This window comes from Balaenoptera acutorostrata, chromosome 18, assembly GCF_949987535.1.
Source record: "Balaenoptera acutorostrata chromosome 18, mBalAcu1.1, whole genome shotgun sequence".
Lineage (NCBI taxonomy): Eukaryota > Metazoa > Chordata > Mammalia > Artiodactyla > Balaenopteridae > Balaenoptera > Balaenoptera acutorostrata.
This window is the reverse complement of record NC_080081.1, coordinates 64467745-64684311: the sequence shown is the minus strand read 5'-3', so window position 1 is coordinate 64684311 and position 216567 is coordinate 64467745. Positions and strand designations below refer to the sequence as shown.

Genomic DNA, 216567 nt, shown 5'->3' with positions numbered 1-216567 from the left:
GCCACTGCAGACCCGCCCTTACACTAGCCCTGACCTGGGCTGAAGCAAGCGGCAGGGACTGACCAGTGAACTTGCTCCTTAGGAACCCAAGAGCAGAGGAACCCCAAGTGCCTTTGGTCAAGAGGAAGTGAGACTATTATTTCTAGAGCAGGGTGGGTCTCAAAAACTTGCTGACTGAAAGCAGAAATGAGAATATAACCTCCTCAGCTTGTCATTCAAGGGTCTTAAATCTGCCAGAGTCCTCAGTTTAGCTCAAGAAAACTCAAACTAACTCACAACTCCTTAGACATTATCTTCATTTACTCTTTTATCCAGCAAATATTTGTTCAGTGCCTGCTCTGAGCCAGGCTCTGGATGTGATTAACTCCCTTGCAAAGTCAAGGACAGAGCTCAATTTGGTTCATATCTTGGTTTTATCATTAGAGGGTCACTGGCTCTGGAGTCCAGTGAGCAAGCAGAGAAGAGGAGTTGATGTGAAAAGATTTTGGTTTAAAAATAAAGGTCAGGACTATGCTCGGGTTCTGGTGCACAAGTATGCAGTCAGTTTTGCTGTAAATCTCCTACATCAAATAATGTTTAAAAGAATGTATGAAGGGGGAATTCCCTTGTGGTCCAGTGGTTGGGACTTGGCACTTTCACTGCCGAGGGCCCAGGTTCAGTCCCTAGTTGCGGAGCTAAGATCCGCAGATCCGCAAGCCACATGGCACGGCCAAAAAAAAGAGAAAAAAAGTGTAAGAAGGAATTAAATGGGAACTTTGGAGAATGAATATCGCCCATAGGAAATAGTGAAATGGGGAAGAGGTGAAATTTATTGCCATTTGGGCAAAATGGTTTATTCATTTGGAGGAAACAATCTCTAACTCTCACATATAACTACAGTTCTTTACAGAAAGGACATTTTGTGTATTGTGGCAACTTTGGGGGATAACACATTTTTCTACAAGTACCTGCTTTTGGCTCCATTTTCCATCTAAAATTATGCACATGAGGGAGAGAAACGATTCTGTTAACAAAGAATGAGATCATCTTTATCCGCAAAGACCTTGACTGAAAGTCAGTGGTCAATGACCAAAATTCTAATGTCACTGGAGTCCTGGCAGAATGGCATCTGAAACTCTTTGTATATGTCTGATCACGCTTTTTAAAACCTCTCATAAGTTTAAGGATCAACATAACACAGCCATCTTAGATATGAACCACTGTTATTGCTTAGGCCTCATTGACTTGGTTTTAGGAAAAGCACTTCCCATCATCAGAATTTATACTACAAGCCCTTTTTAAGCAGAGACTCAGCTTTCCTCTCCTATTGTACTGTCCCCAGTATCAAGCATAGTGCAAGGCATGAAGAGGAAGCTCAGCAATGACAAGCAAGCAGAAAGATTAACTAAATTTTAATATCTTTACAGAACAGTTTCCAGTGAAATGGAACAGAGTCACATACGCACATGGCTCCTATCAATAGAATTTACTTGGCAATTAATAACTGGAGGCCAAAGAGATTGGGACAAATATTTGTTATCAAAGATGCCTCCTCTTGAGTAAAATTGGTTAGGATCAGGTTAATTCCCCTCAAGAGAAGAGATACCATGGGAAAAGGGCTTTTGTGCCAATTGACTCAATGTTTTTCTTTCTTCAACTGCCATCCTGTCTCTAGGGAGAAAAAAGCAAAAACAGAAAACTCAAAACAATGAGAAAAAAAGACTGCACTGACAAATAAATAAAAAGAGTTAAGAGGGAATATAGAACAAATTGGAAGTTCTACCGAGAAACAGAAGGAGGCCAACATATTACTGATAACCCAAATAGTAAAACCCTAACTTTGATCTCCTACATTCAATCCCTGAAGAATTTTGTGGGCATCTAAAACATACATCCTTACTTCCCAGGTATAAAATCCTGAAGAATTTATATCCTATTTCGTATGTTCACAGATTAAGTATTTTTAAAAATTTGATTCCCTTTTGAGATTCGTGCAAAAAGGAGCTAGAACATACACCCTTGAATGGAATGATGAAGGAAGCGGCAATGTGTCATGGTTTCCTGTTCTCACGGCCCCAGACGTGTTCCCCTGAAGCCACACTTCTCATCGCTGCTGGAGAAATCTTTGTAAAACTCACATCAGATCCTGTTACTCCCTAACGTGGCCTGAAACCTTTGAGAGCTTTCCCTGTCTCTTGAGTTGAAACTATACTCATCGTCTGGCCCATGCCTACCTCTCCAGCCCATTCATTCCCCACCCTCTACCCCCTCCAACCTCAAACCCAGTGACACTGCATCAGGTAGAATGATTTTAGTTGCAAGTAACAAAAAATCTGACTTGATTTTTCAAAGAATGAAGGGAACACAAGGCTCCACTTAATCTCCGGTCGGAGTTTGTTCAGGTCTTTTGGCTCCATTTCTCTGCAATTCCCTTAGCTCCATGTGACATCCTTCTCTTCTGGTTGGCTCCCCTTGAAATAACAAAGTGGAAACTAGCAGCTTTCAGGTTTACATGCTTCCTCTTCCCCAACCATCAAGCCAAAGTCCTGGGCTTCTTTCTGATTGGACATATCCAGCCCTGAACTAATATACCTGAGGAATGCCATGGCTGATTTTCTTAGGCCTGGAGGACCTGCCTTTCTGGGAACCAGCTATGACAGGGGAATGGATTATGCCAGCTGGCTAAGGCCCATCAAGACCCATCCCTGGAGCCGGGAGTGAGGTCAGTTACACTCAACCCCCTGTCTAGGAAATTTGCAGAGAAGGAAAGAATGGGTGCTGAATAAGCATCTTCAGAATCCAAGATACCTGATAATAACCTAAGCCTTTTGTCCCATGGTACACCTCTCTGCTCTCTTCCTAGAATGTTCTTCCCCGCTTCATCTGTCTGGCAAATTCTTACTCTTTCCTCAGTCTTAGCTCAAGCGTTTCATCCTCTGTAAGTCCTCTGGGTATCCACACCCCTGCCCCGCCACCAAACAGAGTGGATTACTCCCTTCCATGTGCCATTCTTATCCCCAGTATAGACTTACTTTATTGCCTCATCCCCTTATTCATCAATTGTATGTTTAATAGATTTGTCTCCCCATACAGAAGGTTAACCCCTTGAAGACAGAAACCCTAACCTTTTTATCCTTCCTCTTGACGTCTATGAAGAGACCACAGCATATATGAATATTGTTTAAATAAATTCTGAGTTTTGTTCATTCTACTGGTGGGAGCGATCCTCAAGTTGTGTGCTGTGTGTGTAGGTATGACCTCTTCTGATGTTGTAAACTCAAGAAAGAGACGAGTCTTCAAAAAATGTTGCTAGAGACTGGAGCACAGGCAGGTGGGAGGTAAAACACCTACAATGCTCTGGTCCTTGGCCTCCTTGATCTGGATTTAGAGGGATCTAGAGGTTTTTGAGAGTCCAGAGCATTATTAGTTGTAATGATGCCCTCTGCCATATGAAAGCAATTCAGGAACCAGGCAAGAGGCTTTCCTATAGGAACCTCAAGCTGGTCACCTGGCCAGGCAGATTCCCTAATTGCATGTGGTGCTCCATGTTTATATAACCTTTATTATTCCTAACTGGAAAGGAGGGACATGCTCTAAATAATATTTCCTCTCACCTCCCAGCTCAAAGAAAAAATATACCACTTTTTACCTTTCCTCAACTTACAGTATCTGGGGGTGGAGTAAAGAAACATTTCCAAAAGCTGAAATAAAATTGTTAGCATTATTAGCAATTTTGTAACACACTTAGTCTAGGTAGGGCACAGTGTATATGGCAGAGAAACACAGGAAGCAATTGGGAAATGTCAGGGAAGCTAATAATGAATTCGCCAATGAGAAGTGCTCTGCAAATAATAACATTGATGATAGTACCACAACTCTCCTGGAGGGCCCCAGGATTCAATTAGAAGACAGTCAAGGTGTTAGATGCTAGTATCTGTTATTAGAGTTGCAAAAGCAGCAGAAGACAGGCTCTCCGACCTTAGCAGAGTCACACATCAATGGAATAGCTAGAGACTATGCATAATATAACCTAGTGTAGTATAAATTATGCATCTGTGATAGCACTGTAGCAACGTTATTTCACTGATTACTGAGTGATCGGCGTGGAATGATATTAATCAGGAAAGGCTCTCGAAGGGGTGAGTCACGGATTTTTAAACAAGTGGTTGATGTAATGTGGATGGTACTCAAAAAATATTATCTTAGCAACTGTGTAGAGAATGAACTGAGACGGGGGAGCACAAAGCAGGGAGATCAGGTAGGAGGCGGTAATGCAGACGAGGTGACGGGAGCGTGGACTGGTGTGTGGGCTGTGAAATGGAGCTGGGATGGTTTAGAGAAGGCAATGCACAGGACTGCATCACACCGTGGGCTTTGCAAACAAGCTGACTCGGGCTCCAAGCCTGGCTCGCCCACTGACTAGCTGAGTTACTTGACTACCTAACCTACCTGCTATAAGGCTATTCCCTCATCTACAAAATGCACTCATGGGTGTTTGTCGTTTTTGAAGTGCATTATCTAGACATCCTTCCTAATTTGAATGAATCCCAATGGGATTGGGAAGCCACAAAAGGGAAGCCGTTCCTCATGCTTTGAGTAGAGCCAGTTGATGCTCTCCCTCCTCTCTGTGCTGGGGGGTAGTGATGCAAAGGCACTGTGGTCAGCTTGAGAATCTTCGAAGTCTCTGTGGTGAGATTAGCATCCAGAGGCATGGCGGGGCATGTCCTGGGAATTGTAGCTGAGGTTGGATCCCAACTTTGTACTCTGCTTCTTCCCTTGGCTCTTCCCTGAACCTTCCTATAAATTCTGTGAGTTGCCTGATAACTTTCCAGTAAATTGCTTTTCTACTTAAAACATCTGCTGCCTGCTACCAAGAACACTGACTAAAACGTGACCTCACAGGGCTATTTGAAGGTTGAATAAGATGGTGTGTATAAAGCCTTTAGCCCAGTACCTGCCACAGGTAAATGCTTACTAAATGGTTGATCCAAGGAAAAAACAAAGAAAGCATTTGTGACAGAATAGACTTTGATGACTAATTAGATGTGAGAGAAGAATAAAAAGGAAGAACGGGGAAGATAACACTGTTTACCAACCTGCCTTCCATATCCCTGTTCTGTGTCCAACAAGACTATGGAAGCCAACAGAAGGACGACCTGCTTAAAACAGGTTAGAGAGTAATGGCAAAGTACCGAATTAGCCTGTTGACTGAGAACATGGTGTTTTACTGACACGACAAAGTCTAAACTTGTTCACCAGGCACGCAAGACATTTTATAACCCTGTCCGGACCTTCCTTTCCAGCCCGGACACTTGCCACTCCCTGAAAAGCAGCTGCCATGGAGTCAGAGCAAGCTGCTTGGTGTCCCATGAACACACCATGTTATTCTGATCTTCACTGCCTTTGCCCACTGTATTCTCCCTGCTTGGAATGTCTTTCTCAACCTCCTTCAACTTCAACTCCTTATTTAAGACTTGGGTTACATATTTTCTCCTCCATGAAACCCTTCCTAACTCTTTCCAAGCAGAGTTACTTGCTCCTACCTCTGGGCTCCCACAGAATTCCATTCATGCCTCCCTGATAGCAAGGACCACATTTTATTCCAACATTCTCTTCATGTCTCTGTCATTGCCCCGTGTGGTCCCAGACACCAGGGATGACAGATTGGTCATCCCTGCATCCTCATTCCCTGATGTTATGTGGCCTGTAGACAGTACTTCACAGGCTTGCTGTCGGACACCCAGAACATTTCTTTATATACTTGCTTAGAGATAAAAGGGTTTGCTTGTGAGAGAATGAACCAGATTCAACAATCCACAGGCAAAAATTAGTCCTGTTCGTTATTTGTTCATGCATTACGAAATAATCAGGGTCCTTTAACTTCCTAGCTCCTGAAGAGCAAAGTTCTGTTTTAAATCACTTTGTACCAATATGGTTTTGCACCAAGAAGTGCAGTAAAGGAATTTGAGGGGCTGCTTGGATGTAACCAAAGAGATGTTGTAAATAAGCTGCAGAAGCCATGGTTGGAGACCCTGGGCTGCAAGAAGCCAAGCCAGAAGCCTTGGTTAGGTTTTTCTATAGACTCTCTACAGCTCTGATCCCCATGGTTCAACCAAATCACCTTTCTCAAATAGGCTCCGCTAATGAAAATAAAGATTCCCCTTTGCATTTCCTCAAGTTAGGCATAAGTACCAGGTTCCAGAGGAACATAGCCTTGATGCCAAAATTTAGTTTTATCTTCCATTGTCCTAAGAAACTATTCCTTTTCATTTTATTAAAAAGATTTTAGAGATTTCACTTTTAAATTATTTTTGAATAGATAACACATCACTGTGATCCAAAATTCAAAACTATACAGTGTAGGGGACTTCCCTGGTGGCACAGTGGATAATACTCCACGCTCCCAATGCAGGGGCCCGGGTTCGATCCCTGGTCAGGGAACTAGATCCCGCATGCATGCTGCAACTAACAGTTCACATGCCACAACTAAGGAGCCATGTGCTGCAACTAAGGAGCCCGCCTACCACAACTAAGACCCAGTGCAACCAAATAAATAAATAAATAAAAACTACACGGTGTAAAGTGTTCCCCCCTACAATGTAACCCAGCCATCAAGCTTCCCTTACCATGAGCAACCAAAGCTACCTCTTTCTCATGCATTCTTCCAGAGATATTTTATGCATTTAAGGAAATATTTTTAATTTCCTACTGCCTTTTACACAAAAGTTAAAGTAGTATACACATTTCTGCATCTTGCTTCTTTTCACTAAGTAAGATATCTTGTAGATCTTTTCATATCAGTATCTATATCTTTTTCCTGGCTACATAGTATTCCATTGCATGAGTGAACTATAATCTATCAGGCCAGTCTCCCATGAATGGACCTTCTGTTTTTTCCCTAATCCTTTCTATTTTATAAACAATTCAGCAGCTCTTTTAAACCTCTCTTCAAACTTCCTACCAGCCTCTGCCTCCCTTAGTCTCCAAAAATGCTGTCTTTCTTCACTCACAGAGAAAACAGAGGCCATTACGTAGAGATTCCATCAATTTCCTGCCTCCCGTCCACTTTGTGCTTCAAACTCCATCAATACCAAACAGCAGATAGTTCTGAGAATGTGCATGTTCTCTCTTGTTTCTTCTGTACCTTTGTATATGCCATTCCTACTCCCACCGTCATTGGTTTGCCTGGGAAACCTCTATTAACCTTTCAAATCCAAGTTTGGATATCATGCCAGAGGGAGTTAATCAGTTCCAGCTGTGTAGTGTGTCTGTACCTTGTTCCTCTCCCTCTATCGTACTTATTATGCTGGTTTGAAATTTGTTTACAAGTCTATGTTCCATAGGTCTGTGAGCACCTTGAGAGCTAATTCATATCAGGATGCCTAGCACTTAGCATAATCTGGTAATAGAAGCTACTCAATAAATATTTGTGGAATAAATGAATAAATAACATGGGGGAGACATAAGCACACTCTATAATGACAAGTATTTGCAAAAGAGCAGAATGAGTCTTCAGTCTGCATAGTGTAGCAGAAACAGCATTGGACCAGAAACCAAGAGAACCAATTCTGGTCCATGGAAGCAGGAAACTCTTTCCACATGTTCATTGCTGTATCCTCAATGCCTAGAAGAATGGCTGACTTGATTGGTGCTGAGAAAGAATGAGGCTTTGTGGTACATTTGTCTTTGAATCTGCCAAAGACACGCTTTATTTCAAATAGTTTGCAGGGAGAAAGCTAGAACCAGAGAGTCTGTAGTTTTTGGCCTAAAAACAGAACATACCTAACACCCCGTCGTAGGTGAACTATCATAAGGCCAGAGAATTTATTACCAGCTTAAGTTGAACATATTCAATCAATTGACTTTTATTACAAATATATCTTATAGATTAAATTAACACATTTCCCATAGCCACAGGTTTTTCCAAGCTTAGAGGTAATAACATGCTTAATTTGGGAAATGAAATAAAAACCTTATAGATAATCTTGGAGAGGCAGGGCTCTTGGCTCCTCCTCTGTGACACTAAAAAATAGCAATAGTGTGACAGTCAGAGACAGAACCCTTAGGAATTTAAACTGAAATAAGACCTTTACCCCACCTGGCCTGTCTTCTAACAGGACTCTTTGTTCATTGCTCTCCCACGGTCACCAGTATGCAGATATTCTTCTGCCCTCTCTTCCTTTTCTTACCAAACAGGAGTAGCATGCACATTAATGTCAATTCTCCACCAGTTCATGAAAATAAGATTCTTTAGGGAATTCCCTGGTGGTCCAGTGGTTAGGACTCCATGCTTTCACTGTCGATCCCGGGTCGAGGAATTAAGAACCCACCAGCCACGGGGCGTGGCCAAAAAAAAAACCATTGAATGAAAAAAAAGAAAAGAAGATTCTTTTATCCTAATGCTTCTGATCAAACATCATGGTGACCCATAGATTGTTTTTAGACCAAGACTGAATCAAAGTTTTATATTTATAATTTTTATTTCCACAATGTTCAATAAGTATGTGTTGATTGAATGAGTATTTGGCCATTAATTAGCTCTGTAACCTTGGGCAAATTTCATTGAACTTTTCTGAGCCTCATTATCTTCCTCTATACAATCGAGTTCGATTGATGCATTTTTCAAATTATTTTTAATCGTTTAAACCCTTTCTTCAAACAAAATCCTAGGCAGAACACAATATAAAGGACAGAAAAAAAGTGGAGGTACTCTAGATAAAATAGGTTTGGGGGCCCTAAGACTCCTTGCTTCGCCTCCTCCTTCCCCACCCTCACTTCAGCTCTGAGCCCCAGGGCTCTGTGGGGCACCATCTAAAAATCCTCTGGACTAGGGAATTCTCTGGCAGTCCAATGGTTAGGACTCCATGCTTTCACTGCCAAGGGCCGGGCTCAATCCCTGGTCAGGGAACTAAGATCCCACAAGCCGCCCAGTGCCGTGAAAATATAAATAAATAAATAATAAAAATTTTAAAAATAAAAATCAAAATCCTCTGGACTAGATGATTATATACATGACGTTGACTCCCAGACTGGTAAAGAAACTTACAGTCATGTAGGTCCTGAGATTCCCAGCCTTAGGAATTAAACAAGATAGAGCTACACAGGCAAATGAAAATATGAACTCCTTTGCTTTGGGTCAACCAACAGCAGCTGATTATTTAATGCTAAGCAGAATTCAAAATTATATATAGTGTTGATAAATTAACAATGAACATGCTAACAGTGAACAATGAACATGGTAACATAAATTATAACAAATAACTTTCGGTAGATAAAATTTCTCAACGTATTATAAAAATGAGTGGGGGTAATAAAAGGAATCCCTGGGGAGTGAAAAGGTTGAGACTCATGATGAATTCCATTTTCTTCCTTTTCATACATATAAAATGAGGCAGAGAAAGATGAAATGGCCTGCCTAAGCTCCCACAGCTTACTTAGTGGCAGAACACAGCGCTTGCCATTTCCAGCCCACTGTTCTTTTCCGACCGTGTTGGATTTCTATGTAAGGTTAGACTTCCACCTTTATGTGTCTGGGATCTGTGGTCACACAGATACAGAATGATAGAAAGTCCTCATTATCTCAGCATTCATTATCTGAATCCCTGAAGTTTGAAGTTATGAAGGAGAGTAAAATTCATCATAACTTAGAAACGTTTACTTATCAAATGACTGCTTATAAATACCCATCCCCATTAAACATTAACATCTATTCTCCCCTTCTAGGGTCAATTTCTTTGTCAAGTCTAGAGCTAATGACTGGATTTTTACACATATTTGACAATACAGTCCAAACACAATGGAAATCAACTACAAAGTGAAATTGCACGTCTCACGAAACATAATTTTATGAGATTGATGAAAGAAGGCCAATGAGCTTAGTCCACAGTGAAAGAGGGGAAAAGACATTGACATTGAAGACGTAAGCAAAGGCCTTGTTTAGGATTAAGATCAGGGATGGCCTTGTGAGTCTCAGTGCTTTTTGTTTTTATTCTGATTGGGATGGGGAATTGGGGGAGGCCTTTAAGCAGGGCAAGTGACAATCAGATTTATCTCTAAAATTTTCATTTTGAAACTGGCAAATACACTAAAATACATGATTTTGCAACTGTATTTCTGTGAGTTATTCCCATAGATGCAGCTCCACATGTATGAAATGACACCTGTATGACGTTTTTCATTGTTGCATTATTTGTTCAGCAAAAGGTACCTGGTTAAATAAACGATGGTATGATAAGCAGCGGGAAAAACAAATAAGGAAGATCTCTATATGCTAATATGAAAAGAGCTTTAGGATGTATTGGTAAGTGAAAAAAAGCAAGATATAGAACACTGTAGAATAGTCTCTATAGTAGGCTACCTTTTATGTAATAAGGTGAGAGATATATTTGCATATGCTTGCATTTGCCTTAAAAATCCTAGAAGGATTAAAAAAAAAAAAAGATACCAGTGGAAATAAATATCATTAGAGAGTTGGGTGAGGGATGCAGGAGTAGGTTATAGAGTTCTCTGGGCCTATCTTTTTATAGTGTGTTGAACTTCGAACCATGTAAATGTTGTACCTAATAAAAATGAATACATTTAAAAATCACTCTGGCTGCTCTGTGGAGAGTAGTTGTAGAGACAAAGAGTAGAAGCTGGGAGACCATTAGGAAGGTGATGAAGTTGGTTGGGCAGGTGTAGATGGTGGCTGGCTCTGGAAGGAAGCAGTGGAGGTGGTGAGAAGGAGTCAGGTTGTGGGTGCAGAGCCAGGTGGACTTGCTGATGGATTGGATGTCGCATGTGAGAGAAGAAAAAAAAGAAGAAATCAAGGATAATTCCTAATATTTGTCTTGGGCAGCTGGAGGAGAGAAAATGGAGTAGAGGTGGGGAAGGGGCAGGGAAAATTGAGAACCAAGGGTCTGTTTTGGACTCGTGAAGACTGATATGTCTCTTGGATGTCCAAGTGGAAATGCCCACAACTAGAGAGAAACATCCAGAAGAATTAAGACAGCAGAGATGTTTCCAAAGATGAGTTCAACTCCCCATGAGTTTTAACTAAAGGACTGAGAGACTGTGGGAAAATTAATAAAACCCTCAAGCATTTTGTTAAATGTCCATCTTCATTGTCATGCTGCACAAATAAAATACAAAGGAAAAATGTCACTTGTGCTATTATAAGATTTTGTTGGAAAAAATTATGTCCAAAAATTCCAGTCAGTCATTTGACTTGTTCTTAGTTCTAAGAGTAAGCCTGTAGTTATCATTATAGCCTACATTTTGGTAAATATAAAGTAAATATACTTTCACAATTTTTATTTCACTTTTCAAGATAAAACTCAAATCAAAGCTTTTTCACTATTGGGAATTCCCTGGAGGTCCAGTGGTTAGGACTTGGCACTTTCAGTGCTGGGGCCCAGGTTCAATTCCTGGTCAGGGAACTAAGATCTCCAAAGCTGAGCAGTATGGCCAATAAAAGAAAAAAGAAAGACAAACAAAAAATTTTTCACTATTTATTATGAAATGTAAGCAGACTACCCTAAGTGGCCTTTTTAAAATTATTTTTTTAATTAATTTATTTATTTATTAATTTATTTATTTGGTTGTACCAGGTCTTAGTTGTGGCAGGCGGGCTCCTTAGTTGCAGCTTGCCAGCTCCTTAGTTGCGGCACTCGGGCTCCTTAGTTGTGGCATTCAAACTCTTAGTTTCGGCATGAATGTGTGATCTAGTCCCCTGATCAGGGATTGAACCCAGGCCCCCTGCATTTGGAGTGCGGCGTCTTATCCACTGCGCCACCAGGGAAGTCCCTAAGTGGCCTTTTTAGTCTTCCAAATAAGATGGAAAAGTGACAGTCACAGAAACAGAGGGAAACAAATATAATTCAAATTTTTCTCTTGGATACTAAGTTCACTTCTTTATTAACAGAATAACTTACTACATAACCTGGATTGATAACAGGGCAAGAGGTGGAGAGTAACAATTACTCCTACTTTACCATTCTAGAAGTCAAATAAATACTTTTTGATTAAAATGCAGAACTGCTTTCTTAAGAATTCTACCTTCAACTATTAATTTGCCTCTCATGTTTTACCTGAGCAGGACAGAGTTGAGAAATGTTCCACTGTTAATATAAGTCAGGGTATTACTGTCTGTAGTGTTCGCTGCAATGCCCAGTATCTTAAAAATTTCGGGCTGCCAAAACTAATTACCACTGTGGCTTAAACAAAAAACATTTATCTCTCAGGTTTCTGGAGGCTGGAAGTCTGAGATCAGGGTGTCAGCATGGCCAGGTACAGGTGAGAGCTCTCTTCCTGGTTACTTTCTCACATGGCCTTTCCTTGGTTCATTCACACAGAGAGAGATCTCATGTATCTCCTCCTCTTCTTATAAAGGCATTAATCCCATGATGGGGGCTTCACCCTCATGACCTAATCTAACCCTAACTACCTCCCAGATGTCCCACCTCCAAGTGCCATCACGTTGGGAATTATGGTTTTGACATACGAATTTGGAAAAGGGGGGACACAAACATTCAGTCCATAGCACCCAGCCTAGATCCCCCTTCAAGTTGGAGACCCCCAGGTGCCGGAAGTGTTGGCTGCTGGCTTTCAGCTGAGTCCTCTCAAGGACTTGCCTGAAGGAAGCAGCCTTTCTTAAGGTTAGGCCCCTTTCCAAAGGGGTGAGTGATAGGTACAAGTGGAAGAGAGTACAAAGATCCAGCCCTCTTGCCTCAATATGAGACAACTCGGATGAGCCATCCCAGCTCCTGAGCTTCCCATGAGGTCAACTGAGCTCAAACTTCTGCCCCTGTCCTGTTCCCCTGGCTCCCTTATAGGTGTTGTTCCCAATAGACTTCCCACCCACAAATCTCTGTCTCAGAGTCTATTTCCTGGTGCCCAACCTAAGACACCAGGAGACCTCATTAACTGCATATTCAAATAATAAATAACCAAATCATGCAAATTTCTCTACATTTTGTGTAGGTTAAGGCACAGCATATAAAAGGTAAATGTAGTGGTAAATGCCCAGAGTAGCGAGTGCGCTATTGGACTATCCCAGGGCTCGCTTTATGCACTTTGCACATATCATACACACATTTGTGGGAGGAAAAAACTCTCCCTTACGTCTGTTTGGTCCCATATCTTTTTGTCTGTCACAAAGAGTAGTCTCTTTGCTTATAATAACTGACCTCTGAATGCGTTAAATAAGAGAACCAAGTTTTGCTCCCATTCTGCTAGAATTTATTTTTGTTTTTTAAGGATGCATAACAACAGGCAGTCCAATTTCAGTCTGAATATTCTTGGAAGAAATGAGGAGTAAATCACGAAATGAAATAGCCAGCTTGGCAGCTCTCCTTAAGAATTCCCCAGCAGGGGTTATGTGGCTGCATCTAAAAAAAACAGGCCTTTGTTGCTGAATTGATTTATCATACACATAACAATTCCCAGATCATAGATTCTTTTTGCTAATTCGTTTCCGTCATTGTAATTTATTTAGCCTTCACCTTTCAAGATCCTTTATGACCATTAGTACAATTTTTAAAATAGCATCGTGCAGGTGGGATTTCACAAAGAACATTCAGACACTTCTCTCCCTTTCAGGTCAGCGTTTAGTGAAGTCCAGAGGATTTTTTTTTTTTTCATAGAACCCATGTAGCCTAACTTATATTCAGAGATATAGTCACAAAGAGACTCTGTCTTCAGGACTCTTATTTTTTAATAGTTATTTCTCCATTTATTTCCTTTTAGATTTTTGAATTTTGTCATTCTTTGTTAATCATCATTTTATTACATAATTACAGAGAAGATCAAAATGGGATAAATGAAAAAGTGTCCATAATCCTGTCACCAGAACAAACCAGAATCAACATTGGTGGTTTATTTTCTTTCAGACTTTTGCCAAAATAGTGTAAATAGTAGCGTTTACAATTTTTATAAAATATACTCATGCCATGTTATAATTTAACTTACCAATATGTAATAAATATTGTCCATGTCAATAAATACACCATTAAAATATTGAATAGATGCACACTATTTTATAGTATGGGCATATCATAACTTCTTTAATCAATATCCTGCTATGAAACATTTATATTATTTCCTTTTTTATTACTTTTATAAACAATGTGTAAGGGACATCCTTGCAAATAAATCTTTGTACAAATAACTGGCTACTTCCCTAGGACAAATTCTTTTTTTGTACTTCCCTAGGACAAATTCTTAGAAGTAGGATTTCTGCATCAAAGAGTAGTTACATATTTAAGATTTTTGAAAACGCTTATTGCTAAATTGTTTCAATTTATATTCCCACCAACAGTGGTTGAGAATGCTCTTTCCCACACTCTTGTCACCCTGAGTATATAATTCTTTTTCATCTTTGCTGATCTAATGATGAAAAATAGGATCTTGTTTTTAGTTGCATTTGTCTGATTTCTAGTGAGACTGAATTTTTAAAAAAATGTTTATTGACCATGTACATTGCTTCCTCTGTGAAATGTCTGTTCATGTCCTCTGAACATAAGATATTGACTTCGAATATTTATATTATTGAGTTTTAATAGCCCTGTCTATATATTTATCGTACATCTGTGTGTATTCTACATTTAGAACTACATATACTCTAACAAGTTTTCATCCAGTTTGTCTTAACTTTAAATTTAATTTTCTGGGCATAAAGATTTTTTTTAAGTAGTCAAATGTATCAATTTTTTTCTTTATAATTCTGCCTATATTACAATGCTAAAAAGAAAGACATTCTGTACCCAAGATTATATAAATAATCTAAGAGAAACTGTATTTTCTCCTAGTAATTAATGGATTCATTAGAAACTTTTGTTACATTTAAATCTTTAACCTACTAAACTTTTGATTATATCTGTGAGGTAGGAGTCTAACTTTATTTTTTTTTCCTATTGTTTAGGCAATTATCCTAAACTTATAAAATAATCCATCCTTTCTCTTTTCAACTGAAATGCTGTCATTGATACACGCTAAATTTGTAAATAACTTTAAATCTGCTTCTGCACTTTTCATTCTGATTGGTTGTTCTGTCTGTGAGTCCTATGCCTATACTATACATTTAATCAGTATTGTTTTATAATGTGTTTTGGTATCTGAAATGACCCTTATCTCCTCTGTATGTTTTTTTTTTTTAAGTATTTATTTATTTATTTATGGCTATGTTGGGTCTTCGTTTCTGTGCGAGGGCTTTCTCTAGTTGTGGCAAGCAGGGGCCACTCTTCATCGCGGTGTGCGGGCCTCTCACTATTGCGGCCTCTCTTGTTGCGGAGCACAGGCTCCCGACGCGCAGGCTCAGTAGTTGTGGCTCATGGGCCCAGCTGCTCTGCGGCATGTGGGATCTTCCCAGACCAGGGCTCAAACCCGTGTCCTGTGCATTGGCAGGCAGATTCTCAACCACTGCGCCACCAGGGAAGCCCTCCTCTGTATGTTTTTTAAAGACTGTATTATCTTTAATGTTACCTCTTCTCTTTTTCAGAATGTCCATTATTTTTACATATGTATTCTTCCATATATACAGATCTTCCTCGACTTACGATGGGGTTACATCCCAATAAACCCATCATAAATTGAAAATACTGGGGCTTCCCTGGTGGCACAGTGGTTGAGAATCTGCCTGCCAATGCACAGGACACGGGTTTGAGCCCTGGTCTGGGAAGATCCCACATGCCGCAGAGCAACTAGGCCCGTGAGCCACAACTACTGAGTCTGCGCATCTGGAGCCTGTGTTCCGCAACAAGAGAGACCGTGATAGTGAGAGGCCCGCGCACCGCGATGAAGAGTGGCCCCCGCTTGCCACAACTAGAGAAAGCCTTCGCACAGAAACGAAGACCCAACACAGCCAAAAATAAATTAATTAATTAATCAATTAAAAAAAAAAAGGTGTCTCTCAAATTAAAAAAAAAATAAAAATTGAAAATACTGTTAAGTCAAAAGTGTGTTTAACGCACCTACCCACTGAACATCGTGGCTTAGCCTAGCCTACCTTACACGTGCTCAGAACACTTGCATTAGCCTACAGTTGGGCAAAATCATCTAATACAAAGCCTATTTTATAATAAAGTGTGGAATATAGCATTAATTTATTGACTATTGTCCTGAAAGTAAAAAACAGAATGGTTGTCTGGGTATAGAATGCTTGTAAGTGTATTGTGATCACGAGGCTGGCTGGGAGCTGCGGCTCGCTGCCCAGCATCATGATAAAGGATCGCTAGCCTGGGAAAAGAGTAAAGTTCAAAATTCTAAGCATGGTTTCTACTGAATGCTTATTGCTTTTGCACTTTCATAAAGTCGAAAAAATTGTAAGTTGAACCACCCTATGTCGGGGACGATCTATACTTATAGAGAAGTTTTCGGTTCACAGCAAAACTAAGAGGAAGGTACAGAGAGATCCCATAAATCCCCTGCCCCCACACATTATCAGCATCCCCACAAGAGTGGTACTTTTGTTACAATGGATGAACTTACATTGACTTATTTCTTCCATATATATTTTTATACTATACTATATTGTATATTCTTTCATATATTTTAAATTATTTATTTATTTATTTGGCTGCCCTGGGTCTTAGTTGTGGCACACGGGATCTTTTTTAGTTGCAGCATGCAGACCCTTAGTTGCGGCATGTGGGATCTAGTTCCCCGACCAGGGATTGAACCCGGGCCCCCTGCATTGGGAGCGTGGAGTCCTAGCCATCCTAGCCACTGGACCACCAGGGAAGTCCCTCTTTCATATATTTTTATACTACTTTTGACACATCCTCCTCAAAAAAAATCCTTTGGAATACTATTAAATTTATATGTGAATTTAGGAAGAATTTACTTTTCACAATATTTCAAAATATCTGGAAACATGCCCTAAACATTTATTTAGGTCTTTGATTATGACCCTAGATCAGGATTTGTAGATTCCTTACATAGGCCTAAGATATTTCATGTCAAGTTCATTCTTTTCTTTTTTTAAATAAATTTATTTATTTTATTTATTTATTTTTGGCTGTGTTGGGTCTTCGTTGCTGTGCGCAGGCTTTCTCTAGTTGCGGTGAGCGGGGGCTACTCTTTGTTGCGGTGCGCGGGCTTCTCATTGCGGTGGCTTCTCCTGTTGCGGAGCACGGGCTCTAGGCGTGTGAGCTCAGTAGTTGTGGCTCACGGACTCTAGAGTGCAGGCTCAGTAGTTGTGGCGCACGGGCTTAGTTGCTCCGTGGCATGTGGGATCTTCCCGGACCAGGGCTCAAACCCATGTCCCCTGCATTGGCAGGCGGATTCTCCACCACTGCGCCACCAGGGAAGCCTGTCAAGTTCATTCTTAATGCTCTTATTGTTCAATGGGATATTTTTTCATTATACTTCGTCACTCTTACCAAGCCTATTGACAGTTTTATAGACATATTATTCTCGTACTATAAAATTCATTCTTTTAAAGTGTACATTTCAGTGGTTTTTTAGTATGTTCACAAGGTAGTGCAACTATCAACACCATCTACTTTAGAACATCTTTATCACCCTCCAAAGAAACCCAAACCCATTAGCAATCGCTCCTATTTTCTCTTCCCCACAGCTGTCTCTTCATTAGTTGTTTCTAATCTGTAATCTTCATAATAAAATTTTAATTGTAAGTATAGCTTTCTTGAGTTCTGTGAGGCATTCCAGTGAATTATTGGACTTAAGGGGTCATGGAAAGCCCTGAATTTATAGCCAGTTGGTCAGAAGTATGGGTGGCCTGGGACCTCCAAAGTGGATCTGACATCTGAAGTAAGGACAGTCCTGTGGGAGTCGTGCCCTTTACCTTGTGGGGTCTGCATTAACCCTGGATGGCCAAGATTGAATCTCAGAATATCCACTTGGGGTTGAAATGCAACAAGCTTCTTTTCGTGTGCTTTTTGACCATTTGTAGACATTTGTCTCCCTTCTCCTTGGGGTATTTGTTGCAAGACCCCCAGTGGATGTCTGAAACCTTGGATAGTACCAAACCCTATATATACTATGTTTTTCCTGTACATACATATTTATGATAAAGTTTCATTTACAAATCAGGCACTGTAAGAGATTAACAACAATAATAACAAAATAGAACAATTATAACAATATACTGTAATGAAAGTTTTGTGAATGTGGTCTCTCTCTCAAATTTAATGTCTTTTTTTGTATTAACTAAGCACTTATCATGCACTGTGACCTCAACTTTTGCAGTTTGAGGTGCAACAGCAAAGCTAGCACAGATTTCTTTTTCCTTCTTCACAATTTCAAGGATAGAAGATTTGTTCTTACCCTAGATCTTAGCAACCTCAGCATACAATTCTTTTTCTTTCCGTATTAAGCCAAGAACTTTCACCTTTTCACTTAAAGGAAGCACTTTACAGCTTCTCTTTGGCATTTCCTAATTGTCAGCATCACTACTCTTGCACTTTGGGGCCATTATTAAGTAAAATAAGAGTCGCTTGAATACAAGCACTTCGATAAACTACAGTCAATCTGATAACTGAGAAGGCTACTAAGTCTAAGTGACTAATGGGCAGGATACATTGGACTCAGGGATGATCCCAGGTGGGATGAAGCAGGACAGAGCAAGATTTAATCACACTATTCTGAATGGCACATAATTTAAAACTTATGAATTGTTTATTTCTAGAATTTTCCATTTAATATTTTTGACCACAGTTTACTACAACCATAGAAAATGAAATCATGGGCAAAGGGGGACTACATATCTTTTTTGGAGAAAAATCTATTCAAGTCTTTTGCCCATTTTTAATTGGGTTATTTTTTTTTTACTGTTGAGTTTTAAGAGTTTATTAAATAATATATTCCGAATATCAAATGAATCAGATATGTAATTTGCAAATATTTTGTTCCATTCTGTGTGTTTTCTTTTCACTTTCTCTATGGTGTCCTTCGAAGTTTTTAATTTTGATGAATTCTCATCTATCTATTTTTTATTTTGTCATATCTTAGAAACCATTGCCTAACTCAAGGTCACAAAAATTTACTACTACATTTTCTTCTAAGAGTTCTGCAGTTTTAGGTCATATTTTTAGAGCTATGATCCATTTTCAGTTAATTTTGGTGTATTGTGTGAGGTAGCAGTCCAGTTTTATTGCTTTGCACGTGGATATCTAGTTGTTCCTAGTCTATTGATTTTAAACATCTTGTAACTATCCACCTAACATTATTTCTAGTAGATTTAATAGATTTCTCTTTTTTTTTCAAGTAATAATACCATGTTCAAATGATAACTTTGCTTTTTCCTTGACAGTATTTGTACTTATTACTGTGTCTTCTCAGATATTTTTTTAAAACGTGATGATCACATCATCTTCATATTTTTCTTCATTTTAAAGGGACTGTTTCTGCAGAAACAGACTCACAGACATAGAGAACAGACTTATGGTTGCCCAGCAAGAGGAGGATGGGGGAGGGATGGATGGGGAGTTTGGGATTAGTAGATGCAAACTATTATATATAGGATGGATAAACAACAAGGTCCTACCGTATAGCACCGGGAACTATATTCAATATCTTGTGAGAAACCATAATGAAAAAGAATATGAAAAAAGAATGTATATGTATGTATAACTGAACCACTTTGCTGGACAGCAGAAATTAACACAACATTGTAAATCAAGTATACTTTAATAAATTTTTTTTTAAAAGGGAGTGTTTCTAGAGTTTTGCCACCGCTGAGTATGGCACTTCGAAGTAATAAATGCTTTCCAGTATCTGCTACTGTATCTATATTTTGCTGTTACTGATATAAGCTGAGGAGATACGATTTTGCTGTAAAACCTCTTTAAATTATGTTTTAAGAATATATTGTTAGGGCTTCCCTGGTGGCGCAGTGGTTGAGAATCTGCCTGCTAATGCGGGAGACACGGGTTCGAGCCCTGGTCTGGGAAGATCCCACATGCCACGGAGCGGCTGGGCCCGTGAGCCACAGCTGCTGAGCCTGCGCGTCTGGAGCCTGTGCCCCGCAACGGGAGGGGCCGCGATAGAGAAAGGCCCGCGCACCGCGATGAAGAGCGGTCCCCGCACCGCGATGAAGAGTGGCCCCCACTTGCCGCAACTAGAGAAAGCCCTCGCACGAACCGAAGACCCAACACAGCCGAAAATAAATAAATAAATAAATAAAGTAGCTATTAAAAAAAAAAATTAGATTAAAAAAAAAAAAAAAAGAATATATTGTTATAATTTCTACTAGATGGAGTCTCCTTTAACAATTTTTTTTTTTTGCTATAACCTTTGGTTAAAACGATTTTGTATTTTTTTTGTCTTGAAGGTACCATTTATTGAGACTTGACTGTGTACCAGGCACTGTGCTATGGGTTTACACGCAAGACTTGTTTAATCTTCACAACTACCCTGTGAAGTGTGTGTGTCCAAGGACACTCAGCTGGAATGTAACATAACTGAGATTTCTACCTGGCTATCTGCTGTCTGACCATGGGGACTTCATTCTTTTCCTCCTTAATTGAGGTATAATTGACATATAACATTATATTAGTTTCAGGTGTACAACATAATGATTTGCTATATGTATATATTGTACTGATCACCACTGTAATTCTAGTTAACATCCATCACCACACATAGTTACGAAATTCTTTCCTTGTGACAAGAACTTTGAAGATCTATTCTCTTAGGAACTTTCAAATATGCAATACAGTCACCATGCTATTAACTAACAGTCACCATGCTATCTATTACATCTCCAGGACTTATTTATTTTATAATGGAAGTTTGTCCCTTTTGACCACCTTCACCCATTTCGCCCACCCCCCCAGCACCCACTTCTGGCAGCAAACAATCTGTCCTCTGTATCTATGAGTTCTTTTTTTTTTTTTTAGATTCCACATATAAGTGAGATCATACAGTATTTGTCTAACAACCATTTTGGGGAAATATTTTCCCAAAACAATATTTATCAAGAGGAGTTTATTATTCTAATCAGAAAAAATAAGTTCATCATAAAGGATATGATGTTTTTTACTACATAAGGAGAGAATTAATATCTTTTCATCTGAAATAGTCTTACTGTAAAAGTAAATCAATTAATGAACTAGAATAGATAATTCACAAATACTGTATAGATTTCAAAAGATAGAAAATAATATATACAGTGGAATAAAACCTCCTTTTCACCCCTGTTTCCTAGCTACCACATTCTTCTCCCTGCAAGCAACTACTATATTCTATAAAAGAGCAGGATTCGTTTTTAAATAAAAACAATACATACCTATATAACACATACACATATACATATACACACGTATAAAGTATATGCAAAATATATCAAATGTTTACGCAAGAAAAACAATGTGCTGAGCAGTCCTAAGGAATGAGATGGAACGCAAAGACTTGATAAAGAGTCTGTTCACAAAAAAGAGAGAGAAGTAGCTGAGAAAACTCTTTGGTATTTTTCCAATATTGTCAGTTACCAGTTTACCTAAACTCCAAATCCGTTTTCTCACCAAGTTACAGCAAAGGATAAATCTAGAATCCGCGCCACATTAACTGCATTAAATATAAATGTCCACCACCTCAGCTTTCCCTACCTCAGATGGCAAATAAGATAGGAACCAAGCATTCCCGAGAGGCGACAGAGATCCAGAGCACAAAATGACAAATCAAATTTCCAAAATGTACTAAACCTCTTCACTTACATGGAAGAAGCCTAAATAAATCAAAATCATGGCACAAAAATAACTTAGCCTCGAATAATTTTGTATTAGGTTGTAAACAACTCTGAATAGTCATTTGGAGCCATGGTGTGTAAAGAGGGAGAGCCGTCTATTGGGTGCAGGCGGCACCTTAGTCTAGCTGTGTGATGTAGTCCAGCCTCTGGACTGATAAAGCTTGAGGCAGTGGAGGGAGATGGGGAGGGCAGCAGTGGGGGCTGGGAGGCAGAAGGGGAGGGGGAGGTGCTGATTCAAGCAAACCAAACTCACAGAAGACTGATTTATAAACAGAAATGCCATCTGTTCATTAACCATATAGACCACAAGCAGACCAAGTGGACCATTGTTACTTCACAGCATCACTCTCCAGTCAAAGTTTCCCGAGGTCTTCCCTGTCTCTCCATCTCTTAGCGTGGGCGTTTCTGTGGGCGGCTGGGAGGTAATAGTAATATACTGTGGCCGTCACCTGCATAGGTTCTGAGTCCCATGGCCTTAGTTTCAATCCAGGCCTGGCCCTTTGCCAGCCGTATAACCTCAAGTGGTTATTTAACTTCTCTCTTCCTGTGAAAATGGGAATGATAACAGTACCTACTTCAGCAAGTCATTGTAAAGATTAAATGAACTAATTCATGTTGAACATTTAGCACTGTGCCTAGTACATGTAGAACACTCCAAAAATGTTAGCCATTAGTATTAAGGCTACTCCTGTCTACTTCTGTTGTTTTGTAGTTGTTTCTAGAACAAACTATTTTTAACTCTTTGCCCAAATTAAGGAAAGGGAAAGAGGAAGTTAAATGAGAGACCAGCTTGACTCGATGGTGAAAAGTCTGAGATGAATTCAGTGTTTCAAAGAAATGCAATTGTATTGCTTTCAAATTTGAATTACAACCCTAAATAACACGGAGAATAAGGAAATAAATAAGGTAAATTTTTTTTGCCTTTTATTTATTTATTTATTTTGCCTTTTATTTATTTTAATCGAAGTATAACTGATTTATGATGTTGTGTTAGTTTCAGGTATATGGCAAAGTGTTTCAGTTATACATACATATGTATCTATTTTTTTTTCAGATTCTTTTCCCTTATAGGTTATTGAAGTAAAGTTTTAAAAGGTGAAATAAGTAAAAAAAAGAGAGAACTTAATGTAACAATGCAGTGTGTAGTAAACAAGTATTTCTGGAGTGTCCAGTATGTACCCAGCTAGTCTTCCTCTTTTTAGCCTTCCCTTTCTTTTTTTTTTTTTTTTTTTTTTTTTTTTTAGCCTTCCCTTTCTTAAATCGATTTGCAACACAGCAGCCAAAATAATCTTTTAAGGACTTAAGTCAGACCATGTCATTTTCTGTTCAAAATCTTCCAAAGGCTCCCCACCTCATTCAAAGTAAAAGGCAACATCTTCACAATGCCCTCCAAGGCCTTATATAATCTGCTCACCCCAACCCTACTTAACTTAAGTAGGGTTGAGTAGGGTTAACCCTACTCAAGGGGTTAATTTATGATTTAACCCCTTCACCCCTTCTGGCCTACTCACTCTGCACAGGCCACATGGGACTCTTTGCTGTCCCTTAACTATGCCAGGTACTCCTGCCCCAGGGCCTTTGCACTGGTAGTTCCTTCTGCATGGAGTCCTCTTCTTCAAGGTCACGTTTCCTTAACCACCTTACAAAAACACCACCTTTCCCAACCCTCCTACTTAAAACTGTAACTTCTTCCCCAACCCCACCACTCTCTAATCGCCTTCCCTGCTCTGTTTTCTTTATAGTGTTTCTCTATGTATTTATTGATGTATTTTGTTTACAATCTATCTCACTCGCCTTCCCTTTGATATAAATTCCACAGGACAGGGATTTTTGTATGTTTTGTTTATTGCTACATCATTAATCCTTAACTTAGTGATAGCACTATTAGCTGAATGGATAAATGGTCATCTCATATGTCATCTCATTTATATCTTTTGGTGAAGGTCTGGTTTTCATAATAATATATCACTAAAAGATAGCCATTCTTATAATTAAGTATTTTTATATTCAACAATTGCTGTTTCCTGAAATTAAAAATGGACTGAAGGTATCTTTAAGCTCTTGAAGCTGGAATTTGAAAAACGCTGTTTATTTTAAAGTGTGGATGTCCTTTAAAAGCATCTTATGTAAGATTGAAATTCAGAGGAAGAAGCTGTTTTTAACTTCTTACTCAATATGAATGACACGTATCACTTCTGAATTAAAAGAAATTATGAATTTTCACATAAATTTAAGTTGGCCTTTTCTAATTTTAGTATCAATTCTCCAACCCTTAAATATGATTTTTAGATTTGTCCAAATGGTGCATGACAGCAGAAGTGTGGGCCTGGACGTCCCTGCTTCCGCTTTGCTGGAGATAAGGCCTGCCTACTGAATTTCTGGTTTCCATTACAGCTGATGACATGAAAGAAATGCTTGTAAGAACGAATGTTTGGTTCCAGGCTGTAGCCTCATTTAATAGTGTACTTGAAAAAGAAAAGTTGATGATTCATTCCAAAACCCCTGGGGAGGGAGGGGTGATTGTAAACAAATTGGAAAGGGGCAAGAAAACCTAATATGAAACCATTGCAGCAATCTTCAACAACAACCAAAAAAGTCTTGTCTAAACTTGATCAAATGCTGGTTTTTTTCCAGAATGATTTTAACTGAGGAAAGGATGTTTGATTCAAAACCCTTTTCCCTCTGCTCTGATTTGGGGAGGGGGAGGTGGTAACCGTATTAACTTTTGATAATTTCAGATAATGTGAAGTATTTGGATGTAAGATTACCCTGAGGTTTTCATAATTGTGGTTTTTCTCAAACCGTTACATGCGATTGTAATGTTGTTACGGGCCAGAACCCTAGGCAAATTTTTACGGAAGAAGGAAGAGACATTTTTTAAAAATAGAAACCAAGACTGAAGACACATCAGACATCTAAGTAGGTGGAGTAGACAGCTGCCATGGGCGAGACCCCAAAACCCCTCCCACCGCTTGCTTGTTGATGCCTGAAACTTTGAAAACCAGGAATTCATTTTCTTGGATCAAGACTTCATCTATTAAAATACTCACATCCCTACTCAGGATCACACGATAAACTCTCTGGGCCTTATTTATACCGACGATAACGTCCTCACTGATTCCAGATCCAACAGGCTTTTCCAACTGGGTGGAGAGAAAGCAAAGGGATCCTGGCTCTTTGGAGATGAGGCTGAATGTGTGATGGCGGGAGGGGGCAGCGCCTCCCTTGGAGGAAAACATGGAAGATCACCAAGAGGTGAAGAAGCACAGAAAAGGGATTTAGAGACTTTTTCCTCTGTGGGAACCATTTTTAGCCATCCTTCCTTCCCTGAATACCAGAGGAAGTAAAGGTCAATATGGGGACATGGTGTGAAGAAATCAGGGACACTTGAGTCTCCAGAAATCTCACCACCGCCAGGATTATCACAGCAGTTAATCCTTCAGTATGAGCCCAGATGACTTGCTTACCTTAAATGATAATTTTAAAAGGTACTCTATAAAATACTTCTGAGTGGGGGAATTCACCTCTCCCACAGTTTGTTGTTGTTGTTTTCATTATTTTATTTACTTATTTATTTTTTGGCAGGGCCACACAGCATGTGGGCTCTTAGTTCCTCAACCAGGGTTGGCACCCGTGCCCCCTCCAGTGGAAGCTCAGAGTCTTAACCACTGGACCTCCAGGGAAGTCCCTCTCCCACTGTTTTTTAAAGGAGTAAAATAGATGCTGCTGTGTAAAAATGACCCCAGGCTTGCCGTCACCTGTCTGGCTTTTCCAATTAGCGTTACTGGCTACATGGTCACCACTGAGATAACAGTGATTTTCTATTTTCATTTCTCACCATTTAACTTAGTTATTTCCTTTCATGTAACTTTCAGAACAATTTAGTACCTAGGAAGGGTCAAAAGGAGATTTTATAAAGTTTGGCTTATTATGTCATTTTCATTTTTATTAACTTTTTTATTGAAGTAGAGTTCATCTACAATGTTATATTAGTTTCAGGTGTACGGCATAGTGATTCTGTATTTTTGCAGATTATACCCCATTATAAATTATTACAAGATAATGTCCATAATTCCCTGTGCTATACAATATATCCTTGTTGCTTATCTATTTTATACACAGTAGTTTTTTGTTTTTTTTTTAAAGTTTTTTTTTTTTAATTATTAGCACCTTTAATTATTATTTATTTTTATTTTATTTTATTTTGGCTGTGTTGGGTCTTCGTTTCTGTGCGAGGGCTTCCTCTAGTTGCGGCAAGCGGGGGCCACTCTTCATTGCGGTGCGCGGGCCTCTCACTATCGTGGCCTCTCTTGTTGCGGAGCACAGGCTCCAGACGCGCAGGCTCAGTAGTTGTGGCTCACGGGCCTAGTTGCTCCGCGGCATGTGGGATCTTCCCAGACCAGGGCTCGAACCCGTGTCCCCTGCATTAGCAGGCAGATTCTCAACCACTGCACCACCAGGGAAGCCCCTATACACAGTAGTTTTTATCTGTTAATCCCATACTCCAAATTTGTCCCTCTCTCCCTCGCCTCCGCTTTGGTAACCACAAGTTTGTTTTCTATGTCTGTCAGTCTGTTTCTGTTTTGCTATTATGCCATTTTGAAGTCATAATTTGTACTGCAGTACACGTCTTTGCTTCTTTAAAAGCTATGGCACGACTGTTCAAAAAGAGTCCTCTCATCGTGGAAAGATTACCAGGTTTCTTCATCATCATTAGTTTCTTACCACACATTGCACACATATTACATAGCAGATCCTGGGCTGGGTGCTGAGGCCACAGAGCTGCAATCCACCTTCTTGACCTCTGTTTACTTAGACTAGTCAGCAGAGGAGACAGACAAATCACCATCTGCTAAGAACACAACAGAAGTTTGCACAGGGGCTGGGGAAGTTTCCTCGCCCATCCTGGAATGTCAGGAAAGTTTTCTGTGGGGATGTAGTGTCTGAGCTGAGAGTTTTAAGGATATGAATAATGGTAGGAATTAAGCAGGTGAAGAAGCGGCGGAGGAGTGTTCCAGGAAGAGGGAACAGCATAGCAAAGAAAGAGTGGAGAGAAAATTCTACCTTCCTATCTGTCTTCGCCCCTCTAGGACGAGGCCGAATTCTTACTCATCACTGCATCTCTTGGTGTCTGCCCGGCATGTCCTAAGTATTCATGAATATTTGTTGAACTTAAATGAGCTGAACTGCAAAATCTTTATTGCTGGCAATAGGATTGTGGCCAAAATAGAAGTTCCTGTTCTCGTGGTGTATATGTTCTAGACAGGCATTACTATGAGTTAACATTTACTAAGCATTTCCTACCTTCCAGGTACTGTCCAAAAGCTTTATGTATTCGCTCATGCCATCTTCACAAAAAGACTTTAAATAGGTATAATAATATTATCCCAATGTTACTGTTGAGGACACAGAGAAGTTAAGAAACTTGTCCAAGCTTACCCAGCTTGTGGGTGGTGGAGCTGGAATTCAAAGCTGGGAGATCATGGCTTCCAGAGTGAGTCTTAACCTCTACAGTTAGCATTTCAAGAATTTTTAAATGCCTTTTCAGTCTTCTTTTTGGAAAACGAAATAAAAAGAAATTCTAAATGTCCATTCTCCTTCCATCCCTTTGCTCTTTATTGACCGAAGACTTAATTATTTGGCATAAACATGTAAGAATAGTGGACATTTTGAAAAGCAAGAGTAGGGTTAAAATGAAAGGTAATATGGTCTTTAAAAAAAAGTAAAGAGGGGATAACGGTCATATCAGATATCAAAATGCATTTAGAATTATAGTGATTAAAATATAGGCATGGTGACTATAGTTAATAATGCTCTATTATATATTCAAAAGTTGCTAAGAGAGTAGATCTTAAAAGTTCTCATCACAGAAAAAGAATTTGGGCCTTCCCTGGCGCTTCCAATGCAGAGGGTGTGGGTTCGATCCCTGGTCAGGGAACTAAGATCCCACATGCCGAGGGGCACGGCCCCCAAAAAAGGAAAAGAATTTGTAACTACGTGTGGTGATGGGTAACTAAACTTATTGTGGTGATCGTTTTGCAATATATATAAATATTGAATCATTAGATTCTACACCTGAAACGATTATAATGTATGTCAATTATATCCCAATTTAAAAAAACAAGAAAGAAAAAAATATCTATTTTGTGTAAGCACAGATTTGGGTCCTTCTGCTGCCATTTTCCTCCTCTCCCAGACCCAAGGATTGGTAGGAAAAATGAGAAGGAATTCCCATTTAGGTAAAAGGAATCATAAACAAATAAATACAAAGTCTGCAGCTGCCCCCATTCACTCAGTATTTCCCAATTATAAACCAGCTGCCCTCACATCAGATCCCAGAGAACTGAGAGGGAGTTGGATCCCATCTTAAGAAAATTACTGACAAACTGATTTTTTTTAAAATAGAACTTTAAAATTTTGTATAAATGAAATAAACGCATTTTAAATTATTTGATTTGAGCATTAAATTTCATGGATATATAGTGTATATTTCACCAAACTGGCAACTGAGAAGTATTAAATATAAAACTCTTGGGACTTCCCTGGTGGTCCAGTGGTAAAGAATCCACCTTCCAATGCAGGGGACGTGGGTTCAATCCCTGGTCGGGGAACTAAGATCCCACATGCCACAGGGCAACTAAGCCCATGCGCCACAACTACTGAGCCTGAGTGCCGCAAACTACAGAGCCCACGCACTACAGAGCCCACGTGCCACAACTAGAGAAGAAAACCCGCTCTCCACAACTAGGGAGCCCACGTGCTGCAGCTAAAACCATCCCGCCTGCCACACATGCTGCAACGAAGACCTGACGCAGCCAAAAATAAAGATAGATAAATGAATAAATAAAAATCAATGTTAAAAAAAAAAACCTCTTGAATGCCATATTAACTTGCCTGATTCTGAGAAAGAGGTTCTAGAATGGAAGTCCCTCATAGTCCTCTACCAAACTTGTCCTGATATTTTAAAATTATAAATTTAATATAAAAGTTATCAGTTAAAAATAGACTAAGTAAAATAAATTTAGGTAACTTTACTACCCAATGGCCATATTCCTCCCACTTAAGGACTCTAAGCTGAGCATTACGTTATTTAGAAAGTTATCCTAACAAGGAAAGACAACTGCTGGCTGCCTTATGAAGGACAGATTGGAAAGGGACAAAGCTGGAGTCAGGAGAACAGTCCAGGTTGGAGATGATGGAGCAGTAATTGAGGAACTGGAGAGAAAGAGACAAATTCAAGAGATTTTTAAAAGTCTTGATAGGATTTTACTAACTGAGAATAGAAGACAAAAAGAGAGGATTTGAATGAAGGAGCTGAGGATCAGACTCAGATATCTGGCTTGTGTGCTTGGGTGGATCATGGTCTCATCAGACAAAATAAGAGCCCAGGAGGAGCAGGTACTGGGGAGTGGGGGGGGGGGCGGGAAGATGAGGACTTTGAATTGGGACATGTTGAATTTGATGTCTCCGTGTGACCCACAAGTAGAAATGCCCATTAGGGAGTTACTGTCCTAGGGCCCAGAAGAGCTCTGGGATGCCTGGGATATCTAGGCAGATAATTTAGGGAACTATCAGATTGTAGGTGGAATTGGAAGTATGAGTTGGTCAGGATCACCAAGGAAGAGTGTGAATGAAATGAAGAGGAAGGGTGAGGATGGAGCCCTAGAGAATATAAGCATTTAAAGGGTTAGGAACTGTAGACCGAGAAGAAATCGTCAGAGGTAAGCAGGAAACGAGGAGAAAGTGATGTCCCAATTACCAAAGAAGAAGAGGGGACTTCAGAAAGAAATGTGGTCAATGGTCAATGACACAGAGACAGCGTGTATATCAAAGACTAAGAATTTTATATTGGATTGGGTGATACAGATGTCACATCTGCCATCTGCGGGGGTAGCTTCCCAATTCAAGTGGGGTTGGAAGCCAGATTGAAGTGGGTAAAGTAGTGAACCAGAAGGTAGTAAAGAGGCAGTGATGGTTCCATAGACTGATCTTTGCAGAAGGTTGTCTGTGAATGGAAAGAGAGTTTGTGTAGAAGATAGAAGGCCTTTTTTTCTCCTTAAAGATAAAAAGCTTGAGCTTGTTCATAGGCTAAGGGAAAAAAGCAGTAGGGAGGGAGAGATTGAGGATACAGCATAAAACGGATACATGAAAAGACTAAAACATTAAAGGAGATAAGAAAAGTTGGTATCCTGAGCGGATCTGAGTAAGTGGTTAAATACTCTCTCAAATGAGATGGAAGGAGGGAAGGACAGGTGTAAATGAAGATAAATCTGTAGTTGGGTAGAAGAAGGGCAAGAGGTTGAGGGAGTTCCCATCTGATGATGATTTCTGGGGAGGGGCCATGAGGAGAGTGGTAAAGATTTAGAAACACTGTTTAGAAATTTAGGTTTGAGGTGGCTGTTTAAAGACACATAGGATGACTGCACAGCAGTGCAGAGGATTTGTCTGTGGTTGGAGGTCACAAACTTATAGTTGCGCTGATTTGCAATGGATAATACTGATTGCCTAGTTACAGGGGCATGGAAGATCAGACTGGAATTCCAACCAGATTGATACAGGCAGTGGAGTTATAGTCTTTAAAGGATCTAGGTAGGGCAGACAATTGTCTAAGGTCATATAACCAATAGGAGCAGAGCTAGATTTGAACATAAAATTGACAAGCTTGATAACCTTAGCTGAACTGGGAGCCTAGGGTGCTGAGTAGGTCAACTATATTGACAGGGAAACTGCCTAGGTCAATGACAGACCTTGGAATGAAGACAGAGACTAAGATCCAGATGCCAAAGTTCTTGATGAATGTTGCATGGTTAAACACTTAATGAATATCTACTGTATTACTGTTGAGTTAGGCTTTCAACACTCAAACATCACTTTTGTTCAATCATGTTAAAGTTTCTTTTAAAGTATTATTTTTGTTTTGCAAATTAAAATATATCTATAGAGAAGCTAGAGGGAGACATAATTTAAAAATTAAATGTACTGTGAATTAAAAGAACGGGATGCCACTACACACCTATTAGAATGGCCACAATCCAAAACACTGACAACACCAAATGCTGACAAAGATGTGGAGCAACAGGAACACTTATACATTGCTGGTGGGAATGCCAAATGGTACAGCCACTTTTGGAAGACAGTTTGGCAGTTTCTTATAAAAATAAACATACTCTTACCATACAATCCAGTAATTGGCTCCTTGGTATTTACCCAAAGGAGCTGAAAACTTATGTCCACACAAAAACCTGAATGGGGATGTTTATAGCAGCTTTACTTATAATTGCCAAAACTTGGAAGCAACCAAGATGTCCTTCAGTAGGTGAATGGATAAATAAACTGTGGTACATCCAGACAAGGGAATCTTATTCAGTGCTAAAAAGAAATGAACTATCAAGTCATGAAAAAATATGGAGGGATCTTAAGTGCATATTACTGAGAAGACAACATACTATATGATCCCAACTATATGACATTCTGGAAAAGGCAAAACTATGGAGACGGTGGAAGGATCAGCGGTTGTCAAGGGCTGGTGGTGGTGGTGGGGTGGTATACGGGAGAGGGGAAAAGATGAATAGGTGGAGCACAAAGGACTTTTAGGCCAGTGAAAATAGTCTGTATGACACTATAATGATGGATACATGTCATTAGACATTTGTCCAAACCCACAGAAGGTACAACATCAAGAATGAGGCTTAAGGTAAACTACGGACTTTGGGTGATTATGATATGTCAGTGTGGGCTCATCAGTTGTAACAAATGTTCCACTCTGGTGGAGGATGTTGATAATGGGGGAGGCTCTGCATGTGTTGGGTAGGTGGTATGTGGGAAATCACTGTACCTTCCTCTGAATTTTGCTGTGAACCTAAAATTGCTCTAAAAGGTAAAGTATTTAAAAAACTTAACTGGATCACCTACCATTTTGAAAACTAATATTTTCCTCTTTACATACAACCCTATGGAAGTACGGGATTGGGAGTAATGGTGGTAGAAAATGAATAAACCTGACAGCAAACTGTGAATGAAGAGGCTTGGGGTAGAATATAAGCTTGGGGAAATATGCAAAGATAGATGCAAGTTTTTAAGTGTTTCTTTCCTTACATGTAGCAGTTTTATTCAATGGAGAATGAGGTAGAGAAACTTCTCCAAAACTTTTGATAGAAGTCTGCACACACCTCCCACGTGGTAGTAGGTTAAAAGCAAAGTGCTACTAGGATGGTAGGTTGCCACAGTTGATGACACAGGTGGTAGGTAATCCAGGCCACTTTCCTATGTGGATGAGACAAATTACATGCACAGAGAATGTGATTGTTTTCCAGGGTCAACTGGTTAACCAGACAGTATTGCCAGAAAGCTAGGCCTTTTTGGCCAATGATAGGTATTCCAGGGCAGGTTATAGTTTCTCCCACTGTGCATGGAGTCACTTTAGAAAAAATAGAACCACACCTCCCCATGTCTCCCCACGTCTCATCATACCTGACCACACCTCCCCATGTCTCCCCACGTCTCGCCATACCTGACCACACCTCCCCATGTCTCCCCACGTCTCACCATACCTGACCACACCTCCCCACACCTCCCCACACCTCCCCGCACCTCATCTCATAATAGCTCACTACCCTCACCTCTCCCCACACCACCAGGAGAAGGCTGCCTCATGCTGAGATGGGCACTTGGAAGTGAGTTCAGCAGCACTCAGGCAAGCTGTGGAGCCAACAGGCAGGAAGAGAATGGAAGCAATCCCAGTAACAGCAGTCAAATGCGGGCACAGAGTACACCCTTATAGGAAAAGATGCAGGACAAAGTGTATGCCAGAGGGAGGGACCAAAAAGCAGGATGGATAAAACAGGAAAGGAAGGGCAGGGGAAAATAAAGAAACAAAGTGAATTTGTAAAAAAAACTTTACCCTAAGGTCAAGAACACCTTGGTGCTAGTGGCAGGAACTGACACCCTGCCTCTCTCGGTGGGTGTTTACGTTCTCTTAAGGCACCAACCAAGAAGGATAGAGTTACTGCAGGTACTGCAATGGCTTTAATGATACCTACGTCAAAGAAGTAATCTAAGAGGATAAAATGAAAAACAAAGGACTTGGGACTTTAAGTAGTGGAGTCATATATTTTAACTAGTTGGATATATTTCATTTAATAAGTTGGTTATAATTCTTTCCCTATTATATTTATTAAATTGTTTTTAAGGAGTCCCTTTTCCTTTTCCACTTAAGAATACTAACACATTGTTGCTTGATTCTGAAATATCTGACTCCGGGTGGATTCTACAAACCCTCTTTGCAATCATTGATCTGGTTCCAGATGGAGAGGAGATGATTGAGTGGATTTACCTGTGCTCCTGGAAACCTGGGCAGAGAGAAGGATGGAATGAAAGCTGCTGAATTAAACTCAGAATAGGGATGATTTATAAGAGTATCTTCTGTTGTGGAATAGATACGTGGGGGAAAATCTATTTTGTGTTGTCAAACAAATTAGTAATTGAAACTGATTCCTGGTCATTGATTTTTGATTCCGCGTTCTTTTCAGTTGATATTAGTTATAATTTTTAGAAGAACAATCAAGATTGAGTGCTTACTGTGACAGTTATCTTAGACTTTTAGAGAGATGTTACTTTGGAAATCTAGTCGAGATTTCCTTTAAAAGCAACCCTTTTTTTTTTTTAATAAATGTTTTTGTTTGTTTGTTTGTTTTTATAAATTTATTCACTTATTTTTGGCTGTGTTGGGTCCTCGCTTCTGTGCGAGGGCTTTCTCCAGTTGTGGCAAGCGGGGGCCACTCCTCATCGCGGTGCGCGGGCCTCTCACTATCGCGGCCCCTCTTGTTGCGGAGCACAGGCTCCAAACGCGCAGGCTCAGTAGTTGTGGCTCGCGGGCCCAGTCGCTCCACGGCATGTGGGATCCTCCCAGACCAGAGCTCGAACCCGTGTCCCCTGCACTGGCAGGCAGACTCTCACCCACTGCGCCACCAGGGAAGCCCTAAAAGCAACCCTTTTAAAGGAAGTCGAGAGAGGGGACTCCCTGTGGTGACAGGAGCAGGACCAAAACCTGGGCATCCTGATTTCATTATATCAGCATTTGATGCTGCTGTGGCTGGGTCCGCCCAAAAAACAGGCTCTGAGACAGATCTGCATGCAAGAAATATATTGGGAATATATTGGGCAGTGCCCTGGGGACTAGCACAGAGTAGGGCAGAGGGAGGAGTGACTTACAGTGCACTTAAAATGCAAAGGTAAGTGGTTCCCCAGGCTGTCTGGAGCTGGGATGGTCCTTCTGAGTTATCCTGCCTCAAGGCCAGGGCCTGGAGCCTCTAATACTTGCTCTCTAATCAACCAGTCATTGGATAAATGCTGCGTTCAGGGAGGGAGCATGACCTTGGGGGGATGGCAGTCTTTGGCTGAGGGCAATTCTGGGAGAAGTACTTCGCTGAAGGCTGGGGGTCACCATCACTCCCAGCATGTGGGGAATATACTGAAGAAGAGCACACCCCAGCCCTCACCATAAAACCCAACACTAGCTTGGTCAAGATGCTTTCACATACGTCCACTTGACTTCCCCCACTGGTCAACAAGACCCCTATTGATAGATCCCTGATTTAAATCGGGCTCAAAAGAAGCAGAACATGGAGCATACTGCTATGACCCCATCAGGAACTCAGTAATATGTACTGATAGACAAAAATCAAAGAAATTAATTATCATATTAACTGCAGTTTGAAGAGGGCAACTTATATAATGCCTTTTTATTTTTTTCCTGCATGAAAGCTATACTTTGAAATTAGGAAAGTAGTTTATCATATTAAATACATCATAATCTTATTATTAGAAAATCTCTTTGCTTTTTGATTGGCTGTTAACCTACATGATTTGGGGGGAAGTGGAAGAAAGAAAAGAAATTAGAAACCAATATGTTATGTTCAGATAAAAGAACATGAGGGTGAGCCTGAAGATATAACTTTCATGAAAGCCTTCCCTGTTGTTCTAATTAATTGCACAGAAGCCCGAGAGGGAAGACCCTGCGAATTTCTAAGTTAGCCTGATATCCTTTTTCATTTGGATCACCAAGGGTGATAAGTGAATAAATCAATATCCCCGAAGCATGCACTTCAAAACGCTAAACTTTTTATCTCCCTAATAGTTTCTTTTTTCATTAAGAAATAGGATTAAAGAAAATCTGCACATTTAAAGTAGGATGAAGACTTGAAGTCAGAAGGCTATAACATGAAAATATAAGACAGGCTTGTCACATTAAAAATGTGGGTTTGTATTGAATAGCTCAGGTGTTCTTCTCCCATCTGGAAGATCATTTGTGCCAAAGCTCTGTTTAGTGTACATATATACCCCTGTCTGTGGGCACAAGATAACTTTGATCTAAGGAAAAGAGATCTCCAGGTTTTAAATAGGGCTCCAAACCAGAAGCAACCTTCAAGAATAACAGTAACAACAGAAGAATCCAAACATCTCAAATAGCATTGAAAACTGTAATGAAAGGCTTTTTGTGTCACGGAAGCATCCCCTTGGCAGGCCCAGCTGCAGCTGTTGGGGAACATTCTAAAATGGCAGATGTGACAAAGTGTGGTGGTACCCCTTTTCCAGAGGGCAGGACATCTTGTCTCAGTTACAGGCTCAGGGTGAATGGGATAAAGCAAGAGGCTGCCTCTTCTGCTTGAATCATGACTTCTCAAAATGCCAAACGATCAACTAGTTGAAGCTTCAGCTGAGTTTTCATTTTTAAGGATGTTATATACAGAAAAAAAAATTATTTGGATACATTGAGTCGGAGCTCAAGACAATTTTCATAGAATTTTACAATTTTTTTTTCTTTCATGAATAGTTTGCTAAACAATTTGTGATGCAAAGAAAAGGCAGTGCCTTCCCAAGCAGCACTATGAGGTCGGGGAGAACACGATGACCTGGAGGGACCTTTGCTGGAATTCCAGAGCCAGTGGAATTTCAGAAGTGGAATACCATTGTTAGCGTGTGCTCTAGCAGTGCTGAAATTAGGCAAATAAATACCCTTACCCCATGTTCCCAAACCACTACCTTTACCCTTATCGTGAAGTCACATTCAGAATTTTCTTGCTTCCATTCTCTTGAATGAGAGTTGCCTTCACTCTAGTCCTCAATATCTTTCCTTTATCACAAGCATGTCCACATAAAAAAGAATTATTCATGATTTGTTATCTCACAGTCAAAGGAACCACATGATTATCTTGTCTACAAATTATTATGGTGTCATGTAGATAGATGGAGCGTGCTCAGATTCCCTTCCCCGCCCCCCCCCAAAAAACCCCCCCAAAATCCTTTAAAAATAAAAAAGAAACCTTTTAAAAAAGGAATTCTGCCGGGGGACTGTCTACTTGGCTCTGCTACTTTGGAAACCTAGACCTTGATTCAAATTTATTGCCCACCTTGGCCAGGTATGTGTGTACTGTGTATATATATATAAAACAATACCAGAGGGGTTTGAGGGGTTTTTTAACTTGGAACTTTATAAAGACCACAGCAAGTTTTGTTGACAGTGAAATTATTTCTCTAGAATTAGAACAATTTTGTATAGAAATAGATAATTTGCTTTGTATCAATACTTCTTTTTCCCAAAGCAAATTAAAAGGTTTCTGATATCATTCTCCAGATCTTTTTAGTGAGATCTCTTAGGATGACTTTTTTTTTTTTAAGTTTGCTTGCCAAACCTCACATATGTGGTGAAAACCTTCAATCAACAGCATCTTCAACAGCTCTCAAGTTGTGTGGGGACCTGACCACAGGTCTCTATACCAGCTTCCTTCCTCTGCCTGCCACAGTCTGGGGGCTCTTCCTGGTCTCCACTTTCACTGTAATCTGGTTCTTGCTCTCTGTCCACCGCTTTGAGTCTGATACCTGAAACTGCCCTTTCTCCCCAAGTTCACTATTGTCTGACTCACAGACTTTATTTCCTTTTTTCTGTCCCCCACTGCTAAGGTTCCTGCTCCCACACCCAGCTCTTTACCTCTATACCCTAATCAAAGTCATACTGGATTCTCCACTTGCAAGAAAGATATTCTCTTAGGTTATGGGTTAATGACCAGTGTATCGCATGCCTTTTGATAGTGGGAAGCTATGATTCACATATCTCATGGTGCTCTGGTCTGGGTGGGTCTCAACTACTGTCTATAGCATTAAACCCTGGCCAATACTGAGAAAAAAGGTTTTCAAGAACCCTGTAGAGGAGTGTATGGACCACATGTTAGCCAAAGGATCTCTGTGCAAAGCAATGTGACATAAATTTAAGGGTAAAAGAGGCTATCTCCCTGCTGAGTCAATAAAAGATTTTCCAGTGTGTCCCAAGAGGGAATACTTTCTTACTCTGTTTGCTCTCATAGTCATAGTTGACTTCTCCGGGTTTGGGCCGTTATCCACAAAGACCTCTGTATGTACCAATACATCAGACAAGATGCTAATTTATCCTGACCCAGCCCACCTTAACAATCCTGATATCTACTATTTCATTTTATTTGTTTCTCTACCTGTTTAGGGGACGCTGTTTAAATTCATCCAAGTCCAGACTTCCCTGGTGGTGCAGTGGTTAAGAATCCGCTTGCCAACTCAGGGGACACGGGTTCGAGCCCTGGTCCGGGTAGATCCCACATGCCACGGAGCAACTAAGCCCGTGTGCCACAACTACTGAGCCTGCGCTCCAGAGCCCGTGAGCACAACTACTGAAGCCCGTGTGCCTAGAGCCCATGCTCCGCAACAAGAGAAGCCACCGCAATGAGAAGCCCACGCACCACAACAAAGAGTAGCCCCCCCGCTCGCTGCAAGTAGAGAAAGCCCATGCACAGCAATGAAGACCCAACACAGCCAAAAATATATAAATTAATTAATTAATTTTAAAAGAAAGAGTAAAGGAACTTAAAAAAAAAATTCATCCAAGTCCACATTTACCCATATACTATCCCTTCTCCACAGAATATTGAATAGCGTATTTGAAGAGCATTCCTTTACTTCTGTCTGGTACATCTACTGCCCCACCACAAAATTCACATACGATTCCATCTGCCACCTTATTCCATCAAAGCTGTGGCTTCGACTCCTGCCACTTTCCTACATGCTCAGCTCTGAGCTCCTGCACATAAACTAGGACAAGAAATTTGCTCCATTATTCTGCACACTGTTGCTCACACCCATCCTGTCTGTCCTCTATTGAAGACCCTTTACTTTTTGCCCAGCTCTTGCTTTCCATCGACCTCCTTGAACTCGACTATCAAACTGTTTCTTACTTCCCACATCTGACCTCACCCAGGACTTCCTTCACCTTTGCTCTGTGTCCCATGGCTCCAGGGGGAAACCTATCTTGATGCATTTAATGCTTTAGACTGAACTACTCATTCCCTTTGCAAATGCTATTTCTTCTGCCTAGAACACTCTCCTTGTCATTGTTTTCCTGGAGAATATGAGTATATGTAACCTCCTACCCCAACCATATTAATTACTGCCCATTCTGAGCTAACAATATACCTTGAAATTACTTCTAGTGGTTACCACACTACATAAAAATGATTTGTTTATATGTCTGCTTCTCCACTGTACTTGGTTTTCTTGACATCGGGACCTTTGTCATTTCCGATCCCCAATTTTTTGCATAGTGCTTAGAACATAATAGGCCTTCATTCATTTACTCATTATTTTTTTTAAACTACTTTTTTATAATTAATTAATTAATTAATTAATTTGATTGCACCAGGTCTTAGTTGCAGCAGGCGGGCTCCTTAGTTGTGGCAAGCAAACTCATAGTTGCAGCATGCATGTGGGGTCTAGTTCCCTGACCAGGGATCGAAGCCGGGTCCCCTGTACCAGGAGGGCGGAGTTCCTAACAACTGTGCCACCGGGGAAGTCCCCATTTACTTATTCTTAAGGCAAATATTAATTGAGTTGAGGACCTATTGTGTTCCTCCTCTCTCGGAGCAAAGAGGAAAGTGGAAGCAGCAAGAGCTGTTTGTTATGTAAATCAAATTGCATTACAACTTGACTTGCTCACCTTTCTTTTCATTTTGTGATCAATCACTGCTCTTCAAAACAGCCCTGATGGAGTCTTAATTTGAATTCTGTGGGTTTTGATTCCGGTGTTTGCTTTGACTCTTTCCTTTCTTTAAAAAAAATTCCAAATGGTCAGTGACAGGCATTTTCCTGTGTACCTGAGGACAGTGATTCAGTCATTTTATCTCAACTTTTTCTTTTTAGCTCTGAAAAACCTATTTGGTCATAATCATCCAGGATTTCTTTTTAAATTACTTTTTTAAAAGTTAAAGTAGGGCTTCCCTGGTGGCGCAGTGGTTGAGAGTCTGCCTGCCAGTGCAGGGGACACGGGTTCGAGCCCTGGTCTGGGAAGATCCCACATGCCGCAGAGCATCTGGGCCCGTGAGCCACAACTACTGAGCCTGCACGACTGGAGCCTGTGCTCCGCAACAGGAGAGGCCGCGATAGTGAGAGGCCCGCGCACCGTGATGAAGAGTGGCCCCCACTTGCCGCAACTGGAGAGAGCCCTCGCACAGAAACGAAGACCCAACACAGCCATAAATAAATAAAAATAAATAAATAAAAATTAAAAAAAAAAAAGTTAAAGTAAATTAAGATTCAGGCATGTAGTCATTTTTCCTGTGAATTTGGTTTTTATGTTTTTTTAAAAAGTTGTTCTTGGCAGAGCTGGTTTAGGGGGCAGTCACTGTGGTGTGGATTTGGGGAAAAAGGGCCTATAGGTTCAAGCACAGTTCAATGTGCCTAGCCACAGCCTCCTCTCTCTTCCCCCAGCCTTCAATTTTACTATTACAGCTACCCTGGGTTTAGTCCATGACGACAGCCACTGTGAAATGCCTGGTTCCTCTGATGGGAAAGAAACTGGCCAAGTCTGTTTAGACTCTGATGACAATACCAAGAATTGTTTTATCATAGTTTCTAATCAGGAGGCAAAAGGGGTTGTCTGGGCCTGAGGGAGGGGTGAGTGGAGAGGGGTAATTGTAAATGGGCCTGAGGGTGATGGAAACAATTGAAGTTGTTCAATTACTGGAGTGATGGAAACAATTGAAAACTGACTTATGGTTATGGTTGCACAACTTGGTAATTTACCAAAAAAAAAAATTGAATTTTACACTTGAAATGGGTGAATTATATGACACAGAAAATATGCATCAATAAAGATATATTAAAAAGCAAGAGGTACAGCCGTGTATTTAATATGCTACCATTTAAAGGAAAAAGCGGGAAACCAAAAGAAGGGCAAAAGAGGCTGAATCTTTTCTTATTATAGATTGTTAATTGATTATTTGCATGAACAGCTTCAGGCATTGAAATAGTGTTCTCTCTACAGCATTTGTTTTTATCTAAATCACACTATTGAAAATTATACATTTCAAACTTTCATTATGATAATTTCAAACATATAAAAATATTTGAGAATAGTATAATAAGCCTACCCCTGTACCTATTTCTCAGTTTTAGCAATTATCACTACTGCCAATCTTGTTTCATTTATTCCCCCACCAACATTTTTCCTGGAATAGTTTAAAGCAAATCCCAGATAACATTTTTAACGATAAATTCTTCCATGTATCTACCTAATATATAAGGACTTAAAAATACATAGCTAAGAAACCTGATTACCCCTAATAAAATGATTTTTTAAATGTTGTATAATAAAAAGTCAATGTTCAAATTCCCCTGATTATGATGACACTTTCTTACAGAGAGAAATTCTGATCCAAGCAAGGTCCATCTATTGCATTCAGTTTATATGGTCTTAAGTATTTTTTGTTTGTTTATTCCATAATAGTTCCTTGCCTTCCATTTAACCCCGTATCCTTGATTTAGTAAAAGTTTAAAATTCTAAAACAAATTCTAAACATCATTAGACGGCTGAATACTTACTTCAGCATGTGTCTCTGAAAATCGGAATTATTTTTCCTCCTTGGTCCCTTCCCTGGTTACCTAACAAAACTAACGATAATTCCCCAACAAAGTCTAATTTTCAGTTTATGTTAAAATATACCTAATGTTTTTCAAAATGTCTTTTGCGGCATATTTGTGCAAACCAGAACCCAGTTAACACCCACACATATTTCAGGTATGAATTGTCTCTTTTAAGTCTTTTTGATTGAGCAGTTCTGACCTCACCACTTAATAAATTGCTTCTTGAAATGGACTCGTTGCAAACTAAGTTTCTGTGTGACCTAATCCTAAATTCTAAGTGAGCCCCAGATAACGGACCCCTATTCTGATGAATACAAAAGAAAAAAATATTCATATCCCTAGAATTCCTATCCCCGCAGAGGTCTCCGGTGTCACTTTTGCTTCCGGAGCCTGCATGCCACCCGCCCTCCATCAATCGACCAATCAGCCTGAAGCACAGCAGCCCACGTGACGCGCTCACGCCTGCGTCTTGCCTACGAACCGGCCTTTTTCTGCGGGAGGAGCGCTCAACAGCGTTTTAAACTCCTGTGGTGCCAGAGGCGGTGTTCCTCTGGCCCGGGGGCAGGAAGTGAGTGCCGCTGCCCTCTTGGCCCCTCTCGACGCCTGTTTCTCCGTCAGCTGAGGTCTGGGGAGCGCGGTGTCTTCTGCAGTCCTCGCCTCCATCTTGCGGCCGGGACAGGCCTCTCTTCGGCTTGTGCAGAGGGCCTTTCTCCCAGCACCTCTCATTTCTCTTCAGTTCCTCAGCGTTTTGGAGGCTGTGCTCATCTCCGGGGAGAGCACTGAGGAAAACGTGAAAACGCCGGTGGGGCCCAGGAGAATTAGAAGAAAGGTGGGAGTTTACTGATGTTTTATCAAAAGAGGCTGAATCTTAATGCAGTGGTGCACACAAAAATTTTTTTTCAGTGAAAGTGGTTACGTCTCTTTATAGTTGGGCTTTCACACTTATTCTGTACTTCAGTCTAGCCTTAGTGTTGAAATACCAAAAATATGGGCCCCCAGGGCAGGGGGTTGTCTGTGGAGAGAAGAGGCAAAGGTGTCCGTCTTCTCCACGGCTGGAGGCTTTGGGCGCTGCCTCTCCCCTAAGAGGCCTTGAATTGTGCGTGGAGCCGTGTTGCAGGCAATCTGATTTCATGTGTGACCCAGCTACAGCCCCATGTGTCACACTGAATGGGAAGGCGCGGGATTGTGCTGGGGTTATCAGGTGGCCAGCATTCCACCTGGGTGGAAAGGCTGGCGGCGCAGGCGCTCAGTAAGGCCAGGTGCCGGGTGTATGTGTGTGAGAAATGTGCATGTGTGGAGAGAGGGCATGGAAAAGAGGAGCAGCTAGACCGGAAGAGTGGGGGTCGCGTGCGGAAGAGACAGTGCATTAAAGTGTGTGAAGTGTGTGCGTGTAAGAGACAGAAATACACGCACGAAAGAGAGAGAATTCCTGTGATCACCAGACATCACTAGCTTATGGCTACGAAGCAGCTTCTTGTGCTCAGTATCTTCTCCAGAAATGGCCCATGACTTTATTCTGAGGTGGACACAGTGGTATAAAAATGTGCTAAGACCAGGCCATCTGAAGAGCGCCGCTGGCAAACCAGGCAGGAAAAGGTGGCAGGGCACCATGCTGCCCTTGTTGAGCTTCTCTCCTGGGATTTCTTCCTGGACTTCGGTGAACCAGGCTCCAAAGGCCCGGTGGAAAGGGGTGGCAAATGGATGAGCCTGGGGAAGAGATGTGGTACTTTAAGAATTTGTTCGATTATAATTATTTGCAGAGGTTGAATTTATCCCACATTTTTGTTCCCTGGAGCACAAACATGTCCCTTTTTTAAAAGTCACCAGGGAAGGATTGGCAGCCCTTACCCCATCTTTATCCTGGAGACCTGAGTGCAGACCTGCTGAGTCCCTGGCCAGAGTCAAGGCCATTCACTCCCAGAGCCAGGGCTAAACACGTCATTACTGAAAGTAATTTTGTGGAAAGGCTTTTTTGTTTTTCTTTTCATATGTATGTGTTCATATAAGTTCACTATTGCTTAGGGGGAAAAAAAAAAACCAAGAAAACCCAACGGATTAGTCCCTCGGACTTTGGCATTTTTATTTATACTTTGTTTTCAGCCAGTTCCATCTTACTGAGGGATCTACCCTTATTTCACATGGTGTTTTCCTTCCTATAAACTGCAGGACCTGAATTTAGCATTGATTTTTTTTAAAAGGCTAGTTTTTCTCAGATTATAAGCCTAAATGCAGTATTTAATGTCAGGTATGTAGAGTGAGTTGTGTGGTATCTCCCCCAATTCATGTCCATCCAGAACCTGTCAATGTGATCTCTTTTGGAAACAGGGTCTTTGCAGATTGAATTAGTTAAGATGAGGTCATACTGGATTAGGCTGGGCCCTACATCTGATGACTAGAGTCTTTATAAGAGAAAAGAGAGGGAGATTCAGATACAGAGACACCGAAACACACATGGGGGAAAAGACCACATGAAGATGGAGGCAGAGATCTGGGTGACGTGGCTACAAGCTAAGGAACGCCAAGGATTGCTGCCACCACCAGAAGCTGGGAGAGAGGCATGGGACAGATTCTCCATGAGAGGTTCCAGAAGAAACCAACGCTGCTGACACCTTGATTTCAGACCTCTAGCCTCCAGAAACATGAGAGAACACATTACGTTTGTATTAAGCCACCAGTTTGTGGTAACTGGTTACAACAGCCCTAGGAAGCCAATAGAGCATGTGTTCCAAGCTTTTACTCCACAGCAGCTCTGCCAGTGCAGCAGCCTGAGAGATTCTGGTCAAATGTAAAGCAGGGCTTCCCTGGTGGCGCAGTGGTTGAGAATCCGCCTGCCAATGCAGGGGACACGGGTTCGAGCCCTGGTCTGGGAAGATCCCACATGCCGCGGAGCAACTAGGCCCGTGAGCCACAACTACTAAGCCTGCGCGTCTGGAGCCTGTGCTCCGCAACAAGAGAGGCCGCGATAATGAGAGGCCCGCGCACCGCGATGAAGAGTGGCCCCCACTTGCCGCAACTAGAGAAAGCCCTTGCACAGAAACGAAGACCCAACACAGCCAGAAAAAAAAAAAAAAAAAAAAAAATGTAAAGCAGGTCATACTGCTGCTCTGCTCAGAGTAGAGGGCGAAGTCTATGGAATGGTCGACAAGCTCTGCATGATCTGTACTGCATCTTTCTCACCCCAGTTCATCTCTTCCTTGCCACACCGCCGTTCTTGGTGTTTTCCAACACGCCTCAGTACTTTCTGTCATTCTGAGATGTTGTTTTCCTGACATACACATGGCTCCCTCCTTTACTTCCGTCAGGTCTTTCTTTACTCCTCTGGCATCTTCTTAGTGAGACGTCCCCTGATGTCTCTATTGAAAATCACCATGTATTCCTTAGCCCCTTGCTGCCTTATTTTTCTCCTTATCACTGTCTAGCAGATCATATATTTTACTTATTTCATTTGTCATCTGTCTTCCTCCAGTAGAGGATCAGCTGTCTGAGGACAGGAAGTTTTGTCTGTTCTGTTTACCACCATACCCCTTGTGCCTGTGTGCCCAACACATAGTTGGTATTCAGTGAATATTTGTTGAATGAGCGGTTGCATACATTGGTGTGTTGTTGCGCTTTCTTGTATATATATGAAAGCACCTAATTTCTGAATACCTTGCTTATGAACAGCTGGCAAAGCTGGCAGAACTTACATTACTGTTACCGATTCTGGACTTCCCCCCAAAGCTGGACATTTGGCAGCCAGGGCGGGGAGCACCATGTGTTCCTGGGCCCATGCTGTGGAGCCTGGAACACCAAGCCCAGAGAGTCCACATGGTTCTTGGAGGTTAGTGTTGTAGTCTGCTCAGGCTGCCATAACAAAATACCATAGACTGGGTGGCTTATACAACACACATTTATTTTCTCATAGTTCTGGAGGCTGCAAGTCCAAGCAGAGTCAGGTTCTAGTGAGAAACATCCTGGCTTGCAGGTGTCTGCCTTCCTGCTATGTCCTCCCATGGCAGAGAGAGAGAGCTCTGGTGTCTCTTCCTCTTCTTATAATCCAGTTCTGTAGGATCAGAGATGGTGACCTCATTTAACCCTTAGTCACCTCCTCAAAGCCCTATCTCCAACACAGTCACATGGGGCCTAGGGCCCCCTTGGCCTCAACATATGAATTTGGGGAGGACACAATTCAGTACGTCCTGTCAGTGCCACATCCAGCAAAACGGGGCTAAGTTGGTTGTTGTGCAGTAACATTCTATAATCTTTTGTCTAACAAAAGTGGCTAAAGAATTCCAAATACTAAATCCTTCCAAGTAATATAGACTATATCTCATTCATATTTTGGCAACTGCCTGAATATAGAAATATAGATGATTGATAACATAGAGCCCGTGTACCCTGTTATTTAACTCATGCTTGGCGTTTTGTGTTGAGTGGTTGACACGCAATCTAGGGTACATAGGGTTACAAACGAATCTTGCTTCTCCTTTTCTACTCAAAGACCACCTGCTCTTAGGAGGTGTGTTGTTAACAAGCCAGTGTCAAAGGTTCAGTCCCTCCTGAGCTTCCCTCCCAGCATGACCCTGTCTGAACGCTTTCAGTACGTCACAGCAGATGTCTCAGATATGTGTCACCTGTCACATGGTGGTTGGGCAAGAGGGTGTGGATGAATCACTGCCAACCTTCCCCACTATTAGAACAATTTAAAGCACATGCCCTGTAGACTGGATTGATGGTACAAGTTTCCTAATAATAATGAGAAGAGTGGACTTTAAGACAAGGAAGCAGTTTTTTTAAAAAAATAAATTTATTTAATTATTTATTTTTCGCTGCATTGGGTCTTTGTTGCTGCGCACGAGCTTTCTCTATTTGCGGCTAGTGGGGGGCTAGTCTTTGTTGTGGCGCGCAGGCTTCTCATTGCAGTGGCTTCTCGTTGTGGAGCACGGGCTCTAGGCGCGTGGGCTTCAGTAGTTGTAGCATGCGGGCTTAGTAGTTGTGGCTCGCGGGCTCTAGAGCACAGGCTCAGTTGCTCCGTGGCATGTGGGATCTTCCCGGACCAGGGCTCAAACCTGTGTCCCCTGCATTGGCAGGCAGAGTCTTAACCACTGTGCCACCAGGGAAGCCCAAGGAAGCAGTTTTGCCTCATCAGAGTGATGTGATCTTGGGCAAATCATTATCCTCTTTAGGCCTTGGTTTTCTCAATTTAAAAATATAAGAATTGGGGCAAGTTCCTCCCAACTCTAATATTCTGAGACAAAAAAAAATGGCACATTTATAAAACCTATAAATCAAAGAGAAAAGAAAAGAACCACTAGCCAAAAAAGAGAATGTATTGTAAGGTGCTCATTTTGGAGAAAGAAGCAGGTGGAGAGGCCTCATCATCAGGGCAGAACTGAGAGGACCATTTATGGTGGGCTCTGTTCCTCCTCCACCTCTGGAAGGCTCTGCTGCCACCTACTCTGCTGTAGGGGATGCTGGAGGCAGCGGAGCTTCATGCACCTGCAGAGAGCAGTCGAGTGTCTGAAAATTTCTAGAAATCAAAATAAAAATTCTGAGTGGTTTGAGCACCATATAAATTTAATGAAGAAAGAAATGTTTGCCTTCTGGGAAATTCCCAAGAACCTCTTGCCTGCCGTGTTACAAGATCACCATGGCCACAGGGGCCCTGCCTTAAGGGTAGGTCTGAGGTGGCTCTAGGACCTTCCTTCTTTGGTTTGGTGTGTTCTGAGGACCGCAGGAAAGTGTGCCTTGGGTTGTAGCTGTATGAACACATTTGCCACATTTTCCTACATCCCAGGGAATGAAAATTGAAAATAGTCACCTGAACATTGATTGTAATTTTTGTTTTTTATTTAAAATGAAGTTAAAAAAAAATTTTTTTTTAATTTCCAAAAGGCTGGCTTTGAAGCCACTGGTTCTCTTGCATGGTGATATCAGTGGTTCTGACCCTAGCTGCAACTTAGAATTACCTGGGGGTGGATTTAAAATACAATCTAAAAAAAAAGCAAACCAACAAACAAAACAAAATGAAAACAGACTCACAGATGCAGAGAACAAATGGGTGGTCGCCGGAGGGGAGAGAGTGGAAGGTGGGCAAAATAAGTGAAGGGGAATAAGGGGTACAACCTCCAGTTATAAAATGAAGAAGCCAAGGGCATGTGATACACAGCATAAGGAATATGGTCAATAATATTGTAATGACTTGTATGAGGACAGATTGTTCCTAGACTCATTATGGTGCTCATTTCATAGTACATGCAAATGTCAAATTGCTATGTAGTACATTTGAAGCTAACATAATATTGCATGGCAACTATATTTCAATTTTAAAAAATGATAAAATAAAACGCATATGCCCAGGCCCCACTTCCAGAGTTTCAGATTTGGTAGATTTGAGATGGGGCCCAGCATATGTATTTTGAAACAGCTCTGCAAGGTTGAAAACAATGGTACAAATGATGATACTACAGAGACAGTTATAGTAAGGAGCTCACAGAAAACACAAATGGGTCAACTCTGTAAAAATCCAGCTTTTATTTATCATCTTTGTCGACATATCCACATGGTGTGAGTTGCTTCTGCCTGGCGTAATCTTCAGTTGAAAAGTTGATGTAAAACAAAACTTGAAACATTTTTATAAGTAAAACAAACTCCTAATACAGTTGTTTTCTTTTTTCCATTTTATCATCTCAATACAGTTGTTTTCATTTTTCCATTTTATCATCTAGTCTTTCACACGCTCATCTGCTTTTACACCTTTATAATCACAGTACCATTTGAAAAAATACTGCCTTTTAATTTCAGGTTTGTCAAAAATATTTTTGACATTTCTGCAGTCTTCATGATTCTGGCTTTTAGTGATCACATAATGGGACATGATGTTGATGCACTATACTTTTCTAAATCATTTTCCTGTTGTAGAAACTTAGGTTGCTTCTAGATTTTGGCTGTTCTATATAGCCTTGCAATAAAAGTCTTTGTGCATCTAAACTTTAGCTTCTGTGGAATTAGTTCCTTTGGATAAGTTCCCAGGAGTAGGATTGCTAGGTCAAAGTGACAGAACATCTATTGGCTCTTGCTACATACTGCAAGAAATGCAATTTAAAAATACTATAGATGGGGACTTCTCTGGTGGTCCAGTGGGTAAGACTCCGCACTCCCAATGCACGGGGCCTGGGTTCGATCCCTGGTCGGGGAACTGGATCCCGCATGCCTGTCGCAACTAGGAAGTCCGCATGGCACAACTAAGAAGTCCACATGCCACAACAAAGATCCTACATGCCGCAACTAAGACTCAGTGCAGCCTAAATAAATAAATATTAAAAAAAAATACTATGGATATATATATATATATTTTTGGACATATATTTTAATGCATAGCAAATTGGTCTTATTACAGTGGTTCAGGCTCCCAAGGGCTAGATGGGGGCTGAGTTCACTCCAATACAAGGAATATAAGTGATATCTCTGTAGGAAGGCAAATACAGGCAAGTACGACTTCCAACAAAGTTTTAGTCAGTTGTGCATGTGAGCCAATGGAAATGGTCTGATTTCCATAGGGCTTTTGGGGGATTCTCACAACTGTTTCATCTTAATCAAACAAGAGTGTAAATTTGCAAATTCATTTGAATGGTTATTCTCTACACTGTAGATCAATGTATTCCTCATGGTTATTTTAAGAAAAGAGAAATAGTTACTTGCTTTTGTGTCATTTGGAATCTAAAACCAAATTAATGAAGTTAATAAAAAAGCGCAAGATCTTCAGCTTTACACATCAAATTAAGGAGAATTGAAGTACAAGAAATACCACTTTTAAGAATAAAAAACTGGAGGAAGAGCTTCAAAATGGCAGAGGAGTAAGATGTGGAGATCACCTTCCTCCCCACAAATACATCAAAAATACATCTACATGTGGAACAACTCCTACAGAACACCTACTGAACGCTGGCAGAAGACCTCAGACTTTCCAAAAGGCAAGAAACTCCTTGTTTCTTGGGTAGGGCAAAAGAAAAAAGAAAAAAACAGAGACCAAGAATAGGGATGGGACCTGCATCTCTGGGAGGGAGCTATGAAGGAGGAAAAAGTTTCCACACACTAGGCAGCCCCTTCACGGCAGGGATGGGGGGTGGGGTGGGGAAGCTTCAGAGCCACGGAGGAGAGCGCAGCAACAGGGATGCGGAGGGCAAAGCGGAGAGATTCCCGCACAGAGGAGCGGTGCCGACCAGCACTCACCAGCCCGAGAGGCTTGTCGGCTCACCCGCCGGGGCGGGTGGGGGCTGGAGCTGAGGCTCAGGCTTCGGAGTTCAGATCCCAGGGAGAGGACTGGGGTTGGCTGCGTGAACACAGCCTGAAGGGGTCTAGTGCACCACAGCCAGCTGGGAGGGAGTCCAGGAAAAAGTCTGGACCTGCCTAAGAGGCAAGAGAGACCATTATTTTGGGGTGCATGAGGAGAGGGGATTCAGAGCACTGCCTAAATGAGCTTCAGGGATGGGCACGAGCTGTGGCTATTAGCACAGATACCAGAGACAGGCATGAACCACTTAGGCTACTGCTGCAGCCACCAAGAGTCCTGTGTGCAAGCCCAGGTCACTATCCACACCTCCTGGGAGCCTGTGCAGCCCGCCACTGCCAGGGTCCCATGATCCAGGGACAACTTCCCCGGGAGAACACACAGCACACCTCAAGCTGTTGCAACGTCACACTGGCCTCTGCCGCCGCAGGCTCGCCCCACATTCCGTACCCCTCCCTCCCCCCAGCTTGAGTGAGCCAGAGCCCCTAATCAGCCGTTCCTTTAACCACCTCCTGTCTGGGTGGGGAACAGACGCCTTCAGGCGACCTACACGCATAAGTGGGGCCAAATCTAAAGCTGAACCCCGGGAGCTGTGCGAACAAAGAAGAGAAAGGGAAATCTCTCCCAGCAGCCTCAGGAGCAGCGATTAAATCTCCACAATCAACTTGATGTACCCTGCATCTGTGGAATACCTGAATAGACAACAAATCATCCCAAAATTGAGGCGGTGGACTTTGGGAGCAACTGTAGACTTGGGGTTTGCTGTATGCAACACACTAGTTTCTGATTTTTATATTTATCTTAGTATAGTTTTTAGCACTTGTTATCATTGGTGGATTTGATTATTGGGTTGGTTGCTCTCTCCTTTTTTTTAATTACTTTTTTTTAAATTTTAATAATATTAAGAAATTTTTTTTATTTTAATAACTTAATTTTATTTTATTTGTTTTCTTTTCTTTCCTTTTTTTTCCCCTCCATTTTCTTCTGAGTCATGTGCCTGAGAGGGTCTTGGCGCTCTGGCTGGGTGTCAGGCCTGAGCCTCTGAGGGGGGAGAGCCGAGTTCAGGACATTGGACCACCAGAGACCTCCCGACCCCACGTAATATCGATTGGGAAGAGCTCTCCCAGAGATCTCCGTCTCAACACTAAGACCTAGCTCCACTCAACGACCAAAAAGCTCCAGTGCTGGACACCCCATGCCAAACAACTAGAAAGACAGGAACACAACCCCACCCATTAGCAGAGAGGCTGCCTAAAATCATAATAAGGTCACAGATACCCCAGAACACACCACCGGATGTGGTCCTGCCCACCAGAAAGACAAGATCCAGCCTCATCCACCAGAACACAGGCACCAGTCCCCTCCACCAGGAAGCCTACACAACCCACTGAACCAACCTTACCCACTTGGGGCAGACACCAAAAACAACGGGAACTATGAACCTGCAGCCTGCGAAAAGGAGACCAGAAACACAATAAGTTAAGCAAAATGAGAAGACAGAGAAGTATGCAGCAGATGAAGGAGCAAGGTAAAAACCCTCCAGACCAAACAAATGAAGAGGAAATCGGCAGTCTACCTGAAAAAGAATTCAGAGTAATGATAGTAAAGATGATCCAAAATCTTGGAAATAGAATGGAGAAAATACAAGAAACGTTTAACAAGGAGGACGTAGAAGAATTAAAGAGCAAACAAACAATGATGAACAACTCAATAAATGAAATTAAAAATTCTCTAGAAGGAATCAATAGCAGAATAACTGAGGTAGAAGAACGGATAAGTGGCCTGGAAGATAAAATAGTGCAAATAACTACTGCAGAGCAGTATAAAGAAAAAAGAATGAAAAGAATTGCGGACAGTCTCAGAGACCTCTGGGACAACATTAAACGCACCAACATTCAAATTATAGGGATCCCAGAAGAAGAAGAGAAAAAGAAAGGGACTGAGAAAATATTTGAAGAGATTATAGTTGAAAACTTCCCTAATATGGGAAAGGAAATAGTCAATCAAGTCCAGGAAGCGCAGAGAGTCCCATACAGGATAAATCCAAGGAGAAACATACCAGGACACATATTAATCAAACTATCAAAAATTAAATACAGAGAAAAAATATTAAAAGCAGCAAGCAAAAAGCAACAAATAACATACAAGGGAATCCCCATAAGGTTAACAGCTGATCTTTCAGCAGAAACTCCGCAAGCCAGAAGGGAGTGACAGGACATATTTGAAGTGATGAAAGGGAAAAACCTACAACCAAGGTTACTCTACCCAACAAGGATCTCATTCAGATTTGACAGAGAAATTAAAAGCTTTACAGACAAGCAAGAGCTAAGAGAATTCAGCACTCACAAACCAGCTCTACAACAAAGGCTAAAGGAACTTCTCTAAGTGGGAAACACAAGAGAAGAAAAAGACCTACAAAAACAAATCCAAAATAATTAGGAAAATGGTAATAGGAACATACATATCGATAATTACCTTAAGTGTGAATGGATTAAAGATGCTACCAGAAGACTATTAGGGCTAATCAATGAACTTGGTAAAGTCACAGGATAGAAAATTAATGCACAGAAATCTCCTGCATTCCTATACACTAATGATGAAAAATCTGAAAGAGAAATTAAGGAAACACTCCCATTTACCATTGCAACAAAAAGAATAAAATACCTAGGAATAAAACTACCTAAGGAGACAAAAGACCTCTATGCAGAAAACTATAAGACACTGATGAAAGAAATTAAAGATGATACAAATAGATGGAGAGATATACCATGTTCTTGGATTGGAAGCATCAACATTGTGAAAATGACTCTACTACCCAAAGCAATCTACAGATTCAGTGCAATCCCTATCAAACTACCACTGGCATTTTTCACAGAACTAGAACAAAAAATTTCACAATTTGTGTGGAAGCACAAAAGAAACCGAATAGCCAAAGCAATCTTGAGAAAGAAAACCGGAGCTGGAGGAATCAGGCTCCCTGATTCAGACTATACTACAAAGCTACAGTAATCAAGACAGTATGATACTGGCACAAAAACAGAAATGTAGGTCAATGGAACAGGATAGAAAGGCCAGAGATAAACCCATGCACATATGATCACCTTATTTTTGATAAAGGAGGCAAGAATGTACAATGGAGAAAAGACAGCCTCTTCAATAAGTGGAGCTGGGAAAACTGGACGGCTACATGTAAAAGAATGAAATTAGAACACTCCCTAACACCATACACAAAAATAAACTCAAAATGGATTAAAGACCTAAATGTAAGGCCAGACACTATCAAACTCTTAGAGGAAGACATAGGCAGAACACTCTATGACATAAATCACAGCAAGATCCTTTTTGACCCACCTCCTAGAGAAAGGGAAATAAAAACAAAATAAATGGGACCTAATGAAACTTAAAAACTTTTGCACAGCAAAGGAAACCATAAACAAAACAAAAAGACAACCCTCAGAATGGGAGAAAATATTTGCAAACGAAGCATCTGACAAAGGATTAATCTGCAAAATATATAAGCAGCTCGTGCAGCTCAGTATCAGACAAACAATCCAGTTTAAAATGGGCGGAAGACCTAAATAGACATTTCACCAAGGAAGACATACAAATGGCCAACAAATACATGAAAGGATGCTCAACATCATTACTCATTAGAGAAATGCAAATGAAAACTACAATGAGGTATCACTTCACACCAGTCAGAATGGCCATCATCAAAAATCTACCAACCATAAATGCTGCAGAGGGTGTAGAGAAAAGAGAACCCTCTTGCACTGTTGATGGGAATGTATATTGATACAGCCACTATGGAGAACAGTATGGAGGTTCCTTAAAAAACTAAAAATAGAACTACCATACGACCCACCAATCCCACTACTGGGCATATACCCTGAGAAAACCATAATTCAAAAAGAGTCATGTACCACAATGTTCATTGCAGCAGTATTTACAATAGGCAGGACATGGAAGCAACCTATGTGTCCATCGACAGATGAATGGATAAAGAAGATGTGGCACATATATACAATGGAATATTACTCAGCCATAAAAAGAAACAAAATTGAGTTATTTGTAGCGAGGTGGATGGACCTAGGGTCTAGTCATACAGAGTGAAGTAAGTCAGAAAGAGAAAAATACCATGTGCTAACACATATATATGGAATCTAAAAAAAAAATGGTTCTGAGGAACCTAGGGGCAGGACAGGAATAAAGACACAGATGTAGAGAATGGACTTGAGAACAAAGGGAGGTGGAAGGCTAAGCTGGGACGAAGTGAGAGAGTGGCATTGACATACATACACTACCAAATGTAAAACAGATAGCTAGTGGGAAGAAGCCGCATAGCACAGGGAGATCAGCTCAGTGCCTTGTGACCACCTAGATAGGGAGGGTGGGAGGGAGACTCAAGAGGGAGGGGATATGTGGATATATGTATACCTATAGCTGATTCACTTTGTTATACTGCAGAAACTAACACAACATTGTAAAACAATTATACTCCAATAAAGATGTTAAAAAAAAAAAAGAATAAGAAACTGGTATTATAGTCCATGATCAGTTTACTGCACACAATTTCCTACTTTTCATTCCTAATTTAACAATTCAAATATACAATAGTCAATATAATATCAACGTCGATTTAACAGTTGCCAACTGCCAAAAAATTTGAAGCATATTTTTCAATCCCCCCAAACTTACATCTGTTTCCACAGCCCTCTGTGTGCTATATCATAGGCACTTTTTTCCTACAGGGTTTTATCTCTAAGGCTTGCACTAGGCACCAGCTGTCATTTCTCTGGAAGTTTTGATTATTCAGTCCTTTGCATCTAAGCAATCAATCTATAATCTATTTCAAAATATAAGCCATTTTAGCTCTTTGCTTTTTAAAATGTGCATATTTTTTATAATCACCTACCTTAAATCTCACACTCTGGGATCATGAATGCATTTTTATTTATAAAGGAAAATGTGAATGGTAAAGGTATCAGCCTACAATATCTAAAAGAAAAATAACTTTTAGACTGAAAAAGTGAGGCTGTATGAAGCCTGGAAACAGCATTGGAAAGGGAGTTGGGAGACCAGGGTCTAATCTGCCTCCATTTTTCACAGTTGGCTCTGACTAGCCCTCCAGGCCTCCTCTCTGGACCCACCAATTCACTTTCCCTTTTCCATACTTCCCTGGTGTAATACGCAACTCTCTGGCCTTTTATGACCATGCCACAAATTTGCAAAATGTCCTGCTCTTGCACGTGTTGTTCCTTCTACTTGGAATACCCTTCACCATCTTCTTGGTCTGGAAAATTCCTGATCATCCTTCACAGCTAGGTTTAACAGCCACTTCCACAGTTAACTCTTCCCTAACAACCAGCAACCTTTTCCCCCGTCTTAGCTACAGTTACCCTCCTCCTACCCCTAAAAACCCAAATAGACAAATCTGGCCTGGTTGCAGAAGGAAACTAATACTCTAAGGCACTTTTGTTCACTTATTCAAATATTTTATTGAATGCCTATTGTTCTAGATGCTTGGACAAACTTTCCTTCATAGGGCTTTTAGCTAATGGAGATAAACAGACAATGAATCAAATAAGTACATTTTACATAGTATATTTAAAGTGATAAGTGCTTATGGAGAAAACAGAGTGGGAAGGGCAATAGAATGTGTGTGGAGGGTGTGAGTTTTGGGCGGGGGGCTACAAATTGTTTACAGATTGAAATTGGGTAATCAGGAAGACTTCAGTGAGGAGAGGACATGGGAGCAAAGACTTGAAGGAGCGAGCAGTGGAGATATCTGATGGAGAGAGCTCCAGGTAGAGGGAACAGCCAGTGCAAAGGCCCTGAGGCAGGAGCTTGCCAATAATATTTGAGGAACAGCAAGGAAGCCCATGTGCATGGAACAGAGTGAGCAGAAAGAACAGACTAGATCAGAAAGGTAATAGAGTAGAGATGGGGGCCAAGATTTTATGGGGTCCTGGAGGCCATTGTGAGGACTCTGGCTTTTACTAGAAGTGTGATAGGAAGTTGTTGGAGAATTTGATTGGAAAACTGACTTGATCTGAGTCACAATTTTAAAGGTTCCTCTGATTTATGGAATATGGACTGTTGGAGGACAAGGCAATAATCCAGACAAGAGAAGATTGTGGCTTGGACCAAGTTTGCACCAGGGGAGATGGTGAGAAGTGGTCAGATTCTGAATACATGCTGAGGGTAGAGACAATAGGATTTCATGAGGGTAGAGATAATAGGATTAAACGAGAGAAAGAAATAAGCCAAAGATGACTCCAAGGTTTTTGGCCTGAGCAACTGGAAAGATGAAGCTACTAATGAATTGCAATGATGAAGGTTGTGGAAGGAGCAGATATGGAAGTGAAGATAAGAAACTTGGTTTTGGACATGTTCAGTTTGAGATGATAATTAGCCTTTAAAGGAGAGATGTCAGGTTGTCAGCTGGATTAGTGAGTCTGGAGTTTGGGAGAGACATCTGCTGGAGATAAAAATTTTGGAGTTATCAACATACAATTGATATGTAAAGCCATGACACTGAATGAGATCATGAAGGGAGTGGTTGTAGAAAGAAGACACAAGAGTTCCAAGCCTGAGCCCCAGGGTACTCCAGTGTAAAGTGATTAAGCATACGGATCTGTTATAGCATGTTCACATTATATTGTAATTGTTTATGCTTGTCTTAGACTGTCATTACACTGTGATCTCCTTGATGGAAAAGACTGAATTTTACTCATTTTTTAAAGCAGTTTCATCTGAGGTATAATTTACCTACCATAACACTCACCTATTTTAAGTATGCAATTCAATGATTTTTAGTGTTTACTCACTTTTATATCTTCAGTGACAGGTAAGCAATTAATAGATGTTTTTAGAATGAATGTCTATTTTTAAGTAAATTACTAAATAAATTAAAGTATGTGATCTTAGATGTCTGGATTTCACTTCTTTGTGTATAAAATGAGGGTGCTGACTAGAGGATTTCTAATTCACTTTCAGCTTTGAAATTTAAATGTTCCATATGTTTGTTTCAGAGTCAAGGAGTAAATCTCAGTGAGCTGCTCAGGTTTCCCCATTACTAGCTTTTATAATGGCATAAAGACACAAAATGTTTTAGAAAATTTCTTAACCCAATGAGAAATTGGTTTTGATTCAGTTGCATTAGATTATAACTTTTAAGATGTGGTTTAAAACTGAAAGATCTCACCACAAATCAGGAATGATAGAGCAGAAACTTGGGATCTAGTATTTTTTGTTTTATAATATATACAGATTTATATATACGTTTATATGTATTTATATACAGGGCTCCTATATTTTAACATTAGAGTTAAATTAACATTTACTCCAAGTAGATTGATAAATTAAAGATTGTAATCCCTGGGGCAGTCACTAAAGAAATAATACCAAGAGATATAGCTAAAAAGTCAATACAGGAATTGAAATGCTATAAATAGTTGTTTAACATAAAAGAAGGTAGGAAAGAAAGAACAGGGGAGAAAAACTGGTTGAGACAAATAGAAAGCAAATAGCAAAATGGTAGACCAAAATCCAATGAGATCAACAATTATGTTAAATTTAAATTGACTAAGCACTCTGATCAAAAAGCAGAGATTGGGGACTTCCCTGGTGACGCAGTGGTTAAGAATCTGCCTGCCAATGTAGGGGACACAGGTTCAAGCCTTGATCCAGGAAGATCCCACATGCTGTGGAGCAACTAGGCCCGTGCATGACAACTAATGAGCCTGAGCTCTAGAGCCCGCGAGCTACAACTACTGAGCTTGCGTGCTGCATCTACTGAAGACTGCGTGCCTGGAGCCCATGCTCCACAACAAGAGAAGCCACCACAATGAGAAGCCCATGCACCACAACAAAGAGTAGCCCCCGCTCGCCACAACTAAAGAAAGCCTGCCCACAGCAATGAAGACCCAACACAGCCAAAAATAAATAAATAAATAAATTTATAAAGGGGGGAAAAATGCAGAGGTTGTTAGACTGTCAGACTGAATTTAAAAAGCAAGACCCAATTATTTGCTGTCTGTAAGAGACACACTTTAAATACAGAAACATAAGTAGAATAAAAGTATCAAAAAATGTATATCTGGCAAACCATAAACATAAGACAGCTAGTGTGGCTATATTAATAAAATAACAGAATTCAAGAAAAGTTTTATAAGAGGCAGAGAGGGACATTTCATAATGATATTGTGCATTGCTATGGTACATAATAATTATATATGTAGAACTTCAAAATACATGGAGCAAAAACTGATAGAACTAACGAGAGAAATAGACAAATACATAAACATAGAGATTTTTAAATACTTCTCTAGTTATGAATAGAACAAACAACCAAAAAAATCAGTAAGGCTATAGAAGATTTGAAACATTATCAGCACTATAACTTAGCTGACATTTATAGAATAATGCACCCAACAGCTTCAAACTATACATTCTTTTCAAGTACATAAAGAATGTTCACCAAGACAGATCATATCCTGGGCCATGAAAGAAGTCTCAATAAATATCAAAAGACTGAAATCTTACAGAGTGTATTCTCTGACCACAATGGAATTTAATGAGAAATAATAACAATAAGATAAACAGAAAAGCACCAAATATTCTGAAATTAAACAGCACATGTCTGAATAACCCATGAATTGAAGAAATCACAAGGGAAAGAAAATATTTTGAACTGAATGATAATGAAAACTCAACATATCAAAATTTGTTTGCTAAGCAGTACTTAGTGTGAAAAAAAAGGTCTAAAATCAATTATCGAAGTTTTGACCTTACAAAAATTTTAAAATAGTGTACACCTTTAATTTACACAATATGTCAATTATCTCAATAAAGCTGGGGAAGAAGAAATTAGAAAAATAAGAGCAAATTAAACTCACAGCGAGCAGTAAGAATGAAATAAGAAAGATAAGAGCAGAAATCAATGAAACAGGGACTTCTCTGATGGTCCAGTGGCTAAGACTCCACACTCCCAATGCAGCGGACCCAGGTTCAATCCCTGGTCAGGGAACTAGATCCCACATACCACAACTAAAAAAAGATCCCGCATGCCACAACTAAGACCCAATACAACCAAATAAATAAAAAGAAAAAGAAATCAATGAAACAGAAAAAGACAAAAACAGAATATTAAAGAAACCAAAAGTTGGTTCTTTGAAAAGATCGATGAAAAAAAGAGAAGGTACAAATTAACAATATTAGGAATAAAAGAGGGAGCACAACTATAGAGCCTACAGACATTAAAGGATGGTAAGGAGATACTATAAACAACTTATGTCTATAACTCTGACAACTTAGATGAAATAGACAACTTCCTTGAAAGACACAATTTGTCAAACTGACATACCAAGAAATAGAAAACCCAAATAATCTTATGCCTACTAATGAAATTGAATTAGTAATTTAAAATCTTGCCTCAAAGAAGACTCCAGGCTCAGATGGCTTCACTGATGAATTTTATCAGGCCCTTAAGGAAGAAATAATACAAATTTTCAAAAACTTTGAGGAAAGACAGAAGGAAGGAATGATTTCCTACTCATTTTATGAGGTCAGTACTAACTGGACACCAAAACCAAGCACAAACATGATAAGAAAGGAAAACTACAGACCTGTATTCCTCATGAACATCGATGCAAAAATCCTTAACAAAATTTTGGCAAATCAAATTCAAGAAAAAAAGGATAATACATCATGAGCAAGGGGCTGGGGGGGTGAGGTGCCTAGGAATGCAAGTTTGGTTAACATCAATCAATGTAACTCAACATATCAAGAGTAAATTTTTTCATGATAAAATCTCTCAATAAACTTGGAGTAAAAGATAGCTCTCTCAACTTAATAAAGGACATCTTCAAAACAGGACAAAACAAAACAAAGCAATCTTAGGCTAAGATCATCCTTAATGTTGAAAGACTGAATGTTTTCTCCCTAACATTGAGAGTACAACATGCTTGTCCATTCTCACCATTTCTGTACATTGAGAGTACAACAGGCTTGTCCATTCTCACCATTTCTGTTGAACATTGTATTGGAGATCCTGGCAGGACAGTGGGGGTAGAAGGAAAGAAAGAAACAAGGCATTCATATTGAAAATGAAGGAATAAATTTGGCTTTATGCACAAATGAAATGATTGTATTCATAGAAAACCCTGGAGAACCAAGAAAAAGCTACTCGAACTCATGAGTACTTAAGAGATATGGTTAATATACTAATGCCAACTGTATTTCTATACAATGAAATGAACAATTAGAAAAGTAAATTAAAATTCTGTTTATCACATAAAAATTATAATATATACTTAGGCTGTCATCCAGGCTTTGTTGTTCCATTTATAGAGCACAGTCAGAGTCAATTTAGCATAATTCCTAAGGGTTCTAAGATTTTCAAAATAGTAAATGAGTGATGGCTTCAACTTAAAGTCACCAGCTGCATTAGTCCCTAATGAGAAAGTCAACCTGTCCTTTGAAGCAGGGGTCCCCAACCCCCAGGCCGAGGACTGGTACCGGTCCACGGCCTGTTAGGAACCGGGCCACACAGCAGAAGGTGAGCAGGGGGTGAGCGAGTGAAGCTTCATTTGCTGCTCCCCTGGCCAGGGTTCGAACCTGGGCCCCCTATATTGGGAGGGCGGAGTCTTAACCACTGCACCACCAGGGAAGTCCCCATTTACTTATTCTTAAGGCAAATATTAATCCAGTGCCACAGCTACTGAAGACCGCGCGCCTAGAGCCCGTGCTCTGCAACGAGAGAAGCCACCGCCATGAGAAGCCTGCGCACCGCAACAAAGAGTAGCCCCCGCTCGCCGCAAGAGAAAGCCCGCGTGCAGCAACGAAGACCCAATGCAGCCAAAAATAAATAAATACATTTATTTTAAAAAAACCCAACTTTCCTGGGACTTCCCTGGTGGCGCAGTGGAGAAGACTCTGCGCTCCCAATGCAGGGGGCCCGGGTTTGATCCCTGGTCCAGGAACTAGATCCCACATTCATGCCGCAACTAAGAGTTCGCATGCCACAACTAAGGAGCTTGTGTGCTGCAACTAAGGAGCTGGTGAGCCCCAACTAAGGAGCCCGCCTGCCACAACTAAGACCCCACACAACCAAATAATAAATAAATAAATTTTTTTTTTTTTTTAAAGAACTTTCCCTTTGCATTCACGACCTGGCTAACTGTTGTGGCAAGAGGCACAACTTTTGGCCTATCTCAGCTTTCGACATGCCTTCCTTGCTAAGATTAATCATTTCTAGCTTTTGATTTAAAGTGAGAGACATGTAACTCTTCCTTTCACTTGAACACTTAGAGGCCATTGTAGGTCATTAATTGGCCTAATTTCAAAAATGTCGTGTCTCAAGGAATAGAGAGGCCTGAGAAAAGGGGCGAGGGACTGACCCTTCAGGGGAGCAATCAGAACACACACATTTATCAATTGTTTGTTATCTTACATGGGCGCAGTTCATGGTGCCCCAAAACAATTACAATAGTAACATCAAAGGATCACAGATCACCACACAAATATAATAATAATGAAAAAGCTTGAAATACTGTGAAAATTACCAAAGTGTGACACAGATACATGAAGTGAGCAAATGCTGTTCGAAAAATGGTGCCAAGAGACTTGCTTGGCACAGGGTTGCCACAAACCCTCAATTTGTAAAAAGCGCAAAATCTGAGAAGTGCAATAAAGTGAAGCGTAAAATGAGGTCTGCCTGTAGATAATTAAATAAACCCAGGTCATATGTACCAGCTGATCTTCAAGGTCCCTGCCAGCACTACATTCTTGATCTCATCTGCATCCAGGCCCATGGAAGAGTAAAGGAGATGAGTTTGTTAGTGGTGTTTTCATTGACTTCCTAAAAATTAGCATGATTGTCAGGAAGTATTTTTGTCAGAGAGGAAGGGAATAATTAGCATAATTTTTTTTTTGCCAGAGAAAATTATGAATTAATAGTAAAATAGGCCAGAAAACTGAAGAAAGCATTTTTACTGCAGCGGCAGGAGGCCTGTAATTTTGGTAGGAAACGCTGAGTAAAGGGTGTGGTATGTAGCAGAAGGAAGTGAAAGTAAAGAAGAAGAAATGCAGCATGCAACAAAATGAGGGCTCTTACCACCATTCAAATTACTTTACTGATACAAATTAGGTAACTGTAAAAATTAGATCCATTTATTTCCTAGTAAGGTGTTGTCATAAGGTATTATGAGTTATTTATAACAAATGAATAGATTCCCAAAATGCATTAAATAAGGGCATTTCCCTAGGCGCTTCTCTGATGGAACACATTGCCTGTTTCACAACAACCCCACGAGGTAGGTAGAGTGCTAATCCTTATCCTCCACACTTTACAGATGGGGAAACTGACATGCAGTCCACTCTTGCCTTTCTAAAAAAGAAGGCGTTCTGAATTTGGAAGCACGGTTGGCCTCATGGCTGTGGATAAGGGATTGTGGGCCTGTAATACCCAACTTGCTCAGTTGTGGTGAGGATTCCTGTGATAGTGTATGTAAATCCCCTGGCACACATTCAGTTCTCTATAATGGGTAGTTATTAAAAGAACAATTGATTTTAACTGTTAAAATTAGTAAAGTGGTTTGGAAGAGGTAAGATTAGGAAGATCCTGGTTGGCAAGACTGTTCAAGACAATGGAAACAACTTCAACAGAGTTAACTGTGTGACAGTGGAAGGCCTATTCTGGGAATGTGAAGTAGGGGGTGGCATTGGGTTCGGGGACTGTAGCAGAGATGAGGCCAGAAAGTTTGGCGGGGGCAGCAAACTGTGGACAGCTTCGATTACTTACATGCAACAGGAGGGATACGGAAAGCTTTGGTGTATGTGGGGAGGGTGCTGAGGTTTGATAAAATCTTATCAGTGTTTTAGGCCAAGAACTCTAATGACAGTGTAGAGCATGGGCTGAGGTGGAGGGGCAGAGATAGAGGGACGAGCCAGGACATTCTTGTAAGGTTTGGATTGAGATTTAACGAAGGTCAGACATGGGGCTGCAGAGAAAACGGAACATTAGGAACACAAGGTACTCTCCACCGGGATATCGGGTGGGAGAGAGTAAAAGGGAGACGCTGGAGCTAGAATGTTTCTGGTATTTCAAGCAGAAGTCAGTCATGTCTAGCCCAGTTATGACTTGTGATCAAGTACTTCAGTAAAAAGAAAGATTGGGTTTGTGTGGAAGGATGAGTTCAATTCAGGACGTGTTGAGTCTGAGATGTTTACTGAACATCCAGTTGGAGATATGGGCCTGGGGCTTGGAAGATGGATCAGCTGAAGGTCGATAGCGAGTCAGCTCCTTAAAGATCACAGCTGAGGGCTTCCCTGGTGGCGCAGTGTTAAGAATCCGCCTGCCAATGCAGGGGACACGGGTTCGAGCCCTGGTCCCGGAATATCCCACATGCCGCGGAGCAGCTGGGCCCGTGAGCCACAATTACTGAGCCTGTGCATCTGGAGCCTGTGCTCCACAACAAGAGAGGCCGCGATAGTGAGAGGCCCGCGCACTGCGATGAAGAGTGGCCCCCGCTTGCCACAACTGGAGAAAGCCCTTGCACAGAAACGAAGACCCAACACAGCAATAAATAAATAAAAATAAATTAAAAAAAAAAATTTAAAAGAGATAAGCAAAACATTCTCTCTATAAATTTGATAAAAAAAAAAAAAAAGAGAAAAAGAATACTGGGTCCCTTTGGATTCAGAAAAAAAAAAAAAGATCACAGCTGAAACTGCCCAAGCTGATGAAATCATTGAGGAAGGACATGTAGCATGAGACAAATACTATCAATATTAGTAACCATTACAAGGATCTTCTATGTGCTTGGGAGATTTCTGCTGATAGGGGAAAGAGCAGCAAACAAAATTAAAACGTGAGTGTAAGGCTGGGCTTTTACATGTATACTTCCATTAATTTTCTCAAGAACATTGTGAGGTAGAAAAAAAAGAGGGAAAAGGGGCAAATCCTTGCGAAGGTCCACACTTTCAGGGTGAAGGCAGAAGAGGAACTAGAAAAGGGAAGAAAGACCAAGGTTTTAAAAAGTTACATTAAACCTCCAACAGCCAACTTATCATCGTAAGACAGAGATCCTGCCTCTAACATTCTTGGACTCAACGAGGATCAGGATGCACACATGAGAAGATGTGGAACAACCTATGGGGACATTTAGGAAGTGTCAAGTGCATGGGACAAGAAGTGCTATGTAATTGTGGATTGGGCTGGATTGAGCCGGTCCAGGAAGGTCTGAGAGGAGAAGACGTGTGCTGGGTCTTGAAGGACAGCAGAGCTGAGGTGAGTGGAGAAGAGAGCAGAGCAATGCAGGTCAGGGGACCCATGGTCTTAGAGGTCAAGCATTTTCTCTTAACTCATATTTACAACTGAGGTACCAGAAAGCCTCCTACAAACTCACAATACTTAACAGCCCGTCTCCATTTTAACTCTAGATTTTCCGCTTCCTCGGAATGCAACAGGAGTACACTTATCTGTTCATCACTTTTGATATTTGACAGCTGGTCTTCCTTTTAAAACATCACATTTCAGTTTTTCTTTCAATTTCCTATTTAGTTCCAACATTTATTTACCTACCTGTGATTTTTCACTGTTAGTTCTCTTAATGTCAAATCGTGTGACATTTCTGAACTATTGACATTATGCCTAGAGATTTTTAAAGAACAGTTAATTTCCAGTTACTTCCACATTAATCTGAAAGTTGCTCCTCTCCCTACCCCCCAACTGAGGAGGGACCCTGGAGCAAAATCATGTCCCAGACTGTAGTGGACATTTGCTACTCCTTGACTTCTCAGCACCCGTTCACCCTCCTGTTCTTAATTATGAATTCCTTGTTGGGAATTACTGGCTCTTTATTGTGACAGTGCCAGTGAGACTGTCAGTCAAGGAACCCTTGCCTTCTCCTTGCCAAGAGTAGTCATTGACTGAAGCTAGCCAATCAAATTTTACTTTAGGACAGTGCATCTTGAGCAGAGCAACTCAAGGACTGTTATGAAAGAAAAAAAAAATTGGAGTACGATTTTTTTCATCAGAGTTGCTCTGAGATCATTGATAACTTCCTACCACTTGGATGAGCCAGGGCTGCCCCGTTTCTGCCCTTTGTGAGCCTCCTTCTTCAGGTCCTTTTTCGATTATCTGAGCTCTCTCACATCTTTCTAATAAATTCTCTCAACTTAGAGTCAGTTTCTATTGTTTAAAACCATTAAACAAACAAAAAAAAAATGAACTAATTCTCTGACCCTATTAGAAAATCCAGTTTTCAGTTGTCTGCCAAAGTTACATGCATTGATGTGGGGAGTCAGGAGTGATGTGGATGGGTAGGAAAGTATCAATATAAATAAGAGAGATTGTGACAAATGATACTTTGTCTTTCTTCTATTTCCGGTAAATTGAATCGCTGTCCACTCAATTGCTCACAGAAGAAACTGGAGAATTATGCTTGATAGGCAGTCATGCTGTGCTGGATCCACTCTCCAGCCTCCTCCACTTGCTGTCTCCCCTAGGGGATGGTTTGAATAGAACAAGTCAAGAGTAATTAATTGAGTCAAGAGGCTCCTGTGTTCTCTGACTTCCTGGTTTAGCTTGGTCCTCCTCCTATCTTGAGAGTGAGGTCCGGGTGTGAGTTTTCTTAGCTCCCAGTTTAAGAGGTTGCCTCAGGCTGGCTGTGTCCAGCAGTGTGCTTGTAAATGTTTAACGACTGGCTCTCTGAAAAAAAAAAAGTTCTGGTTCATAATATTCGCTGATTTCTCTGGTATATTACCAACCACAAACTATGTGGCTACCCATGTGACGTCATGGAATGTAGAGCTGGGAAATGATGGTAGCAGTCAGCTCCCGCATGTCCTAGCACAGGGCTGGCTGTGTTGCCCGACAGAATAACACAACTCCTCTCAAGGCGGCCGTGCTGTCTATGATTCTCTCACCTTCAGAGTTCCGGCAACCTCTCTGTCCTCTCGTCCTTTGGGCATAGGGGTGATAACAGCTTCTACTGTTTCCAGCTCTGGACACTTGCATTATTCCTTTGTGGTCTTCCTCTTCCCTTCACACGTCTTTGTAAATTGTCCCTTTGTGAGAAAACAAACCAACTATTCATACACACACACTTCTCAAATTATCGTGATTTGAAAGTGCCATCTTTTTCACAATGGGCACAGTGGTAACCAGCCTCCAAGGTGGTCCCTAACAGGCTCTGCCTCCTGGTATTCACATCCTTGTGTAGTCCCCTCCCATGTGTATCAGACTTGGTCTGTGTTCACCGTAGAAGATGGCAGAAGTGATGGTGTGTCACTTCTGAGACCAGTCATGAAAAACACCCAAGCTTCCTTCTTGGTCGCTTTGTGCTCTCTCTCTCTCTCTGATCATTCACTTTGGGGTGAGCCAGCCTTCACATCAAGCATTCCCCACATGGTAAGGAACTGAAGCCTGCAGTCAACCATATGAGTGAGGTTGAAAGCAGATCCTCTAGCCCCAGTGAAAACTTAGAGGGTTGTAACACCTGCCAACAGCTTCACTTCAACCTCATGAGAGACTGAGCCAGCACCACCCAGGTAACCTGTTCCCGGGTCTTTGACCTTCCAAGACACTGCATGAGATAATAAATACTTGTTGGTTGGGGTAATTTGTCTTGCAGCAATAGATAACTAATACAGGCACCTTGATGCACACACTCCCCCCGCTCTTACCCTTCATATCCAGGCAATTGCCTCCTAAGTATCTGCTCACTTCTCCTCTTCTCCACTGCCATCATCCTAGTCCAAGTCTGGACCATGGTGATGATTCCTAACTGACCTCCCCACTGACCACACTCCAGCAAGAATGATTAATGGAAATTCTCCTTATTAAAACACTTCCCTGGCAACTTATTGCTCTTCGAATCAAGATAAAAATCTTTATATGGCTCACATGACCCTGGATATCTTACCCTTCTTACCTTTATACTTTGGCCACCCTCACTCACACTCACCCACCCTCCGTGCTTCAACTTCATTGGTCTACACTGTATCCCTTCTAACTACCAAGGTTCTTCCCTGAATCAAGTATTTTAGGCAGGCAGCTTAAAACACTCCTTTCTGGCAAGCTTCTCCTACCTTCCCAATCAGCCCAAATCATCCTTCACGTCTCAAGGTTCAAGACTACTGTCACAGAAAAGCCTTCCCGGTCCTCTACCAAGACTGGGCTTAGTCCACCGTTCTACCAGTATTTATTGGGCATCTGACACAGGCACGGTCTACGAGTTTGGAATATATTAGAGAATACCTTCTACCATTTGTTTGTGATGTGTAGCACAATTATAACTTAAATACATGACTAATGTCTGTCACCCTTACTAGATTATAAACGTCATGTGGACAGACACCGTCTGCCTGTTTACCAGTGCCTGGCTCAGAGTGGGTGCCCGATTAATATTTGTTGGAGAAATGAAATAAACGAGCTTTGGAGTCAGACAGACCTAAATTTGAACACTTGATCTACTATTTACAAACAGTGTGATTGGGGCTGTTTCACCATGTAGCAAATGTGAATAAAGACAGTACCTATACCTCAGAGTGTTGATGTGAGGATGAAATCAGGTGGTGCATGCCGGGTGCTCAGAACACTGTCCGGGACTTAATAATACAATGCGAATGAGACATTTGATTATTAAAAATGAATATGACCTCGCATTTATGTCACAGAGATGTCGTTTTGAGACTGTCCATTTATTGCAGTCTACATTTTCCTAATCATGCCTTCCCTTCTTCTTCCCCAGAATTAGCCTCGTGTTGTTGTCGTTCAGCTTAGCTAAATGTTCTTGCTTCAGTCCCTTCAGGATTTCTCTGCAAACTTGAACTGATGCAGCATTTTTTTGTTTGCTATAAATTTCCCCACTTACAAGGAAGATTTTTAGCACGCATGTACATTTGGGAGAAAAGGGAAATGATACATATCCTTCAGGAGGAGTCTGGGTCAAGGAATTAGCAGTAATAAATAGAGTCGCTGTTATCTCAAAGAACATAGCAGATATAAATCAAAGTAGAAGAAAAATAGGAAGTCACGTGTCCATAGCTTTTGACTATCCTGATCAGGATTATTTATAGCAAATCTTGGTGCATTTCTGTTGAAGATTCTAAATGCATAGAAGAAATAACTTAAAACATACCCATCATAGGATAGCATGTTCATTCCTAGAGCCATAAGGTGAGACTGGGAATACCAGTAATTATATGAGCCATGAGCTTGGGAATAGTAAAAGCAACCTCAGCAACCTATTTCATGGTTTAGAATCCCTTCCTGGTAGTTTCCTCTTTAAAGGGAGAGGTCAAGCTTTACCTGTCAAATCACTCTCACCTCCAACACTAAGCCTTGGCTCCACCCCAGAGTATATCCCTACTTCAGCTTCAAAATGCTAGAAGCACTGCCTTGAATTGAATGTGTTTGCTTTTTTAGCAGCATCTGCCAGCCTTATGACTCTTGCTGCAGAATCCTAAAAGCAGGGCCCATCACTTATCAGAAATCTGCCACCCCTGGCTTTGCAATGCTGAAGGGTTTGGAAGCTTCTTGGGACAGCTCATTCTCAATGTATTCTCAGCATCAGAGAAGCTCTACTACAGGTCTGACCAGTGACCAAAGAAATACTCAGAGACCGCAGAAGCCTGCCTCACTATGATAAGGAGAGAAGGAACAGCCTCATATCCCAAAATCCAGCTGCTCTCAAAAACCTCAGTGCCTGTGCTTATTCACCACTTAGACATGTTTCCTAACTATCAGACTCCTTCTTTCTCTCTGGAAATCTAAAGTTTATCCCTGACAAGGCCACAAAACCCTGTCCTTAGATATTCTTCTGCACTGCAAGGACAGATAAAATTTCAGAAACGTAACCAGTCTCCCTATACCCCTGCTTTCCCCAGAATTACTGAAGTTTCCCTCTATAATTCTCATCGCTAAAATTTTTCCACTTAAAAAGACCACTAAATCCTGAGTTCATCTGTTTCCATGGGCCCCCAGGGTTGATTCAGGTAGATATCTGGAATTGGATATTCTTGTCCTGGAAGTCTTCTTTAAGCTAGACAAATCAGTGTTTAAGATATAGCTCTGAACATCGAGAAGCTTATGAGAAGCTGGGCTACCAACAATGGCTGGCCACTGACCTCCTGGGGAGCACTAAGTGCTCCAGACAGTCAAGGAGCAGGGCTTCTTTCGTACCCTAGAGCATTTGACCAAGACTGCTAGTTGTGCCCATCTTGAGAGGATCAAGAATCAGGAATGCTTCCCTTTTATCTATGTGTGTGCTCACTTTCTTCATGCATCAATCAGCAACTTTATCAAAAAGTATGCTCTTGGTTTTAGGCCTAGGTACAGCTTAGTTTGATTAGCAAAGGCCCCTTTTAGTCAGTTGCACAGCAGTTTCTGGGTAGGAGTCCAAGAACTAGGTAGAATTATGGCTGAAATTAAATTTTGCTGTTGATACCCATAAATCAAAGGAGCTATTGATTGGGGATAGGACAACGTCAGTGTTCCCATACTCCTAGTTAACACTTACTGTTAATATTAGGGTTTAGTGAGTATATCAGTTGGGGTCCCAACAGGAAACAAGTAGAACAATCAAATTAGGATAACTTAGAAAGGTTTATAAGAGGCTAATTACAAAACTGCAGGCAGAATTAAGGGAACCAAAAGGGATAGGATGAATTCAGAAATGACAGCAGCTGAGCAATTATCACTCCTGGGCCCAAAGGGAAAAGGTGAGGGAAAGTTATGGAGCCTGGAAGGAGAATCATGCATAGCAGGTGCTGTGAGAGGAGCAATGAGTAGGTTAGGTCGCAGCCAGTCCAAGGCAACCTCTCCCTCTTCTCCCACCTTTGGACCGCCTGCCAGAATCCCCTTTGACTAAACACATCCTAAAGCCAAAGGCATGGGGCCATATGGGGCAGCCTTGGGACTGACAGCAGAATGTAGGAGGGTGGAGAGGGAATCTGGAGGAACCAGTATAAGTTATCTGACACCCCTGGATTTCCAAAGCACAATAGGACCTCCTTCTTACCCCTCTAACCAACCTATCCATGTCTCTTCTTCTCCAGGTTATTCTTAAACCTGGCCATCTCTCAAGGTTTCATCCTCAAAGGGCTTCCTGCAGGCCTCTTCCTCCATAAGTTAAATAACTCTCACCACTCTGCACAATCCCTAGGAATGCAGCCCTACCTTCAACCTAATCCAACTTCCTGCTGGATAACTTGACCCAGATAGCCACTGGTACTATAAAATCAACAGATCGCCAACCAAACCCATAATCTTCCACAACCTCAGCTCCAAACTGGTTCCTCTTCCTCCTCGCTCATACTACTTGGGTGGGTAGTACCATCATTCTCCCAATGACTCAATCTTGCAAGCTCAGCCATGCTTATCTGTGCCTTCCCTTTCCCCCCGCTCCATTGGTTGTTTGCGAAGTCCTCTACCTTCTTCTTCCAGTGTGCTTTTCTAGTGTGTGTCCAATCTCATGACTAAGTCCTAGTTATGGGCCTTTACTTTTTACCTGGACTATTGTAATATTCTTAAATGTTACCCTAGCTCCAATCAGCTCTGTACCCAATCCAATGCACAAATAGTTAAGTTTGTTGCACCAAGTTGCTTCACTTATATGGACATAATCTTTGCCTCTGTCCTCCTTGACATTTGAGGAGAGGGAACAATCTGTAAGATAAATCTTCCTAAAGCAGTGCTTGTAGTAGGGCATGAAGCACATATGACAACATGAGGCCCAGAGAAACTGCTTGTCTATATAACCTGCCTCGAAGACCCAGTGCTCTAAGAAGCCTTTGATGACTCTCCTTTACTTTTCTGGTTAGGAGAGCATATGCTTTACAGCTTGCCATTCTAGGGTATTTCCACCACGTGTTCCTAACTCATCTGTTTAGGCCTTTATCCTGCAACTAGCCCATGCACAGCCTATTCTGGGATACAAATTGTAATCATCCCCATTCGTGTCTTTGCACATATTTTCTCTTAACTTGAATTGGCCTTCCCTCCTTTGATTCCCCAAGATCTACTTGTTCAACATCTGTCCACCTTTCAGAGAATATGCCATAGTACTCTTCCTTTAGCCTCTCTTTTACAAAGTCCCTTACAAAGCCTTTCTGGATTTCCCTAACCAAATAAGATCTTTCTCTCCTTTAAGTCTCTAAAAAAACTTTCAGCACTCTTATTTTACCCTGGTCTTTCAAGTATTTGTCACCCTGCTCATGGCTATTTGTATACTTGTCTTAGCCCCTTATTATACTGTAAGCTTCTTACACGCATGGCCTATGCCACCTTCTTCAACTTTATATTTCCTATAGTATTAGTGTAGGGAATTTCACAGAAATATTCTTAATTTCGTAACTATTATTAAATTTTGACTCATGATACTTTTTTTCTCTAGAAAGAACTGACTATCCCCATACTTTTCCAATATAACTGTATATCTCTCATGTGTAGTTCTCTTGGCAGGAAGGGGTGAAGTTTCATTTGTTATCGTTGGTTCCTTGCCTGCTAAGATGATGGTATTTACAAGAGCATGTCTCATTCCTCTGATTCCTTACCATTCTCCTTGTTAAATTGGTGAGAGATAAAGACCAACTGGTCTAGTCTATTTTGTAAGTGAATTCTTTTTTGCAGTTAAATTGTGTGTGCAGTATACCTTGAAGAAATAAACAAATGATTGATGGAATGCACGCATAACATGACTGCTACTAGGCATACCTTCTGTCTCACTGGATGTATTTCTGTTCAAATTCTACCTCTGCTACTACTGAGCTGAGAGACCTTGGGAAAGTCATTTAATTTCTCTGAACCTTAGAGAGTATGGACTAAGTTTTCAAACTTTTCTTTTAAGTTGAGGAACTCTTTTATCAAATGAAACCTTACTCAGACATGCGCTATGTAAAACTGATGAAATCAGAGTCAGAAGTAGTTTGGCTGAAAATTGGGGAAGCAGCTTTGGGGACTGAGGTGTGAAAACCAATAGACAAGGTGACGTTGAAAGTCCATCCCACATTGAACTCCTTCATTAACCACTTTAATCAAAGAATAGTCAGGGCTAGAAGATTCAAGCCAGTACTGGCTGGTAGGGGTTTCTAAAATTCGAATTGATTGAGAACATTAAAAATGAGAAGCAGGAACTACTTCACACCCATTAGGATGGCTATCTTTAAAAAAACCCAAAAAACAAAACCCAGAAAATTACAAATGTTGACATGGGTGTGGAGAAATTGGAATCTTGTGCATTGCTTATGGGAATATAAAATGGTACAGCTGCTATGGAAAACAGTATGGTGGTTCCTCAAAAAATTAAACATAGAATTACTACATAATCCAGCAATTCTAAGTACATACCCAAAAGAATTGAAAGTAGGGCCTTGGACAGATATTTGTATACCCATGTTCATAGCAGCAAAAGGTTCTATGTAGCCAAAGGATGGAAGCAACCAGAGAATCCATCGACAGATGAGTGGATAAACAAAATGCAGTCTATACATACAATTGAATATTATTCAGCTTTAAAAAGGAATGAAATTCTGAAACATGTTACAACATGGATGAACCTTGAAATAAGCCAGACACAAATAAACAAATATTGTATGATTCCATACTTCATATTTATTTGAGGCACATAATGTAGTCAAATTCATAGAGACAGAAAGTAGAATAGTAGTTACCAAGGGCTGGGAGGAGGGAGTAATGGGGAATTAGTGTTAAATGCATACAGTGTACGAGTTTTGGATGGTAAAAAGGTTCTGGAGATGGAGAGTGGTGATAATTGCACAGCAATGAGATTGCACTTATTGCCACTGAATTATACAGTTAAAATGGTTAAAATAGTAAATTTTATATTATGTATATTTTAGTAAAGTAAAAAAAAAAATACCCCCTAGGATGAGAGACAGAAATAGAATGTATTTATCAGTTTTGGAATTATTGAAGTATAGAGAAAATCTACATATTCATATGGTGCCCAAAATGAATTTCAAGACATCTAATAACAAAGGAGTTCTTCATTTTAGTATATGGAATTTCTTGAATGCTGATCTCAGGCTAAAGTCCATACTCACTGGAGAAAGGCCTGCACAGCATTAAATCAGTGGTCATCCCAATGACTTTTAGGATCAGATAGGTTGTTCCCTATTTATGACAGTGGTCTCTGAAGCCTAAGTCTCCAGTTCTTAATTTCTATCAGAAGCCAGGAGAGAACCTCAAGGACAAAACTAGGGACCATGACCACACACCACCACACAATCAAGCTTGCATAGGAAAGGATCTGGGGGTCCAGAGTTGGCTCTGGTAGCCCTGTGTCAAACCACAGAGGGAAACTCAGTCACGGGAGCTCTGACTGGGGCAGTGTTCAGCTATTGTTGGCCACAATGTAAGGGAGTAATGTTGAGGTCACAACTTGGAGCCAGGGCTGGCACCTCCCAGGGACAGCATAGACTAGGTCCATAGGTTACAACCTGTCCTTTGTACCGAAGCTACTTCTGAAAAATCTTACTGCTAGATAATTAACAGGCTTTCTTGTCATCTGCTATATATTAGTTTGGCTGTCCTAACAAACAATATTAAAGCATAAATTTAGACAGTTCAGGGCCAATACGGCAGCTTTAAAATAGCCAGACCCAAATTTTTTTCTTTTTTCTATTTTTGTCTGTTGGGTCTTCGTTGCTGTGCACGGGCTTTCTCTAGTTGCGGCGAGTGAGGGCTACTCTTTGTCGTGGTGCGTGGGCTTCTCATTGCAATGGCTTCTCTTGTTGTGGAGCATGGGCCCTAGACCGCGCAGGCTTCAGTAGTTGTGGCTCGAGGGCTCTAGAGCCCAGGCTCAGTAGTTGTGGCGCACGGGCTTAGTTGCTCCGTGGCATGTGGGATCTTCCTGTACCAGGGATTGAACCCGTGTCCCCTGCATTGGCAGGCTCATTCTTAACCACTGCACCACCAGGGAAGTCCCCAGACCCAAGCTTTTGCTGTCTTATTTTCTCTACTATCTTAGGGTGTGGTCCTTATCAAGATCCAAGATGTCTATTTAGCAGCAAAATGGAGAAAAGGGGTTGAAAGACATGCTTTTTTTGTTTAAAGTTACAGCCCCAAAGTTACATACATCCCTCTGCTGCCATCCCAAGACCACAGAACACTCAGATGCCAAGGAAGCTGGGTGATAGAATCAATTCTGAGTGTCTATATGTCCAACTAAAATCACAGGGTTCACTTACTGAAGTAAAAAAGTTGGACCTCCCAGACCTGATCATTCCATCTACTTAAAATATTGGTGATTGCTTGCACTCTACCATCCAGGTAGATGCCCTGGATCTTGAGTATTGAACCCAATCAGCAATCTTTGTCTTGGACTGATCTTTTGGTTGTGGGTCTGCCTTACACTTATATCCTCATGGGCTCTTTCTTAGAATCACAGATTGGTTATGCTCTGAGATTCAGTTACCACCTTACCCTGCAGATCTGTCTTCATTCTTGAGCTTGATAGGACATCATATGGCTCATTTCATTGCCACACAAGGCTTCCCTGGAGATCAGCAGAATTAAGTACAATTTTTACACTCTATGTGTTTTGCAATGAGCATGTATATTCCCTATACATCAATAAGAAAATTACTGTCCTTATTTTACCATGAGGTAATAGAGGCTCAGAGATGTTAAGTAGCTTTCCCTAGCAAACTCAGTGGCAGAAGTGGGGTAGCATACTTTCTTATAGAGAAATTATGCCACTGGAGGGTTTTGAGCAGAGTTGTGTTGGGATGTGACTTCCATTGTAAAAACGCCACTCTGGCTGCTGTGTCCAGGAGAGTGAGGTGGGGGAAGGCTGGAAGCACGGACAGCAGTGAGGAGGCTACTACAGCAATGCAGGAAGAGTTGATGGTGGCTTGGACCAGGACGGAAGCAGAGAGGGTGGGGTCAGCGTTTGGATGTATTTGGAAAATAGACCCCATTTGTTGATGGTTTGGGTGTGATACGTAAGGGGGAAAATGTGAATTTTACGGTAGAATTTTTGTATTTAAGTGGCAATATAGCTCTCAGAAACTGAGACTGGAGCGCAAGGGAGGGGACGATGCTGGAGACAGAAGTTTGAGAAACATTCACAGTAGTGCCAGTAAGATGACTTTAAGGAGTCTCCAAAAAGTGTGTGTATGTGTGTGTGTGATGCAAGTGTATAGCCAGAGAACATAACAGAGACTGTTAGACCTTTAGCAATGTGAAGCTTTAAAGGGTAGGAAGAGGACCAAGAAAGATACAGGGGAAATGGGATAGTTGTCATCAATTCCAGATCACTAGATTTTGTACTTTGTGACTCAGTCTTTGAAAGAGAAGGAATCAACATAGTACTATTATTGCTATTTTTGGAAGTTTCCTACTAATGGTGCTAATACTCAATTCTATTTTTGATTAAAGCATTTGATTATTTTAATCATTGCATAAAACATCTGACAGTTGACAGAACTTTGATTTGGAAAATTGGAAGGGCGATTGGTGTACTTTTATCTTTTTAGTTCTTTTTGTTTCAGGCTGCTTAATTTGTACTTACGAAAAATGTGTTACATCCACCTGTGATGAGCTATTCTATTCTTCCCACAGGCACTAACCTCATTCTTGTTTGGATTCAGTATTTGTTTTCTGTTTTTTGTTTTTTTTTGTATGTATAAAACACTAGGATTAATTTAATGCTCACTTTTGGGCTTATGAATCCTTAATAGAAATAGAACTGGCTTTCAATGGCTTTTCCTTTACGTGTTCAAAAGACTCTGAATTATAGTTTAAAGTGAGTGTTACATAAGAAAGACCCTTGTATGCAAACAGCAAATCCAAGATTTAGCTGCAGAGTGAGAAGTCTTCTCTTTTATAGAAAGAAGCATTTAACTATTCAGAATGTTCGAATTCTGCATTGATAGGCTCAAGGCTTGCAGGCCACATGGAAGTGTGTTCCACAAATATCCTCCAAGTTGACTGTGATCTGGATTTGATTTTTCCTCGTGGTCCTAGGTCACTAATAATCTCTCCGTGGTTGCATCTCATCAGCCATGGTCACCACTGTACAAACTCACGGTGATAATTTGATCAGACCTCCTCTGTATCCCTTCACCCTGTAAAGTATCCGCTTACACTCTTCCTATTTTATAGCCCACACAGATTTTCTTCCACCTGAGAATGCTTCCCACTCTTACTGTTAATCTTCTCCTACTGCTTTGTCTGAACATATTTAGTGACTGAAAGTGTGCTTCCATTATGAATCTCATCATCCAGAAATATCTTCTAATACATAATGGATTCCATACTGAGAATTTTTAAATTTAGGAGATGAAGATTTCAAAAACTGTATTTGTATTGATACATTCTCTTAACAGTTCTGATTAACATAAAATGAAGCACTTGAGTGAACTTGCAATAGCCATAGCCAACATTGAGAGCTCACCATATGTCAAGCACTTTATATATTTTAACTTGTTTAATCCATACAACAAAATTCTGTGGGGCAGACATTACCAGCATGTCCATTTTACAGATGGGGCAACTGAGTCTTAGACCACTTAGTTAACATGGCCAAGGTCATACAGCCAGAAGTGGGATTTGAACTCAAGCTGTATGGCTCCACAGTCCACACAGAGTGTCTACACTACTCTGTCTCTGTACTTCTTCACAGTGAACACTCCATTCTTGCAAGATGTTTCATATCACTAGCTTCTGGCCCTGAATGTCAGTAGCTCACTGCCTGGCACACCCTCCATCACTGAGAAATCAAAAGCGCCCTCATCCATCTCCAAATGCTTCCCAGTTCAGTTTCCCCACTTGAGAATCACCAGAGGAAAAGTCTGTATAAAATACATACATATATACTCTTTCTCTCCATATATCATCTGTCTATCTCACAGCTTTTCCAGAAGTTTCATAAGTTTTTATAAATTTATAACTTTAAAAAACTTTTATTACTTTAAAAACACACAGCAGGGCTTCCCTGGTGGCGCGGTGGTTGAGAGTCTGCCTGCCAATGCAGGGGACACGGGTTCGTGCCCTGGTCTGGGAGGATCCCACGTGCCGCGGAGCAACTGGGCCCGTGAGCCACAACTACTGAGCCTGCGCGTCTGGAGCCTGTGCTCCGCAACGAGAGAGGCCGCGATAGTGAGAGGCCCGCGCACCGCGATGAAGAGTGGCCCCCGCTTGCTGCAACTAGAGAAAGCCCTCGCACAGAAACGAAGACCCAACACAGCCATAAATAAATAAATTAAAAAAAAAAAGAAAAAAAGAAAGCATCCCTCCCATTGCCGCCTCACTCCTTCTTATAAAAAAAAAACAAAAAAACCACACAGCAACACAACTGATAGGGAAAGAAAACGATCAGGTGATGAAAATGAGATAATTTTGTAGGTGTGTTTGTAATGCTCCTCTTTATTACTTGTGAATAAACAATTTTGAGCCTAAAATATCTTGGATAGTTTGAAAGTAATTATTAAGTAAGATAAACTCTTTTGTTTACCTGTGTGCCTAGCAAACTTTTTTTTTTTTTTTACAGTGCAAAGGTAAACTTGACTTCAGCCTGGGCCAAATCTCAGAGTCACACATCTGAAAGTCAGGATTTTTTCCATGTTTATTTTTGGCTGTCAAATTCAGACCATCGGGCTTGTTGCCCTTTTACCAGCACCAATCCTTCCTCAGGGAAACCATAACAAATACAAATATTTAGTCGAATAAAAAGGAATTTGGGGGTTTTGTATTTTCGATGCTATGCTAGGGCCACTTCACCAGACTTTGCCCATTGGAGCTAAATCTCCAAGGTCATCACATAATTGGATCACCTTACAAGGCTGCAATGTGGACTTTGAACTCCATTTTTAAATGACTGCTTTCACAAGGATGTTATGACAATGCTCTGAGCTATGTAGGAAGAGGAACATATTTACTTAAGGAGGAAAAAGGGTCAATGATAGGTCGTATCCTGAAATAGATATGCCTAGAATTCCTCACCCCCCACCCCGGTTTGGTTCACTTATTAAAATAGCCTACTAGTCTTAAACAAAATATTGTATCATCTTATTCAGCATCTTAGGTGGTGTCAACACCAGGTAACAATGTTAGGTTTTGTTCCTACCCTTTATTGCCTGTTACATATCTGTTTTACAACATGCTGCCAGAGCTTGAACAACACAGTAGATGAGATACCTTGATGTCCCTGAGGACCTAAAATTTAGGCCTTTTATTATTAGAACTATTTAATGATGATGTAGAGATTTAAAATAAGAATTTCCTTTTGACAGCTGTGAGTGAAGTGACTGACAAACCTACATACTCTGGTATAGCAAAGTGTTGAAATATGTATCATAATTCAGACACAATGAAAGCAGCTCACAAAAAATGTTCTAGTAGATTCTTGAAATCTGATTCATTGAAATTGCCTTAAAAATATTTTTATACCTCAGAAAATAAGGCAGAACATACTTTAAAAAGGAGTTTATCCATAGTATGAGTATGTGTTTTTATTTCATTTAAAAATCGACTGTACCAAACATTTTTACTTAACCTTTGCCCTTTTCTTTTTTTTTTTTTAATTAATTAATTAATTAATTTTATTTTTGGCTGTGTTGGGTCTTTGTTTCTGTGCGAGGGCTTTCTCTAGTTGTAGCAAGCGGGGGCCACTCTTCATCGCCGTGCGCCGGCCTCTCACTGTCGCGGCCTCTCTTGTTGCGGAGCACAGGCTCCAGACGCGCAGGCTCAGTAGTTGTGGCTCACAGGCTTAGTTGCTCCGCGTCACGTGGGATCTTCCCAGACCAGGGCTCAAACCCGTGTCCCCTGCATTGGCAGGCAGATTCTTAACCACTGCACCACCAGGGAAGCCCTGCCCTTTTCTTGAGTAAGGGTTAGAGATGGTTAAGAGGAATAGGGTATTGCTAGCACTTTCCAGGCCCTTTTTGTGAAGGAAGATGGCAGTCTGCAACTGGAATTTCTGGTGGCTTCCTGCCAGGGCAGTTTGCTCATCCCGATCTGTGGAAAGTAACAAACTGCTGGATCTGAGTAACTAATAGGTTTCAGAATTCTTTATGAAAGTGAAAATGATACTCCTTAAAGTATAAAAGGATCTTCTTGGATGCACTAGTGATAAAAATGAAGTGCACTTTTACTTAAAATAAAAAATTTTTTTATCTGCAAAAGATCCAATGGATTAAAGGGAGGCTTGCATTTTATTTCAGTTCTTTACAAAAGACATTGAAAATATCTTTTCAATATTGCTATTGTTATGCCTAAACAAATTCTCTTTCACAACTGAGACTGACTTCCAGTGGTGACAGTGTTGCCAATGAAATAATAACGCTGACACAAGTACTATAGGTAAGTGCAGGATATATGCTGAATTAAAGTTGGAAAGAGGTGGAATTAGACTAAAAGAAATATTTAAAGAAAGCAAAGACTTCCTATAAAACAGGCTTAACTGTAGATGATGGGATGAATCTAAGCAAAGGGAAAAATAAGCAAGAAAAAGTTCAAAAGAAAAAAGCATGTACATGCTTCCTGGTGGAATAAGGCAATTAAAAGCTGCAATTTGAAGTTTATCTATAAAATTAATATATAAAATTAATTGGATAACTGAATCAAGTATTTTGGTAATTATAGAGAAAAAAGACGAATCTTACAATCCAGGGGAAGTTTGAGTTCAAACTTTATAAACTGGTTAAATTCATCATCTAATTGTTCATTTCTTCATATTATATTGCTTGTATTGTCTTGGGTTGTATTTTGAAAAGCAAACCAGAACCAAAATTACATTTCACAGATCTGAACATTAAAACTACAATACATGAATTAACATCAAAGGTCACAAAATTGCTACATGAAAAACTTAGAGGCTAAGTCATATTCATGAGACAATCACATGTTTAGGGCATGGAGTAGAGGATCCAACATAGGCTGTAGAGTTTGATCAGCATTGGAATCACAGCTCTGCAGTCCCTGTTCAGGACACTTAGGCTCTCTGATGCCTCCTTTCCATGTGATTCCCCTTAGTGGAGAAACAACTAAGTACTCAGAGTTGTTACAAAGATTGAGAGATAAGAAGTATTTGTAAAACACTAAGCATAATGTTATAATGACTCCTAGGTAGACTTTTAAAATGGCTACATTCCCTTTCTTTTATTACACATACACATACCCCTTTCATATTTAATTAATTTTAGAGAAAATATTTAGACAGAGGTTTTATGTGAAGTTTTTTGTTTGTTTTGCCTACTCATTTCAAAGCAATTTATATCATAAAAGTCCAGTATAACACAATATTGGATTGTGCTTCAGCTTTTTGTTTTATCATGGGATTGACTGGTACATGGTAAACTACATGTATGAGGCAGATGTTAGCTCTAGGTATTTTTACATCTATGAAATTCTGCTAATATTTTTTATTTTTCTATGTGAAAATGGTTAATTTTCTTATAAAATACATATTTGTCTTTTTTCTTCTTGTTGCTTCACAAAATCAAGTACCTTATATAAAACTTCTGGGATTGCCATTCTAGTGGCAATGCCTATAGCAAACTAGAAATTCTTGGAACTGAAACCAGAAACCCAATGATCTCCACAGATACATCTTTTTAAAGTCAAGATCGCTATTTAACAGTAATATGTATGAATATGTATGTCTGTATGAATAATACAAATAAATACTTGTAAAATTTTAATGGTCCAACAGATGTTATTTTCTCAACATGTCACCAATGTGAACATGCTTTACTTATGATAAAATATATTTTTAATGATAATTAAGTACAATAAACAAATATTTTCCAACTCATGAAACATAAGAGAGAAAAAGGTCATTTATATTTAAAACTTTTGAGACTACAGTGCATATTCATAAACTATTGACCAGTGTCCAGAATGATAATCTGGTAAATCAAATGAGTTTTTAAAAGTTGCCATACCGATATTTTAGTGCCAAATGGAAGTTCAGTAAAAATGTGCTTTGCTACTAAAAATTATGTTATTACCATATTGGATTCTTTACGTGCATGAAAACATTACTACATTTCTTCATAATTACTATGGAAGAAATTTGGAGACGTCACCACTAGTTTCATTTTTTTCTAACAATAACAGCTGCCAGTTTTTCAGCATCTACTATGAACCATGCTATCGATGCCACACACATGTTCTTCCTAATCTTGGCAACAGTCCTGCAGTGACAGAGATTGCAGGTTGCCTTCCTATCACATAGTGCAGCCACCATTCAGGTGACAGTGGCCGTGTAACATAGTTGGCCAATCAGATCTGAGAGGAAATTATTAGGATGGTTCCAGAAAATCTCTTTTCTAAGGAAAGCCAGCTCAGCTGACTGACTTTCTTTTCTTCTTCTCATCTCTTTTACCAAAGCAAACCTACAATACTTGAGGTGAAATAGCTTATTACCAGTTGAGAAGCACTCATTAAGACTGGCTGAACAAAAACCTGAGAAAGCCTCATGTTCTTAATGATATTATAAAACTTAAGAGTGGACAAACGAGGCCTGCCTGGACAGCCTAACACTGACACAGGTGATAAAAATAACCCTTGTTTTTCAGGTTTCTTATTCACGGATGAATGCAACTCTCAACTGATTCACCTGCAAAGAAAATGTTGACCATTCAGTGTCTGAGAGGAGGCAACGCAGCTGGTAGAAAATAGGACAATAATTTGATACATAGGTATCAGAATCATTAATGATCTGATTTAAAAGTGCTTTGAGAATCTTGGATTTTAAGTGTTATATATTATGGGGAAGGTACAATTGTTAGGGGCTATTGAAATATTTCCCTTAATTTTATTTCAATATATTTTTACCTTGGACAAGTGTCTTTAACCCTGGGCCTCAGTTTACTTATCTTTTTTTTTTTTTTAATATTAATTAATTAATTAATTTATTTTGGCTGTGTTGGGTCTTCGTTTCTGTGCGAAGGCTTTCTCTAGTTGCGGCGAGTGGGGACCACTCTTCATCGCGGTGTGCGGGCCTCTCACTATCGCGGCCTCTCTTGTTGCGGAGCACAGGCTCCAGATGCGCAGGCTCAGTAATTGTGGCTCACGGGCCCAGCCGCTCCGTGGCATGTGGGATCTTCCCAGACCAGGGCTCGAACCCGTGTCCCCTGCACTGGCAGGCAGACTCTCAACCACTGCACCACCAGGGAAGCCCTACTTATCTTTTTTTTTTTTTTTTTCCTACTTATCTTTAATACAAGAGAATCACACTAGATTGTCTCTAGGATTCCTTCCATTGAGAACTATTAGAATGCTGTACATATTGGCCTATAATGAAACAACAATTGGCCCCCAAATGCATAATTCCTGGCAATCTTATGAATACTAGTGAACCATAAATGTTTGCAATACAGAATTTAATACACAAGAGTCACATTATAGACTTAGAGGAATAGTCTAAACAGACATGTAGTATTATTATACTCTGTGTTGAGGTTTAACAGAAAAATGCTGAATGGAATCACTAAACGTGGACTTGGCCTTGAATTTTGCTTTTCTAGACAGACTGTGCTTTTTTTTAGAAAAAAACAAAAGTGCTATACAAGTACAATGCAGAGCATAGTAAAAGCCCTCTTATCCAACATTGGTAGGTGATTGGTGGACTGAAAAAGTCAACTAAAGCAGAGAAATTTAAAAAATGCCACTACATACCTAAAGCTAAAATAACTTGAACTGCAAATGTACAATGACTCTTGAACAACAGGGATTTGAACTCTGCAGTTACACTTATACGTGCGTTTTATCAATAGTAAGTACTACTGTACTATATGATCCTCAGTTGACTGAATTCATGGATTTTTTTTTTTTTTTTTGGCTGCGCCGTGCGGCATGTGGGATCTTAGTACCCCGAACGGGGATCGAACCTGTGTCCACTGTGTTGGAAGCGTGGAGTCTTAACCACTGGACCGCCAGGGAAGTCCCGAATTCATGAATTTGATGTGGATGGTGGATACCCAGGAACTACAAAAAACGGAGGACCAATTATAAATTATAGTCAGATTTTCCACTGTGTGGTAGGCTGGTGCTCCAACCCCAGCTTTGTTCAAGGGTCAACTGTATTTCATTTGTCAATCTTTTGAAATGCAAAATATTTATAGATTTTTACTTTTTTTCTAGGCTTTTGTAGTTGTTTTGCTTACACCTAATTTGACAGCGATTTACTTCGTGACTTTGTTTCACGTTCCATTGGTTTATGTAATAATTAACATAATACAAGTTCAGCTGGTATGAAGGGGCTTGGGGGGAAAAATGCAACTGATTACACAAGCATGGAACTTGTAGTGGGTGAAGTTCACAATGATAGCAAAGGAAATTTTACTAGTTTGGGGCGTACACCACAACGTGGGCATGTTTTAAAGAGGGAATGAGGAGCATCACTTAATCTCGCAAATTAAGTGGACGTCATGAGTGCTCCTATGTGCCCATCATCTGTGATAGATATTGCCTAATAAGATGTAAAGCTATTTTACTCACTGTTTTAGAACACTAGTGTTTGGAGACTAGCGAACTGAATATTAAAATGATATTCTTACTAACATCTTAGAAGCTCTCACCCCATTATCCTTCCCACTATGTTCTTATGAGCAAATTCCTCCCTTATACTATATTTTGTTGATTGGCTCCCTTATGTTTTCCTCTGTGTCTGAGGCTCTGCCTTGTTTTTGTTCCAAGTATCCCAGTTCCTACATCTGCACAAGGATTGGAGCCCTAGCCCTAAGTGCCATTTCCCATGGATGGGTCAACGACAACTCCTGTCAGGCTTGCCCTGGATTATGCCTCTGGATTCAGATCTAGGTTCTAAGTCTATTCTGCTTTGTGACCTTGGACTATGTTAATTAATATTACTTGTTCTCCATTTCCTTTTCTGAAAAAGAAAGAACACTTAGCTTGCAGGTTTGTCAGAAGATTAAATGATCATGGGAAGCTCTAGCAGGAGTGCCTGGCACAAGTAGGCTATGAAATGCATGTTTTCTGACCATTCCCTTGATTTCATATTTCTGACTCAGAGCTCTGACCACCTACAGGTATGCCTGTTGAATGTCCTAGAGGTTGACCACCTGCCAGCCGGGATTTTTGCCCATGAAGAGCTCAGAAGGTCTGCTTGCTTGTCCATACTATCCCCTAGCAGCCACTAAAGAGGTTTCCCTTGAACATTTAGCTTGGTTGGCTTGGGCAGCCATCCATTTCCCATTGCTCCCTCGGACCCATTCTCTCCACCTCTGAATCTCTCTGTAATTGATTTTGTCATTCAATATAGATTACACATCTGCCATATACTGACATATTAGTCAGGGTTCTCCAGAGAAACAGAACAAATAGAAACAGAGGAACAGAACATAGAACATACATATATGTGTGTATGTATATATATATATAGAGAGAGAGAGAGAGAGAGATTGATTGCTTATAAAGAATTGCCTCGGGCTTCCCTGGTGGCGCAGTGGTTGAGAATCTGCCTGCTAATGCAGGGGACACGGGTTCGAGCCCTGGCCTGGGAAGATCCCACATGCCGCAGAGCGGCTGGGCCCGTGAGCCACAACTGCTGAGCCTGCGCGTCTGGAGCCTGTGCTCCGCAACGAGAGAGGCCCGCGCATCGCGATGAAGAGTGGCCCCCGCTTGCCACAACTGGAGAAAGCCCTCGCACAGAAACGAAGACCCAACACAGCCAAAATCAATCAATCAATCAATCAATCAAACATACGCATCTGATTCAAGATCCTCATTAAAAAAAAAAAAAAAAAAAAAAAAGAATTGCCTCACACGAGCATGGAGCCTGAGAAGTCCCAACATCTGCAGTCGGCAAAGTGGAGACGACCTAGGAGAGCCAATAGTGTAGTCCCAGTCCAAAAGCTGGCAGGCTTGAGACCCAAGAAGAGCCAGTGTTACAGTTTTGAGTCTGAAGGCAGGAAAAGACTGAAGTCCCTGCTCAAGGCGGTCGGGAGGGACGTCCCTCTTACTCAAGGGAGGGTGTCTCTTTGTTCCATTCAGGTCTTTGACTGGATGAGACCCACCCACTTGGGGGAGGGCAATCTGCTTAACTCAGTCTACCTATTCAAATATTGATCTCATCCACAAACACCCTCACACACACCCAGAATAATGTTTGACCAAATTCTGGGCAGCCTTGTGGTCAATTAACATCACACTGGGCACGGTGCTGGGCATTGTTCATATTCTTGTCATTGTTTCTGGTCTCAGGGAAGTCAGTGCCCCTTCTTTCACGTCCTCGTGTTCCCACCTGTGCTCTTAACCCTGTCGTTTCCTCTCCTGAGACTGCCCCACCCCGCCATACCTCTCTCACACCTTCAGTTTCCCCCCATTGTTTCTCTACCTGAAAACATGTTCAGGTTTTTCCTTCACTTTAAAATAAAGGTTCTCTTTGGTCCTTTGAGCTACCATCCCATCTTCTTTTTTTTAGTTCAAAAAGAGAAGTTTATATTCTCCGCCTTCAGTCATTCACTAAAATCCCTGGTGGGAATTCCCTGGCAGTCCAATGGTTAGGACTCCACACTTCCACTAAAGGGGGCTTGGGTTCCATCCCTGGTCAGGGAAGTAAGATCCCACAAGCCGTGTGGCAGAGCCAAAAAAAAAAAGTAAAAAAAAAAAAAAAAATCCCTGGTGATCTAATTCACCTTATTTCTTCTGTCTTTATATTCCTTATAAAAGTCAACAATGGCTTTCTCAAATCTAATAGCTTTTGTTCAGCCTTCACTTTGTTGTGTCATTAACTTTTGAAAAATTATATTTTCCTTTTGGAAATTCTCTTTTTGCTTTGGCTTTGGTTGTCCACCTGTTCTCTGCTAATTTGGTGGGTTTCTCTTTCTTGTCCTGTCCAATTAGGTAATGTCCCTCATTGCATTTTGAACTTCTTTTTGGCATTTACCAAATTCCACTCCATGTTTTAGTTATTTCTATCACACAGGTTTAAAAGGGAAGCACCTAGCTCCACCACTTACTCCTTTTCCCTGCTTTATTTTTTTCTAGAGTACTTATCGCTGTCTTACAAATATAGAGTTTACATATTTATTGTCTCTCTCCTCCTCTTCCCCATGTGGGCAGGGATTTGGGACTGTTTTTTTCACTAACATATCTCCAACATCCAGAGCAGTAACTAGTGTTCAAATAATAATTGTTGAATTATTACAAAGATTAATGTATAGGGCTGTTCAGTGCATTCTTATTTATAAAAGTAAAACATCTAGAAATAAAATATCTGGTAATAAGAAAATAAATCATGATACATCCATGGGATGGAATATTATGCACTTTTTAAAAGTCATATTGAAAACATTATTTAATGAAAAATGCTTACATTATATTAGGTGGGAAAAAAGCAGGATAGAAAAAATATATATAAAAAACCCTAATTCTATTTAAAATATAAAGGAGGGAATATATACTAAATTGTTCTTAGTGGCTATATCTGTGTAGTGAGATTAAAAGTGAATTTTGTTTTTTCTGTTATTTTTGCATTTTGTAAATTTTTGACAAATTCTTTTAAACAAAATTTAAAGTTAGAAAATTATAAAACTGAAGAAAAATGCTTCCTTATTCAATTGCTTTATTCTATTCTTCTTCAGTCTGAATGAATTTCTCACTTCAATTAGGGATATTATTTGCATTTATCTTTTGGCACTGATTAGACTGTGCTTAGTATTATGTATCTTTATTTGCTCTACTAGGCCCTACACTTTCTGAAATCAGAAATCATGTCTTATTTATAATTTTCAGAGCCTACAATACCTGTCTCTACATTCAATAACTGTTTGAAAGAAAAAATATTTTAAAATGTTTTAATAGCCAGAAATAATGTATGGTGTTAGTTGCTTAGGGAAACCATCAAATCATGTAATTTTCTTTTATTGATCCGATGTCCCTCATGACTGCCTTGAAAATACTCAGGTTTAAAGCCATGTCGGAATGATGACTATGGTTCTGGCTCAAGACAGCTACGTAGGAAGACCTTGAACTCACTTCCTGCCATGGACACAATGTATCTACAGCTGTATACAGAACAATTTCCTCTGAACAAAAACCTAAAAACTGGCGGAGCAACCCCTTCACATGAGGCAAACCAGAGGGAAACCACATTGAAGCAGGTAGAAAGGCTGAGACACAATCTCACTGTAATTCCCACCCCTGGCATGGCGACCTATAATCAGGAGGGAACTCAAAACCCAGAGCTTCTTCTGAGGAGTGAAGGGTTCATACCCGACATTGGGCACCCCAGTTTTTAAAACCAGCACCTGAGAGAATGATGACTACAGTACAAGCATTTTTACCTCTCTGTTGGTAAAAATTATTTACATATTTTACTAGTTGCTGGTACATTACATGAAAACTTCTGATTCTGGAGTAAACCTGGGCATGATAGATTTCAGGACTGACACATTAAGGTAGTTAGGCTAGGTTGGTGTTAGAAAGAGACCATGGGACAAATGGATCCAAAACACATGGTGCAAATATGATGAGTTTGTTTCTTGCTCTTAAGGATGGATGTTCTTGGTTGGCAGGCAGGTTTCTTCCACCCATTTAGAGTCCCAGTGTCTTCCATTTTATGGCTTCCCAGGTTATACAGCATGTGCACTGTATGCTAATTGTATTTACTAATCTCTGCCACCTGTAGGTTAGGTTGTAGGTTCAGTTGAGGGCATAGAATTGCCGGATTCAGCAAATAAAAATACAGGATGCCCAGTTAAACTTGAATTTAAGATGAACAACACATAATTTTTTTTCTTATGAATTTATTTTATTTATTTTTGGCTCCATTGGGTCTTGGTTGCTGCATGCAGGCTTTCTCTACTTGCAGCGAGCAGGGGCTGCTGTTCGTTACAGTGGCTTCTCTACTTGTAGAGGAGCACGGGCTCTAGGTGCGTGGGCGTCAGTAGTTGTGGCAGGCGGGCTCAGTAGTTGTGTCTCGCAGGCTCCAGAGCATAGGCTCAGTAGTTGTGGCGCATGGGCTCAGTTGCTCCGCGGCATGTGGGATCTTCCCGGACCAGGGCTCGAACCCGTGTCCCCTGCATTGGCAGGCGGATTCTTAACCACTGAGCCACCAGGGAAGCCCTATCCAATCTTTTTTAGATTCTTTTCCCATATAGGCCATTACAGAGTACTGAGAAGAGTTCCCTGTGCTATACAGTAGGTCCTTATTAGTTATCTATTTTATATGGTAGTGTGCATTTGTCAATCCCAGTCTCCCAATTTATCCCTCCCCATTGAATCCCCAGAATCTAAAACTGTACCTGTTGACTTTAAGATAAATAAATCTCTCAATAATATTTAATGAATAATTGGTATTCTGCCTGTCAGGGAGAACGTATATTAGCAAAGAATACTTATTATTATTAATTAGAACAATACTGCTATTAGTAAGAACATGTATTATCAGCCAAAAATAGTTATTATTAATACTACTTGTTATAAAAATACTAAGTATCAGCAAAGAATACTTACCAACAGATAAGACTTTAAAATGTATCAGCACACTAGGGGCTTCCCTGGTGGCGCAGTGGTTGAGAATCTGCCTGCTAATGCAGGGGACACGGGTTCGAGCCCTGGTCTGGGAAGATCCCACATGCCGCGGAGCAACTAGGCCCGTGAGCCACAACTACTGAGCCTGAGCGTCTGGAGCCTCTGCTCTGCAATAAGAGAGGCCGCGATAGTGAGAGGCCCACGCACTGCGATGAAGAGTGGCCCCCACTCGCCGCAACTGGAGAAAGCCCTCGCACAGAAACGAAGACCCAACACAGCCAAAAATAAAAAATAAATAAATAAATAAATAAATATAAATAAAATGTATCAGCACTTCAAACTACAAATGTTTTCAGTAAATGGATAAAATCTGTCTTCCCCTTGATGTCTGCACAGCTCTGCCTCTCACTTCTTTCAGGCCTCTACTCAAATGTCATTTTCTCAATGATGTCTTCCCTGTTCTCTATAGCTAAAGCGGCAGCCCTTCCCCCTCTGCAACACTGTTACCTTTCCTGCTTTAGTTTTCCTCCTTCACACTTAAGAGTGAACATACCATATACTTATCTTCTTTACTGCCTCCCTCCCCCACTAGAATGTAAACTTCATAAGGACAGGCATTTTCCAACCTGTTTTATTCACTGCTAAATTTCTAGCTGCTGCACATACTAGAGATTCAATAAATATTTGTTGAACCAATGACTGAATAAACACCATTGGTTCTTATTAGAAGTTATAGTTACCAGTAGTTTGATATTCACTTCACATGACGCACGATGGATTTAATCTCACAATATCATGATTCTGCCTGCATCTACTCAGTTCACCAAGTCCTATCAATTCATGGAGTTTATCACCTCCATGTCTTTTATTTATTTATTTTTCTATAAATAATATATCACCTCCATGCCTTTTATTTATTTATTTTTCTATAGATTATTTTTAAATTTTATTTTTATTTTTAAAGATTTATTTATTTACTTTTGGCTGCGTTGGGTCTTCGTTGCTGCACGTGGGCTTTCTCTAGTTGCGGCTAGTGGGGGCTACTCTTCGTTGTGGTGCGTGGGCTTCTCATTGCAGTGGCTTCTCGTTGTGGAGCACAGGCTCTAGGCAAGTGGGCTTCAGTAGTTGTGGCACGTGGGCTCAGTAGCTGTGGTGCATGGGCTTCTCATTGCAGTGGCTTCTCGTTGCGGAGCACAGGCTCTAGGCAAGTGGGCTTCAGTAGTTGTGGCACGCGGGCTCAGTAGTTGTGGTGCATGGGCTTAGTTGCTCTGGGCATGTGGGATCTTCCCAGACCAGGGCTCGAACCCGTGTCCCCTGCATTGGCAGTTGGATTCTTAACCACTGCGCCACCAGGGAAGTCCCCATGTCTTTTATAACACCTGCCCTACCTTACTGTCCCTGTTGTCACATCCACAGTGATTCCTATTTGTTCCCTGAATTAAGGCAGAAATTGCCTAATTGGTCTCCTTGCTTACTGTATTCCCATTCTAATCCATCTTCCCAATTGTTACTGAAGTTATCTTTCTATCTTTCTAAAAAATGGATTATATTACTCCCTTACCACAAAACTCTGTCTTCCTATCACCCGAAGATAAAATTCAAAATTTCTTACTTGGACACATGAAACCCTTGATGTGGTCCAGCCTCAACTCCTGCCACTCTTCCACACACATGTTCCAGCCACATGGATTTCTGTCTGCTCAAATATCCCTTTGTGAGATTAGCTGCTCTAGCCTCAGTACTCACAGTGCTCTTTGTATATTCTAATGATGCTTATCTTAAAAGCTACAAGCACTAAATAGTATTTCACCGATTTTTTTTTTTAATGTTTATTTATTGGCTGCACCGGTCTTAGTTGCGGCATGAGAGATCTAGTTCCTTGACCAGGGATCGAACCCAGGCCCCCTGCATTGGGAGCACGGAGTCAACCACTGGACCACCAGGGAAGTCCCAGCATTTCACCGATTTTAAAATGTACATTGCTTTTTCTTTTAACATCTCGAAAATTGGAATTCAGCTTTCAGTAGTTGCATCTTATAATGCTGTCACCAGAAGGCAGTTGTGATGTAGCTGTCATAGCCTGTACATGCACAAACTTCATGATTATTCTTGGTGGCACAATGAGGCAATTGCAAACCTTAGACATTTTAGTCAACTAACCGTTTAAAGAAAGGACATAAATCCTGTTTGTGGCCTGAAAACCTTTCACTGACACCTTCTAGTTGGATCAAGAAAGCACCAGAATCAAAACTTGTGGAATGGAAGCCAATGGTTTAGAAGAAAATACTGAAGACAAAAGTGGAGTATTCTTTTAAAACATGTTGTATCACTAATGCTCCTGGTTGGTAGAATTCAGTACAGCATGGAAAAATTCTAATTGGTAAGAAAGCAATATGTCTTAGTTTACTTTTATTTTTAATTTTTTTGTTGCACCGTTTGGCTTGTGGGATCTTAGTTCCCCAACAAGGGATCGAACCTGGGGCCCTGAAGTGAAAGCGCCCAGTCCTAACCACTGGACCGCCAGGGAATTCCCATGTTGTAGTTTAATTAGCAGCATTCTTTGTTTTTCTTTCAGTGCCCCAAAGTAATGGCATTTCTTAGAACCCGTGGTGTCTCAGAATTGATAAAATATGGTATCTTATCTTGCATTTTCAAAACAATCTTCTAAGACAGGTCTGGTTGTATCATGCCTGGGGTCTGCTGACATCATAAGAGTGTATTCTCACTACTTTTCTGTCTTCTTTCCATTAAACTATAAACTCTCTATGGCTTACCATAGTGATAGGGTTTCAATAGTGCCTGTCACATAGTAGGTGGGCTATTAATAGTTGTTTAAATAATTACTGCTACGTTCATGCTCCTTTGATAGAGAAACTGTTCCACTTTGATTCTAATTCTCAATTTGGATATGTTCATTTTCAGTACTCATCTTGAATCGCCTAAGACTTCAACTATTACTGTGAAATGCTGCCCGTTGGAAAGGTCTAATTTCTTAATAGTAGTCCCGAGTAGCATTTTTTTCTGAGGATTGACATTATATAATTATATAATTGGTATTATATAATATTATAAATTAGGATGACCAAAATTAAATTTCCTTATATATTATTTGAATACTTTCTGCTACATAATTTCACATCTAATTTTTTACGCTTATTACTTCATTGTTTTTGATGTTCTCAACCTCTCAACATCACTATTGTGATCTCAAAGAGTAAAACAGAGAGCTGAGCAAATGAATGGTAAGACAGCCAAAAGAAACTTTGTTAGGTTACATGTGAGGAACACTAAGTTCATCTAATTATTCTTTTCAGATGGTACAACCAGATACCATAAGCCAAGTCATTGGCACGTAATTATTTTTAAACCGTGTTACCCTGTTTAGTTTAAAATAATTTAAAAGGGCTCTGGTTGGCTCCTACAAATGAATATAACTCACCAGTTCTTAATTCTGTTAGAATAGCTCCATTTCAACAATTTAGGCTATTGTTTAAGCCAGAGTCACCATTCTTTCAGAGGGTTTTGTATAATTAATTCATTCCCTTTTAAATCAGAACCATAGCATTTGGGCAGCATTCCCTTAAAAACAGCAGCAAAGAGCATATTTTCTCCCACATACTTCTTCCCACCAATGTCCTCCCAGAAAAGTCTTCTCTAATCCCTTAGACTGCAACAGCACAGGGCTTAGCACACCCTACTCCCAACTAGTTTTCCCTTTAGCATTGCAAGAGTTCACTGTTTCTTCAGTTGAGTCTGATGAAATAGTTGGCTTGCATTTGGGGGCCATGTTCTGGAAAAATAAGCCTGCATATAACCAGAATCTTTCTAGAATCACATTCTAGAATCACAGAGATTGAGTGAAGAAGAGGTTCATGTTTCCCATCTTGTGCTTTCTGCAAGGCCTAAGCTCATTGAGGGGAACAGTGGGAGTCTCTGGCATTATTTTGTTTTCTCTTTTTCCTTTTTGTCAAACATAGTTGAATTCAAGCAATTTAAATATGCATATGATGAAACTCCACTGTTATCTATATTGGTGTCACATTTATAGTTTTTTTCCCTTTTAGTTTGCAGATTTATTTTAGGAGTTTTAAGAAATGTAATAACTCTAAGGGTATGTGAATTTTTAAAGTTATTTACTGAGTAGTACTAGATGCTAGACACATACATTATTCTTATACTTTAAGCATATAGCTCTTAATCAGCATTATTTAAGATTCACCTGAACAGCTTTTTAAAAAATGAGAGGTAGAGGGCCCATCCCAATTCTACTGTATCACTTTCCTCTGGGTTTGGGGATTTGGTACATTCATTATCATTTTTAAGCTCTATTGATAATGCTGATGTGCATCTCCTGGCCCAGAACCACTAATTTAAGCCATCACCAACTAATAGCTTAATTGCCAACCAGAGTCACTAAGAATAAACTTGGCCTATTTCACAATTTTGTCTAGGGACCACTCGTCAATGCTTCCTGGTTTTGGACTGCCTCTTGATTTGCTGCCTATGTATGTCCTGATTTTTTTCCTGTTCTGCCTTGGGGCCTTGCCTTCCAGCACTTCTGGGCCTCTGAACTGGAAACCTGGCCTTTGATCTCAGGTGCCACCACAAGCATAGGTTCTGGTTATATGCTCCACGTTGGCTCCTTGGACTTGGCTCTCCTGATCTTTGCATCTAATCCTGGCTCTACCATACACCTCCACTTATGACCCTAGTGCAACAATCTGCCAACTCCATGGAGTCAGGGAAGAAAGACCATGGTGGCTCCGTTGGAAATGATTTCAAGTAACGGCAATAGGTAAAGTAAGGTCATTATTAATGCATGTTCATCTACCTCACTCGTCTAGTTCTATTCCCTTCAAACACTGCTTTGTACTCAGCACCCTAACTAAAAACTCCAATTTATATGGAAAAAAATTCTTAGTCTGGAATAAAGGCCCTCTACCATCCAGACCTGACCTACCTTTCTGGATGTTATACTGTTCTTCATGTACCTGGTGCTCCAGCCTAGCTGAACTTGACTGTTCCCCAGGAAGCCATTGGCAATGCTGTGCTAACTTCCTTTCTTTACTACATTTCCAACGTCTAGAAGGAGTTTTCACCAGCAGCTTCTTTTCCTTTACCCACATACCCAAATCCTACCGATCTTTTAAAGCAGTGTTTCTCAAACCTGAGAAACGTAAAAGAAATTATGATTCTAGAAAATACATTTTCTGACAGGCAGGAGTCCACAGAGCACAGTTTGAAAGCACTGATAGAGAAATCTGAAGACCAACTCTACGAAAATCTCTTTCTGTTGAAAATTATCACTTTGAAAGAAAAAATTTCTTTATAACTAATAAAACAATTTGTATATTGTCATTAAAATGAAAACAAAAAATTTAAAGTATCAAAGAACTCTAATTCTTATCTCCAGGGTCTAGGATCCCAGTTTGAGAAACATTGCTTTAAGGCACCGCTTAAACTTACTGACCCTGGAAAATGTTCTTTCATTACCCTAAGGAAATAAAATTTTCTCTTTTCTGAATTATTTAGTATCTAATCACGTTCTACTCTGTAGTAGCTAATAATATGTAGGCAATATTCTTCTAGAAAAACCACAAACTCTTTGAAGGCAGGGACAATATTTTAATCATTTTTTAGCTCCACTGGTCCTCAGCAAATATTGGATGTAAGCTCGCTACTCCACTTTATCTAGTAGCCCAAATCTCTTAAAAATATTTTACTCTTCTATGGCACATACAGAACACCATATTACTGAATAGCCCTACTATTAAATTAACAAAAATTCAGAGGTTGTCTTAAATATTAGGAAAAGTCCAAGTTATAAAATTCAAAATTTAAAAAAAGTGCCACAAAACATGTCTGTTCTGTGTTAATGGTAATAGGAACAACTTCTTTGAGTGACCAGTAGGCAAATAATTAAGAATTTCAGGATAAACAATCGAAATGCTAGGCTAATAGGAGAGGCCCTATAAATCTCTACAGTCTTATACCGGTCGTATGTCCCTAATTCAACTTGTATTTTAGGCAATGTCTTTAAGTTTTCAACTAGTATATTTGAGGCAACTCTTCCTCGGACATGATTTAGGAGAGGAATCATTATGCCATCAAGCCTGATGACAGGGGCTGGTTTTATCCGAGAACGTCTGCCTTCATGCAGTATTTGGATCGAGTCTGAGACAGCATACAGTGCAAGGAAAGAGCACTAGCAGGGTTATGGAGAACCCATGCTATGTGTCACCTGGGCAAGCCAAGTCAGTTTGTTCATCTAAAAACAAGAGTAATGGACGCTGCTTTTCTAAGGCCCCTTTTAGCTCTGAGATTGATAGTCGGTGGCCCTAAGTAAACATAGCTTGTGAGAGGTTATTTCTTTGGGTAGGACGGGTTATTTTTCCCCGAGTATAAAAAGGGCAATAAACTGTTTATCGATATTTGAGTCTTCCCCCGCTGCCCTTTTAGAGCTGAGTTCGGAAAAAAAGGGTTTGTTCCCTTTCTGGTGGGTCCTCCAACGAGAGGGCTCCTGGCCAGGTCCAGCCCTCACCCTCGGTCGCTGCCCAAGGCCGAGCGAGGCTGCGGGCGAGGATCGTCCCTCGCCCCCACTCCCCTACGGGAGCGGAGTGACTCGCGGAGGAGATTAGTCCCTGGTCATAAACAACCTCTCACTTCCCTTCCCCCGCCCCGGGCCCGCCCGCGCTGGGGCCGGCCCTCCGAGGCCCAAGGAACCTCCTCCGACGACCGCGGGCCCCGAGCCCTCCTCCGGAGGTTGACCGCCGGCCTGCCCCGACTCCTAACCGGGCGTTGAATCACTCTACTCATCCCCTCCTCACCCGCCCACCAGGGAAGGGGTTCGCTACAGCGACCTCGAAACAGGAGCTGAGGCCAGCCTCCATTTCCCTTCCTCCGACCCCTATCACCTCCAACAGCCAAGGAGAGGGCGGCGGGCCTCACGCGCAGACTCACGGCCGCGGCCGCCCTGCGCGCGCCGACGCGGCCCCCGCCCCCACACCGCCGTCCTTCCGCGGGCTGTCCCCGCCCCTTCCCGGAGCCCGCCTCCGCGTCTGCCGGCCCGCCTGCTCGCCCCTCGCGCTCGCTCTCGCGCGCACCCGACGCTCCGCCTCCGCGCGTGCTCCATAACTGTTCCCGGAGCCAGCCTCCAAGCTTCCCCCGCCCCTGAGCTGTTTGAATATGCTAATAAGAGGCCAGGGACCAGCCAATAGATTAGCGGGGCGGTGCATCACGTGGCTCGAGGACGTGTCAGGGGCGGAGCCTCTGCAGCCCCTGCCCGAGTTAAAACCGGAGTGTGCGAGAGAAAAGCGCTTCAGTAGCGAGAGGGGCTGAGAAAGTGGTGACACCGCCGGGGTGCGGAGGGAGTCCCTGAAACTTCTCCCAACAGCCCCAGGGCCAATCTCCCCTCAGCCCACTCCCCTCTTCGCCAGCTCCCAGGTCCCCACTCCCTGCACCGGGGGTGGGGTTGGGAGCCAGGCCCGTCTCCCGCTGGGACACACACAGGGGCCGGGAGCGGGGACGGGACCCCCGAGGCGGGGGGGACGGACCGACAGACAGACGGCCGGGCGCCCGCCCCAGCGGGCAGGCAGGCAGGAGGAGGCGGAGGCGGGGGTACGACTGGGAGGACTGGGTCTGGGGAGTTTCCTCTCAACTATCGGGGGAGAAACTCCCCGCAGCCGGAGGAAAGACCCAGACCGTGTTTTCCTCCCGGGGGCCGCGCTCCCCCGCCCCGCGTAGCGGCGGTCGCCGCCGCCGCCACCGGCGCCTCCACCTCTACCATCTCCTCTTTCTCCACCACCTCGGGCCCCGGTGTCCCCGGCCAGCACTATGCCCATCTTACTGTTCCTGATAGACACGTCTGCCTCTATGAACCAGCGCAGCCATCTGGGCACCACCTACCTGGACACGGCCAAAGGCGCGGTAGAGACCTTCATGAAGGTACCGACTGACCGAGCCCGGGCGGCGACCCCGGTCCGGCGGCCCGCGGGCGGCAGGGGTGGGGGGAGGGCGGCCGGGGGCGGCTAGGCGGAGGTGTCGGGGACCTGACTGCGGGAGCTGCCGGGCTCGGGGACCCCCTCCCCCACCGCGCGGGCGGGCGGGCGGGCGGGCGCTGCAAGCCGGGCTCGGCCCGGGCCGGGGCTCCGGCCCCGGGCGGTGTGCGGGGGCCGATCTGTGTGTGGGGGGCGGCTGCGGCGTGTGCGGTACTGTGGGGGGCGGCGGGGCCGCTGGGCGCCCCTTCTCCGCCTGGTAACCTCGCCTCTCTCTGCTTCCCTCTCGCCCGCCCTGTTCCTCCTCCCGTCCCCCACCCGCTCTCCCGCAGCTCCGTGCCCGGGACCCTGCCAGCAGAGGAGACAGGTATATGCTGGTCACTTTCGAAGAGCCGCCCTATGCTATCAAGGTAACAGCCCTCGCCCTCCCCCTTCCCTTCCCTTCCCTGTTCCTTCCTCTCTCACCCTCCCCGCCCCCCCATTCACCCTTCATTATGCTCCCCTCCCCCACCCGCTGTGCTCCAGGCGCTGAGGTCTTTTCCCCTGCGGGCTCCCACCCCCTCCCCCGCTACGGAGCGTCCTGGCGCGGCGCGGAGTCGCCGGGCCACCGCCGTCCCCTCCCCAGCCCGGCCCGGCGGCGGCGGCGGCGGCGGCGGCGGCGGCGGCAGCGCTGCGATCAACATGGCCGACATTTCCCCTCCGCGGCGTGAGCGGCAGCAATGAACTGTGGGGGATATTTATTCAAGTTAGCCCGAGTGACAGCCGGGCCCGGCAGCGCTGAGCCTGGGTCTGCATTAAAGGGGAACCGGCCCGAGGCCGGGGTGGGGGTGGGTGCCGCGGGGCTGGGGCTGCGGAGTCTCCCCGAGAGGGCCGCGGGCCGGTGGGACAGCGCGCTAGGTGAACTTCGCAAGTCCCGCTCACTTCTGCTTTCCACCAGTATCTCTGCATCCCCGAATTCTGGGTATGAGGCTGGGGAGTACGCTTCCCGGGGAAGTTATAAAGTACGAAGGCCGGTAGCTACCGAAAGCTGTAGAGCCAGCAGGTTTATTCTTGGCCTCCTTTGGAAGAGAGTTTCCTCAGCAGTGATGCGGTATTGACACGTTACTCAAAACCGTGCAGCAAAGTGAAGCAGCTCCTTGGTGAACGGCAGATTGTAACGGCCGTCCGTGTGCACATGGCTTTGAAAGATGAAAAAAAATTCTTACGTTTTTCTTTTCAGGCCGGATGGAAAGAAAACCATGCAACGTTTATGAATGAACTGAAAAACCTTCAGGCTGAAGGACTTACGACTCTTGGCCAATCCCTAAGGACAGCTTTTGATTTATTAAATTTAAATAGATTAGTAACTGGCATAGACAACTATGGGCAGGTAGGTTGACTATTAAGGTGGAAAAACAGATGATTTTTCTTTTTGTGGAAAAACAGTCCAGTCCCGAAACTATATAACGTGAAATACAAGTGTAAAACATTTCAGATTAAAATCCAGTATGCACATAATACAAAAGTGAAACTCTGACCACACTGTATATGGTTTTATAGCCCTCATTTTTTTTTTCTTAAAATGTATTTGTGTTCAGAATTCGAATCTGGATTCTTTGCTATGAAGTTGACATAAATTTAGTTTTAATCCCTTAAAGTTCACTCAGGAAATAAACAGGAAAACATCCTGCCTCACCACATTCAGTTTCTCTGGTAGTCTATCCACAGGCAATTGTGCAACTGTTGCAATGACTGACAGACACTAGTTGATTAGTGGTCTTAAAATGTTAGAGGAAATTATTCTATTTGTTGTATCAGGGTTTAATTTAACCATATTGTGTAGCTCTGAAAGGTAAGAAGGTTTTCATTGTAGTGCACTAACTGGCTGAGTACATTAAGGTTTCTCAGCTTTTGAGGTGTGTCCAATAAGGCACTATGCAGGAAGAATTCTGAAGCCATTCTTGAATTAAATGGCAGGTCCAGAGTTTTGTTTTTAAACTCCAAACCCTTGGAAAAGAGGCTGTTTGAAAATATGAAAGAACCCTTCCTTTCTCCCTTAACTCTCCCAGTTCCTCTATTGCACTTGCTGTTATCTCTTTGAAGATGAGACAAGACCATTAAATCACATGATGGTTCACTATGGGATAATGCAAGGTGGTCCATTATAACACTTTCTGAGGTAACTGGCCTGGGAAGTAAAAGATACTGAAGAATGTGTAATGTTACACATAACAAAGGAATATTAAATCCAAGGAGTTCAGTTCCTATGTTGTTGTGCAAAGCACTATTACCACAATGATACTTTTAGGCACACATTTTGTTCTTGTTCCCAAGTTCCATAAGCCACAGTTTTAGGAGTTTCACAAATTCCAGGGAAATTCTTCCCGCAACTACAGCTTTTGGTTTCTTTATATAGAAAGAAGCAGAATTGTTCCCTTGTTTTAGAAATGTTTATGCTTTACTTCTTAAGGGTAACTATTCAGTGCCTGAACATCTTTGGCTTTGGAAATGGCTGAATGTAGTTCTATTGCATTTAAAGTATATGTTGCAACTTGGAGTTACTTTGTTTCTATCTTTATGGAATTATGGAATTGCACTTCCTGTATTTTCTCACACATTAATCTTTTTCTGTTTCCCCTTTCATGCTGCTTTCTTTTTCAGCTTTTAGTAAGTTGGGCAGATTTGCCATGAACTTTTCAGTTTGTTTCTTTAAAATAATGGATTTATTTCCCTTTCATATTCCTTTGTTATCTGGAGCGCTGTGCAGTCTTATTGCTTAAGGTTTTGATCTAAACTTTGAGTTCAAAGACAGATATGAAACTTACCATTATTCAGTTATCCTTATTTCCTTGTCATTGGATATACTAACTGTTATTATTTGGTTGGCAGGTTGTCAGTGTATAGCAGAACTACTAATTTCCTGTTCTTCTGCATCACATTTCATAAGTGGGAAAGGCATTTAGACACGTTTACCTTCTACCTCCTATTAAAAATATTTCTTAGGTGTTTCCTTAGAAAAAACTGATTGTCGTGGAGAGGCTGAGGACATTTGTAATTTAAACCCATATTTTCCTTTTCCCAGTTGCCATCTTCCACCAGAGGATGCTTAAGTTCTTGTCTATAAAGCTCACAAAAAGTTTGAGGTTGTAGGTGGTCCTGCTGTGCTCTTACCACTTTGACCAAGAGAAGAGTCTGGAGAGAGGATGTTTTTGTATGTTAAGATTTATTAATTCAACACGGGGGAGAGATTATGCCTTTCAGTTATTTTGATGAATAAGCAAGGATGCAAGGAGTAATATCCTGAATTGCCACATGAAAATGATACTAGCATTAAAATAACTAAGGAAGCCACAATTTTCCAAATGAAAATGACAATGATTGAGTCTAATGATTATGATTCTCATGATTAATTAGAAGAAAACATCTTCCCAGAAGACATTTTTCATCATAAGATTTTTTTCTTGCTGATTTAAATATACATTTTCTATTCAAAAAAAGGATAAATTATCAAGAAGTTTGGATATCTCAAATATTTAATACTGAATATAGTTCATGTATTTTCTTCGTAAGGTTATCTGCCTATTTTTTGTGGAGTACCAGTTTTCTGTAACCTCAGTGTTTCTTGTAAATACTTCCCGTTCCATGCTCTATATTAGGATCTTTGGAGCCCACAGTACTAAATGCTTGTATATAATCTCAGTAGTTGAAGGAAATGAGAAAAGGTGAGCTAGATGAAAGGGCATATTGATTTTATAGAACATCTAAAAACCTTTAAGTTTCTGAATAATTTTTCTTAAACACTTAAATGGGGTTTATATATATATGTATCTGTATATTTATATAGATATCTCCACATGTGTTCCCACCACCCACATACATGCACATATGTGGTTTCCATAATCAATTCCAAGAGTATTTTTTTTTTTTTTTTTTTTTTTTTTGAGTATTTTTAATATCTATATCTATATTGCATAAGTTTAGTTGGCATATCTACAAATAAAACGTATTTGAGATATTAGCTAGGATACTAAGAAAACTTGCAGGGCATCAGTAAGGTTAAAGTAGCTAAGAGAAAAATGATTCTTGGTGAATGTTTTCTCAAGCACTTTGGATATCTCACTAACAAGTTCCTTGCATATAGAAGTCCTTATAAATATTTAATTTTGATAATGAGTACCATTTGCTGATACTTCTACGATCATGGAACAATGTGTAGTCAATCTTTTCTTTATAAATTATGATAACAACTTATTAAATTGCTTATCCTTGCAGCTAAATTTGATAGATTTTTTTTTTCACATGTATTCACCAGAGTTTCAAATAATGCTGATCTTTTGAGAGCCACTGAAAATTTGAACCTGCCTTAATATCTAAAGTTTGGACATGTATAAAGTTTTAGAGGTCTGATTAAAGTTTCCTATGTAGATCGGTTTATTTTTCATACTTTTCCAAATTGTTCTGTTTTCTGGCAATGTTTTCAACATTGTTTATTATTATTATTTTTCTTTACGTTAGGTTCCAGTTAGGTTTAGCTGCTAAATATTACTCTGGCCTGCAGTTCATCATTTTTGTCACTGGACTGATTCCACACTCCTACTACTCAATATACTAGTACTGATTCAGTTGTTCTAGGACTTAGAATGGTACCTGACCTACTATTGTATGCCTTTGGTGAAGACAATCCTTGAGGAATACCATAAAAGGAAGTATAATATATGTTTAATTTTTTGAGGGTTTTTTATTCCAAGTGTTTACCTCATTGAAAAATGGTGGCTTTTAGACACCATCAAATTGAATGAATCTTAGGGAGAATAATGTTAGCCGGTTTTATTCTTCAGCATAAAGAGCTATTTGTGAACTTAGCAGATAATTCAGGTAGATTTCTAATAATACTGCTTTTTTCCCTTTACCAAAGCAGTACCCATTTAGTTCTCAGGTAGTACATAATAAAGGCTTCTCTTTTAATGTTGGTAGGTGAAGTAATGAAAACTTGATTCCCATTTGGGTTTTTGGTTTCCTTTAGGCTATCAAGAAATATGTAAACAATAGTTTGGTATTTATTGACCTATAGATATCTTTTCAAAAGAAAGTAGATTATTATACTTGAACATTCTGTGCTGAATATAAACTGGAGACATTTTTTAAGTCTCTGAACTTTTTTTTCTAATTTTTAAATTGTGGTAAAAAACACATAGCATCAAATTTACCATCCTGACCATTTTTAAATGTACAGTTCAGTAGTGTTAAGTATATTCACATTATTGTGCAACCAATTTCCAGAACATTTTCATCTTTCAAAACTGAAAGTCCTTTCAAAGCAGTAACTCCTCATTTCCCCCTAACCCCAGCCCCTGGCAATCAAACAAGGGCACCATTCTACTTTCTGTTTCTATGAATTTGACTGCTCTAGAGATGCCACCTATAAATGGAATCATACAGTATTTGTCTTTTTGTGACTGGCTTATTTTACTTAACATAATGTCCTCAAGGTTCATACATGTAGCATGTGTTGGGATTTCATTTCTTTTCATGGCTAAATAATATTCCATTGTATGTGTATACCACATTTAAAAAATTTTTTTGTATATACCACATTTTGCCTACCCATTAATCTGTTGGTGGACACTTTGGTTGCTTCCACCTCTTGGCTGTTGTGAATAATGCTGCTATGAACATGGTGTAAATGTCTCTTGAGATCCTGCTTTCAGTTCTTTTGGATATATACCCTGAAGTGGAATTGCTAGATTGTATGGTAATTCTATTTAAAAAAATTTAAGGAAATGCCATATTGTTCTCCATAAAGTTTGCACTATTTTATATTCCCACCAATAATGCACAAGAATTTCAATTTCTCCACATCCTTGATAACACTATTTTCCTTTTTTCTAATATTAGCCATCCTAATGGATTTGAAGTGATAGCTCATTGGTTTATTTGCATTTACCTAGTTATTATTTATATTGTACATCTCTTCGTATGCTGGGTGGACTTTTATATACTGGCTTTGGAGAAATGTCTGTTCAAGACCTTTGCTTATTTTTTAATTGTTATTTTTTCCCGTTGTTGGTAGGAGTTCTTTAAATATTCTGGATATTAACCCCTTATCAGGTGTGCAATTTGCAGATTTTTCTCCCATTCCACGGGCTGCCTTTTCACTCTGTTGATTGTCCTTTTCACAGAAGTTTTAATTTTTGATGTATTCCAGTATATCTATTTTTTATTTTGCTGCCTTTGCTTTTAGTGTCATATCCAAGAAATTATTGCCAAATCCTATGTATTGATGCTTTCCCCCTATATTTTCTTTCAGGAGTTTTAGTTTTATGTCTTACGTTTACGTTTTTAATCCATTTTGAGTTAATTTTGGTATATGGTGTAGAATGAAGTAAGCTTCATTCTTTTGCATGTGGACATCAAGTATTTCCAACACGATTTGTTGAAGAGACTGTCCTTTTCCCTTTGAAAGGTCTTGGCGAGCGCCTGAACTTTAAGCCTCTTGAAATTATTTTCAGTAATTATTGATGGATAGGGGACTCTATAGTCAAACTTGCTTAAATGTTTTTTCTCCATCTTTAATTGTGTAAAAGAAGAGCAATGGCTAGGAATGTGAAAATTGGATTCCAATTCTGACCTTGACATTGAACTACTATGACACATTGGGCAGTCACTTTACTGCCCTGTGCCTCTGCTTCTTCGTTCCCCAAATTGCCAGTAATGAAGCCACTTATACCCTTATAGAATCGATGAGAGTCTGAAATGGGATGGTATATTAAAATGTAATTTAAAAATTATGAAGTGCTCAGTAGACACAGAGCATACTTTTTCTCCCCTCCATAGATTCACCTCTGGTTTTCTGTTATTTTTCACCTTTGAATTTGAAATTAGTTATAAAAATCTAGTGATATTTAAAGCTGATTTTTATTACATGCTTTGAAATCTGTTAGTAGCATATTAAGTATATGTATATTTTTCGCAGGGGGGGCTTTATATTGCTTCCTGGGGAAGCAGTGTGAAAGGTAAACATAACTTGATCAAGGTTGTCTTAATGGCAGTTGATAAGCATGGGATAAAGTACAAGGATGGTATTTTAAAAAAAAAAATGTTAAATGAAAACTGGATGAATATCAATTAGCAGATAAGTCAGAAAGTCATTCTTTCATAGGAATACAAGTTAGAAAAGGAACCCTTAGAAGACAAAAGCACATGTTTTAGGATTCTTTCAAATAGGGAGCTCCCCCTAGTGCGTTTAAGATGAGATTTACACAAGTTTGATATGCAAGGAACTTTTGAGGAGCACATCTATTAGGTAGATCAAGGGATGTTTTAAAAAGAAGGTTTGACTGAGCTCAAAGTAGTATAACATGGCTATGATTTATTTCCTATTGAGCATTAATTTAATTTATTATTTATTTATTTATTTATTTTTACATCTTTATTGGAGTATAATTGCTTTACAATGGTGTGTTAGTTTCTGCTTTATAACAAAGTGAATCAGCTATACGTATACATATATCCCCATATCTCCTCCCTCCTGTGTCTCCCTCCCACCCTCCCTATCCCACCCCTCTAGGTGATCACATAGTGCTGAGCTCATCTCCCTGTGCTATGCGGCTGCTTCCCACTAGCTATCTATTTTACATTTGGTAGGGTATATATGTCCATGCCACTCTCTCACTTTTTCCCAGCTTGCCCTTCCCCCTCCCCGTGTCCTCAAGTCCATTCTCTTACGTCTGTGTCTTTATTATTCATGTCCTGCCCCTAGGTTCTTCAGAAGCTTTTTTTTTTTTGGATTCCATATATATGTTACCATATGGTGTTTATTTTTCTCTTTCTGACTCACTTCACTCTGTATGACAGACTCTAGGTCCATCCACCTCACTACAGATAACTCAGTTTCATTTCTTTTTATGGCTGAGTAATATTCCATTGTATATATGTGCCACATCTTCTTTATCCATTCATCTATTGATGGACACTTAGGTTGCTTCCATGTCCTGGCTATTGTAAATAGAACTGCAGTGAACATTGTGGTACATGACTCTTTTTGAATTATGGTTTTCTCAGGGTATATGCCAGTAGTGGGATTGCTGGGTTGTATGGTAGTTCTACTTTTAGTTTTTTAAGGAACCTTCCACACTGTTCTCCATAGTGGCTGTATCAATTTATGTTCCCACCAACAGTGCAAGGGGGTTCCCTTTTCTTCACACCCTCTCCAGCATTTATTGTTTCTAGATTTTTTGATGATGGCCATTCTGACTGGTGTGAGGTGATACCTTATAGTAGTTTTGATTTGCATTTCTCTAATGATTAGTGATGTTGAGCATTCTTTCCTGTGTTAGTTGACAATCTGTATATCTTCTTTGGAGAAATGTCTATTTAGGTCTTCTGCCTGTTTTTGTATTGGGTTTGTTTCTTTTGATATTGAGCTGCATGAGCTGCTTGTAAATTTTGGAGATTAATCCTTTGTCAGTTGCTTCATCTGCAAATATTTTCTCACATTCTGAGGGTTGTCTTTTCGTCTTGTTTATGTTTTCCTTTGCTGTGCAAAAGCTTTTAAGTTTCACTAGGTCCCATTTGTTTATTTTTGTTTTTATTTCCCTTTCTCTAGGAGGTGGGTCAAAAAGGATCTTGCTGTGATTTGTGTCATAGAGTGTTCTGCCTATGTTTTCCTCTAAGAGTTTTATAGTGTCCGGCCTTATATTTAGGTCTTTAATCCATTTTGAGTTTATTTTTGTGTATGGTGTTAGGGAGTGTTCTAACTTCATTCTTTTACATGTAGCTGTCCAGTTTTCCCAGCACCACTTTGAAGAGGCTGTCTTTTCTCCATTGTATTATTCTTGCCTCCTTTATCAAAAATAAGGTGATCATATGTGCGTGGATTTATCTCTGGGCTTTCTATCCTGTTCCATTGGTCTATATTTCTGTTTTTGTGCCAGTACTATACTGTCTTGATTACTGTAGCCCAGTAGTATAGTCTGAAGTCAGGGAGTCTGATTCCTCCAGCTCCATTTTTCTTTCTCAAGATTGCTTTGGCTATTCGGGGTCTTTTGTGTTTCCATACACATTGTACAATTTTTTGTTCTAGTTCTGTGAAAAATGCCATTGGTAGTTGATAGGGATTGCATTGAATCTGTAGATTGCTTTGGGTAGTATAGTCATTTTCGCAGTGTTGATTCTTCCAATCCAGTAACATGGTATATCTCTCCATCTGTTTGTATCATCTTTAATTTCTTTCATCAGTGTCTTATAGTTTTCTGCGTAGAGGTCTTTTGTCTCCTTAGGTAGGTTTATTCCTAGGTATTTTATTGTTTTTGTTGCAGTGGTAAATGGGAGTGTTTCCTTAATTTGTCTTTCAAATTTTTCATCATTAGTGTATAGGAATGCAGGAGATTTCTGTGCATTAATTTTGTATCCTGCTACTCTACCAAATTCATTGATTAGCTCTAGTAGTTTTCTGGTAGCATCTTTAGGATTCTCTATGTATAGTATCGTGTCATCTGTGAACATTAGTTTTAAAGATGGTAATTTAAATGACAAATTTCAAGACCCAGGTTTTATTTTCTTTGAAAATACTTGCTATAATTTATCTTCATAATTTTATACTCTAAATCTGTTTTCTAAAGGATCAAAAAACCACCCTGGTGTGTTTTTTCTAAAAGAGAATGAAAAAGAATATCCTAAAGACATCAATTGCATTCTTGATTAGAAATTATTGAAAATAAATCAGAAGTACAAAAGGTAAATAATATGTTCCATTTCTTCAAAGAAATTTTTATTTTCCCTTTATGCAGAAGAATGTCAATAATTATGTATTAAACTGTACAGCTGAAAATTAAAAAGCCAGGAACAAATATTTGAATGAAAGAATTTCACTTATTCAGTTATTTTCAATTGATTTAAGGTCATTTATGGTCAGAATTAGCTAAAAGTATTGTTTAGCCATGTTTGTGTTACGGGTTTCTCCAAGGAGATCATATAATATTTTATAACTTGAAATCTTCCTAAATATTTAAAGTTATTTTTAGTCATCATAATCCTTCACTCAAATTTATACTCTTATAAGTAAAATCATCTTGGTGGGTTTCTTTTCTTTGGTTGGTCAATGCTCACGTATACCAGCCCTGTTTTCTTTCATTTAATTTTTTTTTTTTTTTTAATTCTTATTTTGTTTTTGTTTTTTTGACCGGGGCACTCGGCTTGCGGGATCTTAGTTCCCCGACCAGATATTGAACCCAGGTCCTTGGCAGTGAAAGCGCAGAGTCCTAACCACTGAACTGCCAGGGAATTCCCTGTTTTCTTTCATTTTAAATAAGTAATTTCTTTATACAAACTTAATTTTCATTTAGCCCTATTATTAATCTGTTTAATTTAAGCATGGTCCCAAACCATAAAGTACTGAGTCTTTTGGGTTTTGTTTTTGTTTGTCTTTATTCCCTGATCCCTCTTCTTTCCCCCCAACCTTTTCTGTTGAGATATACCTTAAATACACATATTCTAATTATGAAACTTAGTGAATTTTTAAATAGACTCTTGGAAAAAAAAATTGAACTTTTTGCATCTACTGACAGAACTTTTCAGTAGACTTTCTGTAAATATTATTATGGTTATTGTTTCCCAGGGCTTTATAATTGAAAGTGATGTTAGACTCCATCTTCCTCTTTGTATAAATGTAGAAAGGTAAGGCCTAGAAAAGTTAAAATGCTGAATTTCCTCACATTATGAAATATTTCAAAAGAGAGCAATTGGTTATGAAACAGTCATGCAGATTTTATTAGTAATTTGTATTTTATTTAAGAGCAAATTTTATTGGAAGGTATAGCCAGTAGGTCTGAGTCCCTCTGGGTGGGGGTGTATCAGTAGCTGTCCATGAAATGTGCCTCCTTTCAGTTCCTCTGTGAAAAGCAGTCCTTTCATTTTGTCGTTTTGTTACACTTAGCTTTTCTTGTAACACCTGTTAACATACTGTTTATTACATTCAGTTGGATTTTCTTCCCACTCCCTCCTCCCTCCCAACTCCTTGAAAAAAAAAAAAAAAGAATGTGAACGTGGGGGATAGTTGCCAGGATTTTATACCGTTCTTAATTTAAGGCCTGGATGCTAATATGTGTATATATATGTATATATATATATATATATATATATATATATATATATATATATATATATATATATATATATATATATACTGTTTGATTTCGTATTCATAGTTTATTTAAAGTTTCTGATGTAGTTAATACAGGATTATTAACCTAGTCAGTTAATTAGTTGACTTTTCCCATGTAGTGTGCCAGTATTACTGCTGTAATTATAAGTTTTTACCTGGACATCTTTGTAATTAGTTAACTATCAATTAGTTTCCTTTGACGTAAGATACTTTTGAAAATCTCTAAGCATTGTTGCTAAGATTCAGAAAAATCTGTTTGGCTCTGTGAATTCCTAGTCCACCCATGGGTTCCTGGCAAGTCATGTACTCTCTCAGCCTCAGTTTCCCCATTAGGAAAAAATAGAATGAAATAATCTATCTTGCAGGATTGTGGTAAAGATTGAGTGATATATGATATAATTTGTTATTGTAATACACGTATTACCATTTTTGTGAATTTCCTTTTATTTGAATTTTAAAAATGGGAATTGTGGGTAGAGTATTTTATCCAGCTTTTTAAAGAACAAGAATTGTGGTGATAGGGAAAGAACTGCTTCATTAGAACGGACTGTACCTGGCTCTGGGGCTACTAGCTTATGTTGTATTGACTGACAAGTCCCTTAACCTCACTGAGCCTCAAATTTCTCATCCACAAAATGGTGGTAATACCAATCTTGAAAAAGTTTATAAGGATTGAAAATAATATTTTTTAATCATCTAGCTAAGTGCCTGCTTGGAAAAGGTTTATAATCTGAAACCTTTGAGAAAAAACAACAAAAGTTTTTTCATAACCCAACATGTATACATCACAAGAAGCTAGAATTAGCTGTCCAGCAGTTTCAGCTAAAGTAAAATTTCTTGCCTTAGGGAGCATAATGGTTTTTGGCTTTGAATTGAAGCTTTGTAGATTACTCCAAAAATACTCTCCCCTTGGAGTTACAGAAGTCTTTTCCCCCACATCTCTAATTCTTATTCAGAAATGGTTTGATAACAGTGAGTACTTCAAGCAAACAAACAAACATGTTTTGGATTTTCAAAGCAAGAAAGGTTTTAAGCTTCTTTGAGGAAATTTAGATCTCAGCGCATTTTTAGGGCTTTATAACAGTATATTTTAGAGTTCAGGTTGGTGATGATTAGGATGGGGTGGAGGATGTCATTGTGCAGAAGAAAGGTCAAATGTAAAAGGTATGATCCATTTTATTATTTGTAATGTAGATTTATGTGGGAAAAGAACATAATAGGATGACCCTAGGAAGGATTATTTTATGTGATGATATTTCTCTTTTAGGGCCTATGTGATCTGAAATTTGATTATTGGTATATTGAGAGATAGTTGTACCTCAAAAGCATTTTAACTTAAAAATCTTATAATTAAGAGGATTAGTTGTAATCAGAGGACCAATTTATCAGCCTAGTGATGACTTATCAAAACTTATTCTAGGTCCTACATACTCTTGCCTTTTTTATCTTTGCCTTAAAAGGAAATGACGTTTTAACATTTTCCATCTATTAGTTTTGTTTTGTTTTTTTAAATGGAATGCTGTGTTGTTTTGTTTTGTTACTTTTATTTATTTATTTATTTATGGCTGTGTTGGGTCTTCGTTTCTGTGCGAGGGCTTTCTCTAGTTGTGGCAAGCGGGGGCCTCTCGTCGCGGAGCACAGGCTCCAGATGCGCAGGCTCAGTAATTGTGGCTCACGGGCCCAGTTGCTCCGCGGCATGTGGGATCCTCCCAGACCAGGGCTCGAACCCGTGTCCCCTGCATTGGCAGGCAGACTCTCAACCACTGCGCCACCAGGGAAGCCCCCATCTATTAGTTTTGTTCAGAGAAGCTGGGGAACATGTGAAGGTCCTTGGGAGGATTATATCATCTAAAAAACTTTATTATAGAAAGGAAAACAGTTCTGAGTATGTGAGAAAAAGTAATTGTAGCATTAGCTATTAGGTAATGTAATTTGTAACTAGTCATTGACAGGATAGATGCTGGCATGTTAAAGGAAAACTCTCACTTTGTCTTAAAGCTGGTGAACCTAGTTAGATATTAGGAAACATCAACAAATTCTGCTTATTCTGGAGTTTAGACACTGGAAGCATCCAAACAACTATTCTGAAAGGATTAAAAGCAATTGATTATTTTTAATCACAGAAATTGAAGATGATTGAGTATGCAGTGCTCTGTGAAAGGTTAGACTGCAAACCACAGTGGATGATGTTACAAAGCCTGGTGGGTCCCTAAGATAATGACAGATAATAGCACTTTGGATTATTAGGAATAAGCAAAGTAATGTTTTTGTGGCCTCTGATGTAATGCTTGAGTTGTGACGGTTCCTGATCATTTATGTACTTTGGAAGGTAATAACTAATGTAGAATTTTGAATTTTTGTTGTACATTTTAAATTGTCAACCCCATTTCTCAAACCAGTAAGTTAGAAGGAATACCCAAGTAATTGCATCCAGAACATTGGGCCTAAATCAAGTAGTAGAAAGAGTAAGAGATCTTTACATCTAAATTTTATTGTTAATCAAGAAGGGATAATGTCTAATCCCAAACAAGATTATATTGAATGTAAATCCTAATGTAAAAAAGAGGTATCTTGTCATGTTCTTAGAGCCTCCATTTCAGTGAGCTATAGTATCAATCAAAAACATGTAGCAATCTGTGCAGGCGCCCACCCATCCACATGTGACATCTGCTTTTTCATGAGGTTCATTTCTAACTTAAAACCTTGGTGGATTTGTATGTATAGATAGGAAGGCTTGTAAAAATTTGTTTTTAACAGTAGAACCCAAATATTATGTGGTTAGTTTTTTGTTTCCCAAATGTGTCATCTATTTTGAAAAATTTATATCTATAAACACTTGGGAAGGTGCTTAGCATGAGCATCAGTAAATGTTTGAATCAGAATTTAGCAAGAATGAATTTCTAGAAACTAGTCAAGTACATATACCTGTATAATGGGTTTGGAGAAATTTAAATATTTCCTCCTAAAATAACTTACTGAAATTGGGTTGCCACAAATTCTTTCCTAGAAAACGAAAATTCCATATATTATATATATATTTTTACAAAGCAGGGCCCCTTAAAACTAAATCTCGCATTTTGATTTATCCAATTAAATTATTTTGAGGTTGACCTTAAGCTGTAGCATATGGGAAATAATAGACTATTAGTTTCCCCAAGTGCTTATCATGAATTATTTTCCTTTATTAAGTTTAATACTTTATCGCTAACTTTACTGATATGCAGTATTTATTAGGCAGTTCTTCATTTTCACTTGTAGTCTTAAAGATACTTAGGTAGAATGCTGTGGTTGAATTCCATCTTTTTTGTAGGATAGCTGTGGTATGTGTGAATGATTCTTTTGAGAGCATATTCATAGTATGGATGTTTAGAAGGAAGTAATGATAATGGTTAAAGATGTGATTTAATCAGACTTTTGCAAAAGTAATATCTGTAGGTTTGGTGTAGTCAACACCCAAGGAGATGATTATTTTTGATAGAATAGGCAGATCTATATGATTTTTTTTTGAGGTTAAATTAATTTTCAGCATTATTGCTGTATCACTTTGCCTATCTTTGAAAATGTGTTTTCATCTTGGCTTTTATTTTTTTACTTTTTCTGTTATGTTTCTAACATGTTTTTTTTTCTTTTTTAAATTATTTTATTTTTTTGGCTGTGTCGCGCAGCTTGTGGGATCTTAGTTGCCTGACCAAGGATCAAACCTGGGCCCTCGGCAGTGAGAGCGCAGAGCCCTAACCACTGGACTGCCGGGGAATTCCCTAACATGTTTATTATTATATGCTTTGCTGGAATTAAATTAACACCACGCAATCCATTTAGTATAATGGATGTATTAGGTTCTTTATCCAGAATGTTAGTATTTCTTAAGTAAAATTATATTTCTGATACCCTCATTACTCTTTTTATGCCAGTATAAACACTGTTTGCCTGCTACTATTTATTAAATAATATCAAAACCAATTATTTATTTGTTAGAGTAATCTTATCCAAACTTTAGACTCCAGTTCAGATGTAAAACTCAAAATTCTGTGAAATTATTTAAATATTTAATATTTAAATACATTTAATTTATATTACTGTCCTTTGATGCACTCATTGTTAGTCTTATCAGTCATTGAGTTTAACATTCATCTTTTTCACAAAGTCAGGCTAGTAATTCTTCAGTTCTTATAGTGAATACTTTTTACATTACTTCTACAGCTGACCCTTGAATGACACTTACATGTGGAATTTTTTCTTGCATACTACAGTACTACACAGTCTGGGGTTGGTTGAATCTGAGGTTGCGGAATCACAGATACGAAGGTCCGACTATTAAGTTATATGTGTATTTTTGACTGTGCAGGGGTCAGCGCCCCTCAACCCCTTGCGTTCAAGGATCAGCTGTATTTAGTTTATTATTTAAATCAAATCCTAGGATATTGCTCCTTACTCATTATGTTAAAATAAATACATGAGATTCCCTCCTACTTTTGCTCAAGTCTTATTATTCCATCTGTTTCTAATGCTGTTTTTTTAAAAATAAGGAATTAAATAGATAAAGGAACTGTACTGGTACACAATTGTATAATGGCATTACTTGAAACTAAAAATATATTTCTTTTAATGGGGAATTTTAACATGTTTTTCTTTAGTTTATACTTTAATGTATTCTAAGTACTAGGTTTCTATACACCAGGAGATTTTTTTTTAAAGTTTTATTTTTGGATACTAAGCACATTTTAATTTTGAAGAGTACTTGTTTTGAATATGTTATAAATGCACATGGTTAAAAAGTTCAAGCATTAGAGAAAGTTATACAGTTGCTCACTTCAGTTCTTCAGAGGCAACCATGATTAATCAGTTTATAGTGTGTATCCTTCAGAAATCTTTTGTATGTAGTCGAAGGTATTATTTTAAAAGCACTGATTTCTTTTTTTTTTTTTTGCTTTTTCAGCAAAAACTTTTTCTTTTTTTTGAATTTTATTTTATTTATTTTTTTATACAGCAGGTTCTTATTAGTTATCCATTTTATACATATTAGTGTATATATGTCAATCCCAATCTCCCAGTTCATGACACCACCACCCAAAGCACTAATTTCTTAAGATGAATATCTGCGTTTTTACATCAAAAGACTTATTTATGCCACACTACTTGGGGTCTTGACTCTAAAAGTAATCTTGCTGAATTTGAAAACAAACATAAAACTTGTAATTCTGGCCTTGGAATATTGATCTTAATGTAAGCCTGTTGGGCCTTTACTGACTTAAATAATGATTATATTTTGTTTGGAACGTGTAATTAACCAGTTGTGTATTCATCCCTGTAATATAATGAACCCCCCCACCCTTTAAAAAAAAAAAGCTAAACAATATTAATGACAGTGAGTTATTGAATAGAATGATTTCATAGGTCTTATTGCTAGAGTTTGAGGCTAAAATAAAAAAAAGGAACTGATTTAAAGAAAAATATTGAGTATATAAATATTAGTGCAGGTAATAAGTAGATATTGAAAAAATTCTGGTTGTGGTATTCAAATGTCTGAAGTTTGAGTAATATTAAACTAAAGAATGTTATTTATTCTGGTTGACTTGTGTTGCAAAGTATGTATTAAAAGCCTCTTTTCTCAATTCTGTATAGTTGTAGAAGTGTTTATTAGTATTATGACTAATAAGGCTTTGGATGTGAATTGCAATCTAATACTTTTAGAAATAAGCTTAAAGTAGAAAAATACGTTTAATATTAATGTTTCTGTATTTTATATTTTTTATAGAATCTGATTTTTGACAAATTATAAAGGGAAGTGTCAGAAAAAGTTTCTAAATGAATATGAGGTGGTTTATCATATTTTAGAAGAACATATATTGTTACCTCTTTATTATCTATGGTAATAGAGAAAAATAAGGTAGATAATGCAGGACTCTTTTCATATTTTCAGTATTTATATAGATTCTACAGTGATGTAAATAAAGGGAACCTAAAGCTCTAGTCTTGAACTTAACTTACAAAATTTTTAGCAGCAATCCTGCTAGGTACTTGTCCAGTATATGCATGAGAACCTTGAGTGATGTAGTACTTATTTCTCAGGGCTGCCCTTTCCATTTCCTTACATTTTTGCTTGTTGTCACTGTAATTTACTTGAAAAGGAAGTTTTAGATTGAAAAAAAGCACGGGCTATTTCTGGAACTTTTTGATTTTCTGCTAGGTAATATACTTTTAGCCTAGACGTATAATGTTATACACCTTAACATCTTTTTGGGTGATTTCTGTTGGCCATAGCTTTCCTGGCACATAGTAAAATAGCTAGCCAGTAATAGATGTGGGTTAGCCGAAGTTGCTGTCACAGGAGAGAGCCAGAGAGTGGATCTTTGGTGTACATTTTCCCTGCCCTGGGAAAAGTGTAGCATAGACAGGCACTTGGCTGTCTTTCTGGGATTTGTTTAAAGCAATGATAATCATGGTGGAGCATGGTGGCACGGAAAGAAGACTCGAGGCCTTTGGTCCTGCAGCAGAGGTAGCCACTAAAAGGTCTGCTGAATGCTCAGGGCTGCCTTCCTTTCGCTTCAGAAGATAATAAAGACTTGTTTAAGGGTACAGTAAAATTCCTGTGCCTCTTCACCCTATGTTTTAAATTTCTTGGGTAAAACTAAAAATGCTGATTCTGAGAACCAGGTTAGTTTATATTTGAAGGTAAATTAGCCTTGATTTTACGTTTTCAAAACTATTTTTGCTAAATAACTTGTTTTAACATTTTCAAAAGCATTTTCTTTGCAAAAATGAAATAGGTTTTAGTGGATAAGACCTACTTACTTTAATTATATTCTTTAAATTTTCTTATGGAGATTTTATGCCTTAATTCGTTTAACATCAGAATACTGTTAAATTATTGAGAGACCTTACGTGAAGTAAAAGTTTTTGTATTTGTCTTTAACAAAACTCTTTTACCTGAGACTTTTGACCAATATTAAAACCAAATTTTCTAAATGACAAGATTTCCATTAGTAAATATCTCTAGAGGTAGAGTATTATACTTTGCACTGTATTTTTTGTTACATGTCTAGATTTCTTTATGCCAAAAACCAGTGAGAGTAAAACATCTGAGTTTAGTTTTGCCAATGGCAAAAGTAAACTTTTAGTCCCTCTACTGGCTGCCTTTGTTGTAGCAGAGCTTAAATTTTTTTTTTTTTTTTTCTTTTCAACTCAACTAAGCTAAAGTCTAGCTTTATGACCAAGGTGAATTTTGAGGCAAATTCTAATATGAACTGTCCCCAAATTGAGTGACTTCATAAACATACTTATTAAGAATAAAAATGGAAAGTAGTGACTTTTAAATATAAAGATTTGAGAATTATTAAACTGCAGAGGCTTGGCCCTGAATAGCTAAAAACATTATATTACACTGATTAAATCATAACTTTAGACTTTTGAAATGTTTATTTTTTGTAAAACATGAAAAAAAATAATCTTGTGATACTAGCAGACAACCAAAAACGTGTTTTAGTTTGCTGGATAAAAGAGAATGTCAGAGAAAGATGCCAGTTACTTACGCGCTTCTACCAAGAGTAAGTGTACTACCAAAGGCGGAGGAGGAGCAGCCTAAAACTATGCCTAAGAAGCTTCATGGCGCAATATGGTCTGCTCATTTGCTGCAGGTGATTTAGAAATTTACGCTTAGATAAATGTTAAGACAATCAGTTTTATATAGAGGTTGGGATAACTTTTCCCTGAAGGAAAAAAACCCTCCTTTTGTGTATAAATTACGTTCATTAAATCATTATTCTAATTAAAAAAAAAATTTGTTTAGTTTTGGCTGCGTCGGGTCTTAGTTGCAGCACATGGGATCTTCGATGAGGCACCTGGGATCTTTCCTTGCAGCACGCAGACTCTTCGTTGCGGTGCGCAGACTTCTCTCTACTTGTGGTGTGCGGGTTTTCTCTTCTCTAGTTGTGGCGTGTAGGCTACAGGGTGCATGGGCTCTATTGTTGTGGCGCACAGGTTCCAGAGCGCGTGGGCTCTGTAGTTTTGCAGGACGCGGGCTTTCTAGTTGAGGCGCACGAGCTCAGTAGTTGTGGTATGCAGGCTTAGTTGCCCCGTGGCATGTGGGATCTTAGTTCCCCGACCAGGGATCGAACCCGAGTTCCCTGCATTGTAAGGAGGATTCTTTACCACTGGACCACCAGGGAAGTCCCTCATTATTCTAATTTTTATCATAACTAACACTATTGCTTTTCTTATTGTGATTCTTGACTAAACTCTTTCACCTTAGAAAGGAAGGGCTCTTAGGCACAGTAGGGTTAAGTGAGTAGATAGGTGAAATGAGGATAGCCATATTTTTCTTTACTTTTCTCTGCCTTTGATCTTTACCTGTATTTTCCAAAATTTAAAGTCATTAAAAACTTAATATTTATTTTTTTGTTTGTATGTAAAGTGAAAGTTGATTGAAGTTATATAGTTTTCAAAAGTAAGTGATATCTATCTATCTATATAGCATTTTGTTTTACTGTGTTTTTGCTGGGAGGTGGTATATTGATTTATATATAGAAAAATTGGTAGGTAAGACATCACAGAGCAACAGGAAACCAAGTAATGGAATAGTCTTACTGTACGTAGTTAATTTTACTGCAGATAGAATATAGTAAACCAAACTAATTGTAATAACATTCACTGTTGTGTGACTGTGGCACAACCCAGGTTGGTATAGAATTGTATTCAAGAGAATTTAGCTGCTACCAGTAGGACCTTCAGATGCTGTAGAAAGACCATGCGATTTAGAGTTGGAATCATGTTCTGGCATTGCCAGTTACAATTGTGTGACTTAGGGTTATATTGTTTAATCTCCCTAAACATTTTACCTCACCAAGTTTTTAGGGTCAAATGAGATAAATATAAGTGCTTTATTGTTATTATCAAGTACCTGGTTATTACAGTAATTTCAGGCATAGACTCTGAGGAGTATTATGTGTATAAGACTCTAGTAAAGTATCAATTGAAAGCTTTGTTGTCAAGGAAAAAGTAACTTTGATTTTAGTGTTTGAATTTAGCTTAAATTTTAATAACTCAGACTTTTTGCTAAATTTTAATACATTTGAACTTGACTTTTAGACATTGTGGTTCTTTAGAAAGTACGTATTGGCTTTTGGGTGGACATCATCATCCGTAAAGTTCTTAATAATTGTAGACCATTGTCGTTTAATTATAAATATGACCAATCTTTCGGCGGATAATTCTGATCGTGTTTACACAGAAATAAGAATAGATGGGTGTCCAATGTTTGATCAGAAAGTATGACTTTGATTTAGGTTAAAATGTAAAGGTGATACAGAGACACTTTTGCAAGTATTTAGTCCATGCTCTAGTGGCATTAACAGATTTGCATGTCAGCCAAAGTAGTTTTAGCTTAAGGGTGAAAGCGAGGTATAGTAGTTTCGAAGATACTAGGACGTCTTGATTTTCTTTATCTCCCTTTGCCAATTTTTGAGCTAAAATGGTATTTGTAGAGACCAGGAGAGGAGAGTTATTATAGGTACATAGGTACATACGTTTATGATGTGTGAGAGTAGTGATTATGTATCATGCATCTAACACAATTCCTATGTACGGTAGCCACTCAGTAAATGTTTGAATGACAAACATGAATGAATGGACAATGGACGGTTGGACATATGTAGGAAGGAGGTGGTATACCCTTGTAGCCTAGCAAATTGCTATATGTTAAGTTTGGGAAGCACCCATTTATATTGAGGTAAAGGTAAGTAACATCTATATATTTTGAAGCTTGTTGAAGTTTGTGTAGTTCCGAGTGGCTCTGTGAACTTGGGCAGGTCTATATTAGGCTATAATCAGTGAATCAATGAATATTTAACTGTCCAGTGCTTAGATATTTTGTGCTCAGTGCTGAGGAAGAATTATGACATGATCCTTGCCTTTAGTGTATTCAAACAGGAAACAATAGCAAACAGTACAAGATGGTGTATTTTTTAAGAAGTGTAGTAAAAACGCATAACAGAATTTACCACCTTAACCATTTTTAAGTGTAGAGTTCAGTAGTGTTAATTACATTTACGTTGTTGTGTGAGGTGTTGTATATTTAAATTGAAAATATGAGAAGGAGAGGATAAATGCTGTGGGGAAGCGGTATTCAAAATGTACTCCATGAAAGCACTCTAAATCCAATTTTATTTGAGGAAACGTTATATTTATACTTTTATTAATTTAAGTTTGATAACTACCACTCTTAAAATTTGGAGAAGGAAAGGGCTGAATTATTCAAGGCCAGAGTAATCAGGGAAGGTTTCAAGGCAGAAGAGGAAGACTTAAACTGGGCCTTAAAAAATGATTTGGAATTGGATGGGTTGTGGGCAGGGAAAAGGAAAAGCATTCTTCTTGAGGGAGCCAATCAAAGCTCAGAGGTTGGGAATATGAACATTGGCCGTTTCTCGATTAAAGAGAAGATCTGCATTATGAGAATTTATTGTTTATGTTGGGGGTGAATGGTGTGTAATGTAATGTCTCCCAAAATGTGTTCCATCTGCCATGAATGTTGTAGAGGAGGAGGGGAAGGGAAATTCATGTCTTTCTCCTACAAGGTTCTAGTAACATTTGAATGCGACTGTGCGTTTGAGAGCTTAAAAGGTTATAGCCAACATATTTTAATTTTATATGACCAGAGGAAGTTTTCTCTACCTGGAACCATTGTTTCTTGGACACCAGTCTGAAAACTGTATATGCCACTTACATACACTTTTTTGACTTGATCAAGAAATTTAATATACCAGATACCCCCTGCTCCCACTTTATGATTAGGTTATAATCACAGTTACCGTATGTGAAGAGTGTTGGTAAACTCATTCAACAAATACGGAGTATGTACTGTAATCTGCTAATGATTGAGACTTATATAAATGTAAGGAAAATGTTACAGAACCATAAGATATTACATGCATATAACCCTTCTACATTCTTGCTATTCTATGTATGGTCAGTGAACATTAGCGTCTCCTAGCCTGCAGTCTTGTTAGAAATGCGAAACCTTAGTCTTTGTCCCAGACTTATTGAACCAGAGCCTGCATTTTATTAAGATCACCAAGTGATTCATATGCCCATTAAAGTGTGCATTTGTCGTATGCTGTTTTACATCATATCCAACACAACTTTGTTCTGTCCTTTCTTGAACACTATTAGTAGCAGAGAATTTGATACCTTTGATTTCCAGCTTAGGGTTTACCCTCTTGAAACTTCTACCCTCTGGTCATGGTTTTGCCTTAAAGAGTTGTACAGAATCTGCTTCAGTATCTCAAATGAGAGTCATTTATATGTAAAAGATAAGCTTATGTTTATCTGAGTCCCTACCAAAATGTGTCACCTAGAATTGATCATAGTACTCATAGAGTGACTTGGCCAGAGATTTGAATGGAAGTTATTGAAGTTATTTCACCTTAACTATAGAGCATTTTAAGAGCTCTGTGCCACTGTGTTCCATTGCCTCCGCTGCTGTTGTTTTTTTACTCCTCTCACCAAGCAATTTCTTTAAGTAGCCATCCTTCTTACTTTTAACTTTTCATATTGGACTGTTCTTAAATTTTGCTAAGCTCAGGGTAGGCCTAGTGTTTCTTTGGAACCAGCTCTTAGAGCCTTTCCATACCTAGTCACTTGGTTAGATACTTTGATTATAGGCATAGATTACTTGGTAAAGGATCACCTAGTATTTTGCTTTCCTCTTTAAGAAGTTTCTAAAGAAAATTACCTATTATTTTAATTTGTAATATCTAGATATGTCAAATCATTAGAATTGAAATGTAGGGTCCCTTTTAAGAAATTAAATACTTTTAGTTAGTTACATAAATATAGATGCTCACTGTAAAAATTAATACAATACAAAAATGTAGAAAGAAGTGAAAAATCCATTTTTTCCTCTTTCTAATTCTAACCCTTCAAGGTTAACCTCTGTTTAGTTTACATTTCCTTCTAAACCTTTTAAAAAAATGTACAAAAGGTATGTGCTATAAATAAAATTTAAAAACAAGAAAGGGGGATTTATATACTGTTCTGAAAATTAACTTTTTACTCAGAATAGAATAATTAAGCTGATCTCTAGACCTTAATACGATCAATGTGTTTTTTGACTTTAGGGAAGAAACCCTTTTTTTTTGGAGCCAGCAATAATTATTACAATTACTGATGGGAGCAAGTTGACTACTACCAGTGGAGTCCAGGATGAGGTAAGTTATGTTTATATCAGCATGGATTATGCAAATGCAGTTGAAAAATCTTTATTTATGTGTACATGGTAGGATATTGAAACCTTAAGTAGGTTCTCTCTTTATTTGATGCAATCTAGAGTCATCTGGCTCCTAGAACTCATTTACCTTCTCTGTTGTTTGTAGCAGTGGCCTCTACATTTTCTTGAATAGGAATCCCTTCTGTGAAAAATTTTGGAGCCTACCACCCATCTCAATTATATAGGTATTTTTGAGTTTATGTGAGGGTCACAGTGTCAGTTCATATAGTAAATTTAGTAAAATGAATTCTTATTTTCAGGCTAAAAAAATGGAGACAGCATTCTAATAATTTCTTCCCATATTTCAGTGGTTTGTCACGTGTACTGCACTATGGAGACTCCTAGACTAGAGTACAGCAAAGCCAAGAGGAGGTTAAAACTAGGAAAAGTGAAGGTGTTTGGGCATTTTAATTCTAAGTCAAATACCGTATAAATAATTTATAGCTAACCTCACGTATTCTCTACTAGCATGCATTGTGCAGAGTTGGTTGTGTGTGATGTGATAGGGTGAGTGCCAGAGGTTTATTTTAACTTTAAGCTGTTCTTAGTTTAATACTTGAACTGCTCTTTTTTTTGTTGTTGAGGCATGCGGGATCTTTCGTTGCGGTGCGTGGGCTCTTTGTTGTGGTGCGCAGGCTTCTCTCGAGTTGTGGCGTGTGGGTTTTCTCTTCTCTAGTTGTGGTGCACAGGCTCCAGGGCGCGTGGGCTCTGTAGTTTGTGGCTCGCAGGCTCTAGTTGAAGTGCACGAGCTCAGTAGTTGTGGCACATGGGCTTAGTTGCCCCTCAGCATGTGGGATCTTAGTTCCCTGACCAAGGATTGAACCCGTGTCCCCTGCATTGCAAGGCAGATTCTTTACCACTGGACCACCAGGGAAGTCCCTGAACATTGCTTTTGAACATGTCGTTTATTAAAATAGGTTGATGTAGAAAGGAGATGGTTTAGGCTACTCTCTTTACTGCTTGCATTTGATTTAGAATCTTAATTTTAATTCTCACTGTATTTACACACGGTTTGATTAAGTAGGAAGAGTGTAGTCTTTAAGTTCAGTAATTTTTAGAAATACTTTCGTTTGTGTGACATTGCGGAATGCAGATTGGACATGGAGTCAGGACACGTGGTTTCTAGTCATTGTTCAACTACTTTCTAGCAGTGAAGTTTGTATCAGTTACCTAGCTTCCCTAAATTTCTATCCTTGTTCGTGAAATAAAAGTGATAATTCTTGCCTTACCTCATAGGGTTGTTGGAAGACTGAAATGAAATAATGTATATGAAAGTGCTTGGTAGGCTGTAACGAAAAGAACAACTGTATTGTTCTATCATGAAGCATTGGAACTAGTAAAGAATTGTTATTGCCTGATCTTGACTTGAGGGGAAGAGAGCCAGAATTATTTTGTTTGAGCAGTTGATGTTGAAGGGAGTTTAGGATATAATTCATAGAGAAACAGTTGAAAAATTTAGGTAGATTAAAATTCATAATTAAATAATTTATAGTCTATACATAATTAGTAGCCTTGGAACACTCCATAGCTGAACTTAATGGATTTTGGGGCTTTCTTAAACTTAGTTGATGTGTATAGCCAATTATATCTTGCCACTATCAGGAACAGATAGACATTGATTATATACATGAACAATCAATATGTTGTTTAACTTTAAATTTGAAGCTCTCAAATTGATTTTTCCCACTTTACCTTCCTTTTAAAAAATTTGACTGAGAGAAGGATTGAGATATCAATAATCAGGTCAGAAATACTAATGATTTTGTTTTGTAGTTATGATGAGTACAACGGTATTTCTCATTTATATTTATATTTACATTTATATTTATATTTATATTCCTACATGTGAGATTATCCATTCAAGGTGCTCTGGTCTTACCACCTTTGTAGAAATGCCCTTTGGGGTACAGTATATTTTGTTCCCATATATCTGGATCTGGTTTGTTTGTAATATTTGTTTCATAGGACCTCCTCTAGCTTTAAAAAATATCTTGAAATATACATGGATGTTGGAATTGCTCACCTTTCTTCCTAGGTCCTTGGGAAAGATATTGGAGAAATAGACCTATGTGTTTATAATAACCTAAAACTCCTTGCTAGTAAAGTGGGGAAGATTTTCCTGTGGGCCAGGAGCTTACCTTTTAGTTCTCTTATATCTTCTACAATATTTAGCATAGTTCTGAGAACAGAGCTTATATTTTAAAAATATTGATTATAAATATTGTTGTATTGAGTCTGGTAGTCATCAAGATCAAAATTGATCACTGCTACTTCTTATCTGAGGTGGAAGAGTCATTTGTTATAAGGCAAAGGTTTATTTTGGATATGCGGTTGGAACATAGGTCTCTGAGTTGTGTTGGGTTTCAAGTTTAGGAGTTTCTTCGATCATCGGCATGTTTGGTTCTTAATGTTCCAACAAGACTCATTTTTTGGGCCAGAGGATGTACCCTATATGTGTATATTGTGGAAGCTTAATTTTTTAAAAATTTTATTTTATTTATTTTTTTATATAGCAGGTTCTTATTACCTATTTTATACATATTAGTGTGTATATATATATATATATATATATATATATATATATATATGTATGTATGTCAATCCTAATCTCCCAATTCATCCACCACCATCCGCGCCCCCGCTCCCCGCCACTTTCCCCCCTTGGTGTCCATATGTTTGTTCTCTACGTCTGTGTCTCAATTTCTGCCTTGCAAACCAGTTCATCTGTAACATTTTTCTAGATTCCACATATATGTGTTAATATACGGTATTTGTTTTTCTCTTTCTGACTTCACTCTGTATGACAGTCTCTAGGTCCATACACGTCTCTAAAAATGACCCAATTTCGTTCCTTTTTATGGCTGAGTAATACTCCATTGTATATATGTACCACATCTTCTTTATCCATTTGTCTGTCAATGGGCATTTAGGTTGCTTCCATGACCTGGCTATTGTAAATAGTGCTGCAGTGAACATTGGGGTGCATGTGTCTTTTTGAATTATGGTTTTCTCTGGGTATATGCCCAGTAGTGGGATTGCTGGAATGCTGGTCTCTTCTGGTCCAAGTAATTAAATTATGTTATTCATTTTGAGGAGAATTATCAATTTATAAGAAGCATAAAGATGCTTTTTGGTTTGCTTTTGTGTTTGTGTGTGTGTATGTGTGTGTATGCGTGTGTGTGGTTCATGTGATCGATATTGTTGTAATTTCTACTAGGAGATAACAAGCAGAATGTTCCCTTTGCCTCTTTCTCTTCCGTTCTCTTAATGTTTGCCTTTGGCAAAACTTGATTCTTTTTAAAGATTTATTGAATGAGTGATTGTGTTGATGATTTCCACATTAGGTATGTGTATAATTCTTGATTACCTGTGACTGCTATTAATGTGACCTGTTACTGTTTATGGAGTTTTGCGTCCCACCCATACAATACCCTTTGCTTACGAGTTATATTATCTCACATAGTGTATTTTATCTGTTCTGCCAGTGCTATTTTTCAGGCATAAGTGTTCCTGCTGCTTTGAAATCATCCTTATGGCATATAAGGAAACATGGAGCTCATCTAGTATTACTTTTTATTTTACAAATGAGGAAATTGAGATCCAGGGAGGCAAAGTGATTTGCTGAAGGTTATAACATTTATTATTGCCAAATTCTGGATTAGAATTGATCTAAATTCTAAAGACATCCTAGCCCCTCAAGACCCAGTGCTTTTTCCCTGATGCTATCTACAGTCTTTCTGTTTGATTCTATTATTGTATGTTCTGGAGATTTACGTTCTATTTACCTGATTTCCTGTTTGTCTGCTTCCGTTTTCTATACATTTGTGACGTAGGTATTATGTTCTTATTCACTCAGTGTCCCTTGAATGACTATTATGACCTGGGCATTTCTAGTCAGTGAAGATAACAAAGATGAATAGGGTGGATTTCTGGTTCTTAAGTTCACAGTCTTATGGGGGAGGATTGCCTATGAAGTGGTTTTATGAATGATAAACTAGAGATGCCTACTAGGTGTATGGGAGCGCTAAAGAGGGAGGGGAGGGTTAATATTACCTATCTTGTACATACGTCAAATCCTGTGTAATGTGAATTTTTATAGTCATTTTAATTTTGATTAAGTGCAAGGATCTTGTGGATGATTTGGTATAGGATGTGGCTCATAGATTAAATCTGTGAAAGTGGTAGAGAAGCCTGGTACAAAGTTGTTTTGAGTGTAGAGAATAGTTAATGGAAAACCTTGGTGCCATAGTGCCTCCTGACCGGGCTCAATTTGTGCAGGTCGGAATGGCCTAATTACTTGTAACTTGTTTGCCAAAATAATGGGGGGATACCACTTCCTCTGTGACGGTTCATCATTTAGCAGTGTGTTAGGAATTACAAGAGACACTGTGTGTATTATGGACAAAAATCCTGAGCTGTATGACATCATTTTACCTTAATTTATGATTTTAATGATCTCTTTTGGCCTTGTTTAATACAAGTCCAGGCCATTGTCGGAATTGTTCATGAGTGTGTTTTAGTGTAGTGTTTTCTGGATAACTCTGTAGGACTTTTGATGACTGCTTGTGATGGAAGAGTACGTGTGTGTTTTTTGACTTTTTTTTCTTTTTAAATGTAGCTATTTGGTAAAACTGGTTGTTTACCGTATTTTCACTTATGAGCTTTGAGTTAGATGGGACTTTGAATTCTGATACACGAGAAATCTATATTTCTTATTGCCATAATAGTCATCTTTGGTGGTTTTTTTTTTTTCATCTTTGGTGTTGATAAACATACTTGTGGTCATATACTCATAATACCATTTATCATGTTATGTTACTAATGTATCAAATGTTTTGGTAGAATCACCAAATTTTAATTAGAGTTATTGAAAAAAATTTTTTTTCTGGTTTTTATTGCTTGCAAAGATCTTCTCTAGTACTCTTTTGCAGTGGAAAACTATTCTGTGCTATGATTCCAGGAACACATGTCTAACTATATTGCTCAATAAAGTAGTCAGAAGAAATCCTGCCAGTACCTTCTTGGTGATGAATGACATTCCAGGATCATGTAGCAGTTAGTTTTCTCTTCCTTGAAAGTGCTAATAGTAGTGTTATCTTTCAAATATTGAGATTTGCTGAAGATTTTTTCTGCATCTCTTTATCAGTTATGATTGCCCTGGAGGCTAACATTTTAGAGAAGATATTTGCAGTCAAAAAAACCTGTTGGCTTTTGGCATTAAAAATTTTGCCTTATGAGTTTTCCCAGCTTTTTAAGACAAACTAGGACAGCTACTTTCATAACTGCTTGGAAGATGTTCAGAAAGTGCACATGTTTGTAGAAAGAGAAATGTCTGAGTAACCTCAACTGTGTGACTGTGTGTTCAAGTGGCTATAGTTTGGGGTCTTATCTTTCAACTTGTCAGTTCTCAAAAGTTGATGCAGAAGTCCCATCAGTCTTTGAGATGTGGACTGGTATTAGTGATTTTTCTGGATCATTCTGGGCAATGTTTAATGGTTTTATCTCTTGTAAGGATAATCTATAACTAGGATCTATAATTACAGTTTGTATTTAACTCTTCACGATATATACTGATTAAAAGACAATCCAGAATTTTTAAATCTGTTTCTACTATCTGAAATAATTCAGAAACCCCATCTCCCCCCACCATAAAATATTTGTATTTCACTAAAGTCACCAAAAATATGTGCCTTAAGCTGTCAAAACTATTTTAATTGTGTCTACAAAGATTTTTAAACACATATTTAAAATTGCTGTTGTTTCCCAGTACACTTAGAATTTGGAGGAATTTTCTCTTTATTTTTTTCTTTTTCAAAAAGGCTTCTAAGGAATCTTGAGGGACGTCATTGTAGTATGATAGACTGTATTAAACAGATCTGTGTGTAAATTCGTTTCTGAGTTTTCATTATCAAGATTAGCTCCTGTCTTACTGATTTGTGATTCAAATGTTCTAAACATATGTGTAACATTACTATATAAATATGTTAGTCTCTATCAATTAACTTTCCAAGAACATTTACTAAGAATTTGTTGGATATAGATCATTTGCATTTTCTTTTTTACCCATATTTTTGACTGTGTTCTCTCAACCCCTTACTTCTGGTGTGCTATAGAAATGTATAATATCTACAATTATTATTATTTGAAAGTATGTAATTATAATAAAAATGCATAATTAAAAGAAGTTGATGATATACTTCAATTTAATACCTGTAGTGAATTTTCAGCAATTCACACTTGCAATACTCTTTTTGAAAGAACCTTTTTTCAAGGTCATGTGCAAAGAAAAACTCTTAAGGATTGCCTCTAGACAGACACTATAATACAATAATTAAAAGGAAATACTGACTGATCATTCTTTAGTGAAGCTGTATGGCTACAGTTACTCATCTATTATCTAGAATTCTGTGTTAAGATATATCAAAATAGTTTTTATTTCAGAGGGTGAAGCATTTATTAGCCTGTCAGAACCAATAAGCAATAAGAGATGCTACACATGTAAGAAAAATTTCATTTAGAGATGTTTCTATTATTCTTCTGATTCTAGCTCTTACATATATAAACTACTGATATTTAGAAAAGTTGTTTTCAAATGGCTGCATCAAAATCACCTAAGTGTTTTATAAAATATACATGCCTCAGCTCTAATTCTGGAAATTTTGCTTCCATTGATCTGGGCAGGGACCTGGGAATCTGTATTTTTGGATGTGTCAAAGTTGATTCTGATGCACAGTCAGGGCTAGAAACCATAGTTTTAGAACATAACTACAAATATATATATTTTAAAACTACAAAAAATACATGTGAAAATAAACAACTTTAACAAAACAAGATAAAACTGTTTTTGAGGTACATGGCCAGCAATATGTTTTGTTTAAGGTAAAAATTAATTCTTGACCTTTAGAATTGTTAAACTTGGGAATTGGGTGTCCAAAGGATATGGAATAGGTCTTCTGTGAATATTTTTTTTATTGTGTTTGATATGACTTAGAATCACTTATTGGATAGCCCTCAAATATTAACTTCTGTACCAACTGCAGTCAGTCTTTAGTTACTGCATATGGTATGCTGTATTGAAGAGGGCTCTTAGACCCTGAGAATGAGAATAGGGTAGAGGAGAAGAGGGTAAAAAAGGGGGAGTAATTAATTCATAGTATATATCATGTGCTTGCTATATCTGTCTTAGGAGTTTTTATCGAAAGGACTACATCGTTTTCTCTTAACCTTACTACGCTTTAATTCCTGATTTGGATGTTCATAACTAGCATTATTTTTTTTAAAGTTTATATATACATAGAATTGGTGATAGTTACACTTAATTTTTGCTTTCTAGAGAGTTGCTGCTAAAATACCCTTCCATAATGAATTGTTCCAATTTTGAATGCTTAAAGTATATTTTAGATTAATGCAGCAATGATTTTTCTTGTGCTGCATAGTGACTTTGGTTGTGTACAAGAAGAGTGGCACACCATACATTTGTATTTAGTGCTGCTGTATTCTAGGTACTGGGGACACAAAGATGGAATTAAGCAAGGCTTTTGCCCCCTAGAAAACATATTATCTTTCAAGATAGGAAAGTAAATAAGCATTTTTAACACTCTAAGATAAATCTCATGGCAGAAATAAAGAGAGAAGCTAAGTTTTGAGGAATGAGTAAGGAATTGAGCCATGACATTGCAGGAAGAGGGAACAGTGTATATATAAAAGTATGAAGGCATGAGAACAGTATATTGGGAAGCTATAAATTCTATGAGTGGGATATGGTCAGTGTAGGTAGGAGAAGTGGATGCTTGAAGTGTAGGTAGAGGCCAGATGAAACCGTCCTAAGGAGACTGGACATCATTCTGTTAACATTTGCAGAGGAGGTATTGAAGATATTAAGCAGATGAGTCACACGATCAGATTTGCATTTTAGTAAGTGTACTTTGCTAGAACGTGAAAGAAGATAGATTTGAAGGATGGTAAACTGGGAAGAATTAGCAGACTACATGCAACAACCCAGGAAAAACATGGGGTGTGCTAAAACTAAGCCAGCGCCAAACAGGGAGGCAGAAGTCTGAGAGATTCATAGGTTTTCATAGGTGTGCTAGGCAGGTCCTCAAGGACGGTAAGGGAGAAGAAAAAAGCAAAGTGTCTGACAGGGTTCTGAACCCAGGGTCCCTGCTTGGGCTTCAGAGGGTTCTGTAAATTCCCTGAAATCTTATCCAGACATTGTCTAGATATATATGCACAGTTTTCTGGGGGACAGAGGTCTCTAGCTTTAATCATATTCTCAGACAAGTAAAAACAAAACAAAACCCACGGTTTTAGTAGTATTTTGAGGTTTTCAACTTGGGAATCTATGTGTGGATATTATTGGCAGTGGTGACTGAGATGGGGTTATTGGATAAGTAGTAGAAAAGAATATAAAATAATTGATCAAGTATCATTAACTTTAGGGTACAAATGTATTGAAGGAGTTATGAGCCAACTTTTTAAACAGTAAACTTAAAGACTTTTTCTTGCCTTTTAACATTATGTCTTAGGAAAAGTATTTTGTATTTAAAAACAGAAATAAGCAGAATTTTATCTCTGGGTTCTGATAGAATTTTTATTTTGAAGATTAAATAAATAATCATCATCTTATTATTTATTTATCAGATCTTTAAGTTGTTTTATTTAAGGCCATAATGTAAACATCTTCAAGTGCTTATTTTAAACAAGCATGAACATTGATAGAATGCTAGGACAAGAGCATTGTGTCAGGTATACCTTGTAGTAGTGTCAAGTCATTTAAAGAGGATGGAAGCGTAATTCCTTTTCTGTTCAACAGTATGTAATTTAAGATTGGCTTTGACTGCATTGGCAGTTTCTGCCAATTAAACTCAGTTCAAGTCAGTCTGTTAGGTGTATTTCATGCCTCTCTAAGTCAGATTACAATTTGAGAGCATGAAAAAGCTGAGTACTTGGTCTCCTGATGGGGCACACTCACCTAAGCCTGAGGGTGTTAGTCTTTTATAAATACCTTCATTATATTATTTAGCTGTGTTCCATAAATAGCTATTTTATATAACTTCCACTTTGAATTGTTCTTTTCAGATGTAATGCAGTAGATTTACAATTTTTTAGGTTTGCGTATTAGGAATAAACGTGCATTGACTGGAACGATACTGAAACTATGATCTTTACATCAAGGCAAGGCTACACTTTGATCTAGACAAGGCTGTTTTGGTATATTTTTCCCCACGCTCTGTCTTTTCAGGTTGAATTACTGATTTTTCCCCTTTGTTTTGTTTGTTGTGGTTTTGATGTTTTTTTTCCTTTCAGCTAAAGGAGCAGTCCAGTGGTTTTCAAGAAGTGCCAAAGTGCACTGACTGTCTCATGATGACTGGTGCCTCAGGGAGGGTCATGATTCCTGGATACAGGATCGACCTGATCCTGGATGTCACTTCAAGCAGTCAGATCGTGGGGAAAAGCCTTGTCTAATGGCTAGCCTTCCTCAAAAGTCTGATGCTAGTCATCTCGGAAGGCCTCAGAAAGAGCCTTAAAGGTGAGCAGAGTAGAGTGTAGTTCTCTCTGGGGGCTGTTAATATTTGTTGGAGAATATGATTCAACACAGAGTGACAACCCTAACCTGACAAATCCAGGTTCAGTTGGTAAATTTAGTTTATAAATTTGTTGAGGATGGTGATCAGACCTCAACTTTTGACTTATTAGAAACCACCTTCCTAACCTTAAGATCTATAAAGGGAGGAATTTGGTATTTCCTGGGCCCTTCAGAACCTTAGGTTAGTATCTGTTGTCTTAAATGGAAACAGCCTACTATCACAACTAAGGAACACTTTAGTTACAAAATTGCATTATGTTAAATACCCATGGATTAAAAAAAAATGTAGTGAAGTATTCTCTTAGTTTATGTGTTTATCATATATTGATTATATATCAGGCAATTGGGCTTCAGGGCTTGGAAGGGCAAATTGGCATTTGATTTGTCTGTTACCCTGATATTTTTAAAAAACAGCCACTTTTGAAGCAGTTTGGATTTATGTAACACATATTTGGTTGCATTCAACTTGAAGAATTAGTACTACCTGCATCATTTGAGTAACATTTTTAACCCCATAAAAGATTCTTTAGAGATGTTTTGAGCATTTTGTTTTGGAAAATATTTAATTCTAGGCCTCTTTCTCTTGTCCTTTGAAGTACTTACAGAACCTAATTGTTCATGTAATAATCTTGATTGCTGAATTTTCAATAAACTCTAAAACTTGTCTGTCTTAATAAGACTTACTAGGTTTTTGTTTAAAAAAAATTTTTTTATTGAGTCACTTATATTAGTAAAAAAATAATATGGGCATGCACAATCCCCAATGTATGTGTGTACATTTTTACATTTAGAAATTATATATATCACGATGTATTAATATTAGAAAACATATACAAAAGTAAGAATTTTAAAAGATGAGATGAAAAAACTTATATAAAGGGAGTTCTGATATTTCCCCCCGCCACGCATCATGATGTATTTCGGGTTGACAAACTCTTTTTAAAGGCCAGGTAGTAAATATTTTAGGCTTTTCAGCCCATATGGTTTCTGTTGGAACTACTCAACTCTGCTGTTGTAGGGTAAAAGCAGCCACAGACAATATATTAAACAAATGAGCATGGCTGTTTTCAATAAAATTTTATTTACTGAAACAAGCTGTGGGCTGGATTTGGCTGGAGGACCATAGTTTGTTGACCCCTGGAGTATACCCTGTTTTGCAGACCACTGCCCTAGACTTTGCAATTGTGTTATACTACTTCTGTTAGATCCTTTCACCATCAGTTTTAGAGTACAGTTGATCTTCCTTATTGAAGTGAGCAGAAGAATATTAGTAGTCAGAATGTATTGTTCAATTGAACAGATCCTTCTTGAATACCAGTGATGTTCAGACGTAAGGTTAGGTGCTGGGATGAGTTTGGTAAGAGAGATAGGTAAACAGTTGTGGCATGGTGTAAGAAGTAATTTGATTACAGCACAAGCTGCTGAGAAAGTGAGGCTGGCTCTGGGAAATGATGTATTAAGTTGGACTTGAAAACTTAATGCAAATTTGTGAAGTAGATGAGTTCAAAGGCATAAAGGTGATAGAAGAGAGCATGGGAGAACCATATATACCTCAATAACTGATTGCTGGCAGAGTGTTCAAGAAAGAAGCAATAGGGAATGAGACTGGACAGATCAACATGGCTCATAGTGTGTGCTCCACCAAGGAGCTTGAACTTTGCCTTATAGGTTGATGGTAATTGTTGAAGAGATTTTAGCAGAGGAAGAAGTGATCAGATTTGAATTTTAGAAAGATAGTGGCAGTAGTGTGGAGTATACAAGGAGTAAATATTTTTGGTAACTTTTTTTTTTTTAACCTCTTTGTAAAAGAGGGCACAAATTGTTTGTGGGTTGTTTTATACCAGACATAAAATAAAGAAACTTGGAATATTATTTAGCAATGAAAATGAATGAACTATTGACATGCTACAATGTGGATGAACCTCCAGAACATTATGCTAAGTGCAAAAGACCACATGTTGTATGATTCAGTTTTTACATTTTATGGAATGTCCATAAAATAGATTAGTGGTTGCCTGGGAATGGACTGGGGACTCACTGCAAATGGGCGCAAGTGATCTTTTCAGGGTGTTGGAAATGGTCTAAAACTGGATGGTGGTGGTAGTTGTACAACTCTGTAAATTTACTAAAAATAATTGGATTGGGCACTTTTTTTTAATTGAAGTAGAGTTGATTTACAATGCTGTGCCAATATCTGCTGTACAGCAAAGTGTCTCAGTTATACACATAGAGACATTCGTTTTTAAATACTCTTTTCCATAATGGTTGATCCCAGGAGGTTGGATATACTTTGGATTGGATACTTCTTAAGATGGGTGCATTTTATGGTAGGTAATTATATCTCAATAAAGTTGTTAAAGACCTCACTTTTTTTTTTTTTTTTTTTTTTTGGCTGTGTTGGGTCTCCGTTGCTGCACGCGGGCTTTCTCCAGTTGTGGCGAGCAGGGGCTACTCTTCGTTGCGGTGCGCGGGCTTCTCATTGCAGTGGCTTCTCCCGTTGCGGAGCATGGGCTCTAGGCACTCGGGTTTCAGTAGTTGTGGCACGCGGGCTCTAGAGCGCAGGCTCAGTAGCTGCGGCGCACGGGCCCAGTCGCTCCGCGGCATGCGGGATCCTCCCGGACCAGGGCTCGAACCCGTGTCCCCTGCATTGGCAGGCGGATTCCCAACCACTGCGCCACCAGGGAAGCCCAAAGACCTCACTTTTGAAATTTGTTGGATAAAACATATTGCTGATTCCCAAGTAATTGCTCTTTCCTCTGAACAAATATTGATCTTAAGCTGTTGGAACCAAAAAAAGGTGTTTTTTTTTCCCTCCTAAACTTAAAGGGTATACATTGTAACTATAGAGTTAATTGTAGGAACTACCAACTAAATAAATCACATTGTTACTAAATTTTATAGAATTCACTTTGACTTTAATATTTTAAATTTTCCTTTCCTTATTAAATATCATATGAGGAGAACCTTCTTAAGTGGAATATTGGATAATATTAAAAAGCTAGAAGTAGCGTAAGGGAAATTTACTCCCCCGCCCCCCTTTTTTTTCCTCCAAGGAAATAATTGCTAAAGGAAAAACCTGAAGTTTGATGATTTAAAATTTATAAGTTGTTTCCTCAGTCTTAACAGTTATAGAAAATGGAGTACAAAGCAATTGGAAAATAGTTAATTTTACTGAAATATTTATTGAGGGCCTACTATGTGCTAGGCACTGTTTTTTAGAAACAGATTATGAAAGGTTCTTACTATGTTACTTTCATTCCTGGCTGCCAAAATTTATGAGGTTGAGTCGTAATCATTAAGAAAATATGTACAGAACTTAATTATTTTACCTTTTATTGTTTACAAGGTAATTTCACATCTCACTTAATTCCTAATTCTGCGAGAGTAAGGGAAATGAGTCTTGTAGTATAGCCGATTCCCAAGTAAGAGCCGGAGCTGGGACTTGACCATTGGTGTTTATTTTTACTTCAAGTCCATTGCTCTTTACGTGCTAGTGTGGGATTTAAACAAACAAACAAACAAACAAAACCCCACCACCACCACCAACAGTACAGTACTGCATAAGGATAGGCATATAGATCAATAGATAAAATCAAGAGTCAAGAAACAAACCATACATTTATGGTCAACTGATTTTCGAAAAGGGAGACAAGATAGTTTAATGGGGAAAGAATAATCTTTTCAAGCAGTGGTACTGAACAACTGAATATCCACATGCAAGAGAGTGAGGTTAGACTCTTACCTGACACCATGTACAAAAATGAAATCAAAATGGGTGGGCAGGGCTTCCCTGGTGGCGCAGTGGTTGAGAGTCTGCCTGCCAATGCAGGGGACACGGGTTCGAGCCCTGGTCTGGGAAGATCCCACATGCCGCGTAGGAACTAGGCCAACTAAGCCCGTGAGCTACAATTACTGAGCCTGCGCGTCTGGAGCCTGTGCTCCGCAACAAGAGAGGCCGCAATAGTGAGAGGCCCGCGCACCGCGATGAAGAGTGGCCCCCGCTTGCCTCAACTAGAGAAAGCCCTCGCACAGAAACGAAGAACCAACACAGCCATAAATAAATAAATAAATAAAAAATTAAAAAAAAAAAATGGGTGGGCAGCCTAAATGTGAGAGCCAAAACCCTTGAGAGAAAAAACATAGGCGTAAATTTTGATGACGTTGGATTAATTAGGCAGTGGTTTCTTCGACATGACACCAGAAACACAACCAAAGGAAAATTAGATAAATTTGACTTCATCAAAATTAAAAGCATTTGTGCTTCAAAGGATACTGTGAGGAAAAGATAGTAACAGGAGAAAATATTTGCAAATCACATATCTGATAAGGGCCTAGTATCCAGAATATAAAAGGAACTCTTATGACACAAAAATAAAAAGACAACCCAATTTAAAAAAAGGGCAACAGATTTGAAAAGATATTTTTCCACAGAAGACATACAAATGGCCAGTAAGCACATGAAAGGATGTTCACCATCATTAGCCATTATGGAAATGCAAACCAAAACCATAATGAGATACCACTTCATACCTACTATAATGGCTAAAATAAAAAAGATGGATAAAGCAAATGTTGATGAAAAGGTAGAGAAACTGGAACCCTCATTGCTGGTAGGAGTGTAAAGTAATGTAGCTGCTGTGGAAAACTGCTGTTTGACAGTTCCTCGAGAAGTTCAACACAGTTATTCTGTGACCCCAGAATTCTACTCCTGGTATGCACCTAAGAGAAATGAAAACATTACCACGTAAAATGTCATATCAGCATTATTTATAATAGCCAAAAAGTAGAAACAATATAATGTTCATCAACTGATGAATGCATGTATGTGGTATATCCATACAAATGGAGTGTTGATCCCCTTGAGAAGGAATGAAATTCTGACATACACTGCAGTGTGGATGAACCTTGAAAATATGCTAAGTGAAAGAAGTCAGACAGAAAAGGCCACTTACTGCATGATTCCATTTATTTGAAATGTCTAGAACAAGCAATTCCATAGAAACAGAAATAGTGGTTGCTAGGGGTTGGGGATAAGAGGAGATGCTAATGGGTATGGGGTTTCTTTTTTGGGTGATGAAAATGTTCTGAAATTAGATAGTACCTCCCTGGTTCAGCCATTCTAAAGAAATGAAATAAAACAAATGGAAAAACTCCTATCTTTACCTGAATACATATATTTCTCTCTCTAGTGCCTTTCTTAATTTCCTTTCACAGCAAATTTAGAAGTTGTTTCTGTTGTCTCCTTTGCTTCCCTACCTCTTTTTTACTCCTTAACCTATTACAATCTAGTTTCTGATTCTACCCATAATGAGGTCAGCAATGTCTTCCTCATCTTCCAAATCCAACCGTTGGTTTTAAATTTTTCTCTTTCATGACGTTTCGCCAGTACTATTGAATGCTCTTTCATAAAGTTTTCTCTTGGCTTCTGGATTTGTACTCTCCTGGCTTTCTTCTGGCTTTCTGTTCTGTTTTAATCCTTTGTCTTAATTTATTTGTTTGTTGCTTTAACACTTGTGACTGGTTTCATCTTAGATTTATTTATTTATTTTTTTCCTTTTTATTTGATAAGCTCCTCTTGGGCAGTTTCATTCATTCTCAGGCTTCATCCATCAGTATTGTAAAGATTTCCATCTATAAACAGATTCCTAAGATTTGTTTTGGTAACCTGTATCTTTTTTAAAAAAACTTTATTATTTTTAATTTTTAATATGGAAAACATCAATAGGTAGATGTAACCCACATAAAAGCCCTTAGGATCCTCAGTTTTTAAGCCTTCAAATGGTGTCAAAGTAAAAAGTGTTGAGCACCGCTGCTCTTGGGTGTATGTATGTATGTGTACATATATATATATATACACACACACACACAGACATACACACACATATATTTTTTGAAAAATTGAGGTATAATTGATATATAACATTGTATTAGGTTCGGGTATGCAACACAGTGATTCTGTGTTTATATATTGAGATATATACATATATATATCACTATAGTAACTCTAGTGAATGTTGATCACTATACATAGAAAAAAATTTTTTTCTTGTGATGAGAACTTTTAAGATCTGTTCTCTTAGCAACTTTCAAATATACCAATACAGTATTGTTAACTAGTCACTATGCTTTACATGACATCCCCATGATGTACCTGTTTTATAACTGGAAGTTTGTACATTTTGACCACCTTCACCCATTTGCCCACCCCCACCTGCCTTTGTCTTTCTAATTGAGTTTTGACGCTACTTAGGGGTTCTCCCTTTTCCCCTTATTTCCTGCCTTGGGATATCTGTGCTCCCTAACTGGGCATAAATATCCCTTTATGATTTTATTCCAACTTTTTCCATGATTTATTTGGTTTTTACTACCTTTAAGTGCTTCACCAACAATGAATTGACCCCACTGTTCCTTGAATACATGACATTCTTTTATTTGTCAGGGCCTGTTCCATAATTTTGGAATGTTTCCTGTCTCTTTCCACCTTTCAGTCCCCAAAACCTACTCAGTCTTTGTTGAGACACTGGTCAAATGCTACCTCTTGTGAACCTTTTGAGCATTTAGTTGTACTTTCTTCTCTGCATTTTTAGGGCTTTCTTCTTGTCACTGTAATCCCAGTTTTTGTTCATTATTTTACTTGTTTACTTATCTTACTGCCACTAGACTTTGTGTTGGGCTCCTGGCAGGCCCTTTCAATTTGGGAACTCATATCCTTTAAGTTTCAGAAATGTTCTTATTTTTTTGACAATCTTTTCCTTCTTATGTCTCTATTCTTTCTTTTTGAATGTCAGACTTATGAATTGATTCGTTACAATCATCATCATCATCATCATTATTTAACTTTTCTCTCCTACTTCCATCTTTGTCTTTATTCTTTCTTTATTCTCTCTAGCTAGGTTGGTAAAGGGCTTGGCTTTTGCTAAGGTTTTTATATTTTTTTGTTGAGGTGAAATACACATAACATAAAATTAATCGTTTTAAAGTGAACAATTCAGTGACATTTAGTACATCCTTTTTAATAAAACTCTCATACTAGGCAGAAATATAAAGGTGATATAATAGAGTGTGTTGTTCTTCTCTAATCCCAAGCAGCAAATTCTAGGATAGGCAGATTTCTTTCACATATCTTTTCTCCACCAGATAATTTCAGTTTGGGTATCCTTGGATTTTAAACTGTTCTTGGAAATAAACAGAAAAATAACTGAGGATTATGATTGTTGAAGGGTAAAATCTTAGGGAGAGAAAGGACGTTGAAGGACTAAATCTTGAGTTTTAGAATTATTCCTACATGTATTGGGAAGGAGGAAACTGAAATGAATCTGTAAGGGCCTGATACTAGTTATATGGATTTTTGTTGTTGTTGTTCATTATGAGTGAGAGCTAAGGCTGTATTATATTTGAGGCAGTAGATTTAAGAAATACTCAGTTCCACTGAAAATGTTAGAACTTTATTTGAAGCTTTTTTCCCATCTACATTATCCAAGCAAATCTGAGTAGTGGGACTAGAATGGGACTTGATCCTGGAGGTGCCAGTTTTCTGTTTATTAAATCACAAAGGCATTTAGCATTGGTCTGATTAGAATGTGTGCTTCCCTGCCTTTAATGCACAAGAATTGCCTCTTCGAATGCATGTTTTCTGCAACAAAGCAAAACAAATTGACAAGCATCTAGTTCAACTTTCCAGGATTGTGAAAAGCTTCTGGAAAGGTATATGATTTAGGATACTGGTTCAGGATACTGTAATTGGGACAAAAGTAATAGTGGCTTAAGAAGAAAGTTTCTTTTTCTCTCTCATCAAAGACAGAACTGGTTGGTGGTCTGGGAGGTAGGGTGGTTCTGCTCCAAGCTATTGTCTAGGCCCCCACGTTCCTTCTCCTTTGCTGATCTGTCTGCTTTACCTGAATGGTTGACACTGGTTTTATAACACATCCTAGTTCAATACTACAGCTGAATTTCAGCCTGTGGGAAGAATGTGGAGGTCAGGCAGCTTCATAATGTGAACGTGACCTAAAACTTCTATATGGCAGTTCCAGTTGCAGTCCGTCAGCCAGAACCTGACTGCACTTACTGCAGGGCTGAGTATAATCTCTGCTTGGGCGGCATGTGTCCAGCCAAAATTGAGGGGTTTTGATGAGAAGGAAGAAAGAGAGATTGGATTCTGAAGGCCAGTTTTTAGTTTCTGAAATAAAAGGGATGGTAAAGAAATTAATTATGCTTTAAAAGCTTTGGAAACTTCCTTACCTTGTAGTTTGACAGCTTGTTCTAAGTTTATCTTGTACATTTTTGCCCCAGACCTGGAATCATATCAGGTTCTGTGTATTTGGAAATGGTATGTGGAAACCCATAACGTGGGTGTTAAGAGGTGATCTTTGCTGTTGAGTTGGTCATTGTTTTCATGCCTTTGCAGTAGACAGAGTTAGGAATACATACTTTTTTTTTTTCCTGAAAGAAAATATGTCATGAATTCATACTAGTGTTTCCAATTCAAATTTAAGGTAGATATTTAAAGAATGTAATTAAAGAATGTGTTTGTGTTATAAAGACCCAGGCTTGATTCCTGGCTTTGCAGCTAATTAGAGATGTAACCTAATTCTCTCTTGTTCTAAGCTTCAGTTTCCTCATCTTTAAAATGGGGATAATAATAACTGTATCTCATGGTTGTTGTAATGATTAAATGAGAAAATAAGTGCTCAAGAAATTTTACTGTTTTATTATTCTCTATCACACTGCAAAAAGGAGAGACTTCTAATTTTTGTAGGGGTTAGAGAAGACTTGCCCATGAAAGTAACACTGGTGCTATCAGGAAAGATTGGGTGTTAATGGGATGTAGAGATTTAGTTAGAAAAATATCAGGGCAAGAGACTCACCAGGGGGTAAGTGATCTGCATTAGTTAAGACAGGACCATAGGATTCTGTTTTGCTCTTTAAAAAAAAAAAGAAAAGGAGGGAGGGAGGGAGAAAGGAGAAAGAAAGGAAGGGAGGGAGGGAGGGAGGAAGGCAGGAAGGAAAGAAAGGAAAGAGAGGGAGGGAGGAAGGAAGAAGGAAAGAGAAAAAGAAACCCTTTTTCCCTTATAGCGTTTAGCCTAGTGTGTAATTACATGGTAATCTGTGTGCTTATTTGATTAATGTCAGCCTGCCTTCTTGCCCCACAAGGGCAAGGACTATCCCATCTTCCTTTTGCTTGCCTTTGTAACCCCAGAGTAGTCACTGCACAGAGTAGTCACTCAGCTGATATTCGTACCCTGAATGAACTTTTACAGCATTTATAAATACGACAAAATTCAGCATCTGATTATGTACCTATGTTATCATTCTGTAGTTATTTCATTAGTGTTACCTTGTCCCTAGCTCAGCTATAGCTCATGAACTAATTGACCTAATTTCTTTAAGATCGATAACTTATAATACTTTAATACTCTGCAGATTTTTATCATTTATCCATTATCTGACAGCATTAGTTCTTTGTAAATTTTTATTCAGAGTGAATTAATGAATGAATCTGCTGGTGATTCCATTTGTTTGGGTCTCAGCATGTTGTGAAATGTGTGCCAAGTAATTTATTGTTAAGAGTTTAAAGTACTTCAACTATCCCTTACAGTGAAGCCACTTGATGCTTTCATTTTGTTACGTTGCCTTAAGTGGGCGAGAGCAAGGTGTATATATATAGTTAGATTATCTTCCTAAGAATTAAGTCTCATACTCCCATGGGAGTGTGTGTGCATGTGTGCTTGCATGCACATCTTTTGTGTCCCATGGAAAAGATTGAGGATGAATATTCTCACCTGGATATTTAGAGAGGCGTTCTCAGAAAGGAGGCAGCATGGTTATAGTATAAGGCACCAGACTCCAAATTAAATGGCATATGTATTCTAGAGCCTTTTCTTCTTTTCTTTCTTCCCTTTTTTTTTTTTTTTGCCACTAAATATATGGTTCTCAAATTTGTGTTTGCTTATATTTCTTTTGTTGTTATTGTCCTCTTTGTTTAGCTGCAATCTATGTATAATAAAATGTAGCAATTTCAAGTATAAAACTTGATGAGTTTTGACAAATGTAAACATTGTGTTATTAACAGCACAATAATGATATAAAATAGATCTATCACTCCAAAAAAGTTCTCTTATGCCCTTTGCAGTTAATTTCTATCACTGTCCCCTGGAAACCACTGACATGCTTTCTGTCACAATGTGTGTGTGCACATGCGCATGAGTGTGTGTGTATAGTTTTGCCTTTTCTAGAATTTCATATAAATGGAATCATTCAGCGTGTAGTTTGTGTCTGTCTTCTTTCACTTAGCATAATGCTTTTGAGGCTCATCTATATTTTTGCATCTATCAGTAGTTTGCTCCTTTTTATTGTTGAGTAGTATTCCACTGTGTGGCTATACTATAATTTGCTTATCCATTCACCAAAGTAGAACAGTTGGGTTTTTCCCTTTTTTTTTTTGGACCGTTATAATAGTCATTGTGTACATTGGCATGAAAATCCTTTTGTGGGCATATGTTTTCATTTCTCTTGGGTATATACCTAGGATTGTAATTGGTGGGTCACTGCCAAACTTTTTTTTTTTTTATTTTAATTTTACTTATTTAATTTATTTATTTTTGGCTGTGTTGGGTCTTCGTTGCTGTGCACGGGCTTTCTCTAGTTGCGGCGAGCAGTGGCTACTCTTCGTTGCAGGCGTGGGCTTCTCATTGCAGTGGCTTCTTATGTTGCGGAGCACCGGCTCTAGGCGCGCGGGCTTCAGTAGTTGTGGCTCACAGGCTCAGTGAAACTGCCAAACTGTTTACTAAAGTGGCTGTACTGTTTTGCATTCCTACCAGGAAGTGTATGAGAGTTCTAGTTGCTCTACATCCTTCCAACACTTGAATTTTTTCAGTCTTAATTTTAGACAGTATAGTGGGTGTGTAGTGGTACCTCATTTTGGTTTTAGTTTGCATTCCTTAATGACTAATAATGTTGAACATCTTTTCATGTGCTTGTATGTCACCTGTATATCTTTGGTGAAGTGAGTGTTCTGATTCTCTGCCCAGTTTTTACTTGTTATCATTGAGTTTTAAGAATCTTTTACATATTCTGGATACAAGTCTTTTACTGGATACATGTTTTCCAAGTATTTTCTCCCACTCTGTGGCTTGCCTGTTCAATTTTTACAGTGTCTTTTAAAGAGCAAATATTTTTAATTTTTTTCTTTTTTTTTAAATTAATTTTTATTGGAGTATAGTTGCTTTACAATGTTGTGTTAGTTTCTACTGTACAGCAAAATGAATCAGTTACACATATACATGTATCCCCTCTTTTTTGGATTCTTTCTTTCTTTTATGGTTTGTGCTTTCTGTGTCCTATTTCAGAAATCTTTGCCTAACTTAATGTTACTGACTTTCTCCTGTGTTTTCTTTAAGGAGGTTTGTAGTGTGAGCTTTTACTTTTAGGGTCATGATTCATATAGGAATTTTATGTATGATGGGAAGAAAGCATTGAGGTTCATTTTTTGGACACACTGGTAACTAATTGTATCAGTACCATTTGTTGAAAAGGTAATCCTTTACCCATTGAACTGCGGTGGCATCTTTGTTAAAAGTCAGTTGGCCACATATTTGAGTGTCTGTTTCCGGACTTCCTATTATGTTTCATTGATTTCTATTTCTGCCTTTTGCCAGTATAACACTGTCTCTACTACTATAGCTTTGTAAGTCTTGAAAGCAATTTGTCTCCAACATTTTCTTTTCAAACTTGTTTTGTCTGTTCTAGGCCTTTGAATTTCCATATTTAAGTCATATTTAAATTTTTCCATATTTAAATTTATTTAAATTTCCAAATTTAAAGTCAGCTTGTTAAGTTTTACAAAAAAGCCTACTGCAATTTTGATTGTAATTACATTGAATCTCTAAGTTAATTTGGGGGAAATCCACATTTTACATTATTGGTTATTCTGATCCATGAGCATGGTATATCTCTCAAATTTTTTAAGTCTAATTTTTCTCACCAGTGTTTGTGGTTTTCCTTGTATAAGTTTTACACATATATTTTGACGCTTTTGTAAATCAGTTGTTTTATGTTTAATTTTTGATTATTTGTTGCTAGTACATGGACATATATTTTATTTTTGTATTTTGACCTTGAATTCTGTGACTTTCCTAAAATCACTTACTATCTAGCAGTTTTTTCCAGATTTCTTGGAATTTTTTTTTCATATAAAATCATGTTGTCTGTGAATATTGACAGTTTTACTTCTTTCCAGTATCTGTCTGCTTTCTGGTTTCTTTTTCTTGTCTTAATGTACTGGTAGAAGTGGTGAGAGTAGACATCTTTGCCTTGTTCCCAGTCTTGGTGAATGGGGTGACAGTGAAACCTTTCACTATTTAAGTGTGATTTTAGCTGTAGGTTTTTTTTCTGTATGCCTTTTGTCAGGTTGTGGAAGTTCTTCTTTGTTCCCAGTTTGCTGATTTTTGTTTTTTAAAATATCATGAATATGAGTATGGAATTTTGTCAGTTTTTATGCATATGTTGAGATTATAATATGATTTTTCATTTTTAATTTTGCTAATATAGTGAATTACATTGATTAATTTTTAATGTTAAACCAGCCTTGTTTATATACATATATATCCTTGTTATATATTTTATAGATGAGGAAACATACACAAAAGTGGTGATGTGAGTAAGTAGACACAGGAGCTCAGGAAGCAGCAGTCTGAAATTAATTACTATAAGTCAAGGAGAAAAACAGATTTTAGTAGTGTGACACACTACTAAACACAGTGTAAACATTAGATGAGAATCCAGATATGTAACAAGACTGTAGCAAACTGGGAGAATGTGGGTTTAAATCTTGCTTTTTCCAGAACCTGCAGTTACTTAGACAAATTTATCAGTCTCTTTATATCAGGGTTTCCTGACCTTCCTCCCACCCCCAAAGGATAATTCTACATTTCTTCTGTTCTAAGAAATATTATCCACCCTTACCCTCTCAGCGTTTCTGAAATCAGAAGTTTGTTAGCTTTCAGCTAGACTGTATGGACTTACATCTGGTACTGCCTGTGTCCGTGCATATTGATGCACAGGTGTGGGTCATTTTGCTCTCACTTGAGCGGAACTATTTGCTTTATTAGCACCTCGTGTCAGGGGAAATTTTTTATATTCTGTTTAAATGAGTTAAAATGTTTCTGTTTAAATAACATGAACATTTGGCTAATGTAGTAAAAGCATGACGAGGGCTAGTAGTAAAAGCAAGACTTCCCATTCTCATTTCCTTTCCTCAGAGGCTTTTAATTGCTTGCATTTTTAATTGTTGTGTTGGTTATTCACATATGTCCAATCAAAGAAAGTTTTATTGTGGAACTTTTAAACATATACAAAAGTAGGGAAAATAAAATAATTAACCTCAAGAACCCTTACCTAGCTTCAATAATTAGCCACATTTTGCTGGTCTCGTTTCATCTGTTCTGCCCCTACCCCATACACATTTATATAAACATTTATATATATAATATACATTTTAGAGGAAATATTTTAAAGCAAATTCCAGACATTGTATCATTTTTACCGTAAGTACTTCTGTATGCATCTTTAACATATAAGGATGTGCGCGGGTGCGCACACACACATGCACACACACCCCCCTGCAATGTTCAATATGGCTTAACAATAATTTATTTTAAAAAATCTTATTAAATTTAAGTTTAAAATATAATTACTCTAAATCAATTTAAATTTAATTTCTTTTTATAGCTTAACAAAAAATTTAAGGTGTTTAATAAATAATCTAACATCCAGTCTATATCCCAGTTTCTCTACTTGTCTCACAAATGTTGACAATGTTTTGTTTGAATCAGAACGCAAACATGGTTCACATATTACATCTGATTGTTACGTATTTTTATCCAGAAGCCTCAGAAGTTTAACATAAATTTGTATCCCTAAGGAAATTATTACTTTACAGTGAATAAGCATTGAAACAAACAAAAAATATGATAGATACATTAGATCACCTAAGGTACAACAGGCAGTGCAATATAAAGGCAGTTGAAATTGCCCAATTTCTCAGAAGAGAGGCAAAACTTTCAAAGCTATGTGATGGTATTATGACTCTTTTACCAGTTGTGAAGAACTATTACTGAAGAATCCAATATCTGTTCAAAGCCAACCTTTCAAAGAGAAGCATTATATCATCTAGTAATTTATTATTGAAATAAAGAGAATACAAAAATATTCTAAGGTTAATCAAATAGGAACTGCAAATGAAATTCTAGTAGCCTTTGATATACCTTGAAGTGACACTCTTCAAACTAAAGGTGCTATAAAGAGGTCAAGATCATAAGCACAGGCTATAAAATATGACTCTGATGTTCTGCTTAACTTATGATGGCCAAAAGAGATTCAGAAGAACCTCTAGACCCAGCGTGGAGAAGACTTAGACTAAACTCTGTTTGATACTCAAACACCATGAAACTCTTATGAGATGGGAGAAGGAGGGGATATGCAACTTTATGGATAATTATGTGCTATTGTTGGAAGAAGTTTCATGTACACTTAATGTTAAATTTGGGGGAAGCAAGGAAATATACATTAAATTGCTGATATATTTTAGAATCTAAGTTATAGGTAACCAGGTGTGGTGGAGGATTAAATACGATGATTCAAGCAGAGTATCTAATTAAAACCCCAGCACACAGTTCAGTTAATGAAGACTTGTCAGCCTGCTAACTTGCTATGTGATTTGGGGCAATATTTGGTATGAACAAGAGGTCTTTAAGCTTTTTTCTCTCCCTACTTCTTTGAATTATCAAGAAAAGTTTATTATTGTTATTTTTAGGGGTTACAATGTATTTCCAGACGATAGGGACATATATAACATACTGAAGAAAGTTTGTTGATAAGTTTTTATGCTTGAAGCATTACTTGCTCTCAGTTACCTGGGAAATAATGAGTCTCAAAATGATTCACAAGGCTTTTACTCTATTTTTTGTTTTTTACGTTTCTTTACCAATGTGCTTTAAGTTAACCTTCTGACCTAATACTTTAAAATTTATTTCAGTTTAAATGTTTTATGTTAGATTCTGAATAATTTGGGATATTATTTAACAATTACGTGTAGTTATACGTTAGAGTTGGTAACATTATTGTACATCTTTTGAGAAAAGTGCTCTTTTTTAGAGTGTGTGTGTGTGTCCTTTTGGAACTTAGTTTTGCATTTTTTTAAAAGTCACGCTTCATGTATTACAGTAACTTGTTATCATTTGAACATGTTAAATCATCACTGCAATAGTAGAGGTAGAGAAGGCATCAGAGCCTTAGGGGGCATATCATAATCTATATTTTTTCCTCTATAATTGTCTTTGGTATTAGTCCCTTGCTTTTTGTTTTCATTAATTTGTTTCTTGCTTTCATTCCTATTCCTTTTGCCATCGTTCACCTTGGTGTTTTTCTTAAAATATTAATTAGCTCCTTAACTTTTCTTGGTTTCCTTCAATCTGTCTTTCCATGGCAATAATTATTCTAAAGCACACCACTTGAGTGTATTATTCTACTGTTCAAAATGTTTCATTGTTTTCCATTGTCCACTAGATTCCTCAGGACCTTTCACAGTTTAGCCAGTTACCTTATTTATCCATCCATCTGTTTTATTCATTCAGTCATATTTATTGAGTTTCTTCTATGAACTAGACACTGCTGTGCTCTGAGGATCAAATGATAAAACAATCAGGAGCTCAGTCCCCTTGGGTCTAATTGAGAAGACAAACATTAATAAAAGTATCATGTGATAAAAGTAAAACTGCAATGATCATGTATCCTACCAAAGGGAGGAGTGTGTATTGTGAGAGCTTATAATAAGGGCACACTGGATCTAGTCAAGAAGGTCACTGAAAGCTAAGATTTGAAGAGGTGAGGAGGATGTACTACACAAAAAGTGGGAAGGATGATCATGCCAGGTAGAGGCACTGTACAAAGGCTCTTCTCCCAAAAGGAGTATGTTTTGAGACTGAGGGACTAGAAGAAGGCTAATGTGACTTGGAGCATAAAAAAAGAGGGATCATTGTACAAAATGGAAAAGAAGCTTGGGCTTGACCACACAAGGGGTTTTGAGGCCATGCCAATTAATGTTATTAATATGAATGCAATAGGAAGTCATCCAAGGGTTTTATTTAGAGGTAGGGGGTGGAGGAGTGAAAGACAAGTGGATGTTGGAAGACCAGTTAGGCATTGTTGCATTAGTTCTGACAATAGCTTGGTCATAGAGGTTGGTGATAGTAAAAGAGATAGAAAGAAGCAACAGTTTCAAGAGATATTTAGAAAGTTAAATCAACCAAATTTGCTGACATATATTGCATTTGGGGGTATAAGGAAGAGGGAGATGGCTTCTTGCAAAACTGGATAGATTGCGGTGCCATTCATTGAGCTAGGGAATCTTGAGAGAGTACCATTTGGGGTGAAGGAAAATCATGAGTTCAGTTTTGAGCAAACTGAGTTTGAAGTACCTTTGAGCCATCCAAGAGGAAATGGCAAGTAGGCAGAAGAATATTTTGGTGCTCAAAAGAAAGATCTAGGCTGGACGTATCCAATTGTAAGATATTATCTGGGTATAGGTAGTAATTGAAGCTGTGAGTAGGTGGATTGAGGGTTTAGAGTATAAACTGGCCAAGGCTTAATACTGAGCCTTGAGCGTCAGCAGCATGTAATGGCTAGTATTAGAGATTGAGGGTCAGGTCGGGGTGGAAGACAGAGGAGCAGCCGAAGAAGCAGAGGGAAGCCATGAGAATATTTCAAGGTGAAAGCCAAAGGAAGAGTGTCTTTCTAAAGAGTGGTAAATAGTTTTGAGTGCTGCTGGGAAGCTAAATCTGAAAAATCTTCACTAGGTTTAATGACTCCTTTGGTTATATATTTCTGTGTAACAAATCATCCTAAATCTTAGTGGCTTAAAGCAACAACAGTTTATTATTTCTCAAGATTCTGTGAGTTGGCTTCATTATTCTGGGGGCTTAGCTGGGGCTGGAACATCCAAGATGGCCTTATTTACATGTCGGGGGCTTTGGTGCCCACTGTTGCCTGGGTACCTTACTTCTCGTCCCTGTGACTTCTGTCTCCATAAGATCTCTTATCAGGCAGTGGTCTAGTTCAAGCTTCTTTACCTGGCAACTGGCTCCCAACAGGCTGGCAGTGAAGCTTTGAGGCCTGTTAAGACTCAAGCCTGGAACACTTTGACCACACTGTCATCTACCACCGTGGCCAAAAAAAGATCTTTGATGACTTAGTGTGGGAGTTGTTTTAGTAGAGTTGGAAAGACTAGGAAATGATGAGCAGATGAAGAAAAATCCCTTATCATTCCCCTATATTTTCTCTAAACTTGACCCAAAATAGGCTACTAATTTCCTGAATGCTTCCTGTTTATTTCCTCACATGCTCCTTTCCGCTAAATATTATTCCTCTCTCTCCACCATATTAAAATCTTACCCGTTCTTTTTTTTTTTTTAATTTTTATTGGAGTGTAGTTGATTTACAGTGTTGTGTTAGTTTCTGCTGTACAGCAAAGTAAATCAGTTATACATACACATATATTCACTCTTTTAGATTCTTTTCCCATATAGGTCATTACAGAGTATTGAGAAGAGTTCCCTGTGCTATACAGTAGGTCCTTATTAGTTATCTATTTTTTTTATACATATAGGAAAATCTTACCCATTCTTAAAGGCTTTCTTAAAATCTTCAGTTTCTCTCCTTTGTGTGTTGCTCTCCAGCAATTCTGAATTTTAATTTAATTTTTTATCCCAGTATTTCTTATTTCTTGCCTTTTATGTTTTTGATCATGATCTTCACTCTGCATGCCCTGCAATCTGCAAAAGGTTGTAGATTCTCAGTAAACTTTTCATTCTTCAAACTAACTCAAATGCTACTTCCTCGGAGAGCCTTCGCTGGTCCATCCCCCAAATAATCAATTATTCCTCTGTACCTCATGTGTGCTTTTACTATTGTACATATCATAACATATTATAATTATTTACATGTTCTTGAAGGTAAGAAATTGCAGTGTCTGCTGTGTTGCCTTTCATTAAATAATTCCTGAATTATAGCTTGATTTGTGATCCCCATTCTTTTTTTTTTTTTTTTTTTTTTTAATAAATTTATTTATTTATTTATTTTTGGCTGTGTTGGGTGTTCGTTTCTGTGCGAGGGCTTTCTCCAGTTCCGGAGAGCGGGGGCCACTCTTCATCGCGGTGCGTGGGCCTCTCACTGTCACGGCCTCTCCCATTGCGGAGCACAGGCTCCAGACGCGCAGACTCAGCAGTTGTGGATCACGGGCCTAGCTGCTCTGCGGCATGTGGGACCAGGGCTCGAACCCATGTCCCCTGCATTGGCAGGCAGATTCTTAACCACTGCGCCACCAGGGAAGCCCCCCATTCTTAATATTTAAGAAAAATGCCCCACATGATAACAATTTAAAATTTTGTATTAATAATGACCTAATTACTTCTTTGATACTGTGCCAAGTTCATTGATACTAGGCCAGTGCATTAAACTATAAAGACAAGTTTTGGTTTGGTGTGTGAGGTAAAAAATTTTTGCAAGAAAGAATATATGATCACACTCTTTGTATCTCTAAATTCTAAGGCTAGAATTTATGAGGTTGTATTCTGTGTGGCCTCAGTAGAAGTATGTCCGTATGTAAATTCTCATTGTGAATATTGTACATTGAGCTCGATTCAGGAGTTGTTGATGGCTTCACCATATGGAATGGTTGTTTCTCTACCCCCTGCTGTAGGTGTTGGGCAAATTTTTGCAGCTCGTGTCTTTATATCCTCTGTGTGCGGGTACATACAAGGGACATAGAGATGAGCTGGTTTCACATATCGGGGAAGAACAATACTTCAGCTCTTGGAGATGGGACTAGTTGGTTCTGCGACCCACCGCAGATACGACAGTGGGATCTGTGTTTGTGTGTTTGCATCCGTATCTGTGTGTGGTTTGGGCTGGGGGCAGCACAGATGTTGTTGGCAGGACACTGACCGGTGCTTGTGCTCTGCAGCCCTCATTCCGCTCCTCGTACTGTACTGCTCTAGTCCTTTCCTTAGGCGGTGGGAGTGGGACAAATACTATGGGGGGACACAGAAAAGAGTCAGATCCCTCTCCCTGCCTTCTCTCGAACTGGAGGGGGAAAGGCAGTCAGGGAAATAGGTCATTAAAACTTAAGGTAGGAAGTATAATTATTAAAGGACTTATAATTTGAGTTACTTCAGTAATAGAACCAGTTGGCAGAATATCCAGCTGCGAGGGGAAACCTCCTAAGAGTTGGTACAGATCAGTCACCTGACTCTCGTGATGTGATCATCATCCAGGAGTGAGTTAGGTTGTGTGCCAGGAGAAATCCGTTCGGGTCCTGAATTAAAAATGTTTTTGAAAGAAATTTCTTTTATCTTCTTTCACTGTTTGCTGACTTTTATTTATTTATTTTTTACATCCTGCAAATTTAAGAAACAAGTAATAACGTATGAGAATCCTGGTTATCTGAAGTTTTATAATTGGTTATCTTAAAGTGAGCTAGCTAAAACGTTATCCAAATCTTACTTATTTGGCTTGGTAGAGTCCTTATTTATTTATTTATTTTTAATTATTTATTAATTAATTTATTTATTTTTGGCTGCTTTGGCTCTTTGTGGCTGCGTGTGGGCTTTTCTCTAGTTGCGGCGAGCGGGGGCTACTCTTCGTTGTGGTGCACGGGCTTCTCATTGTTCACGGGCTTCTCATTGCGGTGGCTTCTCTTGTTGTGCAGCATGGGCTCTAGGAGCACGGGCTTCAGTAGTTGTGGCATGCGGGCTCAACAGTTGTGGCTCACGGGCTCTTAGAGCGCAGGCTCAGTAGTTGTGGTGCACGGGCTTAGTTGCTCCGTGGCATGTGGGATCTTCCCGGACCAGGGCTCGAACCCGTATCCCCTGCATTGGCAGGCGGATTCTTAACCGTGGTACCGCTAGGGAAGCCCTAGAGTCCTTATTAAATCCTGAAATAATGCCATGTTTGTGGTAGGCACTCACAGAATAACTGATTAAAATTTAAGTTGATCTTTAGTCCAGCCTTAGCAAAATCACAAATAATTAGGGTCTGAACCATAAACAAATATGAAACAAATTAAGGGGAAGTTGCACTATTATAAGTACATAAAGTTTGAGTATGCCTAATGATAGACAATCACCTTCCTAATCTGCCCTTTGTTTTTCATACCTATGGAGAAATAAATTGTATTTTTTTTTTTATAAGAAATTCAGGAAAGACTCAAAGGTGAAAAAGGGCAGTAAGATAGTTATCCAAAGGAAAGAAGGAAGAGTTAGGGCAATCTTCCTCAATTTAAATTGAAGTTATATTTCCTTTTCTGTCAGCTACCAAGGTAATTATATAAGAAATCTGGAATGGTGAGATCAATAAAATTAACCATTTAAAATAATAATATAGAAAACCTCAATTGTATTCAAGTAAAAATAAAACTTGGTTAGTATAAAGTTTTCTGTGCTTATTAGTCCATTAGACTGAAGCTTTGCAAAGTATAATCTTATGAAGACTGTAATAAAGACCAATAATGTCATGGTTATGGGAAAGTTACTGTATTATTGAATTACACATGATTTATCCAGTTCTTAAAATTTGCAGTCCTTCTTTGATGCTCTAAACTTGATTATATAGCAGGGGTTATTTGAGTCTGTATTCTCCCTTGACACACAATCTTACATTGCAACTTGTCTCTAAAATGGGGATAATAATAGTACCTACCCCGTTGGTTTGTTATAAACATGTTATAAATATGAAAAGCTCCTAGAATGTTGCTTGACACATACATAGTGAGTGCTCATTATGCTAGCAGTTGTTGTTGTTTATTTTTATTGTTGTTATTACCCATGTACTTGAGAACTGGAAGTGAATAGCAAGAGGGAGAAGAGTGCCTCTTTTCATCAAAGAGTAACTGGGGGAAAAGCATAGGATTGTGCTTTATAAAAACAAATAATCTAAAATGTTCATAACATTTAGTAATTAGTGGTTCAAAATCACCAGATTGATTCAGAAATGGATGATTAAAATTTTTTTCTAAAAGTAGTTATTTTTATAATTAAAATTTTCTTTTTCCATTTAATAGAATTAGTTTATTTTTTACATTAATATCTCAACACTTGATTTTTTAAAATGCAGATTATGGTTTCAATAACAGGCAGCATAATGCAGTGTTTAAGAGCACAGCATCAGGGACCGGACTACCTGGGTTTATATTCTGTCTCCTCATCATTTACTGTGTACCTTCTGGTAGGATCAGTGCCAGGAGAAAAGCTCATGACCCTTGGCCATGGGCACGAAATCTTGGCTCATCCTGATATAGGAATCTTGCAGCAGATTCTCTTGACATGAGTCTTTTGGAGAGAGGTGCCACTTTAGCAGAGCTTTGCTAGGAACTCTCTTCTTAGAATTGAATCTGATTTTTTTTTTAATGGTTTGATGTAAGTCATTGAAGAAACTTGAGTTCTTAAGTCAGTGTAGAATGACTTCAATCCCTAATTTATCAAGTTCAGAAATCTTCAAGGTGAGAAATAGAAAGGCTGTAAGCAATACAATTATGTCTTGTTTTTGACAAAAGTAGTATAAACTCTGGCAATTAATTTGGAAGTGATAATTTTATTTATTAAAAAATTTTTTATTAGAGTATAGTTGATTTACAGTGTTATGTTAGTTTCAGGTATACAGCGGAGTGATAATTTTGAAATGTGTTCTGTATTTTAAAGAAAACTCCAGTATTTGTATAAATCAATCCCTGAGTATGCTGATCCCGGGTTTCATTTCTTTTTTTAAAAATTTTATGAGTGATAAAGACTTTCGTTTTCCTAAGCACTATACCAGTAACATGTATTTCAAATTTTCCCGATTGTCTTAAAAATCTTTGCTCTTGATTGTTTTGTCTCTTATTCTCTAACAGTTCCACCAGCCCTCCCCACTCCCACTCTTTGCTTTTTCGTGCCATTGATTCATTGGAGAAACCAAGTCAACTGTCCTGTAACATTCTGGATTTGACTGATTGCTCCCTAAGGTGGTGGATAACTTGATCCTGTATCCTCAGTTGTCCCTGTAAACTGGTGGTTAGAACTGAAGGCTTGGTTAGATTCAGATTCAACCTTTCCTTCCCTTTTTCTTTCCTTCCTTTTTTCAATGTTATGTACTTCACATTATGAGGCCCATATTGTTTGGTTGTCCCCATTTACTTACGCTAAGACTGATGTGTGGATCTGTTGGTACCTTGTGACTGTTGGTTCAGAGGTACCCATTAGAATCACTTTAAAGTGTTTAAAAATTCTTAAGAATCTTGGATTCTGATTGGGCAGGTCCTAGGGGCATGGGGAGAGACATAGATTAAAAAACACATGGAAGAAACCCCCAAACCCTCTACCTTTACTCAGATGTAGTAAGAATCATTACCTTTAATACATTTAATATGTAACTAGAGTGATAAAATTTACTTTTAAGCAAATGCTTTGGGAAGATATGTTTCGTATGAAATGAAGCATATTTAAATCATTAACTGTGGAGGTGTTTGAGGCTACTGTGGTGTGGTAGAAAAAAATACTGACTTGCGGGACTTCCCTGGTGGTGCAGTGGTTGAGAATCCGCCTGCCAGTGCAGGGGACACGGGTTCGATCCCTGGTTTGGGAAGGTCCCACATGCCATGGAGCAACTAAGCCCGCACGCCACAACTACTATGCCTGTGCTCTAGAGCCTGTGAACCACAACTACTGAAGCCTGTGCTCCTAGAGCCTGTGCTCCGCAACAGGAGAAGCCACTGCAATGAGAAGACGGTGCACCGCAACAAAGAGTAGCCCCCGCTCGACACAACTAGAGAAAGCCCGCACACGGCAACGAAGACCCAAAGCAGCCAAAAATAAATAAATAAATACATTAATTAATTAATTAAAAAAAAAAGAAAAAGAAAAAATACTGAATTGGACCTGGGAGGCCAAATCATTTATTGTCTCTGAGGCCCATTTTTTTTTAAAATCTAGAAAATAGGAACCCTAAGATATTTATCATAGGGTTGATTTAATGATTAAATGAAATTATTTAATTTAGAAGCAGTCCAGCACCTGGTGGTGAGTTATGTTGAAATCTGAAAAGCATTACAGAAATAGATTTTTTTCAATTGAGGTCTTCTTTGAGTAAAGCTTAAGAAAATTGAAGTAATAATATCTTATATGCTATTTTATATATATATATATATATATATATATATATATATATATATAGGCTTTTGTTTTTGAGCTTGTTTTTTTTGAATGATAGGAGACTCATGACTCATGATGTAGTTTTAATATGTGTCATTAATGTAGCCTTTTTGGGAGAAATAGTGTTGGAAATCTTATTGTTTTTTATTTCCCCTTACTTTCAGCTCCATTTACCTCTTAATTCTCCTTTGCCTGGAAGCGAATTGACCAAGGAACCTTTTCGTTGGGATCAGAGACTCTTTGCATTAGTGTTGCGGTTGCCTGGCACGATGTCAGTAGAATCAGAACAGTTGACAGGTGTGCCTTTAGATGACTCTGCAATCACACCAATGTGTGAAGTGACAGGCGGTAAGTTCTTTGCTGGCAGTAATTCAGTGACTTAAGCAGAGTTTATCTGAATGTTTTAAAATGTGCATTTCAAAATCTCCATGTTTGTTTTTGTTCAACAAATTAATATTAGAAGTTAGTAGACATAGATGGTTTTAAAACTACATTGATGAAGGTCTTTGATTCGATTTGAATAGGATGTGAATACTATTGGGTCTGATAATGCATGATATTTTTTTCCTAACCATATAGAAAATGCTGGTGTTTGAAGTTGTTAAACTTATTTTCTTACCTACAAAGATTGCTAATGATTTACAAATGCCGTAGAATTATTTTCTCTGAAAAAATGTTTTGAGAATCATCTCATTATCCATGTAATGATTAACCCCTGGTTAAGTACAGTTTTCCCCAGAGGCAAAGAGGAAGCTGGATAGGTTAGAGGAAACAGGTAGTGAACTCTCAGCCAGTAAGTCCGGGTGGTCACTGTGCTCAGTGAACATTAGTGAAATGCTTGAAACAGAATATGTAAGAGGCTCAGAACTTTTATAATGTGGAATTGGTTAGCAAGTGGCTTAAATTCATATGGATATGTATTGTGTGCCTACTGTGTACCAAGCACTGTTCCATGCTTTAGAACTTCCATAGTGAATATGACAGGCATGGTATTCTCGCTTTCATGGTGCATTTTAGTTCTTGCTTAGGGAATTTAATACTAAAATGTCCAGGTCTGGCATACCACTAGTTTTCATCAGTGTCAGGGGCTGTGACATAGTCTCCATACACTGTCAGTGCTCTATTGGGATTCTATCATAGCCAGCTGTGTAAGTTAAAGGAAAATATAAAGTCCAATTAATATTTTAGGTGCCTTTCTTCTGAAATTCTGTGGATTTTGGAGATCTGCAAATTTCACAGACAAAAAGGGTATCCCATATAGATAGGTATGTGAAGAAGTTAGAAGAATATTCCGAAATCACCGTTGGTAATATCTTTCAGTGACCCAGAAAACTTAGTTGGTCAAGGAATTAGGGAGCTTTCCCCAAATATACATCCTGAATCTCTTCTGATGTAGTGGTTTATTTACCTCTCTTCATGCTCCTGCTAGCAATAATGGGAAACTGCTCAAATGTCACTCACCTTTCCATATTATATGAATAGTATGTTTTCTTCTTTATTTTCAAAGAATGGTGACTAAAAAAAGTTTTGAGGATAAAACACCAGAAAAGTAGAAATAACAGAAAAGCTAACATCCACTGGTGTTGTACTATCCAAATATGTAATCACTGCTAACAATTCTGTGCATTTTTAAACTTGATGATAAGAGTAGTGTGTGTACATTTATTTTTTCCGTTATAGAACAATTCATGTTCATTAAGGAAAAATTGGAAAGAAATTTGCCTGTGTTTCCAAAATAATTAATATTTTGTTGTATTTTTAGTGTATACTTTAAAAATTATATAATTGTCATTGTAAGCATTTTTCTTTTATTATCAGGTGATTAATGAATACTCTATGCCAAATAACTGTTTTTGATTCTGGGAATACAGCAGGAACGATAGACAGAAAGCTTACATTTTTGGACTGTGTGACAGATGAAATCATGTAAAATGAATAAATAATATTTCAGAGAGTTCTCCTTACTATCAAGAAAAAAAAATAGGGTGAGGGTGCAGAGGGTAATGAGGCAGAGAATGAGTATTCCTGGGAAGTCTTTTGAGGAGGTGACTTTTTTTTAACCATAAACCTAAAGGATATGCTTACCCCAGTTTGAATCAATTTAAAATACTGCATGTCCTTGGAGATTATTATACTCTTTGTCTAAAGAAGTAAATAAAACAACAATTATTTATAAATTACATTTGCATATCTCTAACCTTGATGTTAAAGTCAGTTGTTTGAATAGGGATTAAATCAGCCCTGGTTGTATCTTAAAAATATTAATCCCTCTAAAATTATTGTTACAGCATGTGCATCAACCCTCTCTCTTTTTTAGATATTTTAGTTCCAGGTGTACAACATAATGATTTGATATTTGTATACATTGTGAAATGGTCACCACAGTAAGTCTAGTTAGCATTTGAACAGAAATCTGAATAATGGAGTAAGCCATACAAAGATCTAGGTAGAGGAAATAATAAGAGAAGGAACATGCCCCATGTTTTTGGGAGCAACAGGAAGGCTGATATGGCTGGAGCTTATGTAGGGAGAAGTAGAGAGTAACAGGTTTGTTTAGAGAGGTAGGCAAGGGCCAAGTATTGAATAGCCTTTTAGGCCATAATAAATATTTTTTATTTTCCAAGTGTGATGAGAAGTCATTGGAGGGCTTTTTATAGAGGTGACTTCTGATTTCTGTTTCTGAAAGATCACTTCAGCTGCTGGATGAGAATATACTGTAAAGTGGTGAGAATGGAAGCAGGGAGACTAGAAGAGATGATAGTACTTTGATCTAAAGTGTTAGGTTTGGAGGTGGTGAGAGGTGGTCTGATGGAAAGGAGAGACTGAGGGCAATGAGGGAAGAAGGAATCAAGGCTGATTCCTAGATGATTCAGTTGGCCTGAACAATTGGAGGTGAATGGCTATGCCAAGTACTGAGATGGTTACTCAGGAGAAGCAGGTTTGGGAGAGGCGCAGGTATGATATCAAATTTAAAAAATGCCTAATAGACATGTTGGTGGAAGTATTGAGGATAAAAAGCTTTTTATAAAAACTGTAAGACTTTTCTAGATTAAATAAATTTAACTTTCTTAGCCTCTATAAAGACTGTTGCCCAACTTAGAAATGTTCCTTTTGTCTCTTATCCATTTTACTAAAATGCTAATCTAGTATACTCTGGGGGAAAGTTTTTTTTTCCCTTTGTTTCACTTTACTGCCTTCAGACTCACTATGTTTAGATTTTTTGGGGGGATCCTCTAACCACAAATGAGCTAGCTTCTTGACTTGAAAGTATGTGCTTTTCTCACAAATATTATTAGTGATCCCAGAAACTTTATCCTTCAATACAAGGTGTTATACATTCCAAGAGGTGAGTTTTGACATAAAGAATGAGAGAAACATGACATAGGTTATAGGTTCACTTTGTAAAGATGGCAAAATTTGCTTTAACTTTCAAAAGAATTAATGAATTTTTGTTATTTTCTAAGTGACTCAAGTTTATTTTTTCTCCAATTTTCATAAAATGTCTTTGTTAGTAATTTTATTTCATGCTAAGATCATAACTTCTTTACTTACATTTTCCTAATCAATTAGTTGATGACACAGGTTAGGGGAGTAGAGAGGATTGCCACAATTTTATACTTAAGAACTTCTGTTTTTTATTAACATCTTGGGAATATGCTTAAATATCATGAAATAAGATATTGAACCTTTATATAATCTTCTAAATACTTCTTGTGTTAAGACCATCAGCCTTTTTATGTATTGTTTTATGTACATGTTTAAATTGACTCAAAAAAATCTTTAATTTGCCAATTCTTTCAAATAAGTGTGGTTCCATGTAGGCTTTCTATTTTAAATATTGATTTCAAACTAACGTCATGGTTTTCAGGGAAGAAGGTATATCCGGATGAAAGTGTCTAATACCTCGTAAGGGTTTGAATCTTGGCTGCACTACTATACTAACTTGAATAAATTAGTTAATCTCTCCATGCTTTAGTTTTCTCATTTGTAAAATGGAGAAAGTAACCAATACAGTTGTTGCTAGGATTGGATAAATTAATAATAGAGTGATTAGAATAGTGCCAGGTACATAGACACTCAGTAATTGGTGGGTAGTTTTATAAGTATGGCTCTCATTGTTGTATTCAGGTAAGCCATTTGTTATATGATACTTGTTATTCTAAGCTGACTCTGAGGATTTGAATCACTCTACTGCCTAATGTTCTCTTTTCTGAGTAGCCTTTAGCAAATCACATGTTGAGTATAAATTGGTATGAGTAATTTGATATGTCAAATATAATAATATAACGTGTTTGGTAATAATTGGTTGAATTTCTTAAGGAATAGGACTTTTCCATATTGAGCTTATTGCAAATAACATTGTAAGATGTTTGATTAAAGATTTTTAGTTGTCATGGTTTTCAGCACTGGTCTAGATCAGTACAGATAACAGAAATATAAGTTATATATATAATTATAAATTTTATAGTGTCACATTAAAAAGAAACTGATAGGGAATTCCCTGGCGGTCCAGTGGTTGGGACTCTGCACTTTCACTGCCGAGGGACTTGGTTCAGTCCCTGGTTGGGGAACTAAGATCCCATAAGCCGAGTGGCGCAGCCAAAAAAAAAACAAAACCAAAAAACTAAAAAGAAACAGGTAGAATTAATTTATATAATATTTATTTAAATCAATATATACAAAATATTTCAACGTGAAATTGGTACTTAATTATTCAGATATTTTACATTATCTTTATATTACATCTACAAAATCAGGTGTGTATGTTATAGTTACTGTACATCTCAATTTGGACTAGCTGTGTTTCAAGTTTTCAGTAGCCATATGTGTCCAGTGGCTGCAATATGGGACAGCACAGGTCTAGATATATTTATTGAAAAATCCCTGTTTAAGAAGTCTTTTCACTGGTATTTTTTCTTAATCACTAGCATTTTAATGCTTCTGAACTAAAAATTTTATAGGTTAAAATATTCAAGAGGGAAATTCACTTAAGATAGGTAATTTCTAAGTATGTAAGCCAAATGAAATTCAGAAAAGCACATGCTACTATCTATATATTAAAGTGCGAACACTTAAAATATGCAGTACCTGCCAGCAGATCAATTAAATAATTATTGAGTATCATCTATGTCCTTAGCATTAATCTTTAGTGATGATACTTTTGTTAAGCAGGAGTAAGATTTTTGGGGGTTAGTTACCAGATGTTGTATATGTGTAATAAAGATAAATTGTGTTGGAAAACAGTTGGAGATAGTTTTTTATATTTATATATATTTTAAACTCTCATTTCATGTAATACATTGTGTATATATATAATGATTTTTTTCATTGTGGTTTGTTCACACAAAGATTTCTATTTTCCACATACCTTTAATTACAAAAAAATTTACATACTCTCACAAAATGGAATTGTTGATTGATTGAAGATAGCTATTTTTGTTTTGTTATTCTTCTATTAGATAATGAAAAGGTCAGACTTTATCATTGAACTTTTGTTAATCAGTATTGTCAAAAACCCTACTATGGTTCTTTTTTGTTAAAAGTAGGAATTTTTGCAACTTTATTCTTTTTATTTCAGGCCGTTCATACTCTGTATGTTCTCCAAGAATGCTTAATCAGTGTCTGGAGTCCTTGGTGCAGAAAGTACAAAGTGGAGTGGTAATAAACTTTGAGAAAGCAGGACCAGATCCTTCCCCTGTAGAAGGTATTATTGTACTTCCCTTATAGACATTTTAAACTGGATTTATCAAATATTCAACTAGAACTGAAAAATTATTATGATTTGGCCTTGTCAATGTTAAGGCCAAATTATTAAGATGACAGAACAGCTGTTGGTAAAGAGGGAAGATTAAATAGGAAAGTCAAGGTAACATGCTAGTGGTTTGGTAGCATCGCCTTTTTATATTGGTTGTTCATAGCCTGAAAATCTATAAGCGCCAAAACCCTTTTTAAACATTTACAGATTAGCATATTTCCTTTTTAGTATTGTAATGCTGACTCTCTCCAGTATATATGCTTCTTCCATGTCCCTTAATTCACAAGAGTGTTCAACCCTAAGTGTTTATTTAATTCCTTAGCTACATTTTTTCTAAAGATCAGACTGATCAGAGCCAAATGGTTGGTGTGGTTCCCAAAATGAGAAACCAGCCTTTGCCATTCAGCTTGATCCTTTAAAGTCTAGCTGAGCCCCACCTGGCTTTATGCTAATATTTTGTGATCATGAACTATTTATATTAGCCAGAGGGTATAAGGAGTTTTACCAGAACCAATGGAGAGTTTACATCTGGACCTTCTGCCTTGTATGATGTAGCTTATGACAAGAATTAGAAAGTCATTAATGGCACTGGCAGAGGTGATGCACTAGAGTGGGTAATTGGGAGAAGAGAAAGGTCATAGAGATGAGAAAGTGGTACCCTCAGAAGGGATTATAGGGAAGGAGCAGAAGATGGTAAGATTATATAAATCGCATACTGTGTCTGGTTTAAAAAAACAAACTTAAAAAAAATTTGAATTGTTACACATGGAATATATTTATTTTTAAATTATTTTAGGACTTTTGCTTAGAGTTAGGCACTAAGTAAATGTTTACTGAACTGTTAAAGAGAGTTACTGTTTTCTAGAATTGTTTTAGATTAAAGGTAGGGACCTCAAATCTGGATTTGCATATTAACTTTTCATTTTAGTTATTAGGCTTTAGTTAAAAAGATTGATTTTAAAGAAATATTCATTTAGCAATACTTACCTAGTATTTACTAAGCCAAGCATGATGGTGAAGAAATTGAGTGTTTGCCCTTATCATCTAGTGGGGAAAACATGTCATTCGTTAAACAAGTATCTACCGTAAAGTATGTTTTACATGTTCTGATTGGACAAGCAAAAGATGCTGTGGGACCTCCTTTCACCTATTGAACTCATAGTTGGAATGTGCTGATGTTACTCTCTAGTGAATTCTGATGTAATCTAAATGTTAAGCCTTAGTCATGATAGTATTCTACCATTTAAGAAAAATAGGAAAATCCAGAATTGAACAAGTATTAAGACATTTTTACTAAGTAATAGTAGATATAATTTAACTGCTTATGTTTTTCCTTTAATGATATATACTTTCTTTGCTTTGATTTCTTTGCCGTAGATGGGCAGCCAGATGTATCAAGGCCTTTGGGATCTCAGCCTTGGCATAGCTGTCACAAACTCATATATGTCAGACCAAATCCTAAAACTGGGGTTCCTATAGGTCACTGGCCTGTTCCAGAGTCCTTCTGGCCAGATCAGAATTCTCCAACACTAGTAAGTACCAGAGAGACTGTGACTTTGTAATAGTAACCGTTAACTGCTTTTCCTACTAGTTTTTAAGTGCTCCCGTCAGTTAAAGGTGTGGCTGTTGTATAGGAATTAGACAAGCGCTGTTACTTGCTTTAGTGTGCTGTATTGTTCATCAGGAAGTGACAGAGAAGAGGCATCTGTCTCCTTTAGAATCTAACACTATGCTTATGCTTTTATTATTGGCCTCTGGTTACAGAAGCATAGATATAACAAGAGCTTCTCTTCAGATTCTAAATCTAATGTAACATGAGGATTTCTCTCTGGGACATAATATACAGTTTAAATGAAGGCTTAGAAAATAATTCTGATGGTTTGCCTGCAATCTTTTAGGACTTAGTCTTAGAAATTCATGTTGACTTGCATAGTTTTAGTTATAGTCAGTGTTTTCAGTCTGGACGTTTAAGGTAGCAAAGATTTTCTGGTCTTGTTTATAGGAATTATTTTTAGAAACAGTGAGGCTTGTTGAATGATCCTGGTGAATTATCAGTGTTCACTGTATGGTTCTTATAATAATAGGGTAAATTTATACAAATATCTATTAAATCTTGTTAATACCCTTTTTTCAGATTAGTGTTTTTTGTAGTAACTGAGGACCCCATGGGATATGACAGTGGTTCTTTTGATGTTACCCTTAGAAGATAAGAGTTGTATTTCAAAGATCATTAAGCAGTCTTTAATAATGTTTCATGCAGCTATCATTTATGAATTAAATTGAACTCTTTTTGAAACCTTTTATGCTTTAAACCGATATCAACTCTTCAGGATAATTTTTACTTTTATTCTGTACAAGGTCTATAAAGTGATATTTCCTTTATTCATTAGGGATTTAATGTAGTACATGAAATTAGATTTTTATACATTTCAGTGAGGTATCTTCTCTCTTTTTTGGATTGAACCATCATAGTTTTTTAGTCTGGCTTTAGAGAAGCTCTCAATTTCTTTGGTCATATTACTTTCTCTTCTAGAGCCCTTTCAAAATTCTTACAGAACAGATATCATATTTATATGAAATATTATATTGTTGGTTATTCATTCTACTATATTTATTTAACACCTACAGTAGTACATATGGTACTTGTTAAGTCCTAATAGGAAGAAATCCAAAACCAGTATCACAAGCATTATCTATTAATATTGCTCTAGTGGTCTATTACAAATGGTTACAAGCCATAGAGGATTTTGAAGTATCGGTAGGATTTCAGTTGGAGGAGGAAACTGTGTGAGAAAAAACTATGGAAGTAAAAAAGAACAAGGTGAATTTAGAGGAATGGAAAGTAACTGTGAGGATAGGTGGGTCATAATATGTATGTAGGACATTGAGAGTACTATTAAATAAACCGAATTGCTCATGACTTTACATGCAAAGTTAAGGAATTTGAGCTTTTCTTAATAGGGTTCATAGAACTGAAGACACTTTTAACAGAGTGTTCCTTTAGGAAAATTAATCTGGTGGTTGTTACATGAACTGGAAGGTAAGCTATTTACCTAGAGGGCTATTGCTTTGGTTCACTTAATATAAGAGTTTGAATTAAAAGATGATGGAAGAGAGAATGATAAAAGAAAAAGAGAGAGAATGTTAGAAAGAACTGGCAAAATTTAGTAACTGAAGGATATTTCAGGGGAAATGAAATTTTTACAAATAATAGTATTTCATATAAGAAGTATTGATACTGAAATTAAATGTGATTTATTAGAGACTGGTTCTGAATTTGAATCATGGCTCTACCAGTTTTTAGCCATGTGTCTTTGGTTAATTATCTTCTCTAAGCCTCAATTTCCCATCTGTTAAATAGAGATAATAACTCCTATCTCATAGGATTATCTTGGGGATTAAATGAAATAATAAATGCCCCCCCTTTTCTTTTTGGATCTCAATATTGTCATCCAAAAAAATAGGTGAGTTTCACAGACCCATTCAATACGCTGTGTGTCAGGTACATGCTAGGCACAGGAGCAAAACAGTACTTCCCCTCTGGAACCTTACCATTCCATAGGAAGGTCAGCCATATAAACATAATAGAGTACAGTGTGCTGAGTGTCATAGGGGGCAGAGCAGAGCCCAGAGGAGGTGGTGCCTAACTGCCTCGTATGTGTTTGGGGTACATGGTGAGACTGTGTCAGGGAAGAAGTTTCTTAGAGGTTGGTACTTGCCTTGCCAGTTCAGTCTTCAAAACTTAGTTTGTTTGCATTATGCAAGGGAGAAAATAGTAAAGCAGCTTGTGATAACATATGAAACACTGGGGCATGAAAGATAATGATCTGTTTGGGCAACTGCAAGTCGTTTTGGTATGGCTGGAGCACAGGGTGTACATGGTGTGGTGGTTAAAAGGCAGATGGGGACCGTATTGTCAAGGCTCTTTGTAAAACAATATTAAAAGAAAAGAATCTGGCCCTATTTTTAGGTGGTTGGCTGCTATTTTTACCCAATAATTTGAGTTAGGAAAATTACATGATTATATTTATCTTTCATGGCCATGGGATTGATTGGAGGGGGCTGACTAATTAGGGAGACTAATTAAAACTGAACAGTTGTACTCATCTAGTCTGAGAAATGATGAAGGCATGAATTAGAGTGGTAAGAAATAGAAGGTAAATTTTTAGAGAGATGAGAATTTAGCATTGACAGAGGGCAGTAACTAAAATAGTGAGCATCTGCCATGTTTATGTGTTCTGCTAAGTGGCTTAGAATTTGTGGTATCATTTAATCTAATTCTCTGTGACAGTTAAGTATGGAGGATAAGAGGGAGATATTAAGGCTAACATCTAGGTTTTTAGAACAGGTTTTGTGGTTTGGGGGTGAAATAATGAATTGGGTAATAATATATTTGAGGGACCTATAGAAAATTCAGGTTATGTACAGTAGGTAGTTGGATACATAAGAGAAATGAGAGCGATCTGGTCCCTCGACAGTGGATTTGGGAGCCACCAGTATATGTAGATAGTAACTGAGGCCAAAAGGAGTCCTTTATAGCTATGAAATTTCACATTATTTCTTCATAGCTCATAGTTTCTTCACCAATCTTCACTTGGTGAGATTTTTAGGAAGGAGACTGTTAAGGGGGAAATAGAGTAACTTGTTTTTTTTTTCCTTTAAAGTATTGTGGTTTTTGCAGCTCTACAACAGGGCCTCCAAAGTAGGGTGTATTTAACACAGGGGTAACCAATACAGTCTGCTGGAATAGGGAAGGAAAGCATTAGAACTTCTATGTATGTTTACTCTTTTCTATTTTTAATATAATTTTGGTATATATTTTATTATGTACCTATACATTAATCATTTACAAGTATAAATATATATATGCCCTAATATATTGTATATTCAAAAATTGGTACTGATCAATGTGTGTCATCAATTTGGAAGCCAAGTAGTTAAATTGCTACAACTGAGGACTTATGAAGGTTTCTATTACATTAGTTGTTTCTTAGATATAAAAATTAATGAGCACTTATTTAATTCCAAAATTTTGCATTTAATTTTTCTGATAAATTTGATTTTAAGACTTAACAAAAATTTTAATTCTGTATAGATTTTGAAGTGTTTTTTTTCTTGTGAATATTATATAATTTAAGCATTACATTTTTAAGTATTTTCTTCCAGCTTAGTGGTGCTTTTGGTAGTAAATTAAATTCTCACTAGCAAAACTGAGAAACAGTAAACTTTGGTAGTGAGGGATGCTAAAAAGGAGTTTGTTTCTGGTACTTTGTGAAAGAGTAATAATAAGACTTTCCCCTCTAGCCACCTCGTACGTCTCATCCTGTAGTGAAGTTTTCCTGTACAGACTGTGAACCGATGGTTATTGACAAATTGCCTTTTGACAAATATGAGTTGGAACCTTCACCGCTGACTCAATTTATCCTGGAAAGAAAATCTCCTCAAACCTGTTGGCAGGTGAGCTGAACGACTATAGTGATTTAAAATTTTATTTATTTATTTAAGTTTTATTGAGAGTATAATTGATTTACAATGTTGTGTTAGTTTCAGGTGTACAGCAAAGTGAATCAGTTATACATATACATATATCCACTCTTTTTTTGCTGCACTGGGTCTTTGTTGCTGCACACGGGCTTTCTCTAGTTGCAGTTAGTAGGGGCTACTCTTCGTTGCTGTGCACGGGCTTCTCATTGCGGTGGCTTCTCTTGTTGTGGAGCACGGGCTCTAGGCGTGTGGGCTTCAGTAGTTGTGGCACGCGGGCTCAGTAGTTGTGGCTCGCGGGCTCCAGAGCACATGCTCAGTAGCTGTGGTTCATGGGGCTCAGTTGCTCCGCGGCATGTGGGATCTTCCCCGACCAGGGCTCGAACCCGTGCCCCCTGCATTGGCAGGTGGACTCCCAACCACTGCGCCACCAGGGAAGCCCTATCCACTCTTTTTTAGATTCTTTTCCCATATGTGCCATTACCGAGTACTGAGTAGAGTTCCCTGTGCTATACAGCAGGTCCTTATTAGTTATCTGTTTTATATATAGCAGTGTGTATGTGTCAATCCCAGTCTCCCAATTTATCCCTCCCCACTCCCCACACCATAAGTTTTATTTTTTACATCTGTAACTCTACTTCTGTTTTGTAGATAAGTTCATTTGTAGCCTTTTTTTAGATTCTACATATAAGCAATATCATATGATACTTGTTTTTCTGTCTGACTTACTTCACTCAGTATGAGAATCTCTAAAAATTTAATTTGATGTTTCTTAAAAAGTTAAATTGAATCCGTGGTTTATATAACGTTCTGTAAAGGTTATTAAATATGAAGTTTTAACTACTCCTTTTTAACAGGTATATGTGAGCAATAGTGCAAAATATAGCGAACTTGGCCATCCCTTTGGTTACTTGAAAGCCAGTACAGCACTGAACTGTGTCAACTTATTTGTGATGCCTTACAATTACCCAGTCCTCCTCCCCCTTTTAGGTAAGTTATTCTCATCACATTCTCTGTGGCTTAGCATACATACAGATTTTTCCTAAAAACAAACTTTGGGAACATCCCTCCCTTTCTGAGTTTTCTTGTCTTCTGGAAATTAATGAAGATTTTTTTTTTTAATACTCTAAAATACTGAAGCTGTATACGGTTGTGTTATAGCAACCTGTGCATGTTTCTGGTAAATTGAAAGTCAGTGTCAAACTACCTTTGATTCTGCAAACTATTGAAGATATTATATTTTAAGTTTCTAAATTAAGTATTCTCTAAGTTTTTTGCAGTTAGATTTCTTACATAGTTAGAATTAGTAATGCAGGCTTTGTATTCGGTAAATAATTAGACATTTTGTAGAAGCATATCATATTTACAAGATCTGAGTATTCTCTAAGGATTTATCTATACTTTTTATTTTCATTTGGCAAATTTTTTTAAATGATGAATTTGTTCTAAAATAATATGATAAGCCTAAAGTTGGTTTCTGGGGACCATTTGGCTATAATTTTTTGAGGGGTACTGTTGGAGAAGACATCTTTCCCTTCATGGAACTGCATCAGATTTAAAGGTTACAGACAAAATATTAGTAGGTATATTTTATAGAAAACATCATGCATACTTTGTTTCTGTCTTTAAATCTGTTTCATATCTAGATTTTCCTTGTGTATTTCCTGGTTCTACCTTTATTATTACATTTAATTTTAGACCATAATTGGCACCTTTTTATTTTTAAAGTGGTATTACTACTCAAAAATGCCAGAACCAAAAATTTTACCACCTTTAATTTTGTTAAAAATATAGGTCAGATGTTCCTCTCTCTCTTATAGAAATAAGAAAGCAGACTTTAAAAATGAAACTTATTTGACTTGATTTTCATGTGTGAAAACAATGAATGATGATAGTTTGTTCACATTATAAATTTATAGATGACTTGTTTAAAGTACATAAGGCAAAACCAACATTGAAATGGAGACAGTCATTTGAAAGTTATTTGAAGACAATGCCTCCCTACTATCTTGGGGTAAGAATATTATTGTTAAAAATAGAACTTGTTATAAAATTTTATATTATGCTTATAGTTTACTATAGGTATTAAAACTTTTATTTATTGCTATTATAAAATAAATGCCATGAAAATTGAGTGTACAAATGACCCATATAAATGTAATGGGAAAGAAATGTTTCAGTGATTTGCAGAATAATGATGAGATGATGATAATGAGAAAAAAATATATATATATATATATAATGCTTACTCAGGCCTGGTTCTATCCTAAGCACTTTACATGTATTAACCTCATTTAATTTATATGGTAACCCTACGAGGCAGAAATCACTGTTCTTATTTCACAGATGAGGAAACTGAGGCACTAAAAGATTAAATAATTCATCCAAGGCTACATAGCTAATATTTGGGGGTCAGGAATTCAATCCCAAGCAGCCTGGCTTTAGAATTTAAGCTTTTAACCTCAATTGTTATACTACCTTTTTAAATTGCAGTGTTATAATTATTTCCCTTTAGGGGTACAAAAAAAGGTTTGTGTTGCATTATTCCCTAAATCTCCAGAAATATTACTTAAAACCTAGTGTATCATAATAGATAGGACCAATAATGCGTATATTATTAAATATATTACTTTATTTATTTTATGAAAAGTAGCTTCTTAACAAAAAGACCTACACTAAAAGCACTTTAAAACATTACTTCTGCTTTTACTGCAGGAATGTTACAGTATTTGACTAATCTTTCTAAATGGTCCCTAATAAGAACACTAATTTCTTGAGCTTTGAAAATCATATGTTACAGTTGTAAGAGAAAAGTTGTGTGTGTCTAGCACATAGTGCCTGCTATGTAAGAGAGGGAAAAGGAAGAAACACTTGAATATGAACTTTGCATATGTTTGACTCATATGTTTCATAGCAACTGGGAGGATTTAGCCAAAGCCACATGGATATTAAGTATCAGATCTGGGATTTGATTCCAGTTTGACACCAGTGCTTTTATGCACTTTCTAGTATGTCATTGGGTGGTTATCATCCTTCTTCTGACTCTGTCCCATTCACATGGGCTAGACAGTCCTGCTAGTGATATTTTTCCTTGCACAAAGTGGTTCTCAATTAGTCCTTACAATTGAAAATCACTATATCACATCCATAGTAAATATTCGATGATTTTTGCCTCCTCATTTTTCCTTCAGAGCTTGTTTCTGTTTTTTCAGCTCAGCTAATGATAATAGTAGTAATGATTAATACCTACTGAATGCTTACTGTGTGCCAGATGTATTTTCATGTATTAATTCATTTAATCCCATGACAACCCTATGAGGTAGATACTACTATTATCATTTTACAAATGAGAAACTTAAGGCACAAAAGGGTTATATTACCTGGTGCAGGGTCACAAAGCTAGTGAGGGGTCGAGCCACAACCCTTCCAGTTACCCAAGGTAGAAATCTTCTGTTTTCCTTGACTCCTCTTTCTACTTACTACCCAAGTTCTATCAAATCAACCTCTGCAATGTGTCTCCTGCCCTCTTCTTCCAAACTTAGTGTCTCCAATGATGCTAAGAAGTCCAGGACTTCACCCATTCTTGCTCTGGGTGTTGTTATTATAGCCTCTAATCCTCGTTTAGTATTTCAAACTGCCTTTCATACCACTGACAAACATTTTAATGAAGTACAAATATGATTATGTGACTCTTATTGAAGAAAAGGAGACATTTTGGGAGGTGAAATTTTCAAAATTGACAATACATATAGCTATAAGTTTTTGACAAGCTCAGGATTGAGTGGTATTTTCTTTTTTCCTATAGCCTTTGAAGAAAGCTGTTAGAATGATGGGAGCACCTAACCTAATAGCAGACAGTATGGAATATGGACTTAGTTACAGTGTCATTTCATACCTCAAAAAATTGAGTCAGCAGGTAATGTTAAGAAATAGAGCCATTAAGTATTTTGAATGGTTTTGGCTAAGGTGGTCAATAGGCCAGATGTTAGTTCTTGATGATTCTAATAGAATTCCATCATATTAATGTATTACATTTTAAAACCACATATATCATATATTAACATAATTCTGTCTCAAGTACATGGTATGCTATGTTTTGAAATGATAATTTCAAGCAATTAATTCCTAGTTTGTGAAAATGGCTTTATTAATGTGGTCCTAGCCTTCCTGTATGTGAACATTCTCTGTTTTCTTTTGGGAAATTTATGTTAGAAAGTTGTTTTTCTTAGACAAAAAAGTCAGTTTCTTTTGCTTTATGTTTTAAACCTATAGCTTTTTCTTTCAAAATGGGAGTTTCTTTTGAAATATTTGTAAAAATACTGAATTTTGTCATTTTGGGCATAAATCACGTTAATAGATACTATAGTAGTCAAGCAGTATACACTTTGACTGCCAAGTTATTAAAATTGTATAAAACACAATTTTTCCAGTACTTCTGCCATCTCTACTTCAAGTGCTAATTGAAATGTAGGTTGGAAAGAGTCAGAATATTGCTGTTTGCTTTCCAGTGAAAAACTCCATCAGTGTTTGCCATATCTATGAACATTTAGTTATGTGCTAGTAACAGTGTCTTTAAGTAAATATTGATGAGATTTCTTTTTCTAATTTTATTTCACCTCTGAATTGGAAATATATATTCTTATTTAGGGTACATTTACATTTCATGGTTTAGGTGTAGTGGGTATTTAATAAATAAAATAAATTGAAGTTGTGTTTGTGTACCCTGCTCCAAAAGGTAAGAATTGTGATGATTTAAAATCATAAGACATTATTGTTTAAACTATGTTCAGTTTACCAAGGACTTGACATAAACTTCTCTACTTAAGTAGAGTTTTTAATTTCTTATGTACTTTTTAAATATAATAAATACTTAATTTATGGAAGACCAAAACTATTAGCATTTAATTTACCACTTCAGATTATGTCAAGACAACTTTTGTGTTTTTTTTGCTTTAGGCGAAAATAGAATCTGATCGAGTCATCAGTTCTGTAGGCAAAAAAGTAGTACAGGAAACTGGAATTAAAGTCCGAAGCAGATCACATGGTTTATCAATGGCTTATAGGAAAGATTTTCAACAGCTGCTCCAGGGAATTTCAGAGGATGTTCCTCACAGACTGCTAGACCTTAATATGAAAGAATACACTGGGTTCCAAGTTGCTTTACTCAATAAGGTAATGGTTATGTGAATTTAGTACTGATATAGTTATAGTCTGTTATATTGTTGAATATGGCAAATTTTCTGTTAACTGATACTCAGTTTGTCCGAACTTCTGTACCTCCGCAGAATAATGATCAATTATATTACTATTGAATCATTAGATTTTAGAGTTAAACACTGTACATGGTGAGTGGATGAATGGATGGACTGCAAAGAGCAAACCGTCCCGTTCATTTTATAGACGAGAAAACAGGCTTAGAGATTGCCTCAAGTTACATAGCTAATGGTAGAGTTCACTGTAGTTTGGTACTTTTATACTGCTAACCTTGGGTACACAGCATGATCCTGAAATGCTTTGTGAATACTCATTAAAAAGATCTTCATCCCAGTAGTCTTTTTGTAGAAACAGACAGCCTGATTCTAAAACGTATATGGAAGTGTAAAGGTCCTAGAGTAGCTAAAACAATTTTGGAAAAGAATAAAGCTGGAAGACTTGCACTATCTAATTTTAAAAGTTACTGTAAAGCTACAGCGATCAACATGTTGTGTTGTTGGCATAAGGAAAAATATATAGATCAGTAGAACAGAAGTAGGCCCTCACATGTAGAGTCAATTAATTTTTAACAAAGGTGCCAAAATAATTCAGTGGGTTAGGAGACAGTCTTTTCAACCAATACTGCGGGAACAATTGGCTATCCATTTGCAAAATAATGAACTTGACCCTTACCTCACATTACTTGAAGTGATCATAGTCATACATGTAAGAACTGAAACTATAAACTTCTACAACAGAACAGGAAGAAATCTTTAAGATGTTGGATTATGGGTCAATGAAGATTTCTAAAATACAACACACAAAGCACACACACACACAAACTTGATAAATTGAACTTCATTAAAATTGAAATTTTTGTCTTCAGAAGAAACTTTGATGTTTCTCCCAGGCAAGCTACAGCCTGGGAGAAAAGCATGTATTGAATAAAGAACTTGTTTCAAAATATATAAGGAACTCATAGAACTCAATAATAAAAAGACAAACATCCAATAAAAAAAATAGAATATTTGAACAGACAGCTCACCAGACAGCTCATATACAAACTTGAACAGGCACATAAAAAGATGTTCAACATTATTAGCCACTGGGGAAATGCAAATTAAAACCATAATGAGATCCCACTTTATGCCCACTAGAACTGGAACTCTTATACATTATTGATGGAAAATAGTTTGCAGTTTCTTAGGAAAGGTAAATATTGCTGTATACCAACAGTTCTGCTTGTAGGTATCTACCGAGATAAATGAAAATATGTGTATATAAAGGCTTTGTATGCAAATGTTCATAGCAGCATTAGTAATAGCCCCAAACTGAAAATAGTCCAAGTGTTCATCAGCTGGTGAATGGATAGAGATATGGTATATCCATGTAAAAAGGAAAAGATAGTAAAAAGGAATAGACACCAATACACGAACAACATGGTTGAATCTCAAAAACATGCTCAGTGAAAGAAGCCAGATAGAAAAGATTGCATATTGCAAGATTCCGTTTATAAAATGGAACGTAGAGAGAAGGAAAGTAGATTAGTGGTTGCTTGGGGATAGGAATAGAGATTGACTACAAATGGGCACAAGGAACTTTCTGGGATGATGGAGATATTCTAAAACTGGATCGTAGTGGTGGTTTCACAACTATACATTTATGAACACTCATCAAACTGTTTATGTAAAATGGGTAGTTTTATGGTATGTAAATTATACATCAAAGCTTTTATTTGCTTCTCTTAGCCAGAATATATAATAAAATCTTGGACAGATATGAGTTTGAGATTATTTGGTTGAGCCTCACTACCAAATTTTTATCTTTTGGTTATTAAAACAGTACAGTAAGATTGCATCATATCTCTTTATTTTTTTAAGCTAGTTAGTTAACTTGTGTATCTTATTTTCAAAGCTATGCTGCAGGCTAGAGATTTTAGTCTCTTAATTCTATGTTTGAAAATAAATCTTGTCTTTAAATCTTTTTTAACAGGATTTGAAGCCACAGACATTTAGAAATGCGTATGACATACCAAGACGGAATCTTTTGGATCACTTAACAAGAATGAGATCTAATCTTTTGAAGAGCACCCGCAGATTTCTTAAAGGACAGGATGAAGGTTAGATCATGGTTTTAATGTTGGTATTTCTTCAGTAAACGTATTACTTTATATTGGAAATACGTAGAGTGTTATTGTAGCTTTTAAAGAATTATGACAGTAGTATTACATTCTCATTGAATGATGTAAAAAGTGAGTCATCCCTGATTCTCTACACTTCTTTCTACCATCACTGTTGCCCCAAATTCTATTGCCCAGAGGTAACGACCTTTGTTAGCAGCTTAGTTTCCTTTTTGGCTTTCTTCATACATTCACATATACAGGCACACGTACAAACAAAATCATTTTCTTGTGATCTACTAGTATCTGGTAGTTTAACTAGTTTCACTCTGGATGGCCAATATATGTCATATTCTGGTATTACCTTCAACTGTACCCATGGCACCTACTACAAATCAAGTCAGATGAGAACTTAACCCTTTGCCAACTCTCACGTAAGCATTTCAACTATAGTTTTATATAAAAAGGGTCATCTATGTGATACCTCTTTTCTGTAAATTCTGCTTTAATTAAATTCTGCTTATTTGGAATAGAGTAGAAGAGACATTTCCTTTTCATAGAAAGGTTACACATATGCTTATTCTATACACTGAAATTAACTGCAATATTTTTGCTTTGTTTAGAAAATAAAATCAAGTATTTAAAATTTTATTTTAAAAAAATCTCAAGATTTTATGTCACAATATTTATAATGGTGACAAAATAATTTATAATATGTGGTAAGGAAAGATTGACTAGAATAAACCAGAGAGCATTCATACATAAGAAGACATTATTTGATAACTAGTTGGAAGGTAGTTTTAGTGAGGTTAACTTTTGTTTTTGCTCTATTCTGTTTGAAAAGATCAAGTGCACAGTGTTCCTATAGCACAAATGGGGAATTACCAGGAATACCTCAAGCAAGTACCTTCTCCACTAAGAGAACTTGATCCTGATCAGCCTCGAAGGTTGCATACATTTGGCAACCCCTTTAAGCTGGATAAAAAGGTAAATTTGAAATGTTCCATTATATAATTTATTTGCGGTAGGCACTGTGGAGAGAGCAGTTCTTAATTTAATTAAAGAAAGCTGAAGCTATTTTCTTCGTAGAATACCTAATAAATGTCAACAGTTAAAATATCGTTATTTTAATGGGAATTGGAATTAGTTGTGCGATTAAAAACTGTACGTAAAGCTAGGGAAATTATATTCTCTTTTTTGTTATAGGGTATGATGATAGATGAGGCAGATGAATTTGTGGCTGGACCTCAAAATAAACATAAACGACCTGGAGAACCAAATATGCAAGGCATCCCTAAAAGACGTCGCTGTATGTCTCCACTACTAAGAGGCAGACAACAGAATCCAGTTGTGAACAATCATATTGGAGGAAAAGGACCACCTGTACCTATGACTCAAGCACAGCCAGATCTTCTTAAACCCCTTCCTCTTCATAAAAGTAAGAGTTTTTCTTTAAATGTTATTTGCTGCTCTTTGGTTCTTCATGGGAAAGATTTTTGTAATATATTATAGAAAAAATTGATAAGGTCCAAGAGTGTCTAGAGAAGATATTTGTTTACTCTAAATTAGCATGTAATCATTTTTATGTCTTTTTAATGAACATTTGTTGAACATTTCATATATTCATTATGCTTAATAGCTATCATGATTTGAAATATGATTTGCAAATCTTAAGTATTTAAAAATAACAGTTTTTAAAGGGGCATTATCAACACCCACAGAAAGATGGTTTTCAATTTCAGTTTAATTCAACAACTAATTCTTAAATGATATGCTAATTTAGACAGTGCTAGGCATTGAGGTATAGCAGTGAACAAGACAATAGTGATCTCTGCCTTTATTTATAATGAGTGAGGAAAGAAAGTCATTGAACATTTCATTAGAAGTGTGATGAATGTTACAAAAGGGAAGTCAAGTGTGTTGTGGAAGTATTTGGCAAGAGGATTTAGCTTAGTCCGTGGGGTCAAGGCACTTTACTGAGGAAGTTCTGTTTACGCCAGTACTTGAAGGATGAATGGGAATTAGTAAACTAAAGCTATGCATTTGCCTGTGCCTCAGTAGTAGTCTAAGAAGGGTATGTGCAGAGGCATACAGTAAAGAGCAGGGCATTAAGGGAACTGAAAGAATGCTGGTTATAGCAAGGGTTGTTGGGAATGAGGCAAAGTGAGAACTGAAAGATACACATGCAGAGTCTAGATCATAGAGGGTCTTGGAAGCCATTATAAAGATTCTAGACTTTATTCGAAGGACAATGAGAATCCATTGAAAGGTTTTAAAGAGGTAGTGATCTGATCTGATTAGCGTTTTATAAAGACCAGGCTGACTTTACTGTGTGGAATATTATTAGGGAAGAATGAGAATTGATGTAGGGATAACCCTTAATTAATGGATTCATTAATTATAGGTAGTGATCATTCATGGCTAATGACATCTTAACTGGGGAGAAACCAAGTATGATACCTCCTGATGCAATTACACAGTACTACCTTTGAGGTAGTCCTGCCCACCGCCCCACCCCACCCCCCAAAAAATACTGAACATCAATCTGACCAAGCCTCTCTGTCTAACTACCAATTTTTAGGAAATATAAGGGACATAGAAACATGTTAAACAACAAAACAGGGATAAAATTAACAAAATCCAGATTGTGCGAAACTGTATAGGACAAAGAATCTGGTGTGTGTATTTTTCCAGAAAAAAAAAATGCATAGAAAAAAAGAGGTACAGAAGGATTTTATAGATTAAAAGATAGTTAAAAGACATGTAAATCAATTGCAATGTCCAGGTCTGATTTGGACCATGAATCAAAGAAAATCAAACTTTCCACAAACAGAAACTATATAAGGTAATGGGAGAGTGTGGACAGTGACCGGGTATTTGATGCGTTAAATAGTTGTTACGGTTGCACAGAAACCAGTTAGGAAGCACAGGGAAGAGCTAGTGGTTACCTGGGAGTGTGGCTGTGAGAAGAGCCTGTATTGGAGAAATACTTGGATATATCAGCAAAGGACTTGGTGATGACTGGTTGGATGATGGAGACAGGGCAAGGGAGGAGTTGAGAGACCCTGGGTATTTCAGTGTGTCAGGGGTGGAGTGGAAGAAGAGAGGTTGAATGAGTTTAGTTTAGAAGTGTCTGTTAGATAGCCAAGTGGATTTCCTAAGTTAGAAGATGGATCATTGAGTTTGGAACTTACGAGAAGAGGACTGGGCTAGAGAGATCGGTATGGGAGGCAGCTTTAAGCCCCACTGGAGTAACCAAGGGAAACAGGAGAAAAAGCCTAGAGCAGAACTTTGAAAGTACCAAAGTTAAGAGGAGAAATAAGGTTCAGAAAAGGAGATTGAGAAGGAAGGAAGAATCCAAGAAAGAGGAGAAAATAGAGAATAATTTAGTGTTATGGAAGCTAAATGGAAAGAGAATTGAGTGGTTGGTGGTCTCAAATACTTCTTAAACAAATCATTTGAGAGGATTGGAATAGTTCTGTAGGTCTTTAAGACGACAGAGTTGAATATATTTAAATGCTGGTGCGATGGAGCCAATAGAGAGGGAACAGCTGAAAATAAAGATGAGAGAAAGTATAATCACAAAATCACTGAGAAGGCAAAAGGGAATGAATGGTCCAGAGCCCACATGAAGAACGCTTCTTCCATTAAAGCCAAATGGGTGTAGTGGGCACAAGTTTAATGGTGGGAAGTCAAGGAAGTTCACCTTCTTTCTGCTTTTGCTTTCCTCTGTGAAGTTGGAGGTGATGTGTACTGCTGAGAGGAAGGAGACATTGGGAAAGTCAGAGATGTTAAGACAGTGGAGAAGGTTCGAATGATTTTTTTTGTGGTAGAGGGAGAAAAGGTTGTAATAAGACTGCTAGGCAGTGCTAAGATCCAGGTGCAGGTGGTGAGTGTGACCACTCTGTAGAGCTGGGTCATATTTCTCCGGTAGTGCCTGCTCATCATTCCACATGTGAGTCTGCAGCAAGAAGACAGATTGCATCATCAAATTTGGGATTTTTGCTTGGCAGGTGTCATGGGAGGACAATAGGATGAGAGAATTTAGGACACTGTTAAAAAGTGATACATTTTGGGAGATAAGTTAGATAAGAAAGTGGATATCTAGAAGGAATCTGATTAATATGAGGGAGAACATAGAGGAATTGCTGGAGTGAAGGTCTGGCAGAGTTCAAGAGCAATAGTAGGAATACTGCAAAGATGAGGGTTACACATGCTTCCATCCCTGAATTTGTTTGACTTGAGAAGCAAATGGGTGGGTGGAAAAGTTCCTTGGAGATGAGAAGTGGAGGAATTGGGAGGCCAGGTTCTTAGCAGGCCATGTCCTTAGACATGGATGTCACATACTACAGCATTTCTCAAACCTTAATGTGTATGTGAAACCAGGTGGGGGTCGGGGGAGTGGTTGGTTAAACTACAGCTTCTGATACCTTGTTTGGGGTGGGGCTCAAGACGAGTGTTTCTAGCAAGCTCTCTGATGGTGCTAATGCTGCTTGTCCACAAAGCACACTTTGGGCAGTAAGGACCTAGAATGATGTCCCAAGGGACATGGGGTGGAAGGAAGTCTGTGAACCAGGTGCCGGAGACATCCGTGACCACGGGAGTGCTCTGGAGGTCAGTAAAGATAGTGATGAGGAGAGAGAGGATGAGTTGAGTGGGATAATTAAATCTCAAAAGAGCAAGAGTTTTCAAGAGTGCATGGAGAAATGTTCCTGAAGTGGCATTGGAAGGTGAAGGGATTAGTGACTCCAATCCTTATTTTTTTATTTATTTTCATACATTTTTAAATTTTATTTCACTTTTGGCTGCATTGGGTCTTTGTTGCTGCACGCAGGCTTTCTCTAGTTGCGGCAAGCGGGGGCTACTCTTCGTTGTGGTGCGTGGGCTTCTCATTGCAGTGGCTTCTCTTTGTTTCGGAGCACGGGCTCTAGGCACGCGGGCTTCAGTAGTTGTGGCACATGGGCTCAGTAGTTGTGGCTCGCGGGCTCTAGAGCACAGGCTCAGTAGTTGTGGCTCACGGGCTCTAGAGCACAGGCTCAGTAGTTGTGGATCACGGGCTCTAGAGCACAGGCTCAGTAGTTGTGGCTCACGGGCTCTAGAGCACAGGCTCAATAGTTGTGGCACACGAGCTCTAGAGCGTAAGCTCAGTAGTTGTGGCACACGGGCTTAGTTGCTCCGTGGCATGTGGGATCTTCCCGGACCAGGGCTCGAACCCGTGTCCCCTGCATTGGCAGGCGGATTCTTAACCACTGCGCCACCAGGGAAGCCCCACATCCTTATTTTAAGTCCACGGAGAGTGTTTGAGAGACAGCAGTTTCTTTGCAGGACAGCTGGGTTTCGATTAAAGCAGGAGTTACTGTAGAGAATATTCAGTAAAGTTTGCACATCATGGAATAGGATTTAGGAGGGAGGGAGTCAGAAGTTCAGGGAATTTTTGTGGGGATGAGTTTACATTTTGAACAGTAAAGAGATGAATTCAGCTGGTGTCCTGGTGGTTTGGTGAGCAATCAGAGAACTTACAATTTAGCTGCTTTCTGTGAGGAGCAAATGCAATAATCTAATATTAAGTAGTAAGCTTGCAAGCTTTTTAAGTCTAGTAGTCTAGTGAACTAAAGTGGGCACCAGCTATTCTTCACTGCTCAAGTGATGAAGACTATATGGATGGTTATAAGAAAAGGGGGCGCTGTGGAAGTTTGGTGGTATGTTGATGCAGAGTATTGATCAGCTTAAACTCCGTGTTCACTTTTGCCTCTAAACGGTAATAACTTACAAGGTAGAGGTAAGTTGGAGCGAACTAGTACTCTCTAATCAAAGGATAACCATGATAATCTTGATCACATATATTTCCTTAAAGCATTAAAAACCTACTTATTCAATAAAATTGCCATAGAATAAAGCAGAGAACTAAAAGTTGTTTGAAACTGGCTTTTATTTTTCTTCCTAAGGGCAAAAATTGTACAGGTTTTTAAAATATTGTGAATGTTTCACATTGAAATATACCATATATTTGGCAAAGCTTAAAAACCATATCAAATTGTTAATTTGCATCAGTCAGGGAGATCAGTTGTGATTTGCTGTAATATTGTTTCTTTGAAGTTTTCTTTACTGTGTGCTTTGAAATTGGCTCTCATCATTTTTTTTTTCTTATTTTTATTTTTAGTTTCAGAAGCCACTAATGATTCGACAGTAGATGATGTGGTTGAAAATCATGTTGCAGACCAACTTTCATCAGATATTACACCAAATGCTATGGAAAGTGAATTTTCAACATCTTCTTCTCCAGCCAATTTACTGGAACGACCAACCAATCATACAGAGGCTCTCGGTCATGACCACTTAGGAACTAATGACCTCAATGTTGGTGGATTTTTAGAAAATCACGAGGAGCCAAGAGATAAAGAACAATGTCCTGAAGAGAATATACCAGCATCTTCACTCAACAAAGGAAAGAAATTGATGCATTGCAGAAGCCATGAAGAGGTCAACACTGAACTAAAAGCACAAATAATGAAAGAGATCCGAAAGCCAGGAAGAAGTATGTATAATTAGAGACAAACATCAGATTTGATTTCTGTTTGTGCTCAAAAAAAAAAAAAAAAAAGTCAAATAAACTAAAGCATAGATCTGATTTTAGGTCACTCTTAAACAACATATGAGCTATATAAGACTTGGTTCTTTATTCAGCCAACAAACACTTACTGAATATCTGCTATATCCAAAGTACTGTGTTCGGTGTGGTGAGTAGGAGGGACAGAGCAGAGCAGGAACTCACAGATACACGTGGTTCCTACCATGACAGGAACCCATAGTCTTGAGCATTCTGTCAACCAGCAACTGGAATTTTAAGGTAACAGCAAACCCAGACAGAGGTAGTGACTATTAAATGACTTCGTATCTGTAAAGTTCTAGGCATAGTACCTACCTACCATCTTAACTTTTAAGATCTAAACTATAATAGTGCTCAGGGATGTGTTTAGGCCAAAAAACTAAAATTATGAAAGCTATCTATTATATGAGTACAGAAGAACTTTGTGAGATAAAGTTTCAATATTATTGACATTCATTCCAAAGATGTTGGCAGATCACCTGCTATGATGGTGCGGTGGCCCCTGGGTGGTCCAGAAGTGGGTAAGACTCAGTACCGGCCATTTAGGAGCTTATAGTTCTTGGCAGAGTTTTATGTGAAAACTTGAAACTGAGACAGCACTCTTTTTTTTCCTACCAATTATGATGTGTGTATTCTTTTTTTTTTTAAACATCTTTATTGGAGTATAATTGCTTTACAATGGTATGTTAGTTTCTGCTTTATAACAAAGTGAATCAGCTATACGTATACATATACACCCATATCTCCTCCCTCTTGCGTCTCCTTCCCACCCTCCCTATCCCACCCCTCTAGGTGGTCACAAAGCACCGAGCTGGTCTCCCTGTGCTATGTGGCTGCTTCCCACTAGCTATCTATTTTACATTTGGTAGTGTATATATGTCCATGCCACTCTCTCACTTCGTCCCAGTTTACCCTTCCCCCTCCCAGTGTCCTCAAGTCCATTCTCTACGTCTGCATCTTTATTCCTGTGAGACAGCACTCTTAACTTTTTTTTTCCCCCCTCTATTTTATCCACTCCCCAGGTTAGCTGTAGTTTAGAATTTGTCATAAGGATGGATTTTTGTAAAGGACACTTCTTATTTTTCTGTGGCACTACCAAAAAGCTGTTTACTCATCCTTCTAAGCTTTATATTTGATACCCTATTGAGAACTTTTACCAAAAAAAAAAGCAGTGTTTAAAAAGCTATTTTATCTTTGTTGATGTATGATGAAATATGTGTATTATAAAATCTCTAATGAGCAGTGAAAATTTTATGTAGACTAGTTTTGATTTTGTCTTAGTATATCTTGATGTAGTAAACTGTAATAGAAAAATATTGAATAAGAGTGCAAATTAAAGCCACTTAATTTTTCTTTTTGCTTCTCTTGTGTTAAGAATATGAAAGGATCTTCACTTTACTGAAGCATGTGCAAGGCAGTTTACAAACAAGACTGATATTTTTACAAAATGTCATTAAAGAAGCATCAAGGTAAATAATCTGTTGTACATTATGATATGATGCAGTGAGTCCCCAGTTTTCTATAGTTGGTATTTTAACAGTATCTATTTTATACTTGTGTTGTTATGCATGTATATGACACACCCCTTTGTATATAAGTACTTCTCTCTTTTTTTCAGTTTATTGAAAGAAGTTCACTTAAAAAATAGCTACACAGAAATTCTTCAGAGATCATGGACCCTTTCTGTCTACACATTACAGATTCTTGCATAATTCTCATTTATCCTACTCTGTGGCTTTTTGGTGTCTTTATATGTTATAGTCTTTAATTTTTCTCCTTTGTATATTTGAACTACAGTTAATATTAGTGATAAAAGGTAATCTTGAAAGGCAGTATTTGAATGCAATTCACTTGTATGTGGGAAAACATGTAATTAAGGGGACCAGAGCTGGACAAATGGGCCTTATTCTGATTGCCTCAGTAGCCCAGGATTATGTACTTTAGTACAAGGAATGTGGATCAAGATTATAAATGGTAACTATGAAGTGCAATTAACTGGAAAGCATAGTTGTATGAGTTTAGTGAGTAAAAAAGCATTTTTAAATTTCTTCTTCAAGACTTTTAGAATTTTAGTAATGTAAGAAAACTTAGCGTTTGTCTCATCTGACCTTCCAAGATACCCACCCTTTAATTAGTCCCCCAGTTTCTTCCATGCTACGTGTAAAGGTTTTTAAGCTGTTAATTCTATTTTTTTTTTTTCCTATGAGTGGCTAGAGCATAGGTTACTTTGAAGTTTCAAGATAAGGCCATAACTTTTCATATTATTGAGTATTTAACCCATTCTGCTCTTTATGTAACGTTCTGTCAACTCAAACTTCATCATCGATTTAGCTATATTCCAGGTGCCTGCATTCTACTTCTGCCACCTTTTAGAGAGTTGTGTAGTATTATGGTCGGTAGTCATATTAGTTTACAAGTAGAGAGGAAGTAGGTATGGATTGGGCAGTGTTTTTGGATATTCTGAAAAGCATCAGCAGTATTAATACTTAGGCAGACAAAAGCAATTTTAGTCTACTATATTTATTACCACAAAAATTTAAAAATTGCCACTTGAACTTTGTTTGCTATATCCTATACTACAGACATCTAATTGTCCTTGATTTGCTAGTTTTCAACTTGTAATAGTAGAACACCACAGTTTAAACGCAATTGCCCAAATTTCATTTCTTCTTCCATTTTGTGGGGAATTATATTCATATTTTATTCACATTCCATTCAACATTCAATGTTCAAAGAGCGTAAGAAGCTATTGGAGTCATTGCTTTGGGAGCCCATATTGCTGGACTATTTATAATCCTTGTATTTATTAGGGTTTTTCCCCCCCTTTTTCTTTTTGATTGTGGAAGAAATAACCTCTTTCCCATTGTACTTAGGCCTGGATTATTTGTTTTAGGAACAAACTATAATACTCTACTGATAAAATAATTTGCTAATCTTCCAAGAGATTTTATATATCATAAAGTTGTTGATTTTTCATTTTCATCTCACTTTGAAAAATCTTTCCAAGGCAGTTTCTCTCTTTTAAAAAAAATTATACTGATATATAACTTTGTTAAAAAGAAATTGAGAGTGCTATTACTTATTTTTTTATACAGGTTTAAAAAAAGAATGCTAATAGAACAACTGGAGAACTTCTTGGATGAAATTCATCGAAGAGCCAATCAGATCAACCATATTAATAGCAATTAAAAGAAAACAGAATGTGGCCACTTATTTCACTACCTTCTCCAAATACAAAGTAAATACAAGACTGTTGTGATCTTGCATTCATTTTTTGACATGCATTGTTGGCTTTTTGAAATACTAAGAGCAAGTCTACAGATCCTTTTTCCATCATTTTACAGTGACCTTTTCTTCATTTTGGTTTATTTTTGTAATGTGAAAAGTATCACTCTAAAAAACATTTTTATTTAACAAACTAAAAATATTCCTCCAAATCTCTTGCTTGTCATTGACTCTTGCGTGTCAATTTCCCTCAGGTTCTATTTTCTTAAACCAACCTTTAAAATTGTCACCTCTGTTAAGGTTGAACTTTGCCAAAAAAAATAAAAAAGAAGTTACTTTGTAATTTTTGGGGAAAAAAGCACATACATTAAAACTAGGCAATGTTTTGTATATACAGTTATTTTGGATATATTATTGTAAGTTGTACAAATGTATTTTGAAGAATATTTAAGAAAAGCACTTTTGTTATTCCATCAATAAATGCTCTATTTTACTCTTGTGTGGTTTAGGAAATAATCACATTTAAAGTAATCATTTAAAACCATCTTAAGATAATGGAATTTTAAAGGCCTTGCTTTTTAGCATTGGAAAAATACACCACTTGAAGTTCACATTTGTTAAACCTAACTGTAATTACATGTTACATAATCTGCATTGTCGTTTTACTCTATGTTCTTAGATTTTGTTGGCCACTCCAACATGCTCCGTTTCTGCCTAGATAATGGAAATGATGGTATCTGTGGCGGATAGGCAGACTCTTTAAAGCTGTTTAAAAAGCAGACGCCTTTGGACTTTATTGGTTTCCTTACTTACTTTCCTTCAACCCCTTCTCCTTTCTCACTAGGATTGTGGATGGCACTAAGGTGAAGCCGTCAGTTAGGGAGATGTAAGTCTGGGGTATACCACATACTCTGAAATGTCTAGCATTTAGCAGCTTGATGCCATACTTACAGAAGTCTCACAACAGACTGGGGTTTCAACAGGGATCTCTTTGTTCTGCTCTGCTATTACACTTCAACTCTCCATTTTATTTAGAAGCTAAATGGAAAGGAAACATGTTTAAAATGACTTTGCTCATTCTGCATTCTCCCTGAGTTACCCAGGACGAGGAAAACCGAACACTATTCACTGTCTGCCCTCAGTCCAACACGGCCTCACGTGTCCTTACTGAGGACGTGACCCTGTGACCTGACTCACTTACCATTCATAGATCACTGCTGTGCCTTGTAGTGCTTTTGGGATAACCAGTAGAAATGAAGGCTAAAATACATTTAGATTAAGAGAGGGTGAAATAAATTTATAAAATTATGGTAAAATTGAAGTATTTTTAGGTTCTTAATATTTGAAAATCACATACCCTTATCTTTTTATACTTTAGCAGAACATTTTTAAAATAAAGGGTATAGCAAAATGAAACTGTAACTTTTTATGAAGAAAAGCATAGATGAAAGTGGAGAACATGCTTGAGATCTGTTAATTCAGTTTAGGGGATCTGAAACTCTCCCAATACTGAAGACAAATGCTGTCAAGAAAAAAAAGCATTTAATGTAGTGTTAAATAGTATTTTCATATGCAATTCTTTAAACATTTTTTCACCTCTACAAAATAGCTTTAAGCAGGATATCATTTAGTAAATGAAATTGTTAAGGTAATTAGCTGCAGTCACATTGCTAAATTCAACAAGAGATACACAAAATCCAGAATATACTGTCTGGTGTTAAATTATATATGTTTAGATTCTGAGATTAACAGGAGGGGGACTACAAGTCATTCAGATAAAAGTTAATACTTAACAAGAATATTTAGGAAAGGGACTCAATCTAGTCCAATATTTGGCCACTTTCCTTATCAGAAAGTTATTTGCATTTCACAGGTTGCTCATGAGGTAATAATCCTTTAGACTCTTGACCTTTAATACATTTTGGGGTATGAACCCTAGAGGGAGTTGGAAAGAAGCAGTTTGTTCCGTCTCCTCTTTTTGTCCTTAATCTCTCTGCCTCCATACTCTACGCCCTCATCCCAAAACCTAGTCACAAGCTTTGAAACCCATCAAAATTCAAGCTTAATATCTCATCTCTTGCAGGTTTTTTTTACATTTTAAGAAACAGTGCATATTAGTTGAATTAGTGAAATACTGCAGAATTTTTGTAAGCAAAGGGTAGGGGGAGTACATTGGAGGGGAATATCATGTCTTTTAGGCCCTTTAGATCAATGGATGGATGACTGTAGGCTGGACAAATGACGTTCTCCAAAAGTTTAATTTTCAGGTTAAGATCATTTTTTGTAATGTTCTTGTATGTGTCCCATTTGTCAACTGATTGAGTCATTATTTACCCTTATCAGTAAGCTTTGTCAATTTGGTGTACTGAAGGCTGAGACTCATTTGTTCTTTCAATACCCCGTCACCAGAAGAATAGCCACTTTGCCTTGTGTGTTATGAGCAAGTACCTCCCAGAAAGAGAGGTAAATAAATTCACAAGGACTGTATTTAGACGTGCGGCGGATTATGGAACTGGTGTTGGATTGTATTTTCATTCTGTTTACTATGGCCGTTCTGGAAACTCTTATCACGGAAACAGTAGTGTGTCCTTTACTAGGTAGTTCAAAGATTTTACATCATTTTATGCAGTTGAATTCCAAGAGAGAAACTGTTCTCTCTTAACTGTCATCAACCTTTATTGGCTATGAGCTTTTGACAGTGACCTTTCTGTTCACGTTTAGTCCTGTTTCTTTGTTTCTTGAGGGAGTAGAACCTGTCGGGTTTTTTTTCATCTTTCATTTTTTGACCTGTATCCTTTCTAAGAGAGGGCTCTCTGTTGCCTGTTCTGAGTGATAAGTGACATTTTCATCTAATAAATATGGGGTTGGGATGATCATGGTGAAATACTAAGAGGATATATTTTGTTGATGGACTTTTTCTCCCCAAATAATCCCCCAACAGATTATTTCCTAGTGAATGATTATCTTCATCCTTTTTGTCACAAGTGTCTCTTTGATTTCTAACACAAGTTATAGCAGTATGCAAATGATTCTCAGATAAAATGATGTTGACAGTATTTCCTTAACAATTTGTGTAAAACCTATGCGTAATTTTCATTATTCTAACTTGACTTTTTTTCTCTCCATAAATAAAAATAATGCCTGATGTTTAGTTAAAGTAGATCCACTTTTGCTTGATTTTGTTAGTCTTGTTCCATCCTATTTCTTTTTAACACATTGTTTAGACTTGCCAACAACTCTTTACTGAGAATCTTTTTCTTTCCTAGGCTGATAAGTAATTGCCAGAGAGGGTGGGGCAACATTAAGAGGAATAATTTGAGTACTTTGTTCACTGTGGTTGATGCTTAAAGGACTTCTGCTTGTCCTTCTGATGTGCTAAGGCTCTGCCTGTACCATCCCCTCTTTGGATTAAGATGAGGTTGTATGGTGGGACTTAACAAGTACTAGGGCAAACATTTGATTTTTGTGTAACTTTAGCAAGCTTGAGAAAGATCAACAGAAAAACTATAGAAATGCAGGTGCATTCCCTAGGATACTAGGGGTGCTGAGAGCCAGAGGACCGCTTGGACACTCTAGTGGCCTGAAGGAATTCTTTCATCCTACAAGGCCAAGAAAGCTCAGCAACAATGGGGAAAAAAGATTTATCATTTATTTTACTTTCATGACTTTTAAAGTCTCCCCAGAAGTAGAAACCTGAATTTTTAAAGACCTATATCAACTATAAATGAGCTGAGAGAAACAGAAGGCAAAAAAGCCACAGAGGATGTTAGTTTCCTCAGTAGTTATGAAATATTCCCCTTTCTCAGGATACATGACATAGCAACTGAGAAGCTTCTGAAGCACCATAGAAACCAGCTAGAAGGAATGCTTGTTTTAGGTTAGGGTGGACAAACGAGGCTTTGTTGCTAGAGAGGTGCTGATAAATATTTAATTTATGTGACTCCTATCAAAAGAAACTGTAATACCTGTGTTGGGTTCTCTCAGGAAAAAGATGAATGGCCGATCTGCTTTAAAAATAGGAATCCGAGACCTTTTCAGTAACAACAGAGCTGCAGGAAAGATAAAGAATAGAATCCCATTGTATTTTCTCTTCATTTGAGGAAAGTCACTATTAAAATTGGATACGAAGTCACTTATATGCCTTGATTTTTGGAGAAATAAAAGTATCCTAATGATATAGCATTGTTTAGTGTTACGATGGGGTGCAAATGGGAAAATTAAAGAGAAAAGATACCACTTAGCCAACACTGTGTCCTATTTTCAAATTATTCCATGGAATAAATTCCTTCCTGAAGGTAATTTTCAGAATGACTCTATTCCTTGTTTATGGGGTCATGCTACAAATCCTTTTCAAAATGGCTATCTCTTTTCTCCCATCATTTTTCAAAAACTTGGTTCTGTTAATATTTCTTTTTTTAGAATGCTCTACTACATCTGGACTTGGGTTTTTAGTGGGGAGGCTTAGAAGTGTGAAGGTTGAACTGGATAAATCTAACAAAGGGAGATAATGGGGAAGCAGCTGACTGAGTGTTGCTGACACTCTGTGCTCTTAGGGACATACCTGTAGCTGCAGATGCCTTGGTGCCTTCCTCTGAAACCTCAATCTTGGCCTTGTGGATTGCTTCAGAAACATAAACGCCATCTTGGCCTAATCCCAGGACATTAAAATGTGATTGTTTATTTGCATTTAGTTGAAAGATTTGAGTACATTTTTAAAGAATGGACTTTACTTACCGTCTTGTTCGTATGCTGCTTACTGTGTAGTTAGGAAGAGATTTGTTTGGGAAATTTTAAGGTACAATAATTTATGCAACTTTCAAAACCTCAAATTTGGTAAATTATCTAATAAATAACCCCTCTCAGATTAACATTCAGGGCTGTGCCCCATTTTTTTCAATAGTTTTCAAAAATAATTTCTAGTTACTGTTGAAACCTTTCCTTTAGTATTTCTAAAATTTCGGTGGTATAAGAATTGCCATAGTATGTGTTAAAATGCAAATTCTGGAGCCCAGGAATCTGCACATTCAGCAAGCTTCTGAGATGATTTCCCTTGAATGCCTTCTTGGGCTGCATTTTAAGAGCCATTTTTAAATGACAGTCAGAGGTTTGTACTATGGGCCTTAAAAGGCAGTGTATAAAAAATGTCTCATGCCTCATGACTGCATTCTGTGTACTGAGTATATCAGTTATGCAATTATCTTGCCTTATTGGCTAGAATTTGCAAAGAAAATGAGAAGTTAGAACTATAATAGTTGTATGCCAACAATTTCAAAGATATTATAGGCTTAGCAAATAGGAATCTTGAGTGATCCAAGCGTTAGAGGAATTGACAGGTTTTTGTAATTTAGCCATCAATCATTTTTAAACAACTCTCCACAGTGAAACGGTACTTGATAACACAAAGAATGAAAGTAAGAATCTTTAGAATGAGAAGAAACTTCAGAAATCATTCAGTCCAACCCTCTCATTTTAGAGTGAGCTGTGAAGTCATCTGAGGCCACACACTTGACAAGAGGTCCAGTCGGGCATATGCAGGTGTTCTGACAGCAGGTGCAGTGCCTATTTCCACCCCACCCTTCCATACAGACGCCACCACCTTGGAAAAGTGTGTTCTAGTCAACTGTAGCACGCACTGGAAAGGGAGCTGTGGCAAGAGTCTTAAAATAATCATTGTGATGGACATGTATTTTGAGGGGGCTTCTTTGATCTTAGACTAATATTTAAATTGTTTTGCATTTCTCATGCACATACAAGGGGATGGCAAATGAATGCTGTGAGAGAATGATACCAGTGGAGTACAGAATATGCAGCATTTCGTCCATCTTGTAAATAAGGCATACACAGGAAATTGTGAGTTGGCTGTGTTCACTGTACGGAACAGATACTTTGCAGCGTCAGTGAAGGGAACCAGACAAGGGCCAGAGGAAGAGAAAAATCAACGGAAACATTCACTTGCCATCACTTGTCCTAAAACCAGTGCAGAATCTGATTGGTTGTAGCAGTTGGTCTTTTTCTGTAGGATCTTTTAGAAAAGAAACAAATTTCTCTACAATAACTAGCCTGTCTCACTAACTCATTGAGCAAACTGAAATGCAGTGCCCAGATCAGAATTGTGTGTATAAGGAATGGTTGATGGTCATGAGAAGCTTTTACTAATCTGTGACTTTGTTACTATCTAGTATGCCATCTGAACATTTAAAATAAATGTTAATGAAATGAGCAAAGGTTCTTTATCAGCTAGAATATAGTAAATGCGTTTGTGTTAGAGAACAGGCACCCTGGCACAATGTGAGAAATGGGGTCGACTGGTTGGTATGAATGAGTTTTTGGTTAGATGGGCTTGGCTCTTTGAATTTCTTGAAACTGCAACTGAGGTTTCATTTAAGTAGCTTTTTTCTCCATCATATTACAGGAGTGGTCCAATAATTGACATTTACATGTTTGCACAGACATAGGCTAAGACCCATAGCCTGTCATGTCCCAGCATCCTCATCTCTCATACATTTTATCTCTGGTAAGAGTTAACATTTCAGAAGACCAATATTTGTGATCAAAATAAGGATTCAGGAGTCATCTGTGGGTTTGTGTTTTTCTTGCTTGATCTCGTATTACAGATCCCTATTTGCTTACTTTTGTTAAGTAGCTCTGGAAATGTTATGCTACTAATGAAATCAGCACAAAGGGATTCTCCTGGCTTTGGGCTCATCCTCTCCTGCAGTGTTGGCAGCTGTCTCGTGCCATTGACGGCCGTACAACCTGTTTCCCCAAAATTTGTTCCCAAGGTTGTTTAAAGGTGCTATTCTATTAAAAAGGGTTCCATGAGTAATTACAATGGGAACTGCAAGTTGAGTAGGTTTGTGCTTTTGTTTTTAATAGTGGACTTCGTAGAGCTGCTAATTTGCTAATGTTCATAGTGAATCTCCACAGGAGGGCTACAATATGTAGTGTTTAACCATGGAACTACCCACACTATCTCCTGTCTCCAAATTTACCAGGTTAGCATTCTACAGAACATACTTCGGGAAACTAGCTGCCTTCCCCCCCACAATAAACTCTTCTGCTCCTATATTACGTTTCAATATCCAAAGCAAACGGGTAAAATTCTTCCTGCCCTCCCTGGCATACTCTCTTTTTCTTCCATAACATCTTCTATAAGTATTTCCATCTCATCTTTCCTCATTAGATTGTTAGTTCCCAGAAAGCAGAAGCTGTGTTATTCATTTTAAATATTTACTTTGCTCAACTAGCATAATAACGCTTGGTACACATTTGTGTTTAGTAAATGTTGGATGAATGCATACTCGACACTCCTCACACTGTACATTTGTTTCATTTCCCCATAAAAACAACTGCCTTAATGTTCTTTAATCTGATTTCACTTGTAAGGAAATGTTGGTTGCTGTCCTTGGAATCACAGGGGCACAGCACAGAACGAGTCTTTGGCAAATCTCATCCAAAAGACTGTTTTAGTGTCCCTTCCCCTTTGTGAGTGGAGCCCGTCATTCTTTGTATGTGATTGGCCATCCTCTCAAAAGGCTTAAGAGTTTTGATAATATGACATTGTGTAAATGTAAGATTTGCAAAATATAAATTAGTAATCCTACATTTCATCCTCAGCTTCTCACAAAGCAGGACAAACATTATCATTTGCTGTGTCTTTTGTCTTCCCAGTTATTATCACTTACTATTGGCAACATTAATGGCTTTGAAAAAGTTATTGCCAGAATTTGCTTCTAGTTTATCTTTCTCATCGTCTTGTCACTTAGTTGTAGATATCAAGTGTGTGTCACATAGCACCCAGCCCAGCATATACAGAGGGAGTGCTGGAAAGAATCTGAAATGGCCTCTGAAAGTAGGTGGTTAGTTCCTTTCTCCATCCTTCTCCTCTAGCCCACTCCTCACGTCTTTCTTTCTCCCCACCCTCCCACCCAGCTCTGTTGAGATGTAATTGCCATATGTAACATTGTGTACATTTAAGGTGTACAATGTGATATTTTACGTATGTATATATCGTAAATAATATATCTTACATCTGTACCCTTTGACCACCTTCATCCATTCTCCCCACCCTGGCAACCACCATTGTACACTCTGATTCTATGAGTTTAGGTTTTTCAGATTATACATATATGTGAGATCATACGGTATTTGTCTTTCTCTCTCTGACTTAATTCACTTACCATAATGCACTCAGGGTTTTTCTATAATGTTGCAAATGGCAGGATTTTCTTTTTTATGGCCGAATAATATTCTATTGCATATGTATGTACTGCAACTCCTTTATCCGTTCACCTGTTGATAGACACTTAGCTTTTTTCCATGTCTTAGCTGTTATAAATAATGCTACTGTGAACATCAGGGTGCAGATATCTCTGTGACACAGTGATTTAATTTCCTTTGGATATATACCCAGACGTGAAATTGCTGGATCATATGGTAGTTCTATTTGACTATTTTCCATAGTGGCTGCACCAATTTACATTCCTACCAACAGTGCACAAGGGATCCCTTTTCTCCACGTCCTTACCAACACTTGCTATTTTTTTTCTTTTTTTTTTTTTGGCTGTGCCACACAACTTGTGGGATCTTAAGTTCCCCGACCAGGGATTGAAACTGCGCCCTCGACAGTGAAAGCGTGGAGTCCTAACCACTGGACCACCAGGGAATTCCCAACACTTGCTATTTCTTATCTTTTTGATAACAGCCGTTCTCACAGATGTGAGGTGATATCTCATTGTTTTGATGTGCATTTCCCTGATGATTAGCGATGTTGAGCACATTTTCATGTACCTGTTGGCCATTTGGATGCCTTTTTGGAAAAATGTCTATTCAGATCCTCTACCCATTTTTAAATTGGATGATGATGATGATTTGCTATTGAGTTGTATGAGTTCCTTAGACATTTTGGATATTAACCCCTTAACAGATATGTAGATTGCAAGTATTTTCTCCCATTCAATAAGTTGCCTTTTCATTTTGTGAGTTATTTCTTTTGCTGTGAAGAAGCTTTTAGTTTGATGTAGTTTCACTTGTTTACTTTTGCTTTTGGTGTTTGTGCTTTTGGTGTCATATCCAAAAAATAATTGCCAAGACCAATTTCAAGGAGTTTTCCACTATGTTTTCTTCTAGGAGTTTTATGGTTTCAGACAGTTAAGTCTTTAATCCATTTTGAGTTAATTTTTGTGAGTGGTGTAAGATAGGGGTCCAGTTTCATTCTTTTGCATGTGAATATCCTGTTTTCCTAACACCATTTACTGAAGAGACTATCTTTTCCCCACTGAATATTCTTGGCTTCCCTGTCAAATATTAGTTGACTCCATATGCATGGGTTTATTTCTGGGGTCTCAATTCTGTTCCATTTGTTTGTCTGTTTTTATGCCAGTACCGTACTGTTTCAATTATTATAGCTTTGTAATATAGTTTGAAATCAGGACGTGTGACACCTTCGTCTTTGTTCTTTCTCAGGATTACTTCGGCTATTCTGGGTCTTTTGTGGTTCCATACAAATTTTAGGATTTTTTTTTTCTGTTTCTGTGAAAAACACTGGAATTTTGATAGGGATTGCATTGAATCTGAGGATTGGTCTGGGTAGTATAGACATTTTAACAACATTAATTCTTCCAATCCATGAACACAGGATGTCTTTTCATTTATTTGTATCTTCTTCAATTTCTTTCATCAATGTGTTGTAGTTTTCGTTGTAGAGATTTTTCATTCCCTTGGTTAAATTTATTCCTACGTACTTTACTGTTTTTGATGCAATTGTAAATGGGATTATTTTATCTCTTTTTCAGATAGTTCATTGTTAGTGTATAAAAAACACAACTCATATTTGTATGTTGACTTTGTATGCTACAACTTTACTGAACTTATTGATTAGTTCTAACTAATTATATACCACCATTACAATATTAGAGAATCTGATTTTGATGATATATTTACTATTACCAGTGATTTTTACACATTCATACATTTTTACAATGTTAATTGGCATTCTTTTATTTTAGCTGGAAGAATGTCCTTTAGCATATCTTGTAAGGCAGGTCTATTGGTGATGAATTCCCTCAGCTTTTGTTTGCTTGGGAAAGTCTTTGTCTCTCCATACGTGAAGGACAGCTTTGCCAGTATAGTATTCTTTTTTTTTTTTTTTTTTTGGCTGTGTTGGGTCTTTGTTTCTGTGCGAGGGCTTTCTCTAGTTGTGGCAAGCGGGGGCCACTCTTCATCGTGGTGTGCGGGCCTCTTACTATCACGGCCTCTCCTGTTGCGGAGCACAGGCTCCAGACGCACAGGCTCAGTAGTTGTGGCTCACAGGCCTAGTTGCTTCGCAGCATGTGGGATCTTCCCAGACCAGGGCTCGAACCCGTGTCCCCTGCATTAGCAGGCAGATTCTCAACCACTGCGCCACCGGGGAAGCCCCAGTATAGTATTCTTGGTTAACAGTTTTTTCTTTCAATATTTTGGATGTGTCATCCCACTCTCTCCTGGCCTGCAAAGTTTCTGTTGAGAAACCCACTGATTGTCTTATGGGGGTTCCCTTGTATGTAACTTGTTTCTTCTCTCTCGCTGCTTTCAAAATTCTTTTGTCTTTAACTTTTGGCAATTTAATTATAATGTGTTTTAGTGTAGCCCTTTTCATGTTCAACCTATTTGGGGTCATTGGGCCCTCATGAATCTGGATGCCCATTTATTTATGTTTCCAAGTTTGGGAAGTTTTCAGCCAATATTGTTTTAAATAGACCTTCTATCCCTTTCTCTTTCTCTTCTCCTCCTGGGATTCCCATAATGTATATATTGTTTCTTTTGATGGATGTCCCCAGCTCCCATAGGCTTTCTTCACTCTTTTGTTCTTTTTGCTCCTCTGACTAGATAATTTCAAATGACTTATCTTCTAGTTCACCAATTTTTTTTCCTCTGCTTGGTAAAGTCTGCTGTTGAAGCTCTCTTAATCTTCAGTGCAGTCATTATATTCTTACGCTTTAGGATTTCTGTTTTGTTTTTTTGATGGTTTCTATTTCTTTGCTGAACTTGTTACTTATTTGTGCACTGTTTTCCTAATTTTGTTTGTCTGTGCATTCTTGTAGTTTACTGAACTTCTTTAAGAGGATTACTCAGAGTTCTTTGTTAGACAGTTAACAGATCTCCATTTTTTTAGGGTAGTTATTGGAGCTTTATTTATTTCTTTTGGTGGTTTCATGTTTTTCTGATTCTTCATGATCCTTCATTCCTTGCATTAATATCTATGTATTTAAGTAAGCAGTCTCCTCTTCCAGACTTCACAGGTTTGCTTTGGCAGGGAAAGACCTTCACCAGTCAGCTGGTAGCAGTCATGGGCAAGTAAGGCTCTCTATCAGGGTCTCTGTTTGAGCAAGGCTACTGCATATGCTCTGAGGTTGCAGGGGTTGCTGCTGGCTGGGTTACTTGGTTGGGTGGGTCTGCTGGCTGGACTGTGCGTTCAAGTGGGGCCACTGTGGGGGCTCCCTGTTCAGGTGGGGCTTCTGGCTATGTTTTATGGTTGGGTTGGGCCACTAGCTCTGTAATCACCTCTGGTTGGGTGAGGTTGCAGGCTGTGTTCCCTGGCAGGATGGTGCACTGATTGGATACCATGATTGGGCAGTTATGGGCTGGGCTCTGCAATCATTCCTGGTCAGGTGGGGTTTCAGGCTGTATTTTCCAACTGGGTGGTGCTGTTAGCTGGGCTCTGTGCCAGGTGCGGTGACAGGCCGGGATCTGGCTTGGTTGTACCATGGGTTGGGCTCCAAGGCCGTCCAGAGTCACTGATCAGGCTCCCTAGTTATATGGTGTCAGGGCCTATGCTCAACAGTTGGGCAGGCCATCTGGCTTGGCTCTTCACCCAAGCAGGGCTGTAGGATAGGCTTCCTGGCTATCTGGGTTCTCTGGCCAGGCTTCCTGGATGAGCAGGACTTGAGGCTATGCTTGGCAGTTGGGTTGGGCTGTGAATTTGTCTTCCTGCCTGGGTGGGTTGGGAGTATGGCCCTTTGACTGGAGACTCAAATCACAGAACTGTCAACTGAGCCCTCTGGCCAGATGGGGCCACTGGCTTGGCTCTGCAGATGGGCACTGCTGCTGGCTGGGGTCTTTGCTCAGGAGCCACTGCAATATGGTCTATTAAGGTTTGAGTGCCGATTGCTGTAAGCTTTGCCCCTCTTCTCCATCTCTTATCTGATTCCCTGAGATCAGAGACCTGGGAGGGCCTACCAGGATGTGTTCTGCAACATTGAATGTCTACCTTGGGCTCTCTTTTCCCACTGGAGAAACCATAGACCTAGTGCTTTGTCAGCCTGGAGGAGGGGTGATGTGGTCAGAGTGTAGCCATTCCTCTTAGCTTTCTAATGTGGTCCTTCTCAGTCTCTGTGTTTCAGAGGGGTGCTTCAGCCTCACCTCCTGGTGGGAGTATTTCCACAATGGTGACTTGTCTATGGATAGTTGCTAGTTGGTCTTCTTGAGAAAGGGACTGAAGTCGGGAATGACCTGTATTGCCATCTTGATGACCTACTGCAGCTCTGCCCAGTCATCTGGTATGGCATAAGTTAACTTCAGTACACAACCAAACAACTGTGGGTGGTTTCCTCATTCACATCATAGTAACAGGGAACTTGAACTTCTTCATGAGCAGAGATTGAAAACTATTCACTTATAAAAGTCAAGAATAAGACAGTTTCTTCAAAGTTTCAAGTTGGTGCACAAGGAGTATTTCTTGGATTAGGAAGCATGGGTTGGTATCAAAGCCTGCTCATCCTATAGGAAGTGGGATTGCTCAAAAAGGGTATCTCTAGCTGATGTCTTTAGTGTAAGTGAAACTGGAATTATTCTTAAAAGCTTCATAACATGTAGTGTCAAGGTTGTCTGGGAGGAAAATTATACCCTGGTCTCAGTTGGGCCTTGAAATGATATCAAGCAAGTTCTTCATGCAGCCAAAAAAGGATCTGATGCCATGAAAGGAGAGATGAGTGACTTTTAAATGGAGAAGGGGAACTTGAGTAAAATGATTCTGGGCTTTGGAATCAAATGGAAAGAAAAAGCCAAATGTTCCCTGTGGTTGTTTAGTTTCCATCAATAGCACAAAACTGTTTGCAACCCTTTGTTAATTGTAAGATGGGAGGCCGGCATTTTCTGATCATTTACTCTCTGACGAGCTCTCTGCTGATGCTTTGCTATATGATAAAGAATTTCATTTCCGCAAGTTAAGATGTGAGGTGCGTGGTGGATACCCCATTCAGGCATGATACGATGATTTGTTAGAGAGATTCAGTGGCCATGTCTCCAGAATTAAGTCAACAGCTTACTCGGGCACAGAAGTGACTCATCTTTTGATTATGTTTAAAGAACAGCATTGGAAAGCAATATTTTAGTTGGCAAGCTCTATCTGTAAAAGGCCAGATATTAAATATTTTAGCCATTGCAGACCATGTGGCGTCTGTTGCAACATCTCAATTCTGCCATTATAGCAGGAAAGCAACCACGGATGATTTGTAAATGAATGGGAGTGGCTGCGTTTCAATAAAACTTTATTTATAAAAAGAGGTGGTGGGCCACCATATGGTGACCCCTGCATTAGAGGAACAAAACTTTATGGGAGAAGATTGTAAGGTAGAGGTGTTTTATCTGTAGGAAACATGCATGCAAGCTTCCCACTTGGCGCATGGTAACTGCTTGATAATTATTTAACAAGCCAGATCCATGAGCCTATATTTCTGCTGATTGGAGCAAATATAAGTAGGCTTTAATTGCATTATAAAACAAGAGGTTGGGTATTTTAAAAGGTTCTTTTTAAAGCTAAGCTGCTTGTTAGATCTTATCAAAGGAGCTATGGGCCTCAGAAGTCTTTACCAATAGGGGAGCTGCACGATGTGGGTTGAGCTCAGTCCTGTTTGAGGACACAGAACTGACTGCATTTTAGGATGCACTTCTAAGACATAAAGGCAGAGAGGTTTGAGAACCAGGAAGGAGCAGTGAGTCACAGTGATTACTTGAATGTAGTGGTGTGGAAGAAAAGGTCGGAATGGCCCCAAAGTTTTGAACTAGGATGATCAAAACAGGAATGCCATAGCTGAGCTCCAGAGCCACAAAAAGATACTGTGATTGGATTCTGCAGGTTATTAAAGACAGAGTGCACTCAAGTTCTTCATCCCTTGCTCTTTCCTTGCTTCTCATCCTTTTGCTCTAATCTTCTTCTTTTCCTGGCAGTGCTAGATTATGTCTGTGTCACCAGGCAAAATTTCTGGTAGAGTCATTCAACGAAGTCAACAGTATTTACTGGATATCCACTGTGTGCCAAGCATTGTTGGGGCACTGTACCCAAACTGGACTATCACTTTGCTTATCTCTTTGCTTGTTTCGGCAATGAGTTCAGAGCTGGTGGATTATAAACAGTCTAGAATAGATCCTTCCTCCTGTGTTTTATTTGATGGGCCATCTAACTGGTCACATCTAATGCCCAAGCTGAGACTTCTCTTGTGGACCAAACTCCCATGTTCTTCTGTGATTGCTTAAAGAAATCTGAGCAAGCCTTTAGAAAACTTATCTGTGCTGTGAGGTTCTAGCATTCAAAACAGAGATTTCACAAGCTCATCAGGCAAGGAAAACATCAAGGCCAATGGCTATGCCTGCTCCAGTGTCATCTTCGTATAGATAATTTACCATCCAGAGCAGAAATGAACCTGAGCCTTTGGAGTTGGCAATAGTTTAGCCAGTGGTCTCCTGAGAGGATTCTGGAAGATAAGGTTCTGACATTCCACTCTCTTGTAACATTAGATGTAAGTCTGTCAGACCATACGTGAATACAGATCCTATTGATTAGGAGTAGCTTGTCTACTGCAAGCCAAGAAATTGAATATAGACTCTGGGAGGGAGGACATTTTAAGGCAAGATTGTAGATGGATGAGTAATTTGAAGAAAGGAAGTTGGATGGATGAGGGTAAGTTCTGAGGTTAGCTCATTAGAAGAGGACAGAGAGGTACAGGAAGGGTGGGAGGGGAGGTAGAAACAGAGTGACCGTGAGGCCAGCAGGACAGCAGGAGGTCAGAATGAAGGGCTCTGTTGCACCAATGTCTCTGGCATCTCCTAGTCATGCCGGGCAGAGGAGGGGAGTTGTATTGTGTCCTGTGGTCACTGACTTTACTCTGAAGGTGGCATCCGAAAACGGTGCTTAGAGGTGGTCTCAAGAAACACCCCCTCCTCAACAAAGTCCAACCCAAATCTGTTATCTGAAGCAACAAATTCTTATATAAAGCAAAGCACTTTTTAAATTCTTTTAAACGATGTTAACTCTGGCTGTTTACCTCTGAAGGCTCTGTAGATGAGAATCCCTTAATCAGTGCATGATTACTGATTAAAAACTGCCCCAAACACAATGCTAATAAGCTTGGAAGAAGAACTGGTGTTACCTGAAATTCCTTTCAAGTTAGCTTTGAGTGGGTCGAAGAGATCGGTAACTCCCCAGGAATATAAAATGTTTTTCAAGTTGAAATGATTTTGGATCCTAAACCTAAAAAACAAAAACAAACCATCAACTTTCACCTAAAATTCTCACTCAGTGGACTTTCATACACATCACATGACAACCAAACCCCCTCACTTGAAAGTCAGGGATCTCCAGGCTCATTTCCAGCTTCATCTGTCATTGCTCCTTCCCAGACCCCCGACCCCCTGACTAATCTGACCACACAGCACTCTCTCCCAGCTCTGGACCTTTGCTTCTGCTGTTTTTTTCCAGGTCTCCCTTGAGACCTTTCCTCTAAGCTCAGTTCAATTGTTACCCCTCCTCTTCCCCAGCTGTTTTGTAAGGGTCAGTTCTTAAGGCCCCTTTAAACACTTTGTTTGTTCTACTCCTCTGATGTATAGAACATTCTGCTTCCTGTTACTGTTATTTATGATACTGTAAACTATTTGAGAAGAGAGGCTGGTCAATTTTTAGTTCCTCATAATAACTAATATTTAATGAGTGCTTACCATGTGCTAGGCACTACAACAAGTACTTTATGTGTATTCTCTCATTTCATCTTCACGTAACTATGTTATTATTATCCTCATTTTACAGATGAGAAAACTGAGGCTTAAAGAGTTTAAGAAGCCGGCCCAAGAGGACGTCCTGAGTACGCGGTGGAGCTCAACTCAGATGAGGCTGAGCACAGAGCCTGTGCTCTTGGCGTCTACACTTCACTACCTCGCATCCCGGGTGGCTTCTCACACAGTAGGTGCAGAAAAGAAGTTGTTGACTAACTGCCAATTGATAGAGTGTCTCATTTAATGTGTTCATCTTTGATACAACATATTTTCATGTTTGCTGTGTGCAACGTGGGTCTTTGGTTTTCCTAGCAAGTCCCGAGAGCGGGAAGAATCAGCATGCCAACTTCCTCATGTTTCTTCAAGGGCAAGGCATTTAAAACTTTAACGTTGAAGGAGCCTTTAAACCTACGGCTGACATTATTTTTCTTTGAGAATAAAAAAGTTCAAAATGGAATTTAGATGGTCATTTCCGTAAACCATGTGGAACTTGCAGGAGATTAAAAATACTGCACAATATCAAAGTTCTTCACTGCCATACAAGACAATGTAACCAATATTTTAAACAAAGGAATCAGATTTTCTCATATATGTGTGTTTTGAATCTGTTCAATAGTTTCAGAAAAAGGCACAAGCTTTCTCTAAGTATGCTGATAGTTCTCAAAAAATTTTTGGATCACCTTTTCTGAAATTTTCTTCCTTAAACTGCATTCTTTTGAGAACTCTTAATGCTGAAACACAGTGGTTAAGGACATGAACTTGGGAATCCAGTGCCGGGGTCTGAGAGCTGGCTCAGCCTCTTACTACCTGAGGGACCCAGGGCAAGTTACTTTGCCTCTCTTTGCCTCAGTTTCCTTGCTTGTGAAATGAGCCTAATACTAGTGCTTAGTTCTTAGCTTTGTGAAGATTAAATGAAACAGTCCTTGTTAAGTCCTCAGAACAACGCCCAGTGAAGCTCATGCACTTTATTGTTACCACTGTGGTTTTATTGTTTTGCAGTGATATTGAGAAAGAGCCAAGGCACATTTGAAGCCAAGTATGGAGGTTATGGTAGGTGATAAAATTGGGTAATATCATTTTTAGTACCTAAAGACAATAGTAAAAGCGAGGTGTGACTATGAAAGACGACAGTGATTTGTTTTTTGCATGGCTACAAAGGCCAGTCCAGAAGAAATGCTACAAAAATATCTTGAGTTTAAAAAAAATACCCTTTACCAAAACCAGACAAGGATATCACAAGAAAACGACAGACCAGTGTCCTTTATGAATATAGACGTAAAAATCCTCAACAAAATACTAGCAAATTGAATCCAGCAACATAGAAATCCCCCACGAGCAAGTGGGATTTATCCCAGAAATGCAAGGTGGGTTCAACATATGAAAATCAATCCAGGTAAAACACCATATTAATGAAATAATGGACAAGGGCCACGTGATCATTTCAAGAGATGCAGAAAAAGCATTTGACAAAATCTAGAATTCTTTCATAAAATCAAAAACCACTCAACAAACTTGGGATAGAAGGGAACTTCTTCAACCTCAAAATGGGCATTTATAAAACTCCCACAGCTAGCATCATCCTTAACGGTGAAAGACTGAATGCTTTCCCCCTAGATCAGGAACAAGATAAGGATGTTCACCACTTCTATTTAACACTGTACTGAAGGGTGTGCAGGGCGATTATGCAACAAAAAGAAAGCAAATGCATCCAGAATCAGAAGAAAGAAGTAAACGTATATCTGTTCACAGATGACTTGGTCTTGTATATAGAAAATCCTAAGGAATACACACACACACACACAGAAAAAACTATTAGAACTAATATGTGAGTTCATCAAAGTGGCAGGTTATAAGATCAAGATACAAAAATCAACTGTGTTTCTTTATACTAGCAAAGAACAATCTGAAAATGAAATCCCATTTACAATAGCATCAAAAAGGAATAAAATACTTAGAAATAAATTTAATGAAAGAAGTGCAAGACTTGTACATGGAAAACTACAAAACATTGTTGGAAAAAACTAAAGAAAATCTAAATAAAATGAAACACATCTTGTGTTCATGGGTTGAAACTCCTAATGTTGTTATAAAGCAATTATTCCCCAAATTAATCTATAGATTCAACAAAATCCTTACCAAATTCTAGCTGTTTATTTGGCAGAAACTGATAAGCTGATCTTAAAATTCATATGGAAATGCATGGGACCCAGAATAGCCAAAACAATCTTAAAAAAGAAAAAGTTGAAGGACTCACACTTGCTGATTTCTAAACATATTAAAAAGCTATAGTAATCAGTCAAGAGTGTGTGTGGTACTGGCAAAAGTATAGATATTTGTGCCTATGGAATAAAATTGAAAGTCTAGAAATAAACCTATATACACTTATGGCCAATTGATTTTGACAAGGGCACCAAGAAAATTCAATGGGAAGAAAGAATAGGCTTTTCGATAAATGGCTCTGAAACAACTGGAGAGCCACATGCAAAGGATGATGTTGGACCTCTACTTCATCCCATACCCAAAATTAATTCAAAATGGATCAAAGACCTAAATATGAGTGAAAACTAGAAAACTCTTAGAGAAAACATAGACATAGATCTATGTGACCTAGGTTAAGCAATGGTTTCTTAGGTATGACACCAAAAAAAACCACAAGAAACAACAACAAAAATAGATTAAACTTCATCAAAATAAAAACATTTGTGCTTCAAAGGATACCATTATGAAAGTGAAAAGACAACAACCCACAAAATGGGAGAAAATATTTACAAATCATGTATCCGATAAGGAGCTTGTATCTAGAATATAGAAAGAACTATTGTAATTCAACAATAAAAAGACACATAACCAATTTAAAAATGAACAAAGAATTCAAATAGATATTTCTCCAAAAAAGATATATAAATGGCCAACAAGCACATGAAAAGATTGTTGACATTAGTAGTCTTTAGGGAAATATAAATGAAAGTCAGACTGAGAGACCACTTCACGTGCCATAATGGCGCTAATCAAAAAGACAGGGGCTTCCCCCTACAGCTGTTGTCACACACAGTTGTGAGGTCACCCAGGCTGCAGCGACTTGCCCCCAGCCTGAGGAGGAGGCCAAAGCACAGAGGAGGGCATTGCTGAAGGGCAGAGGAGGTGAACGCATCCTGACTAATATAACTAAGAATAACGACAAGGTTCCTGAGTGCAAGCTTTATAACATCCCTACTTTTTAATCCACAATTTGGGAAGGCAGTCTTTTCCCTTTCCCTATCTCCCTTGCCTCCATAAAGAGGGGCCTTTAGAAAAATTATGGTAAAATATACATTATATAAAATTTACCCTTTTAACAATGTTAAGTGTATAATTCAGTGGTGTTAAGTACATTCACATTGTTGTCCAATCATCACCAGTATCCACTCCAGAACTTTCTCATCATCGCAAACTGAAACTCTGTACCCATTAAACATGAAGAGGGTCTTAGGGAAAAAAAGGACAATAGCAAGTGTTGACAAGAATATGGAGAAACTGGAACCCTCGTACATTGCTGGTGGGAGTGTAAAATGGTGCAGCCACTTAGAAAACTGCCTAGTAGTTCCTCAAATGTAAAGTGTAGAGTTAACATATGACCCGGTAATTCCATTCCTAGGGTATATACCCAAAATAACTGAAAATATATAGCCACAAAAATGTGCACATGAATGTTTGTAGCAGCCAAAAAACAGAAACAAGCCACAAAGTGTCTTGGCACCCAAATGTCTATACATGGATGAATGAATAAATAAAATGTAGTATATCCACACAATGAAATATTACTTGGCCATAAAATAGAATGAAGTACTGACACAGGCTACAACAAGAATGAACCTTGAAGACACATTATGCCAAGTGAAAGAAGCCAGACACAAAAGGCCATGTATTGCAAAATTTCATTTATGTGAAATGTCCAGAAAAGACAAATCCACAGAGAGAGAAAGCAGATTGCCTAGGGCTGGGGTGAGGGGGATGCGAGTGACTGCTAAAGGGTGTGGAGTCTCTTTGTGAGGTGATGACGAAGTTCTGGAATTAGATAGTGGTGATGGTTGCGCAACTTTGCAAATGTACTAAAAACCTCTGCATTGTACACTTTAATTGTAAATCCATTTAAAAGAATGGATTTTATGGTACGTGAATTATCTCTCAATTTAAAAAGAAAGCAAGAAAACACCCTCAGAAAAGCACAAACTACACATGATGACGATCAGCAGCTCCTTGAAGGAAGGGCAAACGCATCTGGGATATGTGAGATCTGGTGGGTTTAAGAAGATGCACATATCATGTCTAATATAAGAAAAAAATGCTCATTGTTTGGCTTCCCACTTGGTTGACCTAAAAACTAAGTGTTTCACTCATTAAACAAATATATATTTGACATAATTAGTCTTTCTTGTGGGTTTTCTTGATTATTCTTTTGGTCTGATAATGTTCCTAATGAAGACTGACAGTCCTTATATATTCTATTTTATTTCTTTATAAATAAAAGTTTACTTTGGAAGGTAGATATCATAATTCATCCAGAATCTACTGATGCACTGCTTGGTGACGTTTAACCAGAAGGCACACGTCATTGCCATACAATTTTTGCCTGGCTACCCACAGAGTGCCCAAGTTTTTGCTCTTACTAAGTAAAATATGCAGGCTAACTTTAGAGCAGGTCATACTAAGTGATGAATCAATGATTTGTGGAACTAGAGGAAAATTCTTGCCCAAAAGCTGACTTGTGTCTACCATGGTCCAAAGTTTTGTACCCAAATCTAGACCTAAAATAGTTTTTACTTCTTTCTTTATTCCATAAAGGGCTTAAAGCTAGTTTTTTTTAAAAACTTGGTTAGTTTTACTTGTGAAATAGCCCTAAAAGGGAAGGGGAGTTTTATTTCCCTAAAATCTCCTATCCTTCTCAGACAGCAGGCAGTCTTAGGGAGATTAATTTTTTTTTTTTTTTTTTAAATCTGGATGAGGTCAAGTGTGAAGCAATACTTGGGTTACTATGACCTCTGCCTTCCTGTCCCTTCTCTGTCCTCCAAAGTTTTTTAGGATCATTCCTCAAGGGTTTGCAAGTTCTAAAGGCAGATTCAGCACCAGTGAAGAGTTTGCAGTGGAGCTAGGCACCTCCCTGGGGCCTCTTCCTTACATCAGCTGCGCCAGGACAAGGCCAGCCATCTGCCTCATATGCTCAAAAAGACTGTAGCAAATTCCTGCACCTGCCTGCATCTTCTCTCCACTTTTAGCCTTGAATGCTCTTCTTCCTTTGCTGAGCTTCTCTCAAACGTAACAGAAAGATCAGGGCTGTTTCTGCTCCATGCCAGAGAGATCTGTTGAAATAGCCAGTCTTTGGACTTTGATTTGGGGTCTAAATATTTCGCTTGGAGAGATAGGCTTTGTCTTAGAGAGTAGTTCACCTTCTGCCCTCGCTATGCCGGATCCCACTTTAGACCTTGGCCCTTCACTCACTGGGTCTCTGTGTGTTTTTGTTCCAGTGCCTGGACTTATTTTTAACTCCTCGAGGGACCACTGCCAAGGCCTCTGGCTCAGCGCTGCTGACAGCCTGGTCAGTGGAGGAGCCCAAGGCGGCCAGTGGGAAGGCGCACGAAGAATCCACGCGCTGCAAATGAGCCCTCGGATAATTTTCTTGCTTAATGCTGGTCTACAAATTAATTATGCATTTACTCTGATTTCAAATGTACCGGAGAAGCTTATCATTTAAAGATGTTCGTTGAGAAATCCTTTGTAAAGTAATGAGGTTTGCAAATAGGCTTTGTTTTGCAGAAGCAAAATCCAGCACCATCATTTAACTTTTTGACCTATTGGGGTTTGTATTGGTACCCATTGGGTTTTCTTAAAGAAAGGCTTACCTTTATTTAGAAAGAATAAAACTTTCAGCACAAGGACTTAAAGTCTTGAATTTGTATGCTTTAATTTGCCTTCAGATCAGAATTATATCTGTATTTGCTCAACTGCGCAAGCGATCTTGCCTCTTTGGTTTTGGAAATGATGGTTGTATACTCTTAGGATGTGATAAGACTTAGGGCACATTCCCCCAAGGTAACTGTACAGACCCTCGAGTCAGGCCGCCTGGGTTCCAGGTCTGGCTGACTGGAGCAGGCTGCAGAGCCCCCCGTCAGGACAACGCAGCTGCTCACCTGGGCAGGAACACGTCCATCCTGGCTCTCTTCAGGCTGGAGGTCCAGATGTGGAGAATGCTGGCTGTGAGGTGAGGCTCAATGTGGCTCAGTGGGGTGTCTCTGTCTCTCGGCAGCACCAGGAGGAGACTGGCCGCACTTCCCAGGTACGGCAGCTCCAGCACCCCTACCTGATGGCCCGCGGGGTCCTGGAACTGGCCTGGGGATTCAGCGGATGGGGGGTTAGTTCTGTCCCAGGAGCCCAGGGAACCAAACAGTGCCAGACCCTGGGAAGGGCCAGCTCACAGAACAGCAAACAATGCATTTTATTAACAAACACGGTGTCCACCTCCCCCTCAGGGAGCAGTTTGAGGCCAAAGACTGTGGGGAGCTGTGGCCATCTTTTCTACTCCTAAGACCTAGAACATCTCTAAGATATTCTCATGGGGCTGGAGTCCCAGGGCCGGCAGCGGCTGGGCAGGGTGGGGACAATGGCACACGGGAGAGCCTGTCTTAAAGGGGCAGCCAGTCCAATCCTGGCTTGTTGTGGCCATGTCAGGACCCAGGCTCTTTGTGCCACATTTTCCTATCTTTCGACAAAAGCTCTAAACCCAGATGTCACGGGAAATGTCTCAATTTTTAAAGCACTGCACAGGCTAATGAAACAGGAGTCCGGGCTGGATTTGACCTGATGTAATTTGTACCCTGTAGGTCTCAGGATGGACAGCTGGGAGCTTGTGGGCAATGGCAATGGCTGGCTGAGGCCAAGTCCAGGCCATTGGGCAGAGCCTTGTTTCAGAAGCGTGTGATGGGACGGTGGCAGGTGGCAGCAGACCCTGATGGCCAGAGATCAGAAGACCCGGCGAGGGTTGCTGGTGAATGCAGAGGCAGTGGGCAGACTCGGTGACAGGGCAAGATGGGCAAGTAACATGCAGCATCCAGCTGGGCTGGGGAGACCTGGCGGTTTGTGGCAGCCCCGGTCTTGGGTGGAGCTCCAGGCCTGATCCCTTCCCTGGGAGGACCGGGAGGCCTGGGCCTTAGTGTCGAGGGACAGCTGAGTTGGCGGGTCACTAAGGCAAAATCTTAGAATCAGTGGGGAAAGACAGGGGCATGGTTCATACTCCTTATTGTATCTGTTCAATAAATATTTGCTCAGCCTCCATTACGTGCCAGCCACCGTGCACTGTACGCTGGGGAGGGCGAGAGCCTCTCAGAGCCTGCCTGCCAGCCAACGCCCAGCGGACAGATCAAGCAGCCTGGGTCACAGCAGCGACGGGAAAGTGTTAGGAGCAAGAACTACAATCCGCTGTAAAGGTATATTTTACTTATTCAATAGACGTTCTTTCATTCCCATCTTACTTGACCTCAATTAATAAGTATTGGTTGAATAAACTAATGAATAAATTCCCTGAGAACTCACAAGGGTCCTGTATGGAATCAAACCAGGATGATAGCAAGTTTTCTACACACCAAAGTTCCTAAAACACTGATTCAAGTCTCGCTGGCTTAATTAGTGAATAACAACATAATTAGTCCCACAAGCCGGAGGGAGCTGAGCCTGCAAACCAGGGTTTGGCGGGGTGCCGGGAGAGGAGGTGTGGAGGGGGCAGGGCAGCGGGGGATGGGCAGCGGGGTCCCTCCCCCCCCCCCCCGGCCTCGTTGGGGCCCCACCAGAGCATCCACAGCACACACCAGTCTAATGGTTTGGGGTGCAGCCTGGCGTACTTCCACCGCGAGGGGGATGAGTGACAGTGGGCAGGGTGGGCAGGCAGAGAACCCTGGTATTTCAGGCCAGTGGCACTTTCGGGTGGACATGCTCTCGAGAACCTTCTAGACTGGACTCTCAACCTTCCATCCTTTCTCAGCACCGAACGCTGAGGCCGGTGTTCATTTTACGGGAGTGCCTGCCAGGGGAAGGGATTTGCCCAAACATTCTTGGTTTCACACTAACTCCCCCCTTTACTCAGCGCAGAAGGAAAGGACAGGCATGAAATCTGGTGTCTCTTCCCCGTCTGCTCCCTCACTATCCTGAGAGTCTCCGGCTCCCTGGTCTGTCCTTCCTCCGTGGGCCCCGCACAGCCGAGGCTATCGCAGGGATGCTCAGCCCCATCCTTTCAGAGCGAAGCCCTGGCCTCCCCTCCTGCCCTCACGGCTCCCTCCCGGGCTCTCGCGGCTCTCGCGGCTCACCGTAGTTGACCTCAGCCGTTTGGTACATCATGGGGACCTGGAGGACGACGTCCCGCGCACAGGTGAAAGGCAGGAGCTGAGTGTCCGAGAAGGAGAATCGGTGCCGCCAGGCGCTCTGGAAGGACACGGTGCTCACCAGCACCAGCTGTGCGGAGCCCACGCCGCCGCCGCCGCCGCCTTGCTCCCACGTGGAGCCCGCGGCGCGCTCGCCTGCGAGCAGAGAGCGGAGCGCCGGCTGTGACGCCGGCGCCTGCGTGCACAGCCTCCCGGGTGCCAAGGCATCCCCGAAACTGGGTTTGTAGCTTGCTTGTTGGTACTTAGTTGTGGAACTGTAGTGTTTGCAACGAGCTGTGGTTGGAGACCATGCTTTAATTTTTTTCCGAACAGCTTGGGATGCTCTGGCTTGTACCGGCTGTGTTCCGGCTGGGACCGGTTCCCAGGAAGCGCGAGGCCTGCGCAGCTCAGACAGACCCCTGGGAGGGACTGGGCGCTGTGATGGGAGACGCTGCACGGTGTCGCCTCTACCCCCCACCCCCGTGGCCCCAAATGCTGCTGGGCCTCATGCCTGGCAGAGTCTGTGTTTACACAGCAACGTCCAGGGCACGGACTTGAAATTCCGTGCGTTACCTGAGAGAGGAGCGGGCTGGAGCCCCCGTCCCCCCACCCCGCCCCCCGTCAAGGCGCCATGTTGCTCCAGCTCGTTATTCATTTACTAAACACACACTTTGTGCTAGGCTCTGTTTTCAATGCTGTAGCAAACCCTCCCCAACTCCTCCTGCCAGTTCTATTGTTATTCCCAGTTTTAAAGATGGGGCACCACGACTCAGACAGGCTGTCCAAGGTCACATACTTGTGAGCTACAAAGTCACCATCCGCCCAGTTACCCAAGACAGAGACCTTGGGTTTGAACCCAAGCAGCCTGGCCCCGGTCTCGGGGCACCAACTACCCCTCTTTCTTGGAGGACCATCCATTCCCCGGCGCCGCTCCGACCCCTACCCGCGGGGTTGATAGCAGCAAAGCGTGGCCTTGCGTGTCCCCGCAGCACAACAGCTGCAACAGGGAGTTAAACGTTTTTAAGTAAATTGAAAGACATTGTGAAACGTTGGAGAAAACTGAAAGAGAGGAAACCTCCTCATCAATAAAGATCTTAACGTCGGCATTCTAACTCTGCACTCCTGCCGGCATCCATATTGTTCTCAATTCGTAACGTACCTCGTATTCCTTGTTCTGTCTTTTAAACACTAGGTCTTCGACGTTCTCCCTATTTCTGTGTAACCATCAAGGATGCTGGAGCCAGACTGCCTGGGTTAGAATCCTGGCTCTGCGGGTGCAGGGCAGGAGGCACAATTCTCTGTGCCTCAGTTTCTCCGTTTGTAAAATGGGGACAATAATAGCACTTATCTCTTAGGATTACTGTGAGGGGGAACTGAGCTCATAGGCACGGAGCACTTAGAAGGGTGCTGGATAAATAAACTGAGCACTCAGTAGATGTTAATGATGTTCGTCATCTCTGATGGTAATTACAGCTGCATGATATGTAGGTGCTATAATTCATTGAATCATCCCTAATTGCTGGACAGGTAGGTTATTTGTCAGTCTTCTTCTTTGATAATACTGGGCTAAACATCTTATTACACACAAGTATTTCCTTAAGCTAAATTCCCAAGATACCACTTTTGGGGCTCCTACTGCATCTTGCTATGAAGGGAGTTAGCTGTCGATGAGAACAGAGCTCAGTGGGAACACACCTGGGGGGCATTGCATGGAACAAAGCCTGCAGGGCTCGGCTGGGGGTGGGAGGCTCTGAAGAGCGCCCTTCTGGGTGTGCCGCGCGCCTGCGTTTGTGCCTGTGTCTCTGGGGGTGGGGGAGGGGCAGAATGGGACCAAAAGTGAGCCTTGCTTCACTCAAGGGTAGGGTCTTCCAACAGGACAAGCTTCTGCTGCAATTGAGGGCGGCCTGAGTACCCGTCGCCTGGCTTCTGATGAATAACAGGGGGACCTGTCTCTTTAGCCCTCCGCCATTAGCCTCATCAAGGTGGACGGTTTTCCTTTACCTGTGGTCTGCCTGGGGGCCCATCCGTTGGCCAGGATGGTGGTACCATTGGGCTCCCTGAGGTTGGCTGCCTCCAGGCTGCTGTTGGCCCACCGGGAGACCTGCTCCACGAAGCAGGGGGCGAGTGGCATCCCCGTTTGCACGTAGAGGGTGCAGGTCAGCTCCAGCTTGGAGCTGGGGCTGGCGCTGGGTAGCGCGGCATAAACAGCTCGAAGCCACTCTCTGACCCTTGGGTCTGCAAAAAAGATGTTGGGATCAATCAAAATGGTGAGTGTAAGAGAGGAGTTAGCCCCAGCTCTGTTTGCACGTTGCATGGGAATAGGACCCCAGAGGCTCCACTCTTTATTTCCCGCGGTTCATCCACCATAGACAGTCAAATTGGTAAAGTCATAGCTAAGTTGCTCAGGAATTAGCCTGGATCCACAGATTAAAAGTTGAGGGGGAAGAAACCATGCTAGATTTGAAAGAAATCAGGCTGGGATTAAGTCAAATAGGAAAACACTACCAACCTCCCAGCGACTATGCTTCCCAAACACCTTGAGTCAGAAATGTAGCCCAGTGCTACATTCCCTCATCCCCCTGAGCTCCAGCAGACAGCCCGTTATTCATGTCAGCGAGAACCTGCAAGAATGTTGAGGAAGTAATAGGCATTTGAGAGAGTCGATGGTTTCCACCTTCCTGATGGCAGCTGGACTTCTGGTTATTCACTACTTACACAGGAGATTGCTTCCTTCTCTCCATAATCAATAGTGGATTTCTTTTTCATGCTATTGTTCACAACTGCGGGTCTCTTTCCCCCAGCCCTGGGCATCTGGAGCTGGAGCTAGGCCTCTCGCCTGCTGCTGAGTCACGACACACTTGAATATCCTCCTGACACGTGCAGGCTGGGCTTTTCCAGCAGTCAGGACCCCTTCCCAGGCAGGCTGCCTCTGGAACACGGCCCTTCCCTTGTCCTCCTGGCCTCCCCTTTGTCTTAGGCATGGCCCAGTGGCTCCCACAAATCTCCCCCGTGACACCCAGGCTTTGCGCCCTATTCCTGCCCCCCCCCCCGCCCCTACTGGCTCTCCCCGGGCGCCAGGTAGAGTGACTCTCTGTCTTGGCTTGGGGGTCCATCCACACCATGTCCCATCCTTCATGTCACAGAGGCCAGGCCAAGAGGCAGCAGCAGACCCCTTACCCCTGACGTGCCGGCCAGAGTCCTTCTGGGGACACAGGCACCCAGAATACACGCCGGCCAGGGTCCCCAGCTGCCAGCCTGCAGAACGGGGTTGTGGGCAGATTCTACTCCACAGAACTTTCGCTACCAAAGCTGCTTCTTAGAATCTACAACTGTGCTGCTACTCGAGTGCTTGCTTTTTATTTTAATGAGAAAAGCCATGAATGAAAAAAAATACCCATCAGATTTTCCTTTACTGAGGAAGGTCATAAGTACTTGTGGAATCATGTCCCTGTAGAATGTAGACTGTCTGCAGGGGAGAACGGAGACATTTCTGTGGTCCTCGGTGTCACGTGGCCTTAGGGGATGGTCACAGAGCTCTCTGTCCTCTCACCCTCTCTGGCCCAGAGGACCAGCTGTCCTTCTAGCCAGGCACGTCCAATTAGCAGAGTCAAGAGGCTTGAGAAATCTTGTCTCCACCTGAGCCTGCTTTGTCCCTACCATTAGCACATTGGAAGTACTTTTCTAGATGCTGCTGGAATGAACAGACATCATCAGAATAAAAGATACTGAAGGTTGACGGTGTTCACACTCTGTTAAATGCTCTACATGCATGGTCACGGTTAACCCTTTCTACAAGCCTGTGAATTAAGTGCAATTATGATCTCGTGTATAGATGAGGGAGCCGGGGCTCAGGCAAATTAATAAACTTGCTCAGTGTTACCCGGCGTCACACCCACCACTCCCACCCTCTGGTGAAGGGCAGGTGGGCTGGGAACAGTCTGCGCCTCTGCTCGGGAGAGCCTCACGAAGCCTCCTGTTTTGCTGCGTTTCCTAGGTCTTGTCTGTAATGGGGCAAAAGGGACGGACGTGAGTGGTGACGAACGGCTCCCCTCCGCCCCAGCCCTTGAAACTGCTGCCTCAATTCCTCTCTCCTCCTCCTCCCCTCCTACAAAGCTGTCCTTCCTGCTGGAGGGGCTGGGTGGCTCTAACAGAATGGTGAGCGAGAAGGAGGGAAACCAGGGCTCTGCAGTAGATCAGGAATGTAGTGGGGGAGGTGTGGAGGGTCTGAAGGGAGGGTCCCTGGGATGGCGCAGAGTGGCAGGAAAGTGCTAGAAGAAATGGTATTTTCCTGAGTCCCGCTGCAGACCAGCCTTTTAACTCATTTGAGAGACCAGCTTGGAAAGAGCCTTCCTTCTCAATACATTAGCTGAACTGAAGTCTTGAATGTGACGCTGAATCCGGGGGTGGGGGGAGGGGTTCTGGATTGTAAGATTAATGTATATAAAATTCTCAGTTGGCAATTTGTGATGCTGATTAAGGAGGGTTAAGTCTTGGGTGATGTGCAAAGGGTTTGGTTGAGCTGAGAGAGTGATGAGGATGAGTCTGGTGAAAAATCAAGAAGGTAAGTTGCTTAGATACGTTTCTGCAACTGCTCAGTGGTTGACAGTGGGGCTAAAGCATTGAGGAAAGAACATAGGACTGGAGTCAGAAAATCTGGAACTGGAATCCACTTGCCTGTTGGGTGAGCTGAGTCTTACCAAATCATTAACCTCTTGTCTCATTTGTAAAATGGGGACTTTAGGAGGCCTAGCGATTGCATATGGTTTCTATAAGGACCAAATGACATAATGACTGTAAAAGTGAGTCCATATGCGTCATCAAACAAGATTCTTTCCCAGGGGCCAGGCTACCTCCCTCTCTGAGGCTGCTGTTCCCAGCATCATTCTTGTGATGAATATTATGAGAAAGCTGTAAAGCGTTCTTTATTAATTTACCTGGAAAAGCAATGGAAATTCCTCGAACTTGGACCATTGGGAAATCGTGTGTTTCATGCGGCGAAAACAAAGGTATTTTGGGGGGATATCACTGGTGCCTTTTCTGAAACTCATGCTGTGCTTTAGCACCAGCAGGTGGGGGTCCTGGCAGAGCTGCTGGTGGTCACCTATAGGCTGGATGTCAGTGAGAGGACAGGGCCCATGGGTCCCACTGTGAACTTGGCTGGATCTCTGTTGATCAGACGGGAACAATGCCCCAAGCCCCTGGACCGTGGGTTCATGTTCCTGGTCTGCACCCACTTGTAAAAGAAAGGCTGGGCCAGGGCAGGGGTGGTGGGCAGTAGCAGGTTGTTTTTCAATCAGCACGCACGTGATTCTCTGAGCAATTTTGTGGCAAACAAAAATCCAGGGGTATTCTATAAACTAGAACTCTGTAAGCAGCACATTCCTGTTTGTAATGATTAACCATGGCTCCATAAGATAATGAAGCCATTTATGAGTAAGAAAAAAAAAGGTGGGATTATGTTCCACAGAGTCTGACCATTAAGCAATTCTGGAAGTTTGGTAATTCTTGAATGGGCTCTATGGAAACCCTGTTAATCATCATATTTGGTTAACCAGGTACCATGATTGTCCCTGTAAACAAAGAATTGACTGTCATCAGTTCTCTTTCTCTGCAGGGTAACTGCGCTCGCATTTCTCACTTTCCCCCTAACCCTGACTTCTGTGAGAATCTGTTTCAAGGCTGAAATGCCTGCCCCTCTTTCATATTCCTATTTATTCTTCATAACCTAGCTCAGGTGTCATGTTTTCTGGGGAGCCTTCCTGATCTGCCAGTGGAATACATCATTCCCTCCCCTGTACTAACTTATTTCAAATAAGTACACTCACTGCCTTGTGTTAGAATGTGTTTCTATGCGCATCGTTCCTATGAGACCGAGCTTTTGTGGTCAGCGGTTCCCATACATACCTGGCTGCTAAATTCCTGGCGTAATACCAGCCCACGCGGCAGGAGCTCAGAAGTACTTGATGGATTGCGTAGCACTGAAGCTAATGTGGCTATCCAAGAGTGACTCCATGGATACGTGCATTTCCGTGATGTACTTGCTGATATCATAAGCTTGATAACTTATGTTTGTCTTCACTTATCCCCAGAGAGAAAACACATTTGTCTGTTGGCCAGCAGGCCCACAAGAATTGTTTTGGCAAAGGACAGGGTATGGATGGAGGGGGACAGGACCCACAGCTGGTGCCCTGTGGCCCGATGTTTGGCGCGCTCACCTTTACTTGCCAACTCAAGACTCCAACTCAAAGGAAGCTCTCGCCATGACTGTCTTGGTATTAGTTCCTGCGCTTTCTAAAAAGTATTAATTTATACAATTGTAGCTCCCATCCTTTTTTTACTGGCATCTTATTCTAAGAGAAGAAAAAGCTGTGTGCACGAGTGTCTGTGTTTGTATGGAGTTGGGAGGTTGGGACCAAGGCCAGGCTTTGCCAGGCCCTGAGTGTGGGCTGGGCGTGGCTGACCTGGCATTCATGAGACTCTTGCCGCCACTGTTACTTCAGCCGTTCTGAAGCCCATAATCATAGAATTATGTTGGTAGGTATGGCCCTGCCTTGAAGTCACAGATTTATGAAAGCAGGTTGGTCAAGAGCACGAGCTCTGGAGCCAGACAGCCTGGGCTTGAGTCCCAACTCTGCTGCTTCCTAGCTGTGTGACCTTGGGCAAGTTGCTTGTACTCTCTGTGCCTAACTAGGCTCATCTCTAAAATAGGTTTGACGAGATAATTACCTACCTCAATAGGGTTGTTGGGACAATGAATTAAATTATATTTGTAAAGTGCTTCAAGCACATCCTGACACCTAGTAAGCACTATGAAAGGGCTTGTGAAATGCAACTGAGAAATTGCCACCAAACCTAGGGTAGAGGGAACCTTAAAAATCATCTGGAGTAACGATGCAGAGTTTGAATGCCTTCTGCTATGCACTTGCCCCCCCGGGGGGCAGCCTGAGCGGGAGGAGGGTGTGTGTGAGCAGGGCAGTGGGCGTGAACAGCAGAGTAGGGGGAACAGCGGCCCGCTTACCGTGGACGGTGTACCCCAGGGCCTGGACCAGCTGCCTCCGGGTGTTCCCCTGGGCTCCGAACTGCAGGAGCTCCAGAGGGATGAACGCGCCGGCGGGGGAGAGGACCAGGTTGGTTCGGTTGCCGTCCGTGGCCACGATCCGGTAGAGGCGAAGCGCGAGCTCCGTCCTCAGCAACGTCAGGTCCTCAGGGAGGTCGCTGGCTCCGCCAGGGGGGCCGGCATGAAGGAGGAAGAGAGCGAGCAGGAGAGACCTCATGGTTCCTGCCGTGGAGGGAAGAGGTGCCAGTGAGGCAGGAGCCGGTCCATCCTGCAGAGAAGCAGGCATCGGGCGCGGGGACAGGCTGAGGGTGACGGTCACTTAGCTGGCTTGTTACCCGCCCCTGGCCACCCGCACCGGATGCTGCACTGTATCCTGTTGTGTCTGCATTAGAAATACTGAGAAACCAAACTGTGCGTTGGAAGGCCTGGATTTTAGGCCTGCTCTGTCACTTACTACATGTGTGACCTTGGGGAAAGCTCTGGTCAGACCAGAAGCAAAACATTATGTTGGAAAATAAATGTAAGAAGTACATCCTACTCATTTTTCTTGGTACTTAGCTAGCTTATAGCCGGGCCGTGTCTATCATTAATAATAATAGTAACAACAAAGAATATACTATGTTAAAAAGGACTTTATATTTTCTCAGTTAATCATTACAACAATCTTACAAGGTAGCTGTTATTATATTGTAAATATAGAGATAATGAGGTTTAGAGAGCTCAGTGGCTCATTTCAGAAAACATGAGGCTAGAAAGAGGCCCGTGACTCCAGTCCTGGTCTCCTGTGGGTGGTACATGAAATATTGGGAATATAAATGCACATTAAAATATCGAGCCATGAGCTAATTGTACCTAGGATATCAGAATTCTTGTGATGTGAATTATTCTCATAAAAAAGAACACTTTCACAGAGAGTAGAATGATACAAATATAACTCCTACTATAGAAATGTACCCCTTCGAGGAAGAGAGTGCATTAGTTGGAAATTAATGCAAAGAAAAGAAGGTAAAGCAAAAAGTGTTTTCAGTGACTATGCTACACAGACAGCCTGCAGCAATTTCTGCTACGTTGTCTGACTCTGGCGTCAGACAGGACTGGTGTGAGAGAGGCCCAGTCCAAAGTCATGTGAGGATGAGAAGTTTGCATGTAAAGCCACTGGACTCAAAGGTGTTTATTTCAGATAAAGGCCCCACATGGAAGAGCATCCTCTCTTTCTCAACTCTTCCATCCTGTAGCCAAGCACAAAGGCAGCACCTGGATGACTTGGCATCTCAGGGGGAGGTATGTGCGTGGACGTGGGGGTCTTTCTGTGCGTGTGTTTGGAGGTGGAGGGTCCCAGCCCAGGGTCATTGTGAAATGACCAGTTCCCCGTGCTCTTGAAGCTCCTATCACCTCCTGCAGGGACAGAGCAACCAGACCTTCATGCCCCTGGGCTCCCCGTGACCGCATCCCAGCCGTGGTTCACCGCAGATGAGCTGTTTACTCACGGACTCTTGTATGGGACTCTCAGAGTTTCCTTGCTTGTTTCTGTTCTTGTGGGTCTCCAGCGCTAACGTGCTCCCCTTTTAAAAAAGTGGAGCAGAATCTGCTTTGAATCACAAGACAGCATAGGGAGGAAGCTGGCAATTGCCGTCTCTGTCGGCGATGTCTCTACCACTCGGTCCAAATTCCTGGAGCCTGAGGTCCCGCAGAGAGCCAGGGGAAGGAGCACAGCCCGGCCAGCCAAGCCCAGATCGGAAACAGAGCGGGCCCCGGGGAGGGAGCGAGCCATACCCGGCAAGCCTTCTTAGGCTTGTGACCTGGTTGTACCAGCAAGGGACCCCTCATCTAGCCCTTTGTCACTTTGAGGAATTTCACTGATAACTCTGCCACTGGGGCTTTTGCTGGGTACCAGGTACCTAATGCTTCTCCCCTCCTCCTGTGAAGAAAACAATAAATCAGTCATTGGGCATGACTTGAAACGTTTAGCAAATGGCATTCTGCAAAAAAGAAAAAAAAAAACAAACCAATGCAAGATATAGCACAATCAGTTTGGAACAGGGTGACTTGCCTTATTTATTATTAATAAAAGTGAATGCACTTATTTATATGTAATATAATAAATATTATAAGTACTATTAACAATCTTGTTCTTCTCAGATACAACAGTTAATAAATCTGATGACTCAGTTTGAGAAAGAGACCATGTTGTCAATAAGCGAATGCACATTTTGGGAAAGAATAAGCAGATTCTGTCCAAAGTCTGTCCTTGTGACCGATTCAGAATTGCATACATTTCAGTTAAGGTCTTAGGCATTGTATTAAGTACAAAATACATGGTAGGTTATATGTTGTTAATGATTAAAGAAAAGAAGAAGATTTGGAAGATTTAGTAATTTTCTCTCAGGCACCTGTTAGAGTTAATATTTGAAAAAGAATGAGGCTGTTTTTCATCTGACGACTACTCACACCCTTGTAATCAGTGGTTAATTCACTTTAAAGTAAATTGTTGACACTCAAGCCCGGAATAGTTTATATGTCTTAGGATAGTTACAGCTCTAGAACTGTTTCACATGAAATTTCCCCAAATCTTTAATGTAGATATAGTGCATTTTTACATGCTTTGAGCTCTAAGTTGTAGTATTATGGGGGAATAAATATGTATAACTTATTCTACAGCATCCAGAGCTGGCATCCCATCCATCCATCCACCCATCCATCCATCCATCCATCCCATAGCTCTTACTTGCCTGCTAGGTTCCAAGGCACTGTGCCAGGCCTGGTGGATGTGGCAGTGAACCAGCAACCTGGGCTCAGCTCTCAGGGGACCTACAGTCTTGTTCCCTGAGTGCAGACTTTTGATGTTGATACTGACGGTTTTAAGAAAAAGAACCAACCATGAGGAGGACCATGGTAACTTGCAAGGGCTGTCTTCCAATGCTGTGAGTTCCCCGTGGTTGCAATTATCTGAGCAGAAGCTGATTCACTCTTTGCCAGTGGTGGAGTTGGGGAGATGCTTATGAAAAGGTTTCCCAAATTCGAAAAAGTCTAGCTGTGTGACTTCTGGGAGCATTCCTTCCTACCTGACTCTAAGAATGTATCATTCTAAATTGCTTTTACATTCTCAAGAAAAAAATACTAGGGAAATTAACATACAAAAAATATTTCCTGTGTAGGTTAAACATTTCAAAGTGTGAATGAATTGAAAGATGGGCAGCAATTTTTTGTGTGTGTGCTCAGCTGTGAACCTGGGTAAGTCTCTTTGTTCTCTGACCATTTAAGCCGAGGTTATCATGCTTGTTTCTGCCTTGCTGGGATATTGGTTACACTGCTCAGGGAGCCTCCATTCCTGAAGATATTTATCATAATTATAACAACAAAAATAGTGAACATTATTGAGCGCTTACTGTGTTCCAAGTACTCTGTTATATCCTTTCGATTCATAATTGCAATGAATCCTCACAACAGTCCTATGAGGAATGTATTATTATCGCCACTTTGGAGAGGATGAAAGAGGCTCAAAGAGCTCAAGGTACTTGCCCAAGTTCCCACAGTTAGAGGTCAAGCTGGGTTTGAACGTAGGGCCACCTTGATGCCAAGGCTCATGTTCTTTGCCACAGTCCTGGTGGTGTCTTTCAGGAGACACGGGGCTCTTAAAATCCCTCATGGCTGTGGGATTCCAAGACATTTGGTGGAGAGCCCAGACTCTCTTGGCTCATAATGTGTGTCCACTCTGTCCACATTCACCAGGGATGCTATGGTGAATCTCCCGTAGACAGGCAGCTATGAGGTGCAGCACCTTTTTAATTTTTCACAACCTGGTTTTTTATAGGCATAAACTATAAGGCAAATCACTTTCAAACCCATCTACGCTCCATCAACATCCCATATTCCTGCCAATACTTGGTACTTCCCAGCTCTCTTATTTTTCCAGTGTAGTAGGTGCAAAATTGTATCTCACTGAGTTAATTTGCATTTAGGTGATCACCAATGATTTTAAGCATGCTGTTGTATGCTTATTTTTGTGTTTCCTTTTCTGAAATTACCTGTTCATATCCTTTACCATTTTTCTATATTGTAGTTGGGTTTTTTTTCTTATGTTTGCAGTCCATATCTAGTATAAATCCCTTGTCAATTTTGGATATTACAAATATCTTCTCCTTTTCTGTCCATTATCTATTAACTATCTTCATGATGTCTTTTGTTAGAAAGAAATCCTTAATTTTGATGTATTCAAATCATCCTTTCCCATTGATTTGTAGGCCCCTTCTCTCATTTATTAAATCTCTGAGCTCTCTACTCCATTCCATTGGTCCATTTATCTCTATCAAACCGTTTTCATTACTATGGCTTTGAAATGTATCTTATTATGTAATAGGGCAAGTTCCTCTTCCTTACCATTCCTTTTCAATGTTGATTCAGCTTTCTATAGACTTTTATTACTCCAAATCAATATTAAAGTAAGTTTATTAAATACTTCAAAAAATCCAAGTAAAATTTGATTATGATGGTACTGAATCTATAGATTATTCTGGAACGAATTAATGTCTTAATAATATTAAATCATCCCATCCAAGACTATAAAATGTCTTTCCATTTATTAAAATCATCTTTTTTCCATTTAAATTAATTTTATTGTATATTGGAGTTTAGTTGATTTACAATGTTGTGTTAGTTTCAGGTGTACAGAAAAGTGAGTTAGTTATACATATACATATATCCATTCTTTTTCAGATTCTTTTCCCATATAGGTTATTAGAGAATATTGAATAGAATTCCCTGTGCTATACAGTAGGTCCTTGTTGATTATCTATTTTATATATAGTAGTGTGTATTTGTTAATCCCAGTCTCTTAATTTATCCCTTGCCCCTACTTTCCCCATCCGTAACCATAAGTTTGTTTTCTATGTCTGTGAGTCTGTTTCTGTTTTGCAAATAAGTTCATTTGTATTATTTTTTTAGATTCCACATATGTGATACTTGTCTTTCTCTGTCTGACCTATTTCACTTGGTATGATAATCTCTAGGTCCATCCATGTTGCTGCAAATGGCATTATTTCATTCTTTTTTATGGCTGAGTAGTATTCCATTGTATATATGTGACACATCTTCTTTATCCCTTCCTCTGTCGATGGACATTGAGGTTGCTTCCATGTCTTGGCTATTGTACATAGTGCTGCAAC

At 39.2% G+C, this 216567-nt stretch overlaps 2 protein-coding genes across 6 annotated transcripts; one reads left to right on the top strand and one right to left on the bottom strand.

Moving 5' to 3' along the window:
- The first annotated feature begins 94655 nt into the window (after positions 1-94655).
- INTS6 (integrator complex subunit 6) lies at positions 94656-201839 on the top strand. 4 transcript variants are annotated; one of them, XR_009005867.1, is made up of 20 exons: positions 94656-95292; positions 95675-95752; positions 96562-96711; positions 118593-118682; positions 151726-151909; positions 157140-157265; positions 158694-158848; positions 162621-162773; positions 163655-163787; positions 164717-164811; positions 166603-166713; positions 167754-167969; positions 169983-170109; positions 170954-171096; positions 171316-171547; positions 176270-176644; positions 178092-178185; positions 179812-179954; positions 195999-196151; positions 201466-201839. XR_009005867.1 is itself a non-coding variant. In XM_057532620.1 (18 exons), the coding sequence occupies exons 1-18, from the start codon at positions 95182-95184 to the stop codon at positions 179903-179905; spliced, it is 2667 nt and encodes an 888-aa protein (XP_057388603.1). In that variant the 5' UTR covers positions 94656-95181; the 3' UTR covers positions 179906-180434. The 4 variants fall into 4 exon arrangements, 3 of the variants coding, with proteins under 3 accessions (XP_057388603.1, XP_057388604.1, XP_057388605.1); XM_057532620.1 differs by lacking the exons at positions 195999-196151; positions 201466-201839 and having other exon boundaries at positions 179812-180434; XM_057532621.1 differs by lacking the exons at positions 118593-118682; positions 195999-196151; positions 201466-201839 and having other exon boundaries at positions 179812-180434.
- SERPINE3 (serpin family E member 3) lies at positions 180816-212989 on the bottom strand. Of its 2 annotated transcripts, none has more exons than XM_007193711.3 (9): positions 212893-212989; positions 211367-211627; positions 206350-206583; positions 204295-204504; positions 202129-202327; positions 195346-195446; positions 184503-184589; positions 183907-183990; positions 180816-180979 (listed from the first exon to the last, which is right to left on the bottom strand). In XM_007193711.3, the coding sequence occupies exons 2-9, from the start codon at positions 211620-211622 to the stop codon at positions 180969-180971; spliced, it is 1182 nt and encodes a 393-aa protein (XP_007193773.2). In that variant the 5' UTR covers positions 211623-211627; positions 212893-212989; the 3' UTR covers positions 180816-180968. The 2 variants fall into 2 exon arrangements, with proteins under 2 accessions (XP_007193773.2, XP_007193772.2); XM_007193710.3 differs by lacking the exon at positions 180816-180979 and adding an exon at positions 181388-181463.
- Between the last annotated feature and the right edge of the window lie 3578 nt (positions 212990-216567).

What these genes read in the sequence shown, in the direction of transcription:
- INTS6 (XM_057532620.1), top strand. Translation starts at nt 95,182, where the DNA reads ATGCCCATCTTACTGTTCCTGATAGACACGTCTGCCTCTATGAACCAG. An exon ending in AGCCGCCCTATGCTATCAAG is followed by an intron (nt 95,753 to 96,561) that starts GTAACAGCCCTC and finishes TTTTCTTTTCAG; the next exon opens with GCCGGATGGAAAGAAAACCA. An exon ending in CCTTTAAGCTGGATAAAAAG is followed by an intron (nt 171,097 to 171,315) that starts GTAAATTTGAAA and finishes TTTTTGTTATAG; the next exon opens with GGTATGATGATAGATGAGGC.
- SERPINE3 (XM_007193710.3), bottom strand. Translation starts at nt 211,622, where the DNA reads ATGAGGTCTCTCCTGCTCGCTCTCTTCCTCCTTCATGCCGGCCCCCCT. An exon ending in CCTGGGGTACACCGTCCACG is followed by an intron (nt 206,584 to 211,366) that starts GTAAGCGGGCCG and finishes TCTTTTTTGCAG; the next exon opens with ACCCAAGGGTCAGAGAGTGG. An exon ending in ATGGACGTGTTCCTGCCCAG is followed by an intron (nt 195,447 to 202,128) that starts GTGAGCAGCTGC and finishes TTTGTTTTTTAG; the next exon opens with GTTTAGGATCCAAAATCATT.